General features: G+C 42.0%; 1 protein-coding gene across 1 annotated transcript; it reads right to left on the reverse strand.

Annotated features, from left to right (window-relative positions):
* Nucleotides 1-6,760: 6,760 nt before the first annotated feature.
* LOC145395835 (uncharacterized) lies at nucleotides 6,761-223,078 on the reverse strand. Its single transcript, XM_080269366.1, has 6 exons — nucleotides 223,048-223,078; nucleotides 63,064-63,157; nucleotides 21,097-21,221; nucleotides 18,906-19,022; nucleotides 18,323-18,555; nucleotides 6,761-6,893 (listed from the first exon to the last, which is right to left on the reverse strand). The coding sequence occupies exons 2-6, from the start codon at nucleotides 63,140-63,142 to the stop codon at nucleotides 6,761-6,763; spliced, it is 687 nt and encodes a 228-aa protein (XP_080125492.1). The 5' UTR covers nucleotides 63,143-63,157; nucleotides 223,048-223,078.
* Nucleotides 223,079-288,358: the final 65,280 nt, after the last annotated feature.

A 288,358-nucleotide genomic window follows, 5' to 3' on the forward strand; every position in this document is an offset into this window, starting at 1 on the left:
CATCCTAATTGGACCTTGATTCTGGCCACCACCAAGTAGTGGTCAGAAAGTCGACTCCCCGAACCTCTATAAGCTCTGGCATCCATTACACATTTTCGCATCCTTTCATCCACACACACATAATCAATCATTGCCTTCATTTCATTCAGTTCACCACCCACCCTTCTCACCACTCGCCATGTATACCTGTGGATCATTTTGTGCCTGAAGAGGGTATTGGCTATCACCAACCCCCTCCCAGCACAAATGTCTACTAACGCACTGCCATTCTCATCTATCTCAGTAGGCACACCCCACTCACCAACTATTCCATCCACCTTCACATTCCCTACTTTACCACTCATATCACCGATCAAAAACACTCTCTCATTCCTTCCAAACTTTTCCATGCACACTTCCACATTTGTCCAGAATTCTTCTCTCACTCTGCTTGCACGATCTTGCATTGGCGCATACACAAACACAGTCGCCCACATTTATATTCCAACTTTCAATCTTACCCACACAATCCTTGACCCAACTGATCCATACTCTCTTATGCTCTTCTTCCATCTTATACTCAGAAATATAATATAAGCAAAATGATGTTTATATTATATTCAGATGTTATTTTCAAAATAATTTCTTTACTACAGCAACAGATAGTAACAGCAAAAGTTTGAATGCAGACAAGCAAATAATTCTCACTTCGATCCATTTGCGTGAAGGAAGGACACGGAAAGTAAAATTCAGGACCTGGCCAACCGCAATCAGCTGGTTGTAGTCAGTGCCTGAATACCTGGTGGTGTTGCCCTCGATGGACTCTTGCCAATAAGGTTCATATGTAAGCGCCGTCACGTTTATCGTCGAGCCATAGAAACTGCCAAAAAATAATGTAATATACTGTACGTATGGAAGTTGCCTATGATAATCCTGTAGGAATAAGGGCTATTGAGTATTAGGCTATTCAAAGCAAGTATAGGTACTCTACGACAAATTTTTGTCATTATTACTGAATTACTAATATTAATATAAGTAATTTTTTCTCGGCTCGATTTTTTTTTAATTATTACATTGTCTATAACAGGTATACCGTCAGCTACAAGTTATACCTGTTTTACACTAGTCTGCACTAGATTTTCAACCTTTCACAACATATTTCACATACCTGAGATGCAGAAAAATACAAAGCTATGGGTCTGCTTCATTTCCATAACACTTTCTCATGACTAGCACCATATTCTACTTTTAATCTCTTGTTAAACACATTCAAGATGAAGAGATGACAGTTTTAACCCCTCTGTGGCCACCGGCGTCGAATGGCGTTTAGCCGATCAATCACTGCAGGCATCGTTTGAGCGCGGTCTATAAAAAACTGCAAAAATTTTTGGGAAGTAAACTAACGTTCTGAACGTCTTCACACTGATCTGCACTACACTCCCATACACCTCAACAAGCAGTTCAGAGCCTGCTGCTGTGATGAGTGGATTTTCGATTTTTTCGCTCCTAGCCATGCCTAAACAAGCACAACTACACCCATTATCTCGACCCAGGCAGAACATAGCATCTTTGTCCTCTCTTGCAAAACACACACAACCACCTGTTTATGATTATTAGGGTAGGGCGAATCTCATTTTTTTTTTTTCATTAGCAGGTGTTTTCTGAGGCAGAATTGGATGCTGAATACGAATCTGGCAATGATTTTTTTCCAGGACAATTATTTAGGTCAGTAAAATGGCAATTTTCAAAATGGCGCCCAAAATGACATCAAAATTATTAGAGGCAACACCTGAAAGGTACCATATCGTGTAATATATCTTTTCCTATGTTTTGGGGGTTGCAGAATCCATTTCTGAGGTTAGTTTTGTTATTGTATCATTCCAGAATAAGTTTGGATACCATGGATGCCGACAATTCACAGCCGAGTATGACGGAAGAGTCAGAATCTTCATCAAGAAGAGACACTGAACTTTCTACACCATCTTCATCTGTCCAAACAAGGAGTGATACTGTCTCAAAAATTCTCCTAGATGTGAATTACAAGGAAGAATCAAAATTTGTTTCTAAACTCAAACTACCAATAGGTGAACATTTAATAGGACGGATGATATATCTATGTTCTGTGAAACCGGGGGAGAAATCATTATCACAAACTGAGGCCAGCAAAGTAGTAGCTAAGGAAGTATATGATGACTGGATCTCCAAAAATGTCTATCCCCTCTTAGAAAAGAACATTGCCAACAGAATTAAGGCAGATTATACTACATTCAACGAACTAGTGAAGCAATTCCGCAATGTGAAGTACAAGAAGAGTGATGGATGGTATGCGAAGGTGAAGGAGTTCAATCTAAAAATGACAAAGAATGCTTATGATGTAAGAACTAATGATAAGGGTTATCAGAAAAAGCTAGAGGAACACCATGGTGTCCGCAAGAAAGATGAAGATGAGAAATTTTACAGAGACAACTGCCATGGTAGTTATGTCGCCACATGGCCTACTGTCTCAAGAAAATGGGAGAAACAGGCAAAACGAGTGGCAGATCGCAGAGACTCAGATGAGAAGAAGTGAGCAGAAACTAAACACTCATTAGAAAATGAGAAACTGGCCAGAAGAATTAGCTATAATGAAGCTGTTGCTCCAGAAACTAGCACAGGTGTCCATGATGTTGAGGATCAGGAATTTAAACCACCGAGTAATGTCTCCTGTGATCATGGAACTGGACCTCAAACCCGAGCTAGCAAGAAAGCTCAGTCAGCACAACAGTCGGTATCAGAAGCACCTGACTTCCCACAGATTCCTGTAAGAACAACCCGGAAGAATATTGATGAGAGAATAATACGATGTACTATTCAGTGTCTTGCTGACCACAATGTGAGCAGAAATGATGTAGCTGGAATAATTATTACAACTGCCAATATCATCTTTGGTCAAAATTGGACTCTCCATTCAACATTGGATGATGACAATAATGTTAGTGATGATGAGACTGATTGCGAAGATGAAGGCAGAAATGACAATAATGAAGATGGTGATAAAAAAAGATGAAAATCACCCAAAGATCTCACATATGTGTTTCCATCAAACCGCTCAATAGACAAGTACCTAGAAGATGCATCTTATTTAAATCTCCACATGGTGGCAGACTATCTTCTGAACAAAGATGATACTGATGCGGTGACTATTGGGTTAGATGATACTACAAAGGCTGCTGGCCACAGATCTTTCGACGTAAAGACTGATCATATAACCATCACTGGTCCAAACAAACCTAGAAAGACACTGACAACCGGTTATCAAGAAAATGTTAGCCATGCTGGAGCTGAGGGTGCCAAAGCTTATGAATTTAAACTGAAGTGTTTATCAGTTCTGGCAGAGTGCTCAGTTGATGAAATAATGTCAGGAATTGACTTCTGGATGACAGATAGGGCTGGAGATTGTGGGACGCTCCTCGAGGAACTTGGTGTAGAATCTGAGAAAATACTGAAGTGTTGTGCCCATCTGATACTGGGAATAGACCACGCATGTGATAAAGTGTTTAAAGCAACTGAGCAAAAGATCGGAGTGCAGAAATTACTTGAACTATCTGCAGGGCACAAAGCATTTTCATCTCCTTCAACATCTACTCATACACTGGGTCAAATTGCCATCTCAAAACTGCTTTCACCAAGCCATGCTAGTCATTCAGTTTCTTCTTCAATGAATATAAAAGCTGGATGGACATACAGGGAATAAACCATGCTGGATTCAAAGGTTTTTGTGCCAATCGGTTTGGTCGCATTGCTGAAATAGCCAAGGAATTCATAGCAAGGCAGCAATCATAGACTTCTTTGATGAAATGGTTGATAAGAAAGCCAACAAACTGGTAATGGATGTTGCTACCTATATTCAAAATGACTGGTTTGTGATGTGTTCAGAAATGTACACAGAAATCGGGGAGATGCTGATCTTTCCAATCATGAAGTTGCTGGGTATAGATCAAAAGCAGTCTGAGGCTGAGGTTGCACCTAGATGGAGTACTGTAAGGGACTTTTTCAAGACAAAACTGCCAGAAATAGAGTCCAAGAAGGCTGAAGTAGACACCAGCACAGGACGTGGACGATTAATGTTTGCTCTGCTGGGCGAAATAACAGACACTATGAAACGTCAGCTTGGAGAAATGCAGTTTTTCTCTCCAGTTCTCAGCCCTGACTCTAGTGAATTAAGCTCTTCAGTGAATCCTAACATGAAATATGCTCCACTGACAAACTTAGGATGTGAAAGTTTTTTTTTCATTCATTCATTGCCAGACGCCATGTATCCCAGACGGGGTGGTCAAGGGCTTAGAGTTAATTGTTTTACAGGGAAGGGCACTAATCCTCCACCAACCCCACTTGACACGTAGGGAAGGATTCGAACCAGCGCTTGCAACTGCGTGAGTACAGCAGCTTACCAAGCGAGCCATTTAGGCAGATGTGAAAGTGAATTTGCAAAATTAGATAATCGAGTGAAGGTCAGTGGTGGAACCACATCCATTCAGACCCTTTCGAGGAAAAACGTTGTTGCTACAAACGCGTACTTGGTAGACTCTGATTTCTCAGAGATGGACAAGGAAGAGAAGAGGAGCCAATGGAAGTGGGCCAGACATTCCAAAGAGGTGAAAGAAGTGAGACAGATGGAGGCTGACTTCCTTGCTACTGTGAAGCAAGCTAAACGACTAGCACTATTAAAGAAAGAACAGCTGAAGAAAAAGAAAAATGTGAAAACTCTGGAAATTTTGGAAAAGTGCAAGGCTCATGGCGGTCCCATCACTCCCAGTGGAATAGAGTTACTGAAAACTCTGTCTGAACAAGAACTGTTGAATGAAATTTCATACTTGAGACTTACCATTGCTCCTGATATACGTCAGCGTTGCCGAGTGACACTGGACAATGGAATGTATAAGATGGAAAAGTTTTCAATTGTCGAACTCCAGACTTCGATTCAAAATGCCATCAAACCTGACAGTGAACTAGGAAATGATATTAATGAACTCCTGAAATCAGTGTCCTGAGCACTCTTGAATGTTTTGTCAACACATGAATAAGAAACTTCAACTTTATTAAATTTTATGGTTAAGCAATGAATTGCCTCAGTTGCATTTTGCCTTTTTTGAGTATTTTTTTTCACCAATATTGGTAATAAAGCCACTGTAATGGTATATGGATGTATCGTGTGTTATTTTTGACGTTTTCTGAGTTCCCTGACCCTGAAAACACTTAGATATACATATTGCAAGCCAAGTGTGGAAATCAATTGCAGTTGATATTCATAATTGCACAATATTTTGTCCGCCATTTTAAAAATGGCAGATTTACTGACCTAATTAGTACTCGTAGGTAAAATTTCTCACCAGATTTGAATTTTTTTTTTTACCTATTTTGCCTATAAAAACACCTGCTCTGATGGGAATTTGCAAAAAATGCTATTGTTTGCCCTACCCTACGATTATGAAGTAATACAGGCACATACAAAAAAGACATGATAATAAGTGAAAAATACATTTTTGTCTTGCTATCTTTACCTATTTGCTCAGGTTTGCTGTAATGGTTTGGATCATTTGATGCAATGCAACTTGTAGAAAACTGTGAAAACCTTCGGGAAGTGAACGAAAATCTGGGAAATGAGACTGACCTTGACTTCACCCTCTCACATACCATCTCAGTTCACCACCTGCTGTCGTGACCAGTGGATGTACGATTTTTTCGCTCGTGGCCATGCCTAAAAACATATAGTTACACCCATTATCTCGACCCAGACAGAAAATACGATTTTTTCCTCCCTTGCAAAACACATACAACCACCCTGTTTACGAGACAGCAATATATATTGCGAAAATAACAAGGTAAAATGATAAAGATGAACGTAAAATGATAAAAATGAACATGTTATTACGGAAAAAATACGTTGTCCCCCGTCTGTAAACTTATTTATTTCTGCTTTGTATATGTATTCGTAATAATTAGACTTCTGAAATGCATTACGATTCTATTTTTAGCCATGCTTGTGGTGTGGGAGATCGAAGTTGCCACTCAACTTCCGCATTGGTAATCGGATCTGACCCTCCGCTTTATTTTCCTGTGGCAGAGTCTAACCTTGGAGGACGTGCAGGTTTCTCATTTAGGACCGAAAATTCAGCTCTTTCGCTCCCTTTTCCAAGCATGGGCATAACGATAACGTAAAAAAATAACTCGAAACTACCATAACCATATTTCAAAAAGGTGAAAAAGTATTCATAATTATTTTTTCAGCCATACCTAACAGATTATGTACTGAAATCATTCGATATCATCATATCTCATATATGCACAACATTTCAGCACCATTCGTATTGTTTTGGGAGGTAAAAAAAAAATAACAACACCTGCCCAGTCGCGTTGCGCCAGGCTCTTGGGCGACATATCACAGTTGCCGATATTTCTGCAACTTCCGCGCTCCATTGCAAGCCATGAAATGCGTCTAGGAAGCTGGGATTTGCACTGTTAGGTGCATCTGAACTTTCTCTTCAATATGGCAAAAAAAAAAAAAAATCAATTTTCGAAACTTCAAAATATGGCCCCGGCGTCGGACTGGCATGCACGGAAAACTTCGAGCCTTAGGCCACGGAGGGGTTAAGCTAGGATAGAATGAAATGGGTATAGCCCAGTCTATACTCTTCAGTAATTTACTTACATTACTTATATTCTTCCAGTTTTGCAATGCCCAGTAATTTCAACAGAGTACATAAGATACTACAGTTCTGAAATGGCCAGTAATATGTACACATTACTTGGTGTATTTCTCCGGGAAAAGGGTGGAAGGTGTGAGATAGCGTAGACCTGATGTGGGGGTCCAGGAAGCCACTTGCAGCACCCGGGCACCGTCAGGACTGTACGGTAAGTGAACCAACATGCTGTACCTGCACAATACGTTTATAGTTTTCAGACAGAATGAATTATCTTTATTCCCACGACACTACAAGGGTATAATTTATAATTTTCTGTAACTAACACAGAACCGTTTCATGTAGTCTTTGGAAGTTATATCTAATCGAGGCTATAATTTAACCCCTTCGTTAAGAGAAGTATAACTAACCCCTCAGTCTGAAAATTGTCTCCTGAGTGAAATATTCTGGCGGTAGCAGGAATGAACGAATATATATATATATATATATATATATATATATATATATATATATATATATATATATATATATATATATATATATATATATATATATATATATATATATATATATATATATATATATATCTGTTCATCGCATAGGGTCATCTTTTCGATGCCTTGGATGTTTTCTAGTAAATATCTTGTCCAGTTAATTGCGTCCTACGTGATCCATTGGTTCTAGATACTCGTCACTGTTTTTCTCTCGCCGAAACAAAGTCGCATTCAGGGTTTCTCGCGGGATAAAGACCACTTACTTTACTCATTTCACTTTAACTTGGCCTAATACTATCACCTCTCCATCTTGATTGCTAAGCTGTAACTAGACATTAGCACTGTGATATGTTGCTAGTCATGAAATTTGTCAATGAAAGGATGTATAACTATAATATTGTTATCCTGCCATTTAGCTGTGTGAAATAAGATGCAAAAGGAAAAGTAAAAATCTGGGACAAGTTATAATGAAGGGGAAAAAATGAGAATATTGACAGACAAGTAATAATATCATTGTGCATTGTTCCCTCTTCAATCCAACAAAGCTCTGAACTACCAGCTCAGCACTGGACAGCAGGCTTTTATTCAGTGTGGAACTGTGGCTACGATTTCTTTGCATTTATTGCGAAAAGTAGAGGCTTGGCAGATACTATTGCTCAGAAGTCTACGTGTATATTAGCCACCTAGATATTACATTTTTTTTTCTTTTTTTAGGTGGGGATTCTTATAACCACTAGATGATTTTATTCAACTCTGGAGAGTTTTTAAATACAGGGATGAATTATAGCATTCATCAAATCTTTCACAACGAAAACTCCTTCCAAAACTCAATTTAAATTCTTTGATTTTACTCTTGATTAAAATTTATGAGACGGTACGGTTCTGAAGGTGGTAAGATCTCGTCTATGATTACGTATACGTCATTGTTAAAGGTATTTAAATGACATAAGCGCATAAGAGGGTGTCCATGAAAAATTAGTAAAAACAAAAAAAATCAACCTACTCTCGTAAGGCAATGGGGACTCGACACAAATGACAGTAAATTACAAAGGGGAATACGGACTCTTAGATAATAACAGATTTACGCATGTCTGTGGCCGTGGTGTACGTGGTGCACGTGACCATTGCTCTAGTTCCCACCAGCCAAGTGTGGGGACAATTAAAATTACTGTGTGAAAGGAAGGGAAAGGGTTTCAGCCCGCGGAGGCTGCTTTTGATTATCCCTAAGCATGTATATGGGCACATTTTCTGTGGACAGGCAATTCGTGCATCATGGATTTTTCACGTCTTTCTTTACTTTTTTTTTTTTTTTTTTCATTGTCCATGAAGGAATACCTGGGCACAGGATCATTATCACCAGAATCTCCCCCAACACTGGCTTGACCTCCTTTCCTGTGACAAGAGCAAACATGACGGACTGGTATCCTGTTGAAGTCGGTGAAATATACGTGTGGCAAGCACTGACCGTACTGATGGCACACGTAAAAATGGCATGCCATACAGGACTACTGGATCATGAACGACCTCACAGCCACACCTGTCTTTGGGAGGTACATGGCACACTTTGCCATATTATGGTTCCTGTACTTTTCTCCCCAGTGGGGGACCCTTACCCAATGACAGGGTGTGGAAAATTCACCCAATTCTGACCATGCTAAAAGGTTCTTCCACCATTTTTTTTTTTTTTCGCCATTCCATAAAGCCGTGGCTGATGAGTTGCATGTATTGTTCTGGGATTGACTGCCATTTACCTAATAAAAATCATCCAGCGTCATTGCTTATGCATCACAGTCTTTGTGTCTTGTGACTGCAAGATTGGATGTATGCTGGACTTTGCAGTTATCGCCCATCAAGCGAGACGATAATGTAAGCGCCTGCGTTTCTCATTGTATAATGTAACTGCCAAGTTACTCCTTGAAGATGGGACAAGAACCAACGATACTGTCAAGCCATGTAGGAAGCACTACCCTGTTTTCCCTGCCAAGATTGAGAATGATGCTTAACTCACCGAGAAATGTGGTAACATGTTCAACCACTGGCATGACAAGGGGGATGTGCTGCAGGTGGTACAAGAAGGTATTCCTTCACCTTTCTGCTACCACTGTTGTGAATGTATTCATACTGTTCAGACAAGTTGTTGGCATAACTGCTGCACCAAGGACACACTGCTGCAATAATGCCTGACGGGGTCACCCAGGTAGACTACCTCACGAGTCACCGCATGGTGAACCTGGGCACCTGCAGGTTAAAAACTGTGCAGCAGTGTGTCACACGTAAGATAATTATCGTATATGTACGATAATATTGCCTCTGGTACGATGTATGATACATTTTCTATTATCGTACAGTTTGTACGATAATTTTGGGTTGAAAGCTAGCACGGCAGTAAATTTTGTGGCACGCATAGCTAATCATGTACAGTTGTTCCACAATTTGACAGATGAGTAATCTTAAGGGCTAATGTAATGGTGATCACTGAAAATACTTCTATTATGGTCTTGCTGAGTTATCATCTGCAAGAGGAAGCACATTTCTAAGAGTTATCTATTAAATTTCTATGGACCTCATTCTGCTGCTAGTGATTGATTTTCTAGATTGGCACAAAGGGTATTTCTCGTCACATTATTTTTGTAATGAAGAATATGATTATATTATTATATTATTATTACGAGATTTTCATGGTATGCCCTGAATCTGATACAAAACATAGTGATAAATATACACCAAAGAACACATCGGTACCTAACGAAATTATGGGACTAATGAAGTTAATTGTAATGGGTAAGTTTTCAGTAAATATATTAAGGTATCGGCGACAATTTTAAAATACGTCAGATTAGTGAGTGGATGCTCTGGCAATGTGGAGAGGATGGAGAGGGAGAGACTGACGAGGAGAGTGTATGTGAGTGAGGTGGAGGGGGGACAGGGAGGGGGAAGCGAAGGATGAAATGGAGGGATGGAGAGGTATATGAGAGAGGGGGGTGAGTTGGGAGCAGGGCAGTGAAATGGCAGGGGACAGGGCGACATGGAGACGACTTGTTTGTGGCCACCCTTACGGGATTAAAGAGTCTGACAATAGACAGATAGAGAGAGAAAGAGAAATTTATTACTAGTGTGCTATAATTCCAACGAAAAAACTATATTTTTGAAGAGCCAGTACGATAATTCCCATCTAAAAGTGTGGCAACACTGCTGTACAGGCAGTGCCATGTTTGCCTGAACTATCAGTGACGGCAGTATTTTCACGAGGAAATGCTCTACGAGTGGAGTCAGTTAAAGGAGACTTCTTTAGTCACTGGTGTGTGGGAAAGTGTAAACAGTGTATATAGTGATCTTAATACATAAGAATTTACAATATACTGTAGGTTATAATAAAAAAAAAGGTATGGGCTTAAGAAAACACTATGAGGTTACAGTGCACGAGAACTTGCAGTTCAAGTGCAAATATGTTTTATGGCAATACAGTGCAATATACATGCAAATTGGATTTTTGTAATATTAAACTTGTAATTACTTTGTGCTACTTCTCTAGTGCACTAAGAAAATACCCTATCAAGTCATTTTATCACAAAAATTCAGAGTATAAGGAAACGTACGGGTGTAAGGAAATTATCTCAGGATATGGTAGATGAACTCACAAGTGCCAGAAATAAATTATTTTCAGGTTACAGTGCAAGTGCACTTCCGTAACAAGTGCAAATATGTCCTATGGTAATATAGTGTTATATTAGTGCAAACTAGTTTTGTTGTCATACTTTTTATTTATTTCTGCACATTAGCATTCTTTTTATTTATTTCTGCACATTAGCAACCTTTCCTTAAATTTCCTCTCCGCTTAACGCCACCTCTCTTCCTCTAACCCTCACCTTCTGCCGAGTACTGAGACTCATCTGTCTTAGGCGACGAAACCCTTCTCTTTATCCTCCTACTTTCTCGATAATCACTTCAAAGCAAAAAGTTGTTGTGTATATGTATATAACAACATTATCGTGCACCCATGTTCCTGTACTTCAGTCTTCTGAATTCTCTAGTCTCTAGCTTCGGCTATCCTACCATTCTCTAAGTATATCTGTGCTGTTTGTCTATCTGCTGCTTGTGCTGCTGATGAAAAATTCTTTGACAACCTTATTTCTAAGATGGAACAAATCTTATTTCTAAGATGGAACATCCGATCTATTTCTTCTTTCCCAGAAGTCTCCATTCTAGTTGATTTCAGTGTTCACCACCATCCTTGGCTCTCCTCTTGTCACTGATCCACCTGGAGAACAAGGCTACATCTTTTCCATCCTTAATGACCTGGAACAGCTTGGACAGCACCCAACCTATATCACTAACAGTCTTGTAGAGAGTTCCAACATACCTGACCATTTCCTTTCAGCTGATCCTTCTGCTTATGCTGTTAATGTTTCCTCTCCATTGGGCACCGCTGATTGCAGTCTTATCACCTTAACTGTCTTATCACCTCAGTAAGGCTTGTGAACCATTCCAGTAAGCCCCGACTTTGGCATTTTGGAGCTTCTGATTGAGAGGACCTCAGAGATTGCAAATTTTATTTCCCCTGGAATGATTATGCTTCCATGGCCGAAAAGCATCTGAGTGTGCCTCATGCATTACAGAGGTTATTCTCTCAGACATAGCAAGATACATTTCTCTCTTTTATCCTGTGACTAATGCACTCCCCCCAAAAAATACTTTGTTTTATTAAGCTTGTTAAAATGCTGTCCACATCAAGCACAGGGCCTTCAAAAGGTACCGGAGCCAACCCATCCCTGAAACTCATCTCTTATGTTTCTGGCTGGAATCGCATTAAGTCCGTCCGTCACTCAGGTGAGTTTATTAGTCGTACTGATTCAGATTCCTCCTGCTCCTTCTGATGCTTGCAAAAAAACTTCCTAACAACTTTACTTCATCGTCCTTTCCTCCTATTTTCCACTCTGACGACTCTGTAACTGTATATTCTACTGTAAACGCAGAACCCTTTGCTCAGACTTTCTCCTCCTGTTTCATCTTAGACGATTCTGGTGCTGCTCCTATATCACTTCCTCCCTCTTACTTTCTCATGGCTGACATTAAAATTTCTTCAGTGGATGCGTTTTCTGCAATCACTGGTGTTAATACTGACATGGCATATGGGCGTGATGGGGTGCTGATGGGGTCCCTCCAGTTGTCCAGTGCTGTTCTTCTGTGCTTACATCCTGCCTAGGTAAACTCTGTCGCATTTATCTGTTAACCTTACATTTCTTTCTTGCTGGAATTTTGCCCATATGGAAGGTTGATCATTTCCATCCCTATCGTCCAATATATATGTATATATATATATATATATATATATATATATATATATATATATATATAATGTGTGTGTGTGTGTGTGTGTGTGTGTGTGTGTGTGTGTGTGTGTGTTTAAGACAAGAAGAAGAAACCAAAGGCCAGGAGCCCGTAAATTTTTCCCTCCAAGAAAAAAAAAAAAAAAAAAGAGCCAAATTCAAGAACTGTTCATTTCGAGGTCCCTGGAAATACTGCATTTGAAAGACCGGAGATCATAGGCAGTAGGAAATACAGACAGAGGGAGACAGACCCAGAGCTGACCTGTTGCATACATGAAGGACTGGGAGTAATGGTTAACTCATGCATTAGAGAGTTGGACAGAAAAGGGATGAGAGTTTGTTGCTAGGTGGGAGCTACATGCCCGCCATAGTGGAGAATGGATGCAAGCAGACAGTTCAGGCGAGCAGCGACCATTGAAGTAGCGATAGAAAAAAGATAAACATGCAACAGTATGGCAAACATACAGAGGCTGAAGGGAGCTAGTAAATGGAGGAGAATTGATGAGATGGAAAGCTTTTGACTCCATCTTGTTGAGAAGAGCTGTATATAAGGAGCCTCCCCACACATGAGAGTTGAACTCTACACAAGGGTGAGTATAACCCGTGTATAGAGTCAACAACTGTGCAGGGATAAAGATGGAACGCAGTCGGCTTAGCACACCTAATCTCTTGGACGCAAATTTTACGGGAGAGGTAATATGTTCTTTCCATGATAATTCCCGAGCGAGTTACACCACAGGTTTGTTTTAAGATGATGCAGGATTAACCTGGATATTGTTGAAAATTAGAAGGTACTCCTATGGAAGATTTTGTCTGGTTGACAGATGTAAGAACTGAGCTTTTGCTGCATTAAAAACAACAAGATTACTTTTACCCAATCACAGATGTGAGCCAAATCTGATGTCAGGTGTGCCATAGCCTGATCCCTTCTTTGTTGAAGTAAGTGCTGAGATGGACGCTTTGGGAAGTGAGTGGAAAGGTCAAGGGTGGAGTCATCATCATATGAGAGGATAGGGATAGATGTACAGCTTAGAAGGCAACTGATGAATAAAAGAAATAGACTTGGTGATAGGACAGAGCCCTGAGGAACACCACCATTGATAGGTCTAGGAGAAGAACGGTGGACGTCTGCAGCAGCAGCTATAGTACGACCAGAATGAAAGCTAGATATTAAAATGCACAAGTAGATGGGTAGAAACCGTAAGAGGGCAGTTTGGAAATTAAAGATTTATGCCAGACTAGATCGAAAGCCTTTGAGATGTCAAGTGCAATGGCAAAGCTTTCGCCAAAGTTCCGACAGGAGGATAACCAGGAATCTTAAAGGTAGGTGAGAAAATCGCCAGTGGAGCATCCCTGGTGGAACCCATACTGACGATCAGAAAGAAGGTTGTGACGGGAAATATGCTTTAAAAATTTTTGGTTAAGAATAGGCTCAAAAACTTTTGAAATACAAGCTGCTAAAGCAATTACACTAACATCCTGTATTTTTAAAGTGTTTGGAACTATTCTGTAATAAAAATTTAAAAGCACGTCTCCTACCATACCCTTCTCCGATTGTCATCAGGGGTTCAGGCAGGGTTGCTACACTGTCTATCTTCTCAACTTCCTTTAAGACTCATGGTCATCCTCCTTTCGGGACTTCGGTGAATGATTTGCCATTGCACTTGACATTTCAAAGGCTTTCAGTTGAGTCTCCCATAAACATTAAATTTCCAGCCGTCTTCTGTTTTCAGTCCTATCTGTGCCTTTATCTCTAGTCGTTCTATAGCTTCTGTTGTAGACTGCCACTGTTCTACTCCTCGGGCTATCATTAATGGTGTTCCTTAGGGCAATGGCATGTCACCAACTCTCTTCCTTCTATTCATCAATGACCGACTAAGGTTTACATGTAACCCTAATCACTCATATGCTGATGACTCTACCCTTCACCTTTCCATCTACTTCCCGCAGTGACCATCTCAACAGTTACTTCAACAAACAGTAATGGAGTCTATGGCACACCTAACATCTGACATGGGTCAATCCTCTCATTCGGGTTAAAGTATTCTTGTTTTTAACCCCTAAACCACGAGGTTGTTTTGGCTTGACTTACATGTCCCGTGGGCATAATCGCGCTCCGACAGACTCTCCAAAAATATTTGCCAAAAATCAGTTATTAGTCCTAGAATATTAAAATTAGATATGCCTATGGCACATACCTTTAGCTTTCTCCTGGGATGTTTGTTGAGCCTTCGTCAAGTATCGTAGGACTTGTGGAGACCTCTGAAGTTGGGTAATGAAGTCTCCACTTTACACTTCCTAACAACCCGTAATATGGTTACCATAGCCTGATATTATCACTAGAAACACTATTCTATTATTTTTAAATAGTTTGGAATCCATACTCCAAAAAAAAAAAAACACTGTGAAAGCAATTAAAAAAACCAGCGCGTATGACCTTCCCACTTGCGCTCGTTCGCTGCTGGTGTTCTGTCATTTATTATTCATAAAAACACCCACACTATATATTTCTATTACTATATAACACTTATATATATCTGCAGTCTTTATCCATAAGTTTCCTTCTGTAATACTAGTTTATTATCACGGTAGGCATTCAATTTCTCTTTCAGTAAAATACGTAGCATTCACTTTCTCGTCCTGTATACTAGCGTTGAGAGCGAATTTGTCACTTTCACTTCCACTTTCATACCTCACTGTATTCATACATGCTAGAGTGAAACTTTCACTTTCATTACTCCTAGTATATATACTCGTATTCTTATATTACTACATATTAACATTTCTATTTACATTCTCTATTTTATTTACATTATTTACATTTCTATTTTATTTACGCTGTGTTATGCACTGTCACTTGCAGTAACTTATAAAACTATTTTCTACTGTTCACTTATATTTACATTCATTGCTTTCACTTGCTGTTTATACATTATTTACACATTTTCTTACATTTCCACTTGCACCGTTTTAGTCACCAGAAAGATCGTAGTCACTGTCCATCATTTTCATTGATAAATTAGCCAGTTCACGTTCCACAGCAGTCACTTAGCCCTTTACCCCTTTCCACATGAGGTTTAGTAGGGGTAGAGGTCACAGGGCCCTTTGCATGGGGCTAAAAAGCAGCGGAATTGGACAGGCGTGAATCCGACGTGGTTTCACCTTGAAAGACAACAGTAAACTGAATGCTGTTCTGGCCTAGAGGGAGTGCAACGCTGCCACTGTCAGTGTGGTGACAGCTGCTAATATATATGGTATGAAATGATTGGCAGGAAATCTAGACAATACATAATAAATTAGGTAGTTCCAGGTGAATGTAAATATCACTTAGGCTTCTCCCTTCCTTTCTTATATATATTTTTCATTACGAAAATAGATTATACGGCATATTTCAAGGGGAAATGAACAGTAAAAATTAGCGAACAAATGCACGTGAGGTGTTGTCAGGTGATAATTAGCCAATTCCAGGTGAATGGCACTATCACTTACCTTATTTCTTTTTTGTATATATTATTTGCTATAAGAATAGGCATAGGGCTTATTGAAATGGATGAAATCAGTGGAAAATTCCGGGGAAGATTTACTTAGCCCAGCACAGCTGGGCAGGCGAGAGGATAGGGTAATGGAGGGGAGGTAGGGAGGGGAGTCAAGAATGGGGAGAAATGGCTAAATTGTCAACAATGGATGGGAGTACAGATGAGATTAGGAGTTCTGACTAGTGTTGGACATTGGCAGTACTGATAGATGATACAAGCCACCACTTGAAAGCCCGGGCAAATTCAAAATAACACAGAATCACAAAAGTGATGCCCCCAAGTGCCACGAAAGTGGCGCCCCGCTGTTAAGGGGTTAATGCATCAAAAACCCAGTTCTTACATATTTTGACCCATTGAAATATACCATAGGAATATCCTCTAATTTTTAACAATACCCAACTCAATCCTGCATCATCTTTGAACATACTTGGGGTTTCATTCTCTCGGGATTTATCTTGGAAAGATCATATTACCTCCCTTTATAAAATCTGCTTCCAAGTAATTAGGTATGCTATGTTGACTCTGTACCTTCTTTACCCCTGCACAGTTGTTGACTTTAAACAGGGGTTTTATTTACCCCTGTGTACACCACTAATGTGTGGAGAGGTGCCCCACATACAACAAGGTGGAACGAAAGACTTTTCATCTTATTAATTCTCCTCTTACTGCTGCCTTCAACCTCTATCTCTTTGCTTTGCTGTTGCATCTTTATCTTTTTTCTATCATTAATTTAATGGTCACTGTTCCTCTGAATTCTCTGCCTGCATCCCTCAACCACTATGGCAGGCGGGTAGCACCAGTGTAGACGCAAACTCTATCCCTTTTCTGTCCAACCCTATAATGTAAGAGTTAACTGTTAAAGCCAATCTGTTGTGTGTGCAGCAGGTCAGCTCTGGAACTGTCTTCCTCTGTCTGTATTCCCTACTGCCTATGACCTCCAATCTTTTAAACGCAGTGTGTCCAAGCATCTTGAATAGATCCTTAAATTGGGAATTTATTATGGTGTATTTATTTTTGCACAGAGGAAGGAGTTTGCAGGCTTATAGCGTTTCTTTTCTTTTTCTTGCATTAAAAAAGAAATTGCTGCAATATAGTGCATCAACATGGAAACTAGGTTTGTTGTGATAATAAACTAGTATTTTTTGTGTGCAGTTCCTCTCATGCAGTATGAACTTAGCTAAATAAGTGCTTTAGAAAAAAAGAAAATACGCATAACAGAAATGGACATGACCACAGGGATAGCTCGTCATCTTATGTGACATAGAAAACGTTCTCACAGAGAAAGTAAATGCAATTGTAATGGCTAGTCATGTGTAATAAACCTTGGAATTTCTTTTTTCTCTCCCATCCAACACACTGCAATGCACATTGTCACTCTGAATAAACTGGAAAAATTGAGCAAATATAATGAGTTAACCAAAAATATAAGGGGTGCTGATTCATTCATGTGGCAGTGGCTGGGGGCAGTGGAGAGGAGTGTCAAGGAAAGTTGGGCAAGGGGGAGCATGACTGTATGCGAGCACTGAATCCCTCTTTGTCCCAGGCTGGGGCGAGGGCTGTGGGCTGTAACTACCTACTTGCCCCCGTACGAAAACATCCTTTTGATACTCCCCAAATTACCTCCATTCATCACCTCCTACCTCCACAATGCCTCCACCTGGAGCCGACCTGTGGACACTTACAACGGAAAGATGAAGGATAAATGAATAATCTGGTCTTTAATTTAAAGTTCAGTATACTGTAATTATGGAGCTTTGACAGGTTGAAAAAGCCTACTTTCAAGGAAAAAATGCATAAGCGAAGGGCTTGGCTTGTAAGACCCCCCCTCCCCAAATTTAGGGGTTAAAGTTGAAATGAACGTAGTAATTGAGCAACAACATTCTGAAGCTGCTGATGATATGATAATGAACAGGAGTGGTACCCATGGTGACTGAAACCCTGTTTGCATAGTTGAGTATGTCTACATTTTTTGTAGACTGGTACTGTAGGACAGGTATCACTGGCAATTTATTTAAGATTTAGATCAGAAACTCTTTGTGAGGTACAGGAGGCTAAAATGGGTTGCATGAGCTGAGACAAATTATTAGAAAAGATTGGAGTGTTTAAATTTTGAAATAGGATGGGTGTAGTACACAAGGTCAAGATTAATATAAACTTGGCAAAGAACTGAATCAATTTTATTTTTATGGCAATCCAAAAAAAAAAAGGGTAAGCATATGCCACTTTCAAAAACGTGCCATCCTACAGAACAATTACAAATTACAATTTTGGCATTAGAGGTACATTCTTGTTCCTAAATAGCTTACCGTTTGCCAGGTGCTGAGGTTTCAGTATTGATCACCAAGGTGTTCATCATGGAAAATGTCCAGTGGGAAACAAGTAGAGACCCGAGGTCTTTCCTGGGCAGGTGAGTGACCACCAGGAGCCTCGTCGACCACACCAGGAGGCGGCCATTGAGGGACCAATCGGCGAAGGCAGTGAGGAAGGCTGGGTCGTCACTCACCACCACCACCATCATGCACCACGACACCTGCCGCAGCTGCTGACGTCACCATGGTACAGATCAGCTGTGTGACCTACCCGCCTCAGCAGTAATGAGACTGACCAACCCACCTCAGCATTGCTGTGAGGGTGACCTAGCTGCCCCTTCACTAATGTGAAAGTGACCTATACACCACACCAGTAATGTGAGAATAACCTACTCATCTCTCTAGTAATGCGAGAGTGAACTACCCTCCTAAGCAGTAATGTAAGTGTGGCAAACCAACCTCAGTAGTAATACCTGAGAATACCTGACTGTCTCAAGAGTTATGTGAGAGTTACCCACCCACCACAACAGAAGTGTTAGAGTGACCTTCCCACGTGAGCAAAAATGTAAGAGTGACCTACCTGACGAGCCTGGCTGACCACCGGGGAGAGCTGTGCCTGCGTCACATTAGCGTCCTGGCCGTCCACACCCACCTCGAACACACCCACACCCCGTGCCCCTCCAACATCACCAATAATCTAATAAAATGCAGCAAATAATTATGCAGAGTAAATTAGTTATCACAGGGTTAAGAAGCCGGCAAGGGAAGTGTATTAATACTTCAAAATTTCTTATTAATTTTCTATCTGTCTATAGCCAGACGTCTGAACCCGCAACGGAAAGCACCAAACTATTTGGTTCCATGTTGCTTAGCCCTTGACCATTTTGTTGTCTTCCTCCAGCTCTAACCTCCTCTCTCATATACCTCTCCACTCCATCCCTCCCTTGGTCTCCCCCTCCGTCTTCCCCCCCCCCCTCCACCTCACTCACATACACTTTCCTTGTCAGGCTCTTGCTCCCGATCCTCTCTACATGGTCAAACTACCCCAGTGTATTTTCTCCTAACGCTTTTTATCACATCCACATCCACACCACAACACTCCTTCACTTCCTCATTTCTCAATCTGTCTTTCCATGTAACTCCACAAGCTACTCTCAAATAACTCATTTCCGCTGCTCCCACTCCTGACTTGTGCCCTTCCAACAAGGTTCAAGCTTCACCTCTATGCATTAGAGATGGTATCACAATCCTGTCATGCAGAGGCTTTCTTATCTCCATGCTCACTTCCCTATTCCATATCACTGCTTTCTAAGAATCAGGGACCGTCCTTCCCTCTTGTGCCTTTTCATGGACATCATCCTCTAAATTACCATCCTGATTCATCGCACTACCCAGGTACTTAAATGAACTCACATATTCCATTTCCTCATCATCCAACCTCACTGTGCATTCAGTGACTTCATTTCTCTCGAAGACTACAACTTTACTCTTCCCTGTATTCACCTTTAGGTTTCGTTTCATACACATTCTCCCAAACTCAGTCACCAAGTCTGGTAATTCCCCTTCGTCGGCATTTAATGGTGCAGTATTAGCTCCAAACTATAGAACAGGAAGTCTCCAAATGCTGCCCTCTCTCATTAGGACCTGTCCAACATCCACTGCCGTGCCTTGTATCTGTTTAATAACTCCATCCATATATAGACTGAACTATCCTGGATACCTGAAAAATCTTTGTTTCAATCCAAGATTCAGACAAAAATACACTCAGTTCACCACCCAAACGTAGAGCAATCCTAGTGCCATCATGCATACTCTTCACGACATTCAACATCTTCCCAATTACTTAATATATTCTCAATATTTTCCACATTCCTAGTCTATCCACTCAGTGATATGCTTTCTCCAAATCCATGAAAGTCATATACAACTTCTTTCCCTTTGTAGAAACTTTTCCACTGAAAATCTTAAGACGAATATCTGATCCACACAACCTCATCTCTTCCTAAAACCTCCCTGTTCTTCTCTAACCTATTCCTCTGTTACTTCTCTAACTAGATCAATAAATATCCTGCCATATAATTTGCCTCTTACACCTAGAAAACAAATGCCATTTTGATTACCACACACTTCGTTTTCCCTTTTTTCCATTATACAGGGGATTAATAATATTGTACCTGACTTTCAGTCCTCCGGGACTCTACCTTCCTCTCACGCCAGTCTGCAAATCATCCATATCCACTTCACCAATATCCCTCCCCCATGCTTCAGCATTTCACTACACCATCAATTCCTGGGGTTTCCCCATTTTTACTTTCTTCATTGCTTCCACCATTTCCATCCTACTGATCACGTCCTCCCTTATCTCCCTCCTTGTCCCAGCTACTCCCCAGCCACTTATACGCGCACTAGTTTCATTGCCTGTGTTTAACAGTTCCTTAAAGTGTTCTCTGAATCTGTTCATTTAATCTCCCGTCTCCACTAGCAATCTACCATTTTTATATTCCACTCCCCTACTGTCGTCCTTATCACCCTGTCAAATTCTCTGTACCTCTTTCCTAATTATGAAGGTATTTATTACAGTACAATAATGTCTTTGATAAAAGAATAAATTGTTTTCTGTGTGTTATTAGTACTAAAGGAAACTTTCAGTGTTAAAATTCAACTTTCCCTGTGAGACCATCGCTGTGGTAATGAATTAATATTTCTAAGTAATGATCTCATCCAGTTATAGAGTCTAATTTAACATCCATTAATGTATTCTTTCCAAATACCTTTATTATGGTGCTATTTGGTACTAAGTTGTCCGTGAGCAGCATTGGAAAACAACTGCCTTGTAGCCAAGTTTCCAACACTGATCCGACCATCGGTACCGATTCCCACAGACGATCTCTAGAATCTGTAATGAAATAATGACTCTCTCTCTCTCTCTCTCTCTCTCTCTCTCTCTCTCTCTCTCTCTCTCTATATATATATATATATATATATATATATATATATATATATATATATATATCTATATATATATATATATATAAATATATATATATATATATATATATATATATATATATATATATATATATATATATATATATATATATATATATATATATATATATATATATATATATATATATATATATATATATATATAATCTCATCAGCCGTTTGAGTGTCCACTGCAGAACCGGCCTATCCCGACCGAAGTGGGGACGATACAGCCATGTATCTGTACCAAGTGGCTTAGGCTGTCTGGTAGAGACTGTACAATATCTAGGGTGAGAAATGCTTGTGAGTGTAAGTGTAGTGTTGGATTGGCTTTGGATGTGTATGTAGTCTGAATCAAGTGTAATCAGCCCGCGCAAGCTGATTGGGTGCAAGCATACTTTACAGTATGTGACACTGGTTCAACCACAGCACCCCTTATGTCCGACAATGCAGTACGTGGCCAAAAGAACGTTCCCAAAGCTTATGGCCCTGACGGGGCGCGAACCCTTGTTCTTCAGTGTATGAAAATGCACGCTTTACCACTGTACCACAGAGGCTCTCTCTCTCTCTCTCTCTCTCTCTCTCTCTATATATATATATATATATATATATATATATATATATATATATATATATATATATATATATATATATATATATAAAACAGAACAGAGGAAGGAAAAAATATGAATTTAAAAAAAAAATAATCCATACACCAGATTACTGGCGTCCTCCATTCAAAAAATATTTGTAACAGTTGGACTTGAACAGCTGTAGGTTGAAGTTTGGGAGGAAACAGCTCTGGGGAGGCGAGTTCCAGATAGATGCAGTTCGGGGAGTAAATAGATTCTGATAGGAAGAAGTTCTGCAATATGGCTGTGTGACACTCCAGTCATGAGTACTACCAGATGCCCGTGTAGCATGAGGGAAGGAATGGAGAGGTGGCACAATGGACGCAACTTCGTCCAAGCATTTGCCATAACAATATCTGTAATATAATGCAAGGGAGGCATCATTTCTTCTTACTCGTAGGGGAGGTAGTTTATTTGTAATATCAAGGTTATTAAAAATTCTAACAGCTTTGTTCTGAATTTTATCTAGGTGTTTTAGTGGAACCTCTCCACATCCACCCCACAAGGGTGAGCAATATTCAAGCTGAGAGCACACATGACTAGTATTGTATAGCTAACTGCTCACCAGTGCAGAAGTTACGGACTCTGTACAATAATCCAAGTTTCTCTGAAGCGGTTTTAGCAAGTGATCTAACATGAGAGGTCCAGCTGAGGGCATTGTTAAGTGAGATGCCGAGAATTTAAATTCTTTTGCAGATGGGAATATTTTGTAGCACTGAAGGTATTATACGAATCTGGCAAAATCTGTCTATTAATAAACTGTATGTATTTGGTTTTTCTTGATTAAATGAGACAAGGTTGTTTTGTCCCCATTCATTGATCTTAGGTAAGTCTTGATTGATAAAGATGGCTGTACTGAGTTGAGAGTTAGAGATATTAAACTTTGTAAATGGATGTCTGTGTGTGAATGAACCATGAAGTGTTGAGTCATCTGCGTATGAATGGATAGGATTGTGGATGACAGATATCATTAATATGAATCAGGAACAGGGTTTGCATCAGAACTGAACCCTGTGGCACGCCGGCGTTCATTGAGTGGAAAATGGAATATACCTCATCTACTTTTATTATTCTGTTGCTGAGTTATGAGGAAAGCATACAGTAAAAAGATATTAGTCCATAGCAAGGGACTTTGAACAGCAGGGAACTGTGCCACATTCTGTTGAAAGCTTTAGAAATATCAAGGGTTACTGCATGAGTTTCTCCATGTTGGTCAATTGACTGATTAATGGTATGAGTCAGGAGATTCAGTATGTCAATGGTGGATCTGTCATGGCGAAAATCATATTGTTTGTTACTAATTAAGTTGTTGGATTCAAGATGTTTAAGTATGCGCCTATTAACTAAAATTTCACATATTTTACCAGGAGAATATGTGACAGCTATTGGTCTGTAATCAGAGGGGTCAGAGGAACTTCGTTTCATCGGAATTCGGTGGAAACTGGCTACTTTCCATGAATTAGGGAATGAAAAAGTACGTATGAATAGTCTGAATAATTTAGCTAGAACAGAGGTAAGTTCTGGGAAACACATTTTCAAAACAGTTGGAGGAATTCCATCTGGGCCTGGAGCTTTGTTGGTTTGTAAATTGTTTATGATGGATTTTACATATCTTGTCTATTATAAGTGGAACAGTTTCGGGAGAGTCAAGTTCTAGTACTGGGACGATATATATATACAGTATATATATATATATATATATATATATATATATATATATATATATATATATATATATATATATATATATATATATAGTTATGTCCCCACCCCACACTGTCAAAGGCTCCAACAGTGGTAGAACAGTATAGGAATGACGTTACCCAGTGAATTGTTCTTCCTATGCTCAGCCTTTAGGTGTTCAGTACACAAGCTCAGCTGAGGCGTTGTCAATAAGCACTGGCTTCTTAAAGTTCGCTGTCTCTATTTGCCAAATAATTGCACTTAATGCTTTCCAACTTCACTTCACTGTTCTCACAAGCACTGGAGCTATACAAACTTTACTAACTGCTATTACACTTAATGCTGGACGACACCTCACTGTTATTATCCTTAATGCTTACAACACTTCACTGTTATTACACTCAATGCTTGACAACACTTCACTGTCATTACACAAGTACCGAAAATATAGGCTGCAAACCGACAGTGCACAACACTCAGACTGAACTGAAAACTGACTGAATTTGAAGTCGTCTCTTCCCCATTCTTATGTAAACTTGCATTACTCGAGAAAATTCAAGCACAATCTCGATGAGGCAGCAGCTAACAATTACCAACTAGGAGACATCAAAACATGCCAGAGTTTTCCTACATTACATAACACTGTAAATTATTTAGCTTCCAAACTTAGAATGAATTGCATAATTTAACAAGCAATCACATAAATAAAACATTTTTGAGAAAAAGAGCACAAAAGTTAATGCATAACTTACGAAATAACTACACTCACAAACAGCAGACACACTGGCAACTCTGACACGTACTGAAACCTATGGTAAACGTCGAGAAACATCGAGATGATCCTCAACTACTTAACTGGCAAATCTCGCTTCTTAACACTACCCCCTCCCTAGTTCTTTGTTGTCTCGACAAAACTACACCGTATATCCTGTACAAACATAAACCTTAATCCTAACGAAACATCTAACTATACACAAAATAATCCTTCAACTTATCAGATCTTCATTTCTGCTGCTTCCGACGACGTCCTTGCTCCTCCAAACAGTCCACTCCACCTGGAAGGTCTTGGTCCACTTCCTGATTCACATCTCTTGGGCAACTCACCATCCTCTTGCACTTCAGCTCCATGGTCCTTCTCAACATCCTCGGGTGCGGGAGAGCACAATTCCTCAGAGATGTCCCAGCTGTACTGTCCTGGCCCATGGTACTGCCACAGACAGTTCACTTGTACCACATTTGGGCGAGATGTCCTCCCTCCCCAAATTCGATACGTTACGTCTGATAGGTGGTCCAACACAGTGTTAGGCCTGTCCCATGGGCTATGCAACTTCGGTGATTGTCCTTTCTTTTGCTGAGGATTGTATAACCAAACTTGTTCACCATCCTTGAAGCTCACCTTACGTGCCTTGGCATCATACTTGCACTTCATCACTTCCCATGAAAACTTGAGGTCTCCTCCCACTTGATGATGTACCTCAGCCATCCTTTCCTGAACGTGCTTTGCATAGCCAGTGGTGTCTGTAGGCAGCGCTTCACCAGGTGGTCTTCCCATTTACAAGTCAACTGGTAAGTGTAACTGGTAAGTGTAGCTGGTAGACTCATGGGATGCAGACCGATATGCCATCAGCAACACAGGTAACTTCTGGTCCCATTCTGTTTGTCTCCCTACACAGAACATAGCCAGTTCTTGTCCCAGGGTCCAGTTGAATTTCTCCACCAACCCATCTGAGTGTGGCCTTAGTGGAACCGTACTGGTCTTCTTGATCACCAACAACTTGCAGCATTAATGGAACACAGCAGACTCAAAGTTTCTACCCTGGTCAGAATGTAGCTCTTTTGACATCCCAAAATGACAGAAAAACTGTTTAACCAATACCTGAGCAACAGTCGCAGCCTCTTGATTGGGGATAACATAGGCTTCTGGCCACTTTGTGACGTAGTCCACGTTCACACATATATACCGGTTTCCTCTTTCAGTGAGTGGCAGAGGTCCAGCAATGTCCACAGCGACTCTTTCCATTGGTGCACCCACTTGGTACATCTGAAGAGGGGCGCAACCACGTTTCTTGGGTCCCTTCTCGGCAAAACACACATCACAGGCCCGACAACACTCTTCAACATCCTGATGCATGCCAATCCAGTAGAACCTCTGTCACAGCCAGCTTAGAGTTTTCTTCACTCCCAGGTACCCACTAGTGATCTGGCTGTGGGACTCATCCATGATCTTGGACCTTATCTTCTTCAGAACCACCAGTTGCCAATACTTGCTGAGGCCATCTGGTGTCTCCCACTGATGCTCTAGTAGTCCGTTGTTCAAACGAAGTAGGTCCCACTGACTCCAGTAAGTCTTGGTTGCACAGCTTAACCTTGAAACTTCTTCCCATGATGGTTGCACTGTACTATGCTGCAGCCACTCTAGCACTGGTTGTAAATCTGCATCCTCCATCTGCATTCTCTTCAGGTCTTCATCTGGTGCTGGCCCTGTCACTGCAGTATGGTTGCATTTCTTACTATGGCCTTCCTTTTTACTACACTGCCGACACTCCGGATCACAAGGCTGACAACTCAGGCCGTCAGCATTGCCATGTACCCACCTAGGATGGTGCTGCACCTCATAATTGTGCTGGTTTAGCTTCCCGAGCCAGAGTGCCAGTTGTCCTGCCAGATTCTTTAGCGTTTTCAGCCACTTGAGTGCTGCATGGTCTGTCCTGATGATGAAGCAGGACCTGTACAAGTAGAGATGGAAGAAATCAAGGTTCTTTATCACTACCAAGAACTCCTTACAGGTCACACGGTAGTCCCTCTCTTCTGGGCTGAGCTTCTTGCTGTAATATGCCACCATATACTCCTTGTCATCCTTATTCTGTGACAGGACTCCACCAATACCATAGTCACTTGCATCACAATCTAAGTTAAATGACTGATTCTGGTCTGGGTATGGCAATACTGGAGAGCTTGCCAACGCATGCTTGAGTTCGTCGAAGGCTTTCTGAATCTCTGCTGTCCATGCAAACTTCTGCCTCTTCCCTAACATCTTGTAAAGAGGTGCAGCTATTGTTGCAAAGTCTTTGACAAAACACCGATAGTATGTGAACAAGCCCAGGAAACGCCGTAGCTCTCTCACATGAGTTGGAACTGGCCACTTACCAACAGCTGCCACCTTCTCTGGGTCAGTACGGATGCCGCTTTCACCTACATAATGTCCCAGGTACTTTACTTTCTTCTGAAACAAGTAGCATTTCTTGCGGTTCAGCTTGAGGTGCGCTGTGTGAATCCTGTTCAACGTCTCTGACAGCCTTTCCAGTTCCTGGTCAAAAGACCATCCAAACACAATTACATCGTCCAGATAGATGAGAGCCATCTGCTAGTGCAGGCCTTCAAGTACATGGTCCATGAGGCACTCAAAAGTAGCTGGGGCATTACATAGGCCAAATGGCATCACTTTAAACTGTCATAAGCCCCACCTGCATGAAAAGGCTGTCTTCTCTTTGTCTTTCTCTGCAACCTTGACCTGGTGGTATCCTGCCTTCATGTCTAGGATGGAGAACCACTTAGCACCTGACAGAGCATCCAGGGTGTCATCAATTCTTGGCAAGGGGTATACATCCTTGACTGTCACTTCATTCAGGGCTCATTAATCCATACAGCACCTTACAGAGCTATCCTTTTTCCTTACCAGAACCACTGCTGATGCCCAAGGAATGCTGGGCTTTTCTATTACTCCTTGACTTTGGAGATTCTCCATCACTTACTCCATTTCATGCTGTTGGGCTGGCGCCGTCCTCTGCGCTGGCTGTTTAATCGGGCGGTGATCCCCGGTGTCTATGCTATGCTCCAGCAGATCAGTGCACCCCAGGTCTAGGTCTCCTTTGGAAAAGACATTAGCAAGTTCCGTCAGCAGTTCCCTCAACTACAGCACTTGTGCAATATCCAGGCATTGGCAACTCCTTGAGAAAAGGTTTTGTAAGTGCTCTGGCAGATACCCATCTCCTTTGACTACGCTCCTTTTACAGGCCCTCCTCTGGTGCCACTCAGGGTCCACCGCCTGGCACAGTCCCAGACTTTCTCCCTCGTTGATTTTTTGTGGCTCACGGGAGAAATAGGCCACCACAAATGGCACTTCATCTCCACCAGTTTCCACCAGAGTTCTCCACGCCATCACTCCGGCCTTTGTCTTGCACTGTACTTCAGGCTCCACTACCCCTAGACAGCTGTCAGAAGGGCCACTCACCTTGCACTGGAGCAGTAGTTCTGATTTTGGGGGTACCACTGTAGTGCGGAGAGCCCTCACCTTGCCACCAGAACTGGTACATCTCACTGCCGTGATGGGAACCAATCTTCCTCTAACCTTCAGCTTCATGGAGCAAAAGTCCAGCTCACATCCCATGGACATCAGATAGTCCAGACCAAGAAGGCAAGGATCCTCCACGTCGGCCACTTAGACTGGAAGAGTAGCTTCTTGCCCTGCCACTTCAGTCCGGACATCCAGGGGTCCCCTCAGTTCCGTGCAGTGCCCAGTTACGCCACACAGTTGTTCTGATGACTCAGGCAGATACCAATGATGCAACACATCAGGCCTCACAAAAGTCTGCTCAAAGGCCAAATCAATCACCAGGGAACACTTCTTCCATCTATCCTTCCGTCTATTCACACACTGTTGACGGCCATTCTCTTGCATTTTCTCGGTGGTTGTGTGACTTGGGAAAAGCTGGCTGGTGGTTGCCCTTTAACACCAGCCTCCACTAGTTTTCTGCTTCCTTCTGGTCTTCTGCAGCTTTCTTCTTATCATCGTTTTTCTTCTTCAGACATCAGAACTGAAGTGTCCCAACTCGCTACATGTCCAACATGCTTTTGTTACAACTGATGATTTCCTTGCGCTGCTCTGTTCTTGCTCCTTCTTCCATTTGTGACAATCCTTCTTCTTGTGCCCTGACTTCCCACAGAACCAGCAGCCTCCTCCGGTCTTCTCGTGTTACCTCTTCCATCTGTAGCAGTCCTCCTTTCTGTGTCCTGGCATCTCACAGTACCAGCAACTTCCCTCAAATTTTTCTGTTTCACATACCTGCCCCTTTCTTGCCTTGAATCCCACACAACGACCTGCCTGAAAAGTGGATGTACTGGACCTAATAGGACTCAGATTCTAGAGCCCTGGCTAGTGCTTCTTGCATGCTTCTTGGTTGTTTCTGCTTCACTTCACTTTCAACTCTGCACTGTCAAGAGCATCGACGAGTCCCTCAGTGGAATAGCCAACAGGTTAGGTGCTGCTCTAGGGTATGCCTTGTATGTCATACTCTCCAGGTCATGAGCTAGCTACTGTAGGGATTCTCCTTGAGTCCGTACACAGCTCCAGAATCTTGCTCTGTAAACCTCAGTCTGGTAAATGGTTCCATATCTGCACTCCAGCACTTCTACAAGGAACTGATAACTGTTCCTCTCCATCACTGATATCTGGCCTAGAATTTCCATTCCGGCACCCATAAGGCTAGTAGTAAGCTGCACAGCCCTCTCCCTATCATCCCAACCATTCTGATCCGCAAAAAAATCAAACTGTACTCTGTAAGCTTCCCAAGATACTCTACCATCAAATTCCTGAGGTTTCTTTTTAATTGGACCCCCATTATAGCCATTCACTTCACTGGTTTGGGGCCTAAAAACTGGGGCATCATAATTAAGGCCAGGATTTAAAACTTCTTCATTCTCATTATTCAGTTCTGTAATGCTATCTTTAGATGCTGGGATCCGTGAAGATTCTCAATACACCGTCCATTCCTTTCATATGTTCCGTGTACACTGATCTGAGGCTCAGCAGTGCAATATTTATCTACAGCCTCATTTTTCTCACTAATTATCTTCATATGGTCGACTACATGCTTCAGCTGTTTATCTACATGCTCTCTGCACTCCATCACTATTCCCTCACTAATCTTCAGCTGGTTGTCCACATGCTGTTTGCACTAAGTCTATATTTCCTCACTAGTTGTCTTCAAATGTTCGTCTACATGCTGTTTACACTCTATTGCATTATTGCTTACATCATACTTCTGCTGCTCTAGCTTGGCATCTACTTTCTCCTTAACCCTGTCACGCACCATAAGTTTTCAATAAGTTTCGGTTCCATGCACAGAACCAAAACCTCGCTCAGGCTGGCTGCGCTTGTGCAACAGGGAAAAAAATTTTGTAGCCCAATTTACCCTCACAAAGTGATTATATTGTTAGAAATGGCATCCCATCATGTTTGCTGATGTTTATACTATCAAATAAAAAAAAATAGATGAATAAATTACAGAAATGAACAGACTTTATTTAGGTGAAAACTACCTTCTCATAACTTCCCAACATCACCATGAAATATTTTTCCCGAGACGAACAGTTGCAAATGACATGTATATATGCAGAATTTCACGATCTTTCATATGGGAAAGTTTCAAGTTGATACGTCCAATAGTTTTCAAGTAATTAAAAAAAATCACCTAAAAAGTCTTTGTTTTTTTATTTTGTATGTTAATAGTGACACTGTAAAAAACATATATATATATATATAAATTATATCCAGTTTTGTAGCCCAAAGGTTAAGGAAGCCCATGATATATTTCACAGTGTTACAACCCTTATTGATATTGGGAAAATGAATTTTGAAAAGTTACGATGGGTTGCACGCGGTGACAGTAACTACGCTCCGGCCATGGGCTGCGTATGTTCATCTTTTGTTACTTTTCCCCAATAATTATTTGCACACATAGGTTACTTTCCTTTACAAAAGTATGTTTTTTTTTTTTTTTTTTTTTTTTTTATGTGTCCGACTCTGGGCATAGGCTTCACAGCCTGCTATCAAGGCCCAGCAGTCCTCCTACATACCATACACCTCTACATGTCACCACTTCGGCGCTAACACCCACCGTCCATATTGAATACATGCTAGGGCTGTCTCATACAGGACTGGTGTATTGGTATTAGCGGGGGTATTTTTACGACATGTCGGCGGGTCTTCTGGTAGATCAGTAAAGCCTGATTAAATGAAATTCAAATCCTTAAACTGTTCCCTGCCCCAGCCAGGATTCGAACCTGGGTCCGTAAGGACTGCAGGCCACCTCTCTACCGATTGAGCCATGTATGAGAAATCGTCAGCCTGATCATGCTTTCTTCAGATTTTTGATGCGACCTATGCTTTACAGGTAAAATGACCGAGAAAATAGCAATGAAATGCACCACATTTTCCCTTTGAGAAATATATAGTAAACACACAATTTATACCTTACAATACAATAGTATAAAACTAGACAAATAAGCTGGTTACTCACATCCTCTAGCAGTGTTGTAGTGTTTCTTGAGAAGAGATGGAGTTGCTGAGAGGAGGACAGGTACAATCACACATTATTTTGTGTGTGTGTGTGTGTGTGTGTGTGTGTGTGTGTGTGAGTATTTGTGATGTGTGTGTGTGTGTATGTGTGTGTGTGTGTGTGTGTGTGCGTGTGGAGTGATGGCAGTGGTGTCAGTTGTCTTAGGAGTGATGGCATTGGTGTCAGTTGTCATAGGAGTGATGGCAGTGGTGTCAGTTGTCATAGGAGTGATGGCAGTGGTGTCAGTTGTCATAGGAGTGATGGCAGTGGTGTCAGTTGTCATAGGAGTGATGGCAATGATGTCAGTTGTCATAGGAGTGATGGCAGTGGTGTCAGTTGTCATAGGAGTGATGGCAATGATGTCAGTTGTCATAGGAGTGATGGCAGTGGTGTCAGTTGTCATAGGAGTGATGGCAATGATGTCAGTTGTCATAGGAGTGATGGCAGTGGTGTCAGTTGTCATGTACTACTTCTTTCATAAGCCCTTGCAAGACATTGTAGGTTTAGTGTAAAATAGGAGGGGAATGGTAAAATTGGTTAGGAATTATCAAATCTGGCTATCTCTGAATATATATAAGAAACACTTATACACTTTCTTCACAAGCACACTGCACTATATATAACACAATATCACTATAATACACGTAAGATATGGACGGTGCGGTAGTAAAAACGCGAGTTTAAAGGGTCGGCCACACGCTCACACACCCTGCAAGGCTGACTGCTAGGAGAACAGTGAGCTAAAAATAAGCTGCTTTGCCCTCTGATAAGCTCCCACAAGTTGCCATATAATTCCCCCACACCTGGCCACCCTCAGCTCTGACTCAACAAAATTTGATGCAAATCCATCCACAAGAAAAGTTTCTATGATCATTTATATGGAATCTGCGTCATTTTGCGTCATTGGTTACTCTTCAGATTGCAAGAATTATTATTCACATTGTGTCATCGAGGCAAAAGGGTTAAGCTGTTGCTGTTCTTGCTTCATATCCCCACATGAATGCATCTAGCTGTCCTTGCACCCTCAGTTGTACTTCCCTCTGTTGTTCCTGTAATGCCTCTTGAAGTTGTTCATATCGTTCTCTTTGTTCTTCACATTATACATCTAGTTGTTCACTCAGTGCCTACAATTGTTCTTTGATTTTGCTCCTGAGCTCTTTCTGTTCTTCACTTTGGGCCTGTAATTGTGCTTGGAGGTTTTTCTGTCCTTCATTCTGTGCCTGTATTTGTGCTTGTTTTTCTTGTCCTTCATTTTGTGCCTGTATTTGTGCTTGTAGTAGTATCATAATTGCACCCAGCAATGCCTATTCCTGCCTAGCTTGGCCTCTTGTCTGGACACCTTCTTGCTCCACATCGAAGTTAGCCTCACTGCAACCCTGACGCCAGTGATATGTCCCCACGCCACACTGCCACAAGCTCCAACAGCAGTAGAACAGTATAGGAAAGACATTGCACAGTGAGCTGTTCTTCCCATGGTCAGCCTTTAGGTGTTCAGTACACAATATCAGCTGGTGTGTTGTAAATAAGCACAGGCTTCTTAAAATTCACTGTCTTTATTTTCCAGATAATTACAGTCAATGCTTTCCAACTTTATTTCACTGTTCTCACAAGCACTGGAGCTAAACAAACATTACTAACTGCTGTTACACATAATAATTGAAAACACTTCACTGTTATTACACTTAATGCTTGACAACACTTCACCATTATTACACCTAATGCTTGACAACACTTCACTGTTATTAATTAAAGATAAACACTTCACTGTTATACACTTAATGTTTGACGACACTTCACGGTTATTACACAGGTACCGAAATTATAGGCTAAACACTGACACTGCACTACACTCAAACTGAACTGAAACCTGACTGAACTTGAAATACTCTCTTACCCATTCTTATATAATCTTGCATTACTCAAGAAACTTCTAGCACAAACTCGATGGGGGAACAGCTAACAGTTACCAACTAGGAGACATCAAAACATGCCAGAGTTTTCGTACGTTACATAATACTGCAAATTATATAGCATCCAAACTTAGATTAAATTACATAAGAAGACAAGCAATCACATAAATAAAACATTATTGAGAGAAAGAGCACAAAAATTAATGCATACCTTATGAAATAACTATGCTTACAAACAGCAGGGAAACTGACAATTCTGACAAGTACCAAAAACTATGGAAAACGTCAAGAAACATCGACCTCGACTACCTAACTGGCAAATCTCGCTTCTTAACTATGTATGTATATATATATATATATATATATATATATATATATATATATATATATATATATATATATATAAATCTCCTTACTATCTGGACGCCCACATTCTGGACACTCCACTTACTGGACGTTTTGGTCCTGGATTCAATATTCCCAAAATTGTCCTAAAATCGCAAAAAATTTGAAAAAATCTGACTTTTTTTCCCCCCGTAATTCGAACTCAGTGCATACGTCGCAGACCAGCTGTGTTTTGGTGTGTAGTTCCACCACCGTCTGCTGGAGTGCCTCTGAATCCTCCCCACTTACTGCCCGTCCCTTGTTGTGTGTACATGCTCGACATCATGGCCGCCCACATGCTCGTTTTGTGGTGGTGCCTTACCTGCTGCAGGCTCTGCTGCTGCTCTCTTGCCTCTTGTTAGTGTGTGTGATGATGGCCCTGCCACCTGAGAAGAGGAAGAGAGTGGTTTTGACTCTGGAGAAGAAGAGGGAGATATTGGACAAGGTGGACACGGGATGGTCAACCTCATGCATCCTCTGTGAATCCAACCTGGCCTGATCTACTTTGTTTGATATCAAGAGATCCCGCAACAAACTCATACAGTACACGGCTGACTTCTCGTTGAAGAACAAAGGCAACGTGGAGAGGAAGATGATGTTTACTCCCCGGTAGGCTGAAGTCGACCACTGCACGTTGATTTGGTATCAACAACAACGTGCTGCTGGTGTACTGGTGAGTGGCACGGAGCTGAAGGCTGCTGCTGAGAAGTTTGCAAAGCTTCATGACGCCCTAGACTTCAAGGCATCCAAGGGTTGGCTCTTTGTGTTTAAGTTATGACATGGCCTTACCAGCCGTAAGTCTCATGGCGAAGCTTTGGACACCAACGAGGATGGAATAGACGAGTTTCAGCACAAGGTGAAGGGCTTGATCGACAGGGAGGGCCTCATCCTCGGTCAAGTCTTCAATGCTGACGAAGCTGGTTTATTCCATCGCTCTTTGCCAACGAACACTCTAGCCGAGGAGACAGAGAAGCGTGCAACTGGCCGCAAGCTGTCCAAGCAATGGATATATGCTTTGTGTTGTGACAATGCTAACGGCATGCACCGGCTTAAGCCCGTTATTGTTGGCCGTGCAAAGCACCCTCGGTGATGGATGTCCTTCCTGTCGTTTGGTATCATTCTTTGAAGGCATGGTTCACTGACCAGATCATCAAAGACTGATTCCACTGCCATTTCATCAAGGAGGTCATCCATTACCAGACTAGAAACTGGAAATCCCGTGCAACCAGGTAAAGGCCCTCCTTCTCCTTGATAATGCACTTGCCCACCCGTGCGACAAGGACTTCATGGCTGACAATGGCTGCATTAGGTGCAGGTTTATGCCACCTAATAGGACTGCTCTCATCCAACCAATGGACCAAGGAGTGATCATGGCAACGAAGATGTTGTACCAAAGGAAGTTCCTGGACGAGGTGATGGTTGTTCTTGAGGACGAGGACGAGAGCAGGGAGGGACAGGACACGCGAGGCCAGCGGACTGTGGAAAACCTTTGCTGCTACAACATCAAGTCTGCAATCTACAACTGGGCTAGTGCATGAAAGGAAGTCCCTGTCAAGACTCTAGAAAATGGTTGGTCTCGTCTGCTTCTCGGAATGGATGTGGAGCACGATTTTCTAGGTTTTGACATGGATGACTTCCATGCATGTCTACATGCGCATGGCGACGATGTTGATATGGACAAAGTGCGTGAGTGGTTAGATGATGATGAGGGCGATCCTGGATATCAGACCATGTCTGATATCGAGATTGCATCTTCAGCTGCAGGTGTCAGTATCCAGCTTGAAGATTCCAATGAGGACGGCGATGATGATGCGGACTCCTCTCAGCGTGACACTACTCCAGCCATCCCCAAGCTGAGTGCACTCTGGGAACATGTAGAGTTCGTTCTCGACTACCTGGAACACCTGGACTGTGGCAGGGAGATGGGGTCCTTAGGACTTGTGGAGGAAGTGCATGCTTTCAGGCAGCGCATCATTAATTGCCAAAATCGTCGTTCCTTGCTTCAATCAACCAATGACGGCTTTTTCAGACCCGTGACCCCTGCTGTGCCCAGCCCTGGCTCCACACCATTGCCTCCCCAAGACAGGCCCTCATCCTCGAGCCACAGCCCAGCACATCAGGCATGGTGTAGTTGCCGCTGGAGTTGAGTTTGCGCCTCTCTTCAGAGTCATCTGCAGTGGGTAGTCCATCACCACGTCCCAGCGACGCACCCCTAGGCCACCTGCACCAGCTACTCTCAGACTCTGACAGTGAATAACCAGCAAGAACTCGCCACTAGACCACACGGGAATTTACAGTTTTGTGCAGTGAAAAACCAGTGCATAGTGTTAAGAAATTAGAATTCTGAGAGCAAAGACTTAAGTGCAGAGTGCAACACTGATTTTATTGATGTTCAATGGAGCGCAAATTAGACTAAAGTGTGTAGTGTTAAGAAAATGGATTTATGAATGCAAACACTTAAGTGCAGAGTGCAACACTTATTTCACCAAGGTACAATGGAGCACAAGTAAGACTAGAGTGTGCAGTGTTAAGATAATGGAATTCTGAGTGCAAATGACTAAGTTCAGTGCAAGACTTCATGTACAGTGTACTGCAGGTGCTTCAGGTACTCCTTTTTACTGTCAGAGTCTGAGAGGAGGTGAGTTATTCATCGAGATGGCCAAGAACTTGTAAGTACCCAGAATGTTTCATATTGTACTGTATTTTCCATACTTACCTCTAAAACCTCATTTCACTCTTTTATATCCCTTACTGGTATGAATAGGGTCTTAGGTGCTCTGCATGTGCAATAGGGAGGTGTTTTTCTGAGTTTGGCTAGGTTAGGGTCCATAAGTACCAATCCAGGAGCCAGGGACTTGTTGTAAGTACCCAGAATGTTTAATATTGTATAATACTCACCTCTAAAACCCCATTCTCTGGTTCTTTTGCATTTATTTCAGTCTTTTATGTCCCTTATTAGTGTGAGTTGGGTCTTAAATAGGTGCAATGCATGTCCAGTAGGAAGTTGTATAGGTGTTTTTCCGAGTCAGGGTAGGTTAGGGTCCATAAGTACAGTACTATTGGGGTCAAGAATTCTTATACACCTCCGATTTGCCTCAGCCAGATTTCATCTGGTAACACTGACTCCCTCTCTTCCCCCCCCCTCTCTCTCTCTCCTACTCCCTCCCTGCCTCCCTCTCGCCCCTGCTCCCTCCCTCCCTCTCTTTCCGCATTTCTCCTCTCCATTTACTCCCCCTCCCTCTCTCGTTCTCCCTCCCTCGCTGCCCTTATTCTCTATCCATTCACACCGCTCTGTGTGTGTGTGTGTGTGTGTGTGTGTGTGTTATCATATGCTATGACTGTCAAATAGAGAAGTAGCAGTGCTTAGTATTCTTTATACCTTTTTTTTTTTTCATTCATACAGAAAGCTTTCGTTTTCCCTGCATTTCTGAGTCGTTTCATGGCCAATTGTTGTTTTTTTTTTTTTTTTCAGTACTCTTCAGGGTTTATTTTGCAATATTACATACACACACCCCTGTGGGCAGGTTGTGGAGATCAAGAAAGAAACGAAGATGTTTTCCTTTGTTAATGGAATGTTATTTCCCGAAAACATTATTATATTTACTATATAGTTGCTCTGGTAACAGCCTATTAGTAAAAACCGAAGATCTTTCAACATATTGGTAACCCAGTAGCGAAATTTGTTTTTTTCGAAACTTATAAATCATTGCACAGATTGTGCAGTGTGCAGAGAATAGTTTGTATTGGATCGTTCCACCTTGCAGTTAAGGATAACTTCCGTTCCTCTGTCAGAGACAGGGGACAGGTCTAAAACTAAACATTTCTGTCATTTCTTCCCATTTGTTTCCGTTCGGTCTCAATGTGTTGCTGGAGGTTTTACTCTGTCCCGTTTAACGCTGGCCCTCACTCATTAACTATAATGCCCCTGGGCCCCGTATTCCTCTTTGGGCTTCAGGTGGTGGTTTTAAATTAGAGGTTGTGGATACTTCACATGTTTGTGACCCCTTAAACTGTAAATTTGCAATGCTGCCCCAAATACAGTATTTTACAGACTTTCCTTGTATAATCTTTATAAATGCCTTCTGTTGCTCCGTAGCATACTAGATTTACTGTAAACGTTATACTTAATTTTATAGCACGTTTTTCCTTTTTCACACTAGTTCCAAAATGTTTCCAAACATCATGTATTAATTTTTTTTATCAATCACAAATGTGAAACAGTTATAAAATCTTTACGTAGGATATTAGGGAGGGAGCAGGGGCGAGAGGGAGTAGGAGAGAGAGAGGGGGGGGGAGAGAGAGAGAGAGGGGGGGGAGAGAGAGAGAGAGAGGGGGGGAGTGAGATAGAGGGGGAAGAGGGGGAGTCAGTGTTACCAGATGAAATCTGGCTGAGGCCAATCGGAGGTGTGTAAGAATTCTTGTCCCCAATAGTACAAGTCCAGGAGGCTGGGGCACACTTTCTGGACGGGACCACTTTCCGGACATGCCTTTGGCTCCATTACGTTGGATAGTAGAGGGATTACTATACTGTATATAGATAGATAGACAGATAAATAGATAGGTAGATAGATAAACACGAACATGATCAGGAACATCTTTAACAAATTTGTGGTTTCGATAACTCATTTGTAATTTTCAAACATACGGAAAATAGAGTGAAAACAAAGTACTCACTATGTCTGTGATAGAAATAAAAAGAAAACATGCTTATGAAACCTAGGTGCGAAAATGACAAATGAGTTGTCAAAACGTCACCAATTTATGAAGGATGTACCAGATCATGTTGGAGTTTATCTTCATATTAAGACAACTCTTCCCCCATGGTGTATGTAATACATATAATTACATATATGAACCGGTATATATATATATATATATATATATATATATATATATATATATATACTGTCAGCCATTTAGTCCACTGCAGAACCAAGGCCTCTCCACCTCCTGGAAGGTAAGGAGAAACTTGACAAATAATTGCACCCATTACCACACAAATTCCAGTGATATATCCACGTCCAACCCCTGGGTGGTCACCCATTCAATCACTATCCAGTGCCAAGCGCACTTAACCCCTACAGCAGGCAAGATGCACACAGCAACCATGGCATGATCACGGATATATATATATATATATATATATATATATATATATATATATATATATATATATATATATATATATATGTGCCCACATATATATATATATATATATATATATATATATATGCCCATATATATATATATATATATATATATATATATATATATATATATATATATATATATATATATATATATTGTCACGAATTAAATTCGCGACATTTTCCTTTTGTGAGAAACCACGAACTCTTAGTGGAAAACTCACTGTGTATCGCTCAGTTAACCGTTTCTCTCTCCATTTCGGTGGTATACTTTTCAAAACATTCGTCACTGTTTCAAAAGTGACCGATCTAATGCACGTCATTAAGTGCTCTACTGAGCGATACTATTGTTTCTTTATTGTTCGCCCTTGCTTGCCTCAACCGTTAGCCACGCCTGTTTCCGCTGGCCAGCCCATTACCCATACATCATATTTGAATTCAGTCAAGTGTCTGTCGTGACGGAGTGAGGTTCTGTGCTCCAGCAGTGAGAGAGTGAGAGGTCAGCTAGCACCCAGACTCCACTAGACTACAGTTCTCCAGGCTCCCACCCTTCTGTGGTGATACACAACATTCATTGACCAGTATTTCCTTTTCGTATTTTCCTAGGTTTAAGAGTTTAGTTAAGGTGCTGTACCCTCACATGCTGGCCGGCTGCGCTGCATGTTGTTGTTTTTTTCCTAGGCGTAAGAATTTAGCTTTTGAGTGAGTGAGTGAGTACGATCTCTTTATTTGAATTCATTTTGAGATGTAACGTTAAATTTATTTCTTTGTAGTCAATAAATTTAACAGTTCTTTTTCTTGAGCTTAATATAATGTAAACTCGTGTTTCATTTCTCCACAATTAAGCTTATTTCCCTTATAGCTTCTAGCTTGCTATTCATAACTGGTACTTAGGCCAGTCTTGTATTAAGCTTAAAATCCGTTGTGCCTTCTAGGAGTTAAGCATCAGCAAGAACCTGATATCATTAATAGTATTAGTTATTTATTGTCAGGGGTGAAGTAACTTTCTCCAGAGGCTAACAGTTCTAATAAACAGCAATTGAGTAATTAGTCTCTGCGGTGTACTGTTGAGAAAGTTTATAAATTCTCGTTCTTGGAGAATCGTGCGAAGCAAGCCAGCGTAAAGTAATCATTGCTTGATTTAGCAAGACAATTAATTGTCCCTGCTCTTCAGTATTATTGAACATTATCATTTAATATTTGCATTTATTTTAAAAACCCCGTGACAATTGGCGACCTCATTCCAGGATATTAACTCCTAGCTCTAAAGCTATTCACGAGATAATACTCACTCGTTCATATTTAGGTATTTATCATTAAAGTTTATAGGCACAAATTTACTGGTGTTTACCGTTAGTTTAGTAAGTGAATTTTTGCTTTATTAATCCACAGAGTACTTAACTCTATTTAGTACTTTATTCTTGGTAACGCCAGACGATTTTATTCGCTCCTGGGAAGTCGCCGTACCCATTGCGTTAATTATTGAGTCTTCCCAGTCAAATATTTGCATTTTTGCTTTATTTTTGCCAGTTAACTAAATAAGACTGGTCACCACTAGCTTGTGTCTGTATTCTTTACTTGTGTTATTAGCATTCGTTTGCGAAGCAGCATTCAGTACTCAGTTTCGGCTTGCTTAGTAAATTAGCGTCATGGCTACCACCATATTTTTGCAGGAAGCCAAAGAAATGGGTCTTACGGACCCAACCGAAATTAAAGAGTACATACTCTCACGGCATAATCAGGAGCAGCAGCGCGAGAATGATGACCGTGAAGAGCGTAAGATTCAGCGCGAATACGAGCGAGAACAGTGTGAGGAAGGCGAAAAGGAGCGCGAACATGAGCGAGAACAGCGCGAACACAAGCGAAAACAGCGCGAACTCGACTTAGAACACAAGCGGGAACAACATGAATATGAACATGCCGAACGTGAGGCACAAGAAAAACATGAGCTTGAGGTTTTGAAGCTCAAGCGAGATTCCTTGGCTTCAGGCACATCTGCTGCAGCCAACCCAAGCTCCACTAGCGCTCTTCCTACACATGTCCTGGCGACCCCACGCATCAAGCTTCCTTCATACAAGGAAGGCGAGCGAATCGAGCCATACATAGCTCGTTTTGAGGACATGGCAGACATGTATCAACTGGATGAGACAGCTAAGCGGCTCCAATTTCTTAATTTATTTGAGGGCCCTGCCCTCGATATTCTCCACAGAATTCGTGGAGACAATCTCACGTATGAGATGATGAAAGCTGCACTCATTAAGGCGTATGGTCTCACAGTAGATGACGCCAAAGTTCAGTTCATGCGAGCCCGTCTCCAAGACAAGGAGACAGCTGTTCAGTTCCTCGATCGTCTCACTGCTTACTTAGGTGAGTGGATGGAGAAAGATGAAACTCCTTCCACGCATGAGGGGATAATTGACCGTATGCTGCGTACACAGCTAGAGAGGTCGTGGTCTGCTGAGCTCATAGCACAGCTTAAATCTGCCAGGTGAAAGATGCCAGCCAAATGGCATATTTTACTGCATACGGGTACCAAACTCATAAGCAAAACACCTGGAACAGAAAACCTGATAAATCTGGGAAACCGTCTCAGACTGAATCCCAGCACCAAGGCCGTTCTCAGAGTAATGGCCAAGGTCCAAGCAAACCGCAGAAGGACCAGGGGCAAAATACACAGCAGCCTGCTTGGAAGCGGTACAAGCACCCCAACCAGCAGCAGTTCCCCAAGCAGCAGCAGCAATACAAGGACAAGCCACGTAACCCTCAGTCAGGTCAATCAGTGTATCGGAGGCAGGAGGCAAACGCAGCTTTCATTCCACGACAAGCACACGGTGGTGGCATCTCTACAAGTACAGGTACTTCCCAACAGTTCACGAGTCCCCCTCCGACCATGAACTCTCCTCCACAGGTAGTCAATGCTCCATCTCCTCAGATGGTGAGTACGACTCCTCAGACACCTAGTTCCCAGGGCGCCACGTTTGCTGCATCGGTTGTTCCGCAATCTCATGAATGACTGGCTGTTACCTCCTTAGACCCTTCCACCAGCAACACTGCCTTTCTTGTTCAGCCAGGGTTTGTGGGAGGTGTTTCTGTAAATGTTCTGAGGGATAATGGTTCCTCAGGTTGCTCTGTTAAGCAGAGTTTAATTCGGCCTGATGAGTATACAGGTCGACAGATCCAAGTTAGACTTATTGATGGATCAGTGAGATTGTTCCCTGAGGCACGTATCCAGGTGGCGTCTCCATTTTTCACTGGCCTGACAGCTGCAGTTGTCATGCCAGAACCTTTATTTGACCTCATTATAGGCAACATATCTGGCGTCAAAAATAGTTGCGCCGTAGATGTTGCTACTCAGACTTCGGCTGCTGCGGTAACACAAGCCATGGCCAAGGCTCCAAATCATGTCACTCCGTTGACCGTCGCAACGCCGCAAGATCTGATTCGTAGTCAAGATGTTGTCCAAGAGCACCAGACTGACTCAACACTTGCCTCAGTGCATAAGAAGCTGGAAGGTAAGGTGATTAAGTATTCATGGGGAGGACAAGCCAGGTTCCATCGTAAGCGAGGACGGCTGTACCGTGAGTCACAGACACCCCAGGGTGAGGTTCGACTGCAGTTTGTCGTTCCTGCAAAGTATCGCCGAGCAGTGTTTGAATTAGATCATTGTTCAACGATGGGAGGTCACATGGGTCAAAAGAAGACCTCTGACCGCATCCATGCTGACTTTTTCTGGTGAGGAATGGGACGGGAAATAATGAGGCTCATACGTTCCTATGATGTGTATCAGCATACCACTGACCGGGGATGTGTCCATCCTGTGCCATTGAAACCAGTGCCTGTAATCTCTGAACCATTCGAGAGAGTAGCAGTTGACATAGTTGGGCCAATCTCCCCTAGGGCTAGTGATGGATCAAAGTATATCCTCACTATTGTTGATTTCAGCACACGGTGGCCTGAAGCCGTGGCCCTTAAGAATATAGAGGCCGTCACTGTTGCTGAGGCATTAATTGAAGTGTTCTGTCGTGTAGGTATCCCTAAGGAGGTCTTAAGCGACCTGGGTTCGCAGTTCACTTCAGCAATGATGAACGAAGCGTTCAGGTTGCTGTCCATCCGAGGCTTACGGACTACACTGTATCATCCCATGTGTAACGGGTCGTGTGAGAGGTTCAATGGGACTCTCAAGAAGATGTTGAGGCGCATGACCGCCGAACAGCCAAAGGAATGGCCGCGATTCATTGCTCCTCTTCTATTTGCTTATCGAGAAGCCCCACAGCATTCATTGAAATTCTCACCCTTTGAACTGGTGTATGGAAGGTCGGTCCGTGGATCACTTCAAGTCCTTCGCGAGTTGTAGGACGATGAAGACCCTGACCCTGAAGTCAAGACCACCTACACCTACGTCCTTGATCTAGCTGACCGCCTCCAGTCGACATGCGAGTTAGCTAAGGAAGAATTGATCAAGGCGCGCGAAGTTCAGAAAGCCTATTATGATAAGAAGGCAAAACTTCGGAAGTTTAGTCCAGGTGATAAGTGCCTGGTGTTACTCCCCACTGCCCAGAACAAGTTGGTGGCGCAGTGGAAGGGTCCATTTGATGTAGTAGAGCGCATTTCAGACCTCAACTACATAATTCAGAGGGGGAATCTTCGTAAAAGGTTCCGCATTATTATGTTGAAGGCTTATCATGAGTCAGACCCCGAGGAGACTGGCCTACGAGTAGCTGATGATAGTGACCAGCCACTGGAAGAAACCGGGGCAGCCCCGGTGATCCCAGCTGATGACCATGATGACGAGCCCTTAACCGCTCAGTCCCGTCAGGAAGAGACTGTCGGAGATGTTTTACTTAACCCTGACTAAAATAGCAGTAGGAGGCCAAAATGCCTTAAGGTCACTGCTCTGTCAGTATGCTGATGTCTTCTCAGACTAACCTAAACTTGCAAAGGTTGCGTGTCATAAAATTGAGTTGACCAGCAATGCTCCCATAAAGGTTAAGCCATATCCGATTCCCATGCGACTACAGGACGCAGTAGACAAGGAAATTGCCGACATGGAGACTGTAGGCATTAATGAAAAGTCCTCATCTCCTTACTGTAGTCTGATGGTAGTTGTTCGCAAGAAAGATGGTGGAGTCAGGATTTGTGGCGACTATAGGAGGCTCAATGCAATCACCAAAGTGGATGCTGAGCCAATGGGTGACCACATTGCCATCTTCTCCAAGCTGGCAGGGTCACGATATTTCACGAAGCTCGATCTAGCGAAGGGATTCTTCCAGAATCCCCTTCATCCTGAGAGTCGTCAGTTCACTGCCTTTGCTACTCCTAGGGGGTTGTACCAGTATAAAGTCCTACCGTTTGGACTTACCAATTCCCCAGCAGTATTTAATTGTGCCATGAGACAAATGCTTCATGGTATCGTAGGAGTAGAAATGTTCGTTGACGACGTTCTCATTCATTCTGCCACGTTGGAGGAGCACCTCAGACTATTGAAAATTGTCTTCAGTAGACTCCAGAGTTTCAACATGACTGTGAAGCCTAGCAAATGTAAGATTGCTCACAGTGAGGTGGAGTTCCTTGAACATATTGTTGGCAACAATCACTGCAGGTGTCAGGGTGACAAGATCAGGAAGGTCAGAGAAGCCCTGAGACCAGTGACCAAGAAACAGGTTAGGGCATTTCTTGGCCTAGTGGGATATTATAGGAGTTTTATCCCCAACTTTGCTCTCATTGCCCAACCGTTGTACGAGGTGCTACGGAAATATGCTCCAAACACCATTGAATGGGGAGAAGCGCAAGAGAGATCTTTTATCGCTCTTAAGAACATGTTGTGCAAGGAGCCTATCTTGCAGTTGCCTGATTCCAACAAACCTTTCATACTGCGCACTGATGCTTCACAAGATGGAGTAGGTGCCGTATTGATGCAGGAATCGGAAGGTGGAATCTTCCCAGTGGCATACCACAGCTGTAGGCTAAAACCTGCCGAGAGGAAGTACAGTACTTTTGAGAAGGAACTCTTGGCTGTGGTTGATGGTGTTAAAAAATATTATTATTATTTATTTGGGGCACCATTCACTCTGGAAACTGATCATATGCCACTCACTAGTCTTAGCACGACCAAGACAGCTAATGCAAGGTTGATATGCTGGACACTGTATTTACAGCAGTTTAACGTTGTGAGATACATCAAGGGAAGTGATAACGTAGGTGCAGACCTGATGTCTCGCCTGCTAACTGCTGACTAATACGGGCAATTGTTGTATGCTGGGTTCCGTAAGATAGGCGTCCTCAGAGATTTGAGTAATCCAAGGACCAGCCTGGTTCCCAGTTAAAAGTGTACCAGTAATTGTGAACGTCTCGCCCATTGGCCCCACAGGACACAGTATGTCCAGGGCCTGTACATACATGTATACCATAAGCTAAGGTGCTGTTCCCTCACATGCTGGCCGGCTGTGCCGCATGTTGAGCGAGGTGGACACCAGGTTAGAGTCCCCCTAAACTCGGTGATGGGATGTTGTTAAGGTGCTGTTCCCTCACATGCTGGCCGGCTGTGCCGCATGTTGAGCAAGGTGGACGCCAGGTTAGAGTTCCCCCTAAACTGGGTGATGGGATGTTGTTAAGGTGCTGTTCCCTCACATGCTGGCCGGCAGTGCCGCATGTCGAGTGAGGTGGACGCCAGGTTAGAGTTCCCCCTAAACTGGGTGATGGGATGTTGTTAAGGTGCTGTACCCTCACATGCTGGCCGGCTGCGCCGCATGTTGAGCGAGGTGCATGCCAGGTTAGAGCTTCCCTGCTAAGAACCCTTACGACTATGTTTCCTAGTTAATAATGTATCTAATAAATTAATGGCGACCTCGAATGAACGAAGCTTAGGCTGTCACTCATATTTTTCAGCTAGACCGTACCTTTCGTAGCATGCACTGATTGCTAGGCAGAGAGAGTAATTGTAATGTAATGAGAATTTTTGTCTCATTGACACTTTTGATGCTCCACCTTAATTGATTTTGCAGGTACAGCAATGGGTGTAGCTTTTTTGCTGTGCGGGCCAGCTGATCGTCTGCCGCACGCTGCCGCCTCGTCTCCTCTGCCTTCGTCGTCGCCATATTATTAATATTTACTGTGTCATTTTACATGTAAGTACAGTTACACTACAACTGTCACACCTACACCGTGTATCATATACACCACGCTACACAACAATTAGTTGTCAGTGTAAATGTAGCGAACTTTCGCTCAGTTTGACCTGAGTACAGGATTTTCACCGTCGTCACAGAGTTTTTTCCCTCAAGCTTGCCTCTATTAATGTAAATACGAGGTTTGTACGCTCATTGGCGATAGTGATTTTCTCCTGTAGCAGGATAGCACACACACCACAGTGTGAATCTTGTGTGACTGAGTTAGGATGTGTACATATATATATATGTATATATATATATATATATATATATATATATATATATATATATATCCAAAAAAAATTTTCCCATAAGAAAAAAATTCATTTTGTGGGGGCGTAATGTCATGAATCAAATTCGCGACATTTTCCTTTTGTGAGAAACCACGAACTATTAGTGGAAAACTCACTGTGTATCGCTCAGTTAACCATTTCTCTCTCCATTTCGGTGGTATACTCTTAAAAACATTCGTCACTGTTTCAAAAGTGACCGATCTAATGCACGTCATTAAGTGCTCTACTGAGCGATACTATTGTTTATTGTTCGCCCCTGCTTGCCCCAACCGTTAGCCACGCCTTTTTCCGCTGGCCAGCCCATTACCCATACATCGAATTTGAATTCAGTAAAGTGTCTGTTGTGATGGAGTGAGGTTCTGTGCTCCAGCAGTGAGAGAGTGAGAAGTCAGCTAGCACCCAGACTCCACTAGACTACAGTTCTCCAGGCTCCCACCCTTCTGTGGTGATACACAACATTCATTGACCAGTATTTCCTTTTCGTATTTTCCTAGGTTTAAGAGTTTAGTTAAGGTGCTGTACCCTCACATGTTGGCCGGCTGCGCTGCATGTTTTTTTTTTTTTCCTAGGCGTAAGAATTTAGCTTTTGAGTGAGTGAGTGAGTACGATCTCTTTATCTGAATTCATTTTGAGATGTAACGTTAAATTTATTTCTTTGAAGTCAATAAATTTAACAGTTCTTTTTCTTGAGCTTAATGTAATGTAAACTCGTGTTTCATTTCTTCACAATTAAGCTTATTTCCCTTATAGCTCCTAGCTTGCATAAACGTTTTGCTATTCATAACTGGTACTTAGGCCAATCTTGTTGTATTAAGCTTAAAATCCGTTGTGCCTTCTAGGCGTTAAGCATCAGCAAGAACCTGATATCATTAATAGTATTAGTTATTTATTGTCAGGGGTGAAGTAACTTTCTCCAGAGGCTAACAGTTCTAATAAACAGCAATTGAGTAATTAGTCTCTGCGGTGTACTGTTGAGAAAGTTTATAAATTCTCGTTCTTGGAGAATCGTGCGAAGCAAGCCAGCGTAAAGTAATCATTGCTTGATTTAGCAAGACAATTCATTGTCCCTGCTGTTCAATATTATTGAACATTATCATTTAATATTTGTATTTATTTTAAAAACCCCGATATATATATATATATATATATATATATATATATATATATATATATATATATATATATATAGATATATATATATATATATATATATATATATATATATATATATATATATATATATTTATATACAGATATATGTATACAGTATATATATATATATATATATATATATATATATATATATATATACAGATATATGTATACAATATATATATATATATATATATATATATATATATATATATAAAATATATATATATATATATATATATATATATATATATATATATATATATATATATATATATATATATATATATATATATATATATATATATATTTACAGAAGAAATATGTTCAGCATGTGATGTGGTGTGTGGGGTGAAGAGAAGACGGAGGGGGGTGCAAGGAACAGCGTGGTGGACTGAAGAGATGTGACAGGCTGTGGCACAAAAGAAGAAAGCATACAATGAATGGATGAGAAATAGAGGCGTGGAAGAAGTTGAGAGGCGGAAGAGAGAGTTATATGTAGAAAGAAAGAGAGGGGTGAAAAGATTAGTAAGAGGGAGAGTAAGAAGAGAGTAGATGAGAAATTTGGAATTAATTTAAGTGTAAAGTGGAGGGACTATAAGAAAATGTTCTGGAAAGAGGTGAAGAGAGTAAGACAGGGAGGGAGTGAGGTTAGCAGGGGAGTGAAAGATAACAATGGTAGATTACTAGTGGAGATGGGAGAAAAAGTGAGCAGATGGAGAGAACACTTTAAGGAATTGTTGAACGTAGAGGATGGAAGTAATGCGAGTATAAGTGGCTGGGGAATGGCTGGGAAAAGGAGGGAGGTGAGAAGACAGGAAGAAATCAGTAGGATAGAAGTTGTGGAACCAATGAAGAAAGTTAAATCGGGGAAAGCCCCAGGAATTGATGGAATGTGTGGTGAAATGCTGAAGCATGGGAGAGAGATAGTAGTAGAATGGATGTGGAAGATGTGCAGATTGCCTGGGAGGAAGGTAGAGTCCCGGAGGATTGGAAGTCAGGTATAATTATTCTCTTGTACAAAGGAAAAGGGGAAAAAAGAAGTGTGTGGTAATCATACGGGCATTTGTCTTCTTAGTATAATAGGAAAAGTGTATGGTAGGATACTTACTGACAGAGTTAGAGAAAGAACAGAGGAATTAGTTGGAGAAGAACAGGGAGGCTTTAGGAAGGGAAGACGTTGTGTAGATCAGATATTCATTCTTATATCTTTAGTGGAAAAGTTTCTGGAGAAGGGAAAGAAGTTGTATGCGGCTTTCATGGATTTGGAGAAAGCATATGACAGGGTGGATAGACAAGGATTGTGGAAAGTATTAAGAATATATGGAGTACATGTGAAGTTGTTGAATGCTGTGAAGGGTATGTTTGATGGTGCTAAGGCTGCAGTGCGTGTGGATGGTGAACTGAGTGAATTTTTCTCTTTGAAGGTTGGGTTGAAACAGGGATGTGTCATGTCTCCATGGTTGTTCAATCTGTACATGGATGGGGTAATAAAAGAGGTACAAGGTAGGGTAGTGGATGTTGAAGTGGCCCTGGTGAGAGGATAATGTTTGGAAAATCCCTGTACTGTTGTTTGCAGATGACACTGTGTTGTTGAGTGAAAACGAAGGGGAGCTGCAAGGCTTGGTATATGAGTCTGGGAGAGTGTGTAAGAAACGGAATCTAAAGGTGAATGTAGGGAGGAGTAAAGTGATGGTCTTTGAGAGAGGTGAAGTCAGTGAATGTACAGCGAGGGTGGATGGTGAGGAATTGGAAAATGTGAGTACGTTTAAGTACTTGGGTAGTGTGATGAGTAAGGATGGAGGTTTGGAGGGTGAAGTGCTTGAAAGGGTACAGCAGGGAAGAAAGGTTGCTGGTTTTTTGAAAGCAGTGATAACAAACAGGGAAGTGAGCATGGAAGTGAAAAAGTCACTACATGACAGTATTGTGATACAACTCTAACGTATGGAAGTGAAGCTTGGACGTTGTTGGAAGGACACAAGTCAAGAGTGACAGCAGTGGAAATGAGTTATTTAAGAGAAGCCTGTGGAGTCACATGGAGAGACAGGCTGACAAATGAGGATATAAAGGAGCGTTGTGGTGTCAATGTGGATGTGATACGAAGCGTTATGAGGATCACACTGAGGTGGTTTGGCCATGTGGAGAGGATGGAGGGTGAAAGACTGACGAAGAGAGTGTATGTGAGTGAGGTGGAGGGGGGAAGAGGGAGGGGGAGGCCGAGGATAAGATGGAGGGATGGGGTGGAGAGGTATATGAGAGAGGGAGGTGTGAGTTGGGAGTAGCGCAGTGAAATAGCTGGGGACAGGGCGACGTGGAGGCGATTTGTTTGTGGCCACCCCAAACGGGATTGAGGCGTCTGGCAATATATATATATATATATATATATGTGTGTGTGTGTGTGTGTGTGTGTGTGTGTGTGTGGGCGGGCGTGCATATCTTTCTATCTATCTATCTTTTGATACACACACACGCACACACACACACATATATATATATAGCCTGACGCCCAAATCCCACAAAGGGTGGCGCAGACAAAACGCCTCCAAGTCGCTCCGTCACCCACCATTTGGCTGCAACTCCCCCCTCCCTCACATATTCCTCAACTTCAACCCCCCCAACTCATCCTTGGTCTCACCCTCCCTCTCCCTCACTCCACTTCACCTACATACACCCTCCTAGTCAGTCTCTCACTGTCCATTCTCTCCACATGTCCAAACCACCGCAGTGTTTTTCTACTAATATTCTCAGTCACATCCACATTCACCCCACAACGTTCTATCACTTCTTCATTCATCACCTTGTCTATCCATGTCACTCCACATGCTCCTCTCAGGTAACTCATGAATATATATATATATATATATATATGGGGGGGGCTCAGCAATTACTTACTCGATGTTGTGCTGCTTTGGGTGTCTACCCTTTCCTTTCTTCCATCCTCCCTCTTCTGTCTTTCCTTCACTCTTTCCTCTTTCTTCTGCCAACAGGTGACTTTACACTCCCTGTTCTGTCTTTCTTTCCTTCATTCTTTCCCCTTCTTTCTGCTTATGGGTAACTCTACACTGAGTGACAAGGCAAATGGTTTCCTGCACACCAGGAAACCATTTACTACGCTGGGTGGCAACCATATAACTAAATTGTGGCTCCTGGTGGTTAGTGGGTTATTAAGGTGCTCTAATCGGATTGAGCCTGTGGAGGTTTATGTCCAAGGGATGGTTGGGGTTTATTGCTCACGTAATACCACTCAGGGATGAGTAAGGCTGGTCATTCTCATCTTAAATATCAAGACCAACTTGCCTTGCCCCGGGTTCCTAGTCCTTATGGGGCAACATAGGATAGGTTGATGGATGGATGGGTACACACACACACACACACACACACACACACACACACATATATATATATATATATATATATATATATATATATATATATATATATATATATATAATTGAACATATATAATTATATATATAAATATAGATAGTTAGATAGATAGATAAGATTGAACATATATATATATATATATATATATATATATATATATCACCAGTCGAGCAGGGCAGTACTCCCGAGGTGGATGGAAAGCTGATGACAGGGAGTGCTGGAGCTCCCGTTTCATCAGCCCTCAGGACTAGTTCCTGACCATCCCCCTTTGCTGAACTTTTCCAGTGTCTCAGTTACACAGACAGTAGGCCAGCATGCTCTTCAGTACAAATTTCTCTAACTATCTTCACCAAACTACATGCACAGTACACACTACACTTCCTACTCAAAATTTACCAAAAATGGCGTCGTTTTATCAAGCCTCGGAGTCCCCAGGGGGGGGGACCATAAATGCCCCCACCATCTGCCCCTCTCCCGGTGACGACTCAAGGTGCCTGGAACCACTGTCTGACTCTCTTCTTCTTCATTTCTGCAACATTCGCGGCCTTTCCTCTAACTTTCGCTCTGTTGAGCACCACCTCTCCTCCTCTAAACCCCACCTTCTTTTTCTATCGGAGACTCAGCTGTCTGAGGCAACTGACAGCAAACCCTTTTCTGTATCCTCCTACTTTCTCTATACTCATTTCAAAGCCAAAGGTGGCTGTTGTGTATATATACGCAACGACTTATCTTGCTCTCGTGTTCCTGAACTTGATTCTTCTGAATTCTCCACACTCTAGCTTCGGCTTTCCTGTCATTCTCTGACTAAATATATCTGTGCTGTTTACTTATCCCCTAATTCTACTGACTATCAAAAATTCTTTGACTATCTTACTTCTACGATGGAACACATTCTATCCATTTCTCCTTTCTCTGAAATCTCCATTCTTGGAGATTTCAATGTTCACCACCACCTTTGGCTCTCCTCTCCTTTCACGGATCCACCTGGTGAACAAGCCTACATCTTTTCTATCCTTAATGACCTAGAGCAGCTTGTACAGCACCCTACCCGTATCCCTGACCGCCTTGGAGAGAGCTCCAACATACTTGACCTCTTCCTCACAACTAATCCTTCTGCTTACTCTGTTAATCTTTTCTCTCCGTTGGGCTCCTCCGATCACAACCTTATTACCTTAACCTGTCCTATCACTCCGGTACAGCCTGTGGACCCTCCAGGAAAACGTCGTCTGTGGCATTTTGGAGCCGCGGACTTGGAGGCCCTCAGGCAGTACTTCTTTGATTTTCCCTGGAATGATTATTGCTTCCATGGGCGTGAGCCATCTGAGTGTGCCTTGCGCATTACAGAGGTTATTCTCTCGGGCATGGAAGCATACATTCCTTTCTCATATCCTTTGACTAACGCAATAAAGCCTTGGTTTATTCACGCTTGTTCTAATGCTGTCCGCAACAAGGAGAGGGCCTACAAAAGGTACCAGAGCCAACTCACCCCTGAATCACATCTTTTATACGTTTCTGCCCGGAATCGTGCTAAGTCTGTTCTTCGCTCTACTAAAAATAATTTCATCCATACTAAATGCTCTCAACTCTCCAACTCGAATTCTTCCCGCTCCTTCTGGCATCTTGCCAAAAATCTTTCTAACAACTTTACCTCATCATCCTTCCCTCCACTTTTCTACTCTGATGGTTCTGTAGCTATTCTTCTACTGATAAAGCAGATCTCTTCGCACAGACTTTCTCCTCCAATTCTACCTTAGACGATTCCGGTGCTGTTCCTCCATCACTTCCCCCCTGTGACTTCCTCATGGCCGACATTAAAATTTCTTCAGTTGATGTATTTTCTGCCATCACTGGCCTCAGTACTAACAAGGCATATGGGCCTGATGGGGTCCCTCCTGTTGTTCTCAAGAACTGTGCTTCTGTGCTTACACCCTGCCTAGGCAAACTCTTTCGCCTTTGTCTGTCAACTTGTACCTTTCCTTCTTGCTGGAAGTTTGCTCTCATTCAGCCAGTCCCAAAGAAGGGTGACCACTCCCAACCCTCTAACAATCGTGCAATTGCTTTAACGTCCTGTATTTCAAAAGTTTTCGAGTCAATTCTTGATAGAAAAATTTTAAGGCATCTTTCCTATCACAACCTTCCTTCCGATCGTCAGTATGGGTTCCGTCAGGGACGCTCCACTGGCGATCTTCTCACCTACCTTTCAGTCTCCTGGTCATCCTCCTTTCGGGACTTTGGCGAAAGCTTTGCCATTGCACTTGACATCTCAAAGGCTTTCGATCGAGTCTGGCATAAATCTTTAATTTCCAAACTGCCCTCCTACGGTTTCTATCCTTCTATCTGTGCCTTCATTGCTAGCTTCCTTTCTGGTCGTTCTATAGCCACTGTTGTAGACGGCCATCGTTCTTCTCCTAGATCTATCAACAGTGGTGTTCCTCAGGGCTCTGTCCTATCACCAACTCTCTTCCTTTTATTCATCAATGATCTTCTAAGCTGTACATCTAACCCTATCCACTCATACGCTGATGACTCCACGCTTCACCTTTCCATTCGGTTCCCGCAACACCCATCTCAACAGTTACTTCAACAAACAAGGGATGAGGCTATGGCACACCTAATGTCTGACTTGGCTCGTATCTCTGACTGGGGTAAAAATAATATGGTTGTCTTTAATGCATCTAAGACTCGGTTCTTACACCTATCAACCCGACAAAATCTTCCACAGGTATACCCACTAATGTTTAATAATATTCAGCTTAATCCTGCATCATCCTTGAACATGCTTGGGGTTTCATTTACTCGGGACTTATCTTGGAAAGATCATATTACATCTCTTGTAAAATCTGCTTCCAAGAGATTGGGTGTGCTAAGCCGACTCCGCTCTTTCTTTACCCCTGCGCAATTGTTGACTCTATACAGGGGTTTTATCCGCCCCTGTGTGGAGTACAACTCTCATGTGTGGGGAGGCTCCCCACATACAGCTCTTCTCAATAGGGTGGAGTCAAAGGCTTTTCGTCTCATTAACTCTCCTCCTCTTATTGACTCCCTTGAACTCCTGTCTCTTCGCTGCACTGTTGCATCTTTATCTCTTTTCAATCGCTACTTTAATGGTCACTGCTCCTCTGAACTGTCTGCTTGCATTCCTCCACCTCTACGACGGGTGCGTAGCACCCGTCTGGCAGCAAACTCTCATCCTTTTTCTGTCCAACTCTCTAATGCAAGAGTTAACCGTTACTCCCAGTCTTTCATTTATGCAACAGGTCAGCTCTGGAACTGTCTCCCTCTGTCTGTATTTCCTGCTGCCTATGATCTCCAGTCTTTCAAACGCAGTGTGTCCAGGCATCTCAAAATGATTGGATCTTGAATTTGGCTCCATATTGTATTTTGTTTTTCTCTTGGAGGGAACTGTTGCTGCGGGCTCATGGCCTTTGGTTCCTTCTTCCTCGCATAAAAAAAAAAAAAATCCAAAGCCACTCCAACACTACATTTACACTCACAAGTACTTCTCACCCTATATACAGTCTCTACTAGACAGCCTAAGCCATAATATCTTTGACTTTAGTCTGCTCTCTCACCCAGGTTGATATTTTCCTATCTCTTAAAGATATTCGCAGCATTGACCTTTCCATAAGTCGCTGAGGAGAGATTAATTTATTTTCCATCGATTTTGTCAGTTTCCAGGTCTCACAACCATATGCCACAGCTGGAATTATACGTTCGTTATATACTGTCCATTTCGTTTCATACACACTGGCAAGCTTTTCATAATGTCTATGTTTACCGAAAGCTTTCCATCCAATTGTAATGCGTCTTTTTATTTCAGTCTCCTGGTCTTTCTTTATTTTAGTATATGCCCCAAGTAATTGTACTCCTCGATTCTACCAGAATTTCTTTGCTCATTCTGATGACGCTGTTTGGTGTTTGTGAATTAAACATTACTTTAGTTTTATTCCTGATCATCTTTGGCCCTACTTTGAAACTTTCTCTGTTCAGGTAATTTAACATTTCTCATAATGTCTCTTTTTTTTTTTTTTTTTGAGTTAGGACAGTGTCATCTGCATGTCTTGAATTGTTTAGCTTTTCTTCATCTTTGTTCACTCCTCTGTTTTCCCAGTCTAGTATTCTGAAAACACTTTCTAGGCATGCTGTAAATAATTTTTGTGAAATTGTATCTCCCTGACGCACACCCTTCTCAATCTTATTTTTTTCTGAGTCCTTATTTAATTTACCTGTGGCAGTTCCCTCTTTATATATGTTTTCGAGCAGTTTCACAATTTTCCCATTCACTCCTTGTTCTCGCAATGAGTTTATAATTGTTATGTGCTCCACTGAGTCGAAACCCTTTTCGTAATCAACAAAACCTAAGCACAGTGGTTTATTATATTCTGTAGTTTTCTCATTTAGTTGATTCATTGTGTGTAGATGACCAGTAGTCGAAAACCTGCTTCGGAATCCTGTCTGTTCACGAGGTTGATTCTCCTCCAAATTTGTTGTTATTCTGTTCGTAAGGACTTTTGTGAAGAGTTTGTTAATGATAATAAGCTAATGGGTCGATAGTTACTAAGATCTTTTGAGTCACCTTTTTTTTTTGTAAAGTAAAATGACTCTTGCATTACACTATGTTTTTGGAATCTTTATCTTCTATATACAATGAGTAGATAAGTCAGCAAGCCTACTTTGTACTTCTACTCCTGCATCCGACAGTAAATCTGCAACTATTTCATTTCTCCCAGAGCCTTCCCTCTTTTCATATTTTTAAGAGAAATATTTACTTCGTCTAGTGTTATCGGAGGTATTTCAAGTGTGTCAGCTGAAAAGTTAGCTATTGGTACTACTGTCTTTGATGCATACAGTTCTTTGTAAAATTCTTCAATTCCATTCACCATATTATCTATGTATTTAATGACTTAACCGTTTTTGTCTTTCAGTGATGTAATTTGTTGATTTCCTAGTGACACTTTACTTTGGACCTGTTTCAGACTTTTTCCTTGTTTGATGGTTTCTTTGATCTGATCAATGTTTCTCTTTCTTTTTTCTTCTCTTTTCTCTTGTTGATAAGCTTATTTAATTCTGCTCGTTCTGTTTCATCTTTCTTTGTTTTTACTTTCATTTCATTTCTTTTTTTCATAACCCTGAGTGTTTTTTCTTGGTGCTTCTTAGATTTGGTTGTGTTAGGTTTTCCTACCACCTTCGTTGATTCTCTTAGCACTTTTTTTAGTCTGTCATTCAGCTCATCAGTGTCACATTCAGCATTACTTAGAGCCTGAAATCTTTTCCTTATTTTCAACTGAAAGGATGTTTTGTTGTCGTCTACTTTTGTTCGGCATATCTTATTATCTTATTATCTATTGTTCACTTCTGAAATTGAATCTGGCTGTGCAACCCATCATTCTATGGTAATTTCCTATATTTACTTTGTTCATAACTGTGACACTTGTGATCTGTTATTCTTGTCTGCTGTAATGAAGTAGATTTCAATCTTCGTTTTTCCATTTGGGTTTATCCAGGTCCATTTTCTCCCTGGTCTTTCATGAAAGAATGTGTTTATTATTCTCATGTTATACATTTCAGCAATATTTACCACCATTTCTCCTCTTTCATTCTTTTCTACCGCTCCAAATGTTCCCATACATGCTTCTCCATTTTTTGATTTCCCAACTTTTGCATTGATGTCTCCAATGAGTATAGCATATGTGGTCTTCTCGTCTTCCATAATCTCGGAGATGTCGTCAGAGAATGTTTTTGTTTTTTCAACTGAGCTTTGAGAAGTTGGTGCATATAATTGTATTACTTTCAGGGTATATTTTTTGCATAGTCTAATTACAACCAATGCTGCTCTGTCAGATAGTGCTGAATTTAACAATGCTATCTGCAGTATTTCTGTTTATTAGAAATACTACACCACCAACTCTTTCCTTTTGCCTTCCTCTGTAGTAAATGAGGTGGTTGTTGTCTTCGAGCTGAATTTCTGTTCTTCTTTTCTGAGTGTCACTCAAACTTACAATATCCCAACTAATGTTTTCCAGTTCAGTCATCTAGTTATCAAGTTTGTAATCTTCTGCAAGGCTTCTTACATTGGATGCATAGATCTCCATGGATTTCAGTTTGTTTAATATCCTAGTCTCTAACTTGCCAGCACAGTGCCTACTCACTTTCGGTGGCAAACTGACCGTATGCAAAGGAGGAAGTGCGGTTGGACCTTTAGTAGACAATGATCCAACAGGAACGCCTGTGAAATAATTTGCAATAGAACTCATGTCTGGTTGGGAGAATTGTGACAAATAATCTTATCTCCCTGTCAGATAGTTTCGGGTGAGAAGTAATTTTTGTGCCACCTTATTCATTATATTCTGTGGAGCCCCATGCATCTATGGGGGATCGCATGGTCCGCGCCGTCTAAGACTGTACCTCGTATATCTACTGTACAAGGCCTTCCCCTATCTGCCATACATATATTTATATATATGTACATCATCATCATCATCATCATCATCATCCGGACCTCCTTTCCCACCCAAGGGCAGGGTGAGGAGTAGCAATATCCAGACAGCCCAAAATTGCCCAATCCAATGGGCTACGCTTCCATTCACTCATCATTCAAGCCCCTGGAATCCTGGCTCTATCGGATACGCCAAAAACATTCACCACATTCTGTAGCTTCACATAATCGTATCCGACAGAGTCAATCGAGACGCTGCCACGTTGAAAAGGGGTACCAAAAATCCCTAATCATGCACTTCTCAGAAAATTCATCCAGCCAGCTCGATCTCCTGTCAGTTCCCTAGCCTCACTTACTTCCAAACTTCTCTTCCTCACACATTCATCCACCATACCTCTCCACCTTCTCCTTGGCCTACCTCGCCTCCTCCCTCCTTCGAATTCGTTCAGATATACCTTTTTCACCACTCTATTGTTATCCATTCTCTCCACATGACCATACCATCTCAGTACATTCTCTTCATTTCTGGTGTTCACCGACTTCCTCACTCCGCATCTTTCACAAATCACATTATTTCGTATCCTATCCACCCTCTGTACTCCACATACATTCCTCAGCAGTCCCATCTGCACTGTTATTACTCTTGACTTTTCATTTTCATGCCACACCATAGTCTCACATCCATATGTTAACCCGTCACATCCCGAGGTTTTCCGCACCTCCGACATCCCCCAGTCCCGAGGTATTTTCGAATTTTTTTTTTTGGCTAAAACCTTCGCTTTTGGTGAGAAACATCGAAAATTCATAGAGAAATCGCTCACCTGAGGTTTAAAGTGCCCAATCCAGGTAGGAGTTCCTCCTTACCTGAGTGGGTTTTCTAACATGCTGGCACCAAAGAAAACGAGTTCTATGGGAGGGTAACTATTTTATCCACTCATAAACGGTATTTATTTATTTACTTGGTACGAATGTATATGTAGTATGACAGTATATTGGTTTTCAAGCAGTAATAAAGGCATTATAAGCATTGTTTCACTCACTAACTAATCACCATACCTGACCTATTTTTGCCACACTACCTGATCATTATTTCTGGCTGTTTCTTCTTCTAATGCTATGTAAACATTGTCCTCCACATTGTCATCGATTGGGGAATCACTCTGGCCCTGAATAACTTTACTAGCCAGGTCACTGGTAACAGGTCCTTTGCCAAGACAATGGCGTGAGGGGGGGAGGGGGGAGGTTATGCAGTGTAAGGCATTGTCCCTGCTTGGTATCTTGTACAGGAATAGAGGAAGGTGTTCCGTGTATACATACGAAAAATCACGTGCGAAAATTGAAAATTGTGCAAATTAGGTACCTTGCAATTGCACGACGTACTGGTACGTCGCCGGGACTGGCAAATGCAAATCGTGGTGACGTACCCATACGTCGTCGGGACGGGGCGGGTTAAAGTTGGCACTAACACTCCTTCATGTAAGCCTCGTGCAGCTGCAACACTCAAGCCTCTTCTTCTTATCAAGGCCTTCATTGCACCAGCTAATTTTCTTCCTTGTGTCACTCTACTTTCAACTCCTTTTGCACATTTTCCTCTCTTTTTTATAACTGTACCCAGGTACTTGAACTCTCGCACCAATTCCAGTCCCTCTCCATTCACTGTTACATTGCACTGGGAGTCACCTTTTCTCTCAATAACCATCACTTTACTCTTTTCTACATTTACTGTCAAGAAATGACGCTTATAGACATCAGCAAAACTCTGCACTGGCCTACCAAGTTCTTATCCGGTACTTGCAAGCAGTACTGTATCATCAGCATACAACAAATTTGAGATATTCCATCCATCATCATTCATTACCAATGCCATCCCTCTCTCGATTACTCGTGTTTTCACTTCTCTCATCACCCCATCCATATATACATTGAACAACCATGGGGACACCACACAACCTTGTTGCACGCCCACACTGATTGTGAACCATTCACTTAGATGCCCATTAACCCTTACACATGTTTCACTACCATCATAAAAACTCTTGACGGCACCTGGCAGCTTACCCTCTACACCGTACATGCGCAAAACTTTCCAGAATCCTTCTCTGTCCACTTTGTCATATGCTTTTTCCAGATCCATGAATGCCATAAACACCTTATGGTTCTTCTCACAAACCTTCTCTACTATCTGTCTCACTGCAAATATTTGGTCCACGCATCCTCTGCCACTCCTAAAGCTACCCTGTTCATCACTCACTAGTACTTCTGATATCTCTCTTAATTTCTCTATAATAATTCTTCCATATACCTTCCTTACCACACTCAGTAAGCTTATGCCACGATAATTCTTGCACTCACTTCGTTCACCTTTATTTTTGTACAGGTGTACAATCACAGCCTTTTACCACCCTGCAGGCACAGTTTCACTCATCCATGCCTTCTTACCTATCTCCAACAAGCACTTCATTCCATTCTTTCCACTACATTAAGCATCTCTGCATACACCTCATCAACCCCAGCTGCTTTCCCATTTTTCAGCCGCTTCACAGCACTCTTCACCTGTGCGAGTGTCACGTCTCCTGGCACTGCATTCCTTCTCTGCACACCTCCAAAACCAATCATGTTTACAGCTACTCTGCTCTCTCTACCCTCATTCATCAGGCTTTCAAAATATTCCTTCCATCTGGTCCTTACTTCATCTCCATGGGTTAATAATCTACCACCTGCATCCTTCACACCATCCCATTTCTTTCCGCTTTCACTTCTACATTTCTGCACCTCTTTCCAGAATAACTTTCTATTTTCAGAGTAGTTCACATTCATTTTTCTTCCTAGATCCTCATTTGCCTCCTTATTTTTCCTCTTCACTAGTCTCTTTACGTGCTTCTTGCTCTCAACATATTCAGTTCTTATTTCAACTGAACCCCTATCCTGTAACCACTTTAGCCACTTCTTCCTCTTTTCCTCCACCGCTCTCTTTAACTCCTCATCCCACCATGCCGTACCTTTCTTCTTTGTTGTTACTCTTGCCACACCACACACCGCTTTAGCATTCCTAACTAAGCAATCCCTATATGCATTCCACAGTCTGTCCAGATCCATTTCATTCCAATTCAGTAATTCTAACTCATCCTCTACTTTGGTCCTGTATTCATCTGCCATTTCTTTGATCTTCAGCTTCTCAACTTTCAGTCTTTCTCCCTGACTGCTCCTCTCTGTCCTGATCCACCTCACTCCTTTCAACTTGATCTTGCATACCACAATCATATGATCTGACAGACCTCCACACTGTCCCCTCACAGCCCTGGTATCAGCAGCCATTCCCATCATCGACCTCTCTACGAGCACGTAATCAATCAGGCTTCTTTCAACACGATCCCCATTCCCTCTATACCATATATATTTACGTGCATCTCTGTGTTTGAAATACGAGTTACAAATGCACAACCTCCTCTCCTGACACATATCCTTTAGTCGCTTCCCATTATCATTTTCTCCTGGTACTCCATAGCAACCCATTATGTGATCCTCAGGACCAGTGCCTACTCTTCCGTTCATATCCCCCATTACAATCACTTTATAGCTCCTGGGTATTTCTCCCACTACTTCCCCCAGCTCATCCCAAAACCTGTCTTTCTCTCTCTCACTCCTGTCCTCGCACGGTGCATACGCTATACAATCACTGCCACTTTCACCTTCTCAAACTTGAACTTGACATACATACACCTCGAGCTGACACATTTGTAGTCTCTCATTCCACTCTGCCACACCTCATTCATCAACAAAGCAACTCCTTCCTTGCATCTTCCTCGCCCATTCATTCCCGATCTTACACATTTCACACCCTCCCACTCCTCCACTTCGCACCCTTTCATCTTCGTTTCACACAATGCCATCACGGCATATCTCACGCTCTTAAACACATTCACCACTTCCACCCTCTTGCTCTCCTCATTCACATCTCTCACATTCCACATGGCCACGCGAGTCTGCCCATTTGGTTGGGGCCCTGGACAGGTATTGGGCCCTCCAAGGCTCTCTAAACGACTGCCATGATTAAGTGATTTTGGATAGGGGAATCTGGGGGACACTTAACCCTGCCAGAATCCGCGGTTATATGGTTACCACCCAGCGTAGAAATGGTTTCCTGGGTATAGGACACCATTTGGCTTGTCATTCAGTGTAGAGATCATATGGCACCTCTACATCGAGTGAGTGGATGATGGGCGCCCCCACCTACCACAAATATATATATATATATATATATGTATATATATATATATATATATATATATACCTATCTATCTATCTACATATATCTATTTCTATATGTATCTCTCTCTCTCTCTCTCTCTCTATATATATATATATATATATATATATATATATATATATATATATATATATAATATACAGAGAGAGAGAGAGAGAGAGAGAGAGAGAGAGGATCTGTTGCTGGAATTGGACTGTGAAGTAATAGGTTCTTGGGGTAATTAGGCCCAAATACGAACGTAAGTCTATAAAAGACTAAAGATTGATCTCAGGAAAATTACTTTTATTCAAACTTTCCACATCCCTGTGGGAAGTTTTATTTTTCTATTGGTCATCATTATTATTATTACTTAAGTAGAAAAGCGATATTTCGAAGGCTCTTTGGCCTAGAGTCTTGTAACTTGGCCAACTTAGAGAGCTGTCCGCTTCTTTTGGCCTAAAACGGTGACAATCCGTCAACCAGCTTTCCGGATGTTACCCCGAACATAGAAAAATGATTCAGCCGTCCTGTCTCAAGAACCGCTTAAGCTAAGAAGCTAAAATTTTACTGTAACATAGACTGAAGGCTGACGCAATGCAGAAAGGAATATGGTGCTAATCGGTTGATTATCCTCTGAGATCGGCTGGGGTAAAAAAATGGAGTTGTTCCCTATATTCTGCATGTCACCAAATTTTCCATGAAGGATTAAAGCTACAGCCACCAAACTTGGTCAACTAATAGACTATGATGCCTAAGGTGACATGCACAATATCAATGACCTTGACCTCAAGGTCCCTTTATAGCTCGGCTTCTAGTAGGTAATGGCTGTGGGAAGTTTTTCTTTATCAAAATATTCCTTGGACAATTTTCCCGTGTTCTAGTTGTTATTATTATTAATATTATCATCATTATTATTATTATTATTATTATATTTAAGAGGAGCCTGTGGAGTTACATGGAGAGACAGGCTGACGAATGAGGATATAAAGGAGCATTGTGGTGTGGATGTGGATGTGATAGGACGCGTTAGGAGGAACACACTGAGGTGGTTTGGCCATGTGGAGAGGATGGAGGGTGAAAGACTGACGAAGAGAGTGTATGTGAGTGAGGTGGAGGGGGGAAGAGGGAGGGGGAGGCCGAGGATGAGATGGAGGGATGGGGTGGAGAGGTATATGAGAGAGGGGGGTGTGAGTTGGGAGCAGGGCAGTGAAATGGCGGGGGACAGGGCGACTTGGAGGCGATTTGTTTGTGGCAACCCCAAACGGGATTGAGGCGTCTGGCAATAGATAGATAGATAGATTATTATTATTATTATTATTATTATTGTTGTTGTTGTTGTTGTTGTTGTTGTTGTTGGGTGGGAAAGGAGGTCGATGATGATGATGATGATTATTATTATTAAAATTAGTATTAGTAATAATATTACTATTACCATTACTATTATTACATGGAAAGGAAACTGATCTGTGGGAATACGGATCTCTTGTGGATACTTAATTGCTTGAGGAATTTCACCCATGATGGAAGAAAAGCCCATTCAGGAAAATATGAATGTGGAAAAAATATCTCCACAGATAAGGAACAGGTCCACGTAGTGAACAGGTCATGAAGTGAAATAATTCCATGGCGAAAATTAGTCCAGAGAGGGATCTGGTATCAGGGAAACATAAGTTCAGGGGAAGGTATAAGTACCATTTAGAAAATGGGTTAGTGGCAAAAAACAGGTGTGGTGTCTGGCAGATAACTAGGTCATGAGGGAAAAAAGCTCCTGAGGATAAAGGCCAGTGGGAGAAAAGGATCCAATGAACAGGTTCACAAGGGAAATTAGGAACGTGTTGGTTGAGCCCAAGAAGGTATAATATGAGACCGAATTATGTTTGAGCAAAAAATACTTGGAATGTATGTAAAAAATTACCCTATATGCATATAGGTATATGTGTGCACTGAAATGTGTGTGCGTATTATAAGCAGCTGTACCTGCAGAAGATATAAGCAGAGAGCTCCTTGTAGCACATGCGGCGTCAAAGATGATCAGCAGCAGACCAAGCTTCATCATCCTTAGGGCCAATATCTGTGAGGGCAATCAGCCTTTTAGCAATGTGGAAAGTTTATGTATCTGTCATGCAATTCTCCTTTCCTCATCAGTGGATAGGGGTCTGGAGGCAGGATACTAAATACTGACATTTAAGGCACGGGTGAAAAAACCCGATAAGCCCAAGAGACATCATTTTAGCAATGATCCCGAAACAACCATGAGACTGAAACCCTTATGGTTCTTGTCCAGTTAATGCACCTGAACCCAATAGACCAGAAAGCGTCAGTTTGGTTAAATGGTTACCACCCATCATGGTATATGTTTCGCTGGATCAGAAGAAATCATTTGGCTTATCACTCTGGTAGAGTCACCAGAAAGGATCATTACATGGAGGAAATGGAGGGTGGCCACGCCCACCTACCATACAGTTCGTAAAAAATATATATCGCATTGGAAATATAATAAACATTTCAATGGACCCCCAAATGTATACTAGGGTACTACTGTTGTATTTGAAGTAAAGGTTCATATCCATGTAATGCACTTCTATAATAAGTTAATAATTGCTTTACTTCCAATTGCTATCACTTATATAAATACTGGATTTGAAGCCACGGGGTGGGTAATCATGATAAACCTAAACACCCCCCCTCACCCCTGACATAAAGAGCCATTCCACATTCATCGTCAAAGCTGGTGTTGTGACAAGGTTGGGGAGCTTGCGTTTAGTTAGCTCCATACCGAAAGGATGGAAAGAGGTGAAAAACAACATAGTTTCTTTTTTTTTGCAAAATTTAATGCTTGACAGGAACATATATACCGAGGATCACGGACTGTAACTCACACACTAGGTAGGCTATAGCACTGGACACTTCATCTGACACGTTCACTGAGAATCCGTGCACTCCCGTTTTTTTTTTTTTTTTTTTTTTTTTTTTTCGTGTGGATAACGTCCGTATAAGGTAAGTTTTTCAGTGCTTGCTCTAATATAAGGCATGGCCTTGGTAAGGAGTCCTAGGGCCGAGTGATCTTACAGCACACAAGAGATATCCAGTTGGCACATATTAATTTTCATCTCTTCACGTTGAATCACCCATATTTTATTTTAATTTTTTCACTGTCATTCGCTTGCACTCATTTAAATCCCGCTAGAACATCCACTCATTACACTAGCACCATCATAACACTGAGCCACACACCTATACCATATTAAACCAGATTGTTCTGTCTCCTCATATATAAAATCAGCTAAACTTGCAGCATCAACCTTTTCCATGTGATAGGTTCCAATGACACGTTCCTTCACAATACCTTCACTAAAGCACCGCACAAGAACAGCCATCTGTTCCTTTTTTGACAAGTCTTGCCTTTCATCAACCATAACTGAAAAGTACTTGGCTTCTTGTGCTTAACACAAATTGTGTCCTTGATATGACTTCCAACAACTGATATCAACTCATTCTGGTCGATCTAACTTTTGTTTTAGAGAGGGATTTGACACAGCAATTAGGTGAAGAATTTCTACAAAATTTCCTGAATTTAATGTATCACCACCCTCATTATGTCCACGAAAAGACAGGCCTTGCCTTCCCAGTAATGCAGTGACTTTTAAAAGTAACTTTACATGTTCCCTGTTGTCCTCAATTTCTTGTAGCCTAGCTGAAGATAGAGAAGATGCTACAGACTGAGTGGACCCTGACTGAATATCCTTGACATTTGACCAAGCGATCACGCTATTAATGTGTCTTTCACTTGCCTGATGTTGTTTGAGAAGGGTACTGGTATCTTTCCGTTTCCTTGTTCCAACATCAATAAACGGTGTCCTACATAATCACTCCTTCTTACGAACAGATGCTCCAGCCAAGTGCCTACATGGAGAGCAGTAACACGCATCTTGTGAGACCGAGTAGGCTATTCTAACCAAGAAATTATATCAAAATAGGGACTTCTAAATTTCCTATTATTCTCATTGCTTGGGTAGCTTGGCAATTTTGGTTGACTGGATATATCATAGGGGGACTTAGAGATATCAACTGCTTGAGTCGCTGGAGTTTGTAATGTGGATGGACTGTCTTTTGTATATTTTTGATCTTGGTTCAGTGCAACAGTATGTGCTAATGTGACTTATGCTTCATCAACAGAAATAAAAACTGAGTCTTGACTAGGGGATGATGTAGTGGCTAAGTCAGTATTATTAGTTGCTTTACTGGTTGAATATATATATATATATATATATATATATATATATATATATATATATATATATATATATATATATATATGTATATATATATATCCACTATATAGGATGATGATGCCCGTAGAGCTTCAAGTTCTTCAACCAGTAAAGTAACGCCCACTTTAGGAACCACTGATCTAAATGAACTCTTAAGACTCCTACCTACAGGTACAGTACGTACTTCCTAAGATGAATAAAAACTATTAATGATAGCCAGAATGCAATAAAAAAGGCAGCTCGATACTGAAGTTAACTGAACAGCGGGCTAGGAACATATTTATATTGACATCCTTTAAATACCTAGTAAATTACACACACACACACACACACACAAACACACACACACACACACACACACACACACACACAAACGATATATTTCACTCAAAACGTATGGAGGCCTCTTCTCTTTACCAAACTCGACAAAAACTAGAAAACCCTCACAGAGTGCATACCTTCGCCAATGTCATTGCCATTTAAAAGGATCCGAATCATGATCCGTGGATATAGGATCCGGATCCGGATCCGCCTCCAAATTTAATCAGTTCTTTCTTGGTCCATGGCCAACCTTTCCATAAAATTTCATTGAAAATCACTGAGAAATTTTGGAGATATTGTTAGGGATACTCCGGATCCGGATCCAGATCCGCCCCTAAATTTAACCACTTCTTCCATGGCCAATGGCCCATCCTTCCACTAAATTTCATCAAAATCTGTTCACAACTTTTGAGTAATCCTGGATCCGGATCCTACATCCACGGATCCGGATCCGTCCCCGTATTTAATCAATTCTATCTTAGTTCTTGGTGCACCTATCCACAAAATTTCATTAAAAGTCATCGACAACTTTTGCAGAATATTGTACGGGATACTCAGGATCCGGATCCTGCCCAAAATTTATTTATTACTTGGCACATAGCCCAGTTCCACAAAATTTAGTCAAAATCTATTCATAACTTTTTGAGTAATCCTGCTAACAGACAGGCAGACAGACAGACAAACCAACAAACCAATGCAAGGTTAAACATAACCTCCTTGGTAGAGATAATGACAGGACCTGGGACTTCTATTAAAGGGCCTATGTATTCTGATCAGAAACAGAGGAAAGTTCTCCAGAGGGATTGGTGGAGTCCCATGTTGTTCATATCATATCCTCCATGAAATTCTGTGGAGGGTAGAACCCACTGGATAAATATCATGCATTAAAATTCAGTGTTGCTTGGAGCTTCTCTTTCAGGGGGTTGGTGAGGCACGCTGTCCCCAGAGACAATGGGTTGGGGCTTACTTTTTGCAGCACTCTGGTACTAAAAGCAGATTTCTGACAGTCAAGGATGAAATCGCTAACTACTTTTAGAACTTTAGATGCAGTTGAGAGGGACAGATGTATGAATGTCGACTTCATCCAGTCCTCCTCTATTGCATTCGGGCAACCTGTCAGCATACAGTGCAACTTGGATAGGTAAAGCAGTAACTGCATTGTGTCTTTGGTGACAAAGAGGTCCACCTGCATGTGGCCCCACCTGAGAACCAATGAGCTGAATATACCCCTCCAGACAGTCCGTTCAATTGAGGCTAACTTAAACCTGGAGTGTGCATTGGCCCTCTGGTTCTTCTCCTCAGAAAATCGTGAGGAGTCGGGTCCCAATGGCGATGGTGAGTGAGCCACTGGATTTGTTCCGTCTGTGCCTGGAAGGGCTCAGACCTTGACGTACCATACTATTTGATGCAATGCACCTCCAGCTGGTTGTGACTTTGCATTACTCCTAGTTCCCTGATATTTATGTGCTTGACATGTTCTGTCTCTATCCAAGCCCAAAGTTGTTGGTGCCCAACTCATGACAGCATGCCCCTACCCAAGTCTTAGGCATTGGTTACAGTCGTAGGAGTCTGGCACCATTAATCACACAAAACAGACTCATGAGGCTGGCAGGGATTGGATGGAGCGTGTCTCGTGTGCAACATCCTTTCTGCAAGGATCACCTTTACCTTCCATGGTATGTGTTAGTGGCACAATCTGCCAAGTTCAGGGCATACAGGAGTGACTCCCCATGTTTTCATGACTTCACATTGATGTGAACATATTTTCCCGAAGGCAACATGCACTGTCTAGGGAAAGACACACTTTTATTTTCCTGGTGTCCTACTCCAGACCTAACCAAATTACTTGCTTCATAGGGGTCAAGAAAGTTTTTCCATATTGATTTTGAAGCCAAGCTTCCAACTTAGTTGCTTAGTTAGCTTGTATTTTCGGGACACTCCTCCTTGGTGGCTGCTGCGAGGTGCCAGTCGTTGAGATACATTAACATGTGGAGAACGACGATCATTCCGTAGATACATGCTGGGAAGTGACGACTAGGCCGAAATTTCGAGTCTTTCAGAATTGAATACAACACACATCATCGTGCGCATCCGGCAATATATATATATATATATATATATATATATATATATATATATATATATATATATATATATATATGTGATGGGGTTTTTAAAATAAATGCAAAATTAAATGATAATTCTCAATAATATTGAAGAGCAGGGGCAATGATTGTCTTGCTAAATCAAGCAATGATTATGCCGGCTCGCTTAGCCGATTCTCTCAGAATGAGAATTTATAAACTTTCTCAGCGGTACACAGCAGAGACTAATTACTCACAATTCCTGTTTATTAGTACTGTTAGCCTCTGGAGAAAGTGACTTCACCCCTGACAATAAATAACTAATACTATTAATGATATCAGGTTCTTGCTAATGCGTTAACCCCTAGAAGGCACAACTGATTTTAAGCTTAATAAGCGTTTATGCAAGCTAGGAGGTATAAGGGAAATAAGCTTAATTATGGAGAAATGAAACACGAGTTTACATTACATTAAGCTCAAAGAAAAAGAACTGTTAAATTTATTGATTACAAAGAAATAAATTTAACGTTACATTTCAAAATGGATACAAAATAAAGAGATCGCACTCACTCACTCACTCAAAAGCTAAATTCTTACGCCTAGGAAAACAACATGCGGTGCAGCGGGCCGGCATGTGAGGAAACAGCACACTTAACTAAACTCTTAAACCTAGGAAAATACGAAAAGGAAATACTGGTCAATGTAGCAAATCACCAAGGAAGGGTGGGAGCCTGGAGAACTGTAGTCTAGTGGAATCTGGGTGCTAGATGACCTCTCTCACTCTCACTGCTGGAGCACAGAACCTCACTCCGTCGCAACAGACAAAAGACTGCATTCAAATACGATGTATGGGGTAATGCACAGACCACCCGGAAGAAAGCGTGGCCAATGGTTGAGGCAAGCAGGGGCGAACAATAAACAATAATATCGCTCAGTACAGCCCCCAATGACGTGCATTAGATCGGTCACTTTTGTAACAGTGACGAATGTTTTGAAAAGTATACCACTGAAATGGAGAGAGAAACTGTTAACTGAACGATAAACAGTGAGTTTTCCACTAATAGTTCGTGGTTTCTCACAAAAGGAAAATGTCGCGAATTTGATTTGTGACATTACACCCCTGCAAAATGAAATTTTTTCCTTATGGGAAAAAATTTGTGGATATATATATATATATATATATATATATATATATATATATATATATATATGTACACATCCTAACTCAGTCACACAAGATTCACACTGTGGTGTGTGTGCTATCCTGCTACAGGAGAAAATCACTATCGCCAATGAGCGTAAAAACCTCGTATTTACGTTAATAGAGGCAAGCTTGAGGGAAAAAACTCCGTGACGACGGTGAAAATCCTGTACTCATGTCAAACTGAGCAAAAGTTCGCTACATTTACATTGACAACTAATTGTCGTGTAGCATGGTGTATGTGATACACGGTGTAGGTATGACACTTGTAGTGTAACTGTACCTACATGTAAAATCATGTAATACAAAATTATAGTAAATATTAATAATATGGCGACGACAAAGGCAGAGGAGAAGAGGCGGCAGCGTGCGGCAGACAATCAGCTGGCCTGCACAGCAAAACTGCTACACCCATCGCTGTACCTGCAAATTCAATTAAGGTGGAGCATCAAAAGTGTCAATGAGACAAAAATTCTTATTACATTACAATTACTCTGCCTAGCAATCAGTACATGCTACGAAAGGTACGCTCTAGCTGAAAAATACGAGTGACAGCCTAAGCTTCGTACATTCGAGGTCGCCATTAATTTATTAGGTAGATTATTAACCAGGAAACGTAGTCATAAGGGTTCTTAGCGGGGGAGCTCTAACCTGGCATGCACCTCGCTCAACATGCGGCGCAGCCGGCCAGCATGTGAGGGTACAGCACCTTAACAACATCCCATCACCCAGTTTAGGGGGAGCTCTGACTTGGCGTCCACCTCGCTCAACATGCGGCGCAGCCACCCAGCATGTGAGGGAACAGCACCTTAACCCCTTAACCGCGGGGCGTCACTTTCGTGAAGCTTGGGAGCAAGGGATCATACCGCGGGGCGTCGCTTTTTTTTTTTTTTTTTTTTTTTTTTATGTGTCCGACTCTGAACATAGGCTTCACAGCCTGCTATCAAGGCCCAGCAGTCCTACATACCATACACCTCTACATGTCACCACTTCGGCGCTAACACACACCGTCCATATTGAATACATGCTAGGGCTGTCTCATACAGGACTGGTGTATTGGTATTAGCGGGGGTATTTTTATGACATGTCGGCGGGTCTTCTGGTAGATCAGTAAAGCCTGATTTAATGAAATTCAAATCCTTAAACTGTTCCCTGCCCCAGCCGGGATTCGAACCTGGGTCCGTTAGGACTGCAGGCCACCTCTCTACCGATTGAGCCACCGCCTCTCCCAAACTTGAATTCACCAGGGCTTCCAAGTGGGGCTTGTATCATCTATCAGTACTGCCAATGTCCAACACTAGTCAGCACTCCTAACCCGCGCCGTCCCGAGGACGTACTTCCACGTCCTCACATTTTGTCACAGCTAATCCCGAGGACGTACTTCAACGTCCTGCAATTGCAAGGTTCATAATTTCCACAATTTTCAATTTTCGCGAGTCATTTTTGGTACGTATACACGGGACATCTTCCTCAACAAGATGCCAGGCAGAGACAATGCCTTACCCAGCATGACCTCCCCCCCCCTGCATGCCCTTTTCTCAGCAATTCACCTGTTATCAGTGACCTGGCCAGTATAGCCATGTCATGCCACGGTACGAAATTCAGGGCCAGAGTGATTCCCCAATCAATGACAATGTGGAGGACAAACTTTACATGGCATTAGAGAAAGAAACAGTTAGAAATGATGATCAGGTAATGTGGCAAAAAAAGGTCAGGTATTAGTGAGTGAAACAATGCTTATAATGCCTATATTATTGCTTGAAAACCAATATACTCTTGTACTACATATAAATTCGTAACAGTAAATAAATAAATACCGTTTATGAGTGGTGTGAAATAGTTATCCTCCCATAGAACTCGTTTTCTTTGGTGCCAGCCTGATAGAAAACCCAGTAAAGTAAGGAGGCTCTCCTACCTGTAATGAGTATTTTAAACCTCAGGTGAGCGATTTCTCTATGAATTTTCGATGTTTCTCACCAAAAGCGAAAGTTTTAGCAAAAAAAAAAAAGGGTCGAAAAATGGTCGGGATTGGGGGGTACCAGTGGTCAAAAAGTGGTCGGGACGGGGCGGGCTAATCTCATCTGTACTCCCATCCATTGTTGACAATTTAGCCATTTCTCCCCGTTCTTGACTCCCCTCCATACCCCCCCTCCATTACCCTATCCTCTTGCCTGCCCGGCCGTGCTACGCTAAGTAAATCTTCCCTGGAATTTTTCACTGATTTCATCCATTGAAATAAGCCCTATGTCCTATTCTTATACCAAATAATATATACAAGAAAGAAATAAGGTAAGTGAGAGTGCCATACACCTGGAGTTGGCTAATTATCACCTGACAACACCTCACGTGCACTCGTTCGCTAATTTTCGTTGTTTTTTTCCCCTTGAAATATGCCGTATATCTATTTTCGTAATAAATATACATGTAAGGAGGGAAGGGAGAAGCCTAAGTGATATTTACATTCACCTGGAACTACCTAATTCATAATGTATTGTCTAGATTTCCTGCCAGTCATTTCAGTGCTAGACATAGCTGTTTCAAGAGCTAACATTGGTAGCTCTGAATATCCCCTAAGTAGGGTTCTAATCTATTTTCGTATTAAATATACATGTAAGGAGGGAAGGGAGAAGCCTAAGTGATATTTACATTCACCTGGAACTACCTAATTTATAATGTATTGTCTAGATTTCCTGCCAATCATTTCAGTGCTAGACATAGCTGTTTCAAGAGCTAACATTGATAGCTCTGAATATCCCCTAACTAGGCCTCCACCCCGGCCCTCCGTTATCAGTTTACTCTCATCTTCCGAAGTGAGGGTACGTATGTTTCTTCTTGCTGACTTCAAGGACTTTTTCACCCCCATGCAAAGGGCCCTGTGACCTTTACCCCCTACTAAACCTCGTGTGGTAAGAGGTAAAGGGCTGACAATTGATAAAAGAGTGACTACGATCTTTCTATTGAGTAAAACAGTGCAAGTGGAATTTAAATAATGTGTAAATAATGTGTAAACAGCAAGTGAAAGTAATGAATGTAAATATACGTGAACAATGGAAAATAGTTTTATAAGTTACTTCAAGTGACAGTGCATAACTCAGTGTAAATAAAATAGAAATGTAAATAACGTAAATAAAATAGAGAACGTAAATAGAAATGTAAATGAGTAGTATTATAAGAATACGAGTATATACCCTAGGAGTAATGAAAGTGAAAGTTTCACTCTAGCATGTCTGAATGCTATGAGTTATGAGAGTGAAGATGAAAGTGACATTCACTCTCAATGCTAGTATACAGGACGAGAAAGTGAATGCTACGTATTTTACTGAAAGAAATTGAACCCCTACAGTGACAATAAACTAATACTACTGAAGGAAACTTATGGATAAAGACTGTAGATATATATAAGTGTTATATAGTAATAGAAATATAAAGTGTGAGGGGTTTCATGAATAATAAATGACAGAGTACCAAGAGTGAACTAGTGCCAGTGCGACGATCAGACGCGCTCGTAATTTCCATTGCTTTCACAGTGTTTTTTTTTTTTAGTATGGATCCCAAACTACTTGAAAATTGTAGAATAGTGTTTATAGTGTTTGTATCTGGCTGTGGTAATCATATTACGGGTTGTCGGGAAGTGTAAAGTGGAGACTTCGTTACCCTACTTCAGAGGTCTCCACAAGTCCTACGGTAACAGACGAAGGCTCAACAATCATTCCAGGAGAAAGCTGAAGGTATGTGCCATAAGCATATTTAATTTTAATATTCTAGGACTAATAACTGATTTTGGGCAAATATTTTTTGAGAGTCTGTCGGAGCCCAAATAACCCCGCGGGACACGCAAGTCATTGGTAAACAAGCCCGCGGTGTAGGGGTTAACAACATCCCATCACCCAGTTTAGGGGAAGCTCTAACATGGCATCCACCTCACTCAATATGCAGCACAGCAGGCCAGCATGTGGGAGAGCACCTTAACTACTCTACGTTTATGATTAATGACAGGAAGCTGAGAATCGCTACGCAATCTCGGACAGGTCACATTTTAACACCCACCGTCTGTGTGAACACTCGTGTGGATATTGTGCGACGTTCCACAAGGTAATTCATACACAGCCTCGGACTGTCTCTGGAGGATTCTCAAACTTCCCCCTTAACCTATGGTATATAAGTATGTACAGGCCCTGGACATACTGTGTCCTGTGGGGCCAACGGGCGAGACATCAGGTCTGCACCCACTTCACCACTACCCTGTCTCTCCACTGACTCAGAGATTACAGGTGTGGTTACAAACGGCACAGGAAGGACATGTCCCTGATTGGTGTTACATGGACACACATTGCAGGAACGCACAAAACTATCTATGTCTCGTCCCATCCCTGGCCAGAAAAAGTCAGCTCGAATACGGCCCTGGGTCTTCCTTTTGCCCATGTGACCTCCTGAGGCTGAACAATGACCCCATTGTAACATTGCTAGGCGGTACTTGGCGGGAACGACAAACTGCAGTCGAACCTCGCCATCGGGTGTTCGTGACTTACGGTAAAGCCATCCTTGTTTGCAAAGGAACTTGGCTCGACCTCCCTGTGAATACTTTATCACTCTACCCTTTTGTTTCTTTCGCACGGCAGCAAGTGTCTGGTCAGAATGTTGTTCTTGAACAACAATTTGGCTACACATCAGATCTTGCGGCGATTCAATGGTCACTGGGGTGACACAATCTGGAGCCTCAGCCATGGCTTGTGTTACTGTAGCCGAAGTCTGAGTAGTGTCATCTTCGGTGCAACTATCCTTGACATCGAGAATATTGCCTATAATTAGGTCAAATAAAGGTTCTGGCATGACAACTGCGAGTGTCGTACCAGTATAAAATGGAGATGCCACCTGGATACATGCCTCAGGGAACAATCTCACTGATCCATCAATAAGGTTTGCATGGATATGTCGACCTGTGTACTGCTCAGGCCGAACTAGACTCTGCTTGACAGAGCAACTTGAGGATCCATTATCTCTCAGGACCTTCACAGGAATGCCTCCCACAAACCCTTGTTGAACAAGGAAGGTACTGTCACCTGTGGGAAGGCCTGTGGAGGAAGCAGCTAGCCACTCATGAGGCTGCTGAATTGTTGCGACAAACATGGTGCCCTGAGACTTAGAAACTTGAGGGGTCGTACTCACTGCCTGTGGAGATGGAACATTGGCCATCTGTGGAGGGGGGTTCACTGTCACTGTGGGACTAGTGAACTGTGGGGGAGTACCCGTACTGGTAGGGACGTGACCACCGTGCTGCTGCTGAGGAATGAAGGCTGCATTTGCTTCCTGCCTCCTATTCACTTGAGCTGGTGGTGAAAAGGACGGTCCCGACGGTCGGTTGCGTGGCTGATACTGTTGCTGGTTAGGGTACCTGTTGTACCTCTTCCACTCAGGTTTCTGAGTGTTTTGCCCCTGGTCCTTCCACTGAGGTTTTGGACCTTGGCCATTACTCTGAGAATGGCCTTGGTGCTGGGATTCAGTCTGAGACGGCTTCCCAGACTTGGCATTATCTTTTCTGCTGTTCCAGGTGTTTTGCTTACGAGTTTGATACCCGTATGCAGTGAAATATGCGTCAGCCTTTTCTACCATTTGGCTGGCATCTTCCACCTGGCAGATCTTAAGCTATGCTATGAGCTCAGCAGGCCACAACCTCTCTAGCTGTGTATGCAGCATAAGGTCAATTATCCCCTCATGCGTGGAAGGAGTTTCATCTTTCTCCATCCACTCATTTAAGTAAGCAGTGAGACGGTCGAGGAACTGAACAGCTGTCTCCTTGTCTTGGAGACGAGCTCGCATGAACTGAACTTTGGCGTCGTCTACTGTGAGACCATACGCCTTAATGAGTGCAGCTTTCATCATCTCATATGTGAGATTGTCTCCACGAATTCTGTGGAGAATATCGAGGGCAGGGCCCTCAAATAAACTAAGAAATTGGAGCCGCTTAGCTGCCTCATCCAGTTGATACATGTCTACCATGTCCTCAAAATGAGCTATGTACGGCTCGATTCGCTCGCCTTCCTTGTATGAAGGAAGCTTGATGCGTGGGGTTGCCATAACATGTGCAGGGAGAACGCTCGTGGAGCTTGGACCAACTGCACCAGATGTGTCTGAAGCCAAGGAATCTCACTTGAGCTTCAGCACTTCAAGTTCATGTTGTTCACGTGCTTCTCGCTCAGCACGTTCGTGTTCTCGTTCTCTGTTTCGTTGTTCACGCTCATATTCGCATTGTTCTCGGTCGTATTTCCGCTCCTTTTCGCGTTCCTCACGCTGAATTCGACGCTCTTCACAAGCATCACTCTCGTGCTGCTGTTCGTATTTAAACCCAGAGAGGACGAACTCCTTGATTTCAGCTGGGTCCGTGAGACCCATATCTTTGGCTTCCTGTACAAATACAGTGGTAGCCATGACGCTAATATACTAAGCAAGCCGAAACTGAGTACTGACTGCTGCTTCGCAAACGAATGCTAATAAACACAAGTAAAGAATACAGACACAAGCTAGTGGTGACCAGTCTTATCTAGTTAACTGGCAAAGAATAAAGCAAAAATGCAAATTACTGGGAAGACTCAATAATTAACGCAATGGGTACGGCGACTTCCCATGAGCGAATGAAATCGTCTGGCGTTACCAAGAATAAAGTACTAATATGAGTTAAGTTCTCTATGGATTAATAAAGCAGAAATTCACTTGCTAAGCTAACGGCAAACACCAGTAAGCTTGTGCCTATAACTTTAATGATAAATACCTAAATAAGAACGAGTGAGTATTATCTCATGAATAGCTTTAGAGCTAGGAGTTAATATCCTGGAATGAGGTCGCCAATTGTCACGGGGATTTTAAAATAAATGCAAAATTAAATGATAATTATCAATAATATTGAAGAGCAGGGACAATGATTGTCTTGCTAAATCAAGCAAAGATTACTTTATGCCGGCTCGATTAGCCGATTCTCTCAGAACGAGAATTTATAAACTTTCTCAACGGTACACAGCAGAGACTAATTACTCACAATTGCTGTTTATTAGTACTGTTAGCCTCTGGAGAAAGTGACTTCACCCCTGACAATAAATAACTAATACTATTAATGATATCAGGTTCTTGCTAATGCGTTAACTCCTAGAAGGCACAACGGATTTTAAGCTTAATAAGCGTTTATGCAAGCTAGGAGCTATAAGAGAAATAAGCTTAATTATGGAGAAATGAAACACGAGTTTACATTACATTAAGCTCAAAGAAAAAGAACTGTTAAATTTATTGATTACAAAGAAATAAATTTAACGTTACATTTCAAAATGAATTCAAAATAAAGAGATCGCACTCTCTCACTCACTCAAAAGCTAAATTCTTATGCCTAGGAAAACGACATGCGGCGCAGCCGGCCGGCATGTGAGAAAACAGCACACTTAACTAAACTCTTAAACCTAGGAAAATACGGAAAGGAAATACTGGTCAATGTAGCGTATCACCAAGGAAGGGTGGGAGCCTGGAGAACTGTAGTCTAGTGGAGTCTGGGTGCTAGATGACCTCTCTCACTCTCACTACTGGAGCACAGAACCTCACTGCGTCGCGACAGACAAAAGACTGCATTCAAATACGATGTATGGGGTAATGCACAGGCCACCTGGAAGAAGGCGTGGCCAATGGTCGAGGCAAGCAGGGACGAACAATAAACAATAATATTGCTCAGTGGAGCACTTAATGACGTGCATTAGATCGGTCACTTTTGAAACAGTGACGAATGTTTTGAAAAGTATACCACCGAAATGGAGAGAGAAACGGTTAACTGAACGATACACAGTGAGTTTTCCACTAATAGTTCATGGTTTCTCACAAAAGGAAAATGTTGCGGATTTGATTCGTGACAATATATATATATATATATATATATATATATATATATATATATATATATATATATATATATATATATATATATATATATATAAAGTTTTTAAGTCTATTCTTAATAGAAAAATTTTAAAGCATCTTTCCTATCACAACCTTCTTTCTGATCGTCAGTATGGGTTCCGTCAGGGACGCTTCACTGGCGATCTTCTCACCTACCTTTCAGACTCCTGGTCATCCTCCTTTCGGGACTTTGGCAAAAGGTTTGCCATTGCACTTAACATCTCAAACGCTTTCGATCGAGTCTGGCATAAATCTTTAATTTCTAAACTGCCCTCTTACGGTTTCTATCCTTCTATCTGTGCCTTCATCTCTAGCTTCCTTTCTGGTCGTTCTATAGCCGCTGTTGTAGACGGCTATTATTCTTCTCCTAGATCTATTAACAGTGGTGTTCCTCAGGGCTCTGTCCTATCACCAACTCTCTTCCTTTTATTCATCAATGACCTTCTAAACTGTACATCTAACCCTATCCACTCATACGCTGATGACTCCACCCTTCACCTTTCCATTTGATTCCCACAACGTCCATCTCAGCAGTTACTTCAACAGGCAAGGGATGAGGCTATGGCACACCTATTGTCTGACTTGGCTCGTATCTCTGACTGGGGTAAAAATAATCTGGTTGTTTTTAATGCATCAAAGACTCAGTTTTTGCACATATCAACCCGACAAAATCTTCCACAGGTATACCCACTAATGTTTAATAATACTCAACTTAATCCTGCATCGTCGTTGAACATGCTTGGGGTTTCATTTGCTCGGGACTTGTCTTGGAAAGATCATATTACATCTCTTCTAAAATCTGCTTCCAAGCGATTGGGTTTGCTAAGCCAACTCCATTCCTTCTTTGCCCCTGCATAATTGTTGACTCTATACAGGGGTTTTATCCGCCCATGTGTGGAGTACAACTCTCATGTGTGGGGAGGCTCCTCACATACAGCTCTTCTCAATATGGTGGAGTCAAAGGCTTTTCATCTTATTAACTCTCCTCCTCTTACTGACTCCCTTCAACCTCTGTCTCTTCGCTGCAGTGTTGCATCTTTATCTCTTTTCTATCGCTACTTCAATGGTCACTGTTCCTCTGGACTGTCTGCATGCATTCCTCCACTTCTACGACGGGTGCGTAGCACCTGTCTAGCAGCAAACTCTCATCCCTTTTTTGTCCAACTCTCTAATGCAAGAGTTAACCGTTACTCCCAGTCCTTCATTTATGCAACAGGTCAGCTCTGGAACTGTCTCACTCTGTCTGTATTTCTTGCTTCCTATGATCTCCAGTCTTTCAAACGCAGTGTGTCCAGGCATCTCGAAATGAATGGATCTTGAATTTGGCTCTCTTTTGTATTTTGTTTTTCTCTTGGAAGGAACAGTTTTGCGGGCTCATTGCCTTTGGTTCCTTCTTCTTCACATAAAAAAAAAAAACACCACTCGTGGTGATTGAGGTAGGTCATTGTCCTGGAAAAACAGCCTATATTTACTATGGCCTTGGGCAATGATCACGTGATTACTGTATCTCTCTCTCTCTCTCTCTCTCTCTCTCTCTCTCTCTCTCTCTCTCTCTCTCTCTCTCTCAAACTACGATAACTTACCTTACCCACTGCCAACAAAGCATACAATATTATACAATTTACCCATAACTCTTTCTCTCTCTCTGAGGGAAAGGAGAACGAAAGACAAGAGGGACATCATTCATTTATTCCAAGGGACGAAGGGACGACACTGCGCCACTCCTCTATTTTATTCTCTCTGTCTGTCTGTCTGTCTGTCTGTCTGTCTCTCTCTCTCTCTCTCTCTCTCTCTCTCTCTCTCTCTCTCTCTCCCCCCTAGAGAGGAGGGAGGGAATGGACAATGACAGAGAGAAGAGGGTTGACGGTCACGCCTTATCTCCTCATTTGCACAAAGGACGCATTTTCTGCCATTTATATATATATATATATATATATATATATATATATATATATATATATATATATATATATATATATATATTCTCTCTCTCTCTCTCTCTCTCTCTCTGTGTGTGTGTGTGTGTGTGTGTGCAGATTCCCTTCTCTCTCTCTCTCTCTCTCTCTCTGTGTGTGTGTGTGTGTGTGTGTGTGTGTGTGTGTGTGTGCTTTAATCTCAATCTCTCTCTCTCTCTCTCTCTCTCTCTCTCTCTCTCTCTCTCTCTCGTGTGTGTGTGTGTGTGTGTGTGTGTGTGTGTGTATTCAGATTCCCTTTCTCTCTCTCTCTCTCTCTCTCTCTCTCTCTCTCTCTCTCTCTCTCTCTCTCTCGTGTGTGTGTGTGTGTGTGTGTGTGTGTGTGTGCAGATCATCTTTACCTCTCTCTCTCTCTCTCTCTCTCTCTCTCTCTCTCTATTTCTATCTCTATCGTGTGTGTGCGTGTGTGTGTGTGTGTGTGTGTGTGTGTGTGTGTGTGTGTGTGTGTGTGTGTGTGGTTGTGCAGATTCTCTCTCTGTCTCTCTCTGTCTCTCTCTATCTGGTATGTGTGTGTGTGTGTGTATGTGTTTGCAGATCATCTTTACCTCTCTCTCTCTCTCTCTCGCTCGTGTGTGTGTGTGTGTGTGTGTGTGTGTGTGTGTGTGTGTGTGTGTGTGTAGATTCCCTTTCGCTCTCTCTCTCTCTCTCTCTCTCTCTCTCTCTCTCGTGTGTTTGTGTGTGTGTGTGTGTGTGTGTGTGTGTGTGCAGATCCCCTAGCACATGATTGGGGTTGGTGGCGTCACGGGAGGAAAATGAGGAAAATTTTCATGCGCCCTCCGTGCTGTTCACACTCACATATTCTAAGTGTATACGGGGCAAGTGGGGCAGTGCGTAAGTGGTATTGAGAGTTGCCACCTGCCCTTATTTCCCATAAAAATTTCAGTCACCTTCTCCTCATGGCGCGGTTTTGGTACGCCTTTGAGGCCTATCGCTTTTGACTGTGATAGGTCCCAAATGAGGGCTATCACTCTCAACGGGTTAATACTTTGATCCCCTCTGACACCAGATGATGCACCAGCACCATTGTTAGTCTTATGAAGACACGATGGGCTAGGCAAAGACCGATGGACCAGAATATTAACTGGTAAGTAAGTAAGCCCTGTGGATCAGTGCTGGTTACATTCTTTTGCTAGTGTTAAGTTTTGAAAAGTAGGGGCCTTGGTGCCGTTTTGTCTAACTGGATGTGTTCAGTGACGAGGCTGGTGCCTTGTCCAGTTTGGTACGCTTGGAGAGCTTGTAGTGACGAAGAAAAGGCGACCTCTGCGGCTTGAGAGAGGTTAGAGCAGAGGGTGGGAGGTGTATGGTACGTGGGAGGCAAGCATATGCTTCCTCAACGGACCTGGTTAGGAGAAAAGGGAACCTCCCAGAAGACTGCTTCCCTGGACACACTCCGTCGTGATGGACGCCATTTTTCTACCATTATTGCAGTTTGTCACTGTCTGCAATGGAGATTAATGGCAAGCCATTTCAATTAGTGGTGAAACTGAGATGCCAGTACCAGCACAGAACCTGAGTAGTTAGCATGGTGACAGAAGCTAGCATCCTGAGAGATGAGCAATGATGACAGTTTCACTGCTCTTCACTGACACTGGGAAATGGATAGGCATGACTCCGTGGGGAACTTTGTTAGAGTCAGTCCATTCCTCCAGACATGGCAGGAAGCAGCCCAGCAACAATGAGAGGGTGAACTGCTCTGAGAACATTGCCCCATTCCAAATGTCATGGTAGTCGAGTTCCCACTTGGCCCAGGAGAAGGTCGTGTCACCATCAATGCTGAGAGTGTTGTCCTCCGAAGTCCTTAGTTGCACAATGCTTTCTTCTTCAGTGGCAATTACCATACCACTTTAGGCGTCTGTGATGGTTGTAGCATTGGTCGTGAAAGGCCCTGCTCTCGCTTGCACCATCGTGAGCCAGATAGGGGCGAACTGGACTTCCATGGTTTCCCACACCGTTAAGACCCATCATTTTTCTGTGTCCTGGCATTCTAGTAACAATTTGTTCAAATGCTCTTTGAAGGTTTTGATGGATGAGACCTGCACAAACAGCTTCCAACTCTTTAGGACAGTTAAAGAGCAAGTGGTCCTCCCTGGATGTGGCTATCTCGTCCTCCTCAATCCACTCCCCCTGCGAATGTAAAGGTGTGTAGTGGTTTAAAGAGGGTTGGGGACTGCTCCTCTGCTGGACCAGATAACTTGATTTGAATTCCCAGTTAGGTAACTGGCTAGAATCCGGAATGAGGAACGAGAGGACACTGACGAAGAGGGCCTTAGGGATTATTACTAGCGTCTAGTAAATGGAGGAATGGAGACATGGGAGTAAAGTGAGGTGGGTCGGTGAGGTGAGAGAGGCTGAATAATGGTAGCAATCGATCTCCCCAGTCACCCTCTGCTCCAAGGATTCTAGGTGGTGGTTTCTGCAATGGTTCGGGAGACAGTGTAGTGTGAGGGTGGGGAATGTCGTGGCCTTTGTTTGCCTATCTCGATGCTCCAGATGGCTGGAGAGGCTAGGTGATGAATTTCGTGGTTGATACCCCAGGTGCACGGGCGTTGTCATGGGTAGTGCTGTTATGCCCCTAGCTAGGGCTACTGTCTTGCCCTCTAATTGTGCCTCATTAGAATGGGCAGAGGTGTAGAAGGACAGAGCTGTGTCACTGAACATCGTTCGCAAGTATTCATATCCATCTCGCTATCCTCTCATGTCAAACTACTTCCCCTATGGTGAGCTGCTGACTTTTGAGCTCTCTTCCTTTGGGCTACCAGGTAGGGGTATTCTAGGAGGCTGTCCACGTTGGGAGCAGTAGACAGGGCATCACACCACGGAGAGCAGGTGCCACAACACTGGAAAATGAAGACATAGCCCTATGTACATCAGATGTGAGACTTACAGAGCATATTGCCATCCCCACATAGCCTCCTGGAGCATCCTCTGAAGGAGCAGGCCAACCATGGATGGGGAATGTCATCATGGGAAAGAGGGAAACACAGAAGCACAAAGGTTAGAAACAAAGGGCTGCTACCTCCTCCCTGTTCCCCTGTCACCCTCCAAGTGGGACTAGGGGAAGTTCTGCGCTAGGGAACCTCCCTAGCCACGTGCCCAAAAAGACAAAACAAAGCCCCAGGGACAAATAGGAGTGGGAGAGGGGCAGGTCGAGGGGGGAAGAGGATTAATGAGGAAAATTCCTCATAGCGAAGGTACACGGGTGGCTGCCCACCCCCCTTCCTAGAATAGCAGAGGGTGTGGGTCGCCAACCACGTGGTCGAAAACAAAAAACAAAAGAACACTGGATTATTCGTGGAAAATACCATGGCAGGAGGCCAAGGCCAGAGACCTGGGAGAATATGACCTAGGGCAAACAAACTGGGAAGGATGTAGCCTGCCAGGCACATGCGAACTGCAAGCTGCACACCATGTGGATTAGGCAATCACCAAACTAAGGCTTAAAATGTAAAACCATAGCCTGAGCCCCGGGCTAAGGTAGTAACAGCAGTTCACTGTACTTGCTCAGTTTAAACACTGCCACATGGGGCAGAAGGACCAAATGAACTTGGAACTAATGCTAAATTATGCGTTAAGAGAAAACAATGGCTGGAACTCAGGAAAACAAGGGAGAGCGTGGCATGATGGAAATAGCTCATCATGCCCTTCCAGGCCTGGGTAAACATAGCATGACAGAAGAATTCTGCCTAGCTGGAACACATTGAAAAATTTGTAAAGCATACTCAAAAAGCATACTAAAAAACTAAAGTATGTTGACATTACAAAGAGTAAATCTGGCCTGAAGGAAAGTATAGGGTGATGGAAATAGCTCATCATGCTTGCACAGACAGACCAAGGTGTGAACCTTGGGGCTTAAGGGAATTAAGCCAAAAATAACATGAAAAATAACAGAAACGGAGTAAAACATGTCGTAGCTCCACGTGAGCAGAGTTTATGTTGAGCATCGTGCAGTAGAGGAAGCCTTCATTGTTTGATGAAATCTGTGCTCCATGAGGTGCCAGCAGCTATACTTAAACCCATATTTTCAAATGTCATATAGTCCAGTCCCCGACAACCTAGCAGTCGGTATGACTGCAAACCACTGCAGTCATACCAACTGAAAAACTGTGCACAATGTAGGGCTGCAAACCATAAATTAACTGACTGAAACTAGGAAAGAAAAATGCCCCCCAAAATAACCAAACAAGGGCACTTGCCGCAAGATGCAGGCTTACCATGCAATCGGGAAAGTAGTAACACGGAGTCGAGAAGATGACAGTGCACAGCTTGTAGAGGACGGATGCTGTCCCCAGATGGTGCTCATGCATTGCGCGGAGAAAGAATGGCCTGCCTTGCCGACATCAGCATTGAGCAAAGGAAGGAGAGAGAAGGGGTTATGGGAGAAGGATATGGGAGGATTGTTCTCGCATTTATCAGCTCTGCTGATGCTTTGGCTGGATCTGTTTCCAGGGTATTACTCCCTGCTGCATCCAGCAGAAGTGAAAGGAGCTAACTCAACAGCTAACTAAATGCTGACTAGCCCACCTGGTCATTAATATCATTTTATCCAAAAAAAATGGAGAGGGGTGCATTCACACACTGGCACTGAGGATCCACAGTCCGTTCATACAGTATCTTGCAACTCACTCCTTTTCTCCAGGAAGGAAGATTGTGGACCACAAGAGAAGGGCACCTTCAGTCTGCAGTCCACTGGACTTACCTAAAGATGAGCCTCTGACAACGAAAACAACATTAAGCCTCCCTCTGCTTGTAATGTTAAGCCAAACTGTATCTACATGCAACTAGCAGTGCTACCCATCTTTGCTGGAGTTAGCCATATTACGGAAAATTGATGACGGTATTTAAAAAATTCTTTAAGGTAGTCAAATTCGTGGATGGAGAAACAACAATCACACATATTTCATCACCAGTTAACACACCCACTAATTCATCCACTGATCTTGGGGAACTTTTTTTTTGCGGGGGAAGGGGGTGACGAGGGGCCTAGAATGGGGAGTGGAGGTCATTATTCACATCTAGTGGTCCCCATGAACTATTTTAGTCCGTATTAATGCACACAAAAGATTTCATTCCATCCATTCATCTAATCCCTTTCTGTTCATCAGAACTGTGCAATCCTAGGGTTGGGATACTCAGTCCCGACATTTAAGGCAAACTTTCATTCCTGAACCTTGAAAACTATTATTTTTTTTCTTTTTTCAAGGGGGACAGAGGTCAAGGATTAAGGTTGTGCTTCCTACCCAAGCCTAAATCTTATGGTGTCTAATGCCTAATTTAGCCTGTATGCAGATGCAGCCAAAATTCCATTCTCTTATCCTATAAACAATGCATATTTCTAACAGAACAATTGGTGTCGGAGGCTGTCTTCACTTGAAAGTCTAAATGCAGTTCCAGTGGTTCACTTTAAATTCTTTTGCATTTCTTTGTGGGCACACAGTGTTTCACTTTACATATAAAAACATGAATAAATTTTTAGTAGGTAATTGAAACTGAGCACATGCCCCTTTTACCAGACCTAAAGCGATGTCCATGTGGTGCGTTTGGCCTTCATCAGGTCCTTATCTATAGCTAAACAAATATGCGGGACTGAAGCTTGTAAACTTTTGGCATGTATAGCAGACACAGAAAGAGTTGGAGCTCCCGTTCCATCAGCCCTCGGGATTTTTCAGTGTTTCTGTAACACAAAGAATAGGCTGCATGCTCTCCAGTATAAGTTCCTCTAATTGGCAACACCAAACTACATGCACATGACACATTTCACTTCATATTAAAAGTTTTACAAACAAAAAACTGCATATATTTACCAAGCCTCGGAGTCCCCGAGGGGGAGGGGCATCAAAGCCCCCACCATTCGCCCTTCTCCCGGTGACGACCCAGTGAGATACCTGGAACCACAGTCTGACTCAGTCCTTCATTTCTGGAACATTCACGGCCCTTCCTCCAACTTTATGTTGAGCACCCTCACTCCTCCTGTAAAGCTCACCTTCTCTTCCTAACTGAGTCCCAGCTGTCTGAGGCGACTGATTGCAAACCCTTCTCTGTGTCCTCCATCTTTCTCTAAACTCATTTCAAAGCCAAAGGTGGCATTTGTGTAGATATATGCAACGACATTTCTTGCTCTCGTGTTCCTGAACTTTAATCTTCTGAATTCTCTACTCTGGCTCCTGTTTCCCTGTCATTCTCAGGGTAAATATATTTATACTGTTTACCTATCCCCTAATTCTACTGACAATGAAAAACTCTTCAACTCTCTTACTTCTAAGATGGAACACATTCTATCGATTTCTCCTTTCCCAGAAATCTCCATTCTAGGAGATTTCAATATTCACCACTACTTTTGGCTCTCCTCTCCCCTGATTGATCCACCTTGTGAACAAACCTACGTCTTTTCTATCACCAGTAACCTAGAGCAGCTTGTACAGCACCCTATCCATATCCCTGATCACCTTGCAGGGAGCTTCTACGTGTAATTACGGCTTATCAAAATTCCTTGTCCCATTGCTATAACCCATTACGACCAGTGAGTATACTGTGCAGGATTCTTTTAGTTTTACTAAAGAGCTGTTGAGTAAATCCCCCGGTGACTGTGTTATGACCAGTTTTGATATCAAGTCTCTATTTACGAACATTACTGTTGCTGAAACTATCAATATTTGTTTGGATCGTTTATTCTCCAGTACTCATAGCAGTAAAGGATTTTATTCTTCACAGTTTAAGAAACTTCTGGAAGTGGCAACCAAGGACAGGATATTTTTATTTGACAATAAAGCATATAAACAATGTGATGATGTTGCCATGGGATCACCTTTAGGACCGACAGTAGCCAATGCTTTCCCATGCTACCACGAAGAGCGTTGGCTGGGTGAGTGTCCTACTGATCTTAAGTCCTTGTTTTATCATTGTTATATTGATGACACCTTTTTGATTTATAGATCTACTGATCATGTCCCGTTGTTTCTTAGTTATTTGAATTCTCAGCCTGGCAACATCATGTTCACCTGTGACCTAGAAAGTACCGTAATAATAGTTTAGCATTTTTAGGTATAATATTCTACATAGGAACAATAGTTTTGAAACTACCTTATACAGGAAGCCAACCATCACTGGATTATGCATGAAATTTTCCACATTTCTCCCATTGAGCTATAAACGTAATCTAGTCAGCACTCACACCCGTAGAGTTTATGAATTATGTTCGAATTATTTTCATCTTAATAAGGAACAATGTTCTTAAAGATTTGTTGCTTAAAAAGGGTTTCCCCAAAAGATTCACCGAAACATACATTCGTAAGACCCTTAATAAATTCTTAATGGCTTCAAAGGTCCAACTCATTACTGATCCAAAAACCACTATATACATTCCCATAACATACACGGGACCCCTTAGTTTCACAATGAGAAACAAACTTTAAAAACTTCTAGCTCAACAATTCCCACAAATGTCACTTAGAGTTGTGTTAAAAACCCAAGAAAAACTATCTAGAGTTTTTCAAGGTAAAAGACGCCATTCCCTCACAGTTACAAGCATCCGTTGTTTACCTCTTCACGTGTGCCAGCTGTAGGGCGGCATATATAGGTAAAACAAAAAGACACCTACAGACACGAATCCATGAACACTTAGGTCGTTCAGTTCGAACAGGCCAGTTAATCACTAATCCACCACACTCAGCAATACGGGACCACTCACAACAACACGACCATCATTTCTCTCATTCCCACTTCACAGTTCTTAGTGGCAACAGCAATGACACAGACCTTCCTATTATGGAAGCTTTGTACCAATATCGCTTTAACCCTTCAATCAGTGACATGGCTTCCTGTGAACTGTTTTGTTTTCCACACTAGATAAGTTTTTTACAGTATTTCACTTATTATTTTACAAATACGTTTTGCTTCCTTCCTCCCACCCCCTTTATTTCAGATGAAATTACTTACTGGTTTAGGAACGCGGTATTTTAATGGACTTCATTTATGTACTTTCATGTTTTTAGTCTTGTTTTGATCGTTATAAGACATAAAAATCTTAACTGTGTATATTTTTTGATTGCAGATTTTGCTCTGAAGATGGAATAAGCATTTTCCGAAAGGTCAACAAATAAAGACCCTAACTTCGCCACGATGTTTGTACTTTGCCTTGTGATCCTCTTTATATATATATATATATATATATATATATATATATATATATATATATATATATATATATACCTTCACTCTCATCTTAAATACCTATATATATATACCTTCACTCTCATCTTAAATACCTGGACCAACTTTCCTTGCCCCGGGCTCCTACGCTCCTCATGAGGGAACGTAGGATTAGATGATGGATGGGTGGTTATTGTTACGAGATGGGAGTAGGCAACACAAGATAACAATCTGACTGCATAAGAACTAAGAAAAATAAAAGTAAAAGGGAAATAGACAAATGGTTAAGTGATGGAAGATACAAATTAACTTCAATCTCGCAATGCAAGTCCGAAAGTAAATAAAAGCAGCTGACGTTAGGAAGGGCAAAGTAAACACCATGAAAAATATATCTAATATAATACAAGCTAATAATAGTTACAATATTTACAATGAGATAATGAAAACACAAAAGAATGAGACCAAAAAAAAATCAACCTGATAATACCCTGAATAATTGCACTAAAGTCTGGGAACAAACTTGCCAAACGAAAGAATTAAAATTATGGAAAAAGATAAGTAAACTGCACTCATTTGCCACAAATAATAATAATACTATAATAACAATACTGTAATACTTGCGATAGGATGTTGAGCGATGCTGCATGGTGCACCCTGCAGCTAGCAATACACCTCTTTGGTCTCTTATTCTGGCTAGACAGGTGGCCTGGTTGGGCCCGACTAGGTCAATTGGCTGGTCACTGGCTAGCCATCCAGGCTAGTCACCTAGTGGCTTTAGGGTCAAGCGGGCACTGGGGGACCTGGTGGCTCCTATCGTTCTGGAGTCACCCTTGTCAGGGTCCCTTGGTGGTTACCTGCGTATACTTTCCCACTACCTCTGGGGTCGCCAGTGGTGCTTTCCCTGGCATATGGCCTCCCCTTGTTGGGCTCCATGGTGGGTGGAGGGGTGGGGGAATGAAGGTGGTTATTTTTTAATATGGCTTCAGATAAAATTTTTGCAGCTGACGACCCTGGTTCCATCCCTGACCATCCTTTACAGTCTCCCTCCTGTGCACTACCTGTGCCTCTGGCTGGTGAGGCCCATATTGCCACCCTGGAACCATACCTGCCTGGTTCCAGTGGTTTGTGGTCAGTGGCCACTACAAAGAAGAGCCAGCAACAGACAACAACATATTGTGGACATGCCCGTGTGGTCCTGCCGGGTGTCTATGAGAGGGTTGATTTCCCAAGGTACTACACCATTCGTACTTTGGATGGTCAGCCTATTGGGAATTTGGATATTTTTACTGTTCATCGGCGCATTATGTCAATCTGTGGGAGAGAACCGAAGATTTCACCTCAGGGGGATGGTAGCCTCCTAGTGGAGGTTACATCCCCTGAAGAGGGTTCCCGGCTGGCTGCCCAGTGTAAGGATCCGGATGCGCTGTTTACTTGTGTTCCTCATGCTTTTTTCAATCATAGTCGAGGTGATGTTTTCTCCAAAGACTTACTTCGTTACAGTGAAGAGAAGCTGTTTGAAGAACTCCAGGTCCACAGGGTTGTTAAAGTGGAGAGGTTTCAGAAGAAGGTTGATGGTGTTCTTACCCCAACTCCATCCTTGTTGCTGACGTTCGACTGTAATGTTCTCCCTTCATCCATCAAGGTGGCTTGGTTGTCCCTTAGGGTCAAACCCTTTGTACCAAATCCACGACGCTGCTACCACTATCAGATGTACGTGCATGTTGGGCGAGTCTGTCGTCGTTTGCAACAGGGCCTCCCAATGGTGTGTGTCAGTTGTGGAGAATCCACTCATGCAGGACAAGACTGTCCTGGACCCGTTTGTTGTTTGCACTGTGGCGAGGCACATCCTGCTTCATCTAAAGACTGTGCCCAGTTTTGCTTGGAGAAGGAGATCCTCCTCATCTGTAATCGTGATAAAATAAGCTTTTCTGAGGCCAGGAGTAGAGCCATGTCATCTGTTTTCCGTAACGGAGTGTCTTATGCGTCAGTTTTGTCCGGTCATAGCCGTCCTCGTTGTCCTGTCCAGCAGCAGACTTGAGTTCCTCCTGTTGTGTCAGCTCCTATGCCTTCATCTGTTGATTCCATGTCAGTGCAACAATCTCCCGCACTTGAGATGGTTGCCGCTACAGTTCAAGAGTCGACCTCTACATCTATGGTATCCCCTGGTAATCATGGTGCACATTCTGCATTCGCTAAACGTCATCGTGGTTCCTCAGAGTCTTTGAGTCTTGAAGATCCTCCAAGCAAGGTGTCGGTCGTGGAGTCCACACCCTCTGTAGTTAGTCCATCTGTGCAACAGCCCTCGGGCCCTGCTTCTGGGTCTTTGGGGGCTTCTGGGGTGTCAGGTCAGTCTGGCACCTCTTCCTCCGGGGTATCGGATGTTCCTCCTCCGGTTACCTCGGAGGATCCTGTCCTGCCCCCTCCACGTTTGGAGGCCAGGACTCCAACCCCTCCTGCTCGACCTCTTGGTTCACTGGGGGCCCTGGGCAGGGTTCGTAGTAGCACTTCCTCTCCTGCTGGGCAGCGACGGGTGTCTGTGAAGTCTCCCAACACTTCACAGACCCCAGGCCCTCGTTCTAGCCATGCTGCTGCCCGTGACAAGCCCCTTCGTGGGCTTATCCGCATTCCCAAGAAGATTGTCTCTCAGGGTCGCTCAGTGGTTTCCACTAAGTGACCCTTTCTTTTGTGTATATAGTTCCTCCATTTTAATATTTTTAGTATTTTTTTTTATGGTTTTCTGTTTGTCCCTCTCCCCTGCCCCTTTTTATTTCAATAGTTTTAATGGCTAATATTATTCAATGGAACTGCCGTGGTTTACGAGCCAGCTGGGAGGAACTCCGTTGGCTTCTGGCTGAGTATTCACCTGTGTGTGTTTGCCTACAAGAGACAATGGTTGGTGATGCTGCGCCTCCCAGTCCAACCTGGTTACCTGGTTTTTTATTCAGATCCTCTTCCTGGACAGGGTCATGGTGGGGGTGTGGCTATTCTAGTATGCAGTGACATACCTTTCACTGCTGTGAGTCTTAACACTCCACTGCAGGCTGTTGCTCTCCAGATTTTCCTTCCCCATCGTTATACTGTGTGCTCTTTGTACCTCCCTCCTAGTGCCACTATTGAGAGGGTTGATCTTGAAAATCTTATTCGTGCACTTCCCTCACCCTATTTCTTGCTGGCTGACATGAACAGTCATCATCCCCTGTGGGGTGGCTCCACAGCTGATGCTAGAGGTACTATGTTAGCCTCCATTGTGGAGGATGTGGATCTGTACATTTTAAATTCTGGTGAAGTTACATACTTCCATAGTCAAACAGGTATTTTTACTGCTATTGATTTGTCTCTGTGCTCTGCAGGGGTAGCCCTGAATTTTACATGGGCTGTGTTACCAGACTTACATGGCAGTGACCACTTCCCTATTTTATTAAGATCGACACAGAGTGAGCCTCGGCGTCGTCTTCCCCGCTGGCTCTTGGATAGTCTGGCCGGTTTTTGAGGAGCTGTGTTCCCCGAGCCGATATGTGGAGGATTTTGTCAGCACTGATGCTGCTGTTGAGTATTTCACAGACTTACTTCACTCGGCGGCACTGCAGAGTATTCCGAGAACAGCTAGTCACTTTCCTTGCCGTCCAGTTCCCTGGTGGACCGATGAGTGTGCTTCTGCTGTTCAGGCTAAACGTGCTGCTTTCTCCCGACTTCGTCGTCACCGAGGTGACCCTGGTTACTTAGCGGTATATAGGAGGGCCCGAGCTCATGCCCAGCAGGTTATGAAGGAGGCTAGGAGGAAGTCTTGGGCGTCATTTGTTTCTTCAATTTCTTCACAGACTCCTCTCACGAAAGTGTGGAAACGGGTGAGGAAGATTTCAGGGAAATTTCCCATTCCCTCTCCTCCTGTTTTATCTCATGCAGGTGTGGTGGTGGCTCATTCTTCGTCTGTTGCCGAGATATTTCCAGCTCATTTTGCTAATATCTCTAGGAAGAACACCTCATCCCTGTCGGCACGCCGCCGACGGCACTTGGAATCTTTGGGCATTAGTTTTCCATCTTCTGCGGAGGAGTCATATAATGTTGCTTTCTCTGCTTCTGAACGTCAGACGGCATTGTCGCAGTGTCGCGACTCGTCTCCAGGCTTGGATGATGTCCCATATGCCTTCTTACACCACTTGCCTGATGCAGCCCTTCATTTTCTGTTGTCACTGTATAACAGAATTTGGTGCACTAGTGGGTTTCCAGCCTCATGGGGTGTTGCTGTGATTCTTCTCATATCTAAGCCAGGTAAGGATCACTTGCAGGCCACTAATTATCGCCCTATCTCGCTGACATCTTGCCTTTGTAAGGTCCTCGAAAAAATGGTGAATAGTCGGCTCATGTGGTACTTAGAGAAGGGTGGTTACTTGTCTCCAGTCCAGTGAGGGTTTCGGAAGATGCGGTCTACCACAGATGCTCTCCTTTCTTTAGAATCTTCCATCTGCCAGTCTTTTGCAACTAACCAGCATCATATCACAGTGTTCTTTGATTTGGAGAAGGCGTACGACACTTCCTGGCGTCATGGTATATTACAATCTCTTTATGAGTTTGGTCTCCGTGGGCAACTCCCCACTTTTATCCAGGAGTTTTTATCTAATCGTATTATTTGGGTCCGAGTCGGGAGTGAGCTGTCTACTGCACGTCCCCTTGAGGATGGTGTGCCACAAGGGAGCATACTAAGTGTTACCCTTTTCGCAGTGGCAATTAACAGCGTTATTTCTGTGCTCCCTGATGGTGTTCGTGGCTCTCTCTATGTTGACAATTTGTCAATCTCTGTCACTGCCTCACGGATGTCAATGGCAGAAAGGAGGATGCAGATGGCTCTCAACCGTGTCTCTAGATGGGCTGATGACCGAGGTTTTCGATTTCCCTTCAAGAAGACCGTTGCCATGCATTTTTGCCGCATTCATGGAGTCCACCCTGACCCAAACCTTTTTTTAGACAGGCGTCGTATTTCGTGTTTAAAGGAAACCCGGTTTTTAGGGCTGATTTTTGACAGCCGGTTGACTTGGGTCCCTCACTTGAGGTACGTAAAAGCTGAGTGTCTCAGAGCATTAGGTCTCTTGAAAGTTTTAGCGCACACATACTGGGGAACTGATCGCAAGACCCTCCTCCTCTTGCATCGGTCTCTGATTTTATCCAAACTTCATTATGGATGTAAAGTTTATTCTTCTGCCTCAGAAGCCCGGCTTCGTATTTTAGATTCCATACATCCTGCTGGTGTTCGTCTCGCCACTGGGGCATTCCGATCTTCCCCGATTTCGAGTTTGTTGGCTGATGCTGGTGTCCTCCCTCTAGACTTGCTCCGCTCTTCCTTTTTGATGCGATGTTGGTATCGCTTATCTCGTCTCCCAGACTCTGTGCCCTTTGTCAAGGTCTCTCAAGATTCTCGGTCACCTATTTTTGCCACTTGGCCATCCTTTCCAAAGCCCTTTGGTTTCAGGGTGCAGTCAGTTATGTCTAGCTTCTCTGTTCCTTCTGTGCCGATCACTCCCCACCATGTCCCGAGGGTGGGCTACTGGCTTCTCCCCAGGGTGACATTTTGTCGTTTCTTCTCATCCAGTAAGGCCTCCCTTCCTTCTCAGGTTTTATTTTCTCTGTTTTTAGAGCATGCCTCTTCTCATGGGGACTCCATACCAGTTTATACTGATGGATCTAAGTCTGATGCGGGGGTGGGCTTTGGTGTGGTGTTTCCCACCTTCTGTCGAGGTGGGAGCCTCCCTGTGACTGCTTCTGTTTTTACGGCTGAGCTGACTGCTATTTTATTTGCCCTTCAGATTCTCTTCACTCTCCCCCACACTGATTTTAATATTTTTAGTGACTCACAAAGTGCTCTTTCTGCAATGGAGTCTTTTAATCCCTCTCATCCTTTGGTTTTATCCATTTTAGAGTGGCTTTTCCTTTTCGGGCGTCGTGGACGTCGTGTAGATTTCTGTTGGGTTCCAGCTCATGTAGGAGCAGCAGGGAATGAATGAGCTGATCAGCTGGCCAAGGTGGCAGCGGCTCGTACCCCTCTTGCACAGTCCCCTCTGTATCGTCTGCCTGCTGCAGATATGCGCTCCTTTATTGCCTTCAGAGTTTGGTGCTGTTGGCAGGAGCATTGGGATGCTGTAGGTGCCAATAAGTTGAGCTCGATTTGCCAGAAGGTGGGCTCATTCAGTTACCAGGGCTTCCCTCGTCAATGAGAGACTGCTTTGTGCCACCTCCGCATTGGCCACACCTGTTTCTCTCACGGTTTTTTAATGGAGAGGGCTCCTCCTCCATTCTGTGATGACTGTCTGGTTCCCTTGACCGTTCGGCACCTGTTGGTGGAGTGCCCTAGTCTTGAGGATTTGCGTCGTTGGTTCCTCTCTGACCAAAACGGATGGTGGTGTGTATCATCTTTCCTCCGTGCTTGGGGAGGATGCCTGTGTCTTGGGAGGGGCAACCCTCTCGTTTGTGAAGGAGGCAGGACTTTTTAAGGATATTTAGAATTTCTCCTTTTTGATTGTGTGGTTTATCCTCTGTTTTTTGTATTTACTTTTTACTTCTTTGTTATACGGTGGCATATGACCCTGGCAGTTGCGCCGCCATGATTATTATGTAAAAAAAAAAAAAAAAAAAGCTACTCCTCCCTCTCTGGTCTCCACTCAAACACAGCCACTCCTGACGCCAACCCACAAAAAACTGTCTCCGTCCAGAATCCTCAACCTATTTTACGTTCTGGTCGCATGCAAGCAACAACACGCAGCTGAGGCCAGACGAGAAACATACACAAAAGCGTTAAGCAATTTAGTCTCTCCCCTGCATTGCGAATGTTATAAATATCGCTAGATTACAAATCTTTATGTCTCCAGATTAAACTCCACAGGAAGTCACTGATATTAAAAAACATTTTAGTCACACCCGCGTTGAGAGAGCAAATAATATTAACTACGACTTTATGAATGTGTTAAGTAATCAACAGGCAAGAACACGAGCGAGTGCATGTGCGTAGCTATTGGTGTACACACACACACACACACACACACACACACACACACACACACACACACACACACACAGCAACAAGAACGCACTATACATAATAAACACAAAAAATATATATAATCTTACACACATAACACTCCCATACTTAAGAAAGAATTTTCCCTTAGGAAAATTCGTTCTTAAGAACGTGATAAACAATCAGCGATGACATTGTCAGCACCCTTAATATGTCTAACATCCAAATCAAACTCCAGTGAGTCAATCGCTGATTCATCATCTTCAAATTATTCAGAAATTGAAGTGGGTGATAATCAGTATATACAATGACAGGAGGTCCAAATGCAGGGACATACACAGAAAAGTGCTGCAGGGCAAGGATCAGGGCCAATAGTTCCTATTCGATAACAGAATAGTTACGTTGAGGAACATAAAACTTCTTGCCAAAATAACAAGATGCTCTACGCCATGATCATCATCCTGCATTAACACAGCTCCTGCACCCACATTACTAGCATCTACAGCAAGTTTAAATGTCTTATCCAAGTTTGGTGCAGCCATAACTGGATAATTACATAAGACCTCCTTGGCTGCATCAAAACTCTTCTGACACACATCAGTCCAGACGTATTTTCTTTCTTAAGAAATTCAGTAAGAGGGGCCACTATTGTTGCAAAGTTATTCGAAAAACGACGGTAGTAGCCAATACTGCCGAGGAGTCTCCAAAGCTCGCACCTGTTTTGTGGTGCCCAAAAATTCTTTATTGCCTCCACCTTAGAGTCAGGGGGGCATACACAGCCATGACCAACCATGTAACCAAGGTATTGAACTTGTGCACAAACACACACACACTTCTTTAAATTTACTACAAGGTGAGCCTCAGAAAGCTTGAACAGCAAAACACCTAGTTCTCTTAACCCATCCCCTCCCGACCAATTTCGCACCTCCGATACTCCCCAATCTTGAGCCATTTTGGATTTTTTTTTTTTTGGCTAAAACCTCCGCTTTTGGTGAGAAACATCGATAATTCATAGAGAAATCGCTCACCTGAGATTTAAAATACTCGATACAGGTAGCAGTATCTCCTTACATTACTGGGTTTTCTATCAGGCTGGCTCCAAAGAAAACGAGTTCTGTGGGACGGTAACTATTCCACACCACTCATAAACAGTATTTATTTATTTATTCGGTACGAATTTATATGTAGTACGAGAGTATATTGGTTTTCAAACAGTAATATAGGCATTATAAGCATTGTTTCACTCACTAACTCATCAACTTACCTGACCTTTTTTTGCCACTACCTGATCATCATTTCTGACTGTTTCTTCCTCTAATGCTATGTAAACTTTGTCCTCCACATTGTCATCGATTGGGGAATCACTCTGGCCCTGAATGTCTTTATTGGCCAGGTCACTGGTAACAGGTGAATTGCCGAGACAATATCGTGCAGGGGGGTGAGGGTATGTGATGTAAGGCATTGTCACTGCCTGGCATCTTGTAGAGGAATAGAGGAAGGTGTCCTGCGTATACGTACCAAAAATCATGCACAAAAATTGAAAATTGTGCAAATTATGAAACTTGCAATTGCTCGACATACAAGTACGTCGATGGGACTAGCTGTGACAAAACATTGCAACCTACCCATACGTCGATGGAATGCCTCTGGTTAAGTGGCTTTCCCAACAATCGATATAGACTACTACATCATCCAAGTATACCACACAGTGCTTCATATCACTGACAACCATGTTCGTTAATCACTGGAACGTTGCCGGGGCATTTTTCATACCATATTGCATCACATTACACTGATATGTTTGTCTGTCTGCCACAAAACACAAGACTTCCTTAGCCCGTTTGGTCAAAGGCACTTGCCAGAAGCCTTTCTGGAGACCTATCTTGGTGACATAACTAGATGAGTTGACGCGATTGATGCAGTCTTCGAGTCGGGGCAATGGGTACTTATCAGTCATGGTTAGTGCGTTCACCCATCTGTTGTCTATGCAAAGTCTTGTGGTGCCATCTGGTTTAGGCTGCAAAGTCACGGGGGAACTCCAGGGACTAACACGAGGGGATATAAGCCATGGTCCAATATATAATTGAGCTCCTGCTGCAGCACGCCAACACGCTGAGGACTGACTTGATAAGGGGGCAACTTCACAGGAACAGAGTCACCCACATCCACATCGTGCTGAATTCAATCAGTCTTCCTAGGGGTACTGCTGAATACTTCCTTGTAAGTTGACAAAAGGGCAACCAACTGAGATGCTTGGTCCCGAGGTAGATGTGCTAACTTGGAGTTGAGAGTGGACTCTGCCTCATCATTCTTCACCCAGCTACAATCTGGAAACTCACAGTCCACCTCAAACAAGCCTTTATCAGCACCCTCCTCAGCAGCAGCAGCAGCAGCAGCAGCCATGGAGGCAAGCTGTATGGGAGCTGGAGAATCTGGTGCACGATGGTATGGCTTCAACATGTTCACATGGCACAGTTGGTGCTTCTTCCTTTTGTGGAGGGGTCTCCACCAGGTAGTCAGTGTCTCCAATAGGCCGGACTACTGGGTAAGGACCACTAAACTTAGCAGCCAGCGGCTGACCTTGCAGTGGCAGTAACACTGAAACCTCATTGCCGACCTTAAACTCCCTCAGCCTGACCATTCGATCGTACCACACCTTTATGTTATCTTGCGCCTGCTTGAAATTTTCCTGGGCCAGCTCCAGAGTCTCACTCACACTGGTCTTGAAGTCCTGCACATAACGGAGTAGGCTCTTGCTCTAGGCAAGGTTACTGCTCCAAGTCTCGCTAACCAAGCTCAGGGAACCCTGAACTAGATGGGCAAACACGAGCTTGTTAGGTGGAAAACCCAGACTCTCCTGAGGTACTTCCCTCATGGCAAACAGGAGGAACGGCACACCACGGTCCCACTCCTTAGAGTGCTCCACATAGTACTTGCGAAGCATATTCTTGAGAGTCTGGTGGTAATGCTCCAAGGCACCTTGCATCTCCAGATGGTTGGCACTGCTCTTGATGTGTGTGATGCCAAGTTGAGGTAATGACTGCTGGAAGATGTTGGAAAGGAAATTAGACCCTTTTTCTGACTGAACCGCATGGGGCAAACCAAACTTTGTAAAGAAATCTAGCAAAACTCTAACCAATGCCTTAGCCTTATTAGAACATAGAGGTATTGCCTCCGGGTGCCTCGTGGAGGGGTCAATGATAGTGAACAAATATGAGTTACCGCTAGAAATTGGGGACAAGGGTCCCACCACATCAATAATTAACCTGGAAAAAGAGGGATCAATGGCAGGAATGGGGACAAGAGGGGCCTTAGGGACAGACTGATTCGGTCTACCCACTACTTGACAGGTATGGCAATATCTGATGAACTTAGCCACATCCGCTGCCATGAGGGGCCAGTAGAATTCCACACGCAGCTCCTTCATGGTCTTCCTTACACACATGTGACCTGCAAATGGAGTAGAATGGGCCAGTTGAATTAACTCCTGCCTGCACACATTAGGTACTGCTATCTGATGGAAGTCCCAAATCCCATCATCTACATTCACATGTGGAGGTCTCCACCATCTCCACAAAATCTCATCTTTCACATAAAAACATCCACCCTTCTCCTTCTCAAAATCACCCACTGCACACAACTTCAACCTCTGAATCTCCTGGTCTCCAGACTGCAACTCCTTTAACTTCTCAATGTTCACCTCCTCCAATGGAACATGTGGAATATCTTCCCAAAAAACATTAACATATCTGCCAAAGATATATCATCATCCAGTTGTTTCATATCCTCAGAAGTAGGACTAACTGTTGCCTCTGGTACGGTGACGCAGGGTACACTACAAGCAACCTTCTCCTGTCGACTCCTCTCTGCACGTGACATGGACCTTGTCACTGCACAAACTGGGAATACCTCTGCATCATTAGGATCAACCTGCAAGGGAACTTCTGTCACTGGCACCTCTGACAAAACTGGAGTGGTGATCTCCTCACCTCTCACTAGGTCATTGCCAAGTATTAAGTCAACACCACTCTCAGGTAAATAATCTACAACACCCGATTGTGCCAGTCCATCAAACAAGTGACATTTAACCTCACAAGAAACTAGTGGCACAGTCTTTGCACCTGTTACTCCCCTAATCAAAACAAACTCTCCTCCGACAACATCAAAAGCTTCATTATTTGGCCTTACCCACAAGGAAATTGAAGAACCAGTGTCACGATGAATGCATACCAGATGCTACACGCCATGCACCTTCAGCCGAACAAGAATATAGGTAGTGAGCATATGAAAGAAGCAGGGCAACACCGCTCGTCACCGCCTATACCACACCTCCTAAAACAGTGGGCTCTGACACAACTGTGCCCTCCTTCTTCCCACTTTCCGGAACAACATCAACCCTAGAAGGGGGTAAAACATCAGACTTTCCCTGACTGACAACATGGGAACCAAATGAAGGGATAACCATGGAAGCTCCACTAGAAACAAAGCTCACTGGCTTCACAACACCTGACTTTCACCAACATCTATCTACAGTGTGACCTGGCTTCTTGCAATATGAACAAGTACATGGGCGGCATGTAGGTTTTGGGGAAATGTGAGGTGTATCACATTTGGGTGTGGAGTAATTTGTGGTGTTGGGCTTCTAAGATGGTTGTTTGGGGAGCTGAGAGAGGTAACACTTCTGAGGAACACTCCTAGGAACTTCCTTACCCTTATATAAATTCTTACCCCGCCCCGTCCTGACCGATTTTCCACCACTGACTCCCCCCAATCCCGTCCAATTTTGGAAAAAAATTTTTTTGCTCAAACCTCCGGTTTTGGTGAGAAACATCGAAAATTCACAGAGAAATCACTCACCTGAGGTTTAAAATACTCTATACAGGTAGTAGTACCCCTTACCTTACTGGATTTTCTATCAGGCTGGCTCCAAAGAAAACGAGTTTTGTGGAAGGACAACTATTCCACACCACTCATAAATGGTATTTATTAAATTATTTGGTATTAATTTATATGTAGTACGAGAGTATAGTGGTTTTCACAGAGTAATACAGACAATATAAGCATTGTTTCACTCACCAAACACATCAACATACCTTACCTTTCTTGACGACATTACATGATCATCATTTATGACTCTAGTGCTATGTAAACTTTGTCCTCCACATTGTCATTGATTGGGGAATCACTCTGGCCCTGAATTTCGTACTGTGGCGCGACATGTCTTTACTGGCCAGGTCACTGGTAACAGATGAATTGCCGAGACAATGGTGTGCGGGGAGAGAGGTCATGTGGGGTAAGGCATTGTCCCTGCCTGGCTTCTTGTAGAGGAAGGTGTCCCGTGTATATGTACCAAAAATCATGTGAAAAAATTGAAAATTGTGCAAATTAGGGACCTTGCAATTTGTACCCCCTCCACAATATGTCTACCCCCGATGTATATATGTCCCCCCCCCCAATGCATACATGCCCCCACTAAACTTGCTGACTTAGCACGCTTTCCCAGGACCTGAAGCCTGGGAAGAAGGCGTTATTGCATCAGTTCTTAGCAGGCAGCCTAGACGGGCAGACTATTTTACTGTGAGCTTGTAATAAACTCCTTATCTAGCTGTTTGTACACGGAGTTTCTATCACTAAAGTATTGCAAGTTACATTTGGTAGCAGCGGTGTTTCGAACCATCAGATTATGACCGCCTCCACCAATTTTTAGTGACATCACAAGATACACAACGTCTCGCATCTCCCAGCCTCGCACCTCCTCAGTGCCTCTAGTGGTGTAATCCCTGGCTCACCTCTCAACCCCACCCATACGCCTTGTTCCTGACCGCACGTGTCACTGTCGCCAACCTACGCACCTGTTGCACCTGTTCCCAGCACCTGTTCTGAACTCCTCATAACTCCTGCCCCCACGGTGCCACTTATCCTGTCTGCCCACTGCCTGCCCACCACCATTCTCTGCATTTGCAACTCAACAGCTTTACACCTGCTTTGAACCAACATCTGCCCTCACAACCCACCACCGGCCCCATCGCCGCCACGCCCTGCCGTCACCCGCATCTGGTCTGCTTTACGGAGCCTCCTAAGACCGCCACTCCCTGCCGGTGATTCATCGCGGCGTCTTTTCTCCTCTCCGCCCATCTGTCTCTCAACCGCCGCCTTGCCCCGCCTCGCCCCGCCCCGCCCCGCCCCGCCCCGCCCCAGCCCAGCTACGCCCAGCCATCCCTGCACGTCATACATCTCAACACTCCCGTCTCTACTGTGTAACTACTGTATAGTATATCTTTCCTTTCTATAGAGATTATCCTCGATTTTCTCTACAGATTGGATATTGTAAATATTCCATCTCATTTCCATTACCCCGTTTTCATCTTCACCTACGTTATTTATACTCCATCTCATCCTTCACCTTTTATTTAAACCATCCATCCCCGCACCTTCATTCATTTTCACACCTACTCGTGTATTCCATTCTCTCATTGTTATATTATCCATTTCCACCTACGTATTCATCTTCATCCTTTCATTTTCCAATGGACCATAGTTCGTAGGCTAGGTATTGCACTTAACAATTCATTTGACACGTTCATTGAGAATCTGTCCTCTCCATTTCTTTCTTTCTATCTTTCTTTTTTTCATGTGAAAACGTGCATAAAAGGTGCCTGGTTTGATACAAGGCATGAACGCGGTAAGGGATACTGCGACGGAGCCATTACATTGATAAATCGCACAGTATACAAGAGAAAACCAATTCGCACATATCAATTTTCTCTTTTTCACTATCAGTCATATTTAATTTTTCCTTTTTTCATTTATATTTACTTGTTCTGATTTAATTTTTTTTTCTTTGCCTGTCAAGATCACAAACGAATTAGATAAACAATCAAGAGTCAGAGAGCATTAAGGAAGTGCACCACTCTACCTTTGTTGATAACTGGAAGCCGGCTGCCTTGCTCACCCAGTGTCAGGGTTGGAGCATAACTACTGTGCGTGTGGCTCCTAACTGGCACAGAGCACCGTGACAGGGAGACAAAGCGTGAGCCTGAGTTGCTTCTGTAAGGGTATGGAGAGCAGTATTATGTTTCTCTGTTATTGCCTGGGAGGACGTCTAGTGCTACACATGGGGCATCTCCCCAGTCGTGATAAATGAATGTTAAATAAAAGAATATTTTAAAAATATTCAGACAGTTACTATGTGTTACAACTATTTTATGTTGTAGAACTTTGACTAAGCCTCTCAGGTTATCAGATATGACAGTAGTCAAATTAGATTTTGAAGGTTATCTAGGGGTCATTGAGTTTTTGGATTATGAAATTTCTCTTTTAGCACCTTGGTGAATAACATTCCAAATATTTCAAGACAAAAACTTGTAGTTAAACCTATTATACATTGCAGAACTTTGACTAAGTCTCTCCGTTGATGTTGTCAGGTATGGTAACACTTTTAAATTTAAATTTGAGGTTATTTAGAGGTCATTGAGCTTTGACATTACTGAAGTTCTAATTAATTAATTGCCTCTATGAAGAATATATATATATATATATATATATATATATATATATATATATATATATATATATATATATATATATATATATATATATATATATATATATATATATATATATATATATATATATATATATATATATATATATATATATATATATATATATATATATATATACCTGTATATAAGAAATAGTTCATATGTCTTGTTACTTTATACAACACTTTTTATTAATTTTTCAGGCAAATGTAATCACCAATCTGAGCACATAGTATCATCAAGTAAACATACATTCTCCAGCCTTTGTAATTTTAACAGTCTCCTGAACATGCACATAAAGCAATGCACATTAGGGCTGCATTTGAACATTTGCAACGTCCAGTAAAACCTTGTTTGTAGCCACAGTGAATAAGTCCATCCACTTGTTTCATTTATCCAACCCAAGTTCGAAGGGCCTGGCAATTTAGGGGCAGGAACCCAAGACCTTGTTCCAGACGTTGACCTATTATTCACCAATTGCGATGTACTGTTTCAGTGCATCCTATGGTGGGGGGATGTCTTCTAAGTTTCTTGACTTCTGGGAGAAGAGTGGCTTCCATGCTTCATTTATCTCCATACATGAACACCACAAAGTGCTCTAAGCATGACAGTGAACGTTCACTCACATCCCTTGGCATCTCTAAGAACTCATCAAAAGCCTCAGTAACTTCAGGATAGACATTCCAAGTGTCCCAGGCAATTTTCTTGCCTCTTCCACAAATGACAGATGTTATATCACATCCAGTGAAAAAATGAAACACTGGACATGTGTTGCAGGTTCTTGGACCAAGCTTAGTGGCTATGTTATGGATGTTGATGAACTTGAAACTAGAGCCAGTTCTGAAAGCTATCCGCGGTTCTTCCGGTTACATCAGTGTCTTCTGTTCGAATTGTCACCTTTCTGATGCCCTTTTGGACAGTATCCAGCACATGAAGAAAGATTCTTGTATCAGCTTCTTCCTGGAGGCATGGTATCAAATTGCTTAAATCTAAAGAATTGGGAGTACAGAGCACAGTTTCTTATTGAGTTGTAGACACTTCTTTACCATCATCTATTGGCATGTGGATGACCTGTTGAGAGAGGTAATAGAATAGTTCCATTTTATTTCCATCATCATGTAGAAAGTCTTTCCACTTCTGTGGAATCACAGTTGTTACTTCTACTCTTCTCACACCTTTTCCTCTCCTCTGCCAGGTTGTAGCTTTCAGGCAATCTGGCTTATATACATCACAGATGATGTCAAGACGTTTTGCTTTTGCCACTTGGGATGATACATAGGGCACAAAAACGTAATCTGCAGAGTCCGGGAAAGCATTTGATGTGCCAGGATTCAGCAACTGGACTGCAGCAGCACCATCAATGAATACAGCATCACTCAAAAGTGTGCCCAGTAATGGAAGATCCACTGCCACCACGCAGTTTAATATGTCTGTTTTTGTACCAAGTAGCAGTTTGCCAACTTGTGGTAAAGATGGTGGAGCTGTTTGATTTTCATGCCTGAAAAACTGATTCGGATCCCCATCATGTGTTTGACAACATAAACATAGACGAGAGAAAAGACTGGAATCACTCTTGATTAGTTTCAACTGCATCTTGTATTTGGATTTGGTCTTCAGTGGTGGACAGCTGAATAGTGGTAGCTTGTTCTTAGGAATTGTGTCAGTGATGGGTTTTGTGCACTGGATGAGCTGCTTGTCTACAAAACATTTATACTGTGCTTTACCCAAGGATTCAATTTTTCTCACAGGTTTAGTAACATATTCATCCATGACATCCTTGGTGTCAAGGACCAGAAGATCATGACTTTTCTCAAGAAATGGATTCCCCATCTCCTCAATTACTGCTGTTAGTGATTGTACTTTTGTTACAAAGGCTGTTTGTAAACTAAGTTGCTGGTCATGGTGTTGGTTTCCACGGCCACAATTACCCTTCTGCTGTCCCACCATAGAAGAGTTCTCAGACTCTGCCTTGATTCTGGCCATCTCTGATTCAACAACGCAGTGCTGCAGGATTTTCTGTCAGGCCTACTGCTGCACCAGATCCTTTTATTGCTAAATTTTCTGTTCATGACACTGGCCATTTGCCACTGCTAAGAACTTGTTGCCAGTTTTGTGAATAACTAAACATCCAACAGAGATTTTTTCCTGGATAACTGGGTGTTTAACACAGAGAAGCATCATGTCCCATACATGCACTGTGAGCCACCTGGCATAGTGAGTGTGATCTAGGGGCAAACATCCTTGGTAAGAGCTGTGCTAGCAATTCCACATAAATCTGAAAATTGCCTTCACGCAGGGATCTGGCAAACACAAGCATGGGAATCTCCAGTGAGAAGTTTTTTTTAGCCAGTAGTCGAAATGGACACATTCTGTTGCTTGCCCTTGGCACCAGTTTTCAAAGGATGCATGTGGATCATCTGATTTGCAGTATTCATCACAGGCTTGATGAAATGGACTGTACAGGCTAGCTGCTATGACTTGATGAGCATGATGCATCATGATCACATGGCTGGCATGAATTAAGATATCTGCAGTCCCAGCACTTGCAATACCACCTAGAACAAGAGCTTTAGTCCATCCATTGTCGTCAGGCCATTCTCCCAGTAGCTTCAAAACAGCAATTTCAATGTGGAGTCCTCCAAACATTATGACAAACTGATCCTCTTCATGATTTTTTGATCATGTCCACTGAATTTCTTTGGCAATAGCAAAGAGTGGTTGATTAACAGCAAGAAAAGGAACTTGGCCTGGGTTTAGAAGCTGAACTGCTGCTCAGCCCACATCCATGGAAAAGCATATTATGGTCACAGACTTTGCACATTCAAGAAATTGGGGCAAAGAGCATTGATTGCTGGTTGAGGCAACGCTGTTTACTGTTTGTTAGCATGGCATGCAGACCATGATGCACAATCATCTTTGTGTAACTGTGGCTTTTGCAGAGTGACCATTATGGTGTTAAGCCATTCATCTTCTTCTTTGGTGGTTTCCAATGTTTCAAGGTTAGAGGGTCACACAGGTACTGGACTGCTGGTACTGTAAACTGCTTTGTCTTCAGACTAGTTGATGGAACACAAGTGTAGGCTTGTAGAAGAGGGGCAATTGACCTGCTTGATGGAATGGACTCGTTAATAATGGAGACACCATTCTCAATGCCTGCTCATTCACGTGATGAGTGTTGAATGGGGGAGACTGCAGTACCATGGAATGCATCCTTGGCTATGGTAGACCTAGGACTGTGATCAGTGCTGTCAGCTGCTGCTGTTGTGAGTAGACCATGGTGCATCTTTGTTGGGCATACAACGTTCTCCATAACGAAACCTTCACAAATTCCATTAGCAATATTAGATGACATCTGCAGGAGCCCGTCATATGAAACGCACATCCCAAGGCTAAAATGCATGTCAGTGAGCCCCCTTTTGCATGCAACAGCATGAATTCTGAGTGACACATATAGGGGAAGTGGAGTTACATGGTCCCTACAATGACATACCGTTCTTGGTGACTTCTCAGCTCGCATGTTTAACCCGCCCTGTGTCAACGACGTATGAGTAGGTGTATGTCGGCCCATATATGCGCTGACAGTGCCAATGACGTACATGTATATATGTCCGTGATTTATTTGCCAAAATTCGAACATTCAAATTACATGCCAAAAAATCAGTGGGGATATTCCCATGCCTCTCTAGGTCTCGCCCACCAGGTATGAGTCATCACCGCTCACCTCAGCCCATGTGGGAGTGCGCCATGTCAATCTGGTTTTGACAATGAGTGAATGAGGATCATGGCATGTCGTGGCCTGGCCCAGTATGAGATTGACTCTCTCCTTGAGTTGCCCTATGATGGGGAAAGTGATTCCCCATTGGATGACGATGTGGCTGACACAGATTGCGTTCAACCAGACTCAGAATCAAGCAGTGATGAAGAAGTACGGTTGGAGAAATTTCCGCGCGGGACACTGTGTAGATGGCAGCAGTAGCTACTGACAGAAATTATCTGGTAACAGTGCTGGGGGTGAAGCAGGGGGTGGGAGTTGTTGGGAAGGTGAGTGATGGGGGAGAGGAGGGGTGGTGGTGGGGGTAGGTGTGTGTTAGGGAGAGGTTAAGTAGCTATTAATTGTGTCAACAAAATCTGCATGGATAATCATTCCAATACGACTTTTCTATTAACAATAAAAGGTAGTGGCAAGAAACTACTAATGATGGTTCAGTACTTGATGGAATAAGCTCAGTGCCTAAGCAAACCGGTATCGCCAATATGTAACCATATCCTTCGCCTCCGTAATTCCATCCCCTCATCGGAAAGCTTTCTGTTGTTGACCGATAATTTACAAATATTTAGAATTTGTTTCAGCTGCTTCTCATGCAAGCTGCTTAACGATGATACTCCAAATTTCATTGCAACTTGCATTGAATACCGAATCTAACATCCTGTAATAGTCCATTATTTATCTGAATATGTCAGCTACTGTTATCTTAAGACTGAACGCTGGCAGAATAAGGAAAATACGTCCTTTACACTGACGGCGTAATTTGTTATCCTTTCATAGTCGTGTAGGCACTTAACTGGCTTATGGATGGATGAGCCTGGCCTTCATACCAAACTATAAATTTAAGCATACTCCAGTCAACAGTTTCTTTGGGCCAATCCCTCATATCTTAATAGGCGTACATGACTTATGCTTACGTGCATGCGTGTGTGATTATACGAGTATTAAACGTGCATAATCTCTCTCTCTCTCTCTCTCTCTGACACATGCAGTAGATTATCTTACATACAGTCACACTGGTAACCTTTCGGTTGGCAGGAATTAGATACAATCAGTCTGTTTTTCAGTTGTCATCTAAAGTGAATACAGACATTATGTCGCTATGAATGAGGGTCATATATTTGACAAAATATACACGACACACACAAAATTACCAGCACTATGTAAGACTTGCATTGCTACAAATTGTGCATGCACCTAATGTTTTACGAAATTTTCGTAATGTAATATCTACAAATGTGCTAGCAGTAGTGGTCACCCTGTCCACACACTTGTTCTAACCAGCACACACACACACACACACCAACTGGAGTAGTGGTAAGGCTTTCGCCTGCCAAAGCAAGCAGTGGCTCAATCGGTAGAGAGGTGGCCTGCAGTCCTATCGGACCCAGGTTCAAATCCCCGCTAGGGCAGTGAACAGTTTAAAGATTTGAATTTCAGAAAAGCAGATTGATCTACCAGAAGACCCGCCGACATGTCGTAAATATACCCCTGCTAATACCAATACATCAGTCCTGTGTAACACAGCCCTAGCATGTATGCAATACAGACAGTGGGTATTAGTGCCGAAGTGGTGACACGTAGAGGTGTGTGGTATGTAGGAGGACTACTGGGCCTTGAGAGCAGGCTGTGAAGCCTTTGCCCAGAGTTGGACACATAAAAAAGAAAAAAAAAACTAGTAGGACGGGGGTTCACACCGGATCGGGTGCGATAAGTTTCACTAATGAAGTGGGTTGTTACTGCTCCTCTTGAGGGAGGGAATGGTTGTGTGCATGTGTGAAGGTCACAGCCTTGCCCTAGATCGGACTATATGAGGTCTCAGCTCTCTTTCTGCAGGGTAATGAGCTGACGACCACCCCAGTCACGATATCCTGACTGACCCGGTGAATTGCACACTCACCCAAACGCATTAAATTTTGGCAGCCAGTTCTTCTCTCCACCTGCACCTTCCACACACATTGAGAGATCATAATTTATCACATACTTATTGTTTCGTACAATGCACGGTTGAGGAGAACAGAGCTGAATAATGATTCTCTCTGGGAATTAGGTCGAAAGAAGGACTTATTTGTCCCATTACATTTAAACAAGAAGTGTTGCTCAACCCAGCTATTCAGTTCTACTGAGTTAATGATGAACTTCACGCATCAGTCTAGTACGATGTGTTCTAACATTTGTTTGGATAAACAAATATTATTAACTGAACCAAGAGCAAAAAACATCACTGACAGAATGTGTCAATACCAATGACTATGTTGGGTTAGCACTCAGTTGGCAATGTTCTTGTAAACCAGTGCTTTCGAAACCGGGGAACGAGCCCCCCTTTGAGGGGTGTGAGGTAGATGGAGGAATGACCTGAAGCCATCTTCCAAAAGTTGCTATTATGAGTATATTGCAGAATGGTGCAGAAGCCTGGGCATTGAGGAAGAATGAGGAGAAACAGCTGGAGAGGACAGAGATGTGAATGCTGCAATGGCTGATGGGAGTGTCACTGAGAGAAAGGAGCAGGAAGGATGACATCAGAGCAGAGGCAGGAGTTGAGTCAGTTGTGGAGAAGGCAAGAGAGGCATGTTTGAGGTGGTATGGACATGTGACCAGGATGGGGGAAGTTGATCCTGTGAAGGTGGCATGGAGGAGTCAGATGGAAGGGAGAAGAACAAGGGGAAGACAAAGGATTAGGTGGAGAGATGGAATTGAGAAAGAAATGAGGCAGCTAGGCCTGGAGGAAGAGAATGCTGCAGACAGAAGTTACTGATGACAACATAATAAGAGTGGCCGACCCCACCAGGGACTAAGGTAAATATTATATATATTGTTACGGAACAGAGAAAGATAACGTACACTTTAAGTGAGAATGCTAAAAATCACTACTGTCCCGTAAAGTTCCAGGTTCAAAACAAAAGAGTTAGGTAAAATTACAAGTTAAAGTTTAATGCTCAAACTAACAACAAAACATTCAGGACTCATAAGGATAATGTAATGGCAAAAACAGGTTAAATATATGGTTAACTGCAATAGCCTCTATTAACACGAAATTAGCAAGAGTAAATTTATCTAAGTCAGCCCTGATAAAATGAGATACCAGATAATACTCAGTGAATGCCAGATAAATAATTACAGATACAAACTATTATCAAAAATGGCTGATAGTAAAACTTTACATAAATTACAAAAACTTCACTAGGCCTACAAATTAAACTTATGCTATACAGTACAAGAAAAAATGCAACAACAGTTATACTCAAATTACACACAGCTGCTAGATGGTTGGAGATTTCTTGAGCACTCACAATAATAATTGTACAGGGGAGGACAGAGATGTGAACAAAATGAGGAGCAGATCTAAGTGGCAATGATGCAGAGACTGAGCTCATTATATAGGGGCCGGCAGAGCCTGACACAACTTGTAATAAGGACGCGCAAATGAAGCGATGGGGACAAACGGTCGACAATCCCGCACTGAATAACAGAAAGGACGACTTACTCTACTATAACGGTAGAAGGGGGGGACTGAGGCAGAACATGCTCGTGATCAGACATGCAGCATACTGTGCGTTAAAATTACACAAAGGATGATGAAATCATAGGCTATGTAACACCTCCCCACAAAGAAAAAAGAAATTTACAAAGGAAATTTCTTATTACTCTAAAACAATCTGTCTAAAGTCTAGATAAGCAATCTGCAATAACATTTTCTTTCCCCTTGACATGTTGTATGTCTAATGAATACTCCTGAAGAAGTAGACTCCATCTTGTCAATCTCTGATTTTTATCTTTAAACTTACTAAGGAATTTCAGTGGGTTATGATCGGTATAAATGACTATGGGGTCAAAACCAGAACACAAATAAAATGAAAAATGCTGTAAACCCAAAATCAAGGCCAAAAGCTCTTTCTCAATAGTTGAGTAGTTCTTTTGAGGTGGAGTGAACTTCTTACTGTAATAAGATACAGGATGTTCAATACCCTGATCATCCTCTTGCAGCAAAACAGCCCCAGCTCCTGTATCACTTGCATCAACAGCCATCTTAAAAGGCTTAGCAAAATTTGGAGTAGCGAGCACTGGCTGACTTAATAGAATAGCTTTAAGTTTGTTGAAAGAGGATTTACAGTTATCGGTTCAGACAAATTTAACTCCCTTTTTCAGTAGGTCTGTAAGTGGTGATACAAGAATAGAAAAGTTAAGAACAAATCTCCTGTAATAACCTACCATTCCCAAAAATCTTTGTAGCTCTTTCCTACTTTTAGGTCTGGGAAGATCACTTATAACCTGAACCTTAGCTCCTGGTGGTGCAACATGTCCATCACCAATTACATACCCAAGGTACTGAACTTTAGCTTGACCAAACTCACACTTTGATAAATTAGCTACAAGATTAGCATGAACTAAACGGTCAAGAAATTTACTGACATGACATAGGTGATCTTTCCAGTTGTCACTGAAGATTAATACATCATCAATATAAACAACACACCCTGCCAAACCCTCTGTTACAACATTCATGAGCTTCTGAAATGTGGCTGGTGCATTCTTCATACCATACGGCATTACAGAACATGCAAAAGCCTTTCCTAGTGTTACAACACATGAGATCTCCCTAGCACGTTCAGTCATAGGTACTTGCCAGTATCCCTTTAACAAATCAAACTTACTTATGTACCTAGCCTTTCCGATCTTGTCTATGCAATCTTCCACACGAGGGAGAGGGTAAGTGTCTGTTTTAGTTATCTGATTAACACGTCTGTAGTCGATGCAAAGCCTCTGTGACCCACCTGGCTTAGGGACTAGAGTGACAGGAGAACTCCACTCGCTCTGACAGGGCTCAATCATCTTGTGGTCCAACAGGTAGCCAAGCTCCTTCTGGATGAGAGGAACTTTCACTGGGTTCACACGGTAAGGAGGCAATTTAATTGGCTTTGCGTCTCCAACATCGACATCATGCATCAACACAGTGGTTCTTCCTGGAGTGGCACGGAACACTTGCGGGTACTCCTGCAGTAATGCCGAAAACTCCTGCCTTTCCTTGGGAGGTAGATGAGAAAGCTTAGTCTGGAGATCATTCATGATATCAGGATTCTTCCCCAAACTATCACTCAGGCTCATACTGCATGGGAGAGCTTCACTTGCAGACTCGGGTGGAACAGCTACAGTGCAGACTGGATTATTTTCGTCCCGCCTGTGATATAACTTTAGCATGTTAATGTGACATAGTTGCTTGCTCTTTCTACGATCTGGTGTGGCGATGACATAGTTGACATCACTGAGTTTCTTCTCCACGAAATAAGGGCCACTAAACTTGGCTTGAAGAGGTTGCCCATGAACTGGTAGCAGAATCAAAACCTGATCTCCTGGCTGAAAGTGGCGTAACCTGGACTTCTTATGATACCAAGTCTTCATCTTCTCCTGAGCAGCTCCTAAATTCTCGCCAGCTGTAAAGCAGTGGACAGCCGTTCTTTGAACTTCATCACATACTCCAGCAGGTTGACGTCATCTTCCTCCGAGAGCCAGCATTCCTTGAGTAACTTAAGGGGTCCTCTTACTTCATGGCCAAACAGTAGTTCAAAAGGTGAGAAGCCCAGTGATTCATTTGGAGATTCTCTTGCGGCAAATACAACAAATGGAAGACCTTTGTCCCAGTCTTTCTGGTGTTCCAAACAGTATTTCTTGAGCATCGATTTGAGTGTTTGATGATATCTCTCCAACGCTCCTTGGGTCTGGGAATGGTAAGCTGAAGACGTGATCTGGGTGACGCCCAACTCTTTCAGAGACTGCTTGAAAACATTTGACATGAAGTTACTTCCCCGGTCTGACTGTACCTCCTTGGGCAGACCAAACTTTGTGAAGAACCCCAGCATTTCCTTAACCACGTTCTTTGCTGAGATGTTTCTAAGTGGAATGGCTTCAGGATAACGAGTAGCCATATCAATCATGGTCAACACATAAGAAAATCCTGAAGAAGTCTTAGGAAGAGGGCCCACAATATCCACCAACACACGGGTGAAAGGCGCCTCAAAAGGAGGAATGGGAACTAGAGGTGCAACCTTTTCGGTCTGATTACACTTTCCCACAACTTGACAGGTGTGACAAGACTTACAATACCAGGAAACATCCCTGAAGATACCTGGCCAGTAGAAGTGTTTCAAAATGCGTGCCACAGTCTTCCTCACTCCAAGGTGTCCTGCCAAACTGGAATCATGAGCCACTCTAATGATATCCTGCCTACAAACACGAGGGATGACGACTTGATGTACAACCTCCCATTCACAGTCGGCTGATGCTGTTGGGGGTCTCCACTTCCTCATAAGTACTCCTGACTTTACATAATAACAAGTAGAAGCACCGGCTGACTCTTCCTCACTGCAAGCAGAGTTAGCTAGACCTTTCAACTCAGGGTCAGCAACCTGCAACTCAACCAACTCTTGACGAGACAAATTATCAACACTACGGGGTACTGCCTCATCTGGTGAGTGGTCCAAATTAGCAAGAAAAGTGTCAGCTAGGATAACATCATCATCATCATTATCCTCTAAATCACCAGTAACTTTAGACTTAGCCCTAGTGACAGCACATGCAGGGAACACATCAGGGACATCACAATCCTGGGACGCAGCCACTGGCTCACTAGACAACTGAGGAGCTGGACACACTTGACTTCTACCAATATCATTTCCAAGTAAGAAAGTTACACCTGACATTGGGAGTGTCTCATCCAACCCAACCATAACAGAACCATTAACAAAACCAGACTCTAAATTCACTCTGCACAGAGGAACAGAGAAGTAATTATTCCCTACACCTTGTAAGATTACAGTTTCATCAGAGGAATTAACATTAGAGCCTAGAACACTGGTCAGCATAAGGGACTGGCAAGCACCTGTATCACGATATATTTTAACTGATTTCCTGTCATTACTGTCCAGAGGACTGACAAAACCATCAGACAGGAAATTAGCACATGAACTCTTGAGAGTGTCACCCACGTTACTGCTCAAAAGAGGAGCTCCATCATGAGAATTTAAGTTACCCCTCAAAGCAGGTTCAGTTAACTCAGTTAAAGAATTCTGGGAACTCTCAAGAGTGGACACTAGACCAATTGACTGAATATTTAAAGACTCCTTTTTGTTCACATCACGCTGTCTCCTGAAACATCTCTCCGTAGTATGACCAAGCTTACTACAATAAGTACATTTACTTTTCTGAAATCTAGAGGTGAAGCTGGTATTTACTTCCTGAGAAACATCATCTTTATTCTCTTTCCTGTTACCTGTACTCTGAGTAGAGGCAACGTACTTACTCTCAGCTTTCCCTTTTTCTCTAGAATATCTCTTGTGAGTGAGAACATACTCATTAGCTAAAACTGCAGCATCAGACAAATTATCTATTCTTTTCTCATCAAGATATAGGCTTACATCTTTATAAATACACCTTTTGAAGTCCTCCAGCAAAATCATCTGCTTAAATTTACCAAAATCAGAATCCACATTCTTAGAATTTAACCACTGCTCTAACAGATCTTCTTTGATTTTTGCATACTCAACATGGGATTGCTTATCTTGCTTGTAAGTTGTCCTAAATTTTACTCTATAGGCTTCAGGAACAAGCTCATAGGCCTTAAGAATCAAGCTCTTAACTACATCATAATTATCAGATTGATCCTGAGGCAAAGATGCATAAGTTACTTGAGCTTTACCGGTGAGAACAGTTTGAAGGAGTACTGGCCAATACTCCTTAGGCCAATTAAAACCTGTAGCTACCCTCTCAAACAACTGAAAATACTTTGTTAAATCAGATTCATTAAAAGGAGGGACAAGTTTAACATTTTTTAGCCACATCAAAATCATCAGAGCTAGATGATCCAGTTCCACCTTGTTTCATGCGATACTCATGGTCTGCCTGAATCCTAGCAAGTTCAACTTGTGCCTGTATCTGTGCCTCCTGAATCCGAGCCTGAGATTCCGCCTCCTTAGCCTGAGACTCAGCCTGCTTAGCATTTGCCTGAAATTCAGCTTCTTTAGCACGAGCCTCCTGCAGAGCTAGCTGTAACTTAGCTAATTCAATCTGCGTTTGCTCATTTGGAGGAGTTACATTAAACAAGCTTTTATTAATCATGCCAACAATTTGATCTTTAGAATGATGAGAGTGAACTGCAATTCCCAATTGTTGAGCAACGAGCTTAAGTTCATTCTTTGTTCTGTTTTCTATATCACACACTGTTTGCACATTTGACAAAAAATCTTTGGCTTCATCAAGTGTAGAAATAGTAGCCATCATGAATATATCACAGTCACAAAATATCAAACAATATCCTTATGATAATATCCTGAATATCCTGATATGAGGTCGCCAAATTTATGTTACGGAACAGAGAAAGATAACGTACACTTTAAGTGAGAATGCTAAAAATCACTACTGTCCCGTAAAGTTCCAGGTTCAAAACAAAAGAGTTAGGTAAAATTACAAGTTAAAGTTTAATGCTCAAACTAACAACAAAACATTCAGGACTCATAAGGATAATGTAATGGCAAAAACAGGTTAAATATATGGTTAACTGCAATAGCCTCTATTAACACGAAATTAGCAAGAGTAAATTTATCTAAGTCAGCCCTGATAAAATGAGATACCAGATAATACTCAGTGAATGCCAGATAAATAATTACAGATACAAACTATTATCAAAAATGGCTGATAGTAAAACTTTACATAAATTACAAAAACTTCACTAGGCCTACAAATTAAACTTATGCTATACAGTACAAGAAAAAATGCAACAACAGTTATACTCAAATTACACACAGCTGCTAGATGGTTGGAGATTTCTTGAGCACTCACAATAATAATTGTACAGGGGAGGACAGAGATGTGAACAAAATGAGGAGCAGATCTAAGTGGCAATGATGCAGAGACTGAGCTCATTATATAGGGGCCGGCAGAGCCTGACACAACTTGTAATAAGGACGCGCAAATGAAGCGATGGGGACAAACGGTCGACAATCCCGCACTGAATAACAGAAAGGACGACTTACTCTACTATAACGGTAGAAGGGGGGGACTGAGGCAGAACATGCTCGTGATCAGACATGCAGCATACTGTGCGTTAAAATTACACAAAGGATGATGAAATCATAGGCTATGTAACAATATATATATATATATATATATATATATATATATATATATATATATATATATATATATAATCCCCTTACTTTCCGAACGCCCACTTTCCGGACACCCCACTTACCAGACACTGTGGGCTTGGACCTTCAAAACCCAAAGATGGCCAAAAAAAAGAAAAAATCTCCACCAAATCCGAATTTTTTCCCACCCGTAATTTGAAATTGCCACGTGGCACCGAACAGCTGTTACACCACGGACCCTTCACCCCTTCCTTCCTCCTCCCTCCCCTGTTAGGGTTGCCATTTGGTATTTTTCATTACCAAATGTGGGCCAATTTGGTAATGAAAAATTTGTTTGGTAATGAGTCAGAATAATGCACTAAGAAACGAATTTATCACATGTATGAGGATACACAGGATGGAGATGGTGGATTGTTTGCTCTCTCTGATGAATCTGCTAGCCAACATAGCATGAAAATAATCAACATGGTGTTAATTATAAGAAGAGTGATTACATGTATTTCCAATTGTATATATAATTAGTGAAGAATAAATGCTAGCTTTACTAATTTGGTAATGAAAAGTTAAATTTGGTAATGAATATTGAGGAGTTTGGTAATGTGGCCATTGCAATCTGGCAACTCTGTTTCCCCATCACCACTCCAACAGTTACTGTCTAACTTCGATCGCGAGTCGTATGTTTATCGCAATGGAAGCCACATGTGCTCATTTTTTGTGAATAAACAGTGAATAAACTGCAATACCTCGCCACTAGACCACACAGAAATTTACAGTATTGTGCAGTGTTAAGAAATTAGAATTTAGAGTGCAAAGGATTAACTGTGGAGTGCAAACTGGCGGTTGAAACTGGCAGTTGAAACTGGGGTAGTGCAATTAAGAACAGTGGTAAACACTTATAACTCACAGTGCAAAGAATTAAGTGCAGCACAACATTGGATTACTGTACGTGCTTCAAGAGCATTTTCACCACTTCCAAAACCTTAGAAAAAGCGGCCACAAACATGCTGTAAGTACCCTGGCTGAGGTACAGTCACTTCTAATTCCTCATTCTTTCATTCCTTTTCATTTATTTCATGCTTTATGTCTATTATTGGTGTGAATAGGGTCATAAATAGGTTTAAACAGGTGCTATGCATGTCCGGTAGGGAGTCATTTAGGTGGCTTTCAAAGTTGGGCTGGGTTAGGGTCCTTAAGTACCAGTTCATGAGCCAGGGGCCCACACTCCGGATGGGACCACTTTCCAAACATGCTTTTGGCTCTATTACATCGTATAGTAGAGGGATTACTAGATAAATAGATAGATAGATATGATAGTTATAGATATAGATAGATAGATTTAGATATATAGATATAGATAGACAGATAGATATATAGACAGTTAGACAGATAGATAGATAGATATAGATATTAGTCACAGACCATGCATGTGTCTCAGACTCTGGTGAGTCAAGTGATGATACACGAATCCATCTCATTCAGCTGCTGTCTACTGACCATCAAGTCACGGCCTTCCCAACCACTGCCAATTAAGCACTATATAATTCACTATGATCTGATGGATATTATGACTTCAAATATTACTACAGGCTGAAGAAGTTATTATAGTACCCAGGAAATTTCAAAGAATGTGCAGTATAAATAAACAAAAAAGTAGGAATATGCACTTACGCGCATAAATAGCTAGAATATGCATTTGCATGTGCCCATATGCACATGCACGATTATCCTAAGCCAGTTTATGAGTCTCTGTGAGATTAACTGAGAGAGTTAGACAGCGAGAGACCCAGTATTACACACTGCACAACACACACACACGCGGACGCTATTGATTGTCCTGAAAAGGTCTGGGTCTGGTTTATGCTTAAATTAGTCTGTGGCAAGCAGCCACCATGTGCTTACGATTTAGGAAATATATAAAATTCACCTTGGCAGCTAACAAAGATGCGTTTGTCTTAATATCTGACATACTTTAATGTCTTTTGGGGTAAAAAATACTAAAGGCTGACTGATGCAACGAAGAAATGGAATATTATATAGTTTTATTTATTTTTTTTCATACACTGCATATCTACGTTACAATTAAGAATGTATGAGCAATTTTTCTGAGACGTATCTGAGGTAAACGTCTGATATTAGTCTATGTGTTACAATACGGATGTTATAGGTACCGGAGGGGGGCGAGTCATTATATAAGGTTACGCGTTGGTGATGTCTGTGTGTTTATATCAGCCTTGCATGATCGCTGAACTGACCATTTTTCATCATGTCATGACCATCACTTTACGGCTTGTTGCTACTTCGTGTGTTCCCCCATCATAAAAACACATTTATTTTACATCAAAGCAAATTATATTACGACATTAAATGGCTACTAAGCCTCTCCCCAACACTCCGATACTCCCACTCTCATTCCTCCCAACACACAGCTACTCCCACTACCCCCCCATCCCTCACGTCCCAGCCCTCACGCCATACAACCTTACCCCGACACTGTTACCAGATCAAATTATTTGCCGCTCATGGTGCCTTCTGCGCGGTGTCCCGCAACTGTACCATCCCCAGGGAAGGCGAAATATAAGAAACTGATGATGTTATCCTCCCAGGCAGCCTCACCACCACCACCCCTTCCCACCACCACCCGCTGCCCTTGATTGTATGACGATTCCTCCTGTGAGGATGAGTATCAGGAGGATCCTAGTGCTAAGTACACTCTGCCAAAGTGGGTAGGATCCCCCTGTAAAGGGCTGAAGGCCAGGGGGGATTTACAAACTAAAAAGTACAAGGTGAGCAGTGCTTTGTTTTAATCACGTGGGGCACGGAGGAGAGCGGCACCACTGACCTCACAAAAATAACAAAAGTCTGAGCCATCTCAGACCAGCACCTCCAGTACACATGACCTTCCCCATGGAAATTCCCCACATCATTTTAGTGCTTCCTCCTCCTTTATTGGTAGTGTGGGGATGAAAGGAAAGGGGAAGGGAAAAGGAAAAGGGAAAGGTAGGGGGGGAATAAAGGTGTTATTCGGGAGGAAGGTGAGGACGACGGAAATATTCCCTAGGTGACCTCCGGTTTTCCTCCCCATCCTGACGACAGGGACGGTGGTGGTGATAGTGGAGATGGTGATGCAGGGGATGAAGTGTCGTGGGAGTGGGAGGATGGGAACAATTTTGTTCCCATCCACCAACCATTTATTCATGGGGACACGCCAGGCTGTACTGTTCGCAAGTTTAATCAGTCCTCTAGGAGGACTGATTTCTTCAAAAACTTCTTCATTAGAGAGTTGGTTCTCAGAATCTGCATACTCTCTAACACATATGCAGCATTCTGCCGTGGCACAGCCTCACAAACACCCCATAGCCGGCTGTTTGATGTCGACATATCTGTCGACGGGTTGTACCTGTTCCTGGCCTTTGTTCTGTTGATGGGTCTGATAAAAATGAATCAGTTACCTTCATACTAGACTTTGGACCCCCTTATGTCAACATCCTTCTTTGGAAGAGTTATGAGGAGAAACAGAATCCAGTACATTCTCAGCCGGCTCCATTTTTATGATAATGAGGACCCCAGCAACGTAGGCAACACTGACAGCATGTGCCGAATTCGCCTAGTGTTTGATCACCTGACTAGGCAACACCAACGGGATGCGCCGAATTCGCCTAGTGTTTGATCACCTGAGGGCACGATTCTCATCTTCTTTCTCTGCCTACAGAGAGCTGGACATAGACGAGAGTCTCGTATTATGGAGGGGGAACATTACCTTCAGGCAATATATCCGAAGCAAAAGACACCGCTTTAGGTTCAAAATTTTTGTCATGTGTGACTGCAGGACCAGGTATGTGTAGGACACAGTCCTGCACGCCAGTGCACAGACAGATCTTACGGAGGATAGGACTGTCAGCTTCTCTGGAGCAGTTGTGAAAACAATGATGCAAATGTACCTTCATCGTGGGCACGTCCTGTACCTGGACAACTGGGATACTAGCCCACTTCTTGCTCAGTATTTGCAGCAGCAAGAGACTGGCATCTGCAGCACTGTAAAGAAAAAAACAGGCAGCACATGGTACAGGTGAGCAGGAAACTGGAAAAGAATGAGGTATCGTTTAATCAAGCTAACAATATCCTCATCACTACCTGGCACCACAACCGCGAGGTAAACCTCCTTTCGACGGTTCATCTCCCCCTGCCGCATATCACAAAGACCATCGATTACCGCAGTGAAAAAAGTGTGCACATTTAGAAACCTGAGGCTGTAATAGATTACAATATCAATATGTGTCAGGTAGGCCAGTCGGGTGCTATGATATCATGCGTCGAGTGTGCCAGGCCCACGATGAAGTGGTACAAGAAACTGTTCTTTCACCTGCTGGATGTAACAGTTTTGAATGCTCACCTCCTCCATGCCAACACCACAGGATCCAGCAACACTTTCAAAAACTTCTTAAGGGAGCTGTGCATGGAGCTGATTGGCACCCATGGCCGTGATTGTGCCCCTAGAAAACATTCAGCTGGTGTGGAGAATCCCCTTCGCCTCACCGAACATCATTTCCCAGAGGTAGTGACGGCATCTGGTGCGAAGAGGAATCCCCAATGCAGGTGTCACGTGTGTCAACACAGCACAGTACGTTCCAGAAAACAGTGAAAGGACACGCATTACCAGTGTGTGGAGTGTGATGTGGGGCTGTGCCACACACCCTGCTTCAAAGAATGCCACACCCTACTCCTCTTCTGAACTACGTGGTGTGTGCAATAAAAGACGCAAGTGAATTGTATATAATTGTACTGTAAATTATATGCAATGATAATTACCTCATAAGTAAGTGTATTATGATAAGAAACTAGTGTTAGTGATATTATAATAGTAAGTGAAGTAAAATTAGTTACGTGTGTGTGTGTGTGTGTGTGTGTGTGCGAGAAAATATACCAAGTGAAATGACATGGTGCGAATATCTTGCTGTGTGAGAAAAAAGAACTGTAGTGCATTGAGTGTTCGAGAAAACACACCAAGAATGCATAGACTATGAAAAAAAATTATAAGTTATGTGGAAAACAAATATAATGTACATAGTATAATAAGTGTGGGCACAGACTTTTTACCTCAGACGTAGAATAAGAACTATTATGAACATTATACAGGCAATGCAACTCACTTGCTTGTCATAATGCGCCAGAGTACGTACAGTAATTCTGCTTGGGGACACTTCCTATATCATCTATATACCCAACAAGAGTGTCCTTGGCTCGAATAGCATAGTTACCAATGAAGAAAATGCAGAGCTTCTGCCTCCTTTCGCTCTGTGGCAGTGGTGGGCGGTGAAGTCTATGGGCGTTACTCTAAAGTTTTCAGCTGCCTGTGCAGGGAGATTCGACCTGAAAATCGACCAAAATGGCTTCTGTGAGTACTTTTATGGTTGTTCTCCATGTTTTTTTCATCATTTCTAACCTATCAAGCAAAAAAAAAAAAGTCAAAAATTGGCCGGCACGAGGGCTCCATGAGAGTCCAATGTCTGCTGGCACGTGGCGGGTTAACAGCGTTGAAGACCAGAAGCTGTGACACTGTTAGGACAGCAGCTGTGGTGGACGTGTTTCCTAGCATAGTATGGTCTTCTACGTTGGCTCCATCCAAGATCATGTTTATCAGAGCCAGTACTGATGGAACACCATCTTTTCTGCAGTCAGGACAAAATGAACCATCAACAATGAAATTCATACAGAACATTTCCTTTTGCTTTAATTGTGCTGCTCTAATGGATGAATGGCATCACTAGTGGTCACAAACCTTCCTGATCCGATATCTGGGAATGTGATCTAAGGTCAGGAAGCACTGAAAGTAGTGTGTACACGGTTCCACACAGAGACACCCAGCTGCTGCAAACGGATCTTGTTCATTTCTCCAAGATTTGCCAGCTTGTATACTGGAGCACAGTCTTTAGCATTCATTTCTTCCATCAATGCTCTTAACTCAGCACAATCAGTTCCATGCAAGCGACCTTCATCTTCATTTTCATCCTTGGGAATGGCATGTCTTGCCCTGTTGTAGACTTTACGCAAGCATTTGCAGTGATACTTACCGGGCCTCAAGGGCAAACCTATCACCTGGGGCAGGCTTGGCCAGCAATTCGTGTCCAACTGTATATCACATTTCTTAACATTTTCATCTGTTAGTTTTGCTGCAGCTTTATGTAGAACTTCTGACCAACTGGTTCAGTGCAGAAGAAGCACAAAGGTTCTGTCTGTTAATTTCGCTGTCAACAGAATGTGTACAGAAGGTGGAAGCAGCCGGCTGCTCTTCAGCTGATTTCGTTTAAATTGCTTTAGCATGTTTTGGTCGAATTTCACTCGAAAAGACTTGTGTCATTTAGCATTGTTGGCAATCAGAGGGACCCCAATACCTGTTCCACCACTAATGTCAATATCAAACTCTATTGGCATACTTTGAAGTTCTTGAAACTGAAGGAGGTCATTTGCCAATGAGACGTACCCAGCACCAATAGGTTTCCTGGTTGATCGAGCTTGGCACTGCAGAGCTTCATCGGTTTCTGTTTGGCAGAGAGCACACAGATCCCAGAAGGTTGTGGAAGGTAATCTCGGCTGCTTGGGTTTGTGCGGCAGAGTTGTAACAACCAGAAAGTGACACATCGCCATGGTGGAGAGTGTTGCATACAGTAAGGAAGAATAAAGAGTAAGCTAAGATCTATACAGCTACAGAGTTCTGCAGCTTCGTGCAGCAACACCACCACTTCATGTAATAATACAGCTACACAGTTCACCATCACCACTCCTTCACATGCAGTAATCTAATCTGCAACACACACAAAATGATAAACGAATGTCAATGTAACTGTGTACTCTATTTGCAAGCACGTTTCATATTATAGTCCTAATAATAACCCTTTCATGCGCAGATAAGTTAATAAGTTTCGTAGGACATGATGCGCCTGCTTTTCTCCCCTCCCCCCCGCCTGCCACTCGCTCCAAATATGTGTAATCTCGGCTTATTTTCACCACCCAAACATATTTTGCCACAAAACCCACATATTACTATTCGCCGATATTTATTCTACACGATAAGCAAAAAAAAAAAGAAAAAAAAAAAACACGCTATACATACGTTAGGGCCATGTGAATAAACATTCAAGAGCATACATTTCACATCCCAACATCATAAGTCGAATGTTTACTACTCAATCTCTACATGGTATACCGTCATTGGAGAGAGGATTTAATTAGCTTTCGAATACCGAAGGTCCCAGTTTGTTACGAGGTATGGTGTTTGAGTAATAAGCGAAAAAGCATAACCCATTTCTGACAGACAACAGATTTTTTTTTTATTCGGGAAGCTGTAGTTAAAAACTTTTCATGCCACTGTCATGTTTTTGCTTTATCATTCTATGTAGAATTTAATTGGCTTACATTTGAGCCCAAAACGGTGGTCCTAGGCCTCATAGTTTTCGAGAAAAATGCAAAAAACTACGGTGCACCCATGCCGTGTTGTGACTGTAAGGCAGTTTCCTGCCTTCCTCTAAGCTACTGTATGTATTTCACCAATTCTTTTTACACTAGATATGCACACTATAGTCACCTGGTTCACTGTCACTATTATTATAGCTGAATACTCACATTTGGTGCAGGGTAGAGGCAGTGTAGTTGATTAGAAACAGTAGCATAATCTTCATTGGGCCAACAGTTGATAATGACCAGGGTTGCTTCACAAATACCAATATCCTATTGCAAACATCACATCTAATCACAACAGTGCCCAAACACTATACACAAGCACTACTGGTATAGTGAAATGTGTTGCACGGCCGGGATGGGAGTCTATCTATCTATATACCTAAGCTGCTTCCCCCAAGGAAAGGGAGGTAGCCGAGACAGGACGACACACTCCCCATTTACTCATCCATTCAAACACATTCATTCGCATCTTAGGGGAGAACGGACAGATCCTCACCGCACCACACCACACAAGGGTCAACTGTGCAATGCAATCAGTGACATCCGCAGCAGGGCCCGACAGCAGTGCTGGTTTACCCCTGCCACATCATAACAGACTCATCCCCTTACCCACACCTGACCTGACTAGCTGATCAAACCAAATGCAGGAGAATATCCCCTCAGGGCTGCGTCATCACTTATTCATTCACAATTTCTCTCCATTAATTTCTGTCATGCACAGCCACTCTTCCTTGCTCAACAGACATCCCTCTCGCATCCAGCGCTCTCTTCACATTGTCCATCCATCCTATTCATGGTCTTTCTCTCAGCCTTACACGTCTCACATCAGATCTAGTTATCTTTTTCACCAATCGCTCATTATCCATTCTCTCCATATGCCCAAACCATCGCAACACCCTCTGCTCAACTCTACCATCCATCTCCCAAACAACTCCAGTTCTCCTTCGCAATTCATCATTTCGCACTCGATCCATACGTGTCACTACACACATACTCCTCAGACACCTCATCTCCATTACATTCAAACTTTTCCTCTCTGCTACACCCATACTCCATGTGTCAGCCCCATATAATGCAGTCGGTACCACAACACCCTCATACAGCCTTCTCTTTACATCCATTCCAAGTGAACGACATCTAAACACTTTTCTCATTCCTCCCAGCACCTTTCCTACTTTATTTATTCTAAACTTCACTTCTTCATCTATTCTTCCATCCACAGCAACATGTGACCCGAGATATTTAAAACACTCTACCTCCTCAAGCAACTCACCATTCAAAACTATATTCATCCCCCTACCATCTACCAACCTCGTACACTTCATCACTTTACTCTTATTCTCATTTACTTTCAATATCCTCCTTTCACACACCCTTCCAAACTCCTCTACCAACTGTCTCAATCTCTCCTCTGAATCAGCCACCAGTGCAGTATCATCTGCAAACAGCAGCTGCTTCAGATTCCACTCTCCACCATCAACATTCACCAGACTCAGACCTCCACCTAAAACTCTTGCATTCACCTCCGTTACAACACCATCCATGTAAATATTCAACAACCAAGGCGACATCACACATCCCTGTCGCAGCCCCACTCTCACAGGAAACCAATCACTCACAGCATTTCCCACTCTTACACATGCTCTACTATTTACATAAAAACTTTTCACCCCTTTAAGTAACCTACCATCAAGTCCATACAGTCTTAAAACAGTCCACAAAGCCTCCCTATCAATTCTATCATACGCTTTCTCTAAATCCGTAAATGCCCAAAACACATCCTTGCCTTTCACTAAATACTTTTCACACACTTGTCTCACCGCAAACACCTGATCCACGCATCCCCTCCCTCTCCTAAAGCCACCTTCTCATCACCAATCACTCCCTCTGTACCCTCTCTAACTCTCATAATTAACACTCTACCATATACCTTACCTACAACACTCAACAGACTTATACTCCTAAAGCTAGTACATTCATACTTATCACCCTTGCCTTTATACAACAGGACCACACAAGCACTTGCCCAGTCAATTGGCACCTTACCTTTCACAAAGCACACATTCAACAATCTTACTAACCAGTCAACAATAGTCACTCCACCACCCTTCAGGCATTCCACAGCACACCCATCCATACCTGCAGGTTTCCCTGTTTTCGTCTCCTTTACTGCCTTCTCCACTTCCTCCTTCGTGATCAAAGAATCATTCAACTCTCCCAACACATTTATTCCTTGCACCCTTCCATCTGCCACAATCTCAGCCACTCTTTCCTCCTCTACATTTAACAATCTTTCAAAATACTCTGCCCATCTCTTCCTTACTGCATCCATCCCAATTAACATCCTTCCATCCTCTGTTTTTACTCGTTCTTCCTTCCCAGACTCTCCCTTTCGCACCCTTTTCACCTCCTTCCAAAATATTTTCTTATTCTGTTGAAAATTCTCTGTCAGCCACCTACCCCTCCTCTCATCTGCTTCCACTTTAGCATCACGCACAACCCTTCTCGCCCTGTTCCTCTTTTCCTTATACCTTTCATATGACATCTCATCCTTCCTCTGCAGCCACACTTCATATGCACGTCTCTTCTCAGCCACAGCCATACTTACTTCCTCGCACCACCATTCACTTCCTTTTCTTACACCACCACCCACACGTCTCACACCACACACCTCTTCTGCATGCCCCACCACAGCACTTTTAAATAACTGCCATTCCTCCTCCACACTGCCATTTTCCCGATCTTTCACTGCGTTTCACTCATCTTTCAATTTCTCTTGATATTCTATCTTTTTCTCTCTTTTATCAAACTACTTTTCAAAACCTCCCTGCCACACCTAACCCTCCTAGCTCTCACCCATCTCTTACCTACTCTTAACTTTCCCTCCACCAGGTAGTGGTCAGACATACCTCCACCCTCCCCTCTCAGAACTCTCACATCCAACAATCTTCCTATTACATTCCTAGACACAACCACATAGTCCATCAAAGCTCTATTAACAACCCTTCCACCCTCCTGTCTCACTCATGTATACTTATAAATATCTTTCTTCTCAAACAGCGTATTTCCAATCACCATCTCTCGTTCAACACACATCGCTATCATTCGTTCCCCATTCTCATTTCTTCCAGGCACACCATGCATACCAACTACACCTTTAACTGCTACATTTCCCACTCTAGCATTCAGATCTCCCATCATTACCACATTCACATTCGCTCCAAAACTCTGCAGACACTCATCAACATCATTCCAGAAAGACTCCCTCTCTTCTTCATCCCTTTCACTACCAGGCCCATATGCACTCACAAACACCCACAACTCACATTCAAATTTCGCTTTCACCCACATCAGTCTCGATGACACCTCCTTCCATTCAATCACACACTGCTGTACTTCCGGACTAACTAACAAGGCCATATCTTCTCTTGCCCTTCCTCTGTCAACACTGACAATCTTCCATTCACACTTCCAAACATAGACTCACCCTTCCCTTTCATCTTTGTTTCACTCAAAGCTAACACATCCAACGTTCTTCTCACAAACATTCTCCCAATCTCCTCCCTTTTAGCCTCAATCGTACTACATCCACGCACATTCATAGACCCAGTCTTCAGGGTACGGGGATAACTCCATCCCCCATCCCTTTCTCTGGCCTGTCTCTTTTTAGGAACTAAAAAACAGAGGAGGGGGTCCCTAGTCCCCTCACCCTGCCCCTTTTAGTTGCCTTTTACGACACGCAGGGAATACGGTGGCAGTATTCTTCCTAACACAACCTGGCCACAGAGTAGTAGTACCACCCCATAGTGCGGCCAGATTCTGTCCTCCCCGCCACAGGGGGGAGGGATGGGAGTAGGAGTGGAAATTTAATGGGACAGAGCATTGCAGCACCTTCCCCACTCACAGCTCATTTGGTACTGAATAACCTGCCTGCACTCTGGCTGGTATTGGGACTCACAGTTGCCAACTCATTACTTTTGACAAGGAGGAGGGAAGCTATGATGCTTCCAAAAATGACGCCAATCGGCCAAAAACTTTTCATCTGATAAAAATTTTTATGCTTTAATGACACCAAAAGTGTCAACGAGTATAGTCGCAGCCACACCCATATGACAACAAACATGTCATCATGTACAAAGGGGATAATGAGAGAATCCTTTAACAGGTTGGTAAAAGCATTAACCCCTTAACTGCGGGGATGTCAGGAGTGTGTCGTGCACGTCCCGCGGGGAGAATCGCGCTCTGACTGACTTTTTAAAAATATTTGCCAAAAATCAGTTATTAGTCCTAGAATATTATAATTGTATAAGCATATGGCACATACCTTCAGCTTTCTCCTGGGATGTATATTGAGCCTTTGTCGACTATCGTAGGACTTGTGGAGACTTCTGAATTTGGGTAACGAAGTCTTCATTTTACACTTCCCAACACCCCGTAATATGGTTACCACTGCCTGATATTATAACTACAAACATTATTTTATGAATTCAATTAGTTTGGAATCCATATTCCAAAAAAAAAAAAAACTGTGAAAGCAAAGTAAATTACGAGCGCATACGAGCTTTCCACCCACACTCGTTCCCTGATGGTATTCTGAGGAGAAGCTGTCATTTATTATTCATAAACACACTCACACTTTATATTCCTAGTACTTTATTACACTTATTTATATATACAATATTAATCCATAAGTTTCTTTCAGTACTAGTAGTTTATTTTCACTCCAGGCATTCACTTTTTCATTCAGTAAACTAGCTTAGAGAGCGAAATTTTCACTTTCACTTTCATTACTCCAAGTTTTTATACATGCTAGAGCAAAGCTTTCACTTTCTCTTTCATTACTCAAGTATTTATACTCGTATTCTTATATTACTAATTATTTACATTTCAATTTACATTCTCTACTTTATTTACATTATTTACATTTCTATTTTATTTACACTGTGTTATGCACTGTCACTTGCAGTAACTTATAAAACTATTTTCCACTGTCCAAATATATTTACATTCATTGTTTTCTCTTGCTATTTAAACATTATTTACACATTATTTACATTTCCACTTGCACTGTTTTAGAGTCACCAGAAAGATTGTAGTCACTGTCCATCGTTATCATTGATAAATTAGCCAGTTCATGTTCCACAGCAGAGTCACTTAGCCCTTTACCCCTTCCCACATGAGGTTTAGTAGGAGTAGAGGTCACAGGGCCCTTTGTAGGGGGCTAAGTACAGGCGTGAATCGGACATGGTGTCACCTTGAAAGACGACAGTAAACTGAATGATGTGACCTAGGGGCAGGGAAGGGTTGACAATGTCAGCATGGTGACAGTTGCTATTTTATATGCTATGAAACGATTGGCAGGAAATCTAGACAGTACATAATAAATTAGGCAGTTCCAGGTGAATGTAAATATCACTTAGGCTTCTCCCTTCCTCTCATATATATATTTTTGTTCCGAGAATAGGTCATACGGCATATTTCAAGGGTAAATAAACAGGGGAAATTAGCAAACGAGTGCACGTGAGGTGTTGCCAGGTGATAATTATGCCATTCCAGATGTATGGCAGTATCATTTACCTTTTCTCTTTTTTTATATATTATTATGTATAAGAATAGGGCATAGGGCACATTTCAATGGATAAAATGAGTGGAAAAATCCGTCCAGGATTTGCATAGCGCAGTGCAGCTAGGCAGGCGGGACAGGAGGGTAATGGAGGGGAGGTAAGGAGGGGAGTCAAGGACAGGGGGAAAAATGGCTAAATTGTCAACCGTGGATGGGAGTGCAGATGACATCAGCAGAACTGAGTATAGCTGGACACTGGTGGTACTGATAGATGATACAAGCCACCACTTGAATACTCGGGTGAATTCAAAATAACACAGAATAACAAAAGTGACGCCCTGTGGTATGATCCCTTGATCCTGAGCGTAGCCCTACAGTTAATGGGTTAAATTAAAACTAGATGCTTTATAGTAAAAAATAGGCAAGACCATAATGAGCAATATCATGAAAAATATACTTAAAATTGACACTATGGTCATTGACCTTTTAAGATCATCAGAGGGGCACATCAAAGTTGCTCCCCTATCTGAAAATAAACCTTATGGTATCTGCTGATAATCCTGAAAGTTTCATGCTTTTGTCACAAAATGCACCATTCTTCTACTTCTCTGCCTCATTACTACCAGGTCTACTTCCACCAATGTTTTACAGATGATAATAGAGTGCCCTCATTGAGAAAGGGGCACCCAAATCTGCACAGAACAATGTTTCATGTAAGTCTATGCCTATGGAAATTTTCGGGTACTTATTAAACGCTGCTACTGGGCATAGAGAATGGTGGACAGCACACATCCTGCAGGCTAGGATTGTGAGAGGACCAAGCCTGAAGTCTTCTATCTCAGTTTTTGCAAGTGATCTTGGAGATGGCAATAGGGACACAGCCAATCCATCTTGTGCAAAGATAGTGCATGCTGGGAACAGTGCACAAATTTGAGACAATCTCCACCCTGTCACTTGAGCTATCACGAATAGGGTCTTTTCCTGATACAATCTTGTGCATTTGAATGAGTGCATCTGGGGGTATTGTTGGTGGAACAGTCCCTCTTGAACAATGTGATTGACTGTGGGCACGGTATGATATCCAAACCATACCACAGGGGGTCTGCAAGTATTGCTAAATTGAATGACATTGTGTCAGGAGTCCTGCCTGTCCTCTGCACCAAATTCAACAGAAATGACAGGACCAGGAACTCTGTTATTAAGGGGTCACCCAGTTCTGCTCAGAAACAGAGGAAAGCAGCCCAGCAGTTTTGGTACTATCTGGTGGAGGAAGCCCATAATGCAAATAGCATAACCACCATGATATTCTGCGAATAGCAGGAGGTTACAACCCCCCCCCCCCGGGGGGAAATACCATGCATAAAGACTCAGTGCTGACTGGAGTGTCTCTGTTAGGGGGTTGATGAGGCACGAATTCCCCAAAGGCAGTGGGTTAGAGCACACCCTTTGCAGCTTCCTGGTGCTAAGGTCAGATTTCTCCCAGTAAAGACTGAGCTTGCTAACTATGTTTAGGAGAAAGTTGGATGCAGATGTGGGAAACAGGTTTATGAGTGTGAACTTCAGCCAGTCCTACTCTAATGCATCCAGGCCTTCTGTCGACATACAGTGCATCATGGATTGGTAGACCGGTACCTGCAAAGAGGTCCACCTGCCTGTGGCCCTACCTGAGAACCTGTGTGTTGAATATACCCCTCCAGAGAATCCATTCAACTGAGGTCAACTTGAACCTGGAGAGTTCACTGGCCCTCTAGTTCTCCCCAGAAAATACTGAGCCGACAGGTACTAGCGACAGTGATGAGTGAGCAATCAGATTTCTTCTGTCTGTGCCAGGAAAGGCTCTGATCTTAACATGCCATTTCACAGTGTTTCATGCGATGTACCCCTACTTTATTGTCCCTTTGGACTAGCCTTAGCCCCTGATATTTATGTGCTTGATATACTATGTCTCTATCCAGGCCCCCTGCTGTTGGTGCCAATCTCATGACAGCATGCCCCAGCCCAAATCTGAGGCACTGGTTATGATCGTGAGCTAAAGGAGTCTGGCACTATCCATCATCAATGCAGTCTCCTGAGGCTGACAGGGACTGGATGGAGCATGCCTCGAGTGCAGCTACCATTCCGCTGGGATCGTATTTACCTCTCGTGGTAGGTGGCAGTGGCACAGCCTGCCAAAGGAAACGACATCCGCTGCCAAGTTCAGTTCCAACATCACAGACTCCTTATATCTTCAGGTTGGAGTGATCTCTCATGAGCAAATTTCCCCCAAAGCAGTATGCACTGTCCAGGGAAAGGAGCACTCAGACTCGCCTTGTCACTGGTAACTTACTTCAGGCCTAACTAGGCCTAACTTGCTGCACTGGAGTCAAGGTAGATTTTTCCATATTGATTTTGTAGCTGAGCTCCTCGACCGCTTTGATTACGTAGCTTATATTTTCAGGACATTTCTCCTTGGTGGCTGCTGTGAGGAGCCAGTCACTGAGATACATTAATATGCTGACCGCCTCTGACACCATATGATGCACCAGCAACTTTGTTAGTCTGATGAAGACACAACAAGCTAGGCAAAAACTGATAACCCAGCATATTAACACATGCTCGGTGCTAAAAGAATGTGCAGAAGAGTTAAGCAGACCATTACATTTAATATTCAAGGAATCCTTAGGTCAAAGTAAACTACCTGATATTTGGAAGAAAGCAAACATTCTTCCCCTATTCAAGAAAGGCAATAGTCAGAATCCACCCTGTTACCGACCAGTATCATTGAATAGTATTGTAAGATACTAGAAAAGCTGATAAGAAAAGTTTGGGTAAACCATCTAGAAAAACACAGTATGATAACAGAAAGGCAGTTTGGTTTTAGAAAGGAAAAAACATGTGTTACTTATTTATTAAGGTACTATGACAGCGATTCTGAAACATTACAGAAATGAGATGGATGAGTGAATAATATTTATTTAGATTTCAAGAAAGCATTTGACACTACCGCACCAAAGACTTTTATGGAAACTGTACCATCAAGAAGGTATCCAAGGCAACCTGTACTGTTGGATGCAGGATTTTCTCAGAAAATGGAAAATGAGAACAGTACTAAGGGGAAATTACTCATCATGGAGGGAAGTGACTAACGGAGTTCTACAGGACTCACTGCTGGCAACAATTATGTTTTTAGTATATATTAGTGGCATAGACAGTAACATTGGAAATGGAAGCTATCTAATTATGTTTGAGGATGATGCAAAAATACAAACGAAAATTACTAACATTGATTCTTGCAGAGAGCTACAAGAAGAATTAAATAAACTTCATGGATGGAGCAATAAATGACAAGTGGAATTTAGTTTGGACAAGTGTCATGGAATTAACTTAGGTAAAAGTGAGAAAAGACCAGATTGAGATTATAAGTTAGGAAGATCAACCCAACACACATGAGAAAGGGAGAAGGACCTAGGAGTGATTATCAGTAACAGACTATTTCCGGCCGACCACGTCAGTGAGAAGGTACGTAACATGTATACACTGCTTGCTAATATGAGAATAGCATTCACATATATAAATGATGACATGCTGAGAAAGATAATAACATCATTCATCAGACCAACCCTGGAGTATGCATCAGTAGTCTGGAATCCTCATCTCAAAAAACAGATAGATAAGACTGAAAAAGTACAAAGGGATGTGTATGACAAAAATGGTATAATACACGGGAGGGTACGAGATTGACTCATTCCTGTAAAGATACAATTAAGAAAAATTAGGTAAAAACACATACACACACACACAGACTATATATATATATATATATATATATATATATATATCATCATCACCAGCCGTTGAGGTCCGCTGCAGGACCGGCCTATCCCTACCGAAGCAGGGACGATACAGCCAATGTATCTCTACCCAGTAGCCAAGGCTGTCTGGTAGAGACTGTATGTAGGGTGAGAAGTGCTTGTAAAAGTAACTGTAGTGTTGTAGTGGCTTTGGATGTGTGTGTAGTCTATGAACCAAGTGTAATCGGCCCGCCTTAAGCCGATTGGATGCAAGCATACTTGTATGTGACACTTGTTCAACCACAGCACCCCTTATATCCGCCAAAGCCGCAAGTGGCTAGGTGAACGATTCCCAAGCTTTTTACAACTCTGGCGGGAGGCGAACCCTCGTTCACCAGCGTGCGAAACGCACACTCTACCACTGCACCACAGAGGCTCCATATATATATATATATATATATATATATATAAATTGCCAGACGCCATAATCCCGTAAGGGGTTGCCATTGACTTTGAGTTTTATAGGGAGGGGCACTAACCCTCCACCAACCCACTTGTTGACACGTTGGGAGCAAAGATTTAGCTGCCCAGACCCGAGATAGAACCGGGGACCTTTAGATCTTGTCTAACGCTCTCCTGTAAAAGGTGAACACAAACAAATCATCTCCATGTTGCCCTGTCTCCCACCATTTCATTGCCCTGCTCCCAGCTTAGAATCCCATCTCTCATATACCTCTCCACTCCATCCCTCCATCTCATCCTTGACCTCCCCCTCCCTCTCCCCCCCTCCACCTCACTCACATACACTCTCCTCGCCAGTCGTTCACTCTCCATCCTCTCCACACCACCTCAATGTGTTTCTAACAACGCTTCCCATCACATCCACATCCACACCACAATTCTCTTTCACTTCCTACTTTGTCTCCATGTGATTCCATATGTTCCTGTCAAATAACTCATTTCCACTGCTCTCACTCTTGACTTCTGTCCCTCCAACAAAGTCCTAGCTTCACTTCCATGCGTTAGAGTTGGTATCACAATACTCTCATGTAGTAGCTTTCTCACTTCCATGCTCAGTTCACTGTTTGTCAGAACTGCTTTCAAGGATAAAGCAACCTTTCTTCCCTGAATCCCTGTAGCACCATTTCAAGCACATGACCCTCTAATCTTCCATCCCTACTCATCACACTACTCAAATACTTAAACGCACTCACATTTTCCATTTCCTCCATATCCATCCTCACTGTACATTCACTGACTTCACCTCTCTCGAAGACTATAACTTTACTCTTTCCTATATTCACTTTATATTCCGTTTCTTACACACTCTCCCAAACTCATCCACCAAACCCTTCAGCTCCCCTTCGTCTTCACTTAACTACACAGTATCATCTGCAAACAACAGTACGGGCAGTTTCCAAACGCTGCCCTCTCACTAGAGCCGCACCAACATCCACTACCCTACCTTGTATCTCTTTTATAACTCAATCCATATACAGATTGAACGCTCATGGAGACATGACACGTCCTTGTTTCAATCCAACCTTCAAACAGAAAAATTCACTCAGTTCACTATAGACACACTGCAGCCATAGCACCCTCATACATACTCTTCACGGCATTCAACAACATCCCATCTACTCCATATATCCTTAATACCTTCCACAATTCCTGTCTATCCACCCTGTCATATGCTTTCTCCAAATCCACGAAGGCTGCATACAACTTCTTTCCATTCTCTGAAAACTTTTCCACGAAATATCTAAGAATGAATATCTGATCTACACAACCTCTACCCTTTCTAAAACCTCACTGTTCTTCTCCAGCTAATTCCTCTGTTATTTCCCTAACTTGTCAATAAGTATCCTACCATATACTTTTCTATTTCACTAAGAAGACAAATGCCCCTATGATTACCACACACTTCTTTTTCCCCTTTTCCTTTGTACAGGGGAATAATTATACCTGACTTCCAATCCTCCGGGACTCTACCTTCATCCCAGGCAAATCTGCAAATCCTCCACATCCAATTCACTACTATCTCTCCCACATACTTCAGTATTTCACCACACACTTCATCAATTCCTGGAGCTTTCCCTGTATTAACTTTCTTCATTGCTTCCACAACTTACGTCCTGCTGATTTCTTCCTCTCTTCTCACATCTCTTCTTCTCCCAGCCATTCCCCAGCCACTTATACTTGCATTACTTTCAATCTCTATGTTCAACAATTCTTTCAAGTGTTCTCTCTATCTGCTTGCTTTTTCTCCTTTCTCCACTAGTAATCTACCATTTTTATCTTTCATTCCCCAGTTAACTTCTTTGGCACCCTGTCTGACTCTACCTCTTTCCAGAACATTTTCTTACATTCCTTCCACTTTACACTGAAGTTCCCTCCAAATTCCGCATCCACTCTCTTCTTACTCTCTCTTACTAATTTTTTCACCTCAATGTTCCTCTCTACATATAACTCTCTCATCCGTCTCTCAACTTCTTCCATGCCCCTGCTTCTCATTCAATCACTATATGCTTTCTTCTTTTGTTCCACAGCCTGTCTCATCTCTTCATTCCACCATGCTGTTCCCTGCACCCCCTTTCGTCTTCTCTTCACTGCACACACCACCTCACATGCAGCATAGATTTCTTCTGTGAATATCTTGCACACACCTTCCACGTCCCCCATATGTAAACACACTCCATCCCTCCCCCCCCCCACACACACACGAGGTGCCGAGCAGAGCGGACGCACGGCACACTACTCTGTACCTGGCCAAACCTGGCCATATAGCTATACCTAAATTAGTATCTTTATGTGAGTCAAGCTCTGTACCAGGTTAAACTAATTGGTGTGCTAATGTAAAAAAATAAAGTTTTAAGTAGCACTTTCGTTCAAATAGTAAAATAAACAAAGCAGTACTGGAATGTACACAGTCAGCTGATCAGTTGTTTCGTCAGCGACTCCACACCAGGGAATCTAAGTAGAATCTATGCTCTTAGTACTGCATGATGTCTGCCTACTTCAGTACAGCAAATCTGGAAAAGAAAAGGGATAAAGGTAGACAGTAGGAAAATGATTTCTACCAGGAACTGGTTGAAATGGAGACATACAATAAGCTGGTAGAACGGGTAAACAGATTGGAAATGGCTTTTCAGAATGAAATGGATGAAATTAAAAAACAGTTGCATATGCAGAAGGAAGAAATAGACAAATTAGGAAAGGAAGTCAACAAGAAAGACACAACAATAGATGAACTGACGTAGAAGAGGGTTCACTTAGAAAGAAAATTAGTGAAATGGCAAGTACAGTAGTCAACCACGAGAGTATCATGGAAGAGTTCAAAAATGATACAGAGACAATTAGGCAAGTAAGCAATCTGATAGATCAGAGCAGTGATATTGAGAAGATAACACGAGTGAATGAAGCGATGCAAAGCTACAAAAATGATATGGAAACCAGTGAAAAGAATAATCCAGAACACTCCTAAATTGGTCAGAGATTCAGCAGATATCAATAAATCCATAGTAATCACTGGTATAGAAGAGGAAGAAATAAAAAACAAGATCTCAAGAGACAAAAAGGAGATGGCAAATGCAATGAGCATATTGAAGGAAGTATTAGAGGAAATCTGCAATAAAGACATAGAGGAACACAAAGGTTAGGGAATTATGAGAGACATAAATCAAGGCCCATAAAGGTAATCTTCCAGAGTGTAAACACTGTGCAGGAGATAGTAAAAAATGCAAAGAAACTCATGGAAAAAGAGGAATTAAAAAATGTATGAATAAAAAAGATGCCAACCTCAAGAAGAACTGGAATTATTAAAAGAGAAGAGAAAGGAAGCAATAACAAAGAACGAGGAAAGATCTGAGGAGGAGAAGAACACATTTTCTTACAAAGTAATTGGATTGCAAGTTCGAAAGTGGTACATAGCCCGGAGGGAATAAAAAGGAGGAAGGTAGTAGATCCAAGTCATGACAAGTATGTAAACAAGATGATTAAGTTGATGTACTCTAATGTAGATGGAATGATAGCACAGGTAGAACTGATCGCAATAGAGATTAGTACATCTGAAGGGAAAGTAACTGTGGCAAATTTATACATGCCACCCAGATCAAACATTTGGGAAAAAGAAGAATAGAAAGATCTGGCAGAGGAAACAGTTCTAAGTTTAAGAGCATTACTACATAGAATGGAGGAAAAATCTGAAAGAATTATACTAACTGGAGATTTCAATACAAATATAAATTGGAATACTCTAGATATAAAAAGCCAGGAAAGCTGTTGGGACCAAAAGCTCTTGGACCTTGTGCAGGAGTTTTTCCTAATACAACATGTAAAAGAGAGCATCAGAGAAAGAGGACTTGACATACCATCAGTACTAGATTTTATATTTACTAGGCAAGAAAATAATATTGACACTTTAATGTATCACCCTCCATTCGGTAAAAGTGACAACGCAGTATTAAATTACAACTTCAGGATTACCTATGACAGTTAATAGTAATGAATGTTACAAAAGGAGACTTAACTACAAAAAGGGCAATTATCATGACCTAAAGCAACGCTTCTTAGAAATAGATTAGGAAAAAGAGCTTAGAGGACAAGATTTAAATGTTATATATAGAAAATTGTGTACACTTTATGAAATAGGAGTCCAGAAGTACATCCCACAACACAAAGAAGCAGAAAAGAAAATAAAGAAATGGTTTGATACAGACTAAAAAATCAAAAGAATAAAGATTTGTTGTGAAACAGATACAGAAGACACAATCGTGATAGGGCATATAACAACTATAAACAGGTAAGAAACGCTTATACGAGAATCAGTAGGGAAGCCCAAAAACAGTTTGAGAAGAACATCGTAAACAAAAGTAGTGATCAACCGAAGCTATTTTACAGCTACATCCGAAGCAAAACCAAAGTAAAAGATAAAACACGATCCATTACAGATGAGGGGATCACCTACACACAAGAAAAGGATATTTGTGAAGCACTATATAAGAACTTCCAATCAGACTTTACAGAAGAAAATCATTTTGAGAGGGATTATATGGAACATACATGCCCACACATACTACCAAATATACAAAAATCAGAAAAAGAAATACAGGAGGAGTTAGGTAAATTAGACAAAGGAAAAGCAAGTGGTCCTGATGAAATTTCATGTTGGGTTCTACATGCATGTGCAAAGGAGTTAAGTAAACCATTATCTTTAATTTTCAAGGAATCTTTGGGACAAGGTAAACTACCTGATTTTTGGAAGAAAGCAAACATTGTTCCCTTATTCAAGAAAGGGAATAGACAAATCTCACTCAACTACCGACCAGTATCACTAACCAGTGTTGTAAGCAAGATATAAGAAAAGCTGATAAGAAAAGTTTGGATAAATCATCTAGAAGAACACAATATGATAACAGAAAGACAGTTTGGATTCAGAAAGGCAAAATCATGTGTTACTAATTCGTTGAGCTACTGTGATAGAGTAACAGAAACATTACAGAAAAGAGAAGGATGGGAGGACAGTATCAATCTAGATTCCAAGAATGCATTTGACAGAGTACCGCAGCAAAGACTTTTATGGAACTGTACCATCAAGGAGGAATCCGAGGCAAGCTGTATTGTTGGATGCAAGATTTTCTCAAAGAAAGAGAAATGAGAACAGTACTAAGGGGAAATTACTCATCATGGAGGGAAGTGACTAGCGGAGTGCCACAGGGCTCAGTGCTGGCACCAGTTATGTTTTTAGTGTACATAAATGATACAGATAGCAACATTGGAAATGAAAGCTATCAAAATATATTTGCTGATGATGGAAAAATACAAAGGAGAATTACTAACACAGATTCTTGTAAAGAGCTACAAGAAGAATTAAATAAACATCATGAATGGAGTAATACATGGCAAATGGAATTCAATGGACAAGTGTCATGTAATTAGGTTTGCTAATAGTGGAAAAAGACCTGATTGGGATTATAAGTTAGGAAATAAAACCGTACACACATCAGAAAAAGAGAAGGACCTAGGTGTGATTATCAACAACAGATTATCTCCGGCTGACCACATCAGTGAGAAGGTACGGAACATGTATACAGTGTTTGCAAATATGAGAATAGCATTCACATACATAAATGAAGACATGCTAAGAAAGATAAAAGCATCATTCATCAGACCAACCCTGGAGTATGCATGCGTAGTGTGCATTCCTCATCTTAAAAAACACATAGATAAAATTGAAAAAGTTCAAAGGCCAGCTACAAGATGGGTACCAAACTTAAGGGATCTAAGCTACGAAGAAAGACTAGAAAAACTGAATCTACCTAAACTACAGGAGAGAAGGAAAAGAGGAGACATGATTATGCTATATAAATGCATATCAAGGAAGGAGAAAATAGACATAAATGATTACATACCATATGGGGATACATCAGCAAAAGGACACCGTAAAACACTGCATAAAAAGAGAAGTGATAAAGACGTCAGGAAATTTAGTTTCCCAAAAAGGGCAATTCATTAGTGGAATGCACTACCGAATGAAATAATGTGTGCCAAAACAATTCATAAACTTAAGGATATGTCCGATTAAAACGGTATAAGCCACGGGACAGTTCGAGCTTGACTCATTCCTGTAAAGATACAATTAGGTAAGAGCGCACACACACACACACACCATACATACATATATATATATATATATATATATATATATATATATATATATATATATATATATATATATATATATATATATATATATATATATATATATATATATACCTAGGCTGCTTCCCCCAAGGAAAGGGAGGTAGCCGAGACAGGACGACACACTCGCCATTTACTCATCCATTTAAACAGATTCATTCGCATCTTAGCCCCAAAGGGGAGAACGGACAGATCTTCACCGCACCACACCACACAAGGGTGAACTGCGCAATGCAATCAGTGACATCTGCAGCAGGGCCTGACAGCAGAACTGGTTTACCCCTGCCACATCATAACAGACCCATCCCCTTACCTGCACCTGACCTGACTAGCTGATCAGACCAAATGCGGGAGAATATCCCCTCAGGGCTGCGTCATCACTTATTCACAATTTCTCTCCATTTATTTCTGTCACGCACAGTCACTCTTCCTTGCTCAACAGACATCCCTCTCGCATCCAGCGCTGTCTTCACACCGTCCATCCATCCTATTCGTGGCCTTCCTCTCAGCCTTACACCTCTCACATCAGATCTAGTTATCTTTTTCACCAATCGCTCATTATCCATTCTCTCCATATGCCCAAACCATCGCAACACCCTCTGCTCAACTCTACCAGCCATCTCCCAAACAACTCCAGTTCTCCTTCGCACTTCATCATTTCGCACTTGATCCATACGCGTCACTCCACACATACTCCTCAGACACCTCATCTCCATTACATTCAAGCTTTTCCTCTCTGTTACACCCATGTTCCATGTTTCAGCCCCATACAATGCAGTCGGTACCACAACACCCTCATACAGCCTTCTCTTTACATCCATTCTAAGCGAACGATATCTAAACACTTTTTTCATTCCTCCCAGCACCTTTCCTACTTCATTTATTCTGAACTTCACTTCTTCATCTATTCTTCCATCCACAGCAACATGTGACCCGAGATATTTAAAACACTCTACCTCCTCAAGCAACTCACCATTCAAAACTATATTCATCCCCCTACCATCTATCAACCTAGTACACTTCATCACTTTACTCTTATTTTCATTTACTTTCAATTTCCTCCTTTCACACACCCTTCCAAACTCCTCTACCAACTGTCTCAATCTCTCCTCTGAATCAGCCACCAGTGCAGTATCATCTGCAAACAGCAGCTGCTTCAGATTCCACTCTCCACCATCAACATTCACCAGACTCAGACCTCCACCTAAAACTCTTTCATTCACCTCCCTTACAACACCATCCATGTAAAAAAAAAAAAAAAAAAAAAAAACTAAGGCGACATCACACACCCCTGTCGCAACCCCACTCTCACGGGAAACCAATCACTCACAGCATTTCCCACTCTTACACATGCTCTACTATTTACATAAAAACTTTTCACCCCTTTTAGTAACCTACCATCAAGTCCATAAAACAGTCCACAAAGCCTCCCTATCAATTCTATCATATGCTTTCTCTAAATCCATAAATGCCCAAAACACATCCTTACCTTTCGCTAAATACTCTTCACATACTTGTCTCACAGCAAACACCTGATCCATGCATCCCCTCCCTTTCCTAAAGCCACACTGCTCCTCACCAATCACTCCCTCTGTACCCTCTCTAACTCTCATAATTAACACTCTACCATACACCTTACCTACAACACTCAACAGACTTATTCCCCTAAAGCTAGTACATTCATACTTATCACCCTTGCCTTTATACAACGGGACCACACAAGCACTTGCCCAGTCAACTGGCACCATACCTTTCACCAAGCACACATTCAACAATCTTACTAACCAGTCAACAATAGTCACTCCACCACCCTTCAGGCATTCCACAGCACACCCATCCATACCTGCAGCTTTCCTTGTTTTCATCTCCTTTACTGCCTTCTCCACTTCCTCCTTCGTGATCAAAGAATCATTCAACTCTCCCAACACATTTATTGCTTGCACCCTTCCATCCGCCACAATCTCAGCCACTCTTTCCTCCTCTGCATTTAACAATCTTTCAAAATTCTCTGCCCATCTCTTCCTTACTGCATCCATCTCAATTAACATCCTTCCATCCTCTGCTTTTACTCGTTCTTCCTTCCCAGACTCTCCCTTTCGCACCCTTTTCACCTTCCAAAACATTTTCTTATTCTGTTGAAAATTTTCTGTCAGCCGCCTACCCCACCTCTCATCTGCTGCCACTTTACCATCACGCACAGCCCTTCTCGCCCTATTCCTCTTTTCCTTATACTTTATGACATCTCATCCTTCCTCTGCAGCCACACTTCATATGCATGTCTCTTCTCAGCCACAGCCATACTTACTTCCTCACACCACCATTCACTTCCTTTTCTTACACCACCACCCACACGTCTCACACCACACACCTCTTCTGCATGCACCACCACAGCACTCTTAAACAACCGCCATTCCTCCTCCACACTGCCATTTTCAATATCTTTCACTGCGTTCCACTCATCATTCAATTTCTCCTGAAATATATATATATATATATATATATATATATATATATATATATATATATATATATATATATATTATAAATAACAGAACGGAGGAAGGAAAAACAAATGAGTAAAAAAAAAAAACAATCCATACACCAGATTACTGGCGTCCTCCGCTCATTTAATATCTGTAACAGTTAGACTTGAACCGCTGTGTGTTGAAATTTGGAGGTAAACAACGCTGGGGAAGCGAATTCCAGAGAGATGCAGTTCGGGGAATGAAAGAATTATGATTGGCAGAAGCTCTGCAATATGGCTGAGTGACATTCCAGTCATGAGTGCTACCAGATGCCCGTGTAGCACGAGGGAAGGCATGGAGAGGTGGCATCATGGACGCAACTTCGTCTGAGCATTTGCCAAAAAAATATCTGTATAATAATGCAAGGGAGGCAACATTCCTTCTTACTTGCAGGGGAGGTAGTTTATATGTAATGACAGGATTGTTAATGATTCTAACAGCTTTGTTCTGAATTTTGTCTAGTTGTCCTAATGCAACCTCTCCACAACCATTCCACAAGGGTGAGCAATATTCAAGCTGAGAGCGAACATGACTCTTATAAATTATAGCTAACTGCTCACCGGCAAAGAAGTTATGGACTCTGTACAATAACCCAAGTTTCTTTGAGGCGGTTTTAGCAAGTGATATGACATGAAAGGTCCAGCTGAGGGCACTATTAAGTGAGACGCCAAGAATTTCAATACTTTTGGAGATGGGAATATTCGTAGCACTGAAGGTAATGTATGAATCTGGCAATATCTGTCTATCAGTAAACTATATATATTTAGTTTTACTGGCATATATATTTCAAGAAAGAAGGAACCAAAGGCCAGGAGCCTGCAAACCATTCCTTCGAAGAAAAAAACAAAAACAATACAAAAGAGAGCCAAATTCAAAATCCGTTCATTTCGAAATGCCCGGACAAACTGCGTTTGACAGACTGGAGATCATAGGAAGTAGGAAATACAGACAGAGGGAGTCACTTCCAGAGTTGACCTGTTGCATAAATGAAGGACTGGAAGTAACGGTTAACTCCTGCATTAGAGAGCTGGCCAGAAAAGTGATGAGAGTTTGTCACTAGATGGGTGCTACACACCCATCGTAAAGGTGAAGGGATGCAAGCAGACAGTTCAGTGGAACAGTGACCATTGACGTAGCGACAGAAAAGAGATAAAGATGCAACAGTGCGGCGATGAGACAGAGGTTGAAGGGAGTCAGTAAGAGGAGAATTCATGAGACGAAAAGCCTTTGACTCCACCCTAATGAGAAGAGCTGTATGTGGGGAGCATCCCCACACATGAGAGTTGTACTCTAAACAGGGGCGAATAAAACCCGTGTATAAAGTTAACAACTGTGCAGGGGTAAAAAAGGAACAGAGTCGGCTTAGCACACCTAATCTCTTGGAAGCAGATTTTACAAGAGATGCAATATGATTTTTTCAAGATAAGTCCTGAGTGAATGAAACTCTAAGCTTATTCAAGGAAGAAGCAGGATTGATCTGGATGTTATTAAACATTTGAGGGTACTCCAGTGGAAGACTGTGCCAAGTTAATAGGTGTAAAAACTGAGTTTTTGATGCATTAAAAACAACAAGATTATTTTTACCCCAATTAGAGATACGAGCCAAGTCAGACTTTAGGTGTGCCGTAGCCTCATCCCCTGTTGTTGAACTAACTGCTGAGATGGATGTATATACATACATACATACATACACACACACACACACACACACACACACATATATATATATATATATATATATATATATATATACGCACACACACATTATATATATATATATATATATATATATATATATATATATATATATATATATATATATATATATATATATATATATATATATATATATATATATATGTTGTTAGTGTAGATCTACATCGAGTGACAGACCTAATGATTTCCTGTAAACTAGGAAATAATTTACAATGCTGGGTGGTAACCTTATAACCAACCAACACGTGTTCCTTAAGTGACAGCAAGTGAGTTGGCGGAAAGTTAGTGCCCCTCACTGGGAAACAACTAACTAAAAATACGAAGAGGAAGCCTTGCACCAGAACTAACCAAAAGATGATGACAAAGGACTGTACAAAGGACATGATATGGATGGCGACCTGGAATATAAGGGATGCAAATGTTGAGGTGAAAGAAAGAGAGATTGTCCAGGTGCTTGAGGGTGCGAAAGTGGTTGTATGTGAATAAACTGAAATGGAGGTGAGAGTGTGAGAGAATGGGAATATGGATGGGGAATATGAGCAGGAGTAGGTGAGAATGAGATGGCAAAGGAAAGAGTGTGTATTGTTGTGAGTAAGAGATGGAAGGAGAATATAAGAGAGTATGTATCAGTTGGCTCAAGGATTGTGTGGGTAAGACTTAAAGTTGGACTACAAATGTCGTCGATTGTTTGTGTGTATGTGCCAACGCAAGATCGTTCAAGCAGAGTGAGAGAAGAGTTCTGGGCAAATGTGGAAGTGTCCATGGAAAAGTTTGAAAGGAATGAGAGAGTGTTTTTGAATGATGATATGAATGGTAAAGCAGGGAATGTAAAGGTGGATGGAGTAGTTGGTGAGTGGGGTGTACCTGCTGAGATAGATAAGAATGGCAGTGCTTTAGTGGACATTTGTGCCGGGAGGGGGTTCGTGATAGCCAGTACCCTCTTCAGGCAGAAAATGATCCACAGGTATACATGGCGAGTGATGAGAAGGGTGGATGGTGAACTGAATGAATGGAAGACAATGATTTATTATGTGTGTGTGGATGAAAGGATGCAAAAATGTGTAATGGATGCAAGAGCATACAGAGGTTGGGGGAGTGGACTTTCTGACCACTTGGTGGTGGTCAGAATCAAGGTCCAAGTAAAATGGAGAAATAGACGAAGGGAAGGACCGGGAGGAAGGAGTAGATGTAAGGAGAGAGGAAAGGTTACAGGAGGATGAGAAAAAGGCAGAATATAAGAGAGAAGTGGAGGAACGATTGGCTAACTATAACCTGGAGCAGATGGAGGACGTGGAAGGTGTGTGCAAGGTATTCAAAGAGGAAATATGTGCATCATGTGATGTGGTGTGTGGGTTGAAGAGAAGACAAAAGGGGGTGCAAGGAACACTATGGTGGATTGAAGAGGTGAGACAGGCTGTGGCACAAAAGAAGAAAGCATATAATGAATGGATGAGCAATAGGGACGTAGAAGATGTTGAGAGACGGAAGAGAGAGTTATATGCAGAAAGGAAGAGAGAGGTGAAAATATTAGTAAGAGAGAGTAAGAAGAGGGTGGATGAGGAATTTGGAAGGAATTTGAGTGTAAAGTGAAGGGAATGTAAGAAAAAGTTCTGGCAAGAGGTAAAGAGAGTCAGAACAGGTGCCAAAGAAGTTAATTGGGGGGTGAAAGATAAAAATGGTAGATTACTAGTTAAGAAGGGAGAAAAAGTGAGCAGATGGAGACAACATTTCAATAAACTGTTGAACATAGAGAATGAAAGTAATGCGAGTATCAGCGCCTGTGGAATGGATGGGAGAAGGAGGGAGGTGAGAAGAAAGGAAGGAACCAGTAGGATTGAAGTTGTGGAAGCGCTGAAGAAAGTCAAAATGAGGAAAGCCCCAGGAATTGATGGAGTGTGTGGTGAAATGGTGAAGCATGTAGGAGAGATAGTAATAGAATGGATGTGGAAGATGTGCAGATTAGCCTGGGAAAAAGGTAAAGTCCCGGATGATTGGAAGTAAGGTATAATTATTCACTTGTACAAAGGGAAAGGGGAAAAAGAAGTGTTTGGTAATCATAGGGGCATTTGTCTTCTTAGTGTAATAGGAAAAGTATACGGTAGGATACTTACTGACAGAGTTAAGGAAATAACAGAGGAATTAGTTGGAGAAGAACAGGAAGCTTTTAGGAAGGGAAGAGGTTGTGTAGATAAGATATTCATTCTTAGATATTTAGTGGAAAAGTGACTAGGGAAGGGAATGAAGTTGTATGCGGCCTTCATGGATTTGGAGAAAGCATATGACAGGGTGGATAGACAAGGATTGTGGAAAGTATTAAGAATATATGGAGTAGATGGGAAGTTGTTGAATGCTGTGAAAAGTATGTATGAGGATGCTAAGGCTGCAGTGCGTGTGGATAGTGAACTGAGTGAGTTTTTCTATTTGAAGGTTGGGTTGAGACAAGGATGTGTCATGTCTCCATGGTTGTCCAATCTGTATATGGATTGGGTCATAAAAGACATGCAAGGTAGGGCAGTTGATGATGGAGTGGCCTTAATTAGAGAGGGCAGTGTTTGGAAACACCCTGTACTGTTGTTTGCAGATGATACTGTGTTGTTAAGTGAAGACTAAGGGGAGCTGCAGGGTTTGTTGGATGAGTTTGGGTGATTGTGTAACAAACGGAATCTAAAGGTGAATGTAGGGAAGAGTAAAGTTATGGTCTTCGAGAGAGGTGAAGTCAGTGAATGAACAGTGAGGTTGGCTGATGAGGAAATGGAAAATGTGAGTACGTTTAAGTACTTGGGTAGTGTAATGAGTAAGGATGGAGGTTTGGAGGGTGAAGTGCTTGAATGGGTACAACAAGGAAGAAAGGTTGCTGGTTCCTTGAATGCAGGGATAAGAAACAGGGAAGTGACCATGGAAGTGAAAAAGTTATTACATGACAGTATTGTGATACCAACTCTGACGTGTGGAAGTGAAGCTTGGACCTTGTTGGAGGGACACAAGTAAAGCGTGGAGAGCAGTGGAAATGAGTTATTTGATAGGAGCCTTTGGAGTTACATGGAAAGACAGACTGACAAATGAGGATGTGAAGGAGCGTTGTGGTGTGGATGTGATAGGATGCATTATGAGAAACACAAGGAGGGGGTTTGCCACGTGGAGAGGATAGAGAGTGAGAGACTGACGAAGAGAGTGTGTGTGTAAGTGAGGTGGAGGGGGAGAGAGGGAGGGGAAGGCCAAGGATGAGATGAAGGGATGGAGTGGAGAGGCATATGAGAGAAAGGTGTGAATTGGGAGCAGGGCAGTGAAATGGTTAGGGACAGGGTGATTTGGAGGCAATTTGTTTTTGGCCACCCCATATAAGGGATTACGGCTTCTGGCGATTGATAGAGAGATAAATTGAATCTACCCACACTACAGGAGAGAAGGAAAAGAGGAGACATGTTTATGCTAAATAAATGCATCTCAGGATAAGAAAATAGATGTAAAAGAATATGTAATCTATAGGGCAGGATCACCAAGAGGACACTGCAAAAAACTACATAAAAAGAGAGGCGATAAAGACGTGTTAAGAAGCCGGATTTGCCAGTTAGGTAGTCGAGATGTTTCTTGACTTTTTCCGAAGTTTACCGGGGTTCCGGTATGAGTCAGAGTTGCCAGTTTGCCTGCTGTTTGTGAGTGTAGTTGTTTCATAAGATATGCATTAATTTTTGTGCTCTTTTTCTTTATAATGTTTTATTTATGTGATTGGTTGTTAACCCGCCCCATCCCGACGTTTTCTGGGCAGTGGTACGCCCCAGTCCCGACATTTTTGGACCTTTTTTTGTGTGGCTCAAACATCCGCTTTTGGTGAGAAACATCGAAAATTCATAGAGAAATCATTCACCTGAGGTTTAAAATACTCGATCCAGGTAGAAGTACCTCCTTACCTTGCAGGGTTTTCTATCAGGCTGGCTGCAAAGAAAACGAGTTCTATGGGAGGATAACTATTCTACACCAATCATATACAGTATTTATTTATGTATTTGGTACGAATTTATATGTAGTACGAGAGTATATTGGTTTTCAAACGGTAATATAGGCATTATAAGCATTGTTTCACTCACTAACTCATCACCATTCCTGACCTTTTTTTGCCACATTACCTGATCATCATTTCTGACTGTCTCTTCCTCTAATGTTTGTCCTCCACATTGTCATTGATTGGGGAATCACTCTGGCCCTGAATTTCGTACCGTGACATGACATGGCTTTACTGGCCAGGTCACTGATAACAGGTGAATTGCTGAGAAAAGGTCATGCAGGGGGGGAGGAGGTCATGCTGGGTAGGGCATTGTCCCTGACTGGCATCTTGTAGAGGAAGGTGTCCCGTGTATACGTGCCAAAAATCACTTGCAAAAATTGAAAATTGTGCAAATTAGGGACCTTGCAATGTCCTTGCAATGTTGCCTCGTTAATTTACGTCTCCGGGATATGAGTGCACATCATGTGAGGACGTGAATTCACGTCTCTGGGATGGGGTGGGTTAAATTACGCAACTCAAGTTTGTATGTAAAATAATTCACAGTTTTATGTAATGTAAGAGAACTCTAGCATGTTTCTGATGTCTCCGAATTGGTAACTCTTGTTGCTAGGGGCAGGTGCAGGACCAGCATGTCCTAGAATGTCTGAGTAGCAAGGAAGGTTATATAAGGATGGGGAAGAGACTAAAGCAAGTTTAGTCGGTTTTCAGTTCAGTTGTAGTGTAGTGCAGTGTCAATGCTTATGAAAACAGTGAAGTGTTATTGAAGTTTGTACTGTATATCATCGGTACTTGTGAAAATAGTGAAGTGTTATTGAAGTTTGTACTGTACATCATCGGTACTTGTGAAAATAGTGAAGTGTTGTCAAGCATTAAGTGTAATTCCAATTAGTAAAGTTCGTTTAGCTCCAGTGCATGTGAGAATAGTGAAGTGAAGTTGTAATTATCTGGAAAATAAAGACAGTGAACTTAAGAACCCAGTGTTTATTTATGATGCCCGAGCTGATCCTGTGTACTGTACACCTAAAGGCTGACCATAGGAAGAACAACTCACTGGGCAACGTCTTTCCTGTATTGACCTACTGCTGCTGGTGCCTGTGGCATTGTGGGGTGGGGACGTAACGCTGGTGTCAGCAGTGTGGATTATTTAGAGCTGCAGTGAGTCTAACCTTGGACATGGAAGCAGGAGGTGTGCTGACAAGGAGCCGAACAAGGCAGGAGGAGGAAATTTCCTTGGCGACAACTGTGAAGCTATTACAGACATAGAATGAACAAAAGCAAAGAACAACTGCAGACACAGAACGAGAAACAGAATTATATGAACAGTTTTAGGAGGCATTACAGGAGCAACAGAGGGAAGTACAACGGAGGGTGCAAGGACAGCTAGATGCATTCATGGGGGAAATGAAGGAAGAACAGAAACAGCTTAACCCGTCACGTCCCGAGGTTTTCCGCGCCTCCGACATCCCCTAATCCCGAGGTATTTTCGATTTTTTTTTTTTGGCTAAAACCTCTGCTTTTGGTGAGAAACATCGAAAATTCATAGAGAAATCGCTCACCTGAGGTTTAAAATACTCGATCCAGGTAGGAGTTCCTCCTTACCTGACTGGGTTTTCTAACATGCTGGCACCAAAGAAAACGAGTTCTACGGGAGGGTAACTATTTCACACAACTCATAAACGGTATTTATTTATTTACTTGGTACGAATTTATATGTAGTATGAGAGTATATTAGTTTTCAAGCAGTAATATAGGCATTATAAGCATTGTTTCACTCTTTAACTAATCATCATACCTGACTTTTTTTTGCCACATTACCTGATCATTATTTCTGACTGTTTCTTTCTCTAATGCTATGTAAACTTTGTCCTCCACATTGTCATCGATTGGGGCCCTGAATATCTTTACTGGCAAGGTCACTGGTAACAGGTGAATTGCCGAGACAATGGCGTGAGGGAGGGAGGGGGGAGGTTATGCGGTGTAAGGCATTGTCCCTGCTTGGCATCTTGTAGAGGAATAGAGGAAGGTGTCCCGTGTATAAGTACGAAAAATCACGTGCGGAAATTGAAAATTGTGCAAATTAGGGATCTTGCAATTGCACGACGTACCAGTACGTCGCCAGGACTGGCAAATGCAAAATGTTGCAACATACCCATACGTCGACGGGACGGGGCGGGTTAAGGAGGAAGTAGATGCCAAGCTACAGCAGCAAAAGTATGCAATAATGTGATGGAGTGTAAGCAGCATGTAGACAACCAGCTAAAGATTAGTGAGGGAATAGTGTCAGAGTGCAGACAGCATGTAGATAACCAGTTGAAGCATGTAGTTAACCATGTGAAGATAATTAGTGAGAAAATTGAGGCTGTAGAGAAATACTGCACTGCTGAGCCTCAGGTCAGTGTACAGGGATCATATGAAAAGCATGGACAGTGTATGATGGATCTTGATGGATCCCAAGCATCTAAAGGTAGCATTGCAGGGTTGAACAATCAGAATGCAGAAGCTTTAAGTCCTGGACTTATAGTAATTATGATGCTCCAGGTTTTAGGCCCCTAACCAGTGAAGTGCATAGCTATAATGGGGGTCCAGTTAAAAAGAAACCTCAGGAATTTGATGGTAGAGAATCTTGGGAGGCTTACCGTGCACAGTTTGAGTTACTTGGTGATCAGAATGGTTGGGATGATAGGAAGAGGGTGTAAGTAGACAAAACCGAGGGGTGTATTTCTATAGAGGAGGTTATTTGGTTGAATCGTCGATGTGAGGAGAGTTGCTAGGAAAGAGTAATTATGAGGCATGGAAAAGACAGTGTAGGCCTTCTCTGTTCCGTTACTCTCTTCGTATTTTAAGAGGGATGATGAAACAGGCAGATTTGGGTCGACGAAGTTTATTATGAGACAATTACTTGAATAAAAGTTAAGAGCTTGGCGTGACCCATATAGCCTATGGTTTGTAGCAGTTTGTGTTAGCTGCTGTCCTCCTACTTTACTCTCACTCTCCTACTCCCTATCGCTCTCTCCTTGTCGAACTGCTGTTCTTTCCTGACCTACTAGCTACCCTACGTGTGTTATCGGACTTATGTATCCCTCTAGCGTCCGGCTAAAGTGTGTGGTCATCCTTGTGCGTACGTTTGTGCGTGTGTATGTCTGTCACGTTTCCGACACATGATCAGAGGTGTTTGGCATTCTTGCTTAACCCTGGGTAAGGGGATGTGTTCTCTAACTCTTCCTGGAGAACTCGGATATAACAACCTATTTTTCATATTGTTACCTATAGCAATATAGTAACATACCGTAGCTACATAAAACTTTGTGTTATATTATGCCTACATATCGCTCAGTCATGCCCACTGTCGTACCAACGACAGTCATAATGTATTAATACATACATATATACATTACAATTAATTTGCAAGTTAATTAAGTGAAGTACATATTATAAAAGTTACATAATTGTGATATTGTACTGATTATAACTGTAGTCATTGTAGTAATATAATTATAACATAATAAATTGGTACATGTATAGTAGATATATAAATAATATAGTAATATTAAAATAATACAATGGCAAGTCTTCTGTAGTCAATAGTACAATATATATGAGGAGTACTTGCTGTATATATTCATATAAAAATGTGACATAGTAGTATAATTAAAGTAAGCCTATACTATGTAACCCATATTTCTTTATTTTATACAAAATATACATAAACAATATTTACAATATTTATGCAGTTTGTCTTACTTGTACAGAACGGTTCTTAAACGCTGATTCCAGGTTAGCAATCCTTGTTTGCATTCTTTGCAAGGCCAGAAGTCTATCTAACTATCTATCTATTGCCAGACGCCTTAATCCCTTATACGGGGTGGCCACAAACAAATCGCCTCCACATTACCCTGTCCTCCGCCATTTCACTGCCTCGCTCCCAATTCACACCTCCCTCTATCATATATCTCTCCACTCCATCCCTCCATCTGATCCTTGGCCTTTTCCTCCCTTTTTCCGCCTCCACCTCACTCACATACACTCTCTTCGTCAGTCTCTCACTCTCCATCCTCTCCACATGGCCAAACCACCTCAGTGTGTTTCTCATAATGCTTCCTATTACATCTACATCCACATCACAACTCTCCTTCACATCCTCATTTGTCAGTCTGTCTCTCCATGTGACTCCACAGGCTCCTGTCAAATAACTTATTTCCACTGCTCTCACTCGTGTGTTCCTCCAACAAGGTCCAAGTTCACTTCCATACGTCAGAGTCGGTATAACAATAATGTCATGTAATAACTTTTTCACTTCCATGCTCACTTCCCTATAACTTATCACTGCCTTCAAGGAACCAGCAACCTTCCATCCATGTTGTACCCTTTCAAGCACTTCACCCTCCAAACTTCCATCCTTGCTCATCACACTACCTGAGTACTTAAACGTACTCACATTTTCCATTTCCTCATCATCTAGCCTCACTGTACATTCACTGACTTCACCTCTCTCGAAGACCATAACTTTACTCATCCCTACATTCACCTTTAGATTCCGTTTCTTACACATTCGCCGAAACTCATCCACCAAACCCTGCAGCTCCCCTTCGTCTTCACTTAACAACACAGTATCATCTGCATACAACAGTACAGGAAGTTTCCTCTCTCATTAGGACCACTGCAACATCCACTGCCCTACCTTGTATATCTTTTATAACCCCATCCGCATGCAGATTGAACAGCCATGGAGACATGACGCATCCCTGTTTCAACCCAACCTTCAAATGGAAAAACTCAATCAGTTCACTATCCACACGCACTGCAGCCTTAGCACCCTCGTACATGCTCTTCACAGCATTCAGCAACTTCCCATCTACTTATATTCTTAATACTTTCCACAGTACTTGTCTATCCACCTTGTCATATCTATCTATCTGTCTATTGCCAGACGCCTAAATCCCGTTCGGGGTGGCCACAGACAAATTGCCTCCACGTCGCCCTGTCTCCCGCCATTTCACTGCCCCGCTCCCAACTCACACCTCCCTCTCTCATATACCTCTCCACCCCATCCCTCCATCTCATCCTCGGCCTCCCCCTCCCTCTTCCCCTCTCCATCTCACTCACATACACTCTCTTCGTCAGTCTTTCACCCTCCATCCTCTCCACATGCTTCCTATCACATCCACATCCACACCACAACGCTCCTTTATAACCTCATTTGTCAGCCTGTCTCTCCATGTGACTCCACAGGCTCCTCTTAAATAACTTATTTCCGCTCCTCTCACTCTTGACTTGTGTCCTTCCAGCAACGTCCAAGCTTTACTTTCATACGTTAGAGTTGGTATCACAATACAGTCATGTAGTAACTTTTTCACTTCCATGCTCATTTCCCTGCTCCTTATCACTGCTTTCAAGGAACCAGCAACCTTTCTTCCCTGCTGTTCACTTTCAAGCACTTCACCCTCCAAACCTCCATCCTTACTCATCACACTACCCAAGTACTTCAACGTACTCACATTTTCCAGTTCCTCACCATCCAATCTCGCTGTACATTCACTGACTTCACCTCTCTCAAAGACCATCACTTTCCTCTTCCCTACATTCACCTTTAGATTCTGTTTCTTACACACTCTCCCAGACTCATCCACGAAGCCTTGCAGCTCTCCTTCGTCTTCACTCAACAACACAGTATCATCTGCAAACAACAGTACAGGGAGTTTCGAGACACTTCCCTCTCTCACCAGGGCCACTCCAACATCCACTACCGTGCCTTGTATCTCTTTTATTACCCCATCCATGTTCAAATTGAACAACTATGGAGACATGACACATCCCTGTTTCAACCCAACCTCCAAAGAGAAAAATTTACTCAGTTCACCATCCACACACACTGCAGCCTTAGCACCATCATACATACTCTTCACAGCATTCAACAACTTCCCATCTACTCCATATATTCTTAATACTTTCCACAATCGTTGTCTATCCTGTCATATGCTTTCGCCAAATCCATGAAGGCCGCATACACCTTCTTTCCCTTCTCTAAACACTTTTCCATTAAAGATTTAAGAATGAATATATTATCTACACAACCTCTTCCCTTCCTAAAAGCTTCATGTTCTTCTCCAACTAATTCCTCTGTTATTTCCCTAACTCTGTCAATAAGTATCCTACCGTTTACTTGTCCTATTACACTAAGAAGACAAATGCCCCTATGATTAACAAACACTTCTTTTTCCTCTTTCCCTTTGTCTATCTATCTATCTATTGCCAGACGCCTCAATCCCGTTTGGGGTGGCCACAAACAAATCGCCTCCAAGTCGCCCTGTCCCCCGCCATTTCACTCCCCTGCTCCCAACTCACACCCCCCTCTCTCATATACCTCTCCACCCCATCTTTCCATCTCATCCTCGGCCTCCCCCTCCCTCTTTCCCCCTCCACCTCACTCACATACACTCTCTTCGTCAGTCTTTCACCCTCCATCCTCTCCACATGGCCAAACCACCTCAGTGTGTTCCTCATAACGCTTCCTATCACATCGACATCAACACCACAACGCTCCTTTATATCCTCATTCGTCAGCCTGTCTCTCCATGTGACTCCACAGGCTCCTCTTAAATAACTCATTTCCACGGCTCTCACTCTTGACTTGTGTCCTTCCAACAACGTCCAAGCTTCCCTTTGTACAAGGGAATAATTATACCTGACTTCCAATCATCCGGAACTTTACCTTCCTCCTAATCTGCACAACTTCCACATCCATTCTACTACTATCTCTCCCCCATGCTTTAGCATTTCACCACACACTCCATCAATTCCTGGGGCTTTCCTCATTTTGACTTTATTCAATGCTTCCACAACTTCCATCCTACGGATTCCTTCCTGTCTTTTCACCTCCCTCCTTCTCCCAGCCATTCCCCAGCCACTTAAACTCGCATTACTTTCATTCTCTATGTTCAACAATTCATTAATGTGTTCTCTCCATCTGCTCACGTTTTCTCGCTTCTCCACAAGTAATCTACAATTTTTATTTTTCACTCCCCTACTAACTTCATTGCCACAATGTCTCATCTTTTTACCTTTTTCCAGAACATTTTCTTACATTCCCTTCACTTTACACTCAAATTCCTTCCAAGTTCCTCATCCACCCTCTTCTTACTCTCTCTTACTAATCTTTTCACCTCTCTTCCTTTCTACATATAACTCTCTCTTCTGTCTCTCAACTTCTTCCACACCCCTATTTCTCATCCGTTCATGATATGCTTTCTTCTTTTGTGTTACAGCCTGTCTCACCTCTTCATTCCCCCATGCTGTTCCTTGCAAACCCCTTTCGTCTTCTCTTCACCCCACACACCACCTCACATGCTGCACATATTTCCTCTGTGAATATTTTGCACACACCTTCCATGTCCCCCATCTGCTCCAGCTCATATTTACCCAATCGTTCCTCTACTTCTCTCATATTCTGCCTTTTTCTCATCATCTTGTAACCCTTCCACTCTCCTTACATCTACTTCTTCCTCCCGTCCTTCCGTTCTTCTATTTTTCCATTTTACTTGGACTTGATTCTGACCACCAACAAGTGGTGGTCAGAAAGCCCACTCCCCCAACCTCTGTATGCTCTTCCATCCATTACACATCTTTGCATCCTTTCATCCACACACACATAATGAATCAATGCCTTCCTTTCATTCAGTTCACCACCCATCCTTCTCATCACTCGCCATGTATACCTGTGGATCATCTTGTACCTGAGGAGGGTATTGGTTATCACGAACCCCCTCCCGGCACAAATGTCCACTAAAGCACTGCCATTCTCATCTATCTCAGCAGGCACACCCCACTCACCAACTACTCCATCCACCTTCACATTCCCTACTTTACCATTCATATCACCCATCAAAAACACTGTCATTCCTTTCAAACTTTTCCATGCACACTTCCACATTTGTCCAGAACTCTTCTCTCACTCTGCTTGCACGATCTTGCATTGGCACATACATGTACACAATCGACCACATTTGTAGTCCAACTTTCAGTCTTATCCACACAATCCTTGTGCCAACTGGTCTATACTCTCTTATATTCTCCTTCCATCTGTTACTCACAACAATACACACTCCTTCTTTTGCCATCTCATTCTCACCTACTCCTGCATATATCCCCCATCCACACTCCCATTCTCTCACACTCTCACCTCTCCATTTAGTTTCAGTTAATCCACATACATCCACTTTCACACCCTCAAGCACTTGGACAATCTCTTACTCTTTCACCTCATCATTTGCACCCCTTACATTCCAGGTTGCCATTCGAATCGTGTCCTTTGTACTGTCCTTAGTCGTCATCTTTTGGTAAGTCCTGATCCGGGGCTTGATGTTCTTATTTTTAATTAGTTGTTTTCCGGGGAGAGGCACTAACCCACAGCCAACCCAATTGCTGTCACTTAGGGAACAGGCCAGAAGGAATATAGCAAATATGATGGAGAAAATTACAAAGATGATGAGCTGGGCTATATACTGTTCATAATATGGGCTGAACGTAATCCTACTGTATTCTTCCCATGGTTGTATTGTGTGATTTATTAGCTGCATGGTTTCATATTTGGGTGAAGTCATCTTAATGTGTGCACTTATACCAGTACTTAAGTTCATCCTAGGTAATAGCTGGAAGTAGTCTTGTGTGCATGGTTGAGAATGGCATAATAGTTTTTAGTTGGTAAAGTGGATAGTGTAAGTGTCAGGACTGCACAGTAATCTGGTTAGATGTATAAACCAGATGCTGAAGTATGGGCTGGAGGTGTCTGAGCAAGTCACAAAAACTGATGTATTTTGAGTGAAGTAGAACTGTGAATGTCCAATGCGTTGATGATGGATGAGGTTATCTGGAGCGATTGTGAAGTTGCAATGATGAGGGATGTCATGACCTTTAATGATAGCCATTTCACAAGGGACTGTCTCAGCTGGCTGAAACATGAAGATGTACACAGGACAAAGATGTAATGATGTGCAACATTTATGTTCAGTTTTGTTTCACTAATGAAAGTGACAGCGTCCTGTTTCTTGGAGACCATGATGACTTCTGTCTTAATGTTGATGGTGACTGATAAGTCATCTTTCCTAGAAGGAAAAGGGTATATTTGATAGACTGAAAAAATCATCTGTTACGAACGGTATATGAACTACTATTGATGTTGTTGTGTGTGTTGCTTCCAAATATGGATAATATAACATTAGATATTTTCTTTCCTCAAACAAAGGTTTCAAACCATGCTTATGTATGCCTTGACTAATTATTTGACGGAGACTGTGAATGTGTAGTAGATTAGCCCATCTCGTCCCGACCGATTTTCCACCACTGACTCCCCCCAGTCCCGACTAATTATGGAAATTTTTTTTTTGGCTCAAACCTCCACTTTCGGTGAGAAATATCGAAAATTCATAGAGAAATCGCTCACCTGACGATTAAATATTCGATACAGGTACCAGTACTCCTTACCTTACTGGGTTTTCTATCAGGCTGGCTCCAAAGAAAACGAGTTCTATGGAAGGGTAACTATACCATGCCACTCATAAGCGGTATTTATTTATTTATTTGGTTCGAATTTATATTTAGTACAAGAGTATATTGGTTTTCATACAGCAATATAGGCAATATAAGGATTGTTTCACTCACCAAACACATCATCATACCTGACCTTTTTTGGTGACATTACCTGATCATCAGTTATGACTGTTTCTTCCTCTAATGCTACATAAACTTTGTCCTGCACATTGTCATCGATTGGGGAATTACTCTGGCCCTGAATTTCGTACCATGGCACGACATGTCTTTACTGGTCAGGTCACTAGTAACAGGTAAATTGCCGAGACAATGGCGTGTGGGGGGGAGAGCTCATGCGGGATAAGGCATTGTCCCTGCCTGGCATGTCGTAGAGGAAGGTGTCCCGTGTATATGTACCAAAAATCATGCACAAAAATTTAAAATTGTGCAAATTAGGGGCCTTGCAATTGCTGCACATTTATATATGTCAACAGTACTGACAGGGACAAACGTGTGCAAGTATATATACATCAATGGGACGCAGTGGATTAATGGTGATCCTAATATTTCCAGCATTGCCAATGCCTTTCATGAAAGACTGATAATGAGCTCTAGTATTGTCTAACTGTAGTATTACTACGTCAATGTGATCCATGATCACAGAGAGGTGTTGAAATAGTGTAATGTTTCCTTCCAGTGCTTTACTTTCTTCACAGTTCCTAGAATTGATGTTTCTGCCTTCCTTAGGTTCTTTACAATCATCATCATTAAGGTGTTCTGGGTGCCAGCCAACTTATGTTGATTTGAGAGAATTTGCGCAAGTATGTTGCATTTGTTATTTATTTCCTCTAGATCATTTTCTGTAGCCAGTCCAAAAATGTTGCCAATAATTGCTCCATCTAAGTCGAACAAACCACATCTGTTATGTGTATTTGTGATGTCTTTTCCTGTCTCAAGTGTGTTACTCCCAGTTGATGGGATGTCCTGGATCATGGTGATCATTATGTGCTTAGCCTGTTCTAGCTTCCAGTCTGTTAACTTCGTTAATTCAGCTACTTCCTGTGTTGGATGATCCTGTGAGGAAGGGCGTGTTAATACCGCTTCCAGAGTTCTAAGGGGCTCTTGATATTTTCTGTAACATTCTTCGTAGGTATTACAGTACGTCCAAACTAATTTTGGTGCTTATTTTGTCCTGTACAATTGTGTTGAGGCTGCTGGTGAAATCAGGCACCCTTCACTACTACATATTGAGGGTGTAAGTGAGGTGATCCTCTTGATGTCAAGTGGAACATGATCCATGGAATAATTCGCCTCATCTTTATCTATCGAAAGAAAAACTGTATTAGATATCTAATCCACTGTTGTTAGCAAGTTATGCTAAGGGTGATGATAGTGGTGATGAATATTAGTTTTCTCGACCTGTTTAATCTTATTACCTATAAAAGGAGTCTAAATCGATTCCTAAGTAATGTAAATACCTTGTTATAGCGAGACCTGTATTCGTTGCACCTATGTTTGTTTGGTATGCGACCGCACTTTATTCCTGTATATGTTAATTGCTTCCGGCTTATTTTCACCGTGTGTACTAGGGTTTATGGTCGTCTCCGGTGTTTCATAATTGCAAGATAAATTTCTTAAGATCTTTTTTAAAGTGATCAATATGTGCTTCTTTTTCTTCGTTACTCGATAGTGACTTAATCACTACCTTGTTGGCTCTTCTCTTAATTATCCTGTATGGGTCTTCAATTTTCAGTGACAGTTTATTGTCTCTGGTGTAAATGAGGACATACACAATATCACCTATGCTGATGTTTGATTCTTTTGCCTTCTTATTAAATGAATCTGTCATTTCTTCCTTGGACATCGTTTACTGTTTCTTTACCTTTGTGTGTTTCTTAAAATTCACATAAGCAAAGTTTAGGATAATTGTTATAATTATATACGGGACTTTGTTCGCCTACTAACATCTCGTAAGGGAGACGTTTGTCTGACCCGTAAATGGTGCAATAAGGTTTATCTCCAACGGATTTATTAATTGCACAATTGAGTGACGCTTCAACTCTGGGGACTCAGTCATCCCAGTTTGCATAATTTTCATTGAGAATGGGCCGTAGTACATCTAGTATTTTGTTATTCTGCCTTTCCACCAAACCATTGGAAGCTGGATGGTAGGCCATGACATTAACCTTCTTTATATTATATTGTTTACATATTTCTTGCAGAATTTCAGAGTTAAATTCGCCTCCATTGTCACTTATTAGAAACTTTGCTGTGGTGAACCTACAGATCACACTATCAGTGAATGCCCGTGATTGTTTCTGCCGTTTTATCCTTAATTGGAACCAAGATCACATATCGTGAGAAATGATCAGTGGCAACAAAAAGATATTGTGATTGGTAGTTAAGGGTAATTTAAACTCTTAATGCCTAATCACATCAATTGATGCGATGAGAGTTTTATGCCAAATAGCCTAATTGCATCAATTCGGCAGGGCCTGTAAAAAACTGCAGAGCACTTCCTCCACCTCGATTATGACGTACATGGCTTCAGGCCAATGAGAACTCACCCCTGACGTGGCGTGAGGGGGGGGATCGGACCAACCTGGGCGGTGGAGGGGCACCCCCCCTCTGGGCCATGTCAGTGCCACCCTCTACCCCACTCCCTGTCACCCATCAACCTTCCACCCCTCCACGCACCGGCACATCTCCTTCCACCACCACCTGTGTCCCTTCCCACCCACTGTCGCCCCTTCTTCCACCCTGCTAGCCTCATGTCCCCCCCAAGCCCCACCCCATCCTTCCCTCCTTGTCCTTCACTACCTACCCATCCCCTATAGAGCCCCGAGAGGTATCAGGCCTCCAGGATGTGACAGAACACACTGAAGTGCTTTCTTTTCATGTGAAAAGTTGGTTATTTTTCCAACCCCCATACTTGTAGGCCTACTTTATCTCCCCACAGCCTAGTAATCTTCTCACACGTACATACACCTGTTTTCATGGTTGGTGTGACAAAACACTCTGAAATAACCTCTTTCAATAAGGAAAATAGGTAGTTATAAAAATTTCCACATTTTAGATTGTTTTCAAATGGTAATTATTATAAACGTTTTTGAAGTTTGATGCACGATTGTGCGATGACCATTAGGCTTATGGGGGTGCTGATTGCATTGACAGGTGTGTAAATTCTTCCTCTTTAGCCAGAGCACAATCAATTTGTCCTTAGTGAAAGTCGCCAAAACACCCCCGAATGGCAGCTGAGGGGATACCCTGCCTGAAATAATTGCAGTCTTAAGGGGTTAAGTAAATCTACTGTGACAGTGTCCCATGGCTGGTTAAGGACAGGCTATTTCCTTATGGATGCAGGTGATAATGTGTAACCTTTATGTCTTGCACATGACTCACATTTGTCTATGTGGTTATATATGTCTTTGCGTAACATTGGACAATAATATGACATCCAGGCCTGCCTGACTGTCCTGTCCTTGCCAGGATGCCCTTCATGTGGACTCTCGTGCATTATCCTTAACCCCTACACCGCGGGGTTGTTTTTGCGCTCCTTGCGTGTCCTGCAAGGATATTCACGCTCTGACTGACTTTTAAAAAATATTTGCCAAAAATCAGTTATTAGCCCTAGAATATTAAAATTTTATATGCATATGGCATATATATTCAGCTTTCTCCCGGGATGTTTGTTGAGCCTTCGTCGTCTACCGTAGGACTTGTGGAGACTTCTGAAGTTGGATAACGAAGTCTCCACTTTACACTTCCCAGTACCGCATAATATGGTTACCACTGCTTGATATTATAACTACAAACACTATTCTATGAATTTCAAGTAGTTTGGAATCCATATTCCCCCAAAAAAAAAACAGTGAAAGCAATGTAAATTATGAGCGCATACAAGCTTTCCGCCTGTGATGGTTCCCTGTTGGTATTCTTAGGCGGAACTGTCATTTATTATTTACAAACACACTCACACTTTATATTCCTAGTACTTTATTACACTTATTTATATATACAATATTTATCTATAAGTTTCTTTGAGTACTATAGTAGGACTCGCGTAAATTTGCGCCTGTGGTGCGGCCCGCACCTGTGTACAGTGTTGCCATGTTTTCTATACCGTTATCTCTCTCTCTCTCTCTCTCCTGGCGGGAGATGTGAGCCACCCTGAGTACTTTTGATTCTTTTATAAGTTATTTATAATTGTGCTTTCATTTGTTAATTTGGTTTTGTTATATTTAGTGATATTTATCATTTTTTGTATACGGCGACAGATGACCCACTATTGCAGTACCATAATTGATTTTCATTCATTCATTCTCTTTCCCCTTCCTCCATCTCTCTCTCAGCCTACAATGCCTCCACCACCACCACCCCCCGTCATGCCGACAATGCATTCAACCTTGCCCCTCTCCTGCCTGCCTCTCTCTCTCTCTCTCTCTCTCTCTCTCTCTCTTATTGCAAGAGACATTTTGGATATTTTCTTTTACATAATATTGTATATATTGTAAATTTGACATCATTTCCACACCACCCTTGAGGTCAAGGCCACCGACTGGGTCTGGAAGTGTTGCTGCTCGCGAGTGAATAGTTTTTTTTTTTTTTAGTTCGGTATTGGCATATGCCTACTATTTTGTCCTACATACTAGCTTATGATTATAAATGTGATTATTCCTCGCCCTTAAAATTACGGTAAAAGCCAGTAAATGTGAGCATTTTTCCCTAGCAACACCTGTACAAGCTATGCTTGGGTCTATGGAGGTACGTACTTTACCTTAGGCCAGACTGGGTGTGTCAGTGTTGCCACTCACAAGAATTATATGAATTATTTCATTTACTTTGGATATTGGCATATTTCTTCTTTTTTCATCTCATTATCTTATATCCCTAACTGTGATATTATTACCCACCCTAAAACTATGATAAAAAACATTAAAAGTGACTACAATTTCTTTTAGCAACACTGTACAATATGTATGCCATGTTTCTGTGTTACTGTATAAATATTTTATGCATAATAAGATTACTGTTGATTCATCCACCAAAATACACAAGTGTAAGTTTTATTCACCTGAATTTATCGTATTTGTGATGCCTTGTATATAAATAGCTTCCGTTTCACATTGCAAGTTGGGGAAACGTGGCCCCATTGTACACAGGTGCCTGCCACACCAAAGCCGCAAATTTACGCGAGTCCTACTATAGTAGTTTATTTTCACTTCAGGCATTCACTTTCTCGTCTTGTATACTAGCATGGAAAACGAATCTGTCATTTTCATAACTCCCAGTATTCATAATGCTAGAGTGAAATTTTCACTTTCATTACTCATAGTATATATACTCGTATTCTTATATTACTACTTATTTACATTTCTATTTACATTCTCTATTTTATTTACATCATTTACATTTCTATTTTATTTATACTGTGTTATGCACTGTCATTTGCAGTCTTATAAAACTATTTTCCACAGTTCAGTTATATTTACATTCATTGCTTTCACTTGCTGTTTACAAATTATTTACACATTATTTACATTTCCACTTGCACTGTTTTAGAGTCACCAGAAAGATCGTAGTCACTGTCCATCATTATCATTGATAAATTAGCCAGTTCATGTTCAACAGCAGTCACCTAGCCCTTTTCCCCTTTCCACACGAGGTTTAGTAGGGTAGAGGTCACAGGGCCCTTTGCATGGGGCTAAAAAGCAGCGGAATTGGACAGGCGTGAATCGACGTGGTTTCACCTTGAAAGATGACAGTAAACTGAATTCTGTTGCCCAGGGGCAGTGAAGGGCTGCCAATGTCAGCGTGGTGACGGCTGCTAAAATATATGCTATGAAGTGATTGGTAAAAATCTAGACAATACATAATAAATTAGGTAGTTTCAGGTGAATGTAAATATCACTTAGGCTTCTCCCTTCCTCTCTTATATATATTTTTATTATGAGAGCAGGTCGTACGGCATATTTCAAGGGGAAATAAACAGGGGAAATTAGCAAACGAGTGCACGTGAGGTGTTGCCAGGTGATAATTAGCCCATTCGAGATGTATGGCAGTATCAATTACCTTTTCTCTTTCTTTTATATATTATTTTGTATAAGGATAGGGAAAAGGGCACATTTCAATGGATAAGATAAGTGGAAAAATCCATCCAGCATTTGTGTAGTGCAGCGCAGTTGGCCAGGTGGGAGGAGAGGGTAATGGAGGGGAGGGTAATGGAGGGGAGGTAAGGAGGGAGGGAGTCAAGGACAGGAGAAAAATGGTTAAATTGTCAACAGTGGATGGGAGTACAGGTGATATTGGCAGAACTGAGTATAGCTGGACACTGGTAGTACTGATAGATGATACAAGCCACCACTTGAAAGCCCGGTCGAATTCAAAATAACACAGAATCACAAATGTGATGCCCCGCAGTATGATCACTTGCTCCCGAGCGTCACGAAAGTGACGCCCCACAGTTAAGGGGTTAAGATGTATGGTATCACTGTGCTAGGAATAACTAATTCCCTAATATTTAGTCTATGATTTGGTTGTCCTGGATTTACCCTATATAAGGCATTGTTTACCATTGTGAACTATTTAAGTGGTACATGTAACTTGGGTAATGGTACATCGTTGCCTGACTCAGAATGATATATTACTTTAGACCATACTGGGTCTATCTCTGTGTCTGTGAGATTTCTTGATTTGTAGGGATCGTTTCCTCATTGTTGGAGAGCAATTCACATGGACTTACTGTAGTGACATTGGCTAATGGATTTCGTGATAGGGCATCTGCTGCCAAATTTACTTTACCTTTTATGTAGTGAATATTTACATTGTAATTCTGGAGTTTACATTTCCATTGTGCTCTCCTCCCAGAGAAGAGTTTTTCTTGGAACATTCCCACGAGAGGCTTGTGATCTGTGTAAAGGTGAATATCGTATCCATAAAAAAGGTCACAAAATTTCTGTAGAGCAAATATTACCGCTAGTGCTTCTAAGTCTGTTGTACAGTTATTTTTCTCTGCACCTTTTATTTGTCTACTGGCGAAAGCAGTGGGTTGGTATTTACCTCATTTATCATCTTGCATCAATACAGCACCTAAACCTTTGAGTGAAGCAACTGCGCAAATAATGAATGGTTTTGTGAAATTATGATAGGCCAAGCAAGGTGCACATGTAAGTTTACCTTTTAATTCATAAAATGCATTTTTTGTTCTACTCCCCACTGAAATACCGCTTGTTTTTTCAGGAGGAGAAATAATGGTTGTACTATGTGAGAGAATTGTTTTATACGTGCTCTGTAGTACTGAGCGAGCCCTAAAAATTGTCTTACTTTATCCATATTTGTGGATTCAGAAAAATCTCTTACTGCTTGTATTTTATCCTCAAAGGTGTGGATGACCTCTGCATCTAGTTGTGGCCTAAGAATTTTATTTCCTTAAACCAAAATTTATATTTAGACAACTTAATTTTTAAACCTGCATTGGCTAACTTGTGTAGGAGCTGGTATAATTTCTGTTAATGTTCTTCTATTGTGTGTTGCAATTATGATGGCGTCCAGGTACACAAATATACTGTCACCCAATATTCCAGCCAATACACTAATCAATAATTGCTGGAATGTGCTTGGAGCTGTCCTTAATCCCATCGGGATTCTCTTATAATGATAATGCCCACTGTCTGTAGAGAAAGCAGTGAATTTGCGGGATTCTACATCTAAGCCTATTTGATAATAGCCGCTTAATAAATCGATTGTAGAAAAGACCATATTTTCTGGTCCAATGTTGTGCAGGACATCACATAACAATGGCATGGGAAAACGGTCGGGAATGATTTCCTGATTATGTTGTTAATCAACAACTGCCCTCATTTCCCGGTTTTGTTTAGGTACAAGGAAGAGTACATTCCATGGGGACACTGAAGGTTCAGTGATGTCCAAACTTAACATTTCATTAACATACTGCTTTGCTAGTGCACGTTGTGAGTGTGCAACTCTGTATGCTGGCAAATAGATTGGTTGTGTATCCTGTTTTACGTTGATATGGTGTTGGATTAGATTTGTACACCCTAAGTTCTCACCAGGTAATGCGACATCTTGTCGACGTTTCTGCAGAATATTTAATAAATCATTTTCCACAACAGAATTATCTGAGCAAACCAAATGCTCCTTTATGCATGCTCTGTCTGACGAGTTTACCCTGCTCGACACTCCCCTATTGTCACTTCACGTATTGGAGCTGGGTAAATCTCTGACCTAGAAAAACAGGTTCCTTTCTTAATCTTCACACATCCATTCATGGTATTAACTAAAATGACATTAGTTACACCGTTGTCATTCATCCAATATAGGGCGCTACACCGTTGTCATTCATCCCAAGGTCCAAGGAGAGAAGGTCTGTCCAGCCCGGGCGAGAATTCCACCTGGTTGGCGCATGACGTCACGTGGGAGACAGCTACTCACTCCACTCCACTCAGTCACTTAGTTTCCCTAGGCCGCAATGGTGGAGAGCTCGGTGTTCCCATATATTTATCTACTAGGACAGTTATCAGAAAGATGCCACTTAACTGTGCAGTATTTGGATGCTATTCAGTCAGCAGAAAAGACAGTGACATTAAATTCTTCTGGTTCCCTCAAGATGAAGACACTAGAAAGAAATGGGTCCAGCTGTGTAAGAGACAAGACCTGGTTAACACAAAGGAAGCCCGTGTCTGCAGTCTACATTTTGAGCAAAGTTCGTTCAAAAGATTACTGAAATACGAACTACTCAAGCTACCGATCCCACCAAATATGAAACAATTGATGGATGGAGCACTTCCAACACTAAATCTACCAGGAAAAAAAGGTAAATTTTAACGATCTCATATGCAATATCTTAAAAGAAAAGATTAATATTTTGGATTGTACTGAAAATAATAGTGTTTCGATAAAGCTTGGCAGTCATTTAGATCAGTGTGAGGTAATGGTCTGTTGTGGAGAACAGGATATGAATTACGTAACTATAGGATTCTTGATCGTTATTCTGTGTTTATTTTTGTATCATTTGTTGCCAGTTTCATTTTACTGTCTATTCGTTAGTTATGGTACAGAGAAGTTAGGAAATTAAATTCCACCAGTAAAATACGCACTGTATGCATGGAAAAAGTACAATACTTTTAATCTAAGTGAAGGTATATACATACACCCAGTATTAAAAGGATTAGCGACCAGGTCCCTGCCTCCTGTCGCAATCTCTCACTCAGGGAGTGGGCAGTCACAAGGGATTCTTAGGTTGAGGTCAGGTCAGATCACATAAAGGAATGTGTAGGTGTGTTCATTCGTAATATAAGCAGCCTGTCAGGGACATGATGTTCCCATCAACATTGCCTGTTACCCACCAACATTATTTGCTTCCCACCAACATTGCCTGTCACCCACCAACATTATTTTTTTTTCCCACCAACATTATTTGCTTCCCACCAACATTGTCTGTCACCACCAACAGTGCCTGTCACCCACCAACATCATATCTTTACCACCGACATTGCCCTTCACCCACCAACATTATTTTGTTCCCCATCAACATTGCTTGTCATCCACCAACATTGCTTCTCACCCACCAACATTATGTGTTACCCACCAGGCACAGAACTTGACAGTACTCGGACAGATCGAGCCAAACAAAGGGGTCGGAAGAGATTACTGGAAGAAATTATAAACCAGGATGCAGAGGAGCAAAACATCTGAGGTAAAAGAACCTGGAGCTGTTAAGGAGCAAGTCACAACCTTTGAGGCTGTATGTCACCAGCTTCAAGATGTTAAAGTAGAAAGAGATGCTCTTCTGAAGGAAAGGGAAGAATGGGAAAAGGAGAAAAGTAATCTTAATGAGCAAGTAGAAAGTGCCATAAATTCAGCAACATCTGCTGTAAGGAATAAGTTGAGTCGCTTCTTTTCATCTTCTCAGATCGATTACTTTTTAAATGATGTACCCATTACAAGGTGGTCTGAAGATGAAATATGTCAAGCACTGGCCCTGCGAAGTGTCAGTCCGAAGGCATATAATTACTTACGCAATAAGTGTCTCTTCCCTTTGCCTTCTATCTCGACTTTAAATCGTTGGGGCTCAAAGCTTAATGTTGAACCTGGAATATTAAAACCAATTATAAATTTGCTCCATCATAAGGCTGAGTCACTGTCGGAACGAGATCGCCTCTGTGTTTTATCATTCGATGAAACTAGTGTATCACAAGTGTGGTGTTATGACAAAGCCACAGACACAATATATGACCCCATGAAAAAAGTTCAGTGTGTAATGATCAGAGGATTGGTAGGAGACTGGAAGCAACTAATTTTTTATGATTTTGACTGTGACATCACAAAAGACATTCTCATGAATCTAATCACTGAAGTAGAAAAGGCTGGCTTTCCAGTTGTTAGCATGGTTAATGATATGAGTCCTACTAATATGAGGCTATGGAACACCCTAGGAATCTCCTGTGACAATACGTTTTTCTCCAATCCTTGTTCTCCTGATAGGGATATATATGTATTTGCTGATTCGCCACATCTATTTAAGTTTATAAGAAATAATTTCCTTGATACTGGATTTGAGTTTCCTGACGGAAGATTAATTTCCAGTGGGTGTGTTAGAGAGCTTATTAAAAGGAGTGTTAATGATCTAAAAGCCAACTACAAACTATCAGACAAGCATATTAATGTAAATGGGTTCCAACGTATGAATGTCAAAATTGCTGCACAACTTTTATCTGAAACAACATCGAAATCCCTTGCATACTTTGGACAGAAAGGGCTTTTGGTAAGCAAAGACTAGAAAGATACGAGTGACTTTATAGGCTTAGTTGATGCTTGGTTTGACCTATTTAATTCCAAGGCACCAAAAAGTATCAAACCATCTCGATATGGCTATGGCATTGATTTGCAACAACAAAATCAGGTTTTAATTAACATGATTCAGACTACAGGAACTATTAAAGTGCAGAGTAGAAAAAGTCTGTACCAATTCCAGAAAGGTATCATCGTTTCTTGTAAATCATTGCAAAAGTTATATTCCATGGTGAGGGAGAAGTATGATGTTTCTTTTATTTTAACATACAGGTTATCACAGGATGGTCTGGAAAACTTTTTTGCTTGTTTGCGACAAATGGGAGCTAGTTATGATCATCCTTCTCCTGTAAGTGTTAAGCACAGAGTGAGAACATTGCTCTTAGGAAGAAATATTGCTCTGGGTGGTAGGAATCATAACTTTGTTGCAGAGTGCACAGAAAGAAATCTATCTCAGGGTTCATTTTCTGCACAGGAAGGTGATAATGACAGCTCAGGTGATGAGTCCCTAGAACGTGAGTTACGTCTGTCAGCCATGATATTTTCCTCCCTGGAAATAGAGGACACTAGTAGAACAGATAATGAACCAGACCAACCACTCATACAGGATTTTGAGCATGAGGTTGAGAAGGAAGGTTTAGTGTATGTTGAAGGATACATTGCTAGAAAGTTTCCTCAGTATGAATACTTAGCTGCTGAAAACAACAACAGTGGTACGTGGACAGAATTTGTGAGTAGGGAAAAAGGAAAATTAATTGTCCCCAGTGATGCATTTCAGAAACAGCTGAAAGTTATGGAAAACCTGTTTCAGTGCTATCACGGGAAACAGTTAAAGGCAGGGAAAGGAGCCATATCTAAAGTTGCCAAAGACATTGCCAATTTTGTTTCACTGCCAGAGGAGGTGATAGTATTCTTTGTTCGGTGTCCTACGTTTTTTAGAATAAGAGCATTAAATGCTGACGCAAATAAAATACGACAGCACAATAAGAAAGCAAAGAAACTGGCAAAGTAATATTCACGTACAGTGAAGTGCATATGAATTTGTATTCATGTGTGTGCGGATGTGTGTATACAGTATGCAGTATGTATATCAATACAGTATATACAGTTTATATGTTTTTGTTCTTTAAATATTTGTTCTGTTATCACATGAATTTTAATATTTTTATGGGAATATAAACAAATAGACACATATTATTTTCACTATCCCTTTCAGCTATTCATATGATGATATACACCGTTTTTGACTAAAACGAGAAGACAGATGATTTGCATGCCTATAAATAAATACATTATAAAAATGATATCATTCTTATTAGCAGTACTAGTAGAAATGTTAATTTTACAATGAAAACACTTTAACCATAATATGATCAGCTAAAAGTTCTGGTGGCGAAGCTATAGAACATTAGATTGCCTCAGAAAAACAGCAGTATACCCTAAAAGAAAACGGAAGTCACCTTCGGCCGCCCGTTTATCTCCCACCTGACGTCATCAGAATGTGCGTACGAAGAGACCTTCTCTCCTTGGACCTTGATTCATCCAATATAGGGCGCTACACCGTTGTCATTCATCCAACATAGGGCGCTTTTTACGAAAAGACCATTTATTCTAACAGTCTCTTCTAATGTAATGACATTACAATTTCTCAGTTTACTCTTAATAGTAACTTGCATGAATGATTCTGGTGGTAAATTTATATCATAATTAATGCTTGCTGGGTGAGTGACTAAGTCACGATTAGAATTTGGGTGAGTGAGTGAGGGTGGGGTGTCGGTTGCCGGCTGGTCTAAGCACCCATTTTCTTTTAGAAATTGTGCGGTAGACTCTTCCTTTTTTAAGCTGTGAGTGATCGCTCTTGTGACTCTAGTTTTTCTAGTTCTTCTATAAGTGTTGATTGTAGTTATCAGGAGATGAAATATCCTCTATGAATTCGCTGTCGCAGTTAATTGGATTGAAATGGGGCATCAATATTATATTTTGTCCTCATGGTGTTTAGTCCAAGCAACATATTTCCTCTAATTGATAATTTTTCAACGACTTAAAAGGTGGTAGTGAATGATTTTGTGGTTCCTGTGAATTTCATCTTTAACTCAATCATACCAATAACTGGTATATCCTTACCATCCACTATGTATAAATTTACGTCTGAATTTTCCAAAAACGTCACCTTTCTTCTATTTCTAAAAATTCTTTCTAACTCATCTTGTATCTATCTATCTATTGCCAGACGCCTCAATCCCGTTTGGGGTGGCCACAAACAAAACGCCTCCACGTCGCCCTGTCCCCCGCCATTTCACTGCCCTGCTTCCAACTCACACCCTCCTCTTTCATATACCTCTCCACCCCATCCCTCCATCTCATCCTCGGCCTCCCCCTCCCTCTTCCCCCCTCCACCTCACTCACATACACTCTCTTCGTCAGTCTTTCACCCTCCATCCTCTCCACACGGCCAAACCACCTCAGTGTGTTCCTCATAACGCTTCCTATCACTTCCACATCAACACCACAACGCTCCTTTATATCCTCATTCGTCAGCCTGTCTCTCCATGTGACTCCACAGGCTCCTCTTAAATAACTCATTTCCACTGCTCTCACTCTTGACTTGTTGTCTTTCCAACAACGTCCAAGCTTTACTTCCATACGCTAGAGTTGGTATCACAATTCTGTCATGTAGTAACTTTTTCACTTCCATGCTCACTTCCCTGTTTCTTATCACTGCTTTCAAAGAACCAGCAACCTTTCTTCCATCTGTACCCTTTCAAGCACTTCACCTTCCAAACCTCCATCCTTACTCATGACACTACCCAAGTACTTTAACGTACTCACGTTTTCCAATTCCTCACCATCCAATCTCGCTGTACATTCACTGACTTCACCTCTCTCAAAGACCATCACTTTACTCTTCCCTACATTCACCTTTAGATTCCGTTTCTTACACACTCTCCCAAACTCATCCACCAAGCCTTGCAGCTCCCCTTCGTCTTCACTCAAAAACACAATATCATCTGCAAACAACAGTACAGGGAGTTTCCAAACACTATCCTCTCTCACCAAGGCCACTCCAACATCCGCTACCCTACCTTGTACCTCTTTTATTACCCCATCCATGTACAGATTGAACAACCATGGAGACATGACACATCCCTGTTTCAACCCAACCTTCAAAGAGAAAAATTCACTTAGTTCACCATCCACACGCACTGCAGCCTTTGCACCATCATACATACTCCTCACAGCATTCAACAACTTCCCATCTACTTCATATATTCTTAATACTTTCGACAATCCTTGTCTATCCACTCTGTCATATGCTTTCTCCAAATCCATGAACGTAGCATACAACTTCTTTCCCTTCTCTAGAAACTTTTCCACTAAAGATCTAAGAATGAATATCTGATCTACACAACCTCTTCCCTTTCTAAATCCTCCCTGTTCTTCTCCAACTAATTCCTCTGTTCTTTCTCTAACTCTGTCAATAAGTATCCTACCATACGCTTTTCCTATTATACTAAGAAGACAAATGCCCCTATGATTACCACACACTTCTTTTTCCCTTTTTCCTTTGTACAAGGGAATAATTATATCTGACTTCCAATCCTCCGGGACTCTACCTTCCTCCCAGGCCCATCTACACATCTTTCACATCCATTCTACTACAATCTCTCCCCCATGCTTCAGCATTTCACCACACACTCCATCAATTCCTGGGGCTTTCCCCAATTTAACTTTCTTCATTGCTTCCACAACTTCTATCCTACTGATTTCTTCCTGTTTTCTCACCTCCCTTCTTCTCCCAGCCATTCCCCAGCCACTTATACTCGCATTACTTTCATCCTGTATGTTCAGCAATTCCTTAAAGTGTTCTCTCCATCTGCTCACTTTTTCTCCCTTCTCCACTAGTAATCTACCATTTTTATCTTTCACTCCCCTGCTAACCTCACTTCCACCCTGTCTTACTCTCTTCACCTCTTTCCAGAACATTTTCTTACAGTCCCTCCACTTTACACTCAAATTCCTTCCAAATTCCTCATCTACTCTCTTCTTACTCTCTCCTACTAATCTTTTCACCTCTCTCATCTTGCATTATTAAATTCACTGGTGAGCCTGAATCCAAAAATAATGAAATCTTTCTCTTCACATAAAGTAGGGACCAGAATGCATTCATTTCCAAAGAAACTTCCTATGTTGACTGTTTAATTGGGTGTTTTATGTGTCGTCGTCTTTTGTGCTGGTACTACCTTCCCCCAACCTATATAGCTATAGGCAACAGGAGCAGTGCAGCTTGCTACTGGCCTTAAGGGGCTGCAATGGAAATTCTGGGCCAGATGTCAGTGATGGAGAGGAACACCTGTAAGTCCCTAGTAGAAGTGCTGGAGCTCAGATATGGAACCATGTACCATACTGAGGTTTACAAAGCTAGATTCTGGAGCCGTGTACGGGCTCGAGGAGAATCCTTGCGGCAGCTTGCACATGACCTAGAGAGTATGGCATATAAGACGTACCCTGGAGCTGCACCTAACCTTTTGGATGTTCTGTGGGACCAGTTAATTGATGCTCTTGGCAGTGCAGAGTTGAAAGTGCAAGTGAACCAGGCACAATCCAGAAGCATGCAAGCAGCACTAGCCAGGACTCTAGAGTTTGAGTCCTATGTCAGGTCCAGTACGTTAACTTTTCAGACTGGTCATAGTGCAGGATTCAAGGCAAGAAAGGGACAGGTATGTGGAATGGAAAAATTTGACGGACGGTGCTGGTATTGTGAAAAGCCAGGTCATCCGAAAATGGATTACAACAAGTAAAAGAGAGAACAGGAGATCAGAGGAGGTTGCTGGTTTTGCAAGAGGCTGGGACACAAGAAGGTGGATTGTTACATATGGAAGAATGAGCAAGAACGGAACAGTGCAAGGAAACCAATGATTACAACAAACAGATGTTGGACATGTGGTGAGGTGGGACTTTTCAGTTATGAGTGTCCAAATGAGAATGATAAGGGGTAAATTAGTGAAGGCTCATGACGAGAGGCAAAAACTAGCTAGTTTTTCCCAGGAAGCCCCACCACTGAAGATATGCAGGAGAATCTTGATGAATAGTGTGCAAGAAGACGGTAGAACAGACGGCAAGCAGTGTAGAAGGAATGGGAATTTTGATAAGAAATGCCACTGCACTGCTGTGACAGGGCCAGCATCAGATGAAGAAGACCTGAAGAGATGCAGATGGAGGATGCAGATTTACAACCAGTTCTAAAGTGGTTGTAGCAGAGTACAGTGCGATCATCATGGAAAGATGTTTCCAGGTTAATCCCTGCGACCAAAAATGACTGGAGTCAGTGGGATCTCCTTCATTTGAACAATGGATTACTGGAGCGTCAGTGCGAGACACCCGATGGCCTCAGCAAGTATTGGCAACTGGTGGTTCTGAAGGAGATGAGGTCCAAGATCTTGGATAAGTCCCATAACCAGATTACTAGTGGGCACCTGGGAATGAAGAAAACTCTAAGCCAGCTGCAACAGAGATTCTACTAGATTGGCATGCGTCAGGATGTTGAAGAGCTGTGTCGGGCCTGTGATGTTTGTTGTGCCAAGATGGGGCCCAGGAAACGTGGTTGCGCCCCTCTTCAGCTGTACCAAGTGGGTGCACTGATGGAAAGACTCGCGGTGAACATTGCTGGACCTTTACCACTCACTGAAACAGGGATCCGCTATCTATCTATCTATCTATCTGACTAACTATATATACAATATATATATATATACAATATATATATATATATATATATATATATATATATATATATATATATACTGTCTCCATGGACTGCTTCACAAAGTGGCCAGAAGCCTATGCCATCCCCGATCAAGAGGTTGCTACTGTTGCTCAGTTGTTGGTTGACCAGTTTTTCTGTCATTTTGGGATGCCACAAGAGCTACATTCAGACCAGGGTAGAAACTTCGAGTCTGCTGTGTTCCGTTAATGCTGCAAGTTACTGGGAATCAAGAAGACCAGGACGACTCCACTAAGGCCAAGGTCAGATGGGATGGTGGAGAAATTCAACTGGACCCTGGAACAAGAACTGGCCAAGTACTGCATAGAGGGACAAACAGAATGGAACCAGAAAATACCTCCGTTGCTGATGGTATATCAGTCTGCATCCCATGAGTCTACTGGCTACATTCCTGCAAAACTGATGTTGGGCCACAAGGTTATGCTTACCCATTGACTTGTTAATGGGAGGACCACCTGGTGAAGAGCTGCCTACAGACACCTACAGTATAGCTATGCAAAGCATCTTCAGGAAAGGCTGGCTGAGGTACACCATCAAGTGCAAGGAACCCTCGAGTTTTCAGGACAAGTGATGAAGTGCAAGTATGATCCCAAGGTAAATGAGGTGAGCTTCAAGGATTGTGATCAAGTTTGGTTACACAATCCTCAGCGAGAGAAGGGACAATTATCGTAGTTGCAGAGCCCATGGGACGGGTCTTACACTGTGGTGGACCGCCTATCAAATGTTACATACCGGATTCGGGAAGGAAGGAAATCTCACCCAAAACTAGTACACGTGAATCGTCTGTGGCAGTACCATGGGCCAGGACAGTACAGCTGGGACATCTCTGAGGAATCGTGCTCTCCCACAGTTGAGGATGTTGAGGAGGACCATGGAGCTGAAGTGCAACAGGATTGTTACAGTTTCCCTAGGGAAGAAGTGAATCAAGAAGAGGACCAAGACCTTCCAGAAGGTGTGGACTGTGTGGAGGAGCAAGGACATCATGAGATGCAGCATAAAAGATGACCTGATAAGTTGAAGGATAATTTTCTGTATAGTTAGCTGTTTCATTAAGATTATGTTTGTATATATTGTGTAGTTATGTAGGGACAGCAAAGGACTAGCGAGAGGGTAGAGTATGCTGTCACGAGTTAGTGTATGTTACTTAAGTTTGTATGCATAATAATTTACAGCGTTATGTAATGTAAGAGAACTCTGGCATGTTTTGGATGTTTTCAAATTTGTAACTGTTGTTGCTTGGGGCAGGTGCAGGACCAGCATGTTCTAGAATGTTTGAGAAGCAAGGAAGGTTATATAAGGATGGGGAAGAGACTAGAGCAAGTTCAGTCAGTCTTCAGTTCAGTTGTAGTGTAGTGCAGTGTCAGTGCTTGTGAAAACAATGAAGTGTTATTGAAGTTTGTACCGTATATCATCGGTACTTGTGAAAATAGTGAAGTGTTGTCAAGCATTAAGTGTAATTGCAGTTAGTAAAGGTTGTATAGCACCAGTGCTTGTGAGAATAGTGAAGTTGCAAAGCATAAAGTGCAATTATTTGGAAAATAAAGACAGTGAACTTAAGAAGCCAGTGTTTATTTTCGACGCCTGAGCTGATCCTATGTATTGTACACTTAAAGGCTGACCATACGAAGCACAACTCACTGGACAACGTCTTTTCTGTACTGAACTACTGCTGTTGGAGCCTCTGACAGTGTGGAGTGGGGAGGTAACAGACGTATGGATATTCAGTTTCCCATATAGGGCAATTGCTCAGTGGAATGCACTACCAAATGAAGTAATGTGCGCCAAAACTATTCATAATGTTACGTCCCCACCCCACACTGCCACAGGCTCCAAAAGCAGTAGGTCAGTGCAGGAAGGACGTTGCCCAGTGAGTTGTTCTTCCTACGATCTGCCTTCCAGTGTACAGCACACAAGATCAGCTGAGACGGAAAATAAACACTGGCTTCTAAAGTTCACTGTCTTTATTTTCCAGATAATTACACTTAATGCCTTCGAACTTCACTTCACTACAGTATTTTCAAAAGCATCGAAGATACACAAATTTTACTACTGCACCGACATGTAATGCTTGCCAACAAAACTTCAGTGTTTTCACAAACTTCCCTAAATGCACTTACACTTAACCCACCCCGTCCCGACAACGTATGGGTATGTTGCAACGATTTGCATTTACCAGTCCCGGCGACGTACCAGTACGTCGTGCAATTGCAATGTGCACAATTTTGACAATTTTCAAATTTCGCGCTTGATTTGCGGTACGTACCCTCGCCTGACCTTCCCCTACCTGCCACCAGGCGGGGACACTCGGCAACCCCGCGCAACCCGCGCTAGCCCGCCACTCGTCCACTCACCTGGTAGCCACGGTCCTGCTCAGACATGGCTAAGAGAGGTCTCTCAGAGAGCGAAATTCAAGTCGCCCTGGACACCTTTACCGGCGACAGTGATTCCCCACTGGATGACGAGGAGATGGACAAGGATTATGTGCAGCCAGAGGAGGAAGAAACCACCAGCAGTGACGAGGAAGTTCCGTCACCCAGGAAGCGGCAGTACGTGACTTACCGTACTGCTAGAGAGGGGCAGGAGGCAAAGAAGGCACGTGGTATATCATATCCCTATCCCCAGCGTGCCTTGGAAGCAGAATTCGAGGTCGAGGACGAGGACGGAGCCGTGGGACGTGCTGCCACGTGGTATGGACGGGAGGTGATTACACATCGTGGCCCAGAGCGCACACCACGTCGTATAAGCAGGTATGGGCCTAGCATTCTGTTTGGGGAGGTAGGAAGTGAAGTGGAGGGAGTGGGGAGTGAAATGGAAAGTCCTGGGATTAGGGAAAGTGAGAGTGATGTGGGTGAGTCATTGCTCTCCCTACGCAGTGGGCCAGTGCGGTGCGTTCATTATCACGTGGGGTTGTGAGGGAGGGGGAAGGTGGGGAGGAACCACTCCAAAGCACGTCTTATGCTCCCCAATATCCCCTAACACGTGGTCGAGCAAGGTTGCGTGAAAGAGCACGTGGTGTGGTAATGGAGGGGGAAGGTGGGGAGGAACCATTCCCCAGCACGTCTTCTGCTCCCCAATATTCAACAATTTCATTCCTACAGCCCCCTAATGTTCCTCAAGGCCGTAAGGGTAAGGGAAAGGGAAAGGGTAAAGGCAGAGGGAAGAGGAGTGACAGTGCGGAAGCCCTCCGTACTCCTTCTCCCCAACCTCCCCAACCAGGATCTCCTCCCCACCCAGACGAAGGCGGTGATGGGGACGAGGGATTTGTGTCGTGGGATTGGGAGGATGGGAGTGATTTTTCTCCTCTCATTCACCCCTTCACTGAGCAAGGGCGATCTGGCTGCATTGCACCAGGCATTCACTGTAATTCAAGCAGGTTGGATTTTTTCCACCTGTTTTTCAGTGAGGCCTTCGTAGATCAGATCGTTTTTCAAACAAACCTGTTTGCAAGCGCCCAGCACCTAGAAAGTGAAAGATTGGGAACAAGGAGTAGGCATTCTATGATTTATGATTACCCTGTCTCCATTCCAGAAATGTTCTTATTTTTTGCCCTTGTCCATTTGATGGGTATAATAAGAAAAAATAGAATTCCTGCTTACTGGACTAGGGACCCTGTTATGTTTACCCCCACATTTGGTCAAGTGATGAGCCGTAATCGGTTTCAACAAATTCTAAGTCGCCTCCATTTTTATGATGCTAATGACCCTGCAAATGCAAACAACACGGACAAAATGAGGCGAATTAGGTTGGTCTTTGATCACCTCAGGCAAACCTTTCGATCCTCATTCTATCCCTATAGAGATCTCGTCATAGACGAGAGTCTCGTGTTGTGGAGAGGCAATATTTCATTCAGACAGTATATACCCAGCAAAAGGCACCGTTTTGGGTTCAAGATCTTTGTTATGTGTGACTGTAGGACTGGATACGTGCAAGACATAGTCTTGTACACCGGCGCACAGACAGACATAATAGAAGATCGAAGTATAGGACTTTCGGGAGCAGTGGTAAAGACGATGATACAAGACTACCTTCATCGTGGTCACGTTCTCTACCTCGACAACTGGTACACTAGCCCTCTTCTCGCTCGTTATCTTCACACACATGAAACGGGTGTCTGTGGAACCGTAAAGGTGAACCGGCGTCACATGGTCAAGGTAGGGCGGAAACTTGCAAGGAGTGAGGTTGTCTTCTTCAAAGCCAACAACATCCTTGCAACAATGTGGAACCATAACAGAGAAGTAAGCCTCTTGTCCAAGGTTCACCGCCCCTTGATGCACCGTACTGATTCTGTTGATTACCATAGCGAGAGCAGGCGTCGTGTTTGGAAACCTGAGTGTGTAATGGATTACAATATAAACATGCGCCTCTTGGACCAGTCTGACTCCATGATATCGACGGTAGAGTGTGCCAGGACCACGATGAAGTGGTATAAAAAACTGTTCTTTCACTTGCTAGATATCACTGCTCTGAATTGCCACCACCTTCACGCCATGACCACAGGAGTTCAGGAAACCTTTGAAGGGTTTGTGAGGGAGCTCACACGAGAAATCTTTGCTAAGTATGCTGTTGAAAGGCCCCAACAGCGCCCCCGCACTGCCCCTATTACCCAGACTCCCCAGAGAATATCCGGCCGCCATTTCCCCACTCCTATCCCTCCCCAGCCCAACAGACCTAGGCCCCAGCGCAAGTGTCACGTGTGCAGTAATTCCCAGGTGAGACTCACGACACAGAGGAAGGACACCCGCTATGAGTGCGTGCAGTGTGACGTGGGTCTGTGTATTCACCCATGTTTTAGTGAATATCACACGTTGCTGCAATTTTAGCATGGTGTGAATGCGAAAGGACGCTGAAATTATGAGGTATATGCGACAGACAGACGCTCTGTGAAAATATCAGTCATGTGGATCGCCAAATATTAGTATAAAGTGCCTACGGGTAGAACATAAGTGAAAACATTGGGTGTAAGTATATAAATCTGCCCTAAGTTGAAACTTACATAGAGAGGGTTGTTTGATGCGATATTCTGTCGCTCAGTGCAATACATACGGCCCCTTATTGTATATTTCTTATTATGTGACATTCTTACGGGTATAATATAAGTTCAAATTATTGTATATGATGATGTATATTCTAAGTCAAATATTCATAGCGTATCTATAAAGATAAGATTTCCTGACGCTTAGTCGAATGAATAAGGCACGTATTAGTCAAAATAAAAGTCAGCAAGTGATAAAGTGAATAATTAGTATATAAGTGTGTGAGTGAATTAGTATATAAGTGTGTGAGTATTATGTATGACGAAACATTCCTTGCGAGGGTATTTTCAGGCGATATTCTCACGCTCACTTGAATAAATAATGGCAGTAAGTATGTACAGTGCATTCTAGGGGTGTAAACGTGTGTAATGTAAGTGGGAAAATATAATTGGAGTGAATAAATAAAGTAGATGATGAAACACGAGTGTTTGAGATCGTGGTTGCTACGTGAATATGCGCTAGCATATCGCTAAATGCCCTCGTAATGAATGAAAATAATTGAAAACCTTCACAGTGGTGGAGGAAAGGTTCTATGTAAATGGGAAAATAATTGGAAAGTGATAAAACAATTTGGTATGTTGAAATACGAGACATAGCGAGTGCGCTTACTAAGCTGATGTGCGCTATACTTATGCTGCATGTCATCATAATGAATGAAAACATCTGAAAACACTTACAAACAGTTGTAATTGGTAAATTGTCATTGAAACAGAAGTATACAAGTAGAAAAAATGATAGGTTGACTCATACCAGACACTTAGCATATAGCATGTTACGACTCGGACCTAACTCGCTATGCTCGCGCGATGGTACAATGCTTATTTTTCCTATATATGTGTCTGAAATCCATTATATTGTTACTGTTATTGTTTATTAGTTCAAATTCAATAAATGTAGAGGTGTTGGGTGTTGTTTGTCCCATTATTCCTTACCATAGAAAACGTAAACTCATATCCAGCCCATTACAGAATACGATACCTGCGGGGGGAAACCGCACCTGTACAGACCACTTATAGACAACAGAGACCACTTTCTTCATGATTTTCCATCGTTTCTCGACCTAAGCGGAAGTTTTAGAAGAAAAAAAAATTTTCCAAAAAGGCTCGGGACTGGGGGATGTCATAGGTGCGGAAAGGCTCGGGACGTGACGGGTTAATGCTTGCCAACAACCCTCCAATATTTTCACAAGTACAGAAACTTCACTGACACAACACTATACTCAAAATGAACTGAAAACCGACTGAATTAGCTCTGGTCTCTTTCCCATCCTTATATAAGATTGCATTGTTCTAGACTGATGTACTATTGGCCACAAGTGTTCCTACACACCTTAGATTTGCCTCTCCTGATTTCATCTGGTAACACTGACTCCATGTCCAGATGTACGATATCCTATGCTCCTCGCCTTATTTTCCCCGCTCATACTTCTTGCTATTTACTTAACTTTTGTCGACATTCTATGAATATTGTTATTAATCCCTCCATTCAGCCAATGTTTAATTGTTACATAAATGTGTGAAAGGCACTGGTCTCTCCTTCTTTCCTTCCTATCCCCCTCCCTCCCTCTCTTGTTCTCCCTCTTGCTCCCTCCCTCACTCACTCACTCGCTCGCAGTCCACCTCTCGCCGAGGCAACACCTCCACCGCTGTTCCCGGCGGGACCAGCTCTCCACAGCAGCCGTTTCAGCTGAGGGTTAGGCCTGTCCTTTCCACCTTCGGGAGTGCCCTGGTCAGCCCACCAGGAGATGTAGGCCGTCCGCCCTTTCCATGGCTGACCGCCATTCCTCCGCCTCTACCTTGACCGGGGTTGTGCCCTTTGTGAACACCGGACTGGGCTTTCCCTTTACGCTTCCACCTGCTGCTGTGGAGAGCTGGAGCGAGTCAGATGGGGGTTGAGGGCAGAGTTCGGGACTTTCGACCTGAGCTTCGGCGCCCTTACCATCGGCGCCGGTCTGTCTACCAAGCTCTCGTCCCTCTCTGCCCTCCACGAACATCCGAGCAGCCGGCCGCTTACCACCGTCGAGTCGTTTGGGATTCCTGAGCATGCCGGCGCCCCTTCCATCAGCGCCGTGCTGTCTATCGCTCTCTCCCCCTCGCCTTGTTGATCATCGAGCTGTTCCACCACCGCCATCGCCTCGTTCCCTTCCTCTGCCGCCCTTGCCCTGTCTTCAAGTCTTCGTCCCTGCTACGCTCCTTTATAGGAGCTTTTTTTTTTCCGCATTTTCCCCTGACGGGCTCTTTGTTTGCCCGTTCCCCACCATGCTGTGGGGAGAATATCCCACAAACAAACATCACTCACTCACTCACTCACTTTCTCTCTCCTGCTTCCTTCCTCCCTCCCTCCATCTCTTTTCCCATTTCATCTCTCCTTATCCTCCCCCTCCCACTCTTGTTCTCCCTCCCTCGCTTCCCTTATTCTCTCTCCCCATCCTCCCTTCTCTCTGCCTGGCTGTCTGTCTGGCTCATATGTTTTGACTGACAAATACACAGGTGGCAGTGCTAGGTTTCTTGTTACAAGTATTTTTCCAACTCTTAAGGATTTTTTTTTTCTCCCTATATTTCAGAGTCGTTTCATGGCGAACTCTCCCTATTTCTCGTCCAGTACTCTTCCATATTTCGTATAAAGCTAGAGTGGAGTTGATATTATCTACACATCTGTGTAGAGAATATGAAGATTAAGACGGTAATAAAGGCGTGATTATTTTATTAATGGAAATATTACTCTATAAATGCATTGGTAACCGCCCTCTAGCATAAGGGGAAGGTATTTCTACATAAAATGATAACCAAATGTGTGTTTTATCAAAATCTATAAATTACCGCACAGTCTGTGCAGAGATAAGTTTGTAATGGATCGTTCCTCCTGGTAATTAGCGATAACCTCCTGCAGCCTGTCAGAGACAGAGGTAACAGGTCTGTATAATTGCAGTTCTTTAATTTCTTCTGAATCGTTCCCAATCGGCCATCACGTGTTGCTGGAGGTGTTGAAGTGTTCTATTCGGCGCTGGGACACAAATAAACGATACTACCCAAGCAGTCCTCGCTGGGCTTCAGGTGGTCTGCCAGTTGATGTGCAATGGGATGCTATCCCGAAAAGAAGTGACAAATCACCCATCCTATAATATGTGTGCATGAATCCGCTAAAGGCATTGGCCTAAGAATATCTATATATATATATATATATATATATATATATATATATATATATATATATATATATATATATATATAATATACTATAGCAATAGCCTCGTGTGTGTGTGTGTGTGTGTGTGTGTGTGTGTGTGTGTGTATTTTGGGCAGCCGAAACTACACATTCAAATCGAACCAAAATTGGCACAGAAATCGCAAAAAAATCGCTGATGTGAAAAAACTTTGTCTCATCACGATTGAAAAACTTTAACTATAATTAACGATCATATTTTGACAAAAAAGAAAAAAAAAATAACGCCGCTCCTGGCGCCTGGCATAGGATCTCTGTAGAATTTTTTGCCCACAGGTAGAACTACAGAAAAGTATTTCGGACTTGCATTCGGGCAACTTGGGTTCCATTCCCGAAATAACACGATCAGTTGGTTAGCTGCAAAAAATCCAAGTGACAACGTTACACTAGAATAACACATAAACGCAAGAGCCCTCCTCAGAAGCAAGTGTGAGGGGCCCGAAGGGCCCACGAGCACTTGTGTGTGTGCATATATATATATATATATATATATATATATATATATATACTGTAAATACCCTGTAGGTAAGAATTTATTTAAACACAACTGCCGTTCTTCACATTAACTTTAGTATCGGCCACATTAAAATTTTAAATCATAAATTATGAATGTAATGAAATGGTGGGTACTGTTCCTGACTTAGTTATGCAAGAAGAATAAAATTCACCTTAACTAACAACGCATTGCTTGGCAGTGGTGGAATCATGTGTGTTAACATAACGATCATATACCTAATAAATAAAGACACGCATAGCAAACATACCATGCCAGTGCCTAACACTGTATTCATTACGTTTCACAAATACTGTAATAAGTAATACCAGGTCGCCTCTAAGGATAATTGAAGTCAGAATTTTGATACACAGTCTGTTATGTATACCCATTATTTTGGAGAGGATTATTTTCTCCATGTATCAATCTCTAGCTGAATCAGGGGTTAAACACAACTTTATGTTAACACTTATCTGCGAGCCGTACTACTAGCAAGGTAGGGTCCCTTGCGGGCCACGGACCGCAGGTTGCCTATATAGCGAGGTGTTCGTCCGAGTAGCGTCGCTCTTTAAAAACACTTGGAGAAGTGATAGGGAGGGGGTGGGGAGAGAGAGGGATAGGGGGAGGAGAGACCAGATGTTGATATTTTATATGCTATTTATATTTCACAACTGACCAAGGCTTAACAGGTTCCTTGGAAAGTCAGAGCCCAACCTGGGAATGTGAAGTCCATCCCACAAATCCTGGTGGCAGGCAAGAGCCTTGATTTCGTGACCCTTCTGACAAAAAACCAACTAACCAATATCAGAATGTAAGAACAAATACCTTAGATAATGAGAGAAAGAGAGTGAAGGAAGGAGGAGAGGAGGGAGGAGACACCAGTTTCCTTCACACATAAAAGCAATATCAGAGTAAATATACATTTGGCTGACTGGAGGGATTAATAACAATATTCATAGAATATCACCCCAATGTACGTAAACAGCTAAAAGTATATGAAGGGAAAATGAGGCGGGGAACATAGGACATCTTACATCTGGACATGGAGTCAGTGTTACCAGGTGAAACCTGGGAGAAGCAAATCTGAGGTGTGTAGGAATACTTGTGGCCAATAGTACATTTCTCCACATTTCTGGTGCAATCCAGAGAGAGAGCATCGATTACAACAGCTACTAACTCGGAGACATCCAAAAGATGCCAGAGTTTTCTTACATTGCATAACACTGTAAATTATTTAGCACAGAAACATAAAATTAAATTACTTAATATAACAAGCAGTCACATAAATAAAACATTATTCAGAAAAAGAGCATAAAAATTAATGCATAACTTACGAAAAAACTACGCTCACAAACAGCAGGCAAACTGGCAATTCCGACTCGTACCAAGGCTACGGTAAACATCGGGAATCAGTGACAAACCTCTTGACTACCTAACTACCAAATCCCACTTCTTAACACTAGGCCCTCCCTAGTTCTTTATTCTCCCATCAAAACTACACAATATATAGAAACATAATAGTGTAAATCATAATGAAACATCTAACTATACACAAAATAATCCTTCAACTTATCAGGTCTCCCATGCCGCTTCTGACGAAGTCCCTGCTCTTTCACACAGTCGACTCCTCCTGGAATGTCTTTTCACTCTCTCTGATTCACTACTTCTCCCAGGAAATGTCACCATCCTCTCGTACTTCTGCTCCCTGGTCCTCCTCAACATCCTCAGATGCGGGAGAGCATGATTCCTTGGAGATGTCCCAGCTGTACTGTCCTGGCCCATGATACTGCCACAGATGGTTCACGTGTACCATCTTTGGGCGAGACTTCCTGCCTCCCCGAATCCGATACTTTATGTCCGATGGGTGGTCCAGCACAATGTAAGGCCGTCCCATGGGCTCTGCAGCTTTTGTGACTGTCCCTTCTTTCGCTGAGGATTGTGTAACCAAACGTGGTCACCAGCCTTGAAGCTCACCCCATTTGCTTTGGCATTGTACCTGCACTTCATCACCTCTCATGAAGTCTTTAGGGCTCCTCACACTTGATGTATCTCAGCCAGCCTTTCCTGAAGGTGCTTCACATAGCCGGCGGTGTCTGCAGGCAGCTCTTCACCAGGTGTTCTTCCCATTAACAAGTCAACAGGTAAGCATAACTCGTGGCCTAACATCAGTTTTGCAGAGGTGTATCCGGTAGACTCATGGGATATGCCATCAGCAACACAGGTAATATCTTGTCCCATTCTGTTTGTCCATCTAAGCAGTACTTGGCCAGTTCTTGTCCTAGGGTCCAGTTGAATTTCTCCACCACCCCATCTGTGGCCTTAGTGGGGTCATTCTGGTCTTCTTGATCACAAATAATTGCAGCACTCACAGAACACAGCAGACTTGAAGTTTCTACCCTGTTCTGAATGTAGCTCTTGTGGCATCCCAAAACAACGGGAGCAACAGTTGCAGCCTCTTGATCAGGGATGGCACAGGCTTCTGGCCACTTTGTGAAGTAGTCCATGGCAACACATATATATCAGTTTCCTCTTTCAGTGAGTGGCAGAGGTCCAGTAATGTCCACCGTAACTCTTTCTATCGGTGCACCCACTTGGTACAGCTGGAGAGGCGTGCAACCACGTTTCTTGGGACCCTTCTTGGCACAGCATACATCACAGGCGCAACACCACTCTTCAACATCCTGATGCATGCCAATCCAGTAGAACTGGATCTGGTTATGGGACTCGTCAAAGACCTCGGATCTCATTTTCCTCGGAACCACCTGTTGCCAATACTTCTGAGGCCATTGGGTGTCTCCCACTGATGCTTCAGTAGTCCAGTGTTTAAACAAAGAAGGTCTCACTGACGCAAATAGCTCTTGGCCGCAGGCCTTAACCTCAAAACTTCTTCCCAAGTTGTTTGCACTGTACTCTGCTGCAGCCACTCTAGCAATGGTTGTAAATCTGCATCCTCCATCTGCACCTTCTTCAGGTCCTCTGCATCTGATACTGGCCCTGTCACTACTGTACGGCAGCATTTCATGCTAAGATTCCCATTCCTACTACACTGATAGCCGTCTGTTCTACTGTCTTCTCACACACTATTCATCAAGGTTCTCCTGCATTTCCTTAGTGATGGGGCTTCTTGGGAAAAACTGGCTGGTTGTTCCCTCTTGTCATCAGCCTTCGCTAATTTACCCTTATCCTTCTCAACTGGACTCTCATAGCTGAAGTGTCCCACCTCACCACATGTCCAACACCCGTTTGCCGCATTCAGGGATTTCCTCGTACTGTTCTGTTCTTGCTTCCTCTTCCATTTGTGACAATCCATCTTCTTGTGTCCCAGCATCCCCCAGAACCAGCAACCTCTTCTGATCTTCTTCTGTTCTCTCTTCCACTTGTTGCAATCCACTTTCCAATGTCCTGGCTTTTCACAGTACAAGCACCATCATTAATAATTTTCCAGTTTCCGTACCTGTGTCTCGCTTGCCTTGAATCCTGCACCATGACCTGCCTGAAAAGTGGATGTACTGGACCTGACATAGCACTCAAATTCTAGAGCCCTGGCTAGTGCTTCTTGTGTACTTCTGGGTTGTGTCTGCTTCACTTGCACATTCAACTCTGCACTGTCAAGAGCATGGATGAACTGGTCCCTCAGAAGAATAGTCAACAGGTTAGGTGATGCTCCAGAGTATGCCTTGAATGCCATACTCTCCGCGTCATGAGCAAGCTGCTATAGGGATTCGCCTCGAGCCCATACACGGGTCCAGAACCTTGCTCTGCAAACCTCAGCCTGGTACATGGTTCCATATCTGCACTCCGGCACTTCTACTAGCTTCTGATACTGTTCGGGGGAGGCGGTGGCTGAATCGGTAGAGAGGCGGCTTGCAGTCCTGATGGACCCAGGTTCGAATCCCGGCTGGGGCAGGGAACAGTTTAAGGATTTGAATTTCATTAAAAGCAGACTTTCCTGATCTACCAGATGACCCGCCGCCATGTCTAAAAAATACCCCCGCTAATACCAATACACCAGTCCTGTATGAGACAGCCCTAGCATGTATTCAATATGGACGGTGGGTGTTAGCGCCGAAGTGGTGACATGTGGAGGTGTAGGAGGACTACTGGGCCTTGGGATAGGCTACTGCCCCCGAGATATAGGCCCTGAAGCCTTTGCCCAGAGTCGGACACATAAAAAAAAAAAAAAAAAAAAAAAAAAAAACTGTTCCTCTCCATCAATGACATCTGGCCCAGAATTTCCACTGCATCACCTGCTTGCCAGCCATTTCTAGCCTAAGTGTCACCCCCATGCAGGCCAATTTTTGATCCTTTTTTTAGGCTAAAATGATAGTTTTTGATGTGAAAGAAACGAATATGACCATAAAAAAAAACACCGGAGGCTGGAAGTGCGTTTTTCATAGTCCCTCCGGCTGCCCACAGGTGTGAGTGAGTGGGAAATCCCCGGTGGCAGTGAGAGAAAACCCGCTTTTTATGCAAGGTAAACTCAGGTATTCTCACCAACATGACTCGGGGTAGGTATAGGAATGGTCTTAGCACTTTTGTCCACTTCACTCCCACAAAAAAAAAAAAATTATTATTTCATAAAGAAATCGTGTTTTTGGGGAAAAAAAAATCACTTACTCATGCAACACTATATGTATCACTGTGAATGCATTGTCATACAGTTACGAGAAAATACGCATAACTTGACTTCACAAGGTACCGGTACAACCCTTTCACTTACAGTAAATTATTTACAACATGCCTTCAGTATACACAGACATTACCAGAGTATTTTTGATCATCTCACGGTGAATACATCGTCTAACACTTACAAGAACATACGTAAAACTTTACTCCTCAACGTTCAGTCCTTACACTTACGAGAAAATATTTACAACATGTCATCACTGTATGGAGTACTTATAACACTTTCTGAGCATCTTTTTTCATATTTACAACACTTTTTGAGAGTCTTTTTATCGCTCGTCATTACCACACTATTGTTTCTCAATAGTTAGCGAGAGTGTGGTTCTCCTCGAAGCATGGGTATATGCACAGTCCTACATCACACTCTGCACACATATACCTTGAGACCTTCCACTGAGTACATGGCCTTACAGTGCTGTCTGCACACACGTGACACCTCTGCTGGGGATTCTGACGTGTTGGACTTGGAGGGACGATTTTGGGGAAGTGTCTAGAGGTGAGGCGGAGAGGTGTGGTGATGGCGAGCAGCACTTCTATCTTCCTCATATTCCCCCACTATCTCCTGCACCAGCTCGCAAATATAGCCCTTGAAGGTCTCCTGGATGCCAGTGGTATGTGCATGGACATAGTGAGCATTGAGGATGGTGATGTCGAGGAGGTTGAAGAATAATTTTTTATACCACTTCATCGTGGGCCTGGCACAGTCAACGCTGGAAATCATGGCGTCCGATTGATCCACCTGTCGCATATTCATATTGTATGCCAAGACAGGTTCTGGTTTCCACACGTGGCGCCGCCCTTCTGCCTTGTAATCTACACTGTCTGTGTGGTGTACGAGGGACCGATGAACAGATGAGAGGAGGAACACTTAGTGGTTGTGGTGCCATGCTGTTGCGAGGATATTATGTTATTTGTAAATAACAACCTCGTTTTTCTGAAGCTTCCTCCCCACCTTCACCATGTGCCGACAGCTCTTCTTTACAGTGATGCACAGACCAGTTTCCTGCAGGTGAAGGTACCTGGCGAGAAGAGGGCTTGTGTACCAATTATCGAGGTATAAGATGTGCCCATAATGAAGGTATTCTTTGATCATCGTTTTTACCACAGCCCCTGAGAGTCCCAAACGTCTATCCTCTGTGATGTCCGTCTGAACACCTGTGTACAGGACTATGTCCTGCACATATCCAGTCTTACAGTTGCGCATCATGAAGATTTTGAATCCAAACCTGTGTCTTTTGCTGGGGATATACTGACGAAAAGCGATATTACCTCTCCATAGCACCAGACTCTCGTCTCCGACGAGGTCTCGGTATGGAGAGATGGAGTTTCGGAATTTCTCTCAATGGCGATTTAAAAATCCAGACGTATCCTCCTCATCCTGTCCGTGTTGTTTGCGTTAGCAGGGTCAAGGGTGTCAAAAAAAAATGAAGGCTGCTCATGATGTACTGAAAACGATTCTTTCCCATCACCTTGACAAAAAACGGTGTCACCATTACTGGATCCACAGTCCAATATGGGGGAAGCTGATTTTTTTTCAATATCCCCATCAAAAGCACAAGTGCTAGGAACACATACATTTCACCCAGGGTCATGTAAGGTTCAAACATTCGGCTGTGTCGCGTCTGTGTTGTTCCCCCACGTTCAATTGCAGCAAAGGCATTCGTCAGGGCCACAATCTTCAAAACAAACTCCACAGGAAAGTAGTTCCTGAAAAAGTCAAGCCTACTGGAGGTATGGTGAAGTTCAGGGACACTACATCCGGCCTCATTTTCGTGGGTGAACGGGTGAATGTGGGGACCAAAGTCACTACTGTCCTCCCACTCCCACGTCGTTTCCTCCTCCTCATCATTGCCTCCGTGTTCCTCGGGCTGTGGGAAAGCATGGGGAGGTGTGGGGCATGGGGGAAGAGTTTCACGTGAGGTGTTGGGTGTGGGGAAGGCAGGAAGACTTTGTCCTGAGGTGCTGGGCTGAACTGGGTCACTTGGGGGCAAGGGAGAGCGCAGGTAAGACGAGTCACTCTCCCCCAGCAATGGAACTTTCCCAAATCTTCCATGCTTCCTCCTCACACTTTCCTCTCCATGTGGTGAAATCCTTAGTCTTCCCAACCACCCCTCAGCTGCAGGACTACCTTCCTCCTCCCTTTCCTCCTCATCGTCGTGACGTGCAAAACGACGACGTTCAGGTGGCCTCCTACCACGTGTTGCCCTAGTGTAGCCCACATACCTGGATTTTCTAGGTGAGGGAATTTCGTCATCACTACTACTTTCCTCCTGAGGCTGGATGTAATCCTTATCATGCACGTCATCATCCTCCAAATCGCTTTCCCTAGTGTAGGGGACCCTCAGGAGGTCCTGAATCTCCTCGCCAGAGAGACTGCGGTGAGACATCACTGCACTGTATGACAGACACAAGCAGAGTGAGGCAGAGCAAGCGTGAGGCAGGAGCTCATGGGTGTATGGGCCAGGCCGCCTGAGGGCAGATAGAGGAAGGGTTGCCCTACAAGCACACCAGTTTTTACGAGCCTAGCTTGAAAATTGCGGTCACAATGAATTTTTGAAATCGAGATTATTTTAAAACAGCACTGGCACTGAGTGCGGAATTACATCCGGCCATTTTGAAATGGCACTGGCACGGGACGGGTTAACCCTTAAAGTACTAACAGGATCGATCAATCCTTTTTCAAGATTATGTAAGATACCGAATGTGATCGATGGAGGAGCCTTTGTGAAAAACTGCAGACATTATGGTTTGGTCCGATTGTGACATTGATCAATGCGAACCAATGAGAACTAAGTCCTGAGTAGGGAGGAGGTAGGATCCGGTCCCCTACCCAGTGTGGGGGGGGGTGATTCCCCCACTGCCCTCTCGCCACCTTCGTTTACCTCAATACCTTTGTTTCTTCTCCCCCTCTCTCTCCTCCGACCGCCTCCTACTCCCTCCCTTCCCCTCCCCCACCATCCTCCATCACACTGCCATGGTTCCCCCCCATTTCCTCCTCCCTGTCTCCCTGGGGAGGGTTATATCCCCCCTACCCACCCTTCACACCCCTATACTCCCTCTTTGCCTATCCTCTTGGTCTTGTGGTGTCTGTCTTCCACCTATATACCCCCATACCACCCCTCCAGGTCTCTACCCCCCCCACCCCGTGTAGTATGCCATCCACTTACAACTCCCCCCCCCCACCTAGGGTATTCTGTCATTGTTACCATTCATGACACGTGTTTTCCTTCAGTATCAGATTATTGTTTGTGTAATTGTATACACCGACACACTGAACATAGAGTGTATGTTTTTTTCATTTTTTTTATGAATCTTCATTTATATACCATAAAGTTTGCTGTAAATGTTAGAAAAGTTTGTTTTTCATAATAGTAAATTATGTATTTGTGTGGCTGTCTTTCTCTTACATCATTATCATTATTTTCCATGCTTTAGCTCTTTTTCTCTTTGAAATTCTTACAGCTACTTGATTTGACAGTTGTGAGGGGAGGGAAGGGTTGAGGGGAGAGGGGTGAGAGGGAGTGAGTGTTGGAGTGTGTAACACCAGGAAAAGATTTTGCATGCTTTTGCTCATATTTTTTTGACAGCTACACAGCTATGAGGGAAGGAGACAGGGGGAGGGAAAGTGGGGATGGGAGAAGTGTTGGAAGGGAAGGGTGTAGGGAGTGAGTGAGGAACACCAACATAATTATTGTGCATGGTATTGTTCAAAACAAAAATTGTGCTGGAAAATTCAGAAGGGGGGTAGGGGGTGAGGGGAGGAAGAGAAGGGAGATGATGGGAGTGGGTGAGGAGGATCATGGGAGGGGACGAATGAGGGAGATATGGGATGGGAGTGCATAGAAAACTGGAGTAGCCCCATCTGGAAGGGTAACTTTTTTCAACTTTAATGGGCTATAGTTCATGAATCAGTTGGTCTAAAATACTCTGGTTTGCGCCATAAGGTGTGTATAGATTCAAGCTCTAAACATTGGGCATAAAAATTTTACTTCTGTAAGAGTCGAAAAATTGGCTCCATATAGTCTACAGATTTTCACGGCAGTATGGTCGATCGAATTGTGTATCCTAGGGGTTAATCTCAAGGAGCCAGGGGAGGATCGACATATCCACAACCCAGAACCGGGTTGCTTTTTTGAATTTCAATTATCTTCAAAATATTTTTTTCCATTAAAAATCAATCATAAATGACAAAAATCACATCAAAAGCATGTACTCATTCTCTGTTGCCGGCTCTCAATGCCAAACTCTCCCTATGCGGGCCTCCCACCATCCTCCACTATGCTTCTTTCCTCATGGTTGGGCGACCCTCCCACCCCTTCCCCATTCCCCCCAACCCCACCCTTGCTTCATACCACTATCAGCCAGCATCACCCCATGCACCAGACAGGCCGTGACAAGACTTTGAGTCAATTTGGCGTGCTAGGAAGTTCAAACATGCCCGTGAAAAATTAAAACGTCATATGATGTGAACCGTCATCTGTCGACCACACGTCATATGACGTGAACTGGAGCCTAGGGGTTAAGGCTAGTGGCAAGTTGCACTGCCCTCTTCCTATCATCCCAGCCATTTTGATCAGCAAGTAACTCACACTATGCACGGTAACCTTCCCAAGATACTCTGCCATCAAATTTCTGAGATTTCTTTTTTAATTGCACCCCTGTTATAGGTATGCACTTCACTGGTTTGGGGCCTAAAATCTTGGGCATCATAATTAAGTCCAGGACTTAAAACTTCTACATTCTGATCATTCAACCCTGTAATGCTACCTTTAGATGCTTGGGATCCGTCAAGATTCGCCATACACTGTCAATTCTTTCCATATGCTCCCTGTACACTAACCTGAGGCTCAGCAATGCACTACTTCTCTACAACCTCAGTTTTCTCACTAATTATCTTCACATAGTCTACTACATGCTTCAAATGGTTATCTACATGCTGTCTGCACTGCATCACTATTTCCTCACTAATTGTCTTCAGTTGGTCAACTACATGCTGTTTACACTTTATCACATTATTGCCTACCTCATACTTCTGCTGCTCTAGCTTGGTATCTACTTCCTTCTTAAGCTGTTGCTGTTCTTCCTTCATTTCCCCCATGAATGCATCTAGCTCTCCTTGCACCATCAGTTGTACTTCCCTCTGTTGCTCCTGTAATGCCTCCTGAAGCTGTTCATATCATTCTTTCTGTTCTTCATTATTTGTCTGCAATTGTTCTTTGATTTCGTTCCTGAGCTCTTTCTGTTCTTCATTCTGTGCCTGTAATTGTTCTTTGAGTTCTTTCTCTCCTTTATTCTAAACCTGTAATCGTTCTTGTAGATGTAGCCTTTGTGTTGCAATAGCTTCTTAATTGCAGCCAGCCATGCCTCCTCTTGCCTTGCTTGGCCTCATGTCTCTACGCCTTCTGCCTCCATGTCAAAGATATGACTCAATGCTGCACTTAATTCCATTCCTGACATCAGTGTTATGTCCCCACCCCACACTGCCACAGGCTCCAACAGCAGTAGTTCAGTACAAGAAGGGCGTTGCCCAGCGAGTTGTTCTTCCAATTGTCAGCCTTCCGGTGTACAGCACACAAGATCTGCTGAGGCGAAAAATAAACATTGGCTTCTAGAGTTCTCTGTTTTTGTTTTCCAAATACTTACACTTAATGCCTTCCAAATTCACTTCACTGTTTTCACAAGCACCAAGGATACACAAACTTCGCCATTACACTGACACTTAATGTTTGCCAACAACACTTCACTATCTTCACAAACTTCACTAACCGCACTTACACATAATGCATACCAACAACACTTTACTGTTTTCACCAACTTCATTAACTGCACTTACACTTAATGCATGTCAACAACACTTGACTATTTTCACAAGTACAAAACTTCACAGACATTGCACTACACTCAAACTGAACTGAAAACCGACTGAACTAGCTCTAGTCTTCCCCATTCGTATATAGGCTTGCAATGTTCTCGTTTGACCTACATTTTTCCACATTTCTGGTGTAATCGAGAAAGAGAGCATTGGTTACAACAGTTACCAACTCGGAGACATCCCAAACATGCCAGAGTTCTCTTACACTGCATAACACTGTAAATCATTTAGCATAAAAACTTTAAGTTACATAATTTAAGAAGCAATCATATCAATCATTATAGAATAAAAGAGCATAATTTTAATGCATAACTTACGAAACAATTATGTTCACAAACAGCAGGCAAACTGGCAACTCTGACTTGTACCATAGGTACAGTAAACATCGGGAATCAGTCAGAAACTTCTCGACTACCTAATTACCAAATCCAGCTTCTTAACAATAAATTCAAAGGAATGTATGATAAAAAGGTTTATTATATAGGACAGTACAAGCTTGTTTCATTACTGTAAGATACAATTTGGTAAGAACAATAAGGTATGAACATACACACAGAGTGTATATATATATATATATATATATATATATATATATATATATATATATATATATATATATATATATATATATATATATATTATTAAAACTTTATCACGTCATTGTGGAGTGGCATCAGTGCCTGACTTCCATCTAGACGTCTGGGGTTCAATACCCGGTCAGGAGCATATAAAAAAAACACACAGCCTTATTATATATATATATATATATATATATATATATATATATATATATATATATAGATAGATAGATAAACAGACAGATAGATAGATATTTTTGTGTATTTTCAGGAAGCAGAGTGTAGCACCAGTTGAGCAGGGCGGTACTCCGTAGGTGGATGGAAAGCTGCTGACAGGGAGCTGGAGCTCCCGTTTCAACATCCCTTGGGATTAGCTTCTGGCCATTCCCCCTTTGCTGAACTTTTTTAGTGCTTCAGTATCACTGAGGCCAGCAAGCTTTCCAGTACAGGTTCCTCTGACGGTCAACACCAAACTACAGCACATGCATATTATACACTACATTTCCTATTCAAAATTCATCACAAATGGCATCTCATCACTATGCCTCCGTTTCCAAAGGAAGGGGAAGGAGACTATCAAAGCACCCACCATTTGCCCCTCTCCCAGTGACGACCAAGCGAGATGCCTGGAACCACTGTCTCACTCACTTCATTTCTGCAACATTCGCAGCCTTTCTTCTAACTTTCTGTTGAACACCACCTCTCCTTCTTTAAACTTCACCTTCTCTTCATCACTGAGACTCAGTTGTCTGTGGCAACTGAAAAAACAAACCCTTCTTTTTTTTATCTTCCTACTTTCTCCATACTCATTTAATAGCCAAAGGTGGGTGTTGTGTATATGTATGCAACAGCATATCTTGTTATTGTGTTCCTGATCTTGAATCTTCTAAATTCTCTGCCCTCTTGCTTCGTCTATGCTGTCATTCTCTGGATTAGTTTGTCCATGTTGTTTACCTATCCCCTAATTCTTCTATGAAGTATTCTTCAAATATCTTACTTCTAAGATGAAATACATCCTATCAGTTTGTCCCTTCTCTGACACCTCCATCCTAGGTGATTTCAGTGTTCACCACCACCTTTGGTCTCCGCTTCTTTCACTGATTCACCTGATGAACAAGCATACATCTTTTTTTTTTTTCCTTAACCCGCCCTGTCCCGACCACTTTTTGACCACTGGTACCCCCCAATCCCGACCATTTTTCGACCCTTTTTTTTTTTTTGCTAAAACTTTCGCTTTTGGTGAGAAACATCGAAAATTCATAGAGAAATCGCTCACCTGAGGTTTAAAATACTCATTACAGGTAGGAGAGCCTCCTTACCTTACTGGGTTTTCTATCAGGCTGGCACCAAAGAAAACGAGTTCTATGGGAGGATAACTATTTCACACCACTCATAAATGGTATTTATTTATTTACTGTTACGAATTTATATGTAGTACAAGAGTATATTGGTTTTCAAGCAGTAATATAGGCATTATAAGCATTGTTTCACTCACTAATACCTGACCTTTTTTTGCCACATTACCTGATCATCATTTCTAACTGTTTCTTCCTCTAATGCTATGTAAAGTTTGTCCTCCACATTGTCATTGATTGGGGAATCACTCTGGCCCTGAATTTCGTACCATGGCATGACATGGCTATACTGGCCAGGTCACTGATAACAGGTGAATTGCTGAGAAAAGGGCATGCAGGGGGGGGGAGGAGGTCATGCTGGGTAAGGCATTGTCTCTGCCTGGCATCTTGTTGAGGAAGGTGTCCCGTGTATACGTACCAAAAATGACTCGCGAAAATTGAAAATTGTGGAAATTATGAACCTTGCAATTGCAGGACGTTGAAGTACGTCCTCGGGATTAGCTGTGACAAAACGTGAGGACGTGGAAGTACGTCCTCGGGACGGCGCAGGTTAATGACCTTCAGAAGCTTGTACAGCACCTTACCCGTGTCCCCACTGGGCTCCGATCACAACCTTATCACCTTAACCTGTCCTGTCGCCCAAGCAAAGCCTGTGGACCCTTCCAAGAAGCAGCTACTTTGGACCTGCTGATTGGCAGGATCTCTGGTGGTACTTCTTTAATTTTTCCCGGAATGATTTTTGTTTCCATGGCCGAGAATCATCTGAGTGTGCTTTTCACATTATGGAGTTTATTCCATCTGGCTTGGAAGCATACATCCTTTTCTCTTATCCTGTGCCAATGCAGAAATTACACATGTTCTAATGCTGTCCACAACAAGAAGAAGGCTATCAAAAGGTAACAAAGCCAACCCACCCATGAATCTCATCACTTATATGGTTCTGCTCAGAATCAGGCAAAGTCTGTTCTTCGCCCTACTAAATATAATTTCATTAGTACTAAATGCTCTGAACTGTCCAACTCAAATACTTCCCCCTCCATCTGGAACCTTGACGAAAGCTTTACAAAAACTTTACCTCATCATCCTTCCCCCCTTATTTTCCTTTCCAACAACTCAACCTCATCATCCTCCCCCCTCCCCCCTTTTTTTCCCTTTCCAACAACTTTACCTCATCCTCCTCCCCCCCCCCCTCTATAGCCATTTCTTCTACCGATAATGCAGAACTCTTTGCTCAGACTTTCTTCCTCAATTCCACCTCAAACGATTCCAGTTCTGTTCCCGAATCCCATCCCCACTCCGACTTCCTCATGGCAGACATTAAAATTTCTTCAACTGATGTATTTCCTGCCATCACTGGCCTCAGTACTAACAAGGCATATAGGCCTGAAGGGGTCACTCCTTGTTGTGCTCAAGAAACGTGCTCCTGTGCTTACACCCTGCCTAGGTAACTCTAAAGCCTATTCTCTGTCAACTTGAACCATGCCTTATTGTTCGAAGTTTACTCTCAATCAGCCTGTCCCAAAGAAGAGCAAACATTCCAGCCATCTAACTATCGGCTAATGGCTTTATCATCCTTTATTTCAAATGTTTCTTAGTCTACTTAAAAAAAAAAAAATGCCTTTCCTATCACAACGTTCTTTCCAAGTATGACTTCCACCAGGGACACTCCACTGGCGATCCTCTCACCAACCTTTAAGACTCCAGGTCATTCACTTTTTGGGACTTTGCCGGTGGCTTTGCCATTCCACTTGACATCTCAAAGGCTTACTGTTGAGTCTGGAATAAATCTTTAATTTCCAAACTCTCCTCTTTCGGTTTCTGTCCTTCTATCTGTGCCTTTATCTCTAGCTTCCTTTCTGGTCATTCCATTGCTGCTGTTGTCGACGGCCATCGTTCTTCTCCATGAATTATCGATAGTGCTATTCCACAGGGTTCTGTCTTGTCACCAACTACCGTCTAAGCTGTACATCAGACTCTATCCTCTCATACAGTGATGACTCCACCCTTCATCTTTCTATTCCCTTCCCACAGCGTCCATCTCAGCAATTAATCCAACAAACAAGGGATGACTGAGGTAAAAAAGAATTTTGGTGTTATTAATATCTCAAAAATTCCGTTCTTACATTTTCAACCCAACATAAACTTACACACGAGCACTGTCCAATTGTTAACAACATTCAACTCAGTCCTGCATAAAAAAAAAAAAAAAAACTAGGGTTTCATTCTCTCAGGATTTCTCTGGGAAAGATCATAATACCCCTATTGCAGAATGTGCTTTCAAGAGATTTGATGTGCTAAGCCGACTCTGTGACTTCTTTACCGCTGCACAGTTTTTGTCTTTATACACGGGTCTTTATCGCCCCTTTGTAGAGTACAACTCTCATGTGTGGCGAGGCTTCCCTCATAAATCTGTTCATAACAAGGAGGACTCAAAGTCTTTTGTCTCATTGACTCTCCTCCTATTATTTGCTCCCCTCAACCTCTGACTCTTCGCTATACTGTTGCATCTTTATCTCTTTTCTATCGCTACTTCAACTGTCAGTGCCCTCTGAACTGTCTGCTTGCATTCCTCCACCATTACGGCGGACACGTAGCACCCGTCTAGCAATAAACTCTCGCCCTTATTGTATCGAACTCTCTAATGCAGCGTTTCTTAACCTGGGGTGCTAGCACCCTCAGGGGTGCTATAATCAATTTTAGTGAGTGATGGAAAATGCTGCATTAGTTTTTTTTTTTTATTGGTTTGCTTAGTATTGTCTATCTGTCTATCTATCTGTAGCCCGACGCCCTAATCCCGCAAAGGGTGGCCACAGACAAAACGCCTCCAAGTCACTCTGTCACCCACCATTTGACTCCCCTCCCCCCAACTCACCCCCCCTCCCTCATATACCTCTCAACTCCATCCCTCCACCTCATCCTCAGTCTACCCCTCCCTCTCCCTCCCTCCACCTCACCTACATACACCCTTTTAGTCAGTCTTTCATTCTCCATTCTCTCCACATGTCCAAACCACCTCGGTGTATTTCTCCTAATCTTTTCAACCACATCCACATCTACCCCACAACGTTCCTTCACTTCTTCATTCGTCAACCTGTCCCTCCACATCACTCCACATGCTCCTCTCAAGTAACTCATTTCCACTGCTCTCACTCTTGACTTGTTCCCCTCTTGCAAGGTCCACGCCTCGCTTCCATACGTCAGGGTAGGGATCACAATACCATCATGCAGTGACTTCTTAACTTCCATACTCACCTCCCTATTTCTCATCACTGCTTTCAGTGTACCAACAACCTTTCTTCCCTGCTGTACCCTTTCACGTAATTCATCCCCCAAAGTTCCATCCTTACTCATCACACTACCCAAGTACTTGAATGCACTCACATTCTCCATATCCTCACCATCCAACCTCACTGCACACTCTGTGACTTCATTCCTCTCAAACACCATAACTTTACTTTTGTTTACATTAACTTTCAGATTCCTCCTCCTACACACTGTCCCAAATTCATTCACCAAACCTTGCAACTCCCATTCATCTTCACTCAACAATACTGTATCATCAGCAAACAGCAACACCGGAATCTTCCAAATCTCACCCTCATTCATTAGGGCCACCCCCACATCCACTGCCCTACCTTGCACCTCCTTTACAACCCCATCCATATATATATATATTAAACAGCCATGGAGACATCACACACCCCTGTTTCAGTCCCACATTGAGATCAAGGAACTGACTCAGCTCACCATCCACTCTCACCGTAGCCCTAGCTCCCTCGTACATACTCTTCACAGCACTCAACAATTTCCCCTCCACTCCATATATTCTTAATACCTTCCACATACCTTGCCTATCTATTCTGTCATAAGCTTTCTCCAAGTCCATGAAGGCAGCATACACTTTCCTTCCCTTCTCTAGATACTTCTCCACTAAACATCTTAGAACAAATATCTGATCTACACACCCTTTTCCCTTCCTTAATCCCCCTTGTTCTTCTCCAACTAGCTCCTCTGTCATATGCCTAACCCTATCAATGGGTATTCTACCATATATTTTACCAGTCAAACTAAGAAGGCAAATACCCCTACGGTTACCACATACTTCTCTCTCCCCTTTTCCTTTGTACAGAGGAACAATTATACCTGATTTCCAGTCCTCTGGAACCCTTCCCTCTTCCCAAGCCAATCTACACAACTTCCATATCCACTCCACAACAATCTCACCCCCATACCTAAGCATTTCACTACACACTCCATCAATTCCTGGGGCCTTTCCCAGCTTAATCTTCTTCATCGCTTCCACCACTTCCGACCTACTGATCTCTTCCTCCCTCCTCTCATCTCTTCTTCTCCCAGCCATTCCCCAACCACTTATACTCACACTGCTCTCACTCTCTACATTCAACAAATCCTCAAAGTGCTCCTTCCATCTCCTCAATTTCTCTCTCTTCTCCACCAACAATCTATTATTCCTATCTTTCACTCCCCTACTATTTCACCTTTCACACTGCCTTACTTTCTTTACCTCCTTCCAAAACAATTTCTTACTCTCCCTCCATTTCACACTCAGATTCCTCCCAAACTCTTCATCCACTTTCTTCTTACTCTCCTTCACCAGTCTCTTAACCTCCCTTCTCCTGCTCACATATACCTCTCTCTTCTCTCTCTCATCTTCTCCCCTACCTCTACTCGCCAACCATTCACCATATGCCTTCTTCTTTTGTTCCACAGCTCGTTTTACCTCATCATTCCACCATGCTGTCCCTTGCACACCCTTGCATCTCCTCCTCACTCCACAAACCGCCTCACACGTTGCGCTTATCTCTTCCGTGAATATCTTACATACGTCATCCACCCCTTCCATCTGCTCTAGCTCATACCTTCCCAATCTTTCTTCCACTATGCTCTTATACTCTGTAATTTTCTCACTATCTTGCAATTTCTCCACTCTTCTCACAGGAGCTGCTTCCTCCTGTCTTCCCCTTCGTCTCCTCAACCACTTTCTTTGCAGCTCTACCTTGGCCATCACTAAGTGATGGTCCGAGACTCCATTCCCCCACCCTCTCCACATCCTTGCATCCAACACTTGTCTTCTCATTCGCTCATCCACACACACGTAGTCTATCATTGCCTTTCGTTCAACAAGTTCACCATCCATCCTCCTCATTACTCTCCATATATACCGGTGGATCATCTTATGACGAAAGTAGGTGTTGGCTATTGCCAACCCCTTACCAGCACAGATGTCCACCAAAGCACTACCATTCCCATCTACTTCAGCTGGCACACCCCACTGACCAACCACTCCATCCACTCGTACATTCCCAACTTTGCCATTCATGTCTCCAATCAACAGCACTCTCTCGCTCCTGTCAAACTTGTCCATACATGCTTCTACTCTCGCCCAAAACTCATCTTTCACTCTTGCCACTCGATCCTCTGTTGGAGCATACACACATACAATCGCCCATGCTTGTATACCTACTTTCATCCTCACCCATACAATCTTTGCACCCACTGTTCCATACTCTCTTATATTCTCCTTCCACTTCTTGCTTATCATCAAACATACTCCCTCTCTTGCCCTCTCATTCTCACTGACTCCCGCACTTATACCTACACTGTATTCCCATTCTCTCACCCTTTCACCTCTTCGTTTAGTTTTAGTCAATCCACATATATCCACTTTTGCATCCTCAAGCACCTGGACAATCTCTCTCTCTTTCACTTCATCATTCACTCCTGTCACATTCCATGTCCTTTGTCCGTTCCTTAGTCGTCAACGTATGGTCCGTCCGGGTCCGAGGTGCTTTATTTGCTTTTTTAGTTAGTTCTTTTTACGGGGTGGGGCACTAACCCACCACCAACCCTTTTAGTCGCCTCGTACGACAAGCAGGGATACTGGGGGAGTATTCTTGAAACCCCCCTACCCCCAGCCTTGATTTTTTTTTTCTTTAAGAATGTATAAAATAAACTGTTAGGCAGTACTTCACTTCACTTTACTTTAACCCTGCAGTAGTGTAGCAACTGGAGTCCCAGTAACCAGTTGTAAAGGGGTGCTGGACTGACACCTTTTTACAGGGGGCTGTTGAGGTCGGAAACGGTTAAGAAACACTGCTCTAATGCAAAATTTGACTGTTACTCCCACTCCTTTATTTATGCAACAGGTCACTGAAACTGTCTCCTTCTGTTTGTATTTCCTACTGCCTATCATATCCAGTCTTTCAAATGCAATGTGTCCATGCATCTCAAAATGAATGGATCTTGAAATTGGCTCTCTGACGTTTTGTATTTGTTTTTTCTTGGAGGGAACAATTTTTATGGCTCCTTACCTTTTGGTCCTTCTTTCTTACATTAAACACCCCCCCCCCCCACACACACATCTCTCTCTCTCTCTCTCTCTCTCTCTCTCTCTATATATATATATATATATATATATATATATACACTGTAAATATAAAATCCCAAGGTTGTCAGGTAGCAAGTGATCACCATTTCATAAAGGTAACTTCCTTCTTGTTTTGCCACTGTGGGTATCTCTTCTCTAACTTTGACAGTTGTCTGTACTTTTTTATCCGATTTACAGTCGGTCAACCACAACCAACACACACACACACACACACACACACACACAGTGGGAGTCAGAGATAGCAGACGTGCGACGTCGGCGCTCCGTACCTAGCCAGCACGGCCAGTGGCATTACTAAATTAGTATCTTTATATGAGTCAAGCTCTGTACCAGGTTAGACTAAATGATTTTTCATTATTAAAAGAAAAAAAATAAGAAGTTTAAACAAGACTTGTTCAAACAGAAAAGAGAACCGAGAGGCGAAAGAATGCGCTCAGTCAGCTGAGGTTTGTTTAGACTACAGCTGCACGGGGAATATAAGTACATGTACCCTGTGCTTTTAGTATTGCAAAATGGATACATACTTTAGTAAAGCAAATTTGGAAAAGAAAAGGGATAAAGGTAGAAAGCAAGATGATGATTTCTACCAAGAACTGGTCGAAGTGGAGACTCATAATAGACTGGTTGAACGCGTACACAAACTAGAAATGGCTTTCAAAAATGAAATTGATGAAATAAAGAAGCAGATGCACTTGCAAAAGGAAGAAATAGAAAAACTAGGAAGGGAGGCCAACAAGAAAGACACAACCATCAGTGAACTAACAGTGGAATTCAGTACACTTAGGAAGAAAATGAGTGAAATGGCAAGTACAGTAATCACGAGAGTGTTATGGAAGAGTTCAAAAATGATACAGAGAAAATTAGGCAAGTAAGCAGTCTGATAGACCAGAGCAGCGATATAGAGAAGATAACACAGGTGAAAGAAGCTGTGCAAAGCTACAAAAATGATGTGGAAACCACGTATGCTGAAATGGTGAAAGTAAAGAAAGACTTAGAAACAAGGGTGGAGGAAAAATGCATTAAAAAGGAAGTGAAAAGAATAATCCAGAACAATCCAAAGTTAGTCAGAGATTCAGTAGATAAAAACAAATCTATAGTAATCACTGGTATAGAAGAGGAAGAAGTAAAAAACAAGATCACAAGAGACAAAGGAGATGGCAAATGTAATGAGCTTACTGAAAGGGGTGTCAGAGGAAATCTGTAGTAAAGACATAGAGGAACACAAAAGGTTAGGGAAATGCGAGAAGAGCAAGACAAGACCTCTAAAGGTGACTTTCCAGAGTGTAAACACTGTGGAGGAGATACTAAAAAATGCAAAGAATCTTATGGAAAAAGAGGAGTTCAAAAATGTATGGATGAAAAGATGCCTAACACAAGAGGAACTGGAATTACTGAAAGAGAAGAGGGAGGAAGCAAAAACAAAAAATGAGGGAAGATCAGAAGAGGAGAAGAACAAATTTTTTTACAAAGTAATAGGATTGTGGGTACGAAAGTGGTACACAAACAGGAGGCAATAAAAAGGAGGAAGGTAGTAGAACCATGTCATGACAAGTATATAAACAAGATGATAAAGTTGATGTACTCAAATGTGGATGGAATGGTATATAAATTACTAGAGATGAATGATTATGTCAGAGAAAATGAACCGCAAATAATATGCCTAACTGAAACAAAATTAACATCAAGGATATCCAATGACATACTAAACTTAGAGGAATACAATATATGGAGAAGAGACAGAAATTTAAAAAAAGGAGGAGGAATTATAATATTAACTAAGAAAAATCTAAAAGTCAATGATATAAAGCTAGATATACCATCACAAGTAGAACTGATTGCAGTAGAGATCAACACATCTGAAGGGAAAGTAATTGTAGCCAATTTGTACATCCCACCCAGATCAAACACATGGGAAAGAGACGAATATGAGGACCTCGCAGAGAGTACAATTCAGAGTTTAAGATCATTACTACATAAAATGGAAGAGAAATCGGAAAGGATTATACTAACTGGAGATTTCAATACAAATATAAATTGGAATACTCTAGATATAATTAGCCAAGAAAGCTGTTGGGACCAAAAGCTCCTGGATCTCGTGCAAGAGTTTTTCCTAACGCAACATGTGAGGGAAACCACCAGAAAAAGAGGACTTGATGTACCTTCAGTGCTAGATCTAATATTTACTAGGCAAGAAAATGATATTGACAGTTTAATATATCACCCTCCATTCGGCAAAAGCGATCATGCAGTACTAAATTACAACTTCAGGATAGCATATGACATAGTTAACAGCAATGAACGTTACAAAAAGAGCCTTAACTATAAAAAAGGAAATTATCAAGACCTAAAGAATTATTTCTTAGGAGCTGATTGGGAAAATGAGCTTAGAGGACAAGATTTAAATACTATATATAAAAAATTCTGATAATTTTATGAAATAGGAGTCCAGAAATACATCTCTCAGCACAAAAAAGGAGATAAGGAAATATAGAAATGGTTCAATACAGAATGTAAAAAATCAAAAGAAGGAAGAGATTTGTTGTGGAATAGATACAGAAGACACAATAGTGAAAGGGCGTATAATAATTACAAACAGGCGAGAAACGATTATACAAGAATAATGAGGGAAGCCCAAAAACAGTTTGAGGAGGATATAATAAATAAAAGTAGTGATCAACCAAAGCTGTTTTACAGCTACATCAGAAGCAAAACCAAAGTAAAAGATATAATACAATCCATTACGGACGAGGGAATCACTTATACGCAAGAGAAAGATATTGGTGAAGCACAAAATAAGTATTGCCAATTAGTTTTTACAGAAGTAAAAAATTTTGAGAGGGACTATGTGGAACATGCATGTCCACACATACTACCAGATATACAAATAGCAGAAAAAGTAATACAGGAGGAGTTAAGTAAATTCAACAGAGGAAAAGCAAGTGGTCCTGATGAAATTTCATGTTGGGTACTACGAGAATATACAAAGGAGTTAAGTAAACCATTATTTTTATTTTCCAAGAAATCCTCGAGCCAAGGTAAACTACCTGATATTTGGAAGAAAGCAAATATTTTCCCCTTATTCAAGAAAGGAAATAGACAAAATCCACTCAACTACCGACCAATATCACTGACCAGCGTTGTAAGCAGGGTATTAGAAAAGCTTAAAAGAAAAGCTTGGGAAAATCATCTAGAAGAACACAGTATGATAACAGAAAGACAGTTTGGTTTCAGAAAGGGAAAATCATGTGTTACTAATCCGTTGAGCTACTATGACAGAGTAACCATTACAATACAGGAAAGAGAAGGATGGGTGGACAATATCTATTTAGATTTCAAGAAAGCTTTTGACACAGTACCACACCAAAGACTTTTATGGAAACTGTACCATCAAGGAGGAATTCGAGGCAAACTGTTTTGTTGGATGCAAGATTTTCTCATAAAAAGAGAAATGAGAACAGTACTAAGAGGAAACTACTCATCATGGAAAGAAGTGACTAGTTGAGTACCACAGGGTTCAGTGCTGGCACCAATCATGTTTTTAGTGTATATAAATGATATAAACAGTAACACTGGAAATGAGAACTATCAGAATATGTTTGCAGATGATGCAAAAATACAAAGGAGAATTACTAACACAGACTCTTGTAAAGAGCTACAAGAAGAATTAAATAAACTTCATGAATGGAGTAATAAATGGCAAATGGAATTCAGTGTGGACAAGTGTCATGTAATCAAGTTTGGGAAAAGGGGAAAAAAACCTGATTGGGATTATAAGTTAGGAAATAAAACCCTATACACATCAGAAAGAGAGAAGGACCTAGGTGTGATTATCAATAACAGACTATCTCCCGCTGACCACATCAGCGAGAAGGTACGGAACATGTATACACTGCTTGCAAATATGAGAATAGCATTCACATACATAAATTAAGACATGCTAAGAAGGATAATAACATCATTCATTAGACCAACCCTGGAATATGCATCAGTAGTCTAGAGTCCTTATCTGAAAAAACACATAGACAAGATTGAAAAAGTTCAAAGGGCAGCTACAAGATGGATACCAAGCTTAAGGGACCTAAGCTACGAAGAAAGACTAAATAAACTGAATCTACCAACACTACAGGAGAGAAGGAAAAGAGGTGACATGATAATGCTATATAAGTGCATATGAGGGAAGGAGAAAATAGACATAAATGATTACTTAACATATGGAGAAGCATCAGCAAGAGGACACTGCAAAAAACTGCATAAGAAGAGAGGTGATAAAGACATAAGGAAATTCAGTTTCCCAAACAGAGCAATTGATCAATGGAATGCACTACCGAATGAAATAGTGTGTGCTAAAACAATTTACAAATTTAAGGATATGTACGATAGATATGGTTTAAGACACGGGACAGTACGAGCTTGACTCATTCCTGTAAAGATACAATTAGGTAAGAACACACACACACACACACACACACACACACGTGCGCGCGTACAACGCCTGGTATGTTCACTAGAATGGTGTGTTTCTCATTGTCTTTGGTGCCAACGTGTGTAAATGTACGGACTAATGCTTGATTCACAAACTTTACCCCTCAGTCGGCATATCACATCCTGCTTAGTTGGGAAAACTCTGGTTTGGTTGTGCCTCCACTGTCTATGATCTTCCCTGGCAAAGTACATCCCCACAGTACGCAAGTTTCGAGTACGCGATCCCCCTTGTACGCGAAGACCTATTTTTTTTTAGTGTATTTTTTATTAGTACACAAATTGAACTTGTATGCTAGACAGGCAGCGAAGAGTGGCCCAAATCCGGGGTTAACCCGAGTACACAAAATTGCCCCTCCAAGAAGTGATAATGGGTAAAGGTGAGCAGCCATATTCTTGTTGGTTTAGTTAAACCATATCCTTGTTGATTTACCTAGTAAAGCCATAACCTTGTTGGTTTACTTTATCTTAGGTAATATGTCTTAGATGGTTTCCCTGTATAGTACAATACATAGGTCTAAAAGGCATCTCAAGGGTTGCCCACGAAGGGGAGTGGCGCCCATAAGTACTTTTTCACATTAGTTTATGAATTCACAGTACGTGAATTCCTTGTGTGTGACGTCCTCTGCCACCCATATAGGTGCGTACTAGGGGGATGTACTGTATATTTTTTACACCTTACTGTCCTCTCCTCTGTTGCATAAATCCTAACAGTTTCACTTTACTTTGCATATATAACATAGCAAGTTGCAGTATCCAAACCTGTCCAAAAATATGTCCCTAACCCATCGCGTCTGGATGACATGTATATGTGATGACCCAGGGACGTCTGGGTGGCACCTATACATGACCTAGTGTTTTGCGGCATTGTTTAAATATTCCACGGGTTATTTCCACCACACGCAGCCACTGACAACCCTCCTGCATTCATCCTAGCCATGCTCCAATTACCTGCATACCTCTGTAATGGATAGACCTATGCAAAAAATTTTCCCTGTGTCCAGATCCTTGGCGGAGCATCCGCAGCCACCTACTTCAACACCAATGAAGTTCAAAGACCAGAAAAGAAAAAGCCTTAGCAATAGTGTAGTAGGGTGAGAACTGGAGGTGACATTACCGGCAGTTTTAAGTGGAGAGTGTGAGTCTTCCTCTGAGGAAGGCGATTGCCAATATGAGTGTCAATATTTATGCGTTGCATGAGTAGGGTGGATCACATGATTCCTCCTTTGTGTGCTTATTGTTTCCCCCTGTACGTTCATCTGCCATTTCCGGTTATGGGGATGGTTCAGAGGGTATTCACGATCCGAAAGAGGGGGATATGGCACAAATGAGGAGATGGAAGAGAAGGTTGGGAGTAGAGAAAGGGAGGAGATGGAGGAGGGAGGGAGGGAGGAGGAAGCATGGTGGGACAAGCCTAGCACCAGTGCTGTGCCTATTTATGTGAATAATGGAAGCAGAAAATTGTTTCATGATGAAATCAGTGCCTTATTTTTTACTGAAATTTTTCGTGTGTGTACATATATGTTATGATGAAAAAGTATAAATCACAGGAAAAAAAATTCTGTTATAGTGGAAAATATAGTGGACTGTGGATAGTATGTGGATAACTATTATGTTCACAATATTATTATTTAGGTTTTATGTAGTAGTAGTAGTAGTAGTAACAGTAGTGGCAGTAGTAGTAGCAGTAGTCATAGTGGTTGTAATTGTAGTATTTGTACTAATACCCAGATTTCTAGTGGCACAGCAGTGCTAGAATTGAGTGACAATGCAAGCCTAACATACATCTCCATGTGTGTGTGTATGTGTGGGGTGGGGGGTGTAAGGCACTGGTGAAGGGATGGTGGAGCATGGTGAGGTGAGAAGGTGCATGGGGCTGTAGGTGGTGGACTGAGTCATCCTGCCTCAAGGTCGCTGCTGTAGTTACCAGACTCACAGCAGCACTCATGCCACACTTTTGAAAAACCTACAGAGAAATGGTGTTTGTGGTAGATTACGGTCTTCTGAAGTGTTATTATTGTAGAGGGCTAGTATAAGCCTTAGTTGTGCCACTGCACCTCAGCCATACACACAGAAATGGGCAAAAAAAAAAAAAAAAGTTGCCCCCCTTTCCCCACTTACTTTCTCTGACTACATGCACTTCACGAACAATCTGAGGCAATCAGCTTGAAGTCGAAGGATTGGTGAGTATTATGATACTTATTTATTTATTTTTTTTTGGTTAAGTATTAGCTGAGATATGAAGGTTAAAAAAAAGAAGGTGATTTTCTCAGAAATGCCTGGCTGGGAGAAGGGTTGGTAGAAATATATGCCGGATGCGATGGGCTAAGGAAGTAGTAGTAAGGAACTTCCTTAACCAAAGAGAATGCAAAACTTTGTCATCTGACCTTCAGGCACTCACTGTCTTAAAGCTCTGTTGATAATTTGTTTTTGTCTTCATTATTCCTTTCACTTATTCTTGTTCGTCATGAGTTAAAGAACAGTGGTCAGGAACTCCCTCCCTCATAACAAAATGTAAACTGGAAGAGGATGAAAAACATGAAGACAACGAATATCAATTATATTTTGAAACTGACGTAAATGTACAATTGCTTAGAAATTTTCGTTCCTCTTGCTGCCCATCTGTAACTCAAGCGATATATTAGTTATAATTTTTACAACTAACAACTGGGTAAAACTAAATTGTGTAAGTAACCAAACAGATTATAGTGACGGTATGCAACCCTACTCAGGCTAAAATAAGGTTACGAGTTGCTGAACGGCAGGAAAAGGAGTGGGTCTTTTGGAGACTATTGTGCATTTGTTAGTTCCAAAATATTATTACCTTTCATTGTGTTCATCCTTTCCACTCTTTGCCAATTTCTCTTTTATGGGAGGTGGAGGATTTTGATCATTTCCTATTTTACTGAGAGATTATATTGTAGAAATTATCCTGGTCTGTCAAGCACTATACAGTACTGATGTATTTTATGAGTATGCAAATCCTTCATATCTTATTACCGTTTTGTATCGTGACGAACCAGCCTAGGGGCTGGTCTGACAGAGTCACTGTCACTGAGAGACCGGATTGAAATTAACCATCCTAGAGCCTGCTGGATACTTAAAGGTAACTTCCTATGATACCTCTACTGAAGATGATTCACATGGATTACTGTTATATTCACAAAGTTTCGTTTTAATACCTTAATATCCTTTATGGATCTGAAGATTACTTCTTAAAATCATTCAACAAGGACTTATTAAAACCCCTTTGACCCTTTTTACGCCAGAGCCCAGTGTCTGGCAATAGAAAGCTTGGTTGTTTTTGTCTAAGAGCACCGGAGGAACGTAATACCAAAGTCTTCACTGCCTGAGCACTTTAGTAATAAATGAAATTAAATGGAAAGCATGTTATGAATCTGAATGAGATAGGTAAGTGCTTCTGTTCAGTTAGACAGTATAATACGCAGAAATTCATGGACCAGTTTAAGTAGTTACTAGGACAGGGTACTAATGAGCTACTTGAGATTTTTTTTCATTTACTGGTATACGAGTTCACATCCTGGAGATTATGAGCAAGCTATAATTATGTTGAAAGTGAACTCATTCACGTTGCCTTCAAAGTGGAGGGGTTCAATTTAACCGTCACTCACCGCTTCACCACGAAATGTGCCCCTAGTTGAATGAAATAGGTTGTAGGTTGCTAGAATAAACTAAGACATCGTAAAGAATGGTTTAATAGACATGTAATGGTAACCTGCTGTCAAACAAGGAAAGTAATCTGGCACTAATGCACACAATACAAAACTACTAAATAATTACAGTGTGAAATACTGCAATTTTTTTTTTCTGTTTTACCTACTGAGAAGACTTTTTCCTGCCGGGAAAGAGAAACATCCTCAGTTAAAGTCCTTCAGTAAAACATGTAATCCAAAAAAAATAATAACAATCATCGCCAGGTGAGACCAACACTAATGTGAAGAACGTAAGCAAAAGGGATTAAAACTCTCAGGACTAAATACACAGACAGGTTTCAGTGTTATTTAAGCAAACTTTTGCCTTAACTATGAACACAATGGCACTGGTTTCTTGTAATATTAAATAGTTTATAGTGTTTCGCGGTCCAAGTTTCGCCACCAGTTTAGTCCTGTCACGCTTTTCTCTAACCATAAAAAAAACATTCGCTGGGAACTGCTCGAGGCAAGAGACTTAAAGAGATGTCTTGCTATTTTCTTGTTATTCTTTGAGCTCAACAATGATTAGTTGGCGATTCCTGGAGCACTGACTACTAAAGTGTAAAAAGAAAGAGAATATGCGTCCCAAGGGGCGATATTTCATTGTGCAAAATAAGTTTTGGACAAGGAAATGACCTGACGTTGCTCAGAATGCGTGTAGTCTTTTGTTGCTATTCTTGTAATCCAGGAAGTTGTTCCGAGATTACGTATTCTCTGACAAGCTTTAGCATCCACGTTTCTCTCCTGCTGCCAGTGGCGAATCCATCTGTAAACCGTTCCGAGATGACGTATTCTCTGACAATCTTTGGCATCCACGTTTCCCTCCTGCTGCCAGCGGCGAATCCATCTGTAAACTGTGGAGACACTTGCACCAGTCTCCAGGGCAATGTCTCTCACTGATACGCCATCCAGCCACATCCTCACTATATGCAAACGATCTGCCATTGCAGATGGGTATAGGATTAGGTGCTTAACACTTTACAAAGCCAGACAAAATATTCATGCAACGTTATTTATGTGCTAAGGTATGATGTAAAAATCACGTAAAAAAAAAATTATTGTAATATCTTATGAAACTTGAGTAACAGCGATGTATGTTTGCTCTCTCTCTCTCTCACTCACACACACAGACACACACACATCCAGAGGGAGTCAATTGAGGCAGACATGCGACATCGGCGCTCCGTACCGAACCAACACGGCCAATGGCATTACCTAAATTAGTATCTTTGCATGAGTCAAGCTCTGTACCAGGTTAGACTAAATGATTTTTCATTATTAATGGGAAAAAAATAATAAGTTTAAACAAGACTTGTTCAAACAGAAAAGAGAACCAAGATGAAAGAATGCGCTGAGTCAGCTGAGGTTTGTTTAGACTACAGCAGCACGGGGAATGTAAGTACATACTCTGTACTTTTAGTATTGCAAAATGGATACATACTTTAGTAAAGCAAATTTGGAAAAGAAAAGGGATAAAGGTAAAAAGCAAAATGATGATTTCTACCAAGAACTGGTTGAAGTGGAGACTCACAATAGACTTGTTGAACGTGTACACAAACTAGAAATGGCTTTCAAAAATGAAATTGATGAAATAAAGAAGCAGATGCACTTGCAAAAGGAAGAAATAGAAAAACTAGGAAGGGAGGCCAACAAGAAAGACACAACCATCAGTGAACTAACAGTGGAACTGAGTACACTTAGGAAGAAAATGAGTGAAATGGCAAGTACAGTAGTCAATCACGAGAGTGTTATGGAAGAGTTCAAAAAGGACACAGAGACAATTAGGCAAGTAAGCAGTCTTATAGACCAGAGCAGTGATATTGAGGAGAAGATAACACAGGTGAATGAAGCTGTGCAAAGCTACAAAAATGATGTGGAAACCACGTACCCTGAAATGGTGAAAGTAAAGAAAGACTTAAAAACAAGAGTGGAGGAAAAAAACATTAAAACGGAAGTGAAAAGAATAATCCAAAACAATCCAAAGTTAGTCAGAAATTCAGTAGATATAATCAAATCTACAGTAATCACTGGTAGAGAAGAGGAAGAAGTAAAAAACAAGATCACAAGAGACAAAAAGAAGATGGCAAATGTAATGAGCTTACTAAAAGAAGTATCAGAGGAAATCTGTAGTAAAGACATAGAGGAACACAAAAGGTTAGGGAAATATGAGAAAAGCAAGACAAGACCTCTAAAGGTGACTTTCCAGAGTGTAAACACTGTGGAAGAGATACTAAAAAATGCAAAGAATCTTATGGAGAAAGAGGAGTTATAAAAAATGTATGGAAAAAAAGATGCCTAACACAAGAGGAACTGGAATTACTGAAAGAGAAAAGGGAGGAAGCAAAACCAAAAAAATGAGGGAAGATCAGAAGAGGAGAAAAAGAAATTTTTTTACAGAGTAATAGGATTGCAGGTAAGAAAGTGGTACACAAACAGGATGGAATAAAAAGGAGGAAGGTAGTAGAACCATGTCATGACAAGTATATAAACAAGATGATAAAGTTGATGTACTCAAATGATATATAAATTACTAGAGATGAATGATTATGTCAGAGAAAATGAACCACAAATAATATGCCTAACTGAAACAAAATTAACACCAAGGATATCCAATGACATACTAAACTTAGAGGAATACAATATATGGAGAAGAGACAGAAATTTTAAAAAAGGAGCAGGAATTATAATATTAACTAAGAAAAATCTAAAACTCAATGAAACAAAACTAGATATACCATTACAAGTAGAACTGATTGCAGTAGAGATCAACACATCTGAAGGGAAAGTAATTGTAGCCAATTTGTACATGCCACCCAGATCAAACACATGGGAAAGAGATGAGTATGAGGACCTGGCAGAGAGTACAATTCAGAGTTTAAGATCATTACTACATAAAATGGAAGAGAAATCGGAAAGAATTATACTAACTGGGGATTTCAATACAATTATAAATTGGAATACTCTAGATATAATTAGCCAAGAAAGCTGTTGGGACCAAAAGCTCCTGGATCTCGTGCAAGAGTTTTTCGTAACGCAACATGTGAGGGAAACCACCAGAAAAAGAGGACTTGATGTACCTTCAGTGCTAGATCTAATATTTACTAGGCAAGAAAATGATATTGACAGTTTAATATATCACCCTCCACTCGGCAAAAGCGATCATGCAGTACTAAATTATAACTTCAGGATAGCATATGACATAGTTAACAGCAATGACAGTTACAAAAAGAGCCTAAACTATAAAAAAGGAAATTATCAAGACCTAAAGAAGTATTTCTTAGAAGTTGATTGGGAAAATGAGCTTAGAGGACAAGATTTAAATGCTCTATATAAAAAATTATGTGAATTTTATGAAATAGGATTCTAGAAGTAAATCCCACAGCACAAAGAAGCAGATAAGAAAATAAAGAAATGGTTCAATACAGAATGTAAAAATCAAAAGAAAGAAGAGACTTGTTGTGGAATAGATACAGAAGACACAACAGTGAAAGGGCGTATAATAATTACAAACAGGCAAGAAACGATTATACAAGAATAAGAAGAGAAGCCCAAAAACAGTTTGAGGAGGATATAATAAATAAAAGTAGTGATCAACCAAAGCTGTTTTACAGCTATATCAGAAGCAAAACCAAATTAAAAGATATAATACAATCCATTACGGACAAGGGAATCACTTATACACAAGAGAAAGATATTTGTGAAGCACTAAATAAAAATTTCCAATTAGTTTTTACAGAAGAAAAAATTTTTGAGAGGGACTATGTGGAACATGCATGTCCACACATACTACCAGATATACAAATAGCAGAAAAAGTAATACAGGAGTTAAGTAGATTAGACAGAGGAAAAGCAAATGGTCCTGATGAAATTTCATGTTGGGTACTACGAGAATGTGCAAAGGAGTTAAGTAAACCATTATTTTTAATTTTCAATAAATCCTTGAGTCAAGGTAAACTACCTGATATTTGGAAGAAAGCAAATATTGTCCCCTTATTCAAGAAAGGAAATAGACAAAATCCACTCAACTACCGACCAGTATCACTGACCAGTGTTGTAAGCAAGGTATTAGAAAAGCTTATAAGAAAAGCTTAGATAAATCATCTAGAAGAACACAGTAAGATAACAGAAAGACAGTTTGGTTTCAGAAAAGGAAAATCATGTGTTACTAATCTGTTGAGCTACTATGACAGAGTAACAAACACAATACAGGAAAAGGAAGGATGGGTGGACAGTATCTATTTAGATTTCAAGAAAGCTTTTGACACAGTACCACACCAAAGACTTTTATAGAAACTGTACCATCAAGGAGGAATTCGAGGCAAACTGTTTTGTTGGATGCAAGATTTTCTCATAAAAAGATAAATGAGAACAGTACTAAGAGGAAACTACTCATCATGGAAAGAAGTGACTAGTGGAGTACCACAGGGTTCAGTGCTGGCACCAATCATGTTTTTAGTGTATATAAATGATATAAACAGTAACACTGGAAATGAGAGCTATCTGAATATGCTTGCAGATGATGCAAAAATACAAAAGAGAATTACTAAAACAGACTCTTGTAAAGAGCTACAAGAAGAATTAAATAAACTTCATGAATGGAGTAATACATGGGAAATGGAATTCAGTGTGGACAAGTGTCATGTAATCAAGTTTGGTAAAAGGGGAAAAAGTCCTGATTGGGATTATAAGTTAGGAAATAAAACCCTATACACATCCGAAAGAGAGAAGGACCTAGGTGTGATTATCAGTAACAGACTATCTCCGGCTGACCACATCAGCGAGAAGGTACGGAACATGTATACACTGCTTGCAAATATGAGAATAGCATTCATATACATAAATTAAGACATGCTAAGAAGGATAATAACATCATTCATTAGACCAACCCTGGAATATGCATCAGTAGTCTGGAGTCCTCATCTCAAAAAGCACATAGACAAGATTGAAAAAGTTCAAAGGGCAGCTACAAGATGGATACCAAGCTTAAGGGACCTAAGCTACGAAGAATGACTAAATAAACTGAATCTACCAACACTACAGGAGAGAAGGAAAACGGGTGACATGATAATGCTATATAAGTGCATATCAGGGAAGGAGAAAATAGACATAAATGATTACTTAACATATGGAGAAGCATCAGCAAGAGGACACTGCAAAAAACTGCATAAGAAGAGAGGTGATAAAGATGTAAGGAAATTCAGTTTCCCAAACAGAGCAATTGATCAATGGAATGCACTACCGAATGACATAGTGTGTGCCAAAACAATTCACAAATTTAAGGATATGTACGATAAATATGGTTTAAGACACGGGACAGTACGAGCTTGACTCATTCCTGTAAAGATACAATTAGGTAAGAACACACACACACACACACACACACACACACACACACGTGCGCGCGTACAACGCCTGGTATGTTCACTAGAATGGTGTGTTTCTCATTGTCTTTGGTGCCAACGTGTGTAAATGTACGGACTAATGCTTGATTCACAAACTTTACCCCTCAGTCGGCATATCATATCCTGCTTAGGTGGGAAAACTCTGGTTTGGTTGTGCCTCCACTGTCTATGATCTTCCCTGGCAAAGTTCCATAGCTTCTTCAAGATAAATGGTTCCTTTGCTGCAGACGGCTCGCCATTTTACTTGCTCCAAGGTATTGGTTTCAAGATCCTTCGGTATGATGTTGCATTTCTTCAGAGTTGTCCCTATGTGATCTTTATATCTCTTCTGTCCCCCTGGGTTGCGCCGTGCTGCAGGGTGTTGGCCATACAGAACGTGGCTAGGAAGTGATGCCCTGGCATGCAGAACACGTATCTGACTCATCTCAGATGTTTTTCAGCCAGCCTGGTCTCTATGCAGGATGACTTTGCTCACTTGCGAATTTGTAATTGAGGGGCTTTATCCTCCCATCTGAATTCTTGGATGCAATGTAAGTATCGGATGTGAAACGACTCCAGCTATTTGATATGAAGATGGTAACTAGTCCAGGATTCAGCTCCATATAAGAGGGTGGACAGGCATACAGCTTTGTACAGTATACTGATACTTTTGTTTCAATTCTCAGGTTGGTGTAGTCAAAGACATTCGGTCTGAGACAGCCAGGAAAAAGCTGAGACGTGGTATATTATTGTAATGACTTCTACATCAATGTTAGGTTTATCCGTGAGTATACTTCCAAGGCAGGTAAAATTTTTCACCTGTTTTACACATTAGCCATTTATCTGAAATGCATGAGGCTCTGCTTGGCTGTTTTTCTGAGAATTTTTTCTGTTTTACTGACATTTATCCAAAGGCCCATTGCATGGTATGTATTATAAACGATGGCAAAACTCTGTTGTAGGGCTTCTGGGGTATATGCAAGGATAGTTCAATTATCAGCTCTAGAAAAAAAGTAAATTCAGTCTTTGACTGTGCATGAAGATGCCTGAGATTAAATAAGTTACTGTCTAAACGGAACTGGATTTTTGTTAAATCATATTATTCATTTGTTTGTGATATAAAAGGGTGACTGCTGTGAGATAGATGTTAAAAATGACAGACGCCAAGACACATCCTTGCTTTAACCCCATGTCCACGTTGAAGGGTTCGGATTTGCTCCCATCTATGGATACACGAACATTCATGTTGTCATGCAGACTTTTCTGGATGGTAAAAAATATTTGTTTTGAACTCCAAATTTTGATACATCATTCCATTAAAATTCTCTGCTGACACTGTCAAATACTTTCGCAAGATTACTGAAGGCAATTTACAACTCACAATCCTGCTCGTGGCATATCTCTTCTATTTGCAACAAAGATCATAGGATCATCTCACAGGTACTTTTTTCCTTACAAAATCGGAAAGAATTATACTAACTGGAGTTTTTAGTATAAATATAAATTGGAATACTCTAGATATAATTAGCCAAGAAAGCTGTTGGGACCAAAATCTCCTGCATCTCGTGCAAGAGTTTTTCCTAACGCAACATGTGAGGGAAACCACCAGAAAAAGAGGACTCGATGTACCTTCAGTGCTAGATCTAATATTTACTAGGCAAGAAAATGATATTGACAGTTTAATATCTCACCCTCCATTCGGCAATATCTCACCCTCCATTCGGCAAAAGCGATCATGCAGTACTAAATTGCAACTTCAGGATAGCTTATGACATAGTTAACAGCAATGAAAGTTACAAAAAGAGTCTAAACTATAAAAAGGGAAATTATCATGACCTAAAGAATTATTTCTTAGAAGTTGATTGGGAGAATGAGCTTAGAGGACAAGATTTAAATGCTGTATATAAAAAATTCTGTGAATTTTATGAAATACGAGTCCAGAAGTACATTGCACAGCACAAAGAAGCAGATAAGGAAATACAGAAATGGTTCAATACAGAATGTAAAAAATCAAAAGAAAGAGGAGATTTGTTGTGGAATAGATACAGAAGACACAAGAGTGAAAGGGCATATAATAATTACAAACAGGCAAGAAACGATTATACAAGAATAAGGAGGGAAGCCCAAAAACAGTTTGAGGAGGATATAATAAATAAAAGTAGTGATCAACCGAAGCTATTTTACAGCTACATCAGAAGCAAAATCAAAGTAAAAGATATAATACAATCCATTACGGACGAGGGAATCACCTATACACAAGAGAAAGATATCTGTGAAGCACTAAATAAGAATTTCCAATTAGTTTTTACAGAAGAAAAAAATTTTGGGAGGGACTGTGGAACATGAATGTCCACACATACTACCAGATATACAAATATCAGAAGAAGTAATACAGGAGGAGTTAAGTAAATTAGACAGAGGAAAAGCAAATGGTCCTGATGAAATTTCATGTTGGGTGCTACGAGAATGTACAAAGGAGTTAAGTAAACCATTATTTTTAATTTTCAATAAATCCTTGAGTCAAGGTAAACTACCTGATATTTGGAAGAAAGCAAATATTGTCCCCTTATTCAAGAAAGGAAATAGACAAAATCCACTCAACTACCGACCAGTATCACTGACCAGTGTTGTAAGCAAGGTATTAGAAAAGCTTATAAAAAAAGCTTGAGTAAATCATCTAGAAGAATACAATATGATAACAGAAAGACAGTTTAGTTTCAGAAAAGGAAAATCATGTGTTACTAATCTGTTGAGCTACTATGACAGAGTAACAGACACAATACAGGAAAGAGAAGGATGGGTGGACAGTATCTATTTAGATTTCAAGAAAGGATTTGACACAGTACCACACCAAAGACTTTTATGGAAACTGTACCATCAAGGAGGAATTCGAGGCAAACTGTTTTGTTGGATGCAAGATTTTCTCATAAAAAGAGAAATGAGAACAGTACTAAGGGGAAACTACTCATCATGGAAAAAAGTGACTAGTGGAGTACCACAGGGCTCAGTGCTGGCACCAATCATGTTTTTAGTGTATATAAATGATATAGACAGTAACACTGGAAATGAAAGCTATCTAAATATGTTTGCAGATGATGCAAAAATACAAAGGAGAATTACTAACACAGACTCTTGTAAAGAGCTACAAGAAGAATTAAATAAACATCATGAATGGAGTAATACATGGCAAATGGAATTCAATGTGGACAAGTGTCATGTAATCAAGTTTGGTTCATTCATAGCCAGACGCCATGTATCCCAACCGGGGTGGCCAAGGGCTTAGAGTTAATTGTTTTACAGTGAGGGGCACTAATCCTCCACCAACCCCACCTGACACGTAAGTTTGGTAAAAGTGGAAAAAGACCTGATTGGGATTATACGTTAGGAAATAAAACCCTACACACATCAGAAAAAGAGAAGGACCTTCGTGTGATTATCAGTAACAGACTATCTCCGGCTGACCACATCAGCGAGAAGGTAAGGAACATGTATACACTGCTTGCAAATATGAGAATAGCATTCACATACATAAATGAAGACATGCTAAGAAGGATAATATCATTCATCAGGCCATCCCTGGAATATGCATCAGTAGTCTGGAGTCCTCATCTCAAAAAACACATAGACAAGATCGAAAAAGTTCAAAGGGCCGCTACAAGATGGATACCAAGCTTAAGGGATCTAAGCTACGAAGAAAGACTAAATAAACTGAATCTACCAACACTACAGGAGAGAAGGAAAAGAGGTGACATGATAATGCTATATAAATGCATATCATGGAAAGAGAAAATAGACATAAATGATTACTTAACATATGGGAAAGCATCAGGAAGAGGACAATGCAAAAAAACGCATAAGAAGAGAGGTGATAAAGACGTAAGGAAATTCAGTTTCCCAAACAGAGCAATTGATAATTGGAATGCATTACTGAATGAAATAGTGTGTGCCAAAACAATTCATAAATTTAAGGATATGTACGATTAATATGGATTTAGACACGGGACAGTACGGGATTGACTCATTCCTGTAAAGATACAATTAGGTAAGAACAATTAGGTAAGAACACACACACACACACACACGGAACAAATATCCATCAACTCCCTCTCAGTCTTACAGTTGGAAGATGGTAGACTAAAGTGTAAAATCATTAGTCTACAGTCCACCAGATTTACGTTCACATGCGCCAAGGGTTGCAGCTAATACAGTACAGTATATACAGTATGGTGTATGCATATACTCATTTGTTTATGCTCATGCAGAGTACCTCATTTTAGTGTTCTAGTTTACAAGATCTGAGTGTGCCTTAACCTAGACTAAGTAACCCCATCACTGGACTAGTTCCCGCAACTTACCTTAAATTAAAGGTTATTTATATACTATGCATAATTACTATAGAGGTAGCAATACCATTATTACCTACTCTTTGCTGAATGACAAGGAAATGTGAGTACACAACCTCCCTATGCCCGCATTTCTTCCTGCAGAAACAGATTTGTGTCATGGCGAACAACAAATCGTCAGCTTTTATCCTAAGTCTCGCCTCTGATCCTCGACGAGAATAGGGGAAATATATTCCACTTTCTTAGAAAGTGTCATATTCTACTAAGGGATAAAGTTTCCTTTCCTATTTGTACCGAGGTTCTTCACAGAGACGCCTTCATGCGGTGGCACCTACAGTATATGACTGGGTGACTCCACTTCCTGGTTAAACAAAAATGCCCCAGCTTTCTCCGTATCACTCGAAACGAGGATGGTGGGCTTCAGATGAAACGCAGTGTGTGAAAATGGTGCTGTGGTATTGTTCTTAATGCTCTTAATTCCTGTACTGCTCAGGAAGAAATAATCCCTTCCTTGAGGGTCGCTGAGTAACGTGCAGTTCACTGACGTGATAAGAAATAAGCTTATCAGTTATGAGCAGGTAGACGAAGGACGGTAGAGTAAGAACTATCCTTCCCAAGCACAATGTTCAGCACACTGGGACAGTAAAAGGTTGACAGTGTTCTGTTAAAAAAAAAAAAAAAAATGATTAACTGAAATAAAAACTTGCGGCGCAACTGCCTGAGTCATTTTCCAAAATAATATGAACATGAACTTCAAAGTGAAAAAAATTAATGAGATAGATGGCAAATTTACAGAAAATGATGAGCATTACAACCAATCGGTGTATATAATGGCTTACTTACACTGTTTGCAGTAGTTAAATGGAGCCAGTCTTAGAGGACGACCCATACGAATTGGCAAACTTCGAGATTCTCGAGCCATCAGGCGAGAGGTATGTCTTCGTTGAAGAGGGACGTATGGAAAAGCGCGTAAGTGTGGATGTTAATATCTGTGAGGTGGAGTCAGGATTACGCGATTATGAATGGTTAGTGAATGAGAATGAGGCCCATGCAACTGAGCAAACATTTGTTAGTTTTTCCCCTTATATATATATATATATATATATATACAGAGAGAGAGAGAGAGAGAGAGAGAGAGAGAGAGAGAGAGAGAGAGAGATAGATAGATAGATAGATAGAGATAGATAGATTATATATATATATATATATATATATATATATATATATAGATATATATATATATATATATATATATATATATATATATATATATATATATATATATATATATATGTATATATGTATATATATATATATATATATATATATATATATATATATATATATATATAGAGAGAGAGAGAGAGAGAGAGAGAGAGAGAGAGAGAGAGAGAGAGAGAGAGAGAGAGAGAGAGAGACATTATTTAAAAACTATCATACACAAAACCAACCTCATATAAAATGATACTATCCAGCCGACTCCTAAAATAAATCGCTAAGGAAGAGGTGTTAGTGGGCTTTCTTAACCGACGAGAATGAGAGCTATAGATGTAGTCCTGTTAAAGCTCGAGGATGATTAAGGCAGACATATTTTTTCTCCAGCTCAGCTTCCCCACAAGATATGACCCGCAGTATCAATTTACATCCAGAGCCCTAATCTATCTATCTATATACCTAGGCTGCTTCCCCCAATACAATGCTAAAAAACAAATTCAGGTTCTCCTAACTGTGAGCTGAACGTACTGACAAATGCACCACCAGCTGGCATGAAAAATCTAACAATATTTTCGAATGGTTTTGTATTAAGAGTCACAAGGTGAATGGAGGTGCTAGGAATCGCAAGGTTAGGTTAACAATTTTTTTTTTTTAGTTTCGTATGAGGCGTTGGCCAGGTGATGAATATTTTGCAGCCCAATTTCTCGTGTTTCGAGTCCTAGGCAGCAGGCAGTTAGACAATATGAATGGTCGCCGATATACGTAAATATAGAAAAAAAACTTAATATTAATAATTTCATCTGTTAATCTTGGTTTCTTCGTCTACCTTGTTCTGCTTGTGGCATGGAGCCACACCGTCGGCTGCCAAGTCCAGTAAGGGTTGTATCCACGTGTTACATGGCAGTCGACGGCATAGCTTTATTTCACATGCATTTTAAAGTCCAGTTGTGTGTGGGTCGTTTGACCTGTGAAATGAATAACAGAATATCGGTGAGCTTGTAATAAACTCCTTATCTAGCTGTTTGTACACGGAGTTTCTATCACCAAAGTATTGCAAGTTACAGCTTCATGATTTCTTATAATTTCTCTTACTGTTTCTTGTAACTTCCCGCATCATTTATTAAAGCGATGATGATGGTGATTTTTTTTTTTATAATGATCGTGAAGACCTCATATGCGTGAGTCGTAAATTTAGCGCAACCTATGACAGGAAAGGAAGTCTGGTCGACATGTCGCAGTAAATAAGTGATAAAACTTCATTTGGGCGTTAAGGAAGGGGGGAAAAACATGTAAGGTAATGTACTGTATGTATATATATATATATATATATATATATATATATATATATATATATATATATATATATATATATATATACTGTATATATATATATATATATATATATATATATATATATATATATATAAATATATATATATATATATATATATATATACTGTATATATTTTTTTTAAGGTTAATTATAGTATGAGAGAGGAGTGGATTCCTGATGGTAAGATCGTGAGATAAGTCCCAGCTGGATCGCGGAATAAGTTAAGGAGTTGCATTTCTTTATGACTGTTTACTAAACTTTCAAAGGAGTAACCGGCACGTCATGTAATATACCCTCGTTAATTCCATCACATTGAAGTTTAATGTTTACGTATAGATGACTCAGTACTAATATCCAAGATATAACATGTGATGGTGTGTTTCTCTCTGCCAAAGTGTCGTATGCACTGTTTAGTCTGTGTCCAAAGTCACATAAATGACTATCCCCTTACCATTAATGGACTGACTACTAAGCGAATCATAATCTCATTCTCCTTATTTTATTAATCAATTCTGATAAATGTTCTCAATGTTGTGCTGTCTCTGGGAAAGGTAACATTACTGCTCTTGCAAACTGGACTTTAAAGAGATTGTGGGTACTGGGGATGTGGATGTTTGGTATTCCTTTATATTTTTTACAATGACCGACTCTATACAGGATCCGTATTGTTCCCTGTGCAGTGTACGGATGTCGTGTATGGGTAATATCTGCCTTACAAAACATGTTGTACTCTAAGGGTTTTCCTTTCATCGAGTCCAGTCCTGTCTTGGATAGGTTCTCAGTAATAATACATCACTATTGTTTTCGCAGATATGAAGGACATCGCTCTTCTGACTTTTGGTTGCTGCTTGCTTTTATATTCGATCCTTCAGTAATATGGTGTTTTCTGTACTTGTATTCCCTGTACCTTCACTCGACGTTATTCATGATAATCAAAACCCTCGTAGTGATTATGTTAGAAGCAGTCTCCATCAAAACTGGGTTAGTAACACTAATCAATCAATACACTCTTCTCTTGTTCTTCTGCCCATATTTTTAATGTATTTAGTAATGGTTAGTTTCATTCCTTCATGCATATTAGTACAGTTGTATAGAACTGGAATAGTCAACATTCATGGTGCCATTTCTTTCCCTATAACACTATAGCCCGTTTTCCTGTCGTTTAAGGAAGCTCCCTAACACCTCATCTAAACGCTTTATTTTGCATATTACTCTTCATAATCATCTTATAGGTCATTTAAATCACTGAAATAACACGGCATTCATCATAAATAACGTAGGAATTAATATTAAATAGCCATATCCAAAATTACATTACTAAGACAAAAGTGTTAGGGAGCTTCCTTAACCGACAATAATACAGGCCTCTGGCTGACAGGGGCCTTGTGAGAAGGGTGATGAGAGACTACCAAAGAAATAAGAAAATTGGAGATAGAGGCAACGACGGAACAGGGATACCAAAGAGGAGATGGAATGATGGTGTGGAAAAGGCAGGGGCTTCGAAGTACAGAGTCTCGCACTACAAGGAGGTGGGGTGGGTAGGGAGCAAAACGGATTGGACTAGACTGATATCTGGGGAGGAGAGAGAGTTGAGAGTCGTGGTCAACGATCTGTAGCCAGAGAGAAAGATGATGTGACTAGAGTAAACGGTATAACAATCAACGGTGTTTAACTAGAAATTTGAAGCTTATGGTCAAGGAATAAACATGAAAAAACAAGATGTGGTGCCGGGCACAGAAAACCCGTCCCCGCCAGTCATTTTAGTGCTGACGTATAAACACAACAGGGTATCTAGTCAAAGATGTCACATATCAAATCTGGAGTAAATCGAGTGAAAACTTACTATTTTATGCCCATTTGAAATTTTAGACCCGACACACCTGACACTGAACCCCCCCCTATCGCTAACTGGGGGGTGACCACCCCTGTTATAAGACGTAGATTTGAAAGATGCATCTTTAGGATTTGGTTTCATCTCGATATGACGAATTTGAAAGGAGTTATGTCGAAAAGACGAAATATACATTTTATATCTGGGGAACCTACAGCCTGGGCCTTGGCCCAAAATTTAATCAGGTGATCAGAAGGTCATAGCCCATCATCCCTGTAATTTTAGCCAAAATCGCACTGGTAGTTTTCGCGTAAAATTGTTAACAGACAGACAGACAGACAGACAGACAAACAAACAAACAAGCAGAAAAACCGAGTGACAATAATACCCGTCCGTAAGGCGGACATGAACCCCCCACTGCAGACTGGATTATTGTGTATGTATTTGGTAATATGTTAATGATGAACTAACTAGGTTCGTTAATAACGTAATAGGTTCGCTTCCGGTCATTTATATTTATCCTCATGGCTTACATAGCCAGTTACACGACAGCAGAAAGATTACACCAGTAATTTTGGCGACGTAGTGTAAAATCCAGGATGAAGCCAACCGTTATTTCAATGTGTGTGTGTGTGTGTGTGTGTGTGTGTGTGTGTGTGTGTGTGTGTGTGAGAGAGAGAGAGAGAGAGAGAGAGAGAGAGAGAGAGAGAGAGAGAGAGAGAGAGAGAGATGTTGGAACTAAAAAAATCACAACACGAAGTATTAACACACCTCTTTAAGGGCATGGCAGGGCCTACCTTGTCTTCGTAAGGTTTCCAAACAGCAGAAACTTCCTTCACTCGGATACCTTCCCTACTGAGTGTCTTCTCGATCATCTCACTTTTATACATCAGCGCCAGGCACAGAGCGACGACGCAGAACATGCTCTGCTCTGCCGCATTTTGCTTGGGTTGACATTTTGTTTTCCGGGGTGAATAAACGATGTGACGAGAACAAAAACACCAAACTTACCGTAGAAATAACAGTAATTGCCTCCCAAGAGAACTGATCATTGTTGTTATTATTCTTTCTTTAGTGTATCGAGTCTTGAAAATATACAGTATGGTATATGGAGGATATTTTTGGCCACGTATCCATAGTCTGGCTCACGTATGATGTCATGTAAATGTAAATGAACATAGTCTCATTTGTCCATCTAGTTATGCTTGCTCCAAAATTATCTGAACAGTAGATTTTAATACATTATTCTTTTGGTTAATTCATGCAAAATATTTATGTAAGACACACAACAGGAAATGCCATTTATAATTCACGTTAAATTATTCAAGGAAAACAGAGCCACCAACAGGTAGCAATGCCCTCAAGCAGCTGCAATGTGTGTGTGTGTGTGTGTGTGTGTGTGTGTGTGTGTGTGTGTGTGTGTGTGCTCAATAGATGAATGTTAATTTCTTACTTCATATTCGAGACTTAAAGTATTTCATAACAAATCAAGATCATGTAAAGAAGTACTCTTCTAATATGTCGGTCTGACATTAAGAATCGGTAATAGTTTGGGAGGTCGTGGCATCAAGGTTTTCGTGCAAAACCAAATAACTGGCCAATCCAGTGTCAATTCGTCAGCTTTGACCCTATGTCATATACGCTGAATGCCAAATATTTTGAATAATTAAATTAATACATTCAAAATAGAAAAAAAAAAAAAAAGATACAGAACGCTGCATCTTTCTTCCATTAACAAATTTCATTACTGTTACTGAAAAAGTCCTACATAAAACAACGGTAGTAGAACGCTGAAACGTAATTATGAACGAGGATCTTCCAGCCCAAATATAGCTTTTTGTTATAACACGAACTACTTCTGGCCACTTCAATCCGTAGATGGCAGAAATCGTTTAAGCACCTTAATAATTCACACATGTACCGTCGATAAAAAAAAAAGTATCGGTACCCTTTCAGTGTGAGACATTATGATACACGGATTGATTTGATTTGATTAACTTATTACGCCCGAAAGCGACAAACCTAGTACAGTGCCATGCGGCCATATGTGAGGTGAGTACAGGGGAACTCGTGACACGCAGGACACGCTGTCGAGCTATAACAAATCAACACCCACCAAAGTGTGGATGATGCACGAGAATAACATCTAGGTTATCATCTTCCAACAAGTGTTTACAAGTGTCCACTAATGTGAGTCCGTGTGGTATTAAATCAGAGACAAGTGGACATTGCAGGCAATAATGGTCAAGGGTGTTGGCATTGGGTGCATCACACAGCTTACAGGAGGAGAAATGAGGTGCGTTGCCCGCCCCAGCCACCTGCCACACAGGTCAGTAGCCCAGTCTGAGGCGGGCACACACCATATTATGTCGACGAACCATACGACCACTGAGACGATATCTATGGGGATGAGAAAGTGGTCATAATGTTGGATGGATGCACTGTGAGCCCTCTCAGCATTTCTACAGTGGAGCATAGGGAAGCAGGCTGCTCTGCTTATTAACTGCTTGTAGCAAATGGGGCAGGCATTAGTAGCATCCACAGTGGGCGAATCCAGTCCACAAGCAGTCCTTGCAAGGAGGTCAGCGGTGTTGTTGGGTGAGACCAATATGACAGGGAATCCACAGAAAGTGCACTACCAGCAAACGATCATGGACAGTGGCCAAATGAAGGAGTATCTGCATAACAAGGTGTTGATATGCAGGCCTGGGAGAGGAGAGGGCATGGAGGGTCGGCTGTGAGTCACAGATGATCAAGCCGCTGTTGTTAGTCTGTATTAATTAATTAACTGCATCCAGGAGTCCATGTAGTTCGCAATAAGTAGAGCTTGACGAGGTTGGCAGTCAACGGCCCAACCAGCCCCCTTGAGGTGGGTCCAGACTTGGGGAAAATACAGCACAGCCAGCACTGTCATCCTACTGCAGGGAGCCATCAGTGTGGATATGGTGAGCCGAAGGAAGGGAAGATGACAGCCTGGCAGTGGTCTCCAAAGCTAGCTGTACACTGAAGCTGAGGCAGGGCAGTCTTGGAGGCCAGAGTGTATGAGATAGCTGGCACAGGGGTCTTCCAAGGTGGAATGCCATGGTCCACCTCCTCAGCAAGCACCGGTATGTTGATGTTTAGCCGTCGGACGTTTGAACAAACGGTATTATCTAGTGTGCAGCCACCATTGCAAAGCAGAGACCTCAGTGCAGTGGGATCAAGAGAAGTCCAAATGATGTGAGAGTAGTGGGGAGAAAGGTGAGGATAATGCAGGCACTTAACGCTGAACGGAGTATATTCTCTCAACAAGTGGTGGAAGGTTGAGTTCAAGTTGCATGTTGACAATTCTGGTTGAGCCAGGGCAGCCCAGGATGAGTCCCATTACTGCGTTTCGGAAAGTTGACAAAGAGCAGGGGAGAGATAATCAACAACTGATCGAATGAACGCTATGTATATGGTTCGTGCTACAGGAACAGACATCCTGGCAGCATAATTAGTGAGCCACTTGAGAGGTTTTAGATGCCGCTGTAGCCGGTTCAGCAGATCCTGAACAATCGTATGCATTCGTTGTCATGCAAGAATAGAGGAAGAAATCCATACAGGCGCCCCCAGATAAAGGTACTGCGTGCACAAAGTGATAACACAATCCCCGACAGAGAATACAGGCAGTGTTCTTGCTGGACGGGAACTGAAGATTCTACTCTTCTCTGGAGAGCTAATGAGACCGCATTTGGAGGCCGACTCTTGAAACAAGTGAAGGAAACGTTACAAATCTGCTGAGGAATTTCAGTGAATGCAGATGTCATCAGCGTAGCAAGTAATCGTGGTTCCAGGGATGTCAGGAAGGAGGGTGAGTAGATTATGTATGAGGGGGAGGCGGTGGTTGAATCGGTAGAGAGGCGGCCTGCAGTCCTAATGGACCCAGGATCGAATCCCAGCAGAGGCAGGGAACAGTTTAAGGATTTGAATTTCCTAAAAAGCAGACTTTCCTGATCTACCAGGCGACCCGCTGATATGTCATAAAAATACCCCGGCTAATACCAATACACCAGTCCTGTATGAGACAGTCCTAGCATGTATTCAATATGGATGGTGGGTGTTAGCGCCGAAGTGGTGACATGTGGAGGTGTAGGAGGACTACTGGGCTTTGGGATAGGTCACTGCCCCCAAGAAATAGACCCTGAAGTCTTTGCCCAGAGTCGGACACGTAAAAAAAAGAAAAAAGAAAAAAAAGAAAACTAAGGACACCATCTACTGGAGAACCAAGCTCAAATTCCTTAGCAGTGCTGTATGCATCCTTAAAAAGAACACGAGAGAACCTATTAGACAGGTAACCACGTATCCATCGCACCAGGTTTCCCTTAACTCCAAAATCCACTAGCTGGTCGAGGATGATATCTCTGTTGGCGACATCAAATGCACTCTTCAAATCAATGAAGGCCACTACACTGGTAAGGGATAGGAGGGTGTATAGCTCCATGAGGCAGTTATGTGTCCCTTGCTGTGGTAAAATGCTGTACAGTCGGGGTGAGAGCTTGTCCTGCAGCCTAAACAAGAAACTTGTGATGAGGATGCATTCCAGTACTTTACTGAAGCAGGAGGTGAGGGAAACAGGTCGGAATTTATAAGTGCCAGGCTTAGGACTAGGCACGATTGTACTGCAGGTCCAGACTTGTGGTACGTATCCCAGACGGAGGCAAAGGTTGAACAGCTGGAGAAGAGGATTACCAGGAACTTTCAGGAGAACACGGAGGACAGAAAAAGTGATGCCATCATCACCTGGGGTCATTACCCTACCCCTGGCGAGGGCCCATCACAATTCATCATCAGTTATAGCCACACCATCCTCATCGTCTGTCCTAATTAAAGCGGCAGTGAACCAGAGTGCATGAAAGTGTTTCTGGGTGGGGAGCACGTCCTGTATGTGTGCAGAAAGGGCGCAGTCCCTTGACTGTGCAAACCAGGCATCTACAAGATCCTGTGCATACTGTGCTGGACTGTGGTGGAGGACACTAGGGGGCTTCTACTTGACAACCTCGTTGATAAGGTGCCACATGGAACCAACAGTCGTTTGATGGTTGATGCTACTGGTAAGTTTATGCCATGAATTGGTATAAATGCAGTGCTGTAGAGCAGCTAGATCATCCCTGGACAATCGATACCAATGGAGACTCTCGGGGGAAGGTCGTCTTTGAAAGGCAAAACCATCTTCCACTGCCTTCCTCTCTACCTGAACGATGCGATTATCCAGTGTCCAGGTGTCGGCATCATGATGGTGCGTAATGTGTGGCCTGCTGACATAATGGGTGTAGAAGTCATGTGTCGAGCTGACAAGTGATGAATACAACTTTTGGGGACAATGAAGGTCGAACATGGGAAGAAGATTGGTCATATTATAGGAGATGTATGTAGGGCAGTACTTGGGTGGGATTGCAATGTGAGTGCGTCTGTGTACAGAAGAAAGTGTAGCAAGGAGGGAATAATGAAGGCTGAGAGCAATGTGATCAGGAAAGATGCCACGAGGCCGGACATAAGGACGTGATCTAGTGTGCCTCCGCGAGAGTGTGTAGGCCCACCGGTGTCCCAGCGGGTGACCTGATTATGACGAATATATTCAAGAAGTTTAGTCCTGTTACAGTTAACGGTGGCAGAAAGGTCCCCCAAAGCAGGGTGTTGGGCATTATAATCCCCCAAGTATAATCAACCTGCCTGGCGCAGAGTACATGTTGCTCAACCAAATTGTGCCACTTCCAATGGTGACCTCAAGAAGCTGGAAGGTTGTCTCATTGTCTATGGAGCTTTGGAGGAAACTGTGGGATGGAGGAGTGGATATACGTGACAAGTCCATTCCTAACTCGATGGACGTAAGAAACATAACCACTGAGAGTGGGTGCCTCTACCCTGAGTAGCGCACAGCCAACAAAGGATTCCTGAATGAAAATGATATCCGTGTGGCGACTGTAAACATATCCTTTGAGTGCAGTAAGTTTAGACCAGTTAGTAACACCACAGGCATTCCAAGAGATGACATGCAGGTGTGCCATGTTACCAAACTTTGCCATGACGTTTGCGAGGGCTGGATCAGGAAGTCTTAGCGGCATGGGAACTACTACACAGTGTGCCATGAGGGGAAGACTCCCTGGGGGGAGCATTCAGTTGTCCAATGGGAGTGACAATGGAGTGCAGCTTCTCCGTAAGGGTGGTGACTGTCGTAATGATGACTCGTGATTCAACCAGTGAATTTAGTGTTGTATCAAATGTGGCTTGCTTGCTAACCAAGCCATTAATGTGGGCTTCTATTGCAGCGAAGCATGTCGTAAGTGAGCTAATCCAAGTCCTGAGAGTGGCAACAGCATCATGAAGTTCAGTGACTGTAGCTGAGTCCAAACCGACAGTGGAGGCAGTGGGAGCATCAGTGCGGAGTGATGGTGGTGGTGACGCTAGTGGAGCCCCACCCTTAGCAACGGGGGTCGGGTTATCGTGGCGTCTAGTGCAGCCATGCCCAACGTTAACCCCTTCTTGATGACTGCGTACATTTCCAGTGCATGGTATCTCGAGGTGGCGGGTTGGGTTGCATGGAGGCTGTATCAGAAGCAGGTGGAGGGGGTTGGTGAGGACACATCAGAGTCGTGTTGGCCAGAGCACCATGCACACCGTTCTGGCACAGAGCAATACCGGGAGATGTGACTAATGCCCCAGCATCGAAAGCACCACGGTTGCTCGTCCTTCATCTTGCGAATCTAACATGATGGGAGGCAGGGAAGGAAGCTGAAGGTGACAGTTGGTGATGGCATGTGAGGAAGGCTCCAGGTGACTACCAGCCGATTGATAGGAGTGCCATTCTGGTGGAAACGTCGGGCTGAGTAGATACTTGGCAGCTCCTTGGCCAAGTTGGGATCAGTGCAGACAGGATAATGTGTAAAAAGGTAAGTTGGAAACTTGCGGGGCTTCTCAGGTGAGTCTTGAATTTCCAAAGAAAGGGATAGGAACTCTCCTTTAGTTACGCAATCTACGATATCCCTGCGACGTCTGGAGATGTAGACAAAACGGGAAATGATTGCAGACATCTTGACCTCTGCTTGGGCGTGGTCAAGGTGAAAAGCACGGTTGACCTCAGACAACCATCGAAGTTTGATGTCCTCAGTTGTGTTGTCTTTGAATAAAAGCTTGATGTAGTCAGCCCTGGGCACAAACACTGGAGGCGTAGAGCCAGGAAGCAACAGCGAAACTTGGGGGGATTGAACAAGCTGCGGGAGGCAAGGAGTGTTGGATCCAAGGGCTGTAGCCCTCTGCAGAGGATCAGAAGTCTCCTGCCGCTTGAAGGAATTGCTAGCAGGGGATGAAGGCTGACTATTGCTGTCCGAGGTGTTATGCACGGGGCGCTTCTCAGAGGAAGTTGCCTGCCTGACGAGGTGAGGTGCGGTAGGTACAGATAGTCCTGGTTCCATAGCTACTTTCCCAGCTAGTGAGACATTGCTACTACTTTATGGTAGCTGCAGCCAGTCACTCTGAGTCATTTCATCCTCGTCACTCAGTGCCAGGTCAGCTTCAAGGTCCTCAAGGGTGGCAGGGCCCGAGTGCTCCATGCTGAACACATAGGCAGGTAGCAGGGTGAGCGGGGTTTCAGCTTCACCAGCACGACAGAACAGACCAATGGTAGCAGGGGAAGTGGAGTGACTCGACCATGACGTCACACAGGTCGTACTGCGCATGCGCAGAAACGAGAAAACCCGACCAGGAGGGTCCCATCTGCTGTACTGAAGTTTCCTCCCAAACTACAGGCTAAGTCCAAACACCAGAAAAACACAACCAGTGGTGAAGTAAGCACTAGACCTTTATGTTGCTCGCTGCAACTACAGGAGGGTGTTGGAAGGCAGGGACCAGCGGAAAACCAGGAATATGAGCCGCATACAGCAATGATTTGTTTATGTCCAGCCCTCTGGTGGCGAAATCCATGATACATTGACTATGATTCATGGGAAATGACACGGTTATGTCGCTTTGTTTCCTTCATTTGTGTTGTTATAATATATATATATATATATATATATATATATATATATATATATATATATATATATGCAACATGTCCATCACCAATTATGTACCCAAGGTACTGAACTTTAGCTTGACCAAACTCAGACTTTGATAAATTAGCTACAAGATTAACCTGAACCAAACGCTCAAGAAATTTACTGACATGGCATAGGTGATCCTTCTAGTTGTCACTGAAGATTAATACATCATCAATATAAACAACACACCCTGCCAAACCCTCTGTTACAACATTCATGAGCTTCTGAAAAGTGGCTGGTGCATTCTTCATACCATATGGCATTACAGAACATGCAAAAGTCTTTCCTAGTGTTACAAAACATGAGATCTCCCTAGCACATTCGGTCATAGGTACTTGCCAGTATCCCTTTAACAAATCAAACTTACTTATGTACCTAGCCTTTCCGATCTTGTCTATGCAATCTTCCACGCGAGGGAGAGGGTAAGTGTCTGTTTTGGTTATCTGATTAACACGTCTGTAGTCGATGCAAAGCTGCTGTGACCCACCTGGCTTAGGGACTAGAGTGACAGGAGAACTCCACTCACTCTGACAGGGCTCAATCATCTTGTGGTCCAACAGGTAGCCAAGCTTCTTCTGGATGAGAGGAACTTTCACTGGGTTCACACGGTAAGGAGGCAGTTTAATTGGCTTTGCGTCTCCAACATCGACATCATGCATCAACACAGTGGTTCTTCCTGGAGTGTCACAGAACACTTGCGGGTACTCCTGCAATAATGCCGAAAACTCCTGCCTTTCCTCGGGAGCTAGATGAGAAAGCTTAGTCTGGATATCATTCATGATATCAGGATTCTTCCCCAAACTATCACTCAGGCTCATACTGCATGGGAGAACTTCACTTGCAGACTCGGGTGGAACAGCTACAGTGCAGACTGGGTTATTTTCGTCCCGCCTGTGATATAACTTTAGCATGTTGATATGACAAAGTTGCTTGTTCTTTCTACGATCTGGTGTGGCTATGACATAATTGACATCACTGAGTTTCTTCTCCACGAAATAAAGACCACTAAACTTGGCCTGAAGAGGTTGCCCATGCACCGGTAGCAGAATCAAAACCTGATCTCCTGGCTGAAAGTGGCGTAACCTGGACTTCTTATCGTACCAAGTTTTCATCTTCTCCTGAGCAGCTCCTAAATTCTCTCTCGCCAGCTGTAAAGCAGTGGACAGCTGTTCTTAGAACTTCATCACATACTCCAGCAGGTTGACGTCATCTTCCTCCGACAGCCAGCATTCCTTGAGTAGCTTAAGGGGTCCTCTTACTTCATTGCCAAACAGTGGTTCAACGGGTGAGAAGCCCAGTGATTCATTTGGAGATTCTCTTGCGGCAAATACAACGAATGGAAGACCTTTATCCCAGTCTTTCTGATGTTCCAAACAGTATTTCCTGAGCATCGATTTGAGTGTTTGATGATATCTCTCCAACGCTCCTTGGGTCTGGGGATGGTAAGCTGAAGACGTGATCTGGGTGATGCCCAACTCTTTCAGAGACTGCTTGAAAACATCTGATATGAAATTACTTCCCCGGTATGACTGTACCTCCTTGGGCAGACCAAACTTGGTGAAGAACCCTAGCATTTCCTTAACCACGTTCTTTGCTGAGATATTTCTAAGTGGAATGGCTTCAGGATAACGAGTAGCCATATCAATCAGGGTCAACACATAAGAAAATCCTGAAGAAATCTTAGGAAGAGGGCCCACAATATCCACCAACACACGCGTGAATGGCGCCTCAAAAGGAGGAATGGGAACTAGAGGTGCAACCTTTTCGGTCTGATTACACTTCCCCACAACTTGACAGGTGTGACAAGACTTACAATACCAGGAAACATCTCTGAAGATACCTGGCCAGTAGAAGTGTTTCAAAATGCGTGCCACAGTCTTCCTCACTCCAAGGTGTCCTGCCAAACTGGAATCATGAGCCACTCTAATGATATCCTGCCTACAAACACGAGGGATCACAACTTGATGTACAACCTCCCATTCACAGTCGGCTGATGCTGCTGGGGGTCTCCACTTTCTCATAAGTACTCCTGACTTTATATAATAACAAGTAGAAGCACCAGCTGACTCTTCCTCTCTGCAAGCAGAGTTAGTTAGACCTTTCAACTCAGGGTCAGCAACCTGCAACTCAACTAACTCTTGACGAGACAAATTATCAACACTACGGGGTGCTGCCTCATCTGGTGAGTGGTCCAAATTAGCAAGAAAAGTGTCAGCTAGGATAACATCATCATCATCATTATCCTCTAAGTCACCAGTAACTTTAGACTTAGCCCTAGTGACAGCACATGCAGAGAACACATCAGGGACATCACAGTCCTGGGTCGCAGTCACTGGTTCACTAGACAACTGAGGAGCTGGACACACTTGACTTCCACCAATATCATTACCAAGTAAGAAAGTTACACCTGACATTGAGAGTGTCTCAACCAACTCAACCATAACAGAACCATTAACAAAATCAGACTCTAAATTCACTCTGCACAGAGGAACAGAGAAGTAATTATTCCCTACACTTTGTAAGATTACAGTTTCATCAGAGGAATTAACATTAGAGCCTACAACACTGGTCAGCATAAGGGATTGGCAAGCACCTGTATCACGATATATTTTAACTGATTTCCTGTCATTACTGTCCAGAGGACTGACAAAACCATCAGACAGGAAATTAGCACATGAACTCTTGAGAGTGTCACCCACGTTACTGCTCAAAAGAGGAGCTTCATCATGAGAATTTAATTTACCCCTCAAAGCAGGTTCAGTTAACTCGGTTAAAGAATTCTGGGAACTTTCAAGGGTGGACACTAGACCAATTGACTGAATATTTAAAGACTCCTTTTTGTTCACATTATGCTGTCTCCTGAAACATTTCTCCACAGTATGACTCAGCTTACTACAATAAGTACATTTACTTTTCTGAAATCTAAAGGTGGAGCTGGTATTTACTTCCTGAGAAACATCATCTTTATTCTCTTTCCTGTTACCTGTACTCTCAGTAGAGGCAAAGTACTTACTCTCAGCTTTCCTTTTTCCTTTAGAATATCTCTTGTGAGTGAGAACATATTCATCAGCTAAAACTGCAGCATCAGACAAATTATCTATTCTTTTCTCATCAAGATATAGGCTTATATCTTTATTAATAGCCTACACCTTTTGAAGTCCTCCAGCAAAATCATCTGCTTAAATTTATCAAAATCAAAATTTACATTCTTAGAATTTAACCACTGCTCTAACAGATCTTCTTTGATTTTTGCATACTCAACATGGGATTGCTTATCGTGCTTATAAGTTGTCCTAAATTTTACTCTATAGGCCTCAGGAACAAGCTCATAGGCCTTAAGAATCAAGCTCTTAACTACATAATTATCAGATTGATCCTGAAGCAAAGATGCATAAGTTACTTGAGCTTTACCGGTGACAACTGTCTGAAGGAGTACTGGCCAATACTTTTTGGGCCAATTAGAACCTGTAGCTACCCTCTCAAACAACTGAAAATACTTTGTTAAATCAGATTCATTAAAAGGAGGGACAAGTTTAACATTTTTAGCCACATCAAAATTGTCAGAGCTAGATGATCCAGTTCCACCTTGTTTCATGCGATACTCATGGTCTGCCTGAATCCTAGCAAGTTCAATTTGTGCCTGAGCCTGTGCCTGTGCCTCCTGAATACGAGCCTGAGACTCAGCCTCCTTAGCACGAGCCTGAAACTCAGCCTCCTTAGCACGAGCCTCCTGCAGGGCTAGCTGTAACTTAGCTATTTCAATCTGCATTTGCTCATCTGGAGGAGTTACATTAAACAAGCTTTTATTAATCATGTGAAAAATTTGATTTTTAGAATGATGAGAGCGAACAGCAATTCCCGATTGTTGAGCAACAAGCTTAAGTTCATTCTTTGTTCTGGTTTCTACATCACACACTGTTTGCACTTTTGACAAAAAATCTTTGGCTTCATCAAGAGTAGTAATAGTAGAGATCATGAATAAATCACAGTCACAAAATATCAAGCAATATCCTTATGATAATATCCTGAATATCCTGATAAGAGGTCGCCAAATTTATGTTACTGAACAGAGAGAGATAATGAACATTTCAAGTGAGAATACTAAAATCACTACTGTCCTGCAAAGTCCAGGTTCGAAACAAAAGAGTTAGGTAAAATTAGAAGTTAAAGTTTAATGCTCAAACTAACAACTAAACATTCAGGACTCATAAGGATAATGTAATGGCAAAAACAGGTTAAATATATGGATAACTGCAATAGCCTCTATTAACATGAATTTAGCAAGAACAAATTTATCTAAGTCAGCCCTGATAAATGAGAGAACCGAATAATGCTCAGTTAAAGTAAGATATAATATTATTACAGATACAAAATATTACTAACATTGGCTGACATCAAAAACTCCACACGAATCACAAAAAAAAAAACAGGCCCATGGACCAATGCCCCAGGCTACACAGTACAAGAAAAATGGTAACAACACTTATACTCAAATTATACAGCAGCTAGATGATTGGAGACTTCCTGAACACTCGCAAAAATACACTATACAGGGGAGGACAGAGATGTGAACAAAATGAGGAGTAGATCTAAGTGGCAATTAATGCAGAGACTGAGCTCATTATATAGGGGCCGGCAGAGCTTGATACAACTTGTAAGAAGAACGCGCAAATGAAGCCATAGGGGACAAAGAGTTGACAATCCTGCTCTGAACAACAGAAAGAACGACTTACTCTACTATAAGGGGGAGATGGGGGGAGTGAGGTAGAACACGCAAGCCTGGTCACTATGGAAGCCACGAGGCGAATCGTGATCAAACATGCAGCATACTGTACGTTAGAATTATACAAAGGATGATGAAATCATAGGCTATGTAACAATATATATATATATATATATATATATATATATATATATATATATATATATAGATGGATTAGTCAGAACAACATTGTACTACATGGTAACTCAACCATTTTTGTGAATTCAAAAGGCATGCCAACACTACCGACTGAACCAGAGACGAAGCATTTCACATCTTATAAGACCCCAGGGCGCCGATACTTTTTTCATCGATGGTAAATACGAAGCAATCAGGAAGGTAGTCTATGGTCCATGACAGGAACGCATGTTACTTCCGCGTTTTTCATCTAGAGGAAATTTTTAGTTAAGTCACATTGACAAGAATTACTGTACTCTCTCCCTTTGTCCTGCTACCATCATAGTCAAGTCTACTTATTTCTACATTTCCACTGTATCCTTTAAATCTGCCCTAATACATATTTTTGTACCCCTATTAAATTAGATCGTCCACCATCTACACAGTGTGTAATGGTGTCTTCAGATGATGCTACACTGACTGACAACCCAAATGATTTCCTTTACTCCAAGCAATGGCATAAAGACCTGGCGGTCTACTGGTGAAAGTACTATGATCGGATGTGGCCTGTAAGGCAGCGGAGGAGTATTGAGGGTTTGTGGGCAGGTGGTGGCCGAGATAATGGAGAAGTGATTTGCAGTCCTCCTGGACCCAGGTTCGAAACCTGGCTGGGGCAGGGAACAATATTAGGATCTGAAATTCTTTGAAGCAGGAGACTTTTATGCACTGTCGCGGAGAGCTTGGACGTGTTTTTCTGGCTCTCCTCTAGCATAGGGCTGCCTCACCGGCATTAGTTTTTTTCTCTCCGCCACTAGGGCGTTTTTAAAAGTTAGGATTAGTTAGTATTCATTTTCCTCCCCTCCCTGTTAGAGATACAATAGGTTTTTGTATCTTTTTCCTGAGTTTACCTTTGCTTATTGCCCACGGAGGGTCCCCCCCCACTGATCGCTCTGTGGCGTGAACTGGCACGGTCGGGCCTCCCTGGAATGGTTTGAGAGGGCAACCTCAGACCTAGGTGTTCTACCCCAGGTTATTTGTCCTTTGGTTGCTTTCTCACCTCCTTCCCACTTCCCCCTCTAGGAGGGATTGGTACTATGGTGGACACCCCTACTGCCTCCCCCCACATCAGGGGGGGAGGCAGCCCCGACCGACCCCCGACTGAACCACGGACAGACCGATCCCAGACTGAATGGCCCCAGACGCGGACCCCGCTAGACATCAATGTAAATAACGCCTCCTTTGTACTACTACATGCGGTTGGTTCCACTCCCCTGTCCAGCCTCAATCCCTTCATTATCAAGAAGGTGATTGATGGGTGTGCCGGTGAGGTGGAACAGGTGAAAAAACTTGCTAGTGGGGACCTTCTAGTAAAGACTGTAAACGCACACCAGGTAAAAGATTTGATGATGTTGAGTAAATTCCACTGTTATGATGTTGTGCCAACGATTCCTCACTCTATGAATTCCTGTAATGGTGTTATCACCCGCAGGGACCTCATGGTAATGGACGAGGACGACATCATCCTTGAACTTAGCAAGATGTAATTGAGGCCCGATTCATAACCCGTTTCCAGGAAGGCATAAGGACGAAGACAGCCAAAGTAGTTTTGACTTTTGGCAAAGTATCTCTCCCTACTAATGTGAAAGTAGGATATGAAATTATTAATGGCGACCTTACATTCCCAATCCCCTTCGTTGTGGAAAATGTCAGCTCTATGGACATCATGAAAAGGCTTGTCAAGCTTCAAACGTAGCATGTGGCAAGTGCGCGACTGTAGAACATTCTGCTGTCCGCTGTAAATCAGAGACTGAATGTTGCTTCCACTGTCAGGGTGCTCACTCCACTTCCTCTAGGGTTTGTCCCAAGTGGAAGGAGGAGAAAGAGGTCTGCACAGTGAAAGCGACTGAGGGCATATCCTTTTACGATGCTAGGAAAAAGGTGAAGGAGTTGCATGCAGCTCCCAAGCCTAATGTCTCCTATGCATCGGCGGTTGTGTCCCATCCCGTGATGTGCACTGTGGAGACACAGACTGACCTTACCTTCGCTCCACATGCCACTTGCCCTACCTCTTAGTCTAGATCCCCTGTACGTTCCAACTCTCTTACAGACATCCCTGTTGCTACTTCTTACTCTCAGGCTGCCGCTGCTCCTTCGCAGTCGGTGTGGCGAAAATCAAAGCCCGACAAGTCTGATAAGATTAATCTGACCACCCCCACCAAGCTGGCACATCCTCATGTCCTTCCCGCTCCTGGTCCAGCGAGGGAGAGAAAGAATAGCTCTTCCTCGGTAGAGTCTGGGAGCCTTGTAATTGTTGAAAATATGGAGGTTTCCATGAGTAAGCACCGGTATAGGTCCTCCGGTAGTCGCTTGCCCACTGGCGGGCGACAAAAAAAGACCAAGCACACTGGCCCCCAACGAGAATCTTAAACCGCCGCCTTCACTCTATTACAGTGGGATTGTAGAGGTGTCGGGAATAAGTTACCAAATATAGCAATCTTGCTTTCAATACACAGGCCAGACGTTGTTTGTTTACATAAGACGCGCCTGGAGGATCATCCTGATCCTCCACAGTTCAAACACTATCACTCGTATAGAAGATATGAAGGTCACAGAGTTGCCATATACACACACAAATCACACCCACAAATGGAAGTGATTCTAAATTCTACTCTGGAAGCTGTTGCGTGCAGAGTAAAATTTAATAACACCTATCTGTCTATTTGCTCTCTCTACTGTCCTCCACATGGCCCCATTGATAGTGATGCTTTAAATTCACTTTTTGAACATCTCCCTGGAAATAAGTTAGTGTTGGGCGACTTTAACGCCCATCACTATCAATGGGGTAGCTTGAGAATTGATGGTCATGGGGAGCAAGTAGCCGACCTAATACTACAGTCCAACCTCTGTCTTCTGAACGATGGTAGAGCAACTCATGTAGATGATCGTACTGGTAACTTTTCGGCCAATGACTTATCTTTGGCCTCCCCTGGTATACATCAAGATTTCTCATGGGACCCTTATGACGACTCCTTGTGAAGTGATCATTTACCCATCTGTCTTTCTTATACACGTGACATCATTTCGGACCCTCCACCTCCAAAATTTAACTATAAGAAAGCAGATTGGGGATCCTTCTCAAGGATCACCAATTTAGATATATCTGGGGAGACCATGGATGTTAAGGTCGAAAATATAACTACTTCCATATTACACGCAGGTGAGGCTGCAATTCCCAAGACTTCTACAGTTCATGTGAAGCATAGAGCACATTGGTGGACGCCGGATTGCCGACAAGCATTAAGAAAACGCAATAGGAGATACAGGAGTTTTGAAAGTGAGCCCACTGAGGAAAATTTTATTGCATGCAAACAGGCATGGGCTGAGGCAAGGAGAATAATAAGAAGGGCCAAACGTGACTCCTGGCGGTCCCTTGTGTCCACGGTGACTCATACAACACCATTACGTAAAGTCTGGTCCACTATAAGAATATTAAATTATTAAATAATAAAGGCCCATATTTCCATGTCACCACCCTGCAGGTTAATAATAACATCTATGACGAGCCCGTGGACGTTGCTAACATCCTCGCCAGGAGTTTTTCTCATGTAAGTAGCTCAGCCAATTATGATCTGCGCTTCCAACATCATAAACGCATGGCTGAGCTACAGATTATTGACTTTGCCACAGAAGACGTAGACTCCCCGCACAACAAAGAGTTTACCCTAGATGAACTACTCCTTGCACTTAAATCCTGTAAAGACACCAGCCCTGGACCAGACACCATCACGTACGGTATGATCCAGCATCTTAATCAGGACAACCTGATTAAGATGTTAGCATTGTACAATGAGATTTGGGCATCTCGAACATTCCCAAACTAATGGCACTTTGCGCACTCATACCGATACCCAAAGAGGCTGGTCGCCTTATGAATCCCACTTCATTTCGTCCTATTGTGTTGACTTCTTGTCTATGTAAGGTGTTACGGAACAGAGAAAGATAACGTACACTTTAAGTGAGAATACGAAGAGTCACTACTGTCCCGTAAAGTTCCAGGTTCAAAACAAAAGAGTTAGGTAAAATTACAAGTTAAAGTTTAATGCACAAACTAACAACAAAACATTCAGAACTCATAAGGATAATGTAATGGCAAATAAACAGGTTAAATATATGGTTAACTGCAATAGCCTCTATTAACACGAAATTAGCAAGAGTAAATTTTATCTAAGTCAGCCCTGATAAAATGAGATACCAGATAATACTCAAGTGAATGCCAGATAAATAATTACAGATACAAACTATTATCAAAAATGACTGACATAAAGATCCATACATGAATTACAAAAACTTCACTAAGCCTACAAATTAAACTTATGCTATACAGTACAAGAAAAAATGCAATAACAGTAATACTCAAATTACACACAGCTGCTAGATGGTTGGAGATTTCTTGAGCACTCACAATAATAATATCTGTACAGGGGAGGACAGAGATGTGAACAAAATGAGGAGCAGATCTAAGTGGCAATGATGCAGAGACTGAGCTCATTATATAGGGGCCGGCAGAGCCTGATACAACTTGTAAGAGGACGCGCAAATGAAAGCGATGGGGACAAACGGTCGACAATCCCGCACTGAATAACAGAAAGGACGACTTACTCTACTATAACGGTAGAAGGGGGGAACTGAGGCAGAACACGCTCGTGATCAAACATGCAGCAACTGTGCGTTAAAATTACACAAAGGATGATGAAATCATAGGCTATGTAACACCTCCCCACAAAGAAAAAAGAAATTTACAAAGGAAATTTCTTATTACTCTAAAACAATCTGTATATGGCATTACAGACCATGCAAAGGTCTTTCCTAATGTTACAAAAAATGAGATCTCCCTAGCACGTTCAATCATAGGTACTTGCCAGTATCCCTTTAACAAATCAAACTTACTTATGTACCTAGCCTTTCCGATCTTGTCTGTGCAATCTTCCACATGAGGGAGAGGGTAAGTGTCTGTTTTGGTTATCTGATTAACACGTCTGTAGTCGATGCAAAGCCTCTGTGACCCACCTGGCTTAGGGACTAGAGTGACAGGAGAACTCCACTCGCTCTGACAGGGCTCAATCATCTTGTGGTCCAACAGGTAGCCAAGCTCCTTCTGGATGAGAGGAACTTTCACTGGGTTCACACGGTAAGGAGGCAATTTAATTGGCTTTGCGTCTCCAACATCGACATCATGCATCAACACAGTGGTTCTTCCTGGAGTAGCACGGAACACTTGCGGGTACTCCTGCAGTAATGCCGAAAACTCCTGCCTTTCCTTGGGAGGTAGATGAGAAAGCTTAGTCTGGAGATCATTCATGATATCAGGATTCTTCCCCAAACTATCACTCAGGCTCATACTGCATGGGAGAGCTTCACTTGCAGACTCGGGTGGAACAGCTACAGTGCAGACTGGATTATTTTCGTCCCGCCTGTGATATAACTTTAGCATGTTGATGTGACATAGTTGCTTGCTCTTTCTACGATCTGGTGTGGCGATGACATAGCTGACATCACTGAGTTTCTTCTCCACGAAATAAGGACCACTAAACTTGGCTTGAAGAGGTTGCCCACGAACTGGTAGCAGAATCAAAACCCGATCTCCTGGCTGAAAGCGGCGTAACCTGGACTTCTTATCATACCAAGTCTTCATCTTCTCCTGAGCAGCTCCTAAATTCTCACTAGCCAGCTGTAAAGCAGTGGACAGCCGTTCTTTGAAATTCATCACATACTCCAGCAGGTTGACGTCATCCTCCTCCGACAGCCAGCACTCCTTGAGCAACTCAAGGGGTCCTCCCACTTCACGGCCAAACAGTAGTTCAAAAGGTGAGAAGCCCAGTGATTCATTTGGAGATTCTCTTGCGGCAAATACAACAAATAGAAGACCCTTATCCCAGTCTTTCTGATGTTCCAAACAGTATTTCTTGAGCATCGATTTGAGTGTTTGATGATATCTCTCCAACGCTCCTTGGGTCTGGGGATGGTAAGCTGAAGACGTGATCTGGGTGATGCCCAACTCTTTCAGAGACTGCTTGAAAACGTTTGACATGAAATTACTTCCTCGGTCTGACTGTACCTCCTTAGGCAGACCAAACTTTGTGAAGAACCCCAGCATTTCCTTAACCACGTTCTTTGCTGAGATGTTTCTAAGTGGAATGGCTTCAGGATAACGAGTAGCCATATCAATCATGGTCAACACATAAGAAAATCCTGAAGAAGTCTTAGGAAGAGGGGCCACAATATCCACCAACACACGGGTGAAAGGCGCCTCAAAAGGAGGAATGGGAACTAGAGGTGCAACCTTTTCGGTCTGATTACACTTTCCCACAACTTGACAGGTGTGACAAGACTTACAATGCCAGGAAACATCCCTGAAGATACCTGGCCAGTAGAAGTGTTTCAAAATGCGTGCCACAGTCTTCCTCACTCCAAGGTGTCCTGCCAAACTGGAATCATGAGCCACTCTAATGATATCCTGCCTACAAACACGAGGGATGACAACTTGATGTACAACCTCCCATTCACAGTCGGCTGATGCTGTTGGGGGTCTCCACTTCCTCATAAGTACTCCTGACTTTACATAATAACAAGTAGAAGCACCGGCTGACTCTTCTTCACTGTAAGCAGAGTTAGCTAGACCTTTCAACTCAGGGTCAGCAACCTGCAACTCAACCAACTCTTGACGAGACAAATTATCAACACTACGGGGTACTGCCTCATCTGGTGAGTGGTCCAAATTAGCAAGAAAAGTGTCAGCTAGGATAACATCATCATCATCATTATCCTCTAAATCACCAGTAACTTTAGACTTAGCCCTAGTGACAGCACATGCAGGGAACACATCAAGGACATCACAATCCCGGGACACAGCCACTGGCTCACTAGACAACTGAGGAGCTGGACACACTTGACTTCCACCAATATCATTTCCAAGTAAGAAAGTTACACCTGACATTGGGAGTGTCTCAACCAACCCAACCATAACAGAACCATTAACAAAATCAGACTCTAAATTCACTCTGCACAGAGGAACAGAGAAGTAATTATTCCCTACACCTTGTAAGATTACAGTTTCATCAGAGGAATTAAAATTAGAGCCTAGAACACTGGTCAGCATAAGGGATTGGCAAGCACCTGTATCACGATATATTTTAACTGATTTCCTGTCATTACTGTCCAGAGGACTGACAAAACCATCAGACAGGAAATTAGCACATGAACTCTTGAGAGTGTCACCCACGTTACTGCTCAAAGAGGAGCTCCATCATGAGAATTTAGTTACCCCTCAAAGCAGGTTCAGTTAACTCAGTTAAAGAATTCTGGGAACTCTCAAGAGTGGACACTAGACCAATTGACTGAATATTTAAAGACTCCTTTTTGTTCACATCACGCTGTCTCCTGAAACATCTCTCCGTAGTATGACCAAGCTTACTACAATAAGTACATTTACTTTTCTGAAATCTAGAGGTGAAGCTGGTATTTACTTCCTGAGAAACATCATCCTTATTCCCTTTCCTGTTACCTGTACTCTGAGTAGAGGCAACGTACTTACTCTCAGCTTTCCCTTTTTCTCTAGAATATCTCTTGTGAGTGAGAACATACTCATCAGCTAAAACTGCAGCATCAGACAAATTATCTATTCTTTTCTCATCAAGATATAGGCTTACATCTTTATAAATACACCTTTTGAAGTCCTCCAGCAAAATCATCTGCTTAAATTTGTCAAAATCAGAATCCACATTCTTAGAATTTAACCACTGCTCCAACAGATGATCTTTGATTTTTGCATACTCAACATGGGATTGCTTATCTTTCTTGTAAGTTGTCCTAAATTTTACTCTATAGGCTTCAGGAACAAGCTCATAGGCCTTAAGAATCAAGCTCTTAACTACATCATAATTATCAGACTGATCCTGAGGCAAAGATGCATAAGTTACTTGAGCTTTACCGGTGAGAACAGTTTGAAGGAGTACTGGCCAATACTCCTTAGGCCAATTAAAACCTGTAGCTACCCTCTCAAACAACTGAAAATACTTTGTTAAATCAGATTCATTAAAAGGAGGGACAAGTTTAACATTTTTAGCCACATCAAAATCATCAGAGCTAGATGATCCAGTTTCACCTTGTTTCATGCGATACTCATGGTCTGCCTGAATCCTAGCAAGTTCAACTTGTGCCTGTATCTGTGCCTCCTGAATCCGAACCTGAGATTCCGCCTCCTTAGCCTGAGACTCAGCCTCCTTAGCACGTGCTTGAAATTCAGCCTCCTGAATACGAGCCTGAGACTCCGCCTGCTTAGCATTTGCCTGAAATTCAGCTTCTTTAGCACGAGCCTCCTGCAGAGCTAGCTGTAACTTAGCTAATTCAATCTGCGTTTGCTCATTTGGAGGAGTTACATTAAACAAGCTTTTATTAATCATGCCAACAATTTGATCCTTAGAATGATGAGAGTGAACTGCAATTCCCAATTGTTGAGCAACAAGCTTAAGTTCATTCTTTGTTCTGTTTTCTATATCACACACTGTTTGCACATTTGACAAAAAGTCCTTGGCTTCATCAAGTGTAGTAATAGTAGACATAATTAATAAGTAACAGTCACAAAATATCAAGCAATATCCTTATGATAATATCCTGAATATCCTGATATGAGGTCGCCAAATTTATGTTACGGAACAGAGAAAGATAACGTACACTTTAAGTGAGAATACGAAGAGTCACTACTGTCCCGTAAAGTTCCAGGTTCAAAACAAAAGAGTTAGGTAAAATTACAAGTTAAAGTTTAATGCACAAACTAACAACAAAACATTCAGAACTCATAAGGATAATGTAATGGCAAATAAACAGGTTAAATATATGGTTAACTGCAATAGCCTCTATTAACACGAAATTAGCAAGAGTAAATTTTATCTAAGTCAGCCCTGATAAAATGAGATACCAGATAATACTCAGTGAATGCCAGATAAATAATTACAGATACAAACTATTATCAAAAATGACTGACATAAAGATCCATACATGAATTACAAAAACTTCACTAAGCCTACAAATTAAACTTATGCTATACAGTACAAGAAAAAATGCAATAACAGTAATACTCAAATTACACACAGCTGCTAGATGGTTGGAGATTTCTTGAGCACTCACAATAATAATATCTGTACAGGGGAGGACAGAGATGTGAACAAAATGAGGAGCAGATCTAAGTGGCAATGATGCAGAGACTGAGCTCATTATATAGGGGCCGGCAGAGCCTGATACAACTTGTAAGAGGACGCGCAAATGAAAGCGATGGGGACAAACGGTCGACAATCCCGCACTGAATAACAGAAAGGACGACTTACGCTACTATAACGGTAGAAGGGGGGAACTGAGGCAGAACACGCTCGTGATCAAACATGCAGCAACTGTGCGTTAAAATTACACAAAGGATGATGAAATCATAGGCTATGTAACAAAGGTCATGGAACGAACGGTAAACAATAGGGTTCTTTTGTTGTAGAGCAGAAGAATTTGTTAAATGATCAACAATGTGGCTTCCATAAATACAGAAGTTCACTAGATCATTTAATGAATTTGGAGCATTGTATTGCAAAGGCATTTGCCAATAAAGAATTCATGATAGGGGTGTTCTTGGACATCCATAAAGCCTATGACATGACATGGCGACATGGTATACTAATGAAGCGCTCTGCTTATGGTTTAAGAGGAAATTTGCCAATTTTTATTTCAAATTTCTTAAGGGACAGGACATTCTCTGTCAAATTGCCCCATAACGTAACATCGGATATATTTATCCAGGAAAATGGGGTGCCGCAGGGAAGTGTGCTTAGTCCTACTTTATTTAGTGTTATGATCAATGATATTCTGTCATCAGCTCCCATCCCCAGGAATCTTAAATACTTGCTCTTAGCTGACGACTGTGCAATATGGAACTCCTCCTGTAATGCACAATTTTCGGCTGGGCAGGTTCAAGCAGCCCTTGACTCCGTCGACCAATGGTCCTTACAGTGGGGATTTAAGTTTTCCATCCCTAAGTGTGCTGCTGTAGTTTTTATAACTCGTAACGTCCCCGATTTGCGTTTATTTTTGAATAATCAAGCGGTACCTTTTCAAAATTCTGTAAAGTTTTTGGGCCTCCACTTTGATTGCAGAATGAATTTTAAACTTCACGTTAATACTTTGCTTGCTTGTTGTGATAAACCGTTAAATGTCCTTAAGTACCTGGCGGGTACTACATGGGGAGCCAACAGAAAATCTTTATTATTGGTGTATAAGTCCCTTATTCGATCGAAGCTAGACTATGGCACACAGGTGTATGGCTCTGCATCCAATGCCACGCTGAAAGGATTGGATGTGCTACAGAATAAATGTTTGTGAATGTGTCTTGGAGCCATCTGGTATACCCGTGTAGCTCGTATGGAAGTGGAGGCGAATGTGCCTCCCCTCCATATCCGCCGTGACCACCTGGCCTTTTCGTACGGCATACGAACATATAGGAAAAATAATATCGGCAATGTGGCCTGTACCCCCCTGCGTCAATACCACCATCTCATGCCGGGGGTGCGTCGGACACTTGCCGCTCGCCTCCACTTACTGACTCAGGAGCTTGGTGTGGACCCCAGTGACTGTGACAAGTTGGTGCTTAAAAATATAGTGCCTTGGGAGCCACCCGGCTTTACTGTTGATGTTACATGGCTCCCAGCACCAAAGGCCAAGGCACCAGAGGCGGAGGTCCACCACTTGTTTCGTAACATCATCATGCGTCACTTGGGGTTCCATCAATTGTACACCGACGGCTCCAAGTCAAGTGAATGTATTGGTGCAAGTGTTCTTACCTAATTGTATCTTTACAGGAATGAGTCAAGCTCGTACTGTCCCGTGTCTTAAACCATATTTATCGTACATATCTTTAAATTTGTGAATTGTTTTGGCACACACTATTTCATTCGGTAGTGCATTCCATTGATCAATTGCTCTGTTTGGGAAACTGAATTTCCTTACGTCTTTATCACCTCTCTTCTTATGCAGTTTTTTGCAGTGTCCTCTTGCTGATGCTTCTCCATATGTTAAGTAATCATTTATGTCTATTTTCTCCTTCCCTCATATGCACTTATATAGCATTATCATGTCACGTCTTTTCCTTCTCTCCTGTAGTGTGGGTAGATTCAGTTTATTCAGTCTTTCTTCGTAGCTTAGGTCCCTTAAGCTTGGTATCCATCTTGTAGCGGCCCTTTGAACTTTTTCAATCTTGTCTATGTGTTTTTTGAGATGAGGACTCCAGACTACTGATGCATATTCCAGGGTTGGTCTAATGAATTATGTTATTATCCTTCTTAGCATGTCTTCATTTATGTATGTGAATGCTGTTCTCATATTTGCAAGCAGTGTATACATGTTCCGTACCTTCTCGCTGATGTGGTCAGCCGGAGATAGTCTGTTATTGATAATCAAACCTAGGTCCTTCTCTCTTTCTGATGTTTATAGAGTTTTATTTCCTAACTTATAATCCCAATCAGGTCTTTTTCCACTTTTACCAAACTTGATTACATGACATTTGTCCACACTGAATTCCATTTGCCATGTGTTACTCCATTCATGAAGTTTATTTAATTCTTCTTGTAGCTCTTTACAAGAGTCTGTGTTAGTAATTCTCCTTTGTATTTTTGCAGCATCTGCAAACATTTTCAGATAGCTCTCATTTCCAGTGTTACTGTCTATATCATTTATATACACTAAAAACATGATTGGTGCCAGCACTGAACCCTGTGGTACTCCACTAGCACTTCTTTCCATTAAGAGTAGTTTCCTCTTAGTACTGATCTCATTTCTCTTTTTATGAGAAAATCTTGCATCCAACAAAACAGTTTGCCTCGAATTCCTCCTTGATGGTACAGTTTCCATAAAAGTCTTTGGTGTGGTACTGTGTCAAAAGCTTTCTTGAAATCTAAATAGATACTGTCCACCCATCCTTCTCTTTCCTGTATTGTGTTTGTTACTCTGTCATAGTAGCTCAACAGATTAGTAACACATGATTTTCCTTTTCTGGAACCAAACTGTCTTTCTGTTATCATACTGTGTTCTTCTAGATGATTTACCCAAGCTTTTCTTATAAGCTTTTCTAATACCTTGCTTACAACACTGGTCAGTGATTCTGGTCGGTAGTTGAGTGGATTTTGTCTATTTCCTTTCTTGAATAAGGGGACAATATTTGCTTTCTTCCAAATATCAGGTAGTTTCCCTAGACTCAAGGATTTCTTGAAAATTGAAAATAAAGGTTTACTTAACTCCTTTGCACATTCTCGTAGTACCCAACATGAAATTTCATCAGGACTACTTGCTTTTCCTCTGTCTAATTTACTTAACTCCTCCTGTATTACTTTTTCTGCTATTTGTATATCTGGTAGTATGTGTGGACATGCATGTTCCACATAGTCCCTCTCAAAATTTTTTTCTTCTGTAAAAACTAATTGGAAATTCTTATTTATTGCTTCACAAATATCTTTCTCTTGTGTATAAGTAATTCCCTTGTCCGTAATGGATTGTATTATATCTTTTACTTTGGTTTTGCTTCTGATATAGCTGTAAAACAACTTTGGTTGATTATTACTTTTATTCATTATATCCTCCTCAAACTGTTTTTGGGCTTCCCTCCTTATTCTTGTATAATCGATTCTTGCCTGTTTGTAATTATTATACACCCTTTCACTATTATGTCTTCTGTATCTATTCCACAACAAATCTCTTCTTTCTTTTGATTTTTTACATTCTGTATTGAACCATTTCTGTGGGATGTACTTCTGGACTCCTATTTCATAAAATTCACATAATTTTTTATATACAGCTTTTAAATCTTGTCCTCTAAGCTCATTTTCCCAATCAACTTCTAAGAAATACTTCCTTAGGTCTTGATAATTTCCCTTTTTATAGTTTAGGCTCTTTTTGTAACTTTCATTGCTGTTAACTATGTCATAAGCTATCCTGAAGTTGTAATTTAGTACTGCATGATCGCTTTTGCCGAGTGGAGGGTGATATATTAAACTGTCAATATCATTTTCTTGCCTAGTAAATATTAGATCTAGCACTGAAGGTACATCGAGTCCTCTTTTTCTGGTGGTTTCCCTCACATGTTGCGTTAGGAAAAACTGTTGCACGAGATCCAGGAGCTTTTGGTCCCAACAGCTTTCTTGGCTAATTATATCTACAGTATTCCAATTTATATTTGTATTAAAATCTCCAGTTAGTATAATTCTTTCCGATTTCTCTTCCATTTTATGTAGTAGTGATCTTAAACTCTGAATTGTACTCTCTGCCAAGTCCTCATATTCATCTCTTTCCCATGTGTTTGATCTGGGTGGCAGGTACAAATTGGCTACAATTACTTTCCCTTCAGATGTGTTGATCTCTACTGCAATCAGTTCTACTTGTGATGGTATATCTAGTTTTATTTCATTGCCTTTTAGATTTTTCTTAGTTAATATTATAATTCCTCCTCCTTTTTTTTTTTTAAATTTCTGTCTATTCTCCATATATTGTATTCCTCTAAGTTTGTATGTCTTTGGATATCCTTGGTGAATTTCGTTTCAGTTAGGCATATTATTTGTGGTTCATTTTCTCTGACATAATCTTTCATCTCTGGTAATTTAGATACCATTTCATCCACATTTGAGTACATCAACTTTATCATCTTGTTTATATACTTGTTATGACATGGTTTTACTACCTTCCTCCTTTTTATTCCCTCCTGTTTGTGTACCACTTTCGTACCTGCAATCCTATTACTTTGTAAAAAAAAATTCTTCTTCTCTTCTGATCTTCCCTCATTTTTTGTTTTTGCTTCCTCCTTTTTCTCTTTCAGTAATTCCAGTTCCTCTTGTGTTAGGCATCTTTTTATCCATACATTTTTGAACTCCTTTTTTTCCATAAGATTCTTTGCATTTTTTAGTATCTCTTCCACAGTGTTTACACTCTGGAAAGTCACCTTTAGAGGTCTTGTCCTGCTTTTCTCGTACTTCCCCAACCTCTTGTGTTCCTTTATGTCTTTGCTACAGATTTCCTCTGATACTTCTTTCAGTAAGCTGATTACATTTGCCATCTCCTTTTTGTCTCTTGTGATCTTGTTTTTTTACTTCTTCCTCTTCTATACCAGTGATTACTATAGATTTGTTTATATCTACTGAATCTCTGACTAACTTTGGATTGTTTGGATTGTGTGTGGTCGACTGAATGTGCACTTAGGTATCGGTTGCCGACTCATACATGTGTGTTTACCTCAGAACTTTTTGCTATTGACAAAGCCATAGACTATGCTCTTAATTCTAGGCATGACTCATTTGTCATATTTTCCGATTCAAAATCAGCCCTTAAGGCAATTGCATCTTGTACTACGGACGCTCACGAGATCCAGGGCCGCATCGTTAATAAATTGCATTCATGCAACAAGTCATTCACACTGATCTGGGTGCCTGGTCATTGTCGTATCTACGGAAATGAGCAGGCTGACTTACTTGCAAAGTCGGCTGTAGAGGTTGAGGAGACTTGGGACGTTCCTCGTGATCTATGGTCGAGTCTCTCTCTCGGAAAGAAATCAGTAAATTTTTTGTGGCAAAGTCAGTGGACCAGACTAAATATTCCAACTTGTAAGCCGCACCTGGGCGACTGGGACACTGCCAACCGCCCCAGTCGCCTTGAAGAAAAAGTATTGGCATGTTTACGGCTCAATGCCACCGTTTTAACTCACATGAAACCATAAATGGAAAGACTCTTCCCACCGCACTGTGACATCCGTAATGCGGTGTTATCTATCAGTCATATCATCCTGCGTTGTCGGCTGTTCGTGAACGTGCTTCACTTATAAATTACTGCGGCGGAGTAGATGTCCCCTTCACCCTTTCCACCATCCTGGGTGATGGGGACATTGTTATGACTGATCAATTGATGGCTTTCTTGAGAGAGATCGGACTGATCAGAGTGATGTGACCTTTTCACTGTGTGGTTATGGTTTTTATCAACGGTAAATATGTATATATTGTAATATTAATTAGGGGTGACAGTTGTCATTTGAAATAGTTCCTCCTCCCACTGATCTATTTCTAATATAGATGTCCCCTACATTAAGCCAAGTTCCTCGCCTGACAGTCACCAGCTGATGAGTGCAAGTATGCAATATAGGAAGGTATTGGGCACTTGCAGTCGATGGTGGTCTGCTGGGCGAGGTTCTTCACTTTTTGTACAAATTATGTAAATACATTATACCATCTTGCTTAAGTTATTCTAATTAGGGACGACAGCTGACGTATATGGAAATGTTCCTGACTCGTCTGGTTCCCTTTCATATATTGATGTCCCCTATATTAGGTTGTGCCTCGACTGACAGTCACCAGGTGATGAGTGCAGGTATGTAATGTAGAAAGGCATTACATATCTGCAGTCGATGGTGTTCTCTTGGTCAAGGCTTTTTTACCATTAGTGTAGGTCTAGTTATTTGTCTCTTAGGATTTAGTATATGTTAGCGATTTGTCTGTTGGGTGGTTAGTTTTAGGGTATTTAGATTAGGTATTTTTGATTATAAGTAATATAAGGTTAAAAATATAAAAAATTAAAAAAAATAATAAAAATAAAAATACAAAAAAATAACAAAATTAAAATTATTATATATATATGTACGTGTGCATGAAAGTATGTTCATATGAATGGATTGTGTATGTATGTATGTATGTATATATATATATGTTCGTATATATATGTATATATGTGTCAATGTATATACATATATATATTTTTGCCTTAATGACCAGGGGCTCCGGACTCAATGGTCGATAGGCAAAAAAAAAAAAAATAAATAAATAAATAAAAAATTGAAGCAATTATTACTGGTCTGCCATCAGACCTGCCGACATGTAAGAGTAACTATGTTATTACCAGTATACTAGTCCTATGTGAGATAGCCTTAGCATGTATTCAGTATGGCTGGTATATGGAAATGCATAGTATATAAAAGGACTGATGGGCCTCAGGAAACGGGCTATGAAGCCCATGCTCAGACTCGGACACACACACACACACACACACACACACACACACACACACACACACACACACACACACACACACACACACACACACACACACACACAATGGTCACATAATTTCGCTCAGGGGCAGTAAGATGGTTAGTCACATTATATGTCTGAAACTAAGTAGCACGGCCCCGGTTCCCTAAGATCCTGATGACTGTAGCACCATTTGAGCAGGGGAGTACTCCCAAGATGGATGGAAAGGTGATGACAGGGAGAGCTGGAGCTCCTGTTTCATCAGCCCTTGGACTAGTTCCCGACCATCGCCCTATGCTGAACATTTTCAATGTCTCAGTAACACGGAGAGTAGGCCAGCATGATCCCCAATGCAATTTTCTCTAGCTATCGACACCAAACTACATGCCCAGTACACACTACACTTCCTTTTCCAAAATTCCAAAAGAAATTATGGATTTGAAATACCTAGCCTCGGAGTCCCCAGAGGGGGGAACCATAAATGCCCCCACCTTCTGCCCCTTTCCCCGTGACGACTCGAGCTGCCTGGAACACTGTCTGATTCACTCCTTCATCTCTGCAACATTTGTGACCTTTCCTCTAACTTTCACATTTTTGAGCACCACCTTTCCTCCTCTAAACCTCACCTTCTTTTCCTAACTGAGACTCAGCTGTCTGAGGCAACTGACAGCAAACCCTTTTCTGTATCCTCAACTTTTTCTGTACTAATTTCAAAGCCAAAGATGATTGTTATGTATATATACGCAACGACTTATCGTGCTCTCGTGTTCCTAAACTAGATTCTTCTGAATTCTGAACAATCTGGCTTTGGCCTTCCTGTCATTCTCTGACTAAATATATCTGCGCTGTTTACTTATCTCCTAATTCTTCTGACTATCAAAAATTCTTCAACTATGTTACTTCTATGATGGAACACATTCTATCCATTTCTCCTTTCTCTGAAATCTCCATTTTAGGAGATTTCAATGTTCACCACCACCTTTGGCTCTCCTCTCCTTTCACTGATCCACCTGGTGAACAAGCCTACACCTTTTCTATCGTTAATGACCTAGAGCAGCTTGTACAGCATCCTACCCATATCCCTGACCGCCTTGGAGAGAGCTCCAACATACTTGACATCTTCTGTACAACTAATCCTTCTGCATACACTGTTAATCTTTTCTCTCCATTGGGCTCCTCTGATCACAACCTTATCACCTTAACCTGTCCTATCGCCCCGGTACGGCCTATGGACCCTCCAAAGAAATGTCGTCTGTTGCACTTTGGAGCTGCGGATTGGGAAGCCCTCAGGCAGTACTTCTTTAATTTTCCCTGGAATGATTATTGCTTCCATGGCCAGGAGCCATCTGACTGTGCCATGTGCATTACGGAGGTTATTCTCTCGGGCACAGAAGCACACATTCTTTTCTCATATCCTTCACCTAATGCAAGAAAGCCTTGGTTTAATCACGCTTGTTCTAATGCCGTTTGCAACAAGGAGAGGGCCTATAGAGGGCACCATAGCCAATCCACCCCTGAAACACATCTTTTTCATGTTTCTGCCCGGAATCATGCTAAGTCTATTTTTCGCTCTGCTAAAAACAATTTCATCCATACTAAATGCTCTCAACTCTCCAACTCGAATTCTTCCCGCTCCTTCTGGCACCTTGCCAAAAACCTTTCTAACAACTTTATCTCATTGTCCATTTCTCCTCTTTTCTACTCTGATGGTTCTGTAGCTATTTCTTCTACTGATGAAGCAAATCTCTTTGCTCAGGCTTTCTCCTCCAATTCCATCTTATATGATTCTGGTGCTGTTCCTCCATCACTTCCCCCCATTGACTTCCTCATGACTGACATTAAAATTTCTTCAGCTGATGTATTTTCTGCCATCACCGGCCTCAGTACTAACAAGGCACATGGGCCTGACGGAGTCCCTCCTGTTCTTCTCAAGAACTGTGCTTCTTTGCTTACACCTGCTTAGGCAAACTCATTCATCTTTGTCTGTCAACTTGTACCTTTCCTTCTTGCTCTCATTCAGCCAGTCCCAAAGATGGGTGACCATTCCCAACCCTCTAACCATCGTCCAATTGCTTTAACATCCTGTATCTCAAAAGTTTTCGAGTCAATTCTTAATAGAAAAATTTTAAAGCATCTTTCCTATCACAACCTTCTTTCTGATCGTCAGTATGGGTTCAGTCAGGGACGCTCCACTGGCGATCTTCTCACCTACCTTTCAGACTCCTGGTCATCCTCCTTTCGGTACTTTGGCGAAAGCTTTGCCATTGCACTTGACATCTCAAAGGCTTTCGATCGAGTCTGGCATAAATCTTTAATTTCCAAACTGCCCTCTTATGGTTCTATCCTTCTTTGTGTGCCTTCATCTATAGTTTCCTTTCTGGTTGTTCTATAGCCGCTGTTGCAGACGGCCATCGTTCTTCTCCTAGATCTATCAACAGTGGTGTTCCTTAGGGCTCTGTCCTATCACCGACTCTCTTTCTTTTATTCATCAATGACTTTCTGAGATGTACATCTAACCCTATCCACTCATACACTGATGACTCCACCCTTCACCTTTCCATTCGGTTCCCGGAACCCCCATCTCAGCAGTTACTTCAACAAACAAGGGATGAGGCTATGACATACCTAATGTCTGACTTGGCTTGTATCTCTGACTGGGGTAAAAATAATCTTCTTGTTTTTAATGACTCTGTTCCTTCTTTACCCCTGCACAATTGTTGACTCTATACAGGAGTTTTATCTGCCCCTGTGTGGAGTACAAATCTCATGTGTGGGGAGGTTCCCCAAAGACAGCTCTTCTCAATAGGGTGGAGTCAAAGGTTTTTCATCTCATTAACTCTCCTCCTCTTACTGACTCCCTTCAACCTCTGTCTCTTTGCCGCACTGTTGCATCTTTATCTCTTTTCTATCGCTGCTTCAATGGTCACTGCTCCTCTGAACTGTCTGCTTACATTGCTCCGCCTCTACGACAGGCGCGTAGCACCTGTCTAGCAGCAAACTCTCATCCCTTTTCTGTCCAACTCTCTAATGCAAGAGTTAACTGTTACTCCCAGTCCTTCATTTATGCAACAGGTGAACTTTGGAACTGTCTCCCTCTGTCTGTATTTCCTGCTTCCTTTGATCTCCTGTCTTTCAAATGCAGTGTGTCCAGGTATCTCGAAATGATTGGATCTTGAATTTTGTTCTCTCTTGTATTTTGTTTTTCTCTTGGATGGAACAGTTATTGCCGGCTCGTGGCCTTTGGTTTCTTCTTCCTGACATTAAAAAAAAAAAAAAAAAAAAGGCAGTCTGGCTGAACAGCCCCGAGTCCCTAAGGAAGGCCACGGCCGAGACTGAGATTCCCACAGAGCTCTCAAGGAGTGTATGTTGTGTTGTTGGCGTAGGTGACTGTATGCAATGCAGTATTTCGTAATGTGCTTAACAGTATGGGATGCTGTGTTACATCCTGGACAGGCATCAGCAACGAAGTCATCCAACCTCTTCTGGTAACTTACGAGGGCTGGGTGATGCCCACATATCAGCCTGGCCAGGTGGACCCTGTCCTCACGAGAGAGAGAGGATTCAGAAGGGTGGATGTCAGGAGACCGTGCACGCAATTGTGTGTTGTCTTTAAGTGACTGAATGGAGCGGCGAGTGATCTGAGTGTGGATATGCTTCTGGAAGCTGGTCTGAGGTGGGCGAGAGGGAAGAGATGACAGTATTTGTGTATGATATCGTGTGATAGGTGTTGTATTGATATTCATTGGTGTGTGTGGATGTGCTTCCATGTATTGTAGTGGATCTTGTGGGTTTGTAGAGGCTGCAGCGAGAATTTGGGTGCCTCTCATGTCTAGGTGATCCTTGACTTTGAGTACTTTGGTTTCTTGATGTAGGTGGTCTGTGGGTGTAGTAGCTGTGCAGCCTGTCATTATTTTTAGAGCCTTGTTCTGTATGGTCTGTAAATTGTTTTAGTGTGTTTTAGTGAGGTCAGAAGCCCATGCAGGTCTTGCATAATTCACCACTGAACGTGTATACTGTTTATACACTGTAGTGGTGGTTTCTTTGTTGTGTGTTGTATGGGCAAGTGACCTCAAGGCATTGAGTCTGGGTGTTATTTTTAATGTTTTTGATGTGTTGTTTAAATGACACTGATGTATGTCTATCTATCTATAGCCCGACGCCCTAATCCCGCAAAGGGTGGCCGCAGACAAAACGCCTCCAAGTCGCTCTGTCACCCACCATTTGACTACCCTCCCCCCAACTCACCCCCCCCCTCATATACCTCTCAACTCCATCCCTCCACCTCATCCTCGGTCTACCTCTCCCTCTCCCCCCTCCACCTCACCTACATACACCCTCTTAGTCAGTCTTTCATTCTCCATTCTCTTCACATGTCCAAACCACCTCAGTGTATTTCTCGTAATCTTCTCAACCACATCCACATCCACCCCACATCGTTCCTTCACTTTTTCATTCGTCAACCTGTCCCTCCACGTCACTCCACATGCTCCTCTCAAGTAACTCATTTCCACTGCTCTCACTCTTAACTTGTTCCCCTCTTGCAAGGTCCATGCCTCGCTTCCATACGTCAGGATAGGGATCACAGTACTATCATGCAGTGACTTCTTAACTTCCATACTCACCTCCCTATTTCTCATCACTGCTTTCAGTGTACCAGCGACCTTCCTTCCCTGCTGTACCCATTCACGCACTTCATCCCCCAAAGTTCCATCCTTACTCATCACACTACCCAAGTACTTGAATGCACTCACATTCTCCATATCCTCACCATCCAACCTCACTGCACACTCTGTGACTTCATTCCTCTCAAACACCGTAACTTTACTTTTGTTTACATTAACTTTCAGATTCCTCCTCCTACACACTGTTCCAAATTCATTCACCAAACCTTGCAACTCCCATTCATCTTCACTCAAAAGTACTGTATCATCAGCAAACAGCAACACCGGAAGCTTCCAAATCTCACCCTCATTCATTAGAGCCACCCCCACATCCACTGCCCTACCCTGCACCTCCTTTACAACCCCATCCATGTATATATTAAACAGCCATGGAGACATCACACAACCCTGTTTCAGTCCCACATTGAGATCAAAGAACTCACTCAGCTTACCATCCACTCGCAACGTAACCCTAGCTCCCTCGTACATACTCTTCACAGCACTCAACAATTTCCCCTCCACTCCATATATTCTTAATACCCTCCACATACCTTGCCTATCTATTCTGTCATAAGCTTTCTCCAAGTCCATGAAGGCAGCATACACTTTCCTTCCATTCTCTAGATACTTCTCCACTAAACATCTTAGAACAAATATCTGATCTACACACCCTTTTCCCTTCCTTAATCCCCCTTGTTCTTCTCCAACTAGCTCCTCTGTCATATGCCTAACCCTATCAATGAGTATTCTACCATATATTTATTTATCGAGACTGATGTGGGTGAAAGTGAAATTTGAACGTGAGTTGTGGGTGTTTGTGAGTGCATATGGGCCTGGTAGTGAAAGGGATGAACAAGAGAGGGAGTCTTTCTGGAATGATGTTGATGAGTGTCTGCAGAGTTTTGGAGCGAATGTGAATGTGGTAATGATGGAAGATCTGAATGCTAGAGTGGGAAATGTAGCAGTTGAAGGCGTAGTTGGTATGCATGGTGTGCCTGGAAGAAATGAAAATGGGGAACGAATGATAGCGATGTGTGTTGAGCGAGAGATGGTGATTGGGAATACGCTGTTTGAGAAGAAAGATAGTTATAAGTATACATGGGTGAGACAGGAGGGTGGAAGGGTTGTTGATAGAGCTTTGATGGACTATGTGATTGTGTCTAGGAATGTAATAGGAAGATTGTTGGATGTGAGAGTTCTGAGAGGGGAGGGTGGAGGTATGTCTGTTCACTACCTGGTGGAGGGAAAGTTAAGAGTAGGTAAGAGATGGGTGAGAGCTAGGAGGGTTAGGTGTGGCAGGGAGGTTTTGAAAGTGAGTGAGTTGGATAAAAGAGAGAAAAAGATAGAGTATCAGGAGAAATTGAAAGATGAGTGGAACACAGTGAAAGATCGGGAAAATGGCAGTGTGGAGGAGGAATGGCAGTTGTTTAAGAGTGCTGTGGTGGGGCATGCAGAAGAGGTGTGTGGTGTGAGAGGTGTGGGTGGTGGTGTAAGAAAAGGAAGTGAATGGTGGTGCGGGGAAGTAAGTATGGCTGTGGCTGAGAAGAGACGTGCATATGAAGTGTGGCAGAAGAGGAAGGATGAGATGTCATATGAAAGGTATAAGGAAAAGAGGAATAGAGCGAGAAGGGCTGTGCGTGATGCTAAAGTGGCAGCAGATGAGAGGTGGGGTAGGCGGCTGACAGAGAATTTTCAACAGAATAAGAAAATGTTTTGGAAGGAGGTGAAAAGGGTGCGAAAGGGAGAGTCTGGGAAGGAAGAACGAGTAAAAGCAGAGGATGGAAGGATGTTAATTGCGATGGATGCAGTAAGGAAGAGATGGGCAGAGTATTTTGAAAGATTGTTAAATGTAGAGGAGGAAAGGGTGGCTGAGATTGTGGCGGATGGAAGGGTGCAAGGAATAAATAAGTTGGGAGACTTGAATGATTCTTTGATCACGAAGGAGGAAGTGGAGAAGGCAGTAAAGGAGAAGAAAACAAGGAAAGCTGCAGGTATGGATCGGTGTGCTGTGGAATGCCTGAAGGGTGGTGGAGTGACTATTGTTGACTGGTTAGTAAGATTGTTGAATGATTGCTTTCAGAAAGGTATGGTGCCAATTGACTGGGCAAGTGCTTTTGTGGTCACGTTGTATAAAGGCAAGGGTGATAAGTATGAATGTACTAGCTTTAGGGGTATAAGTCTGTTGAGTGTTGTAGGTAAGGTGTATGGTAGAGTGTTAATTACGAGAGTTAGAGAGGGTACAGAGGGAGTGACTGCTGATAAGCAGTGTGGCTTTAGGAGAGGGAGGGGATGTGTTGATCAGGTGTTTGCTGTGAGACAAGTGTGTGAAAAGTATTTAGCAAAAGGCAAGGATGTGTTTTGGGCATTTATGGATTTAGAGAAAGCGTATGATAGAATTGATAGGGAGGCTTTGTGGACTGTTTTAAGATTGTATGGACTTGATGGTAGGTTACTAAAAGGGGTGAAAAGTTTTTATGTAAATAGTAGAGCGTGTGTAAGAGTGGGAAATGCTGTGAGTGATTGGTTTCCCGTGAGAGTGGGGCTGCGACAGGGATGTGTGATGTCGCCTTGGTTGTTTAATATTTACATTGATGGTGTTGTAAGGGAGGTGAATGCAAGAGTTTTAGGCGGTCTGAGTCTGGTAAATGTTGATGGTGGAGAGTGGAATCTGAAGCAGCTGCTGTTTGCAGATGATACTGCAATGGTGACTGATTCAGAGGAGAGATTGAGACAGTTGGTAGAGGAGTTTGGAAGGGTGTGTGAAAGGAGGAAATTGAAAGTAAATGAGAATAAGAGTAAAGTGATGAAGTGTATGAGGTTGATAGATGGTAGGGGGATGAATATAGTTTTGAATGGCAAATTGCTTGAGGAGGTAGATTGTTTTAAATATCTAGGGTCACATGTTGCTGTGGATGGAAGAATAGATGCAGAAGTGAAGTTTAGAATAAATGAAGTAGGAAAGGTGATGGGAGGAATGAAAAAAGTGTTTAACCCCTACACCGCGGGCTTGTTTACCAATAACTTACGTGTGCCGCGGGGTTATTTGGGCTCCGACAGACTCTCAAAAAATATTTGCCAAAAATCAGTTATTAGTCCTAGAATAATAAAATTACATATGCTTATGGCACATACCTTCAGCTTTCTCCTGGAATGATTGTTCAGCCTTCGTCAGTTACCGTAGGACTTGTGGAGACCTCTGAAGTAGGGTAACGAAGTCTCCACTTTACACTTCCCAACAACCTGTAATATGATTACCACAGCCAGATACAAACACTATAAACACTATTCTACAATTTTCAAGTAGTTTGGGATCCATACTCAAAAAAAAAAACACTGTGAAAGCAATGGAAATTACGAGCGCGTCTGATCGTCGCACTGGCACTAGTTCGCTCATGGTAGTCTGTCATTTATTATTCATAAAACCCCTCACACTTTATATTTCTATTACTATATAACACTTATATATATCTACAGTCTTTATCCATAAGTTTCCTTCAGTAGTATTACTTTATTGTCACTGTAGGGATTCAATTTCTTTCAGTAAAATACGTAGCATTCACTTTCTCGTCCTGTATACTGGCATTGAGAGTGAATGTCACTTTCATCTTCACTCTCATAACTCATAGCATTCAGACATGCTAGAGTGAAACTTTCACTTTCATTACTCCTAGGGTATATACTCGTATTCTTATAATACTACTCATTTACATTTCTATTTACGTTCTCTATTTTATTTACGTTATTTACATTTCTATTTTATTTACACTGTGTTGTGCACTGTCACTTGAAATAACTTATAAAATTATTTTCCATTGTTCACGTATATTTACATTCATTACTTTCACTTGCTGTTTACACATTATTTACACATTATTTACAATTCCACTTGCACTGTTTTACTCAATAGAAAGATCGTAGTCACTCTTTTATCAATTGTCAGCCCTTTACCTCTTTCCACACGAGGTTTAGTAGGGGGTAAAGGTCACAGAGCCATTTGCATGGGGGTGAAAAAAAGGCCTTGAAGTCAGCAAGATGAAACATACGTCCTCTCACTTCGGAAGATGAGAGTACACTGATAACGCAGGGGCAGCCTAGAGGCCTGCTTTAGGGGTTATTCAGAGTTACCAATATTACTTCTTGAAACAGCTAAGTCTAGCACTGATATGATTGGCAGGAAATCTAGACAATACATTATAAATTTGGTAGTTCCAGGTGAATGTAAATATTCTCCCTTCCCTCCTTACATGTATATTTATTACGAAAATAGATTAGAGGCCTACTTAGGAGATATATAATCAGAGCTACCAATGTTAAATCTTGAAACAGCTTTGTGTAGCACTGATATGATTGGCAGGAAATCTAGACAATACATTATAAATTAGGTAGTTCCAGGTGAATGTAAATATCACTTAGGCTTCTCCCTTCTCTCCTTACATGTATATTTATTACGAAAATAGATTATACGGCATATTTCAAGGGGAAAAAAACAGCGAAAATTAGCGAACGAGTGCACGTGAGGTGTTGTCAGGTGATAATTAGCCAATTCCAGGTGTATGGCACTCTCACTTACCTGATTTCTTTCTTGTATATATTATTTGGTATAAGAATACGACATAGGGCTTATTTCAATGGATGAAATCAGTGAAAAATTCCAGGGAAGATTTACTTAGCGTAGCATGGCCGGGCAGGCGAGAGCATAGGGTAATGGAGGGGGGGTAGGGAGGGGAGTCAAGAACGGGGAGAAATGGCTAAATTGTCAACAATGGATGGGAGTACAGATGAGATTAGGAGTGCTGACTAGTGTTGGACATTGTCAGTACTGATAGATGATACAAGCCCCCACTTGAAAGCCCGGGTGAATTCAAAATAACACAGAATCACAAAAGCGACGCCCCGCGGTATGATCCCTTGCTCCCAAGCGTCACGAAAGTGACGCCCCGCGGTTAAGGGGTTAAATGTCGTTCGCTTAGAATGGATGTAAAGAGAAGGCTGTATGAGGGTGTTGTGGTACCGACTGCATTATATGAGGCTGAAACATGGAATATGGGTGTAGCAGAGAGGAAAAGTTTGAATGTAATGAAGATGAGGTGTCTGAGGAGTATGTGTGGAGTGACGCGTATGGATAGGGTGCGAAATGATCAAGTGCGAAGGAGAACTGGAGTTGTTCGGGAGATGGCTGGTAGAGTTGAGCAGAGGGTGTTGCGATGGTTTGGGCATATGGAGAGAATGGATAATGAGCGATTGGTGAAAAAGATAACTAGATCTGATGTGAGAGGTGTAAGGCTGAGAGGAAGACCACGAATAGGATGGATGGACAATGTGAAGAGAGCGTTGGATGCGAGAGGGATGTCTGTTGAGCAAGGAAGAGTGGCTGTGCGTGACAGAAATAAATGGAGAGAAATTGTGAATGAATAAGTGATGACGCAGCCCTAAGGGGATATTCTCCCGTATTTGGTCTGATCAGCTAGTCAGGTCAGGTGCGGGTAAGGGGATGGGTCTGTTATGATGTGGCAGGGGTAAACCAGTTCTGCTGTCGGGTCCTGCTGCGGATGTCACTGATTGCATTGCACAGTTGACCCTTGTGCGGTGTGGTGCAGTGAGGATCTGTCCGTTCTCCCCTTTGGGGCTAAGATGCGAATGAATGTGTTTGAATGGATGAGTAAATGGGGAGTGTGTCATCCTGTCTCAGCTACCTCCCTTTCTTTGGGGGAAGCAGCCTAGGTATATAGATAGACAGATATTTTACCAGTCACACTAAGTAGGCAAATACCCCTATGGTAACCACATACTTCTCTCTCTCCTTTTCCTTTGTATAAAGGAACAATTATACCTGATTTCCAGTCCTCTGGAACCCTTCCCTCTTCCCAAGCCAATCTACACAACTTCCATATCCACTCCACAACAATCTCACCCCCATACCTAAGCATTTCACCACACACTCCATCAATTCCTGGGGCCTTTCCCAACCTAATATTCTTCATCGCTTCCACTACTTCCGCCCCACTGATCTCTTCCTCCCTCCTCTCATCTCTTCTTCTCCCAGCCATTCCCCAACCACTTATACTTGCACTGCTCTCACTCTCCACATTCAACAAATCCTCAAAGTGCTCCTTCCATCTCCTCAGTTTTTCTCTCTTCTCCACCAACAATCTATTATTCCTATCTTTCACTCCCCTACTATTTCCCCTTTCACACTGCCTTACTTTCTTTACCTCCTTCCAAAACAATTTCTTACTCTCCCTCCATTTCACACTCAGATTCCTCCCAAACTCCTCATTCACTTTCTTTTTACTCTCCCTCACCAGTCTCTTAACCTCCCTTCTCCTGCTCACATATACCTCTCTCTTCTCTCTCTCATCTTCTCCCCTACCTCTACTCACTAACCATTCACTATATGCCTTCTTCTTTTGTTCCATAGCTCGTTTCACCTCATCATTCCACCATGCTGTCCCTTGCACACCCTTGCATCTCCTCCTCACTCCACAAACTGCCTCACACGCTGCGCCTATCTCTTCCGTGAATATCTTGCATACGTTTTCCACCCCTTCCATCTGCTCTAGCTCATCCCTTCCCAGTCTTTCTTCCACTATGCTCTTATACTCTGTCATTTTCTCAGTATCTTGCAAATTCTCCACTCTTCTCACAGGATTTGCTTCCTCCTGTCTTCCCCTTCGTCTCCTCAACCACTTTATTTGCAGCTCTACCTTGGCCATCACTAAGTGATGGTCCGAGACTCCATTCCCCCACCCTCTCTACACTCGTGCATCCAACACTTGTCTTCTCATTCACTCATCCACACACACGTAGTCTATCATTGCCTTTCATTCAACAAGTTCACCATCCATCCTTCTCATTACTCTCCATGTATACCGGTGGATCATCTTATGCCAAAAGTAGGTGTTGGCTATTGCCAACCCCTTACCAGCACAGATGTCCACCAAAGCACTTCCATTCCCATCTACGTCAGCTGGCACACCCCACTGACCAACCACTCCATCCACTCGTACATTCCCAACTTTGCCATTCATGTCTCCAATCAACAGCACTCTCTCGCTCCTCTCAAACTTGTCCATACACGCTTCTACACTCGCCCAAAACTCATCTCTCACTCTTGCCACTCGATCCTCTGTCGGGGCATTCACACATACAATCGCCTATGCTTGTATACCTTCTTTCATCCTCATCCATACAATCCTTGCACCCACTGTTCCATACTCTCTTATATTCTCCTTCCACTTCTTGCTTATCATCAGACATACTCCCTCTCTTGCCCTCTGATTTTCATTGACTCCCGCACATATACCTAAACCATATTCCCATTCTCTCACCCTTTCACCTCTCGTTTAGTTTCAGTCAATCCACATATATCCACTTTTGCATCCTCAAGCACCTGAACAATCTCTCTCTCTTTCACTTCATCATTCACTCCTCTCACATTCCACGTTCCCACCCTAAGTAAGTCCTTCGTCCGTTCCTTAGTCGTCATCGTATGGTCCGTCCGGGTCCGAAGCGCTTTGTTCGGTTTTTTAGTTAGTTCTTTTTATGGGGTGGGGCACTAATCCACCACCAACCCTTTTAGTCGCCTCGTACGACAAGCAGGGATACTGGGGGAGTATTCTTGAAACCCCCCTACCCCCAGGGGGGGTTCAAGTATTGTGTGTGTGTGTGTGTGTGTGTGTGTGTGTGTGTGTGTGTGTGTGTGTGGTAGAGGAGTGTTATTTATGGTGAGGTGTGGAATGTGACTGTGTTCTGCTGTCCAGTTTGTGAGAAGGGTCATTGTAGATTTGGCTGGGGCTATTTTGAGCCTGTTTGTGGTGAACCATTCGTGTAATATGTTGAGTTGAGGTTGGAGAATATGTGCAGCTGTGTTTGCGTTTTGGTGTGTACATGAAAGTGAAATTTCTGATGTTCGAAGACCGACTGGTAAGTGCTACATGTCCACATCTGCCTGCTACGTAGTTTGCCACCCATCTTTTCTGTGTTATTGTGCATGTTTGTGTTGAATATTATATTTGTGAGGTTGTGGCGGGGGATGACATCAAAAGCTTTGCTCATGTCTACAGTAGTGTGACTAGGAGTGTTCTGTGTGGTGGTCTAGCTGAATTCATACCATCAAAAACTCTCTGTGTGAGGTCTGTAAGAAGGGTGTTTGTGGAGTGTAGTGGCTGAAAGCCATGTTGTGATGGGGCTAGGGGGTGTGAGGTGTAATTAGTTGTAGTTCCAGTCGTTCAGTGACTTAGAGGGGGTGCAAAGGAATGTGATGGGGCGGTGTGAGGAAGGTAACGTGTGGTCTTTGTTGGGTTTAGGGATAGTGATGATAATGCCATGCTTCCAGATGCTGGGTATTATGTTGTGTGAGTAGCTGTAGTTTGATATGTTGGTGAGTGCTTGTATGCCTTGTGGTCCAAGGTGTTGAAGGTGAATGTTGCTTATGTTGTCTGGTCCACAGGCAGATGAGTGGTTAAGGTTGCTAATGTGCTTCGTCTGGTTGTAAATGAAATTGTACTTTGTCTGGGTCTGTGGGGAACTGTCCCTTACGTCGGATGATACGTTGGTCGTCGTGATGGGGATTTAGATGGCTGACATGTGAAAAGTGATTGATGAGAGTGTTTGCTTGTTGTTTGCTTGAAGGTATCGTGTTTGTTGTTGTGATGGCAGGAGTGATTGTGTAGTGTTGCTGTTGGAGAGTGTGATGCTGTTTAGTGTTTTGAAGAGTTTGCTGGTGTTTGTTTTGCGCTCAAGTGTTTGGAGATAATTATTCCAGTTTCGTGTTTGCTGTTCTGATATTTAATTGTTTATTTGAACGTTGAGTTCTTGTATTTGTTGAATTGTGTCTTGTGTATGGGGCGTTGGGGAGTGTCGTATTTTGTCCTGCTGACTGATGAGGCCTTGAATTTCTGGTGTGAAGTTGGGGTTGTGTCTCTTTCTCTTGTCTCTAGGGATGTGTCTTTTGTCTGCATTTTGAATAATTGTATTGAAAGTAAGCACAATGGTGTTGATGTTTGTGATGGATGTACTGTTTAATGTTTCGATATGTTACTCTGTTTCAGTTGTGAAGGCCTCCCAGTTGGCTCTCTTATAATTGGTGTATGTGTGTCTGTGGCCAGCTGGGGTGATTCTGGTTTTGGTAGTCATGATGATTGGGAGGTGATCAGATCCAAAGGTTTTGACCACTCTCCAGGACGTTGTGGGGGCGAAGTTCAGGCGATGTCAGGGGATGATGGGAGGAAGAGGTCTTGGTGTGGGATATTGGTATGTTGATGGAGATTATTCAGTATGAAAAGATGATCTGTCTGGGATTGTAGTACCAGCTCTCTATAGTACGAGCGCTCTGACTGTGGCTGATAGACAGAAAGGCTGACAGACCTCTGAAACCACTGCCTGGAAAGAAATTGCCCAATTTTCAATACGACCGCAAAGCCCTAGCAAATATCGACTTGCATTGGCCTGAATGAATTTGATGAATTTGGTGCAAATAAATTTTTCGGATGTGCGTATAGGGGACCTAAATTGATTTCTTTTGGAAGTGAAGCTAACATGAATGAACCTAACTGAACTCCCGTTGACAGAAATGGCCTTGACCTAACCTGACTAAAACATATCTGACGAGTCTTATAGTTATCAGAATGTATAAAAGACGACCTTAGGAAGATTAATTGAAGCTGAACTACCCTAATTATTTCCAAATTAACTTAAATAGTAGTTAAATTTTAGTACTGGGCTTAAAAGAACGAGACTTATGTGATCATATGGATGTTATATATCCTTGATTCACATAGGTATATGAGCAACGCTAAATCACTTAAGCTGTGTGAAACTAAACTTTCCTGAACTATACCCACTTCCCTTATAAAATACCAACTACACATTCAGCAGTGGTAAAGCGATAAAGCGTTGGGCTGCCTGTCAATAGTAGGCAAGATCACGGACTGGGGCGTGAAGCAGTTTGAGGTTTTCAGATTCCTGAAAACAAATCATATTAGGCATCGCAGAAAAGACATAAGCGTAAAGCTTGTGGAAGAAAACTAGGCGTGACTGAATGTGATGTAGACGAGGTAGAGTCTGTACGATACTACCAGAACGAAGATAATATAATAAGGACAAAATCTTATCAATATTGGATTGTTAAATATATAGTAAACATCTGAGGAGTTGTTTTCAGGCTGAACAAGGTAAAGAAGACCCCAGGCCCTGAAGACTATTGAAAATAACCAAACAGTGCAGATGTAACTACTAGTGAGGATACTGAATGGATAGCAGATAATTATCTTTGAAAAGGGTCGTATGCTAAGAGAAAAGTTTACCCAAGCTAAATTTTATTATGGTGTTATTTTTTCAAAAATTGTACTTGCATGGATTATTTGAGATTTTTCTCACTGTTTCTACCTTCAGAGCCCTAGAAGTGTATTACATTTTTTTTCCCGTGTATTTTTATAAGGTACTGCGGGATCATGTTAGAAATCGATTCTTATTAAGTTTACTAGTTTTGGACGCTTTGTGTTGGATCAAAACTCTTTGTTTAAAACTTATGTAAGTATGGCGTGGTCAATAAACTATCTGTCGATCGATCCACCCATCTTACTAGTACAGTAAACAAGCAGGGCTGATCTAAGTCGTAAGAGGTCTAGTTACGTCATATACCCGAGTGGGCTTTTGCAAAAACTTTCCCGTCGGTGTAATGGGTTAATCATCACCTTTCTCGTGATTCACTAGAGAAGGAAGTCATATATCTCTGCACTTCCGTAGCTCAACTCCCTCTACATGAGCCATTTCACTGATAAACCGTGCATGTATTAAGTCTGCGACTAAATGTCGTTGATCAATGCATGCGTTAAACATTACATGCCCCAGTGTTACGAGTTACTATTCTTTTATGTAAATAAAAACATTGAAAACGTTACTTGCATGATGTTACTTAGGTGGTTTGTGCTTCACCCCCTCTTGCTGCTGTTTTTTCAGCGACTGATAACTAACACAGTACTAGTGAGTAGTCTCTGGAACCACAGATCTCAAGGTTCAACAGAATTAGAAGGTATTTCATTATGATAACCTGACTCTGTAATCTATTTTAATTTAACTGGCCCTGGTTCAGTATAATTTGCAGAAACTAGGTTTAGATCACACTACAGCATCTCCAATATAACACTGAAAGCTGAAGAATTATTTCTCGTCATGAGAAGAAGGGAAACAGAAAGGCATAAGAATATAACAGCATTTACTGTTTTCACTGTCTGTGCCCACGTACATTCCTTATCGAAGCACAACTTTTTTTTTTCCTTACTGACAAAATAAGTTACTTTCTCGGTTAAATTAAAAAGTAACTATTGCCTCCAGTAAGATAACGCTCTTGAAAGTTTGTTGGCTTAATCAACAGTCGAGTGTATTTAACTTAGCAGACAGTTTTGAAACAAAAGGAGGTAAGTATATTCTTCATTATCACCGTCGCTATGAATGACGGGGGAGGGGGGAGGAAGGACTTGAAGTTGAGACAATCTTACTAGCTAGAGGGAAAAAAAAAAAAACGGTCGGGGGTTCAAGATATTAAAAAGTTAAAGTTGTAAATTGTTTAGCATTTATTATGAGAAAAATATATGTTATTCTAGTCAAATGTGATCTGCATTATGCCAACGTTATTCCATTCAGCCCATTGATGTATTTTTTATTATATCTTTGCTGTCCAAGCGACTTTATTCAGTTTAGGTGAGTATTATAGTTTTTGGCAGGTTTAGATAGAGCTTTTATTAAACCATCCACTACCAAGGCACTTTTGTAAGTTGAGTAAATCTTTTTCTGGTTGCAAAAGTAAATTATATCAGACGGCCTTGAGCTGAAGACATAAGTGGTCAAGATAAGTTTCTTAGGAAAATACTTAATAATATTAGTAATTTGGTGGTTTTGAATTTTTATTTAAGTTTGGGGAATATAATTTGCTGTGCTTATCTCCTTCAGCATGAGGGCCGTCTTTTTGTTGTTTTTTTCCACTTTCCTTTGAAGTTTTTTTTATTACGTTACGGGAGCTCCCAGGTACCAAAGAAGTCAATGAAGGCTGTGATCAAAATTACTACCGTTTGCTGCCAATAATTGTTCTAATGGTAGTAAGAGGAAAAAGTCAACACTTTTATGGGCACATGCAAATTTATGGAGTAATAAAAATTACCATTGCAAGATTTTCTTTTCTTTCCATTAAAAAGGAACAGCTTTTACGCCAATATTTATTCATATCTCCTTTAGTTCTTATAATATTAGTCAGCAATTTTGTTGAAATGCCTGTGTAAATCAGCATAGCTCATAATTAATGATGTGCCTGGCAACCTAAAAATAAGTGTACTGTATTAGAAATAGACCCTGTTATCCTGAATTACGGCTTTGGAAAAAACAATTATAACTGCATCCATAAAGCTTTACAGTCATTAATATCGTTGTTGTATTTTGTAATATAGAAACAAAATATGTCTATTTTCGTATAAAAGAACCATCGATTTTAAATGCAAAAGTTTTTTTTTCTTTCTGTACCTCCACCTCAATGTACTTTTTACTCGTTCAAAATGCCTCACCATTTTTGTTGAGTAAAAGGTTGAAAGGCTAAGTCCATCATCTGATTGGTCTGCATCATTAGGTACTACCTCTTTATTGCCAGACGCCTTAATTCCGTAAGGGATGACCACAAACAAATCGCTTCCATGTCGCCCTGTCCCCCGCCATTTCACTGCCCTGCTTCGGCTCCCACCCCCCTCTCTCATATACCTCTCCATTCCATCCTTCTACCTCATCCTTGGCCTCCCCTTCCCTCTCCCCCCCCCTCCACCTCACTCACATACATTGTCTTCGTCAGTCTCTCGCTGTCCAGTCTCTCCACATGGCCAAACCACCTCAGTGTGTTTCTCCTAACGCTTCCTATCACATCCACATCTACACCACAACGCTCCTTCACTTCCTCATTTGTCAGTCTGCCTCTCCATGTGACTCCACATGCTCCTTTCAAATAACTCATTTCCACTGCTCTCACTCTTGACTTCTGTCCCTCCAGCATGGTCCAAACTTCACTTCCATACGTTAGAGCTGGTATCACAAAATTGACATGCAGTAACTTTTTCACTCCCATGCTCACTTCCCTGTTTCTTATCACTGCTTTCAAGGAACCAGCAACTTTGCTTCCTTGTTGTACCCTTTCAAGCACTTCACCCTGTAAACTTCCATCCTTTCTCACCACACTACCCAAGTACTTAAACGCGCCCACATTTTCCATGTCCTCCTCATCCAAGCTAACTGTACATTCACTGACTTCATTTCTCTCGAAGACCATAATTTTACTCTTCCCTACATTCCCCTTTAGATTCCGTTTCTTACACACTCTCCCAAACTCATCCACCAAACCTTGCACCTCCCCTTCGTCTTCACTTAACAACAAATTATTTGCAAACAACAGTACAGAGAGTTTCCAAACACTGCCCTCTCTTATTAGGGCCGCTCCATCATCCACTGCCCTACTTTGTAGCCTACCTCATTTATAACCCCATCCATATACAGACTGAACAACCAAGGGGACATGACACATCCCTGTTTCAGTCCAACCTTCAGATAAGGAAATTCACTCAGTTCACTATCCACACACACTGCAGCCTTAGTTCCTTCATACTGTATAACACACAGAAGTTTGATCTAAATCCGTTGAGGGGTTCAGGAGATGTCGCCCTCACACCCATATGACATTGACCTTTGTCCCCTTGACCTTGCTGACCTAATGAGTTCATCGTCGCTTCATGCTGCATCCTTGACAAAAATTTGGTCGAATTCCGTCGTGGGGTTCAGGAGATATTGCTCCCACAGGGTTAAACTAACTTCAGTGACTATGGAGGAGGCTCCGTAGCATCTCTTCCTTAAGATTTATTTTTGTATACGGATGTTGAACATAATTCTGCACGTCACGTAGGCAGAGTACGGCGATATTAGACTGATCTAAACAACAGACAAAAATGTAGTAAGTTGTAATAAGAAAAATAAATACCTTGGGAAGAGGTGACAGGGAGCTTCCTTGGCCGACGAGAATACGTGACTAGATCACTGGGCTTCTTTTTCGGGACAGTTCTAGTATTATATTCCATCTAATGACAACCGGTTGTTGGCCAAAAAGGTTTACATAGAAAAATGGTGGGCATTTTTGTTCATACTGTCCCCTGCTGCAGGAAACTGATCACCCTCGCCTTAAACGTCGGACAATTGCTCGTATACCAAGTCCTATAGGAGGCTTCGTGACTCCTGGGCTCATATTCTAGCCGGTTATAGAAGCACCCTAACACCTTTTCCTGAGCGATTTATATTTCTTATAGCCTACCATCCTGTCACATAATGTGTTGTATAAATCCTCCTAACATCGCCATGCCCAGCATAAATAACGTACAAAAGAATATTAGCCAGCCATGTCCAATAGTAAATCGCTGAGGGGGAGGTGCTAACGAGCTTCCTTACACGGCGGGAATACTGGCCTTGTTCCTTATCAGTTTCTTCTGTATATTACACCTTAACATTCTCTTGTGTTTTATTTGTCATTTTACCACAGACACAGTATGCATCAGTGGCATACATAACGATACTAAAGTGTAATGTAATACGGAATGAATCGCCAAGGAGGAGGCGTTACGAGACCTCTGAGGCGACTAAGAATACGCCCGTAGGTAGCCTAGTGCCGGTCGCGATGTCCGTTCTGTGTACCGTTGTTGCAGTTTTTCTCAGACAGGAAAGTCTACGTTGGGATAGGGATGTTTTCTTAGTGTTAGGTTAGGTTAGATGGTTAGTGAGCTTGGTTATTATGTTAAGGTATGTTAGGTCACGGTTGAGAGAGAGAGAGAGAGAGAGAGAGAGAGAGAGAGAGAGAGAGAGAGAGAGAGCATGTCCATCGTGGGAAAATCAAACATTGCTGGCAGTGAAGGAATAGTATACAGAGCGGAAATCTGCGTCTCGGTTCCATACGCCTCTTGTGAACCAACAGAAGACTGGATGAGATAAATAGATATATGAAATGACTCGTATGGTCATTACCAAAGGATATTGATGTCATTTCTGTGACTGATCCTGTTTCTTTAACCTAACCAACTCATTCCTGGTGGCAGTAGAGTAGGTGACTTGGTTAATCATTACCGTTATTATTTCATTCAATCGCAGGATTAGACCTTAACCTCTTCAGACTGATATCGTATTCCTTATTTCATTTTTGCTGCCTCTAGACGATGTAGCTCATTTCTGAGGAAAGTTTTCCATATGGGGAGTTAGACAGTGATACTACTGACCCCGTACATACAAAAGGTTTCCACTGAGGTTAATGAAATTGTTTGTCTGTACAAAAATTAACCAATCAGGGGGTTGATGCAGTATAAGGTAAAATGATACTAAACTCTGATGCAGCCAAACTGAAGCTTGAGTTAAGATATTTATTTTAGTAGCATGGATAATAGTGTCAAATATTGCTCAGTCCTGAAAGTTCGCAGACATAATCGTTCTGCCTCATCAAACAATGGCATCAAATATTCCTCTCACATCATCTTATCATGAACAGACGTGGAAACAACAGACAAATATCCTCTTCATTACTAAATTTTTCACCAATATTCTAACGACTTATTTATGGAACATGGCATTATTGTCTGTCCATAGGAATTACTACATTATATACAAACTATAGTTCATCTGTCCTGAACCATTTTTGTCTCTGGTACTTCTGGTCATATACTGACTTCAGCTAGTGTGGGGTGACGTAAAAAAGGCAGTAAATTATGCGATTTTGTCTTCAGCTCATCACACACATGAACCAATAGATTAGGGCCAGCAAAAATAATCTAGGTGGTAATATATCAGTCCGTGTACAAACACCTTAACAGGTGTCAAACTTATCCCACCGAGACACTATCGTAATACACCCTCAAACCATCTCCGGGGGCATCGGTACCAAAAAATAAGTAACTGTGAAGACATGCAGATGATGGAGCAATCCCTCTAGCACAAAGCCCACAGTGCTCAGGACAACACTCGGCACATATACCATGAGAGACCTAGTATGCGTGTGTGATAGTGTCATATTAAGTGCAGGCGACAAGAACATCAGTAGCACAAAGGTAACAATGCACAGGCTACGACACAACGGAAGAAGTGGGAGAATGTAACTGATAAAACCTTTCAGCCATCACGTAGTAACCTCTCACTATGAAAGATAATAAAGTAACTGAACCAGCAGCCCCTCCAACACAAAGAGCTTTGTACCCAGTATGAGATCGAGAGATCGAAGAATAGGAGTACGAAATGTGTCTGATAGAGTTTAGCAGCAACTGACGAGCCCTAGATCCAGCACGAGATGCAAGAGAGGAATGTACACGACACAGTTTACATAATGTCTGTGATCTCCTGCAGTGAAACAGAACGAAGTGAAGGACTTGTCAACCGCTTCCTCAAGAAGAACGGAGAACCTAGGATATAGGACCCAACACGACAAATATTAGAGGACATTGTATAAGACGGTTGGTGCAGGGACAAATAGTCGATTTCTTCTCCAGCGCAAATACACTAACACCTAGAATGAAATCTGACTAGAAAAGTACTAGTGTATGTGTGTGATAATGCACAGTAACACATCAAGGAGTATGCCAAGCAAAAAGGAAGTCGGGAAACATACTTTGGGTTCAACCAGAAAAGAGAAGAAACATCCTTTTACTCAAATGTTGGTAGGTAGTATCCTGCCTTGAAAGAGAAACTAATGACTGACACAGCAGCTTCCTAGGGCAAAGGCTACCAATCCGAGGACAAGAGCCAACACTAAGAGCAATATAGGACCCTGAATGTGTGTGGTAGTCAGACTCCTCAGTGTGGCAGTGGCGGCGGGGTTGTCTGAGATGCCGTGCTGTTCCTGCCATCTCCTGTGCTTCTCCCGCTGCTGTATCCGGGGCCCACGACCAGCAGCCTCTAGTGACTCTATCGTCCACTGCTCGTACAAACCCGCCTGTTGGTTGAAATGGTTGTCGTAGTATCAATCATCCTCGTCATCGTCAACGTCATCATCATAATTTATTATTATTATTATTATTATTATTTTTATTATTATTATTAATTATTATTATTATTATTATTATTATTATTATTATTATTATTGTTATTATTATTATTATTATTATTATTATCATTAGTGTAGTTGTTTGGTTGCTACTTTCAATATTGCTGAAAATTAATGTTATTGTTTTTTGTTGCTGATGTTATTGTTTTTCATTTTTGTTACTGTTGCTTTTATTATTGTTGTTATTGTTGATTTTTTATTATTTTTATCATTATTAGAGTTACTGTTATTGTTGTTGGTGTTATTGATATGATGATAATGATGATGATGATGATGATGAAGATGATACTGGTGATGATGATGATGATTGTTGTTGTTTTTGTTCTTGATATTGTTATTGCTATCGTTGGTGTGGTATATGATTCCTTGAAATGTAACCTTATGGTCAAAAACCCTATCTATCTGTTCATTTGTCTGTCTGTCAATCTGTCTATGTATCTGTTTGTCTAACTATCCATCTGTCTGTCCATCCATTCATCTCTCTCTCTCTCTCTCTCTCTCTCTCTCTCTCTCTCTCTCTCTCTCTCTCTCTCTCTCTTTGTACGCAATACATGGCTAAACTAATTTCCTTACACACTGATAAACCAGATATTTTCCTCTGAAACTTGGGATGTACTTGGACTTATCAGTAAACTCATGTGTGGTGATCTTTAGCTCATATACTCCCCATCTAAGTTATACTCCTCACCTGTGTTATACCCCTCACCTGTGTTATACTCCTCACCTGTACTGTATTATACTCCTCACCTGTGTTATACTCCTCACCTGTGTTATACTCCTCACCTGTACTGTATTATACTCCTCACCTGTGTTATACTCCTCACCTGTTATACTCATCACCTGCGTTGTACTCATAACCTGTACTAAAATCCTCAGTAAAGTTATAATTATTAGCTGTGTTATATTCTTCATCTGTTATATGTCACACCTGTGTTAGAATCCCCACCAATGTTATGATCATTTTTAATGTAATCCTCACCTGGTATAAACTTCATATGTTATAATCCTCACCCGTGTTATAACCATGTGTTATAATCCTCGCCTGTGTTATAATCATGTGTTATAATGCTCACCTGTGTTATAACTCACCAGTGTTATAATCCTCACCTGTGCTGTAAACCTCTCCTGTGTTATATTCCTTATTGGTTAAAATCCTCACTAGTGTTATAATCATCTGTAATAATCCTCACCTGGATCATAATCCTTACCTGTGTTGTAATCCTTACCTGTGTTATAATCCCCACCTGTATTATAAATCATCCCAAAATCCTCACTAGTGTTATAATCATGTGTTATAATTCTCCCTGTGTTTATAATCCTCATCTGTGATATAATATTCTCACCAGTGCTATAATACTTGCTTGTTACGATCTTCACCTGTGTTATAATCCTAACATGTGTTACAATCCTTAGGTGTTTCATAATCCTCACCAATACAGTAATGCTCACCTGTTTTATAATCCTTTAATATGTTATAATCCTCTACTATTTTTATTATCCACACCTATAATGTAATTCTCACCTGATATAATTCTCACCTGTGGTATAATCCTCACTGTGTTATAGTCCTCACCAGTGTAATAATCCTCATGACTGTTATAATCCTCACTGTGTTATAGTCCTCACCAGTGTAATAATCCTCATGACAGTTATAATCCTCACTGTATTATAATCCTCACCAGTGTAATAATCCTCATGACTGTTATAATCCTCACTGTGTTATAATCATCACTAGTGTAATAATCCTCATGACTGTTATAATCCTCACTGTGTTATAATCATCACCAGTGTAATAATCCTCATGACTGTTATAATCCTCACTGTGTTATAATCATCACTAGTGTAATAATCCTCATGACTGTTATAATCCTCACTGTGATATAATCCTCACTAGTGTAATAATCCTCATGACTGTTATAATCCTCACTGTGTTATAATCCTCACCAGTGTAATAATCCTCATGACTGTTATAATCCTCACTGTGTTATAATCCTCATTAGTGTAATAATCCTCATGACTGTTATAATCCTCACTGTGTTATAATCCTCACTAGTGTAATAATCCTCATGACTGTTATAATCCTCACTGTGTTATAATCCTCATGACTGTTATAATCCTCACTGTGTTATAATCCTCACTAGGGTAATAATCCTCATGACTGTTATAATCCTCACTGTGTTATAATCCTCACTAGTGTAATAATCCTCATGACTGTTATAATCCTCACTGTGTTATAATCATCACTAGTGTAATAATCCTCATGACTGTTATAATCCTCACTGTGATATAATCCTCACTAGTGTAATAATCCTCATGACTGTTATAATCCTCACTGTGATATAATCCTCACCAGTGTAATAATCCTCATGACTGTTATAATCCTCACTGTGATATAATCCTCACTAGTGTAATAATCCTCATGACTGTTATAATCCTCACTGTGTTATAATCATCACTAGTGTAATAATCCTCATGACTGTTATAATCCTCACTAGGGTAATAATCCTCATGACTGTTATAATCCTCACTGTGTTATAATCCTCACTAGGGTAATAATCCTCATGACTGTTATAATCCTCACTGTGTTATAATCCTCACTGTGTTATAATCCTCATGACTGTTATAATCCTCACTGTGTTATAATCCTCACTGTGTTATAATCCTCACTGTGTTATAATCCTCATGACTGTTATAATCCTCACTGTGTTATAATCCTCATGACAGTTATAATCCTCACTGTGTTATAATCCTCACTGTGTTATAATCCTCATGACTGTTATAATCCTCACTGTGTTATAATCCTCATTAGTGTAATAATCCTCATGACTGTTATAATCCTCACTGTGTTATAATCCTCATTAGTGTAATAATCCTCATGACTGTTATAATCCTCACAGTGTTATAATCCTCACCAGTGTAATAATCCTCATGACTGTTATAATCCTCACTGTGTTATAATCCTCATTAGTGTAATAATCCTCACTGTGTTATAATCCTCACTGTGTTATAATCCTCACTGTGTTATAATCCTCACTGTGTTATAATCCTCACTAGGGTAATAATCCTCATGACTGTTATAATCACAAACTGTATTAGTATCCTTACTTACGTTATAAGCCTTTTGTGCGTTAAACCCTCACCTGCGTTATCTGCCTCAGCTATTCTATAATCATCAACTGTGTTATAATCCTCACTTGTGTTACAATTCTCAGAACATCATCCAGTGCTGGCTTGAATGGGGCATCAGCGGGTAGTTTCCAGGCAAAAAGCGTTTCCTGTAAACACTGCTTACCCAGATACAAGGACCTGGTTCCATCCAAGTTTGCCAAGTGCTTGGGGGCGATCAGTTGGGTGTTTAGCAAGAAATCGATGTGCGCACGCCTCCTGTTGTGGCATGAAATTAGTTTTTTGCTTACAGTAGTTTTAAATTTTTGTCTGTTTGCACCTTATTTCATGTAGCTCAATCGTACAAAAAGGCAACACAGCGTCTCGACATGCTTTCCATTGCGCTGCTTTGCGATCAGCCTCAGATTCTTGTGTCAGTACAGAAAGTGGAACGATGGCAGTTTTAGGCCAAGTTAGAGTAAAAAAAGTATAGTTGGTTACTTTCCCCATTAATGTCCAGGACTAAGTTGTTTAACCATGAGCTCATACGCAGCTGATGGGGCAGTTGTAGTAGAAATTATATGCTCACCTGGATGTGAACCCGGTGGTTTGCAGGATGAAGTTCTCTTTCCCTGCAGTCCAGCATCCTTTTGTGGCAGGAGATAGGGAAGGGAGCAGGAAATGTCTGGAAAACCAGGCAGCTTCACTACACAGTCACATCAGTGCTACTACGTGAAACCATCCTTCTCCAGCAGCAGCTAGGGCAGTAAAGACTGCATGAACACAGATACGTAGATTTTTTGGTATATATTTTACTTTTCAACACGAGACTATATTATTTTCATAGCATTCCTTCTACAATGGAAGCCGGTACTGGAGAAAGACGCCTCCTCGCGGTGGCACTGATACAACCAGTCGGTCTGCTGCCCGGTAATACAACCGTCACTCAGCTCTCTCTCTCTCTCTCTCCAATAGAAGGTTGGTGTACGGCAGGAGGACAACATTCCGCTTGTTCATATGCAGGGAGCCTGGGATTCCAGCTATTATTACTACTACTACAGGGGAAGCTGACGGCTCACTGGTGAGTACAGCCAATCTTAAAGGGAAATATACTGTAGACAGTGCTTGCTTGATTTTTCTGCCGGTCAAACTGTTCAGAGCAGTTCGCAGTCTGTTTCCTTCCATCCATGTTCCCCAAGCCGTACAACTGGAGATCGGAGTGTAACTTCGGCTGTTATGAAACTTACGCTATACTCTGTCCATTTAACTTGGGCCAAATCTGTTGTCTCCGTCTTGAAAGCTGAAGGATAGCAGTAGATTAACACTAGAATATATTGCTAGTCATTGGGTGTTATGGGGAGGATGTAGGATCGTAGTATTGTATTTTTCTGCCACTGAGCTACAAAGGATTAAAATCAGGGCCAGGTTAAACTTGTTACGGACCATGCGAGGAGATTTCCGTCTCTGAGGGTCAAATCAAGAGCAATGACGCGTAAAACAAGTTAATCTTACATTACTTACAATATTTCTACACAGCACATCACAGAATTAGACTCATTTATATAATAAACAGGATCACAGCAGGACACTTATTACTTAAATAGAATCACTTACAAATCTACTAAAACAAGATCACTCATACTTTTCAACAAACAGGGAACTTAATAGGAATAGTTACATTACTACGCTGCTATGTACATGTTAAGTATAAATTCTTAACTTATAACTCAATTTCCTGGAGTACGTCTAGCACTACATCTCCAAACTGAGAAGGGACTTAGAGGAGACTGGAGTCGGGAGAGAAGTGCTCTTTCACCTCTAGCCATTCTTCATCTATACCAATAGCCAAGCTTCTTTTTCCTCCATTCATCAATGCGAAGACTAGCATTTCAAATACTCTCTTTAAGAGGGTAGTTCCACCAGGTTATTCAGCTGGGTCTGGCTCCAGCATTTTATGAACACGGTCCTCTTCACTTGGCTTAAGCTCTGCCTGCTTTTTCTTTTTGTAATTCAAAATGTGTTGATTCATATCACTGCTGATATGCTGTGCTCCACACTGGGTCGTAGCTGAGTCGGTACTGAAGGTAAACTGAACCAACGTCAGTCGAGATAGGACGACACCATATAGTCAGATTACATGGTCAAGCCCCAGATAGTGGCGGAACAGCGGGCAGTAACACCTCCCTTCCTGAAGAATGAAAATTTCATTAATTCATTCATTCAACATCTAATCCTGTATTGCCCCAGAAGAAGTATAGGAGCCCGGGGCAAAGCAAGTTGGTCCTGACATTTAAGATGAGAGTGACCAGCTTCACTCATTCCTGAGTGGCATTACGTGATTATTAAACCCCAACCATTCCTTGGATATAAACCTTCACCGGCTCAATCCAACTGGAGAGCCGTAATTACCCACTAAACCAGGTGCCAAAATTTGGTTATATAGTTACCACCCAGCGTAGTAAATGGTTTCCTGGTGTACAGGAAACTATTTGGTTTGTCACTCAGTGTAGAGTCACCCATAAGCAGATGGAAGAGGAAAGACAGAAGAGGGAGTGTAAAGTCACCCGTAGGTAGAAGGACGGGGAAAGAATGAAGTAAAGAAAGACAAAAGAGGAAGGAAAGAAAGGAGGGAGGAGAGGAAAGGGCAGACACCCGAGAGCAGCACTACATCGAGTGAGTGGATGGTGAGCTCCCCCACCTACCACAAATTTACAGGGAGAAATTTCTGTACGCTTCACAAGTTTACATCCTCGACAAAAAGTCTGCCAAAACATTCCTTTCCCTCTTGACATGGTGGACAGTCAGGGTATACTTTTGGAGGAACACAGCGCAGCGGGTTAAGCGTTGATTCTTATCTCTAAATTTTGCTTTAAAAAAAAGAAAAAAAAAAGAATAAGGACAAGTAGATGATTGTCTCAATACACAGCAATAGGCACTAACAAACATACATTGATAAATGATGTTGGTAAGTGAATGCGTGGAGTTCATTTTCAATAGTGGAATAGCAACACCTAACTTTTTGCTAAAGTCATAAACAGGTTGTTCAATACCAAGACCATCATCTTGTAATCAAACTGCACCGGCACCAACACAATTAGAATCAATAGCTAATTTTAAAGACTTACTGAAATTCGGGGCTTGGATCAAAGGCTGACTAGAAAAAATCACCATAACTTTTGAAAATGCCCCTTCATGTTCTTCCTTCCACACATATTTGACTCCTTTGTTTGATAAAAGCGTGAGGGGAGCTATCAGGGGAAATTTATGACAAATCTACGATAGCAACCCACCACACCCAGGAATCTTTGCAATTCCTTTTTGTTCTTGAGTTGCTTGAAACTAACAATGGCCTCAACTTTGCAATTAGGCAGATTTACTTTACCCAGTCCTATAATATAACCTAGGTAGTGAACCTGGGTCTTTACATAGTCACATTTCGTCATGCTGAGTACAAAGATAGTAGATGACAACCTTTGCAGCAAGGCATCTAGCTGGACCAGGTGTTCATCTCAGGAGTTACTGAACATAAACAAATAATCACTATATGTGGCACATCCCAAAGTATCACAAGTAAGTTTGTTCATTAACCTCTGGAACGTGGCTGGAGAATTTTTCATACCACATGGCATGTCTTTGCATTTGTAAGTATGACCATCAGCCACAAAGCAGGAAGTTTCTTGGACCCTTTCAGTAAATGGGACTTGCCAATATCTCTTAAGTAAGTAAATTTTTTTTAATGAACTTTGTACTGCCTATATTGTCATTTCATTCATCTTGTCTAGGAAGTGGATTGGTGTTAGTCTTAGTGAGAGAAATGGCCCTACAGTACTGTAATCTGCGCAAAAACGATAGGACTCTGGACTTTTTAACTAGGATGACTAGGGAGCAACACCCGATTTGGCATGGTTCGATCAATCCCTGCTACATGTTGATAAACTCCTGCTGGATAATGGACTGCATTTGTAAACTCACACGGTTGGGAGGTTGCTTAACATGACAGACGTCTCTAACATGACATTGTACTGTGTTGCATCCATCAGCCCAGGGAAGTTCTGGGTTCCCACGTCCTCTCGCTCAGAGTAATCCTTCTGCATATTGACATGGCACAACCTTCGTGTCCTCCAGTCTTTAGTGTGTTTAACATAGTTAACATTCCCTACCCTCTTCCCAATTACATTTGGGCCTAGGAAACTTGCCTGTAATGGCTGTCTATGAACAGGGAGCCAGTACTAGCACTCTGTCTATTAGGTGAAACACTCTGCTTCTAGCCTGCTTGCTGTTATCACACAAACTCTTTGACATCTTTCGAGCGGACTTCAAATAATGGCTAGTCATTATTTGAAATATGAGATATACTGTAGGTTAGCAGATTATCATGACCTTCATCGTTGACCCAATGTTCCTTACGCAGTTCTAATGGACTTTTCATCTTGTGACCAAAAATCAACTCATATCGTGAGTAACCTATGGACTCAATTGGCGTCTCTCTGGTTGTAAAAAACAAGAAGGGAAGACTTTTGTCCCAATCCTTTTCATGAACAATACAATATTTCTTTAACATTTGTTTGAGGGTGTGTTGATATCTCTTCAGTGCTCCTTGATTCTGAGGATGATAGGTTGAGGTAATCTGGGAGATCACAGGCTTTTTGAGGGTTTGTTTGAATAACTTTGATATGGAACTGTTCGTCTGATCTGACTACACCTCACTTGGAAAATCAAACTGAGTGAAACATAAATTATCTCCCTTATCACTGCTTTAGCTGAAGTGTTGCACAAGCGGATGGTCTGAGGATTCGTTGTGGCCATGTCTAACATAGTCTGAATATACTGGTGGCCTGATGAGGTCCTTGGCAGAGCCGACAATATCTAGAAGAACTCCAGTGAATAGGACACCAAAGACAGGAGGAGGAACCAGTGGCGCTACTAGAACAGGCTTGTCACTCTTACTGACCAGCTGGCAGTGTGGCATGTGCTACAGAGTAAAGTCTCAACGAATTCCAGTCCAGTAGAAATTTTGCCAGATGGGAAGAAGAGTCTTCATCACTCCCGAGTGACCTGCCAAAGCAGAATAATGAGCAATTGCTAGAATCTCTTGCCTCCATATCTTTGGAACAACCAATTTTGATGTATATTCTCTCACTCACCATTATAAGTAGCACTGGTAAGTCTCCACCGATGCATCAACATATCATTCACTCATAGGCAGAGACACTCAGACAACTCAGCCTCACGTTTTTCCTCACTCACTGTAGAGTCAGTCAAAACTGCAGTCTCTGTATCATATCTCTGCATCTCAGCCAATCCTAGCTAGACCTGCACTACTATGTGAGGTGTTCTCAACCTCAGAGTCATTCAACTGGGCAAAGTAAGTAACAGCCAGAGAAATATCATCTGGTACCCGATTAGTATGAGTATTATCAATATCAAGACAGAATTTTGCGATCATGCTCTAGTTATAGCACAGGCAGGGCACAGTGAAAGGCATTTTACCTCCAGTGTTTTTGTCCTCTCCTCGCTTATGGGACTTTCTGATACATAGGGAGCTGTACTCACTTGCCCTGCAAAGTCATAATCGGAAAGAAGAATGACCCATTTACAGGAATCTGGTTAACGATGACCACACATACTGGACCTGAAACTAATTCTGACTGAAGCTACACTTCAGCCAAGGGAACAGACAAATAATCAACTACTTCCTGTAATAAGACACATTCATCAGGCTCGGCAACACTTACTATCATCTTATGCATAAGGGACTGCGAAGCACCTGTCTCGGGGAACTGTGACTTCCTTAGTATTTTCATTATCAATTACAGTATCACTAGTCCTTTAAAAATAAAACTAGCAAACAGGCTTTGGGGGAGTCACTTTGCTTACGGTTTGAGGAAGGATGCTCTGATGGAGACTTATAATCATCTTCATTAATTCCTGACGGCTGCATTATCCCAGTTTCACTAATGTTCACTGATAGCTCTTCAAGACTTTGGCATAACACTCACTAAATACTACTGAAGATGTGTGTGACTACCATTCAGACTATTTAATGTGGCTGCTCGTTTCAGCGTTTGTGATCCCCCAAGTATTTATCAGAGTGATAGATTTAGTTTTATGACTTCATCCTGGTCACGGCACCATTCCCTGGGGGTAGCGGGGTTTCAAGAATACTCCCCCAGTATCCCTGCTTGTCGTATGAGGCGACTAAAAGGGTTGGTGGTGGGTTAGTGCCCCACCCCGTATAAAGAACTAACTAAACAAGCGAATAAAGCGCCTCAGACCAGGACGGACCATACGTTGACGACTAAGGAACGGACAAAGGACATTCTGAGGGTGGGACCATGGAATGTGAGAGGAGTGAATGATGAAGTGAAAGAGAGAGAGATTGTTCAGGTGCTTGAGGATGCAAGAGTGGATATATGTGGATTGACTGAAATTAAATGGAGAGGTGAAAGGGTCAGAGAATGAGAATATGGTTTAGGTATATGTGCGGGAGTTAATGAGAATGAGAGGGCAAGAGAGGGAGTATGTCCGATAATAAGCAAGAAGTGGAAGGAGAATATAAGAGAGTATGGAACAGTGGGTGCAAGGATTGTATGGATGAGGAAGAAAGTAGGTATAGAAGCGTGGGCGTTTATATGTGTGTATGCTCCGACAGAGGACCGAGTGGCAAGAGTGAAAGATGAGTTTTAGGCGAGAGTAGAAGCATGTATGGACAAATTGGAGAGGAGCGAGAGAGTGCTTTTGATTGGAGAAATGAATGGCAAGGTTGGGAATGTACGAGTGGATGGAGTGGTTGGTCAGTGGGATGTGCCAGTTGACGTAGATGGGAATGGTAGTGCTTTGGTGAACATCTGTGCTGGTAAGGGGTTGGCAATAGCCAACACCTACTTTCGGCATAAGATGATCCACCGGTATACATGGAGAGTAATGAGGAGGATGGATGGTGAACCTGTTGAACGAAAGGCAATGATAGACTACGTGTGTGTGGATGAGAGAATGAGAAGACAAGTGTTGAATGCAAGAGTATGGAGAGGGTGGGGGAATGGAGTCTCGGACCATCACTTAGTGATGGCCAAGTTAAAGCTGCAAAGAAAATGGTTGAGGAGACGAAGGGGAAGACAGGAGGAAACAGCTCCTGTGAGAAGAGTGGAGAATTTGCAAGATAGTGAGAAAATGGCAGAGTATAAGAGCATAGTGGAAGAAAGATTGGGAAGGTATTAGCTAGAGCAGATGGAAGGGGTGGAAGATGTATGTAAGATATTTACGGAAGAGATAGGCGCAGCGTGTGAGGTGGTTTGTGGAGTGAGGAGGAGATGCCAGGGTGCGCAAAGACAGCATGGTGGAATGATGAGGTGAAATGAGCTGTGGAAAAAAAAAGGAAAAAGGCATATAGAGAATAGTTAGCAAGTAGAGGTAGGGGAGAAGATGAGAGAGAGAAGAGAGAGGTATATGTGAGTAGGAGAAGGGAGGTGAAGAGACTGGTGAAGGAGAGTAAGAAGAAAGTGGATGAAGAGTTTGGGAGGAATCTGAGTGTGAAATGGAGGGAGAGTAAGAAATTGTTTTGGAAGGAGGTGAAGAAAGTAAGGCAGTGTGAAAGGGGAAATAGTAGGGGAGTGAAAGATAGGCATAATAGATTGTTGGTGGAGAAGAGAGAGAAATTGAGGAGATGGAAGGAACACTTTGAGGATTTGTTGAATGTAGAAAGTGCCAGCAGTGCAAGTATAAGTGGTTGGGGAATGGCTGGGAGAAGAAGAAATGAGAGGAGGGAGGAAGAGATCAGTAGGATGGAAGTAGTGGAAGCAATGAAGATCAAGTTGGGAAAGGTCCCAGGAATTGATGGAGTGTGTGGTGAAATGCTGAGGTATGGGGGTGAGATTGTTGTGAAGTGGATATGGCTTGGGAAGAGGAAAGGGTTTCAGAGGACTGGAAATCAGGTATAACTGTTCCTTTATATAAAGGAAAAGGGGAGAGAGAAGTATGTGGTAACCGTAGGGGTATTTGCCTTCTTAGTGTGACTGGTAAAATACTGTATATGGTAGAATACTCATTGATAGGGTTAGGTATATGACAGAGGAGCTAGTTGGAGAAGAACAAGGGGGATTTAGGAAGGGAAAAGGGTGTGTAGATCAGATATTTGTTCTAAGATGTTTAGTGGAGAAATATCTGGAGAAGGGAAAGAAAGTGTATGCTGCCTTCATGGACTTGGAGAAAGCTTATGACAGAATAGATAGGCAAGGTATGTGGAAGGTATTAAGAATATATGGAGTGGATGGAAAATTGTTGAATGCTGTGAAGAGTATGTACGAAGGAGCTAGGGCTATGGTGCGAGTGGATGGTGAGCTGAGTTCTTTGATCTCAATGTGGGACTGAAACAAGGTTGTGTGATGTCTCCATGGCTGTGTAATATATACATGGATGGGATTGTAAAGGAGGTGCAGGGTAGGGCAGTGGATGTGGGGGTGGCTCTAATGAATGAAGATGAGATTTGGAAGATTCCAGTGTTGCTGTTTGCTGATACAGTATTGTTGAGTGAAGATGAATGGGAGTTGCGAGGTTTGGTGAATGAATTTGGGACAGTGTGTAGGAGGAGGAAGCTGAAAATTAATGTAAACGAAAGTAAAGTTATGGTGTTTGAGAGGAATGAAGTAACAGAATGTACAGTGAGGTTGGATGGTGAGGATATGGAGAATGTGAGTGCATTCAAGTACTTGGGTAGTGTGATGTGTAAGGATGGAACTTTGGGGGATGAAGTGCTTGAAAGGGTACAGCAGGGAAGGAAGGTTGTTGGTTCACTGAAAGCAGTGATGAGAAATAGGGAGGTGAGTATGGAAGTTAAGAAGTCACTGCATGATAGTATTGTGATCCCTACCCTGACGTATGGAAGCGAGGCGTGGACCTTGCAAGAGGGGAACAAGTCAAGAGTGAGAGCAGTGGAAATGAGTTACTTGAGAGGAGCATGTGGAGTGACATGGAGGGACAGGTTGACGAATGAAGAAGTGAAGGAACGTTGTGGGGTGGATATGGATGTGGTTGAGAAGATTACGAGAAATACACTGAGGTGGTTTGGACATGTGGAGAGAATGGAGAATGAAAGACTGACTAAGAGGGTGTATGTAGGTGAGGTGGAGGGAAGGAGAGGGAGGGGTAGACCGAGGATGAGGTGGAGGGATGGAGTTGAGAGGTATATGAGGGAGAGGGTTGAGTTGGGGGGAGGGTAGTCAAATGGTGGGTGACAGAGCGACTTGGAGGCGTTTTGTCTGTAACCACCTTTTGCGGGATTAGGGCGTCGGGCTATAGATAGATACATAGACTTCATTTCATTTTTCTACAATACCCTTCCTTTGACAAAACTTGCAAAGTCTTACTGATCTATTAGCAATAATGTTCCCATTCTCTGTAGTCGAACTAACATGCTTTGAGGTCACAGTTCTTTTCCCAGAACTCATCTAAAATAATCTTAACTGCTTTGCAAGAGGATGGATTTATTGAGGTTAATTGATCCACTCACCTGTTTCTACCAAATGAATGAGGCTTAGAGTCGTATAGGTGGATAATACTATAATTATTTGCCACAACAACTGCCTCAGCCAAATCATCCACCTCTTTCTTAACTAGGTGAGTGGTAAGATGCTTGGCGATACTCGTATTCCTAGTGAAGTTTTCCATGTTAAAAAATCTCACAGATTAGTGAAATCCTTATTAATTTTCTGTTAGAGTACTGCCACTGATCAAAATTTTCAAGTACAGTGCTCAAGAGAGTAGACTGTAGCACCAGTTGAAAAGCTCAGTACTCTCGAGGTGGAAGGTAATTTGTGATAGGGAGAGGTGGAGCTCCTGTTTCATCAGCGCAGGAGCTGATACTGACCATCTCCCTTTGCTGAACATTTTCATTGCTCTCACTTACACAGAGAGTAGGCCAACATACTCTCATGATACCTCTACCCTCAACTGTCTACACCACACTACATGCACATTACGTATCACACCTATTTCCATTCAGCCTTAGCAATGGCTGCTGCATTAATATCAGCAATCGTGGTGGTATCTCTGATTGCCATCACTGCCAGGGTAGGGCTGGTGGTACAGGGTCCTCCCGGTTGCTATCAAGTGACTGTGCCAACAGCGGCTATTGCAAATACATTTCATGCTCTTCAGCAGAAAAGTGCAGGTTCGGCCCTATACTTCACCAGCATCCGTGGTATTAGTACCATTTTGAATTCATTCACTTTTTTCTTCAGTCAGTATCCCCTCTAGCCCTGTTCCTCACAGAATTCCAAATCTTTCCCTTTGCTGAAATATCCTTATTTTGTTCTCCTGGTTACCATCTCCTCACAAACTTCCATAACAACGGTGGCACCTGTTTTTATATCAAATCTGAAATTGTGGTTGACACTGTTTTGAACTTCACTGCAGCTAATTTTGATTTTTCACTGTATAAACTAAATTTTCTAAATATTACAAAATATATCTGTGTAGTCTGTCGGTCCCCCAATGATTCTTCAGAACCGTTTTCTGACTCCATATCCACACAGTTGACTAACCTTAATCTCACCCTTAGCACTGAAATTACCATTTTGGGTGATATTAATGTACATAATATTGAATGGTTATTGCAGTCTGCCAGGACTGACGATGCTGGTCTAGAATGCAAGCGGGTTGCTGAATCATTTAATCTCATGCAGATGGTAAAGCAACCAACCTGAATACAAGATCATCCTGACTCTAATGCTTATCTCTTGCATCTTTTCCTGACAGATAATCCAGAGCAATACAGGATAGAAGTACTGTCACCACTTGGATCATCTGACCACAAACTCATCAAAAACTTATTAGTCAGCTTCCCCAAACCTCCCTGTTCTAAACCAGTCAGGGTGACTCAAAGACACGTTGATAGAGCAGACCAGGATGGATTCAGAAATGATCTTGCTGACACTCCATGACAGCCTTTCTTCTCTGTTGACATCAAACCTACCCAGGCCCATATTAATGACTTAATACAAGCTGGAATGGAATTGTTCATACCAAGTCAACAGTGCACTAACAGATCAGACTCCCCAAACTGGTTTTATAGCAAATGTGCCACAGCAACGGCCCAATCTTAAAATATAAAACATCTGAATAACTCAGTCCGTTTAAAACTGTTAGAAACCATGCAAATGCAGTAATAAATTTCTAAATGGCGTGGCTGAATCGGTAGAGAGGCGGCCTGCAATCCTAATGGACCCAGGATCGAATCCCAGCTGGGGCAGGGAACAGTTTAAGGATTTGAATTTCCTAAAAGGCAGACTTTCCTGATCTACCAGATGATCCGCCGATGTGTCGTAAAAATACCCCAGCTAATAGCAAAATAGCAGTCTTGTATGAGACAGCCCTAGCATGTATTCATTATGGATGGTGGGTGTTAACGCCGAAGTGGTGACATGTGGAGGTGTAGGAGGACTACTGGGCCTTGGGATAGATCACTGCCCCCGAGAAATAGGCCCTGAAGCCTTTGCGCAGAGTCGGCCACGTAAAAAAAAAAAAATCAAATTTTCCTCACAACCAAGCACCGAAACTACTAAACAATCCCAGTGACATGAGAAAATTCTGGTCAATTCTCAGTTCTTTCAATAATAACTTTAACAATTCATCATGCATTCCCACACTAAAATCTTCAGACTGTAATAATACAAGTGACCCGTGCAGTAAAGTGAATATCCTTGCCAGTACAATTGCCAGAAATTCCACAGTAATGATAGAGGATATCGGCCAGAACGTCCAAGTACTTGAACTTGACTCTACCGAAATATCTCCACTTAAAATACAGACTAGATATGTAAAATTCATCCTAGACAATTTACCAACCAACAAAGCTCCAGGCCCAGATGGAATTCCTCCACCTATTATGAGAAAATGCTCCTCAGAACTTGCTTCTGTTCTAGCTTAACCCTTTTGCACGCAGGTAAGTTAATAAATTTTGTGGGACATGATGCGCTGGCTTTTCTCCCCTCCCCCCCACCCTCTGCGTGCTCCAAAAGTGTGCATTCTCGGCCTATTTTCACCACCTAAACATATTTATTTTGCCACAAAACTCACATATTCCTATTCATCGATGTTTGTTCTACACGATAAGCAAAAAAACACACACAAAAAAAAAACACACTATACAGTCATTAGGGCTGCATGAATAAACATTTAGGAGCATCCATCTAACTTCCCAACATCATAAGTCGAATGTTTACTAACC

This window comes from Coenobita brevimanus, chromosome 33 (genome assembly GCF_032717465.1).
Source record: "Coenobita brevimanus isolate Jiangsu-jjx chromosome 33, ASM3271746v2, whole genome shotgun sequence".
NCBI lineage: Eukaryota > Metazoa > Arthropoda > Malacostraca > Decapoda > Coenobitidae > Coenobita > Coenobita brevimanus.

Bases quoted from the DNA above. Each gene is read 5' to 3' on its own strand.
- LOC145395835 (XM_080269366.1), bottom strand. From the start codon at position 63,142: ATGATGAAGCTTGGTCTGCTGCTGATCATCTTTGACGCCGCATGTGCT. The intron at 21,222-63,063 runs GTACAGCTGCTT...ATTTCATTACAG, and splicing joins TCTGCTTATATCTTCTGCAG to ATTCTAGAGATCGTCTGTGG. The intron at 18,556-18,905 runs GTAGGTCACTCT...TGACGTCAGCAG, and splicing joins TGGTCAGCCAGGCTCGTCAG to CTGCGGCAGGTGTCGTGGTG.